This window comes from Megalobrama amblycephala, linkage group LG3 (genome assembly GCF_018812025.1).
Source record: "Megalobrama amblycephala isolate DHTTF-2021 linkage group LG3, ASM1881202v1, whole genome shotgun sequence".
In the NCBI taxonomy this organism is placed as follows: Eukaryota; Metazoa; Chordata; class Actinopteri; order Cypriniformes; family Xenocyprididae; genus Megalobrama; species Megalobrama amblycephala.
The window spans coordinates 61934570-62222927 of record NC_063046.1 but is presented as its reverse complement, the minus strand read 5'-3'; the positions used below and the strand labels follow the sequence as shown (position 1 = coordinate 62222927).

At 38.2% G+C, this 288358-nt stretch overlaps 20 protein-coding genes, 2 long non-coding RNA genes and 1 pseudogene across 25 annotated transcripts in view; 12 read left to right on the top strand and 11 right to left on the bottom strand.

The window, feature by feature from the left end:
* Positions 1-72: 72 nt before the first annotated feature.
* On the top strand, positions 73-7428 carry LOC125265893 (nuclear factor 7, brain-like). Its single transcript, XM_048186458.1, has 6 exons — positions 73-666; positions 755-850; positions 2599-2829; positions 2971-2993; positions 3099-3214; positions 5941-7428. The coding sequence occupies exons 1-6, from the start codon at positions 271-273 to the stop codon at positions 6456-6458; spliced, it is 1380 nt and encodes a 459-aa protein (XP_048042415.1). The 5' UTR covers positions 73-270; the 3' UTR covers positions 6459-7428.
* Positions 7429-13960: 6532 nt separating this feature from the next.
* Positions 13961-15122, bottom strand: LOC125265925. Its single transcript, XR_007184367.1, has 3 exons — positions 14974-15122; positions 14154-14468; positions 13961-14064 (listed from the first exon to the last, which is right to left on the bottom strand). It is a non-coding gene; the product is annotated as an uncharacterized LOC125265925 (long non-coding RNA).
* A 5559-nt stretch (positions 15123-20681) lies between these two features.
* Positions 20682-27830, bottom strand: LOC125264086. Its single transcript, XM_048183330.1, has 6 exons — positions 27737-27830; positions 27166-27495; positions 24540-24869; positions 24038-24327; positions 23876-23901; positions 20682-22538 (listed from the first exon to the last, which is right to left on the bottom strand). The coding sequence occupies exons 1-4, from the start codon at positions 27828-27830 to the stop codon at positions 24239-24241; spliced, it is 843 nt and encodes a 280-aa protein (XP_048039287.1). The 3' UTR covers positions 20682-22538; positions 23876-23901; positions 24038-24238.
* A 16950-nt stretch (positions 27831-44780) lies between these two features.
* Positions 44781-81031, bottom strand: LOC125264085. Its single transcript, XM_048183329.1, has 9 exons — positions 80965-81031; positions 69782-70120; positions 66331-66642; positions 65573-65908; positions 63219-63548; positions 59496-59837; positions 56477-56605; positions 56314-56339; positions 44781-45979 (listed from the first exon to the last, which is right to left on the bottom strand). The coding sequence occupies exons 1-9, from the start codon at positions 81029-81031 to the stop codon at positions 45872-45874; spliced, it is 1989 nt and encodes a 662-aa protein (XP_048039286.1). The 3' UTR covers positions 44781-45871.
* Positions 81032-101068: 20037 nt separating this feature from the next.
* On the bottom strand, positions 101069-103314 carry LOC125265913 (histone H2B-like). Its single transcript, XM_048186477.1, has one exon. The coding sequence runs from the start codon at positions 103225-103227 to the stop codon at positions 102853-102855; it is 375 nt and encodes a 124-aa protein (XP_048042434.1). The 5' UTR covers positions 103228-103314; the 3' UTR covers positions 101069-102852.
* Positions 103315-104497: 1183 nt separating this feature from the next.
* On the bottom strand, positions 104498-105000 carry LOC125265901 (histone H3). The gene has a single exon (XM_048186465.1). The coding sequence runs from the start codon at positions 104944-104946 to the stop codon at positions 104536-104538; it is 411 nt and encodes a 136-aa protein (XP_048042422.1). The 5' UTR covers positions 104947-105000; the 3' UTR covers positions 104498-104535.
* A 1627-nt stretch (positions 105001-106627) lies between these two features.
* Positions 106628-107092, bottom strand: LOC125265904 (histone H2A-like). The gene has a single exon (XM_048186468.1). The coding sequence runs from the start codon at positions 107062-107064 to the stop codon at positions 106678-106680; it is 387 nt and encodes a 128-aa protein (XP_048042425.1). The 5' UTR covers positions 107065-107092; the 3' UTR covers positions 106628-106677.
* Positions 107093-109221: 2129 nt separating this feature from the next.
* On the bottom strand, positions 109222-110517 carry LOC125265897 (histone H1-like). Its single transcript, XM_048186461.1, has one exon. It carries the CDS (start codon positions 110144-110146, stop codon positions 109526-109528), a length of 621 nt encoding a protein of 206 aa, XP_048042418.1. The 5' UTR covers positions 110147-110517; the 3' UTR covers positions 109222-109525.
* Positions 110518-119642: 9125 nt separating this feature from the next.
* Positions 119643-120155, top strand: LOC125265917 (histone H4). The gene has a single exon (XM_048186481.1). The coding sequence runs from the start codon at positions 119692-119694 to the stop codon at positions 120001-120003; it is 312 nt and encodes a 103-aa protein (XP_048042438.1). The 5' UTR covers positions 119643-119691; the 3' UTR covers positions 120004-120155.
* Positions 120156-120914: 759 nt separating this feature from the next.
* LOC125265912 (histone H2B-like) lies at positions 120915-121381 on the top strand. The gene has a single exon (XM_048186476.1). The coding sequence runs from the start codon at positions 120967-120969 to the stop codon at positions 121339-121341; it is 375 nt and encodes a 124-aa protein (XP_048042433.1). The 5' UTR covers positions 120915-120966; the 3' UTR covers positions 121342-121381.
* Positions 121382-136251: 14870 nt separating this feature from the next.
* LOC125265895 lies at positions 136252-141690 on the top strand (annotated as a pseudogene).
* Positions 141691-148363: 6673 nt separating this feature from the next.
* LOC125265922 (histone H1-like) lies at positions 148364-149045 on the top strand. The gene has a single exon (XM_048186484.1). The coding sequence runs from the start codon at positions 148384-148386 to the stop codon at positions 149002-149004; it is 621 nt and encodes a 206-aa protein (XP_048042441.1). The 5' UTR covers positions 148364-148383; the 3' UTR covers positions 149005-149045.
* Positions 149046-149736: 691 nt separating this feature from the next.
* On the top strand, positions 149737-150154 carry LOC125265906 (histone H2A-like). Its single transcript, XM_048186470.1, has one exon. It carries the CDS (start codon positions 149757-149759, stop codon positions 150141-150143), a length of 387 nt encoding a protein of 128 aa, XP_048042427.1. The 5' UTR covers positions 149737-149756; the 3' UTR covers positions 150144-150154.
* A 985-nt stretch (positions 150155-151139) lies between these two features.
* On the top strand, positions 151140-167554 carry LOC125265923 (histone H3-like). The gene is made up of 2 exons (XM_048186485.1): positions 151140-151502; positions 166971-167554. The coding sequence occupies exons 1-2, from the start codon at positions 151174-151176 to the stop codon at positions 167290-167292; spliced, it is 651 nt and encodes a 216-aa protein (XP_048042442.1). The 5' UTR covers positions 151140-151173; the 3' UTR covers positions 167293-167554.
* On the top strand, positions 152878-153330 carry LOC125265915 (histone H2B-like). The gene has a single exon (XM_048186479.1). The coding sequence runs from the start codon at positions 152911-152913 to the stop codon at positions 153283-153285; it is 375 nt and encodes a 124-aa protein (XP_048042436.1). The 5' UTR covers positions 152878-152910; the 3' UTR covers positions 153286-153330.
* A 675-nt stretch (positions 167555-168229) lies between the features above and the next one.
* On the top strand, positions 168230-169475 carry LOC125265914 (histone H2B-like). Its single transcript, XM_048186478.1, has one exon. It carries the CDS (start codon positions 168266-168268, stop codon positions 168638-168640), a length of 375 nt encoding a protein of 124 aa, XP_048042435.1. The 5' UTR covers positions 168230-168265; the 3' UTR covers positions 168641-169475.
* A 3363-nt stretch (positions 169476-172838) lies between these two features.
* On the top strand, positions 172839-182210 carry LOC125265892 (serine/threonine-protein phosphatase PP1-beta catalytic subunit). The gene is made up of 8 exons (XM_048186457.1): positions 172839-172995; positions 175949-176080; positions 177138-177368; positions 177502-177606; positions 177691-177762; positions 179509-179660; positions 179744-179878; positions 181739-182210. The coding sequence occupies exons 1-8, from the start codon at positions 172944-172946 to the stop codon at positions 181841-181843; spliced, it is 984 nt and encodes a 327-aa protein (XP_048042414.1). The 5' UTR covers positions 172839-172943; the 3' UTR covers positions 181844-182210.
* An 11486-nt stretch (positions 182211-193696) lies between these two features.
* On the bottom strand, positions 193697-202042 carry LOC125265891 (leucine rich adaptor protein 1-like). The gene is made up of 2 exons (XM_048186456.1): positions 201673-202042; positions 193697-196353 (listed from the first exon to the last, which is right to left on the bottom strand). Exons 1-2 carry the CDS (start codon positions 201853-201855, stop codon positions 195985-195987), a joined length of 552 nt encoding a protein of 183 aa, XP_048042413.1. The 5' UTR covers positions 201856-202042; the 3' UTR covers positions 193697-195984.
* Positions 202043-202537: 495 nt separating this feature from the next.
* tyrp1a (tyrosinase-related protein 1a) lies at positions 202538-208327 on the bottom strand. Its single transcript, XM_048186455.1, has 7 exons — positions 207493-208327; positions 206935-207257; positions 205966-206170; positions 204310-204477; positions 204057-204236; positions 203828-203974; positions 202538-203715 (listed from the first exon to the last, which is right to left on the bottom strand). Exons 1-7 carry the CDS (start codon positions 207854-207856, stop codon positions 203525-203527), a joined length of 1578 nt encoding a protein of 525 aa, XP_048042412.1. The 5' UTR covers positions 207857-208327; the 3' UTR covers positions 202538-203524.
* A 4662-nt stretch (positions 208328-212989) lies between these two features.
* LOC125265889 lies at positions 212990-214101 on the bottom strand. The gene is made up of 2 exons (XR_007184365.1): positions 213682-214101; positions 212990-213571 (listed from the first exon to the last, which is right to left on the bottom strand). It is a non-coding gene; the product is annotated as an uncharacterized LOC125265889 (long non-coding RNA).
* A 297-nt stretch (positions 214102-214398) lies between these two features.
* pde5ab (phosphodiesterase 5A, cGMP-specific, b) lies at positions 214399-264030 on the top strand. Of its 4 annotated transcripts, none has more exons than XM_048186453.1 (21): positions 214399-214540; positions 232108-232738; positions 235552-235641; positions 235731-235802; positions 235889-235978; positions 236076-236213; positions 239138-239205; positions 240638-240746; positions 240944-241028; positions 241951-242126; positions 243841-243900; positions 246158-246304; positions 250687-250812; positions 251285-251379; positions 251456-251543; positions 255584-255684; positions 255830-255907; positions 255991-256054; positions 257106-257180; positions 257274-257357; positions 262268-264030. In XM_048186453.1, exons 1-21 carry the CDS (start codon positions 214536-214538, stop codon positions 262388-262390), a joined length of 2505 nt encoding a protein of 834 aa, XP_048042410.1. In that variant the 5' UTR covers positions 214399-214535; the 3' UTR covers positions 262391-264030. The 4 variants fall into 4 exon arrangements, with proteins under 4 accessions (XP_048042410.1, XP_048042408.1, XP_048042407.1 ...); XM_048186451.1 differs by lacking the exon at positions 214399-214540 and adding an exon at positions 227305-227415 and having other exon boundaries at positions 243841-243891; XM_048186450.1 differs by lacking the exon at positions 214399-214540 and adding an exon at positions 227306-227415.
* A 1801-nt stretch (positions 264031-265831) lies between these two features.
* On the bottom strand, positions 265832-271937 carry mad2l1 (MAD2 mitotic arrest deficient-like 1 (yeast)). Its single transcript, XM_048186454.1, has 5 exons — positions 271729-271937; positions 270800-270946; positions 269099-269219; positions 268916-269019; positions 265832-266136 (listed from the first exon to the last, which is right to left on the bottom strand). Exons 1-5 carry the CDS (start codon positions 271790-271792, stop codon positions 265964-265966), a joined length of 609 nt encoding a protein of 202 aa, XP_048042411.1. The 5' UTR covers positions 271793-271937; the 3' UTR covers positions 265832-265963.
* Positions 271938-280679: 8742 nt separating this feature from the next.
* Positions 280680-288358, top strand: part of arsj (arylsulfatase family, member J) — a 12295-nt gene continuing 4616 nt past the window's right edge. Inside the window, exon 1 of the mRNA XM_048186449.1 lies at positions 280680-281415. Within this exon, the coding sequence (XP_048042406.1) occupies positions 281087-281415 (329 nt within the window). The 5' untranslated portion in view covers positions 280680-281086. The remainder of the gene's footprint in view (positions 281416-288358) is intronic.

The window sequence follows — 288358 nt, the reverse complement described above, 5'->3', positions numbered from 1 at the left end:
ACTAATGTAAATGGTATGTCTCAAGTTTTGCTGAGTAGGTGACCATCCCATGTGATCATTTCCTGGTTGCTATTCTCGGTAATGTGTATTTTGGAGGGAGGAGTTGTTTACTAATGTTTCTACTGAAATGAAACTTGATGAAATATAAGGGTTTGGTCTAGTGTAGACAAGTAAAGTGGGTTTCATAATATCTTCAACAGGAGAACAGAAAAGTAAAGTACATTCATTGGGCTATTATCAGTCGAGTGTCTCTGAGGATTGTTTACAGTCATGTCAGACGCTTCGTCCTTCCTGGAGGAGGATTTGACATGCCTCATCTGTTGTGATATTTTCACTGATCCGGTCACTTTGAAATGTAGCCACAGTTTGTGCTCTGAATGCCTCCAGCATTTCTGGACGACCCAAGAAGTGCCACAGTGTCCGGTCTGCCGTAAGGAATGCTCACACGACGAGCCCACCAAGAGCCTGGCATTCAAAGCTCTCTGTGAATCCTTCAAGTCGGGAAAACTCAGAGCTGTTTCAGGAGATGTTTGTCCACTGCATAAGGAGACACTCAAACTCTTCTGCTATGATGACAAGCAGCCCATCTGTGTGGTCTGTTACACTTCAAAGAAGCATGAAAATCACAAGTGTTCTCCTGTCGAGGAGGCTGTTGAGGATTTAAAGGTAGGAGAAGTTTGGAATCTAAATCTGACTGAGTTTTGGTATCTTCAAGCTCATTATTAAGAGTTTAATTAAGAGTCTGTGATTCCAGGAGAGTGTCAAGGAACAAATGGACAAAATGCAGGTGATCCTAGATGATCACAAGAAAGCCCATAAGAGCTGCGTGGAAAAGGCTGAGCTAATTAAGGTATGTGGTTAGTGTTTTACCCTGCTGAAAAATCCAGCATAAACCAGCATGAATTCAATGCTGGTTTGAAGCTAGTCCACCAGTATGGTCAAAACAAAACATTTAGAGTTATGAAATCAAATAAAAATGCCGAATAACAGCATAATCATCAGCAGTTCAATAACATGGGTTATGAGAAGAGCTCTTTCAATGGGACTGTTAATAACAACTTGAAAATGGAAGTTGAAAAGGTACTATTTTAAAGACTTTAATGGTTATTTGGGAACTTGTGTGTGGAGATCCAGCTGTCAGTCACTGATTACAAAATGTGCAGGGTGGGGCACAACCTAACGCAGAGTTAGTTGTAACACATATGGTTTAAATACTTCCACACATGCTAGCATGATGAGTGTATTTACTAGTTGCCATATCGACAATATGTAGAGAGAAAAAATTGCGCCAAAATTCAGAAATCTTTGGAAGATATCACTGAAAATGTATTCAACAATAGCAAAAATAATTTTTTCATTTATATTTTTTATTTAAAATGAGACAAATCTGAAATTATTTCAATTTCCTATCTGTTATTTAGCAGTTTGAGCAGTTCTTTAATGCTTGACTAACTAGCAGCAGACACTAACTAGGTTTAAATTTCAATTGCGCAGATAGGGTTCATTGCAACACTGTTGCAATGTGCCCCGCTATTATTATGCTATTCTATACAGTTACCAATATAACTGACAATTAAACTTTATGAACAGTTGTACTGACTCGTCTATTTATCTCCTGTTCTTTAAGTGGAGGGAGGGGAGTGTTTTGTTCAGCTCTGTGTTTTTCTGAATGTCTGAATGTGTTTCTTTATCTGTTTGCCTGTACTGTTTTGACCTAGGCTGTATAGCTATGTTTTGCAGTGTGTTCGATGTCAAACTACAAAATTATTTAAATTGGAATTTTTCAAAAAATGCTATTTTATACTAAAAAGTTGCGTTCATTACTATATCAACATTAGAAAGCCAGCATGTTTTCTTTCAGGATCATCGTAAGGAAAATTCTTCATATAAAGAGAACAAAGAGGGCTTTTCTTACTATTCCGTGAAGAAAAGTTAGTTTACAATTAGTTGGGAAAGTGCATGATATTCTAGGGTAGTCTCTCCACCAAGCATTAGTATGTTTAATGTACCTGGAACACTTTAATAATGTTGTGTAGCCTTTAACACTATCCTCCACTAGTTAACTATATATGAACTAGGCCTAACAATACTTTTAAAGCCCTTTTAAAGTTTTGGCTTATGTACATTTCCACAAATGCCAATTTTTATAGGCTATTAAAATAAAGTTATGTAGCATCATTAGAACTAACATTAACAATGGACAAAAGGTTATTTTTTGCCCTTACACTCCTGAAGTGTAAGGGCAAAAAAACTCCTGAAGGCTGCTGTGTAATTCTTACCCTGACTAAGACACATTGAGGGAAGCATTTCAATAACCCTATGAACGCATATTAAAATACAGAATCAAATCAAATTAATCGAATCGCATCAAATTTTTAATGTGAATTGTCTGGTATCGAATCGTTCTGAATTTTCAAAAATCTTTCTTGAATCAAATCGAACACCTATGAATCATGAATCGAATTGAATTGCTGTCTACCCAAAGATTCACAGCCCTACTGAGCAGTGTTCTGGTGACCGGAAATGCTGGAATTTTCAGCAGGGTAATCAGAACAATTATGTGAATAGAAAGGATTAAACCTTCTTAACTCATTTCAGAAACATACCAGTGTGGAAGAAAACAAGATCAAGAAGGAATTTGAGAAGCTCCATCAGTTTCTTAGAGATGAGGAGGAGAAACGGATCAGAGCATTGCATAAAGAAATGGAACATCGAGATCAGAAACTCAAGACCAGAATGGAGGGTCTGTCCACACAGATATCAGATCTGTCTGAGAGGATGGCAGCTCTCTGGCAGCAATTGGAAGCTGAAAACATCACATTTCTCCAGGTTCAGATAAGATACACATAACACCAGAAACCAAAGTCGACCAGAGAACTGTAATCTGAAGCAAACGTGTCTGGTAATCAATGTTCATGATGTTTACGCACACATATGACTGAGCACTAACTGTTTTTTTCTTTCTTTCAGAATTACAGTGATGCATTAAAAAAGTGAGTCTTTTCCCAATTAGCATTTTGATACAGCTGCAATCCCATACCCAAAATATCTTAAATATTAAAATATGCACCGAAATATCTCGCTGTTCATGTACACAGACTCGAACATCCATCAGTACCAAACACGACCCCTGAAATGGAGGAATATCAACACTATCCCATTCAGACAATAATCTTCACCACCTGGGCCAAAATGCGAAACATTGTAGAACAGCGTAAGTAATAACGTCTCGTTATAGACTTTGATTGTTTACATAATTTACTAACTCAAATGTTGTTCCAAATCGTAATGTTGTTCCACTGAGTGGTACAGTACAGTTAGGGTTGCCAACTTCTGGAAAGGAAAATAAGGGACAATCATGGGGACAATCGTGGTTGACGTTAGCAATCTTTGTTGCATTATATGCCAACAGTTCAAAAATGGCAAAAAGCACTTGTGTTTTTCGCCCAAAGTTTGCATTTCTGTAACTCATATTACAGATATCCTTTTAGATTATAATTCTTAAAAAACTTTTCTTTTCTTAATTTTTAAGTCCCAATATGGTTAATTTCCAGAGAAAGGGATCTCCGTGTACCTCCAGTCCCATATAATGTGGCTCCATGTTCAAATTGTTGAATTTGACCATTTTCTATATATATATATATATATATATATAGCTACACCAACGGATATTAAACATCAACCTCTATTCAAAATCATAAACCATAAACAACAACAACAAAAAAATGTCAGCAAGATAGGCCTACATAGATGGCATAAAATTTGAAAGCATAATAACTGAACATCTTTAAAATTTCAGCCAATAAAGCATTTTTTTAAACAATGGTACTTAAAAGTTTGAACTAAATGGTGTTGCAACCATGTATGAATAAATAAAAATGAATATTTTTCAATTAAAGAGAAGTAGAGAATTATGGGCTGCTTTTGGTGCTTGAGACTTTATTATTTTGTATTTTTCAATATTATTTTTGTGTTTCAATAATGAGGTCCAAGTTAGGCTACTTAAATGAACGTAACATGTTTTTTTCTCTATTTAACAACATTAGCAATAGTGAAAGATGACTTCCCTTTTTGATCACGTCTTCCCTCAGGGAGATTGAATGTTTTCTTGCGTGGCTGAATGCTGAAATCAAACCGCGAACAGTGAAAGGGATTTGCCGTTACCGTGAGACCCGCTCGCTGTGAAGCCGACAGAGAAGTCTGCTTGGTCTTAAAGCCTTCCGCGAACGGCTATGTTGTCACAAAGGAATGATTAATTCTCAAATTAAAACGCATGCCTGAGAATACGGGACAAACTGCGTTCCGTATGCCTTTCATACGGAACGCTTCTTTGATGCCTTAAATACGGGACGATTCCGTATTATACGGAACGGATGGCAACCCTAAGTACAGTACACAATTATTTCCGTTTCGATTGTCAGAAGTTGTGAATGGTACCAAAATACAAAAATGTACCACTTTTTGGGACCCTTCCATTGGGGAATGAGGGAAGCAGAAGTGGATTATTTTCTGAGGAATTTTATACAGGGCTCAACGCTAAGGATTTTTTCTACTGGCCCGGTCGGGCCCCACCATAAAAAAGTAATAACATAAAATAGGCTTAGTTAGTGTTTTTGACCATTAACCTTAAATAAGGTTTTCAGGTAAAGAAATTGAATAGTGAAATGTAAAATAACACTGCATTGTCTTCACTATATAAATTAAATGTAGATTAATCCTTATTAAATTTACAAAACTTATTCAGTCAAGATTAGTGAGTGATTTTTTGTCCTCTGATCTTTGATTAACATTAAAAACATATAGCAGCAGGAATAATAGGCTGCTGTCACTTTAAGAACTGCATGGATCCAATAAACTTTTACACGTGTCATCTTTTTCAACTGTTTCCGTTCACTTAAAACATAATGTTTGCGAGGATACGCATCAATACAGGCATTTTGAAAATTTTGTGTGAATATGTCCATTCAAGACATGAAAGCCGTTCATGGAGATTAATATGTCATGAATATGTCATTAATATGACATGAATATGTCCATTCAAGACAGCATTCACACACTGTCTGAGAGGCGGCTTTCTGGGTGTGCTCTTCAGATGTGTGTGCACACAAAACTTCTCACACAGTGCACAAATATTGAATTGAGTTCTCTTTCGCATCTTCTTGTGCTTAAATATTTAAATTTACAGGTTTTAAAACACATACAAATGATACAAAAGCACTGGTGACACAAGTGACAGTTCGGCACGCCTATCAAGTGACATTGACCGCTACTTTCCAGCATAAACCACACCTATCAATAAGGGTACTGTTGGCGGTGGAAATGCAAGCTGGATTAGGCTTTACCATCCAGAATCGTACTGTACTGTACTGTATTGTACTAAACTACTCAGTGGAAACAAGCTATTAATGGAATGTAACATCAGCTGAAGTCGTCTTCCTTTCTTTAGTGGCATGAATACCATGAAAGTACCATAAAAGAAGGTTTGTCTTTTTGGACCAAGCCTCTGGTCACCATCCACTTTTATTGTGTGGACCAGGAAAAATAAGAACACAAACACATATACAGTGGTACTGCGCCAAAATTCAGAAATCTTTGGAAGATATCACTGAAAATGTATTCAACAATAGCAAAAATAAATTTTTCATCTATATTTTTTATTGAAAATTAGACAAATCTGATATTCTTTCAATCTCCTATCTGTTATTTAGCAGTTTGAGTAGTTCTTTAATGCTTGACTAACTAGCAGCAGACACTAACTAGGTTTAAATTTCAATTGCGCAGATAGGGTTCATTGCAACACTGTTACAATGTGTCCCGCTATTATTATGCTATTCTATACAGTTACCAATATAACTGACAACTGACAATAACACATTGGCAGTGGTACACTGGTACTGACCGATGAAAGGCGCTGTAGTTTACTCTCATCTGTGTTTACAGCTTCTGTGACGCTTGACCCCGACACAGCCTCAGATAAACTGATGGTGTCACAGGATCGCACCAGTGTTCAGTATGCGGAAAAGAAAATGGATGTGTCTGATATCCCAAAGAGGCTGTATGTGGGAGTGCTGGCCTCACAGGGCTTCAGCTCGGGTCTGCACTGTTGGGACGTAGAGGTGGGAGACAACAACAACTGGACGTTGGGAGTGATGGGGGAAACAGTGAACCGCAAAAAACTAATCAAAATGGATCCAAAGAGTCAATTTTGGTGTTTTCGTTACGTGAATGGGAAATATAAAAAAGGTACTAAACTTGTCCAAGATGACAATGATGACGGCAATGAGAGGCCAAATATCATCCGACTGCAGCTGGACTTTTATGAAGGAGAGCTGAGATTCATTGAACCCTTCAGGAACAGAATTTTGTGCATCTTCACCGGTGGATTTCCAGAGACGGTGTTCCCATATTTCTGTACTGGAGATTTGAGCAAGCCACTTAATGTTTTTTTCGGCAAATAAACAACAGCTGTAAAACACAACTACCATTTTTTACAGGTTGTGTTTTGTGTTAGGTGCCCTAGAATCAAAAATTTAATTTACCTAGGCATAGTTGAATAACAAGAGTTCAGTACATGGAAATGACATACAGTGAGTCTCAAACTCCATTGTTTCCTCCTTCTTTTATAAATCTCATTTGTTTAAAAGACCTCCGAAGAACAGGCAAATCTCAACATAACACCGTCTGTTACGCAACAATCGGGATCGTTAATATGTACACCCCAAATATTTGCATATACCAGCCCATGTTCAATGCATTAGACAAGGGCAGCCAGTATTAACGTCTGGATCTGCACAGCTGAATCATCAGACTAGGTAAGCAACAGGGGACACCTTAGACTTATATTACACCTTGTAAAAAACTGGTTCTAGGGCACCTTTGAAACAAAGTCCGTTAGGTCTGTAAGTATCCCAATAATTTTTAGGGTCACTCTATGTCAAGCCTTGAGATTAACTAATCATGGAATGTTTTAGTACATTAATAATTAGTAGAGCTGTGTGGATGTAGTGATTTATTGGCCGTTTTTGATCAGTTTAAAAACATCGGCATTTCGGCTATAGCATAAAAATGACCAATATAACAAACTAATAGTTAATTAATTAACTGTGTGAAGGCACTGAGTTGTATAATGTCTTTTAGTGGGGAAAAAGCAGTCAATATTTCTGTGAAGGAGCAAAATTACTAATTGATAATTAAAGCAACAGCACTGGAATTATGCATCGTGATCAGTCAAAATAATTTTATGATGCAGCAATAAACTAACCGGTATATCTTACATGAGTTTGCATGCATGAGTTTTTTAACTTAAATTCGGTGGGTTTCTGTGACATTTTCTCCTTTCTGATACTGTGGAAAATAACATAAGAACTGCTCTGATTAAACTCTCATGTCATGAAGACAAGTAAACCATGAGCTGTCATAAAAATTCCTACCTGAGGGTGTATGTCAACATAGCTTCATATTCTCCAAGGGCTGCAAAAACTGTGTGCATTTATCCAAGGGAATCGTGATAGTGTATTAATCTATTTAACTAGCAAATAGTTTCACCTGGCAGATAACACTGGTGAACAGAAATCGTTTGCCTGAGGTAGCCATAGCAACCCGAGTAGATTTCCCTTCGTCATGTTATTATTGGACAGAATATTGACAATATCTAAATAATGTCCGTGTTTATCACATTTTATATATGTAAATACATTTTAAAATGTAATTAGCACACTTCATAATCTCCTAATCATCTCATAATATTATAGTTGATATTTCAAATCTTTCAGAAAACGTTAAATAATTATATTATCAATGATATAATTAATTGTCGTCAGGTTAAAGTGACTCATCTCAGAAAAGGCGCCATTTACCTCAGACTTATGTGCACGCGCCTCTCCTGTCAGTACGCATGCGCAATCTCAGACGCGCTAAATAAATTATGCCAGTTTTTTAAAAAGTAAACTGACATTTGATTTGAATTGCTCTAATTATCTTATTGAATGATTAATAAACACGCCACTGATTTTACAGTGTTTACCAGATTAGAGTGAAGGTTAATACTGTAGCATAACTTCACAAAGCTAAAGTCTGAACATTGTATTTTTGCTTCAAAGTTTAAAAAAATATACAATCTAATAATTTAAATTAAAAACTGCTCATGCTGCATGTATGTAGCATCCTTGTTGGGATCGTGATTAAAATCCAGTGGTTGCCTCTAATTTTAAATGACTACAGATAGTTCAGCCTGTAGTAGAGCAAATAAACATGTTCATGTACTCATGAACCCTTAAAACAAATGTGTTGAAAACAACACAACATGTGTTATTTTTAACACATGCTCTGAGTGTGCTCAGGGACAACACATGTTGAGTTAAATTCAACACACAAAATGTGTTATAAAATGTAACACATAAATGTGCAGCTCAAGTTAACACATTGATGTGTTCTTTTTGTATGTACTTAACACAACTGTGTGTTACTAAGAAATTGTTTAATATATGTTAATATAAAATTTATTACAAATGTTAGATCAAACAATTTGTGTACATTATGAAATCTCACAGGAACCAATTACACTGCTCACATACTGTTTATTTGTTCTTTTTAACATGGAATTAATGCATTCAAATGTTTTTACTACAATATGCTGATTTTAAACTTGTAAAATAAAAGTTTAAACACATTCAACATCATACATTTTAAAAACGATTCATCAAATATTATAAAACTCATCTTTTAAGCAGTCAAATAAAATGTCAAATATGTATGAAACAGTTTAACATATAAAGTACCACATTTTCTGAACTTATTCTCAAGTGTACCAACATTTCATTTTCATATAGAAAAAATACTTTTAATTAACCTAAAAACTGTATTCAAAGGAAATAACCATTACACACTTACTGTTTGTTTTTCTTTTTAACATGGAATTAATGCATTCAAATGTTTTTACTTGTGAAATAAGCATTAACACATACATTTTAAAAACCATTCATCAAATATTATAAACCTCATCTGTTAAGCAGTCAAATAAAATGTCAAATATGTATGAAATAGTTTAACATATAAAGTACCACATTTTCTGAACTTATTCTCAAGTGTACCAACATTTCATTTTCATATAGAAAAAATACTTTTAATTAACCTAAAAACTGTATTCAAAGGAAATAACCATTACACACTTACTGTTTGTTTTTCTTTTTAACATGGAATTAATGCATTCAAATGTTTTTACTTGTGAAATAAGCATTAACACATACATTTTAAAAACCATTCATCAAATATTATAAACCTCATCTGTTAAGCAGTCAAATAAAATGTCAAATATGTATGAAATAGTTTAACATATAAAGTACCATATTTTCTGAACTTATTCTCAAGTGTACCAACATTTCATTTTCATACAGAAAAAAAATATTTTAATTAACCTAAAAACTGTATTCAAAGAAATAACCATTACACACTGTGTATGCATTCACCTATAGGTGATCATGTTAAAAAAACAATTCATCGTCTAATCTGGTCAAAACACAGTGTTCAACAGTTTCAACCGCCAACATGTTTAAAACAAAATTTTGTATTTAGGAGTTACATATTGCTGATCACAAAATGATACAATATTTAAAGGTCTGTAATCTATTAAGTCACCAGGCAGCTTTGCCATGTCAAAATCTTTGGTTCTGATGACATTGAAGGAAAAAAGATGTTCATCAAAATATTTAACTCTTAAAACTCTCAGGAACATAAGTGCACATTCGCTTTCACTTTGGGGAATAATGTGTATAACTTCACCAAATAATGGTTCTCCCCTCTCATCTGCTTTTAAAGTCAGAATGCATCCTGTCCTGTATGTTGTCCCCAAAAAACTGATAGTGTTAGCCACATGAACTGAACTGGTATAAGTGAGAGTCTCAAAATGAGAGTCTGTCTTAAGTTTGTCAAGCAATTTGTCACCTTTATACAAAGATGCAATCACAACTGGGAAAGCATTTGGCACAGTCATTTCAAAATTGAGTGGTGAGCTCAATTTCCAGTGGTACATTTGCTGAATCTGATGTTTATGAGCCAGCGTTTTTGAAATATTTCGAAAGTTGCATACTACTTGGGCATGTCGCTTAAGAGGGTGATGTTTGGCTTCAAACCTCATACACCACAACTTGGAAAGAGGTCCAAATAAAGTCATAATACTCGAATAATGTGTCATATAATGATGTTTAGGAATTAGATTCCTACCAGGATAAAGCAGCTTGAATTGTGTATGGTGATCTATTATTAGTTGTTTAAGATAAGCTGCAAGCCCTTTTGACACAACAGGTGCAAAAATTATGTCACATATTTCGCGCAACAACAGGAAAAGATGCCAATGTGGGCTCTTTGGATCAATTAAATCACCCAACAGAAAAGGCAAGACTAGTAGTAAACACCACATCTGTGATACAGTCTGCTTAATAGCATTTTCAGATGTCCTAAGATTGATAATTGCACTAGGTTTATTTTTTTGATTTTCATAGCCATAGTCAAATGCTGCTATTCTTTCATTTAATAGTTCCAGAGAAAAACATTTCTCCTCATAAATGAAATGCCGCAGCATCAATTTCACCTCAAGAGGTGCGACTCCTTCAAGCACATCATGCATGATGTCCACACCAATATTTTCAGTGACATGAAAATACTGTAGGCTATTTAGGCATGAGTTATGCTTGACACCGGTTGCACTTGCATCATTGAGTTGTACGTGGCATGCATAGTTTTTCCTTGTACGTCTCTCTGTGTTATTCTCATCAAAAATATATTGAGAACTTGATTTGTCAATTAAACAAAATTGACAAAATCTGTTTGCGGAGAAACTTTCCACATAGACACAGAGTGAGTGACAGGCAAGATTGTCTGCTGTAAACAAACGAAGCGTTCCATAAAGTAATTGATATTTATCATGTATTTTGACCTCAATACCATTTTTCTCAATCTCTTTTAAGTCTGTTAAAAGCGGTTCCAGAATTCTGTCAAAACCATAAATGTCTTTATCAACAGAATTAAATAAAAGACATAAATGAATATTGGAAAGTACAGAATTGTACTCTGAAGGCACATTTCTTAATGCAAAGTAAACAGCCCCCATTTTATGAATCTTTGTTTTTGATCCTAGAGGATTTGTTGTTTTCCAAATCATCTAGGTATAACTGAATTTGTAATGCATTGGGATGGTTTCGGTAAAGAGGATGTTTAGAATAATGAACACCATCACAATAATCAAGCATTTTTTCCTGTCCACAACAAGACTGCATATACATATTTTGCATTTTGTCACAGCTAAATAGAAATTTAATTGTGTTAATTATTGAGATGTACTGACATGTGACAGGCACTAACACCTGGCTTTTCTTTCCATTCTTTTTAACACAATCTAATCTGTGACCAAGAAACACTTCTGTTGGTTTCTCAAAGGAAAAATTGTCAGAAAAGTACTTAGTTAGTTTAAATGGTGTATCTATGTCACTAAACATGTTTCTAGTACTCTCAAAATCTTTCATAAGTGTTTGAACTTCAGTACTATCTAGCGGAACTGCCAAGTTCTTTAGTAAAGTATTAGTCTTTTCTTGCAAATGACCTAAGGCATGATCAATGACTTCTTTTGTGCAGGTTATACTTTTTTGAACATCAGTATAAGTTACATTAGCAGAGGCATACATGCGGGCAGCAAAAACAGCAGCACAATCTGTTAGGCTTAAACTGCTCTGGGGAACTGGTTCTGTTTCAGACATTTGGACATCATCTTCAAAATTACATATTCTGCTTTCATCAATTTGATTTGCTATATCTATGTTTTCAGTGCATCCTGACTCCACTGAAGGGCATGAATTCATGTTACAATGATCTCTGCTAAGATGTTTTAAAAATGAATTGAAATTATGATACGTTCTGGGGCAACCATTTTGACTACAAATTAAAGTTAGGTTGTGACTGTCGGAGAGTGCATGTACCTCCCTTAAATGCCAAATTAACTGCTTTGTTTCAACAGAAACTTTTTCAAGACACTTTGGACAGGTATACATGCTTGTTTCAATTAGGGACGAGACTGCAATTTTGCAATCAATTCCATGACCTTTGAACGTTTGCAAGAGGACTGGGTCAAAGGTAGGTCATATATATACTCAAAAAATGAAAAAACAGAGGACAGTTGGCATGGATACTGAAGATTGCACAGCCAGAAGAATTTGAAAAGTCTGTCTACAGCACAGGTCAGGCTTTCAACATCAAGTGGAAGGGCAAAAGAATCATTCTTTGCCACAATTACGTACTGGGCTCCATGTTGTAGAGAACCGATGGAAACCAACTGCAGGCTGAGCTGATTTCAGGGACCCACTCATGGATTCACTGAGCAAGGAGGTCACGTTGGTACCGGCCTACAGAAATGAAACAATGAAAAGCATCAGAAAATGTTGCTGCATGAGAAACAATGTTGTTTATCACAAGCTAACAGTAAAAAAAGCATACCGGCACTTGCTTCCAACAGGTATGAGACTGCAGAGTTCACACAGCATTTACTGCCAGCAACACTTCTCCCAGACGCCGTGGGTGGAAGAAGATGAATGAGGATCTTCAACATAGTGTAGCACAGCTCATCTTGATGAAGTGAAGATGCAGGTCACATGCAAAAGAAGAATTTTAAACAAAATTTATTTTATTATTAATTTATTTCATGAATTGAACATTAAAATTCATATTTAATGTTATATTTTTCTCATTTAAACTAGGTTTAAAAATGTGTGCACATGCAACAAACATTGAGGCAGAAAATCATACCATCTTGCTGATTGTTGGCTTTCTCCAGCAAGTGTTGTATGTAATTTTTCTTCTCCAAGGATGCTATTTGCTTCAGCTTTGGAATTATGCACCCTTCCCATTTCCAGATAAAAAAAGGCTTCTTTGCCATCCGTGAGTTTGGAAAATTCAATGTCCATCTTCAATGAAAAAAAAAAGAAAAAGAAAGAAAGAAATATTAATATTACAATTATGAAATATAAGTTTGTGTAAAGTTCTCTCTTAGTTGAGCATGTCTATTACCAAGGCAGGCATGTCAAGAAATCTGGGATATTCTTTGAAGATTTCAGCAACAGTTGGGGATTTGCTCGTTATCCATTTCCTTCGGTAACTGAAGGTTTGTTCAACTTGCAGCCTTTATTGATGATGAATTCTCTGGTGACGGTCGCATCCTTTTTATCAGGGTCAACCACTCACTTGGCTCAGTTTCATCTTGACTCGGCAAAGAAGGTTGCAGTGTACAATGACGACGTTTCAAACTGTACATCCGCTGGTTCTGTTGAAGCTTCCGTCTGATGTTCCGCAGTCTCATCTCTATAAAGCCACTGTGTGATGGCCCATCAAAAAAATGCTCCTGACATGAGTAATGCAAAAATAGAATTAAGTTGGAGTCAAATATACTTGAGCAGTTTATATTCACATTGCTAAATAATTTATTTTATAATGTAAAAACATCCTTACATGTCCCTCATTTTCACCAAAGGGCACTTGAATCCTTAACGAACAATGACACAATCTCCTTTGCTAGTGCCAGCTTTTCTGTACCAGATGGATAGCTGGGGAAAAAAAAAAAAAAATATTCAACAAAAGTCACAGAAATGGCTCTAACACAAACATCGACAAACATAAAAAAGACACACACACACACACATATATATATTATATATATATATATATATATATATATATATATATAACACTGGTACTTTAGACTGTTAAAGTTATTTATTGAATTAACCTTATTTACTGTTCTATTTTTAACTGTTTTATGAAATGTTTAATTTATTTAAATACAATGTAATTTAAATTAAACTTATTTTAAACAAATACACCTTACATCTTATAAACAACCACATATACTCACAATCCATGTTTCTCAGCGAGGTCACTGACAGCAACTTTAACAAGAAACTTTCTTGAGGAAATAGAAAGTGTCTTTGTCTCTTTGTGTTCTCTCAGGATTGTAGGGTTTTTTTCTTCAAGCAGTGTTAGCAATCCAGTTGGGGTGCCAGTCCGAGTTACATCTGATGAATGACACTAAGAAATGAAAATGAAAAACATTTTAATTATTTAAATGTTTACTTTGACCACTAGTAATATAAATGTGAAATACATTAATGGTTTACCTGTAATGGTTGAACACTTCCTTCTAATATATCCTGGGTGTTGCTTGCAATATAATGTATTTGAAATTTGTCAAGCTCCCGCACTCCAGCATTCACATCAGTGTCAATGAATTCTTGAAAATCTGTGTCAAATCTCAGTATTCGATCAAGAGATACTTGTTGAGACAGCTCAGTTTTGGCTGAGGCTATCAGTTCTCCGATACTTCCAACTGTGAATAGTTTTCTCCATATTTCTTTTCCGTCTATGAAGACAGTTGCAAGCACTCTGTGTAAAATTGTTAGAGTAACTGTAATTTGTTCCTCGACATCCATCATCTAAATAAAAGGGGAAAAAAATATCCATATATATATACACCGCACAATGAGAAAACAAATAACAGTGCATAAAAATAAAAGTTACATTTTAAATAGTCAGTGACTCGTCAGGTAACGTAGCACAAAAATGGCGCGCAAGGTCGATTACGTTATGTTTGCGTTGTTGAATATGAAACATTCCATAGTAATTGTAAAAGGACCATAAGGTTAATGAGTTCATACTCGACGTTCAATACAAATATGTATTTCGCTTAATACGTATAATTAACAATTCTGACCAACACGGCTTTACAAAAACCGTAAATGCGCCAGCTAACGTTAGTTGGCCTATAGACGACATTTAGTTAACAGGCCAGCCGTGTATTTGAATTGGGGTACGAATCATGGAGACAACATAATAAAAAAATACAACAACAACTTCTTGGACAACTAACACAAAATAATCTTAGGCAAGGTTGGGAAAAAAAGTTACTATTATAGAGGTATTTTAATTATTTTCACTCACCTGAGGCAGAAAGCTGAATCATCCGACATCTTCTTCTTCTTCTTCTTTTGATTTTTATTGGCGGATGGCAAACCAACTTAAGGTGCATTTACCGCCACCTACTGGACTGGAGTGTGGGCAACAGCTTGACAAAAAGGAAGGACTTAAAACTAATGCTTTCCAAATAACACATTAGAGGACTGAAAATTTTCCCAGACATTGTTTTCCCTAGAAGATTTTCTAATGTCATGTTTTGTTTTCCAACTTGTATTTCTAATTCCCTTCTATCATCCGACATGGCTGACGGGGCGACAGTTGAAAAGGAACGTCACTACGCAGGCGCGCCATGCGCGCACAGCATGCCGAAATCCAGTATTCTCACCCCGCGCGCCCAAATGCTTATTTTATATTGGCAACATGATAAACTACATAAATACAGTAGATATCAATATAAGTAAAAAAAAAAAAAAAAAAAAAAACATTTTATTTATATGTAAACATTTTGAGTCACCCCAGGTTTGCCACCTGCGTGAAGTTGGCCCCCCACCCAACGCAAAACGTCTGCAAAATAGTCTCAATCGTTTGTGCTCCGTTTGTGCTGGTTTGTGCCGTAAAAAATTTCGTTTGTGCTGCTTTGGTTTTTTAGATATTAAAGAATATTTATAGGTTTGGTCCATCCGCGCACGTCACACTTGTGTGTGTAGTCTGGCGGCGCCGGCGGGAGAAGACAGTTCTGCAGACAGTAGTTGAGAGGAGCTCCAGTAAGCAGGCTGTCAAGGCTGTTTTATTCAAAAACATCGGATGAAGTGGTTATTTTTGCTTTAATACTGACGACGCTGAGTAATTAGCCATAACAAAAAAAAAAAAAAAAGAAAGAAAGAAAAAAAAGATGATAACACGATTTTTTTCCCGTGAGTCCGCTATTTTAGCGATTATAATGTTACCTAAAGTTACCTAAGTTACCTAAAGCTTGTTTATAATAGCTTGTTGGATACTAAGTCACCCCCACCAACAACAATTAACACTGTGATAAGAATATGAGAACTGCAATAAGGCTACCCAGCTAACACACGACGTAACAGTTACGTAATGTATTCGTACTTTTTGGTAATTTCATGACTTACTAACTGACAACGTAACTACGACGTCGCATGCCAGTAATTTCATTACCTTCAGATTACCATCTCACAACGTCGTCAGTACGACCCCCTAACGTTATAAGATTACCAAGGACGTTCCAGATACGTACTCTATTCGTAATATATTGGTAATTCCATGACTTACTAGTAACGTAACTACAACGTTGTATGCCCGTAATATTATTACCATCAAATTACCATATCACAACGTTGTCAGTACGATCTCCTAACGTTATAAGAAAACCAAGGACGTTCCAGATACGTACTCTATTCGTAATACAATGGTCATTTCATGACTTATTGGCAACGTTACAGCAACGTCATGTGCTGGTAATTTCATTACCATCATTTACACGTTCTTTATATGTTATTATTACCAGAATTTGCAATTTAAAATGTGTAATTAAACGTTAGACACAAGACTGAAATGTCCCTTAAGAAAAAAAAATGTTTATTTTCACCAAGTCAGAATGGATAACTGCTTTATATAGTGACGTGACATACAGCGCGCGCCTCCACAAATGGAGTGCGCGCCGCGCGCACAGTATGTTGATAAGAGTGTAAAGTTAATTTTTCTGAGAGAAGAATTTATTTTTCCGAGGTGACAACGAATAAATGGCTTTTATAAAAATGTATAAAGTTAACTTTGGAAAGACGCAAAACCTTTTTTTATTGTTATGTTTACGTTAGTGCTGGTGGCCGTTAGAGTTGCCATGGCAACCGGGAAAACATTCAAGCTGCTGGAGAGGACAGCGTCACGTTTCTCCGTGTTTCTCGTCAGTTTTACAGCAATAAAGTTCAACAACTGCGTCAGATTGGTTAAGTAACATTACCCACAGTCTACTTTAAGTACTTTTGTTAATATTTTTACCTCTGTGGTTGAACGTCTGAAATATATGTTGGCAAAATGTTACGCTAGCATAATGTTTTTAATGATAGGCCTACTGAGCGCAAAACGTCTTGAATGCTTTTATTATACGTTTCGCTGTAGGCGATATGTTTTTATTTATAGTTTGGGTGTATTTCATTATTTTTATTTGGATATTTATTCATGTTCTGTGTGTTTTTCAAAATAAATTAATTGAATTCATTTTGAGCTCTGCATTCATCGTTCACAGCTGTTGGTATAGCCTTTAAATTAGTCTGGGCAAATGAGGACATAAATTAGGTTAAACTACTGCGCATGTCCGCCCATAGAAAAATAAATAAATATAAAAATTACCAACTGATTACCAACACACAACTATTGATACACAACGTTGCCACGACGTCGCAGTTACTAACTGGCAACGTCACAAAGTTATGTTGTGGCAACGTATCCGGGAATTTCACTTTTCCGGTTGCCACAACGTAACTAGTTACGTCGCCACAACGAAAGTTTGGTCACCAAATTACGTTGCAGTTACGTAACAGTCACGTATTTTGGTTAGCTGGGTAATTGATTTACTGTTGTGTGTTTGGTTTAGCTCAATGTGTATTCATCATATTTTGGTGACTTGGTTGTAAACAACTTAAAAAATATTCAAATAAATAAATTATTTTGAATATTTTGGTCAATTTAGTCAGTTTTTTCATTGAAGCAAAGAGAAATAATGAGCATAATGGCACAGTCTACATGCTACAATAATAATAGTAGTAAGATTTTCTTCTGTGTAACATTACATATATCCTTTATAAGTAAAATTTTGGCTGTATTATTTGTGTCCCCTTCAAAAATTGCTCTTGAGAAATTTTATGCTTACTGTCCGATGAAATTTACACCCCTGGTTTAACAATCAGTTAAGCACAATATTTACACACAATGTGTCTGTAGTAACACAAAATGTGTTACGAATTGTTTAACACATATTTTGTGTACATTTTTAACACATCATTTTGTCTGTAGTAACACAAAATGTGTTACGAATTGTTTAACACATTTTGTGTACATTTTTAACACATCTTATTATTTATTTATTCATTTATTTGGTTTAGGATTTAAATATTAATTTTTTTATAAAGATATTTCAATTTCAAGACACTTTCTCATTTATCTCATTTTGTTAAAAAAAAAATAGATTGTGAGAAAATGGAATCTTAAACCAGTATTGTGAATTGTATCGAATCGTGAGTTGAGCGAATCGTTACATCCCTACTGAAAATAAATAAATAAATAAATGTCTCTCAGATATTGCAAATAATTAAATGCTTGCACCTGTTACATACTTGTATGTGCTTAATATTTAGTTCAGGTTTTGCCTGTTGGCTTTGCGATGAAAGATGTGCTTCAGGTTTAGCTTTGTTCGTTTCTCCGTCTGTTCCTCAGTCTCTTTTTTTCTGGTCACTGGTTGTATATGATCTCATCTGCATATACAATCACAACAAGATAAATGGATGACAACTAATCAGAAATGTAGGCAGTTGTTTTATTGTTGAAATATATGTTATACATTACAAGATGTTAATCACATGCATCTGTTGAAAAGTTAGTGAAAGCCAAAGTTTAGTTTTTTTTTTTCATTTGAAGGGTGAGTACTGCAAGTAGTATGCATACTGTACTACTGGAGAGCAATCTAGTGTCCCAAGAATTCAAATATCCAAGAACAGCCTTTTCTTTCCTCCAATCCAAGTACACAAAATAAAAACTTTTAAAATCACAGTTGTTTGGACACTGTGTTCATATTGCTAAATATGGAGTTGAACAGTTAATTAGCTTTAGTAAAGGTCAAAGGTTGAATGCTAAAATGTTACAAGTGAACATTTAGTGCATCAGTAAGTAATGTACGGAGACAGTCATTCTATTAATATTAGCTTAGTTCAGTTATTTTCTGATAACAAACTCACAGATTCCAGCTGTTATGAGTGAATGAGATCTGTTTTAATGTCATTTCAAGTCAAGTCAAAGTAAAAAATGTTTCTGTTTTACTGAAAATAAAATAGAAAATAAAAAAACATTTTAAAGCACATTTTCCTTGGCTGTTGCAAAGTTAAAGAAAACAATCAAAAATATAGCTGCAAGCAGCAATTACGGGGCCAAGCACAAAAACGGCACAAGAAGCCAGCCAACATGGCTGGGAGCATCAGACCAACAGCAGCAGTGAGCAATTAGAAAAAAAAGTTATTCGCATTTTTGTCAATTTTGTTATAACTTTTGACCACAAGGTGGTGCTGGTCCGAAACGTCTCAGGCTCTTTTAGGGCATTGTCATGATGACCCATACCAAATTTATGAATTTTGGTCAAACCCATCAGAAGTTATAAGCAAAAATAGCCATTTTTCATATCTCCACTCCAGTAGGTGGCACTGTGCCGAAACACTGTATGATGCCTCAGGTCATGCTTGTGATGACACGTACCAAGTTTGGTCTGAATATGATAAAGCATTGCAGAGATACAGCTTCAAGAATCATTTTTGCATCATGCCTCAAATTCGTTGCTCTGGTATACGAAAACGGTTTGACTTATCGACTTGAAATCCATAACTTTTTGTCGGCATGGTCTGAAGATGATACGGTTCAATTTTGGTGAAAATCGGAGCAACGGTCTAGGAGGAGTTCGAAAAAGTAGGTTTTTAAAGAAAAACAATATGGCGGACAGTAAGTTCAGCTGACTATGGCAAATTTGATATCTATGTTCTCAGCATGACCCACGGAATCGACTGAGACCAGTTTCATTATAATCGGTTAATATAAACAAAAGTTATTAGCATTTTTGTAAATTTTGCTATAACTTTTGACCACAAGGTGGTGCTGTGCCGAAACTTCTCAGGCTCCTTCAGGGCATTGTCTTGATGACCCATACCAAGTTTCGTAACAATACGCTAATGCGTTCGTAAAATACAGCATTTTAGCACAAAATTCAAAATGGCCGACAGCCAAAATGTCTGATATGGGAAAATTGGATATCATTCGACTTGGTATGATTCCCTGAATCCAACGAGACCAAATTTATGATTTTTGGCCAAACCCATCAGAAGTTATAAGCAAAAATATCAATTTTTCATATCTCCGCACCAGTAGGTGGCGCTGCGCCGAAACACTGCATGATGCCTCAGGTCATGCTTGTGATGCCATGTACCAAGTTTGGTCTGAATACGATTAAGCATTGCGGAGATACAGCCTTACTTCTGTTTTCGCAAGCACTACGTACAATTCGTTTGCGAGTTTTTCGAAAACGGTTTGAGGAATCGACTTGAATTCCATAAATTTTTGTCGGCATGGTCTGAAGATGATCTGATTCAATTTTCATGAAAATCGGAGTAACCGCCTAGGAGGAGTTCGAAAAAGTACGTTTTTCAGAAAATTCTAAATGGCGGAAAAATTTTCATGACGGAAAATGACGTCATAGGGTGCAATCGATTCGTCTTGACCCAAGGAATTTTGTTTCTAACCCTTCTGGTTCAAAAGTTATTGACATAAACATAAGTGCAACTTTGGACAGCTGGTGGCGCTAGAGGGATTGAGCAAGAGACTCCAAATTTGCTATGTACAAAGGTCAGACTGTCCTCTAACTGTGTGCCAAATTTCACAACTTTCCCGCAAGCGGTTCTATGGGCTGTCATAGACTTCAAGAGCGGAAGAAGAAGAAGAAGAAGAAGAAGAAAAAAAAAAAGAACACCAACAATAACAATAGGTGCCTCCGCACCTTCGGTGCTTGGCCCCTAAAAAGGTCTAAAAAATACAATTAAAGTACAAGGCATCCAAGTTTTGTCTTTTACTGAGGCCTAAATGGTACTTAGAGTCCAGTGAGATCTGATGATGTTCTGTAGGCAGACAATAAGCTCTTTGAACAAGAAAATCTAACAGGACAAATTTAAGTAATTGTGCAAATCTGTTTCTTTTCACAAATTATTTTTTGTATTCAAGTGAAGTGCTTAAAACATCATTCAGATGCTTAATACCTGTAGAAAGGCTTGTGCAGCAGCAGTAACAGTTATCAAACATAAAAAAACAACAATATATTGCAAATGAAATACAATAATAATAAAAAAAATTGTTGCCATTTTCCTCCACAGTGTCTTTCAGTACACTTATTACAGGTTCAGCTCCTGAGATTCAGAGTTTGATCAAGGACACAATGGTGATATTTCATGGATCAACCCTTGAGGATTTTAACCTGCTTTCACTTTAACCACAAAGTTATGACATTACAAACAAACCAACAAAAACACAGTGATTCATAGACAAATATATGTATATAATAATGTAAATATTAGACACAATATCTTACAGTATCATCTGTAGTGTTGTCAAATGACAATAGTAAAACTGTAAAGATTATCAGTAGTGCAGACTCAATTCAGTACCTGAGATTTTGACTGACAGCTGCTCTGTGAAGAGCTTGTCTTGAGTATGACTTTACTTGATCAAAATATCTATCATGATTCATGTTTAGTTATTAATGAAATGTCTCTCAATTCCTATCTGGATCACTTTCTTTTTTTTCAATATAATGAAAAACATCAGCAGTCTTTGTTTTATTGCTGCTAACGTGTTTCTTTGTTTCTTATTTATTGTTGATTAATTGTTTGTATTTCTGAAGCAACATTTACATAGTTAAAACATTTTGACTTCATGTTATGTAGTATTTAAATTACTAACAAACTCAATTATAGCAAATTAGTTTGAATTTGAATTAGTTGAAACTGGTGTTGAGGTGAAGTTTCAGTAATGGTACCCAATACTGTAATCTTGGTATCATGGCACTATTTCTCTCTGAGTGTTTTGAGTTTCTGCTGATTGTCTTCTCTCATTCCCTTATCTTCTCTTTATGTTCATTTTCACTGAAAGAATCTAAATAATAAACTAGATAGACAATCTTTGATGTTGGCTTGAGAAAGCAGCAGGAAAGTTTAAAGTAGTTTTAACAGCTTTAAGATTGAAGGCTTTAAGTTTAGAGGTTATAAGTTTGAAATAGTTTCAAGTTTTAGTTTAGCAGTGTTAAAAGCTCAAATCTTTGATAGTAAATGTTAGAATGGAAACTTTAATATTACACAGAATAGCAGCTCAGCAGGATTAATCCAGATACAGCATTTTCAAGCTATTTTTTTCCTGAAGTTCAAAACACACCTATCCTCATATTTTGACATGCAGGACAGCAAATGTGAGTAAATTCAATGTCATCTTTGCAGGAATGTAATACAAAGATTCTACAAAGGAGCATTTATCTTGAGCAACACTGTTAATGTAAATAACAGGCACAACAATGCCGGTATAACTATAAATGTCTATGGGTACTACATGCGTCACATGACTAAACATGCGTAATCATTTTCAAATACCTCCATTTTCTCCATCCACAGTACAACCTGAAAATGGTGTATAGATCAGAATTTTGGATTACTCAAGCCAGTATAACAATGTTACTGTGGTGTTTCATTGGCAGCCTCAGACACAGACGGATTAGGAGACATCACAATCGACACTTGAGAGTAACTCTGATTAAGGGGCGAGTAATCTGCATCAATCTCCTGTAATAAAACAGATAAGAGAAGGTAAAAGAACTGAACAGGACTGATGATTCAGTTACATAAACACAAAAACTGGACAGTAACTGGACAGTATTGGTCCTCTAACATGCTCTCTTATTAAAGTTTCGCTTTTTGTTTTCATATTGTTTGTCATTTGTTTTATTACTTGTTATTTAGTTTATTTGGGAGAAACATTATATTACACCCTGATCCTAGACTGGGGTCGTCCTATGGTAAATAAATAAATTATAATAACATAAGGAAAGCAATACAAATTATTATTATATTATCCATCTTCATTGTATAGTAAATCTGTAAGAGAGCAACACTGTCTTGAAGAGTCAGTTATTACTGATGTTTCTACACAGTGATTTCTGAGTGAAACCATATAAAACACTCAAACACAGACATCCCAAGTCTCCCGGAAGTTCCGGGAGTCTCCCGCATATTGATAGCGGCTCCCTGATGCCCGCAAATTAGTTAAAATCTCCCGGAATCTAGAGCGAGCGAGCAAGAGCGCGCATAGAGACTGTGTTTCAAACCAGCGCGCGCACGGCAGAGAGGGAGAGGGAGCGAGAGAGAGACCTTGCGTGTGTGTGCGAAGCGCATGTATGACAGAGAGCATCCCGAATGGCCTTTTTCTGCAAATCAACCAATCAATTATCAGTGAGGTGAGTTGACAAGTTTCATTTCATGTGCATGTTATTCAGGAAAGTTGCCAAGGCTACATGAAAACAGCAAACTCCTTAGACCTGTTTAAAGTTGCAATGGAAAATAAATAAAAGCAGTTTACATAAATAGTATAAGCAGCTTATATAAATAGTAAAAGTAATCTACATATTTAAACAATTAACAAATAATTGCATATGCCTATAGCTTATAGCTCCTTCCTCTTTTTTTTTTTTTTTTTTTTGGGGGGGGGGGGGGGGTACCTCCCTGAAATGACTTTTTGCAGGTTGGGATGTCTGCAAACATGTTTCAAACTCACAGATCTGAATTAGTTTTTCAGCAGGCAGATTCAGTTCACATGGTATCTTACCTATTTCGGTAAAGTTGGTTTTATATTCGCACATTCGCACTTCTGATAAATTCAGACTTTCCAATAAATGTGCAATAAATTAATGTTTGCGAATTTTAAGCAGCGACATGATATTGACAACCAACGATTGTCAACTTACAACATTTTTCACAGTCGATCAAAATAGGCAAGTATTGTTTTAATGGCATATTTACTTGTGAAAGTCCACTGAATGTCCAATGTAGTGTGATTAACAAGACTATTGAATACGGATGTCCGAATGTGTGAATATAAAACCAACTTTACCCAAGTATCTTACCTGAAGACTGTCCTCTCTACTGCTGCCTGTTGGAACAACAACAATCTCAATTAAACACAGTACTTTGGATAATTATAATAAAAATAAAAGATTTCAAAGATTATTTTCACACAATAAATATCATATTTTCATCTTGTTACATCAGCTGTATGCAATTCTCACCATTCCTTCTTGCTTCATGATTACAATAGTAAATTAAACCAGCAGCAACAAGGAGCAGGACACCGACACCAACACCAACAACAGCAGCAACATCAGCAGCATATATTCCTGCTACAGCAGCTGAAGACAGACAGCCATCGTTACTTCGAGAGTGACTGATTCAGACAACTTTTAACAATTATCTGTCTGCTACTTTGGTCATTAGTTGTATGACAGTGATTTAAGTGATAAATGGCGCCATCCAGTGGTGTTTAAAAGAACAGCATCTAAAGCAGCATTAGAACTGTGAGCTGAAAAGGAAACGGCAGCACAGGAAAACTGATTAATTTCATGTATTTTTCATGTTGATAACAAAAGACTTTTTAACTGCATGTGTTAGCTGTTGTGTGTAACTAGATGTGCAGTCACTTTTTCAAACAGGCCACAATGATTTTGGATTATTTCTAAATTTATTCAAAAACTGTTCTTAGGAAAATGTACTGAGTGATTAAATGAAACTCACCAGTGATAGAAATGCTGAAGCTCTTTTTGATGCTGAATCTGATGTTGCTGATCTCTAGTTCATATTCTCCAGAGTCAGTGTTTCTGGTGTTTGTGATGGTCAGAGATCCAGTCTGATGATCCAGCTTCAGTCGGTCTCTGAATCTCTCTTTACACTGTTCATCTGTACAGATGTGACTCTGATCTCCAGTGATTTCAGCGATGAGAATGTCATTGAAATACCACATAATCAAATAATTTGTTGTTTTTATTATACCAGGATCTAAAGTAACAGAATCTCTCTCCATCACTGATTTTCTCTTCATTTTATCTTGTTCTGCAGCAGAAACACCTGAAACACAAATGAGCAGCAGATTGAAGGATTTATTTTTTTATTTTATTTATTTGCATTAAATCAGTGGGAATGCAGTTTGGTCTCCTAGTAGAGTATGAAATAACAGATGCATTTAGAGGGGCATTAAAGGTACAATCTGTAAGATATTCGCAGTAAAATATCCAAAAACCACTAGGCTAGTATTATATATTTTGTCCAGCTGATGACTAACAATATCTCTAATGTTTTCAACTACTTGTAAATCATGAGAAAATTCCCATTCTAAACAGTGACACGGGGCAGTGCAGTCGCCTGTCGATAGGTGTGTTCGACATCGGCTGCGGCTGGATGTAACCGATCGGCGAGATTAGCCGCGTGCAGGCGGGGAGGAGCTGAAAACGGAGACGTGAAGTCGGACACTTTCTGCTTCCCGGAGTGACGCTCGCGCTGCGTTTGCATCGGTTTGCATACTTTATCACAGCTGAAGTGAAATAAATGCAATATTTGACTAATACACTGATGTTTCAGAGACCTTTTCATTCAAAACTGTATGTACTGCTTACAGCGTCTGTTTTTACAAGAATAAAGTTCAACATAAGTGTATGTTATTTAAATAACAATGTAGTGGGGTCTTTGTTTTTTATCCGTTTTATTTTGATAAACATGACACAATACAACATCGCGACTACATGAAAAGAGCTTTAACTGTTATAAAAACACAGATTTTTGAGCATTAGTGGAGCTGAAGGCGTGACAATAAACACGAAACACACGTGATCGTTGTCATGCGGTGAATCCGGCCAATCGTGAAACAGCTGTGTCGTCATCACAGCTCGTGCAGCTCCTCTTGAGAAACTGCGCTGGCTGCCTCAGGCGGCTGATCTCGAATCGCTCTCGTGGTACTTTGAAGCCATACGTCACAGTCACATGGTGTCGGCGCTGTCTCAAGTCGGATAAAATTTCTTACCAGCATGCACTGCTTCAAGTCAGCCGCCGATCGGCCTTTGCGGCGCTGCATGAGCTCGAACACACCTAATGACGCCAGTTACCCTTTGTTACCGCCTTTACTGACGTAGAAACCACATGACAACAGTGTGGTGGACAAATGCGGAAGTAGTGTCTAGCGTCCAGCAAACCACTAGCTTGCTTCAAGCAGTTCCTTATTTACTTCTTGCACGTTTTATGGTGAATTGTGTTACTTATTTATGGAACATAATTACTGTTTACCATCTGCCGCTGGTTCTGTCGACAAGGACAGCTCCCGTAAACCTCATACTCATGACCGGAAAAGTGGAAGCGGAAGCGGCGCCGGCGACTGTGTCATAATAAATGTCCCGCTGCTCGTGGGGCGTGTGTTGATCAATCGCTCCAGCTCCTCGTTCAACTCCCGCAACACTCGCTCCTGCTCTGCTTCATACTACAGTAACGTTAATAACCGCATCCATGAATGAACATGAGTTCTTCCCGACTCCAATCCCTATTCTTTTGCACCGTCCGTTGAGATGGAGACCACATGTCCCAAGTTTCTGCTCTAAAACTTGGTGTCATCAAACTACGCCTTTGTTTTGAATAGGCTTCTAGCGACCTCTAGCGGAAAAAAAAATATTACAGATTGTACCTTTAAGCGATTTCTTGGAAACATATTTGAAATCAAAATAAACACCCCTCCCTTCATTGGCTCTCTCCTGACGAGAGGACACACCCATTCACTCTCTTTCTCCTTCACCATTATAAAAAAGAACAAGCCCATTGGCTCACTCTCTTCTCCCCCATGATGAGAGGACACGCCCCCACACACTCTCCTTCCTCATCATGAGTGGACACGCCCCCTACTGCTGATTGGCTCTCTTTTCTTCTTCTATCCTTCCCAGCGAATGTCCTGGTAATGACACGACTCAGTGCTGCCCTCTGATGTAGTCTTCTGAGTTTGTACCTCTGCTGGAGTCCAGCTCTTACATATACGGCTGAACACTGGTATTTTTTCACAGTCATTAATTTTTGTTCTCCTGTTTTGCTGTTGCTGGTTATCACAAGATGTAAATACACAGCCCTCAGCTCATTCGCATTTAAAGATCTCACCCAAAATGCCATTTAGGGCATATCATCTGATATTTTAAGCTGATACTTCTCAGACAAATTCTGAGGACACCCGAGATGTACTCTTTTAAATAGGGGCATAATAGGTCCCCTTTAACAGCGAATGTTTATAGATGTGAATTAATTTACATGCAAAACATCTTTGAACATCACTGCAAAAATGTCACTAAACACATTATTCATGTGATTTAAATGCACAAGACACGTAGCCACTCACCATGAACAAAAACACTGAATCTTTTCATGATGCTGATGCTGCTGCTGATGATGATCTTTAGTTTATATTCTCCAGAGTCTGTGTTTCTGGTGTTCATGATGGTCAGAGATCCAGTCTGATGATCCAGCTTCAGTCTGTCTCTGAATTTCTCATCACACTGAACATCTGTACAGATCTTACTCTGATCTCCAGTGATTTGAGCTATACAAGTGTGATTAATATACCATTTAATCACTTCTTGTTGGTTTGTTTTAACACCAGTGTTAAGAGTGACTGAATCTCCCTCATTCACAGACACTGACACTCTATCTGTACCAAAACCAGACACACCTGAAGAAGAAAAGAACAGTTCATTATTCAGAAAAAAAAATACACAAAAGATAATGTAACACATGCAAACAAACAGCATAATAATAACATCATTGATTCACACTTCCACTAGTCAGATAAACATTCATTCAGTATCATGACTGATCTTATAATTTATGACTTCACTGACTTCTTATAGTGGATCAAACCTATGAGATCAAACATGTTTATATCTAATGAGTATCAACACTATTATACTCACTAGCAACAGTAGCACTGAATCTCTTCATGATGCTGAATCTGCTGTTGATGATCTGTAGTTTATAAAGTCCAGCATCTGATGTCCTGAGGTTCATAATGGTCAGAGATCCAGTCTGATGATCCAGCTTCAGTCTGTCTCTGAATCTCTCAGTACCTTTATTACACTGAACATCTGTACAGATCTTACTCTGATCTCCATTGATTTTTGCGATGCGAGTGTAATTAAAATACCATTTAATCTTTTCTTGTTGGTTTGTTTGAACACCAGTGTGTAGAGTGACTGAATCTCCCTCCATCAATGACACTTCGTCTTCATCAACACCAGCACCTCAAGAAGAAAAGAACAGTTTCTTTTGAGAAAAACAAAATTATACAGCAGGGAAGTGCTGTGAAAATGTTTTTGCCCCATATCATAAAAATTGTGCACAGAGAAATATGCGTGGATTAATAATGTAAATAGGGGTGTGCAAAATATATTGTCTACAATAATATTGTGATTGCTGTCTTAACGTTATGTGAGATGACATCTTGAGAGTGCAAAAGCATTCATTGAGTTATAAAACCTATTCAAATGCAGTAATAATGCCCTGGAAATTCAAGATATTAAAAAAAAAAAAAATTGTCTTAGAAATCTTTATATGATGTAGTTAAGCACTATCATGCAAGCAAGAGTGCTGTTAACTGAATATTATTAGCATGATTGAAAATGTGATAATTTATACTATAGTTCAATAAATAATAAGTTATTATTAAGAGTTACATTTTAGACACAATATTATCTGTTTTGCACTATTTTTCATTGAAAATAGTTCCAAACAAACAAAGCGCGACGCATGCGTGTGATGCTGACACAGGAGCCACCCAATAACAAGTCGGCGTTCTGATGTAAAAACTTACTCGGTTACGAACGTAACCTCAGTTCCCTGAGATAGGGAACGAGTACTGCGTATGGGGAAAAGCTCCTTTTTCCTCGATGCTGAAGCCTTTTTCAATAGCACAGTGTAACTGCATGGCCATTGAGCCAGTCATCAAAATAATTCAGAATCTGGATTCCCATGTTCATGCACTTTGTAAAAGTGCGAGGAGCTAAGGACAGCCTGAAGGGAAGGACTGTATATTGGTAAGCCACGCCCTCGAATGCGAATCTCAAGAATAGCCTGTGATGGGGGGCTATCTGGATGTGAAAGTAAGCATCTTTCAGGTCCAGCGAGAAGAACCAGGCCTCGGGGCAAATCTGGGCGAGGATCTGTTTCAACATTAACATCCTGAACTTCCGTCTCATGAGGGAGAGGCTCAGGAGTCTGAGGTCTAAGATGGGTCTGAGACCGCCATCTTTCTTGGGGACGAGGAAGTAACAGCTGTAAAACCCCGATTCGCTCTCTGAAGGGGTAACTATTTATATGGCTCCCTTCCTTAACAGAGACATCACTTCGGCACGGAGGACATGAGCGTCATCCGGTCCTACCAAAGTGGGAACCACTCCGCGGAAACGCGGGGGCCTTCGGGCGAACTGCAGTGAGTAGCCGTGATTTATTACCCCCAAAACCCACTTTGACACACCGGGGATGGCCTGCCAGGCCTCGGCCCGTGTGACAAGAGGTTGAATAGTGTCGGATGACAGACCGCTGTTCAGGGGCCTGAACACTGACGAGTGTGGAAGAGGAAATTTGCTCTCTTTTTAAAAATGTGAAGTATTTATTGTGTTCACCATAACAACAGCGTTTTGTGTGGACGCAATAGCAGTGGGAGCAGGTCCCCAACACCCCAACTGAACGCAGTGGTGGGGGAACTATGCAAGAGAGCTTTTGGGGTAGGGACTTTGCCCCTTCCTCTTTCTTCCCGAATAATCAGGAAGACTTCGGAGACGTCGGGTCCAGCACAATCCTTGGACAGGGGCCCTGGCATCTCGGAAGGGTAGCGCGCTTAGCGTGGCGTTGCTGGCGCTGCTCCTTGAGGGGCGCCGCCAGGGAGGTAGAAGGGGTAGGCTTGCTCTGGTGCTGAGTCGGCGCAGGCCTGGGGCGACTCGAAGCAGCGGCTGAGCTGGAGTGTTTGGGCAGGAAGTGATACATTGCTTGGGATAATTTCTGCACTGCAGTGAAACGCTCGGTGAACCCTTCTACAGCTGGCCCAAAGAGACCGGATGGAGAGACCGGGGCGTCGAGAAAAGCCACCTTATCGATCTCTGTGAGGTTGAGCCAGAGGTGGCGCTCAAGCACAACCAGGTTGGCCATGGATCTTCCAATGGCCTGGGCCGTGGCTTTTGTGGCATGCAGGGCCAAATCCGTGGCACTGCAGAGGTCGTGAAAGGCAGGTGCGTCGATACCAGACTCGTCCAGGGAACGGAGGAACTTTGCTTGAAACACCTGGAGAATGGCCATGGTGTGCAGCGCCGAAGCGGCTTGGCCTGCGGACAAATAGGCTCTGCCAGCCATGGCGGAGGTCGTCCTGCAGGGCTTGGAAGGAAGGGCCCTCTTGTTCTTCCAGCCCACAGCCACGGGGGGACAGAGGTGAGCAGCCACGTCCTTGTCCAGGGGTGGTATCCGCTCTTAGCCCTTCTCCTGAGAGCTGTCAACTGAAGTGAAAGCTGCGGGAGAGGAAGTGCGTAAGCGGGATGAGTAGGGGGCCGACTTGGTCAGCTCATCGTGAACTTCAGGGAAGAACGGCGCAGCGCATTGGCGGGCGGCCTAACGGCGTCCCGGCAGGTACCACTCGTCCATTCTGCTGCGCGTTGGCTCTTCAGGTGGAGCCCACTCAAGGTCGAGTTCTTCAACGGCTTTAGAGAGAACGTGGAACAGCTCAGCGTCCATCCCAGCTCTGCCGTCGATGGGCTCAAGTGATGGCAGGTGGGTGGGGTCGCCGGCCCATTCCTCAGTTTCAGAAGCCGCAAGTGACATGGAGTCATCGAGCCGCTCGTCCTCCGATCCGCCAAAAGAGACGAAGTCGCTCGCTTCAGCCAATGGGACGCTGCTCTGGGCGGGAAAACAGGATTGGAGAAGGCTCTCTCGTGGAAGAGGGAGAGGCACGCGGGTGCTGGGCCGGCGTTAAACCATGGAAATTTGCTGCTTTAGAAGCGCTGGATGGCAGCAGGAGACCTTTGAGAAAGCAGCCAGAAGCGGGAAGCACGTGGCTTGAGAGCGGCAGTCTACGAGGGCGCCAGCGCTGCTGCGTTCGGCGATCTCAGCTGGTCTGCTGCAGTGCCTCTTCAACGAGAGCTCGTTCCAGGCGGCGGACGCATTCAGCAAAGATCCAGCGAAGAGCAGTCGTCGCTGAAGGAGAGAGATCTGAAATCCTATGGCAAAATGCCCGCTTATATAGCCATAAGCCCCACCCGTTTTGGCGGGCTTTTTGGCGCGCATCATTGCCATAGGCTGTCATTGGTTCAAAAAGTTTTCCAGTTTGAACAAATGGCCGTGCAGTTACACTGCGCTATTCAAAAAAGGCTTCAGCACCAAAAAAAAAGGAGCTTTTCCCCATACGCAGTACGAGGGAAGTATCGAAAGGGAACCGAAGCGCCACACTGCCTATTCAACATATAGACAGTGCAACTCAGTAAGTATCAAATATCAGCCCTTAATGGAAAAGCTTATTCCTGCTACTGCTGTGAAGTATAACCAGCACACAGAATATGAAGAATAGCAAGTCTCTTTTTAGCAAGTCTATGGCAGGGCTAAACCAGCCAAGGTATTAGCACAAAAACACACTAAGTAAAATATTGACAAAAATCTCAGAAATATTGAGATTTATTTTTGTCAATATTGCACAACCCTAAATGTAGCACAGGAAAACAAACAGAAGAACATCACTGATTTACGCATTCATTCATCAGACAAACATGCATTCGTTAAAGTCTCATGAATGATCTTGAACAACTAAATGAGCATCATACAACACGAATATTCAGTGTTGGGGAAAGTTACTTTTAATAGTAATGCATTACAATATTGCATTACTCACTAAAAAGTAACTATGAGTTACTTAATTAATTCTATGAAAAGTAATGTGTTACAATACTTTTGCTTTACTTTTTTTTTTGGCAAATAAAGGCCCTTTCACACCAAAAGTGAAATGATTATGCCTCAGGCTGAAGGAGATACATATTTACGCCTGTACAGTAGAGGGCGCAGCTCAAACAAACCTTTCAGATGTGCTGCTATTCTGGACTGAAGAAAAACAGGATACAGGAGAAGGAAGTTCAACACTCTTATGTATAAATCTAATCTAAAGTAATTTTTGCTTATTAGTATGGCTGAATTAGATCATTGAAGGTCAGCAGTAAAGACATGTTAATAAAGTGAGATTAAATACATAAAGTATATTTGTGTAAATTAATAGTTAATTTTTACCAGTTTGTGTAAAATTGTGAGATTGCATTTCACTGTTTTTTATTCAATTTGTAACGTAACTCAAGTTACTTGTAATGCGTTACCCCAAACACTGTAAATGTTACACATGAAAATATGGGTCTGCTGATAATCTGCCATTTTCCACACCAAATAGGATTTCCATTGGAATTTCCTTTACGTAATACTTGAAAGGTTGAGTTTTGATTAAAAAATCAGACCAATGAATCAAGTTTATCTAGCTACTAAAACCCCACAGCTAGAGTTAATGGTGCTCAACCGAAAGATTTAATATGGAAATCTTTATATACTCTTTATATAAAACCACTGACCCAATTTCTCAGACAGAAATAGATTTTGCTAATAATAGAAACAAATGGCAAGGAACATAAATTTAGTCTCAATGGGGATGATTCAGCTTAGTTGAATCAATTTTTTTTTACATGCAAATTATTTTTTTTGAATATGCTGGGTGTAATAAAATTGAATATAACAAAAATGTCTAAAATACTTAAATGCAAATATACCTAAAGACCTAACTATACTGTATGACGTAAATTATGATGAAGACCATGAAGAGAGACTTTGAGAAATGGTCGTTTACCTTCCCTGTATGGAAGTGATAGGAAGAGGGGGAATTAGCCTTAGTGTCTGTTGTATTTAATTCAGTCCCTTCCAGTGGAAATCCTTCGGAAGGAATTTCTTAAATAAAATAAATTAATATTTAATGTCACTCCAAAAAATATCATATTAATGATGTAACTTAAATGTAGGCATACATGACTTGCTTTAAAATGTAGTTCTCCTGAAAAAGTAAAGAAATAATGAAAGCAGGAAAAGAGACAGATGCGGGCTTCTTCAACAAGAGTTCACCATAGCTGTGTCCCAATTCAGGGGCCGCGCACTTCGAAGTGCATGAAAGGGGTGGGGTTTTGGAGTGGAGGGTTGCCAGGTCTGCGCAACAAAACCATCCCAAAAGTAGCGTAATCACAGCACAAGTGTAAAAGTATCCCAATCCCTGACGTGGCAACAGTGAGCCGAGCGTCATTACATGGCTAACGGCTGTGTGACAGACAGCTGACAGTTGACATTTGTGTGTGCATTTTAAAGTTTTATTACTTTCTATTGGGTTTTAACACGTTCACTGCCGACGATGACGGGACACTGGACCAAAATATGTGAACTATGTAATGTTAGTTTTATATTTTTAGCAAGTTAACCTTGTTTGTTTGTTTTTTTATGTTAAATTATGTTACATTTATATTTGTACATTTACTCTGTATTTAAGTCTGAATTTAAAGTACAGTAGTTTAGGATTTTATTCAACAGCACTCCATCTCAGAGACAGATATTGCATTTATGAACTGACCTGGACATCACGGATATTACAGTTTGACTGGTGAAACCGGGGCATTGCTCACAATTCACACCTGAACTCCTGTCGTCACTGGCGCGCAATGAACTGTGGGACAGTGTAGACCGTGAAGTGTCTTGAGATCGGTGCTTCATTCCCCTGGGAAATGGAGAGGGTGCACTTGAAGTCGCTCTCGAATTACGTCATCCCTTTTCGCGCCGCGGTGAATCGCACTTCAAAGGACGCTTTTTTCCCCGTTTTCTCAAGAACAGAATACAGTGCATAAAAATGTGTAGATATAAATATTATTTAAATGTCACTTTGTCAATGAAACAGCCTAATTTCTGTACAGTTTTTTTTTAAGTTAGGTTAGCAAATGCATAAGTTGTATACATGTATTTGTAATGTAATTTATGAATTTATTTATTCATATGACTCAGTCATTTCTGTTAAACATTTTTTTGTGTAAATAAAAGAGAATTGTTCATTGTTTATTTCTTTTATGCAACTTGATGCAAAAATGTAATTTTAAATGAAAAATTTTACGTAGGCCTATATAATATTTTTTTCATCATGTAAATTAAATGTTTTTACATTAAATACATCGTTCTAAAGCTACATTACATAAATTACCTTTTACAACTATATAGCTACAACAGAACTTCAGGATTTAACATCAGAAAAATAGCTTCACATTTTAAATCATCAGTATATAAAACAGAACAAAACATATAATATTTGTGTACACTTTCATTCGGCTGAGAAGGCAGATGCTGGTGGAGCGTATTATATAAATATATAAAAATCAGAAATATTTTGAACATACTAAAACAGATCTATGGTCCATTCAAATTTTGGCTTGGTGATCATAGCTTTAAAATTCTCGCCTGTTACAAATAGTCATGCTCAGCAGGTATATTTTAAGATGTCAGTGCAAGTTTATTTTAGTTAAAACAACTGAACATTTCATTTAACATAACAACAAACAAGGTTAACTAGTTGCTAACGATATAAAACTAACATTACATAGTTTAACCATACATATTTTGGTCCAGTGTCCCGTTGTCTTCGGCAGTGAAGCATGTAAAAACCCCATAAAGTCATAATGCACACAAACATCAGCTGTCTGTCACACAGCCGTTAGCCATGTAACGATGCTCGGCTCACTGTTGCCACGTCTGGAAGTAGGATACTTTTACACTTGTGCTGTGATTACGCTACATTTGGGATGGTTTTGTTGCGCAGACCTGGCAACCCTCCACTCCAAAACCCCACCCCTTTCATGCACTTCGAAGTGCGCGGCCCCTGAATTGGAACACACCTCATGAGATATGAAGCGCATCTCTCTCTCTCAACTGTGCGTGCAGAGCCGCAGACGCGAGCACGTAAATATGTAGGCATGACTAATCACATACATATCATTAGCCAAACATTCTCAAACAACTGATTACTAATAATTTTATAACATAACAGGAATGAATGATGAATCTTTTCTTTTTGTAACAAAATTACATATATAAAATATGAAGAATAGAAAATATCTGGTAAAAGGGTAGCCTACATAAATCAGATTTTCAGTTTATCACATAAACATGATGTTTTACCATGAACAACAGCAGAGTAGGATCCTCCACCGCCACTGTTTCTGCTGGAGATCCTGGTCAGAGATCCAGTCTGATGATCCAGCTTCAGTCTGTCTCTGAATCTCTCTTTACACTGATAATCTGTACAGATCTTACTCTGATCTCCAGTGATTTCAGTGATGAGAATGTTATTAAAATACCATATAATTCATTCTTCTTCATTTTTCAAAGGATATTTTAGAGTGTCTGAATCTCCCTCCATCACAGACACTGAGTCTTCATCTGCACCAGCACCAGCACCAGCACCGAAAACACCTGAAAAAGAAATGACAGTCAAACAACACTAAACTGCGTCACGTTCGTTTTCATCGTTGTCCCAAATATATAACCTAAACATGTCTTACCGTACACGAGTAAATACATGCTCAGTGAGAGCAAATCTGAGACATACTTCATTTTCAGTTTTTGCCTAAAATGACTGCAGATTCTGTGAAGTAGTTCTTCTGTTTTCACCAGTTAAACTGAAAGTAGCATAAATATACGCAGTGCGATGACGTAATGATGCTCTTTAATCTGCATACAAAACAAAAATCTTTTTCAGTTTCTGTTTGTAGTGATGATAAGACACCAACACCAAAGGCGGATATAGCGTGATTCATGCACATGCGCAGTGTTGCTAAAAAAAATGAATGTAGCCTAATGTAATTTGTTGCTCTTATGTAAAAAATAATTATGATGAACAAGACAGCCAAATACTTGCTATTTAATTCCATTCGAAAGACGTGTTTTCAGTATATTTTTACTTTATACAGACCTCTTTTTTACTTTTAGAATATGACAACTATCACATAAAACAGAAATTTAGCATTTTCAGAGAATTTGTTTGAATAATAAAAAAATAAAACTGATGTAGATGATTTTTAAAAAAAAATATTTTATTTTATACAGAAAGTTTATTATTTTCAGAGAAACAGTTTATCTTTCCATGAAATAATGTAACTATTCCATAGCCACACCCAACTTAATCATTTGTATTTTATGTATCTTATGCACTTTATTCCTTTATCATTCATAGTATTCATTTAGTAGTTGTGTTAGTTATTCTTGTTTATCTTTTGTTAATAAAACATATTTTATTATGCTCGTGTCTTCCTTGGGCTGATAATACAGAAGAGGCTCTAGAAGTTAGCAATCTCACCAATCTTTCAAATAAATCAGCTGACCACTTTACATAAATTCTAAATGAATTAAAAGCCTCCTGTTGGGAGTGTTCTCATATTTCCAAGGTAAAAGACATCGACTGGTACCCTAAACTATAGGAGTGGGGGGAAGTGGTCATCTGATGCACTCATAACCACACCTTAATGGGTTAGTTCACCCAAAAATGAAAATTCTGTCATTTATTACTCACCCTCATGTCGGAGCGTGTATCAAACTGCCAAAGTCACATAAATATTGAAATTTCAAAACACTTATTACATAACAAAGCTTTGTTTACTGAAATCATGGGATTTTGGTGCTCTGAATCACTAACAGCATCATCACAACAACCAAAAAAACAGATCAACGTCATGTTGGCTTTTTCCTGTCATAACAAATGTGTTATATAAACACTCAGTTACAGCAGCCAGAGAAAGATAATGTTAAAGAGTCAAGAGCCCAACTAAAGCAGACACTGGTCACCACGATGGTGACTACAAACTACATGTACATGTACATGAATGAAAGAAATAATGTCAAACTAGTTTTGTGAACTGGTTTGACACTCAGTGTGGCTGAAGTCAGTGGTAGTTTTGAGTTTCTGCTCGTCTCTTCTCTTTTTTTCTGGTCTTGTTTCTCCGTCCTTCAGTGATTCTGCTAATCAGGTGTTCATCAGTGTCTGAATTCACTCACTTCTTTTCATTCACTCTGTCAAGTGAGCTATATTAGTGAGCTAATGTAGGGAATAGTGAATGAGGGTATAGGGTGTGATTTGAATACAGTCTCTGAGTGTCGACTTTGAGCGATGTTAACTCATAGTATATTCTTGTAGGCTATTTTCTCGAAAATTACAAATATTACCCAGAATGCATTGTTTTCTACAGTATATTACTGTTTTAATGGAAAATGGTTTGTTGCTGTCAGAATTTGGCCATTTTATTTTTAACGCAAAGTTTTAACAGTGTAGTGTTCTCACTGAACGTCATCATTAATCGTCAAAGTTCAATTTCAGCAAGAAAGCAAGTACAGAGGACTTGAGATTTGAACCGTTAGAAGTCCCAGAAGACTCTGTGGGTGGACTTCATACGGAAACCTGTATAAGCTTTAAAATTCTCATTCTCACTAAAGAGATTCCCGCTTCAAATACATGACGGCTCGTGCAAGTAAACATGTGTCTGTTTGTTTTGCTTAATTTTAATAAAGTGATGATAACCTGAAGAAAGTAGAAAGTAGAAGAAAGCAGAAGAAAGTAGAAAGTATTTTTATTGGCATATTAAAAAGAATATTAACATAGCATGGTAACACAGGCTACTCATTTTCATAAGTACACACAGTAAAATAAAAATATATAAAATTATATTAAAATAATGTCTATAATATGAAATACATTTTTTAATAGGTTATGACATCAGTTTGTGATGTTTTGATAATTGTGCATTAGGCGCTACTTATAATTTGCTGGGGGACGGTCAGATGAGCAACAAGATCGCAGCACATCTCAATTCTCACAAGGATGCGTTCTGTGTCCTCACGTCTTTCCAAGTTCGTTCTTTCAAGGTCTCTACGAGAACGCAAGTCCATTCTTTGCATTCTTGGAATTGAGAAACAACCTCTTTACTTTTTCAGCAGAACCAGGAAGAACTTAACAGGAAGTAACATCATCACATGACACAAATAATATTTATTTTACAAATTAGTTTGCTAAACTGTAAAGTAGTTATCAACTTCTAATTTTCAACTAAAAATAGGCATCAACAAATATTTAAAGAAACCATTTGAGAAAGTTCAAAAAATACCTTAAAGGATTAGTTCACTTTTAAATAAACTTTTCCTGATAATTTACTCACCCCCATGTCATCCAAGATGTTCATGTCTTTCGTTCTTCAGTCGAAAAGAAATTAAAGTTTTTGATGAAAACATTCCAGGATTTTTCTCCTTATAGTGGACTTGAATGGGCACCAAACAGTTGAAGGTCAAAATTAGTTTCACAGCAGCTTCAAATTGTTCAAAACGATCCCAGATGAGAAATAAGGGTCTTATCTAGTGAAACCATCGCTCATTTTCTGAAAAAAATTTAAAATTATATTAGTTTTAATCATAAATGCTCATCTTGAACTAGCTCTCTTCTTCTCCTCTATTAGAATTCCAGCAGTGTAGATGCTGATAAGTGTATTACTGCCCTCCACAGGTCAAAGTTTGAACTAATTTTTATATGCAATGCTAGTTCAATAGTATATAACAATTAGTTCAAACTTTGGCCTGTGGAGGGCAGTAATACACTTAGCAGTGTCTACAATGCTGGAATTCTAATAGAGGAGAAGAAGAAGAGAGCTAGTTCAAGATGAGCATTTAAGGTTAAAACTTATATAATTTTCAATTTTTTTTTTTTTTTTGCAACTTTATTTATGATTTTCAACAAAACATTGACATAAGTTCAGCATTTCTTACAAAGGTTGTGTGAACTTCACCCCCCACCCCCATCCAGGTGGCATTCCCACAAAAAAGAAAACAAGTATACACACAAAAAAAAAAAAAAAAAAAAAAAAAAAAAAAATCCTAACAATCAGACTGCAGGCATTGAGGAGACTAGGGACGGCAGTCAGAGAAAAGAGCAAGAAACTAAATTACCAACAAATAAAAAGACAATGAGTCAAGCAAAAGGCAGATTCTTGATATGAGTTATGAACTGTGACCAGGTTCTGTCATATTTACCCTCCAAGCCGTGCACTGTATATCTAATCTTTTCCAGAGCTAATCCCAACATCACCTCTCTAATCCAATGGACGTAAGAAGGAGGGTTTTTCGCCTTCCAGTTCAACAGTATCAAACGGCGGGCATGCAACGAAGCATAGGCTATTGCATTTTTATGGAGGTGGGAGAGCTTTAGCTCATCACGTGCTACACCGAAGATAGCTATCAGGGGGTCAGGTTGCAGTGTTTCGCCAGATATAACTGACAGTGATTGAAAAATTGATGACCAAAAGTCATACAAAGATGGACATGACCAAAACATATGCCCCAAAGAAACAGGAGAATAGTGACATCTAGGACAGTTCGGTTTAACATTAGGGTATAATTTTGACAGTCTGTCGTTTGAGTAATGCAACCTGTGGACAACCTTAAATTGAATCAAGCCATGTCTAATACAGAGAGATGATGTGTGTATGCGCTGTATGGTATTTTTCCAGATGTCTTCCGGTATCATTTCTCCAAACTCTCCTTCCCACGCTGCCCTGACTTTGTCCCATGTATGAGGGCAGCCATCAAGAATTAATGCATAAATCTTTGATATTGCTCTTTTAGTAGGTTGACTCACATCAAGAACCAAGTACAGTAGGTCTTTAGAGGGTGGAGATGGGTACCCTGAAAAAAATTTAGAGGCAAAACTCCGAGCCTGAAGGTATCTAAAGTAGTGAGACTTAGGTAAATTATGGTTTTCACATAAAGATTTAAATGAAACAAAGCCATCCTCAGTGAAGAGGTCTCGAAAGAAGACCAAGCCATTTCTGTGCCAAGCTGCAAATGAATGGTCTATTTGAGACGGTACAAAAAGATGATTAAACATTATTGGAGAGAAGCTACATGTATTTATCAAGTTAAAATGTTTTCTGAATTGACCCCAAACCTTAATCGAATTCTGAACCACCAGATTTGAGTTCAGCTCAGTTAATTTAATATTTAGTGGGAGAGGGGCAGTTAAGATCGAAATCGGAGAAACTGGGAGTGTAGCTTTCAGTTCCATATCAGTCCAGACTGGACCCTCCTTATCTGCGAACATGGTTATCCAGTATGTCAGCTTAACAATATTGGCTGCCCAATAGTAGAACAAGAAATTAGGTAAACCCAAACCCCCATCAGATTTAGCTCTCTCCAGGCTTGCCTTCTTCATACGTGCAGGTTTTTTGTTCCATATGAACAAAGAGATATAGCAGGTCCAACTGAGCAAAATAGGATTTGGGGAGAAAAATGGGAATCATTTGAAATAAATAAAGAAACCTGGGCAGTACAGTCATCTTCACTGCATTTATCCGTCCTGCCAGGGAGAGTGGAGTTTTCGACCACCTATCCAGATCAGTTTTGGTACGATCTAAAATAGACCTGTAGTTATACTGGAAAATAGCCTTAATTGAGCCAGCTATTTCTATTCCCAAATAAGTAAATTTATCATTTTCAATTTTAAAAGGCAAATTTACATAAGTGATCTGTTTTGCCAGATTATTTAATGGAAACAATAAAGATTTTGACAAATTGACTTTATATCCCGATATGTTACTAAACTTTTGTAGCCAATAAAGAAGATGGGGCATACTCTCAATTGGGTCTGATATCTGTAAAAGGAGATCATCGGCATAAAGCAAAGTTTTATGTTTTATTTCACCCCTGGATATACTCTTAATCCTCCCATCACATCTGATAGCAATTGCCAGTGGTTCGATCGCAATATCAAACAGGAAGGGCGACAGGCAGCAACCCTGCCTTGTTCCTCTGCAGAGCGGAAAGTATTCCGAAATCAGACCATTTGTCCTGACTGCCGCCATAGGTGTTGAATATAATACTTTGATCCACCTACAGAAAGTAGGCCCCATGCCGAATTTTTCTAAAACTGCAAAAAGATAGGTCCATTCGATTCTGTCAAACGCCTTTTCAGCGTCAAGGCTCAGAATAACTTCTGGATGTATCGTTGAATGGGGGGAAAATATCACATTAAATAGTCTTCTCACATTAGAAAATGATTGCCGTCCGGGAATGAAGCCTGTTTGGTCCTCATCAATAATGGTGGAAATAATAGGGTCTAACCTTTGTGCAAGAGCTTTGGTTAAAATCTTATAGTCACAGCACAGAAGGCTTATTGGTCTGTATGAACTACACTGTACAGGATCCTTATCTTTCTTTAGTAAGACTGAAATCGTGGCCTGGGTAAGCGTCTGCGGCAGATTTCCAGTAGCCAAAGCTTCATCATAAACTGATTTCAGGATGGGTGTGAGTTTAGAAGAGAATTCCTTGTATAACTCCATGGGGAAACCATCCGGACCTGGCGCCCTTCCTGTCCGAGACAACTTGATGGCACTCGCTATTTCCTCAAGCGACAACGGCTGTTCTAGAGATGACTGCGCATCTGGAGAAAGCTTGGGGAGATCCAGCGAATCAAGAAATGAGTAGATCTCTGACGTGTCACTACCCACCTCTGATTGATATAGGGTAGAATAAAATTGTTTAAACTGGTCATTAATGACTTGAGGATTGTGGGATATCGAGTCAGCACCTATTTCAATTCCTGAAATCATTTGTTCAGCCGACTGCTGTTTGAGCTGTAGTGCAAGGAGCCTCCCAGCCTTATCCCCATGCTCATAATATACCTGTCTGGATTTAAAAATATTTTTCTCGACTTTCCATGTTATAAGCGTGTTAAATTCTGTTTGCAGCAATAATTTCTCCTTAAAAAGATCTGGCGTAGGTAAAAGAGCATAGCGCTTGTCAATGTCTGCAATTTTGTCAGCCAGTCCTTTAAGTTGTTTAGAACGCTCCTTATCTCTATGTGCCACATAAGAAATAACTTGACCCCTAATATAGGCTTTCATAGACTCCCACAGAACTCCCCTTGACACATCCTGAGTGTCATTAAATTCCAAAAAGAAGTCGATCTGATTGTTGAGAAATATTCTGAAGTGTTCACATAAAAGTAATTGGGGATCTAGCCGCCATGTTCGTTGGGGCGCTACATTGCCTGGAAAAACTAAATCCATCTGTACTGGGCTGTGATCTGATATCACTATACTGTGATATTTGGTGCTGGAAATTAAGGGTAATAGCTGGTTATCGACAATAAAGTAATCAATCCTGGAGTAACTATGATGAACAGGAGAGAAAAAAGAGAATTGCTTCGTAGTTGGATTATTTATACGCCAAGGGTCTGATAAACCATAAGAACGAAGGAGAGAATTAATAGCCACTGCAGCTGACGAAAAAGTATTGTTCGACCTTACGCTTGACCTGTCCAACTGAGGATGGAGGACACAATTAAAGTCTCCACCTAAAATTAACTTGTAGGAGTTAAGGTCTGGGAGAGTCGAAAAAAAATTAAGAAAGAATTGTGCATTGTCCCAGTTAGGTCCATAGATATTAGCGAATATTAATGGTGTGTTAAATAGCTTGCCCACTATAACAATATATCTGCCATTAGCATCTGATATTACTTTAGAATGTTCAAATGGAATCCCCTTTCTAATTAGGATTGCCGTTCCCCTGGCTTTGTAGTTAAAACGAGAATGATATATTTGTCCAATCCATTTACAGCTTAGTCTTTTATGGGAGTTAATATTTAAGTGCGTCTCCTGTAGGAAAATTACATCAGGTTTGAGTAATTTCAAATGACTAAATACTTTGCTCCTTTTAACCATATTATTCAGCCCTTTGACATTCCAGCTAATAAATGAAACCGCTTTTTGTTGGTTATTTACATTATCCAGAATCATAATGCCACAGTTGATAATGAACCAGTCCTACACGTTGGCTATACCTCAGTACTTCAATGCCTGTTTGAATCAAATCATAAACCACAAATAAACCCAAAACAACACTAACAAAAACGAACAGATAAACATAGATAAACCTCTTACCATCCTGTGCCCCTGGGCTGGTCTTCCTTAAACCTGAGACTGCCCTGAAAACTCTCCTCTCTCTCCTAGGCATATAACATGTTTACACTAACTTCAACTCTTACATGAACTCAGCAAGGGTAGAACAAAATGTAATAGGACCCTTATCTCAACACTATTATTGCTACATGCATGCCGGTACCCATCTGTTTACAGGCTGATACGATTTCAAACACTCACAGTTGGAAGACAATTCCCGCAGGAAAAGAGTAAAATCAAATAAAATTAATGACACTGGTGGTAAAAATGGGATTAATTAAACAAACTACATTAGAAAACAAAAATAAAAGTACCATAAGGGTTATAGTGACAAATTGAGACTCAGCGCTATCCACACTGACGTGGCAGAGAAAAGGGAGAAACAATGAGGAAGATATTCTTAAATAAAATATTCTCCAGGCCACATGATGACCACATAAAGTCTCAACATATTGTAATAAGCTATGCATTGTCCAAACATAAAATGCATCCGACTGTAGTGTGGCGACGTTTACCAGTCAAAGCCTGCACAGACTACAGTAATGCTAGCATGCAGCGTGATACCTGTTATGGTCGGTGAATTAACTGTCACTCTCCCTCCGTTTCCCGTGAACGCAAATTAGTCTCAATGTAGTTCTTGGCCTTGATCGGGTCTTCGAAAGACATCTGCTCGCCAGCTGGGGCCGTGATCTTTAATGTAGCTGGATACAGGAGACCATATTTCACGCCCGTACACCGGCGAAGCAATCCTCTCACCTCGGTAAAGGCTGCTCTCTTTTTCCTGACGGCGGCCGAGTAATCTGGGTAGATGTAAAAACGCTTCCCATTGTGAGTGATGGGACCTGCTCCCATGGCCTTCCGAAGAACATCCACTTTCTCCTGAAAGTAGTGGAACTTGACGATTATTGGTCTCGGGGCACCCCCATCCTTTGGCCTCGGCTGCAGGCTCCTATGCGCCCGATCAAGCGTCGGCGTATAGTCGAGGGCTAGCGCTTCCTTTAACAGTTCAGCCACGGCTCTCTCCGGTCGTATATTTCCGAATCCCTCTTCAACACCGATTAGTCTGCAGTTATCTCGCCGCTGCCGTGACTCCAAGTCATCGGTCTTATCTACCAACCGGGCAACTTGAGTAGATAACGTATCAACTCGAGCTTCAAGTGCTATAACACGGTTAGCCTGGCCATTAGCTTCCTCCTCAAGATCATCAATGCGGGTTGATAATGTGGCGCTTCCTTTCTGTATTTCTTCAATAACCTTCGCAAACTCTGCGCGCACATTCAGGATTTCTGTCCTTAAATCACTCGCTAAGTTGTCAATTTTCTTGTGTAATTCACCTGCAGCTGCCATCACAGACGAGTCAATTTTTACTAGCACATTCTGCTCCGTTTGCTTTATGGCAGCCATAATTGCACCGAGATCCGACCCTGGCCCCACCTCCACGGGCGGATCCACATCAGGCAAGTCTGGGGCATCAGGCCCTGGCCTCGGCTTGTGTGATTTAGGCATTTTGAGCAGCCTTGGACTAAACAAAAAGAAAAAATTCTACTAATTCGAAGACCTAGGCACACTAAAACAGGTTCGCACCGAAAAGAACGAAAAGGAGAGTGGGAAAATTAAATAAATGTTCAATCCAAGCAGAGCTCACAAGAACACGTCTTCACATGTCGCTGCTCAGCTGCGCCCCCCATAATTTTCAATTTTTTTCAGAAAATGAGCGATGGTTTCTCTAGATAAGACCCTTATTTCTCATCTGGGATCGTGTAGAATAATTTGAAGCTGCAGTGAAACTAATTTTGACCTTCAATCGTTTGGTGCCCATTCAAGTCCACTATAAGGAGAAAAATCCTGGAATGTTTTCATCAAAAACTTTAATTTCTTTTCGACTGAAGAAAGAAAGACATGGACATCTTGGATGACATGGGGGTGAGTAAATTATCAGGAAAAGTTTATTTAAAAGTGAACTAATCCTTTAAGAACAACACAATCTCCATCATAAAATGCAAGAACTTTGCAGTAAAAACAAAAACAAACATAAAACCTGTTCAGCAATTCTAATGCTTTAGAAAATGCAAACACTTTTGTTACAAAGTAATAATTCACTATGTCAACAATTAAGACACTATGCATAAGTGGCAAACATCTGAAGATTATATAACAAAAATATGCATATCATAATGCATATGAATAATAAATGAATATTGATAATAATAAATGACTATAAATGAATATTGCTGTTTTAACAGTAAACAAATGTAATTTAATGTGTCCTTTAGTATGTCTTTAAACACTATTCAGACACTTAATATTAGTACATCCTTGCAGGATGTGAACCTTCAGCTTTTAACCGCAAAGCTACAACACCACAAACAAACAAGCTGGAAGGTCTTGGAGTGTAAATGCTGCTGTTATTTAGTGTTCAGTTTTAGCATTTTTTTATTTATTGAGTCTTACACATGTCAAATGTCATTTTTATTTATTTGTTTATTTGTTTATTTTTATTTTAATATTTAGTCAAACTTAAGTTTTGGTTGACCAAAAGTCTGGGCATTTTAGTCTAGTTTAGTTACTGAAAGTCATGTCATAGTGGCTGCTGGATAATAGTTATAATAATGACCGTTTAGCTCAAAATCTAGTTTCCTGATTCATTATATTTATCATATAGCCTACAGTTAAGCTTCAAAAGCTAAATCAGTGAAATTCGTAATATTAGTTTCAATAATTCCAAATGATGTTAATATTTTTCTAATAAAACGACTACACAAAAGACATTGTATGACAAGATTACTCTGTGAGCCCTGAGTTCAAGCTGAAGCTCTCCTTGTGTTCCCTTTTAAATATTTATCTTTGGTGTTTTTGCCTTTTATTGAGAAAGGATGGTTAGTTGACAGAAAGCAAATGGGAAGAGAGAGGGGGAAGGGATCGGGAAATATCTACAAGCTTGGATTCGAACTCGAGTCACCCGAACCTCATGTTGGCACACTGTTCACAAGGCTTTTAAGGAAAGTCTTAAAATAGCGAAAAATATTACATCGGTGTCTCAGTGGGAGTTTCAGGTTGATTAAGACATGTCCTTGTAGTGTCACTCAATAAAAGATTAAACTGCGTAGGGGATAAATCTTCTGCACCATCTGCCTGTAAAAACAAACAAACAAAAAACAGATTTACAGAAGGTAAAAGGAATGAAGGAGATTGATGTTTGAGTTAAACATACATATGCATGTGTGATGCACACATTACCTAAAGAAAAAGTTCACAATGATTGACAAACACACAGTACATCGTATGGCACTGCAATAAACCTTATCGGTTCTCGCACATAACACTCGCACATTTGAGCTTTGTGTTTTTCAAATGAGATGTGCTTTATTTATGTGTCAATCAATGTTTTGATGTGAAAACAACTACATGTATTTTTATATGCAGGGGCGCCTTAAGGTAACCATACCCACTAAACAAAGTTATGTCTGGAAGACGTCTTTTACGAGTAGGTTTTCATTCAGACTTATTCAATTAATTTTTTTTTAAATATGCAGTCATATAAGTAATATAGCCATATGCAATTCATATAGGAATAACTGAAAGTAGATGAAGTGATCCTGCGCAATGGTCCTCAGACACTTACACCATACTGGACGATGGGTCCAAAAGAACAATCCTTCTGCACCCTGCTGCTCAAACAGTTAGATGGAAAATCTGAGAACCTAAAGCAGAGAACTGTGAGACAGGATGTCCAGACTCTTAAGGGAGCTACTGTCTCCTTCACCCTTATTCCTAAAGTGCATCCAAATAAGTCCTATGTCATCAGTCAAGCTTTCACTGCTGATCAACTATCCTTGTCCGAACATTCTCACTCTGTGAAATCCCTCCAGCAACACTACTCTCGCTTCCATCAACTTCATCTCAGACAGCTTAATAATGTAAGACCCCTGCCCTTTTTAGGGGCTGATTAAACAAACCTTATTACCCTAACACAGCCGGTGAATTGGGCCCTCCTGGAGACCCTGTAGCAATCAAAATCCCACTCGGCACTGCAGGGTCCTGCGAGAGATCTCACTAGCTCTCCGTCTGCTTGTTCTCACTATATCTCCTTTAAATGCACACCTGATGACATCCACCACAATGTACAGAAGTTATGGCAGCTGGATGTATTACCTCAGAAAAGCATGAAAGCTGTGGTTTGTTCCAGACAGGATCAAGAGGCAATGCACCAGCTTGAGACCCAAACCATCAGAATACCTGTTGATGGCATCCTATGATATGTAGCACCTTTCCTCCGTGTAGACCCCTGGCCCCTTCTGAAGGGCTCAAGGAGGCGGTTATGTCCCGTCTTCACAGCTGTGAAAGGCGACTGCTTCAAAACCCACAACAGGCAAAGACCTATACCAGAGATATTCATAAACTAATTGGTGCTGGGTATGTCAAGAAGTTGTCTTCATCTGATGTGGAAGATGCCCCTGACTCCTGGTACGTCAGCACATCACATTGTGAGTCACAATGGTAAAGACCGCATTGTGTTTAATTGTTCATTCTCCTACCGAAATCAGTGCCTGAACTCACAGTTACGTCCTGTACCAATTCTTGGGCCTTCCCTCCTTGGAGTTCTGCTCTGTGTTAGGCAGCACAAGATTCCAATCAGTGGAGACATTAAATCAATGTTTCACCAGGTGCACCTGTTACCCCAGGATAGGATCTCCTGTGATTCCTCTGGCTCTACCTTGACTGCAAAACTCCTCCAACTGTGTTATGAATGGCCAGTTCTCCTCTTTGGCATGACCTAAAGCTCTTGTTGTGCCATTTACATCCTCTAGAGGAACATCAAAGATGCACAGGCAGATAAGCGCATTGACCATTCCATAAACAATTGCTTCTACATGGATAATTGTTTACAAAGTCTCCCCACCCCAGAAGAAGCTAAAGACCTCCTTCACAACCTGTGCACCATTTGTGCAACATCTGTGACAGCTCTGACTGTCACACCATCCTTCCCTTGATCTCTCAGAGTCTAGGCCTCCTCTGGAACTGCCATACAGACACCCACAGATACAGTCACAGAGCCATTGAATCTAACACTCCATCTATGCACCATACTTACAGAGTGCTAGCCAATATGGTCCTCTCAGCTATATCCTCCCTTATGTAACAAGGGCCAAAATAATTGTCCAGCACTTATGGGGAAAGGCATGAGAATGGGATGACCCAAATCTTCCCCATAATCTCCTAGAAGCCTGGCTTTCGTGGATAAGGGAACTTCCTAACCTCTTCACCATCACTTATACCCCACTGCATAACAACTCAGTCAGTAGACACCTCCTTAGCCACCCAATACCTTCACATCTTCTGTGATGCATCACAGCAGTCCTAAGGTGCAGATACTTATATGTGCACAGAAGATGGTTAGCAGCAAGTGAATGTTTCCTTTCTCATGGCGAGGTCCCACGTTGCTCCCAAAAAAACAGCTATCAATTCCATGAATTATGTGCTGCTCTCATAGGAGCTCAGCTATTCAGTCTCCTCCAGACAGAGCTCACTCTCTATTTCAGAAAGACTATTTTGTGAACTGACTCGACCACTGTACATTCCAAGCCCTTAGACTATGTATCATCTGACGTTTTCATATAATTCATACATTTATGTACACCAAAGCACCCATAAAAAAATCACAGCAAAAAAAAAAAAAGTGCAACAGCAAAGAGCTTGTTTACATTTTAGTCTAAGATGCCAAAAAAAAAAACACCTGCATTTACCTGCATATATACGAAGTACACAGCAACATACACAGGACAAATCCAAACATTATCCTGAATGTGTGTGAAAACAACGTGAATGTACCGCAATGTGTCTGTGCGTAAAGATGTTGTGCGATCAGTGCGTCGAGAGCGCTCATACATGATTTGTTTGCCTATCAATATAACGGACTAACGTATGCTTAGGGTATACTCACACTAGGCACGGTTGCCTTGAAACGAGCCCGAGCAGGATTGTACACAATTCCATGACTTTCTACACAATGACATGACATACTATGCGTTATAATGTAGGACATAGCGTAGTATGTCATGGCATTGTGTACTACGTCGCAGAAGTTAACGCTTTTTGGACATGCGTCGGATGTGTATGGCTGTCGTGCCGGAAGCTCTTAATTATTTTTATTTTATAAAGTTTTAAATAAGGATATTTGTCTTACACAATTTACTTCAGAAGGCTTTTATTAACCTTCTGGACTCGTCATCAATTTACTTCAGAAGGTTTTTATTAACCTTCTGGACTCGTATGGAGTCTTTTTTTTTGTCTTCAAAATGTGGGCCATTCACAACTATTTTAAACTTTGGAGGACTAAGGATATTTTTAAAAACTCATCTGAAATAAGATAGGACAGCTTTTTTTTAAAGTCATTGCACAGAAAATATTTTGAACAGTTTAAGTGCACAGAGACATCAAGAATCAACATAAGAATCTCAACAATGGTGACAATCAACAAAGCTTTTTTGTGACACTATTGTTGAGATTCATTCGCTGATTCTTGATGTCTGTTTGAGTCTACGTGGTTCTATCAAAACATTTTTTGCATAATGACTTCATAAAATCATTCTCTTTTACAGTATACAGGTCCTTCTCAAAAAATTAGCATATTGTGATAAAAGTTCGTTATTTTCCATAATGTAATGATAAAAATTAAACTTTCATATTTTTAGATTCATTGCACACCAACTGAAATATTTCAGGTCTTTTATTGTTTTAATACTGATGATTTTGGCATACAGCTCATGAAAACCCAAAATTCCTATCTCAAAAAAATAGCATATCATGAAAAGGTTCTCTAAACGAGCTATTAACCTAATCATCTGAATCTGAACACCTGCAAAAGATTCCTGAGGCTTTTAAAACTCCCAGCCTGGTTCATTACTCAAAACCGCAATCGTGGGTAAGACTGCCGACCTGACTGCTGTCCAGAAGGCCATCATTGACACCCTCAAGCGAGAGGGTAAGACACAGAAAGAAATTTCTGAACGAATAGGCTGTTCCCAGAGTGCTGTATCAAGGCACCTCAGTGGGAAGTCTGTGGGAAGGAAAAAGTGTGGCAAAAAATGCTGCACAACGAGAAGAGGTGACCGGACCCTGAGGAAGATTGTGGAGAAGGACCGATTCCAGACCTTGGGGGACCTGCGGAAGCAGTGGACTGAGTCTGGAGTAGAAACATCCAGAGCCACCGTGCACAGGCGTGTGAAGGAAATGGGCTACAGGTGCCGCATTCCCCAGGTCAAGCCACTTTTGAACCAGAAACAGCGGCAGAATCGCCTGACCTGGGCTACAGAGAAGCAGCACTGGACTGTTGCTCAGTTTTGCATGTCATTCGGAAATCAAGGTGCCAGAGTCTGGAGGAAGACTGGGGAGAAGGAAATGCCAAAATGCCTGAAGTCCAGTGTCAAGTACCCACAGTCAGTGATGGTCTGGGGTGCCATGTCAGCTGCTGGTGTTGGTCCACTGTGTTTTATCAAGGGCAGGGTCAATGCAGCTAGCTATCAGGAGATTTTGGAGCACTTCATGCTTCTATCTGCTGAAAAGCTTTATGGAGATGAAGATTTCATTTTTCAGCACGACCTGGCACCTGCTCACAGTGCCAAAACCACTGGTAAATGGTTTACTGACCATGGTATTACTGTGCTCAATTGGCCTGCCAACTCTCCTGGCCTGAACCCCATAGAGAATCTGTGGGATATTGTGAAGAGAAAGTTGAGAGACGCAAGACCCACTCTGGATGAGCTTAAGGCCGCTATCGAAGCATCCTGGGCCTCCATAACACCTCAGCAGTGCCACAGGCTGATTGCCTCCATGCCACGCCGCATTGAAGCAGTCATTTCTGCAAAAGGATTCCCGACCAAGTATTGAGTGCATAACTGAACATAATTATTTGAAGGTTGACTTTTTTTGTATTAAAAACACTTTTCTTTTATTGGTCGGATGAAATATGCTAATTTTTTGAGATTGGGTTTTCATGAGCTGTATGCCAAAATCATCAGTATTAAAACAATAAAAGACCTGAAATATTTCAGTTGGTGTGCAATGAATCTAAAATATATGAAAGTTTAATTTTTATCATTACATTATGGAAAATAATGAACTTTATCACAATATGCTAATTTTTTGAGAAGGACCTGTAGACCTATCAACCTGTAAAATTAACAACAAATATAAAACAATAAAAAAAAGAGATTTTGGTATCAGTGAATCATACCATTAAACAATGGCTGCACCATCATTAAAAAGTGACAAACATCTTCTCAGAATCAGAATTTCTCGTTTTTTTTTTTTTTTTTTTTTGTTTTTTACTATAACAAACATGTATCAGAAACACACAGTTAAAGCAGCCAGAGAAATACTAATGTTAAAGAGTCAAGGGTCAGAGCCCATAATGGTGCTATCAAACTTTATTATTTTCAATTTAACGAGTTCATTTGCCCATATAATCTTTAGGGTATTAGGTTAGCTAATTTGGCTTGCTGTCCACTGAGGAGGGGCTCAATGAAGCATCTTCAACTCAAACTCTGATACACCCCCCAAAAAGTGCAGAATAAATTTGGGACAGCAAGTTGGATTTAACATGGTTGAAAATGCTTAAGGATTTAAAGTATATGGGATACCCAGATGCTTAATGCTTGCTACCCCCCCAAAAGGAGCGAAAGATTAAAGTGGTATGAAGAATAGTGTTGAGGTGTCGAGTGGCACTAGTGTTTCCTACGCTGGAACACAAAGAAGCTGCGATTAATTGGCCTGGAGTCATGAATGAACACTGCTGCAGCAGTGATATTTAACAAGGGTCCTGCGGGAGCTGGGCTGGAACGTGTCGCCTGACTATGTCCACCATGTGGAGCTATGAGCGGATTCCTGCTGCGTCAGTATTATTTAAAGAACTCTGTCGGGAGCTTGCGTTCATTGCTGCTGTGTGAACAGCATGGGCTTGCATAAGTTTGAGTAGGATGCATCTCGCCGCTGCACTGCTAAGTAAGTAAATTTACTCCTGCGGGAGTGTTTTTTGGGACTGGAGGTTTGAGTACGTGGTTGGAGAATGTCCCGCCACAGCGTCCGCAACATGGTGGCCCATGAACTCAGAAGTACATGGGACCCCCAGATGCCAACAGACGGGGAAGGAGGTCCTCGTCCCTAAAGGGAAAACGGGCAACTGATATCCAGAGCGAACCTGACTGCCGCAGAAAAAGAGAGCCTACGGTATATAGATAAACGCAGAGCTACCGTCCTTCCAAGGTGTTTGGATCACATAACGACATGAGGGCCCGCTGCGATCCTTATGGGACATACGATCCTTGGTACCTCCAGTTCACTTGTTCAGATAGGAGGGCCCACACTGCGATCCAAACGGGAGAGCCTCCATGGTTAAGAACATGAAGAATCACACTGCGATTCAGAAAGGGAGAGCCCCCACGGCACCTGAACGGAAGCTCACACTGCGATTCAACCGGGAGAGCTCCCGCTCCGTTTCGAAGGAGAGAGCCCCCGATAAAATTAACGGGAAGCTCACTCTGCAAGTCGAACGGGAGAGCCTGCACAGTATCTGGATGGGGGAGCCCACACAGCAATTCGAATGGGAAAGCCCACTCCAGGAGTGGTAGCAAACACACATCCGAAAAGGGAAAGCTCTCACTGCATCCAGATGAATATGAGCCCTGCGGGGCTTGGTAAGCGGGGAGATGCAAAAATAGTAGGGAGAAGCCGTCCAGACTCAAAGATGCTAGTGTTTGTGATGTAGAAGTGACCGAACATATGTTGTTTTAAAGGCATGGCATCGACAGATCATTTTAATTTGGTGTTCGGATAGGTCGCTCCGGGCTGCTGTGATGGCTGCATCTATGCAGAAAGATAAGAAAAATGGATGGTTAAAGGTTGTCTGGTGTTTGGCTGAGGGGGGATTGGTTTTGTAAACCTTTGATGAGGAGGGATATCTGGGGATATCTTGGAGAGCAATGTATGCCACCGAGGTAGATTTTGATTGTTCCTGGCTGAATTAAATTGGTATGATGGAGGTTAGAGATGGAGGATATTGAAAGGAGGGAAAACTCCTTGAAAGCTCTGTGGAAGTTTTTTTTTTTTTTTTTTAAGGAACTCCAAACCGTCCAGTAGGTTTGGAGTGTTCTGGGAGAAACGGCTTGCAGTATGGTATTTGTGGATGTGGTATGAAGATGTCTTGAGGGAATGGACCAGACAAATGTGAGTTCTGAAACAGGAGGAATTGAAGTTGGATTGGAGTCTGCTTCCAGAGCCAATGTTCTAAATTTGAAAAAGAAGATAAAACATCTGTGATTTTATTTTGGTGACCTGGGATATGTTCATCTATGATGATGAACTGGTAACAGGCGGAAATTCTAAGGGGCAATTAACATTTCGGAACCCCATTGATTGGCTGTTACTACTCTGGGATACAGGTTTATGAGAATGATTGGTTGGTCTATGTTGTGGTGGTGGAAAATTCATCTAATTTGGTTACTCCAATTGGGCTTATGTGGAATACGGTGGAGAATCAAAAGGGGCCAATCATAAATCCGGAATCTAATTCTTTTTGATGAGGCCTTCCACTATATCGAGTCCAGCTGTTGCAGATTATAAATTATTGCAGATTAAGCTGGAGTAAGGTATACTTTCCAGTCTGCAGCTGAAATGTTCTGTCAGGCCTGAAAGAAAGAACTGGTTGGAAATTGTCTGGATGGTGTCCATTTCACTAACTAACTGGGAAATAATGATTGGAGAAGAGAGTGGCTGCTCACTTAGCTGCAAAGCTTGAGGTAGATATAAAAATGACTGCTCCGAAGGAAGAGGATCAAATGTCTGCACCTGATGGAATTAGGGAACGGTTATGGGTTGAGAATGTTGGTTGTTCCATGGTGACTGCATTGAGAGGAGCTGGAAGAGGGACTGCTGTTGCGAGAGAATGAGCTGGCAAGCGGCTCAGACCTGAAGAAGTGTCTGGTGTTGGAAAAAGATGGATGCTGGGAGGAGGGCTCCATTACTGACTGGTGTCCAATATGGCTGAAGTGAAAGAAAGGGGTTGGTGGGCAAAAAGAGTGTTGAGATCATTTGCGGAGGCAACCTCACGCTAGGATCTGTGCCAAGAAGAATGTTAGAAGAAATTGGGGAACAGAAGGGAGGAGAAGAATGAGGTAAGTTGTAAAGGGATAGAGGCTGGGAGGGTAAGGGACCACTAGCAGAAGCAGCCTCACACTAGGATCCGCTTTCTGGGTAGATTAGTTTTGGGGGTGAGAGAAAAGTAACCATCTGCGAGGGCATCCTGGCACATGGGTTATCATGAAGATTGAAAAAACTGAAAAAGCAGAAGGAATTAGCGATGTCACATATGAAACTGAAGCTTCAAATCACATATCGAGTACACAGTTCAATTATAATGAATGCATATGTTTTCAGAGGAACTATCTCTCCAGTCACATGAATGCTGTGTGTTTCAGAATGTTGAACACAGACCACTTCTCTACAGGTTTATGGAATTTAAAGTCCATTTACTAATATATATATATTATATTACATGATCGTACATTCTGCCATAAAGACAGTATAAAACCATATCATAATTAGAGCATGATTTACTTGCATCAAACAACTCTGTTAGTATTATTATTTTTATATTTAATTTATTGCAACACATTAGTATGAAAATTATATTATCAGAAAACTACACATTTAACATTGCCAATCTTTTATTTGCTTAATGGAATGACTGAGCTGTACATCTGCATTCTTTGGCTGCACTGGCAGGTTTATGGCTGCTGTAAATTTATTTATTTATTTTTAAAAGCTTCAAGATTCAAGAGGCTTAATTTCATAATCCAGAAAGAAGTAAAGTACGGGAGACAGGAGTAAGTTTGGATAGTTCTTGCCTGAGGAGTGGAACTTCATATGGGAAGAGCTGGAAAAGCAGCGGGACTGATTTTGCGGCCACTGTTGTTGATCGGGCGGAGAAACGGCGGACGATGAAGTGCATGCGGCGGCCTGTGGATTAGCGTGCTGTAAATGTTTATGTTCAGGACATCAGGTCGGAAGAGAAACTTCTGAGTCTTGCTTTTATGATGTTGAAGTGTTTGTTGGCATGATGGAACTGTTGTTAGAACTAAAGAAGTCCGCAGAGTTTAGCTTTGATGATCTGCAGATGAAATTAATTCCAGAGCTGGAGAGGACTTGACGTAGGCTGTTGGCGGACCACTTGAAATGGGTAGAATCAGTGTATTAGCAGCAGTAGAATTATGAAGTCTGTGAAGAAGACTGATGAGGCGCAGTCAAATGGGCAATCTTGAGGGTGGAGGAGACAGTGGTCATCCGGAGCGTGGTCTGTATGAGCGCTCAGAAAGAGCATCCGTGTTTGGATCTGTGAGATCCGAGTTTATGCTGAATACAGTGTAATGACACTTGTGTCATTAATATGTTTATGAACAACTGAAAAAAGCACAAATGTCAGGGCATGTCAAAACTTCTCCAGGCCCCAAATCAGCCTCAGACTCCAGAGGGTTAATGAATCTGATAAAGTCACCTTGTACTACTGCAATATGAAATGTTTTCATGCAAATGTCACATCCTGTTTATGTGTCTTATTTTGACAGTCATTTCACCCTGTTGTGCCTATTTCTGAAGCGAACATTTCCGAGTAATGGTAGGATTTTGGTATTCAGACAGCCTTTGAAGTGATAGTTCACCCACAAAATGAAATTTGTCATCATTTATGATGAATGTTTGAAATCAAACAGTTTTCAGACATTGACTTCCATAGTAGAAAAAAAAAATGCCATGGAAGTGAATCGTACCCAAAAACTGTTAGCAATGCCAGCTGTTAGCAATCAGTAATCAACAAATCTACCCAATCAGCATGAGTGAAAAGCACATATATAGACGTAGTCGACTCACCCATATTCCTCGACAGTTTTACAGCATCCCTGCACCTCCCTGTCTCCTCACACTTACCTGGTTACTTTCCTAACCAGAAGTCTGGGTTCAGGCCAAATACCGAGCTCAGAGCCCTCTCCTTGGACAGCACACCAAATACGCATACTACTACGCATACTATTTACTATCTGATTATTTGTAAGTGTGATCTCGTGAAACATGGTTATAAGTCTTTTTAATTAGTGACATCTGACTTGCTCGTCTATGTTAAACAGGCTGATTACACTTTAAGGTATTGTAATTACTCAAATAAGTATAGAGTAATATTAATTACCTACACATTCTTACTATAGAGTTAGGGTTAGTTGTAATTATTTATAATTTATTGTTACTATTACTATAGTAAATACATGTAGTCATGTGTAACTGTCACCTTAAAATGAATTGATACCAACGGGTTTGAGGACATGTTGGACATGACAAGAATAGTCAAAAGTGTATACATACATTAAATTGCAAATGAGAATGTCTTTTGCAGGCAGACAAATTTAGTGCTCATAGTATCTCACCTGATCATTGCTCTGTGTCCTGATGTCTGTTTGAAAAATAATAAAAATAAAACAAATATTATAAGAATAAGAATAAAAATAGATTTTTTTTCACACAACAAATCAATCAGTTAATAATAATAAATATTTCTATCTTGTTAAATCAGCTGTATGTAACACTCACCATTCATTTTTGCTTGGTGTTTGTGACGGTAAATCACCCCAGCAGCTGCAGTAATGAGCAGAACAACAGCAGCAGCAGCAGCACTTGCTCCTGCTACAACAGCTGTAGACAAACCTGAATCTGGAATAGCTAAAAACAGACAGTCATTATTACTAGTGAGAATCCATCCAGTATTTAACAATATTTATAGCTAAAATTTAAGCCTTTTTTCTACTTTGGTCATCAGTATAATTAAGTCTGAAGGCGAGTATGAAGAACGCAAGTACATTTTTTTAATAAACATGAAAAGACACAAAATAAACAAAGACGAGGCTTGATGTGACTTAACTCACTGCTTGAACAAAGAATGAAATCACCATCAGTGGTTACAACATCAAAGCTAGATGAGAGACATTGGTGACATACAGTATACCCAGATAGCAGAGGTGGACATTCCAGGGGTCAGAAAGTAAAAGTTCTGCCATATTTTTTTTCCACCCACTGAAGCAGTGTTAAAGTTAATGAGATAATTAAGTGATTAATTGAGTGATGATTGACCATTATTGAAGACACCTGATGATAACAAGCAGAATCACCAAAGGAGAAAATCACAATTTTTAAGACACCATCGTGGAGATGAGTGTTTGCTTTAGTTGGGCTCTTGACACCTTGATTATATCATATTAGATTTTATTTGGACTTTTGTAACAGCTAGTCAAGCAAAAAGAAAAGATGATCAGGTGGTATTGTTATGTTTACACATAATTTTTTGACCTAAATCACCAAATTCATTCAATCAATTCATTAAAAAGTTGGGTTTACATTATTGATTACAGCAGCACTGTGATTCTACAGCTGAAGATCAGCTTTTTCAAAAAAAATCCAAAGGTTTCAGCAATAGTTGTTCTTAAAAAAAACAAAAACCAAAAAAAAACTGATTCATTTAAACACATAGACATCAAGAATGGCATCAAGACATTTTCTTTTCTTGTCTAGCTGTTATAACTCAGTTAACAGACCAAACAAATTCTAACATTAAAAAGTCAAGGGTCAAGAGCCCAACTAAAGCAAACCCTGACCTCTCTGATGGTGTCTTAAAAATTGTGATTTTCTCCTTTGGTGATTCTGCTTGTTATCATCAGGTGTCTTCAATAATGGTCAATCATCACTCAATTTATCACTTATTTATCTCATTAACTTTAACACCGCTTCAGTGGGTGGAATGAAAAATATGGCAGGACTTCTACTTTCTGACCCCTGGACTTTACACCTCTGAATGTAGCGCAATTTGGTGGTGTGGATGCATTCAGTTTTGACCATATTTACAGAATTTTACCTGCTAGAAATACATGCTCAGTTTTAATGTTATTTTAAGGTGTAGTAGAAATAAAAATAAATGGCAAAACATTTTGTTCGCATAGCCTATGTAACCGAGTGGATAATTAGGATGGTGTACGGGGTGGGGCATATGTTTACTTCGCTCTATAAATGGTGCAAAGTTCGTCAGGTGGCGTGACTTCCTGACGTTTGATTCTTTTCCGTCTCCTTCAGGTGTTGTGAACCCTGAAGCGCCATAGCGAGAGAGAACCCCTCCTGATGCAAGACGGTGAGCGTGTGGGTGGTATACGATAGTATGCAAGTTGGTGATGTCGTGTTTGCCGTGCTAGCAACGAGCTGTATCATGCAGTGTTTTTAGTCTACTCTATTGCGCCATGTTTCTAGTCCACTGTTGGATTACGGCAGAGATCTTCCTTTGTGGATTTCTATGTATATGGACCCTTGATGTCTAGGCCCTGCTGTTTTGCTTATTTTGTTTTTCGTATGTTTTATGCTGATTGTTATAAATTTATGTTTGGTTTGAACTGATTTTTTGTTTTTCTACTACTTTTTAATTAAGTTTTAACTGTATCAACCGCTAGAGGGTCTATTTGTGTGCATAAAAGGGGAGTTTTTAACCTATTTTTCTATCTTCCAGGAGCCAGCCTGCGGGGGAGTGCAATCTTTGGGGTCACCTGGGTCTTTCCTCCACTGCATGTGGCGTGAGGTTTCCAGCACTGCATGGGTATTGAGAGTGTAAAGTTATGTGCAGTATTCACTACACCCTTTTGTAAATTTGTTGGTTGTGTACATCTGTGCACGTATGGTGTGTGCTCTTGAGGTTGTGGGTCTTTGGCCTAGTGACTTCTCTGTTCTTCCCGCAGGCTTGGTTAACTTTACATATACAAATCAGGGGGGGTCTGTTTTTAATAATTTATTTAAAGTCTAGACATTTTTAAATTGTGATCCTCCCTCTTTTTGAGGTTTACAGATGCTTTGCTAAAAGATTTCAGTACTGCTTGTTAATAAAGATTTTTGTATTTGAAGGTCACGTCTCTGTTCTTCATTCATTAGCGATAGAACTTGTGTTGCTGTTAAGTTATGTCCGTGGGTACCAAGGCCCCGGTGGCGTAGTCGGACCAACTGTGATTCTATCCCTGGCTCCTGGTTACACCTACATCAGTTTGAGAACCACTGCTGGATATCAGCTTACACTTTGGTCGCAAATTTAGTCACCAAACGAGCAGCGCAATATAGACTGAATTACACTTTAATTTAATTAGAAAATCTCAAATGAACTTCGCTGAACTCATTACTTATTACTTATTACAGCTTACTTGAACAGCTTAATATTCAACAGCTTGTTTTTTTTTTTAACTAAGAAACTAAGAAATAACTATTTCTTAACTTAACTAAGAAATAAGACAAATTAGGTTAAATAAATATTTGCTGTTGAAAACTTAAAAAAGTAAGTTCACTTTACTTTCATAAAGTTATTACAACTAAACTTAAGTTCAAATAACTAATTTTGTCAAGTTGAAAATACTTAAAATTCTAAATAAATTCAACTTAACTGAGTCAATGTAAAAAAAAAAAAAAGTTAAGTTAAAGAAACTTTTTTTTTTTTTTTTTTTTTTTTTTTACAGTGTGGTTGATTTTTGGTTGTTTTTTTTAAAAAAAAAACTAATCAAAGGAAAGTGCACTGAATGACAATGATACTCACCAGTGACATTAACACCAAAGCTCCTAAAGCTGCTGATGCTGATGCTTTTGTCTCTGTGGGTGATCTGTAGTTTATAAAGTCCAGAGTCTGTGTTCTTGGTGTTCATGATGGTCAAAGATCCAGTCTGATGATCCAGCTGTAGTCTTTCTCTTAATCCCTCATTACCATCTTCACACTGTTCATCTGTAGAGATCTTATGATCTCTAGAGATTTTAGCAATGAGAATGTCATTAAAATACCATGTCATCAAATCATATGGGATTTTTAATTCGCCAGGATCTAAAGTGACAGATTCTCCTTCCTTCACAGACTGCACTGTAACTAGTTCAGCAGCAAAACCACCTGAAAAACAAACCAACATGATCAAACAGGATCTTTTTGAAAATAATGTACTCAACAACATGGAAGGACTGGGAATATAAGTGACCCACACAGCAGGGGACTCCTAGGCGGATCCGCATTCAAATCCGCGTGACTGTCACATTCGTTTTGGCGCCGCCCAGAGGATCAGGTCCACATCTGGGCGGCGCCATAAATTCTACTGTCAATCAGCGAATCCTGAGCGGACTCATGTCGGATCCGCGGACGCGCCTTTACTGTAACGGTTGTATCAATTTGCGGGTCCCAAACGGACCCACTGCGGAGGCAAGGTTTAAATCGCGGATGCAGCGCGGAGCCAAGGCGGAGTCCGCGATCCGCCTTCGTTACAGATCCGTCACTGCGCGCAAGTTCGCGGCAGAGGTGGAAAGTCCAGGGGTCAGAAAGTAAAAGTCCTGCCATATTTTTTTGAGATAATTAAGTGATTAATTGAGTGATGATTGAGCATTATTGAAGACACCTGATGATAACAAGCAGAATCACCAAAGGAGAAAATCACAATTTTTAAGCCACCATCGTGGAGATGAGGGTTTGCTTTAGTTGAGCTCTTGACCCTTCACTTTTTAATATTAGAACATGTTTGGGCTGCTGTAACTGAAGTGTAACAGCCAGACAAGCAAAGAGAACAGATGGTCATTATGTGATCTGAATCACTGAACTAATTAAAAGCCTAATCTCTGAATTAGATATAGAGTAGACCAGGTACAGTTGGTACACTTTTTGCTTTTACTGTTACCACACCAAAATTATGGGATTGAAAAGAATTGAAACGAAGTGATTATTCATATGACATTTCTTTTACTTGTCTGCCAAAATATTATTAATAATTAACATCCATAAGTAGGTCATATTTTTCACAATTAGCTCATAAACACAAGAAGCTTTTTGTTCCAACTGTACCCATGTCGAAAACAGTCAGGTACAGTTGAAACAGTACCCTAGTACAGTTGAAACACCCATCCGGAATGCTGTAAAGCTGCCTAACCAATTCACTACAAATGTAAAATACCTTTAAAAATGAGAATTTAACAGTTTTTATTTCCATTTAGTATTTTATTTTATTATTTTGTTTAATTAAAAGTAGTTCATTTTGTAAAACATTGTGCAAGTAATGGCAAACAGTGATACAATATTTAATTTTAGGCCATAAATTTAATATTAACAGTTGAAAAGTTGAGTAACAGTAAAAACATTGAACAATTGCAAACAGCAATAATAAAACAGATGAAATCTATTATTTTAATAGATTAATAGATCTTAATAGAACTTACATCGTGCAACTAAACTGCATGGGCCGCAATAGGATTCTGTGGTGTGGGTATGTGTCTCAACTGTACCCCCGCTGACCACCTCAAACATTTCTCTAGATTTTACGATGACCTTGTATGACACAAAGTCATGCAATATGTCAGTGTTTAGAGCACAAAATAAGGTTTTACGAAAATGTAAGTTAACTTTAACAGTCATGTAAGGATGAGAAGCTATTCAATGTGGAAGCGACGTGGTGAAGTGAAAAAATTACCTTAGAAAAAACTTTTGCCGATATCTTCGGACTGGAGAAGCACATGTACTTCAAATTTCACACGATTGAAGAGGGCGCTAATATGCATGTGCTAAGAAAATTTCACAGATCAGACTTGTTGCGAACGCAAGTTATTTAAGGTGTTTCAACTGCACCCTATAACCAACTGTACCTGGTCTACCCTACATTATTGATTTCAGTATCAATATAATCTGAAGGATTTCATAAAAGTTGTTCTGATCGAAAAATAAAAATTCTTCTTTTAGGCACACACAGACATCAAGAATCAGCCTGTGAATCTCAACAACGGTGACAAGCAACATATTCTGATCAACAGATCAACTCTGAACATTAGAAAACAAGCTACTAAAAAGTCACAGAAAAACAGCGAAAAATAAAACAGTGAGAATAAAGAAAATTATTAAGACAATTCATCTCATAATTTTTTTTTATGCAGCAATGCATGATGGGAGCCGTGGATGAGTTTTGATTGGTAGCACCCAGAATGCACTGCAACATGCTTTACTATTCTCACCATTGTTGAGATTCACAGGATGATTCTTGATCTCTGTGTGTCTAAATGAAAGCCTTTCCCCCCCAAGAACAACCTTTTGATGAAACCTTTGAATTATTTTGAAAAAAAATAGGATCTTGTGCTGTAGAATCACAGTGCTGCTGTAATCAATAATGTAAATCTAACTCAGAGATTGAGCTCTAAATGAGTTCAGTGATTCAGATCAAATAATGATTGTGTGAAAACATAACCAACACCACCTGATCATCCTTTAACTTTGCTTGTTTGGTTGGTTTTAATGCAGTTAAAATTGCCCAAACAAATATAATATTAAAAAGTCAAGGGTCAAGAGCTCAACTAAAGCAAACACTCATCTCCACGATGGTGGCTTAAAATTGTGATTTTCTCCTTTGGTGATTCTGCTTGTTATCATCAGGTGTCTTCAATAATGCTCAATCATCACTCAATTAATCACTTCATTATCTCATTAACTTTAACACCGCTTCAGTGGGTGGAAAAAAAAAATATGGCAGGACTTTTACTTTCTGAACCCTGGACTTTCCACCTCTGCGCAATACCTCCGCGGTGGATCCGCCATGGAGTCCTTTTGCTGTGTGGGTAATGACACTGAATTAAACATAAATGCAGCTTTTGTGTCTTTATCAGCTTTTCTGCATGTATACTGGCCCTGATAATCATCACACATTCACTTACTGCTTGCTCCATTTCTGTAAATCGGTTTTTATGAATGAATGATGACTTACTAGCCTCTGCTCGTCTTTGTAAACAGCCGCTAGCGGCACCTGCTGGTAAAGAAGACTAACAGCAGATGGATATCATGCATCGGCACTCTACTGCTTTTCCTGCAGTTCCCGGATGTGAAATGTTGAATTTTCTGCCGAATTTAAACCACTGAATTTGTGGAAGCGAATTTGTCAAGTGAAATAAAATGGACTGAAAATTGCTAGTTGAATTTTATAGGTTGTATTTTTAAACAGAATTAATATTTTGGAAGTGAAATCTGAAAGGTGAATATAAATTACTGAATTTTGAATAATGAATATGTGTGTGAAATATTTTTAATTGAAATATTCACAACTTAAATATACAACCATGTTGAATTTCAACCCATAAAAATGCAAACCTTAAAAATACAGTGCATCAAAATGCAAGTACAGCTAATGTAATGTTTTTTTTTTTTTTTTTTTTTTCAATTAGTGCAATTCAACAAGCTTTTTATTTCAAAAACATTTGGCATTAATTTACTTCCATAGTGAATGCGTTTACATGATTTTAAACAACAACTCACCAGAAAGAAAAACCATGAAGACTCTGCTGCTGCAGCCGGATTCAAAATATAGATCATAATATCCAGCGTCTGATGTCATGATGTTTGTGATGGTCAGAGATCCAGTCTGATGATCCAGCTTCAGTCTGTCTCTGAATCTCTCAGTACCTTTATTACACTGAACATCTGTACAATTATATCTGAGATCTCCAGTGATTACAGCTATGCGAATGTCATTAAAACACCACACAATCTTCTCATATTCATACGTTTTAGCATCAGTGTGTAGAGTGACTGAATCTTTCACCATCACTAACACTGGCACTTCTTCATTAGGCGCACATGCAGAATCTGAAAGAAGAAATTAATAGTTTAGTATATGTATTATACTGGAATCAATGAACAATACAATCATAAATAGGATACAACATGAAAATGCAGTAAACTGAAAACTCATAAAGATTGTGGGTAGAGTCTGGATTGATTATTACTTGGTAAATATGCAACAGTAGGCTGTAATTAGCGGAGGAATGACATAAGTGCAGTCAGGATGGATAGTTCTTACTGCTACCCAGCCAACATAGCATGGTGGGGCCCAGATGGGTGTCACCTGGGCAGCCTAACTGGGGCCCAGACATTTTTGTCCACGGTTTCCATGGAGGCCCCACATGGGTTAGCCCAGATGAACTGAACACTACTCAGTGTGCACACTACAGGCTGTTAAATGAAACACAGAAACATGCTGGAGTTAATGAGATAATTAGGTGATAACGAGCAGAATCACTGAAGGACAGAGAAACAACAACTACGACTTACTTCAACCACAACCTTCGATGAAATCCACTGAAGATAAAAGACATTAAATCTCTGAAGATCTGATTAAACATCTCCACAAACAGCATTACCAGCTTCACTTATTACTAACCAGACTGACTTTATTTCTGACATACATCTACAAAAGTTGTTATTGAGAATTACCAGAGGTTTAGATGTTGATGATTTGTTGAAAATACGTTTGTTTTGATGTCACCGTGATCGAGGTCAGCGCTTACTTCAGTTAGGCAGTTTGACTCTTGACTGTTTTAGTAACAATGTTTCTTTGGCTGCTCTTGCTGTTTGTTATGACAAGAAAGACAAAAGACAATGTGTTTAGCTGTTGTCAGCTGTTTAATGATATGAATCTAATTGTCATCATGTTATGGCTTTGTTTAATAAAAATGTTATTAATTTTGTGCTGGATCTTCTCCAGAACTAAAAAAAAAAAAAAGTTACAAAAATCAGAGCAGAAAATTAAATCTGAAAAATACAATGTACATGAAATCCTTTAAAACATCTGCAAAATTAATTCACACACAGACATCAAGAATCAGCGTATGATTCTCAACAATGGTGACATGCTTCATGCTGCAATGCATTCTGGGTGCCTCATACAAAACTCATCCATGGCTCCCAGAATGCATTGCGGCATGAAGCATGTCACCATTGTTGAGATTCACACGCTGATTCTTGATGTCTGTGTAAGTGAATCTTGCAGGAGGTTTGAAATGTTTAGTGAACAATATATTTTTCAAACTTTCTGATTAAAACATTTTTACTGCCGTAATTCAAGAGGAGATCCAGCACAAAGTTAATCACTTTTTGCTCAAAAAATAGCTCAGTCATTAGATCAGTGAATTAAGCCACTAAATAATGACTGTATTTTTATCATTTAACAGCTGACCACATTGTCTCTTGTTTTTCTTGCCATAACAGACAGAAAAACACTAAAACAGTCAAGAGTCAAACTGCCTAACTGAAGTAAGCGCTGACCTCGATCACGGTGACATCAAACCAAACGTATTTCAACAAATCATCAACATCTAAATCTCTGGGAATTCTCCATAAGAGCTTTTGTAGATGAATGTCAGAAATAAAGTCAGTCTGGTTAGTAATAAGTGAAGCTGGTAATGCTGTTTGTGGAGATGTTTAATCAGATCTTCAGAGATTTAATGTCTTTTATCTTCAGTGGATTTCATCGAAGGTTGTGGTTGAAGTAAGTCGTAGTTGTTGTTTCTCTGTCCTTCAGTGATTCTGCTCGTTATCACCTAATTATCTCATTAACTCCAGCATGTTTCTGTGTTTCATTTAACAGCCTGTAGTGTGCACACTGAGCAGTGTTCAGTTCATCTGGGCTAACCCATGTGGGGCCTCCATGGAAACCGTGGACAAAAATGTCTGGGCCCCAGTTAGGCTGCCCAGGTGACACCCATCTGGGCCCCACCATGCTATGTTGGCTGGGTAGTAGTGGATTATGACTTTATTTTGAATGACAGATGTTGAGAATGCATTATTGTAATGTGATAATGTGGGATGGAGCACATCCATGAATACTCAACGTGTTAATAAAACAAGAAATTTCTTTGTGGTTCTGATCCCGCTGCTGCAGATGATTTGTAGATGATAAACTCCATGATCTGTGTCTCCGATGTATGGGATGGTCAGAGATCCAGTCTGATGATCCAGCTCCAGTCTGTCTCTGAATCTCTCAGTGCCATTATTACACTGAACATCTGTACAGATGAAACTGAGATCTCCACTGATTTCAGCTATGTGAATGCCACTAAAATACCATTGAATAACTTCTTGTTGGTTTGTTTCAACATTGGTGTGTAGTGTGACTTGGTCATTCTCAAACACATACAGATACTCATCCTCTAGAAAAACACGAGTACCTGAAGAAATTAACAGATAATTATAAGCCAAGTGAAATTATACAAGAGAAAAGTGCACTAAAAAATGTTTTTCTACAGATCATAAAGATTGTGGGTAGAGAAATATGTCTGGATTTCATAACTTGATAAGTATACAACAGTAGGTGGGTACAGTCAGAGGAGGATTGAAATAAGTGCAGTCAGGATGGATATCTCTCACTGCTAGTAGTGCATTATGGTTTTATTTTAAATGAAAAATGCTATTGTAATGTAAGAGCACATCTATTTAATGCACAGGAGCGAATCTCTCTGCTCCCATGCAGATTTTCTTTGCTCTTGACTTGCACAAAACTGGACATGCACTCTCAAATGTAAATTAATTACTCTATATCAGCTACCTACAAGATCAACGGTGGATATATTTATTACTAAATGATACTCACCAAACAAGATAACATGGAACGTCTTCATGATGCTAAAGTTGTTGCTGCTGATCAGTAGATTAAAAATTCCAAAATCTTTGGTTTTGGTGTTTGTGATGGTCAGAGATCCAGTCTGATGATTCACCTCCAGTCTGTCTCTGAATATCTGTTTACAGCGTTCTTCTGTACAGATCTTACTCTGATCTCCAATGATTTCAGCAATGAGTATGTCCCTAAAATACCACGTCATCACATCATTTGGTTTCTTTATTACTCCAGGATCTAAAGTCCCAGAACTTCTAATATCCAATCCATATACAAATTGTTGAACACCTGAAACACAAAACAATAGCTGCTAGAAGATCCTTTTTATGGAAAACCGCATTGAATCACTTTTGCACCCACAATAAATGTTGAAAATAAGAAAACCATAAACAAAATGAACAGGAGATTTTCAATATTTTAATGCAGAATAATTTACTGATCTTGTTACGGAACTATTATATTCACCAACAATACTTTCTTATCATAGATTACATCCTAAACTTTTTTATAACACATAATTGGAAAAGTGATGTTTTGACACACACAGACATCAGCATATGGATCTCAACAATGGTGACATACTTCATGCCGCAATGCATGCTGGGAGCCACCATAGTATAAAACTTCTTGATGGCTGTGTGTGATCTGTGACAAAGTGTTGTTGGTGAATGTAATGTTTGTTATCAAATAACCACTTTTGCTCAGGAGAGCAATTAGTAAACAATTTTGCTTTATGAGGCTGAAAACTATATCACTCAATCATCATTGTTTCTGGTTTTCTTTGCAACAGATGATGCATTTTTGTAAACACTGTTACAAAGACCACAGACTAACAAAAAAAGTTAAGAGTCAAACTGCCCAACTAAAGGAAACACTGACAACATATTCAATAAAACATCAACATCTAAACCTGTTAATTCTCAAAAAGAACTGCTGAGATCTTGAGAGATTTAATGTCTTCTTTTATCTTCAGTTGATTTCAGGCTGTGTGGCTTTAAGTCAGTTGTAGCTGTTTCATTTTCTGAGAGTTCAAGCATGATGTTGAACCAACATCACATTGTAACATTGATTCCATGACATTTTGAGAAAAAATGACAGCATTATATAGGGATTCAGTGCTGTTAACGTTAACATTAACACTGATTTATCATTATTTCGATGCCCAGATAGCAACTTTGTGTCGGCCCAAATCCGGCCCACATCTGGCACATGCGGAATGATGATCTGGCCCACATGTGGCAGGAATGATGGCACTTGGGCGGACCGCTCCTGTTTGCCAGATCTGGACCACAAGCAGGCCACAGAAATGCCAAATATCAGCCAAGAGCAAAGAACTGGACCTTATCTGATCCACAAAATCTTATGTATTATTTATAGAGTCATTTCAACATTAACAAGCCTGTTTTCAAGCAGAATCACTGAAGGAAAGAAGGAAACAGAAAAAAAGAGATGAGCAGAAACATAAGAACTACAACTGACTTCAGTCACAGCCTTAGAGGAAATCAACTAAAGATAAAAGACATTAAATCTCTGAAGATCTGATTAAACAACTCCACAAACAGCATTACCAGCTTCACTTATTACTAACCAGACTGACTTTATTTCTGTCACACGTCTACAGAAGCTCTTATTGAGAATTAACAGGTTTAACTCATTTGTTACATTTGAGGTTACCATGATGGTGATTGATATTTCCATTAGTTGGCCTCTTAACTTTATACGTATATAACTGTCTTTTATGACTGCTGTGATAGTGTTTACCAAACACATTAGCAGCAGCAATAAAAATTGAAACGAGATCAGGTGTTGGCTGTTACCCGTAGGTGATTTAACTAATCAATGATGTTATTTAGATGAAAAAAAATGTTTTGCACCATTAATACACTAACATTACAAACCCTGTGTTTCTGTGACATGAGCTTGAGCTGTATTGCAGAAATAATTATTTTTTTTTTAAAAAAAGGTACTTTGAGATGACACACTAAGACATCAAGAATCAGCACATGAATCTCAACTATGGTGACAATCAAAAGCCTCATGTAGACGCAATGCATGCTGGGTACTATAGTACAAAACTCCCAGAATGCATCAGAGCATTATGCAGCTGATGTGATTGTCTAAATATTTTGTTTATTGTCACCATCATTGAGATTCATATGCTGATTACTGATATCTGTGTTTGTCAACATAGTTTACCTTCTTGTGTTTTTATTTATTTTCATCTTCTAAGTGATTTCTGCAAAACATCTGGATTTCATTTCGCAGTAACGTTTAGCCTGAAGCAGGATATTTGATAGCTAATTGATGGACACAGTGTTGTTCACAGGCTTTATGATGATTACAAATTCATCAATAGTTAACAATGATCACATGATCATGCTTCAGTTTTCTTTGCTACTGCTAATGTGTTTGACTGAAACATTATCACAGCAGCTAGAGAAGTCAAATATATATGTTAAAAGTTAAGAGGCCAACTAATGGAAACATCAATCACCATCATGGTAACCTGAAATGAAACAAACATGAGAGTTAAACTTCTGTTAATTCTCAGCAGGAACTTCTGTAGACATGTGACAGAAATAAAGTCAGTCTGGTTAGTAATAAGTGAAGCTGGTAATGCTGTTTGTGGAGTTGTTTAATCAGATCTTCAGAGATTTCATGTCTTTTATCTTTAGTTGATTTCCTCTAAGGCTGTGACTGAAGTCAGTTGTAGTTCTTGTGTTTCTGCTCATCTCTTTTTTTTCTTGTTTCCTTCAGTGATTCTGCTTGAAAACAGGCTTGTTAATGTTGAAATGACTCTATAAATAATATATAAATATTTTGTGGATCAGATAAGGTCCAGTTCTTTGCTCTTGGCTGACATTTGGCATTTCTATGGCCTGCTTGTGGTCCAGATCTGGCAAACAGGAGCGGTCCGCCCAAGTGCCATCATTCCTGCCACATGTGGGCCAGATCATCATTCCGCATGTGCCAGATGTGGGCCGGATTTGGGCCGACACAAAGTTGCTATCTGGGTGGTTTCTTGGCACTTTCTTGATTAGAAATATTTTCCACAGTTTTGCTTATAAACATAAAAATGTAAGCATTTAAAAATGTAAGAGCTATCATCTTGACCAGGATAACCGTTATCTGTAACTGTTATACTGTAGGTTAAATATAGGTTTAAAAAAAACACCTCTGAATGTCACTGCAACATAGACATGACATGCAGTAAAAAAGTCAATCATGCACATGATTTACTAATTTGTTACCTCAATTTATAAATTGTGTGCACGATTACTCATTCATTCCCTTGATTTATAAATCATGCATGATTTAGCCTATTTTTTCCTGCATCTCATGTACGGGGCTCTGTACACTGCAAAAACTAAACACATTTTTAATATGATGAAATGTATAAGACTTGTTTTCAAACATAATTACTCACCATACACAGAAACAATGAAGTTCTTTTCACTGCTGCTGCTGTTGCTGCTGATAATCACTTGTTGATAAACTCCTGCATCTGTATAGGTGATATTTGTGATGGTCAGAGATCCAGTCTGATTATCCAGGTTCAGTCTGTCTCTGAATCTCTCAGTACCATCTTCACAACGAATATCTATACAGACATAACTGATATCTCCAGTGATTTCAGCTATGAGAGTGTCATAAAAATACCATATAATTCTGTCTTGTTGGTTTGCTTCAACACCAGTATGTAAAGTGATTGAATCTCCCTGCTTCACGAATGCTGGCACTCCATCTGTATCATTATCAAAAAAACCTGAAGAAATGAAAGTTAATTATAAGCCAAACCAACTGGCACTGCAGGTAAAACCAACTGACCAACAGGCGCAGAACACAGAACACAAAGAGATTAAACGGGCATGAAAATGACAGTAAATAGGGAGAGAAGGTGGGGCAAATTAACTAATAATAAGAGAACAAGGGAGTGGGGCCAAGACATTAGGAAGAGCGACACATGGAACGTAGAAACAAACATGACAGCCCACACAGCAAGGGACTCCGTGGCGGATCCGCATTCAAGTCGCCAAACCCGCGTGACTGTCACATCCGTTTTGACGCCGCCCAGAGGATCAGATCCGCATCCGGGCGGCACCATAAATTCTACTGTCAATCAGCGGATCCTGAGCGGACCCATGTCGGATCCGCGGACGCGCACGCGCCTTTACTGTAACGGTTGTATCAATTTGCGGGTCCCAAACGGACCCGCCGCGGAGGTAAGGTTTTAATCGCGGATGCGGAGCGGATGCAGCGCGGAGCCAAGGCGGGTCCGTGATCCGCCTTCGTTGCGGATCCGTCACTGCGAGCAAGTGGACTCCGATACGGGTCCGTTCGCGGCAGAGGTGGAAAGTCCAGGGCTCAGAAAGTAAAAGTCCTGCCGTATTTTTTTTCCACCCACTGAAGCATTAATGAGATAAATAAGTGATTAATTGAGTGATGATTGAGCATTATTGAAGACACCTGATGATAACAAGCAGAATCACCAAAGGAGAAAATCACAATTTTAAGACACCATCACAGAGGTCATGGTTTGCTTTAGTTGGGCTTTTGACCCTTCACTTTTTAATATTAGAATTTGTTTGGGCAGTTTTAACTGAATTATAACAGCCAGACAAGCAAAGAGAAAAGCTGGTCAGGTAACGTTGGTTATGTTTTCACATAATCATTATTTGATCTGAATCACTGAACTCATTTAGAGCCCAATCTCTGAGTTAGATTTACATTATTGATTACAGCATAAAATCAGCTTTATCAGTATAATCCAAAGGGTTTCACAAAAGTTGTTCTGAATAAAACAAAAAACAATTCTTTAAGGCACACACAGACATCAAGAATCAGCCTGTGAATCTCAACGACGGTGACAAGCAACATATTCTGATCAACAGATCAACTCTGAACATTAGAAGACAAGCTACTAAAAAGTCCTATAAAAACAGCAAAAAACAAAATAGTGAGAATAAAGAAAATTACTAAAACAGTTAAGCTCATAATTTATTCATGCAGCAATGCATGATGGGAGCCGTGGATGAGTTTTGATTGGTGGCACCCAGAATGCACTGCAACATGCTTTATGATGGCCACCACTGTTGAGATTCACAGGATGATTCTTGATCTCTGTGTGTCTAAATGAGGGTTTTTTTTCCTAAGAACTTTTGATGAAACCTTTGAATTATTTTGAAAAAAAAAAAAAAAAACTGGATCTTGTGCTGTAGAATCACAGTGCTGCTGTAATCAATAATGTAAATCTAACTCAGAGATTGGGCTCTAGATGAGTTCAGTGATTCAGATCAAATAATGATTATGTGAAAACATAACCAACACCACCTGATCATGTTTTAACTTTGCTTGTCTGGTTAGTTTTAATGCAGTTAAAACTGCCCAAGTAAATTCTAAGGTTAAAAAGTCAAGGGTCAAGAGCTCAACTAAAACAAACCCTGACCTCTGTGATGGTGTCTTAAAAATTGTGATTTTCTCCTTTGGTGATTCTGCTTGTTATCATCAGGTGTCTTCAATAATGCTCAATCATCACTCAATTAATCACTTATTTATCTCATTAATGCTTCAGTGGGTGGAATAAAAATATGGCAGGACTTTTACTTTCTGAGCCCTGGACTTTCACTTTCTGAGCCCTGGACTTTCCACCTCTGCGCGATACCTCCGTGGTGGATCCGATACGGAGTCCTTTTGCTGTGTGGGTGGAGCGGTCCGTGTACGTTTTGATAGTTTGTTTTCCAATTTGAAATTAAATACGCAGAAACGAGAAAACGGTCGTTTCCCGTTTTTTCGTTTGTAAAAAAAAAAACGGAAAAACGAGATTTTGACTCGATTTTCGTTTTTTTCGGGTCACGGATAGAAAATGGAAACACGACTTCAAAACTCGTTTTCCACATGTGGGCGGTCATTACACGCCCCTTTCAGCCGATTGGTCAATCAAATCTGAGCCAATGACGTCATCTTCAGTTCGTTCAACAAAATAATAGTCCTCAGTAGATGTCATAAATCGGCTTTCTTCTGTGCAACCTAACGCGTATTTCACAGAAATATGTTTGCACAGATAAAAAAAAAAAAAAGTTTAAAAAACCTAATTAAGTCTGTTTTTAAGCTGTCATTGTGTTTTTAAGCTGTCATTGTGTTTTTAAAATGTAAAATGTAAATGCCTCTACATCTGTTACCAAGCGTATGACATCCTTTGGGCTACTACCACCGATCAATAGGCTATACATAATGATAGACTATTCTCTATTATAGATCAGTGGCTACTGCACTCATTTTTTTTCTTATTTTAATGTTTTGTTTACATTTTATACATTTAAATTCAATCATTTAGCAGACGCATTCCTTGCAGTAGACTATGCAGTCATATTAGAAAATAGGCTATCCACTAGGTGGCAACACCATAACGTTATCACCATCGGGGGCTTTTTAGTTTTCCTTAGCTTATAAATGGCCATACAGATTTTATCTCTTAAATTAAACACTTTTATGAACACAGTGAACATTATTATATGTCACAGTTTACTTGCTATCCTCACTTTTTCTGTCTTTCCTTCGCTTTTGAATGAATTAGCTATAAATGGCCCTGAACATTTTACTTTCAATTTCGATTTAACGGCTATTGGCGATTCGATTGCTTTAGTGGTCTTTGTAATTATTTTATTTTGTAAATATTCGTGGCTTAAACAGCGGGAAAATTTACTGTATGCAGTTCTGTGGATGTTTTGAAAAACTTAAACTAAACGAAAATTATTGTTGCTTTGTCAATATAATTTCTGTTTTTCCCCCTGACTTTTTAACTGATGCGATCATCGTTTCATTAACCGACAAGATTATATTAAATTAGAATTAAATGAAATTTGATAAATGTCTGTGAATCATTAAAAAATCCCAGGGTTTAGTTTTAGCCTACATGAACAAATAGCAGAATAAACAACAGAACATGAGGATTCATCATCATCACGCACCTGCAGCGCTTCTGTGAATGGAGAACAAAGTATTCAATTATATAAAAGGAATAAATAGCCTATGTCTATGCGCGAAATTTATTTCACTTAAGTAATTAACATATTACCAAAATGAAAGGGGAAAAATGCGACAATATGAGTGTCGGTTCATTTTTGAGAAGTTCATAGAAAGGAAACCGAGACGGCAGAACATTTCTTTGTTTATTTTACGAGCAATGTTTGTTTTATTGTGAGTGTACAAAAATAATAGGCCTATTTAACCCTTCACAGATTCGAATGGTGTTACATATATTTGACCATAAATGTCAAATTTAAGTTGTTTCCGCTTTTAGGATAAGAAAATTCAAGTGAACGCGTCGGCGCCTCACGCGCAACATCAATTTTAGTAACTTGACATCACAGCCTGTTAACTGTCAAAATAACATACATTCAACCAAATATATAAAAAGTTATACTGCTCATTTTAAGTAGTCTGTGTAGGCTACAATAAAAGCGTTTAAATAATAAATATAGTTTAGCCTCCAAATCGTGAATATTGAAACATTTGGATTTGTGTCAAATTAGAGAGGTAGTTATAACGCCGGATTCTGTTTCAATTCAGCTTTAAATTAATTCGTTTTGGCTTAACATTTATATATTATTTTTGTCATAACTAAAATAGCTATGTAGCTAACTGTAATTTTGATCTTTAATGTTTGATCTTTACATATTCCCTCAGTCTTTTAACCAAAGGGTTATTAACATTATATTCGGCAGGCAATGTTAGGCTATATAAAATAAATAAAGAGAGATGAGCTATTGTTCGTTTTTCAAAATTGCTTACACTCCTTATTTATTGTGATTTATTCTATTTATTTAAAATAGAATAAAATAAAAACTGTAGTTTTTTTTTTTTTTTTTTTTTTAAATCTGTGCTTTTGTTTGCTGATTAACATTTCTGAAATAAATATTTCTGTGAAATACGCGTTAGGTTGCACAGAAGAAAGCCGATTTATGACATCTACTGATATAGCGGCAGAGGACTGTTATTCTGTTGAACGAACTGAAGATGACGTCACTGGCTCAGATTTGTTTGACCAATCGGCTGAAAGGGGCGTGTAATGACCACCCACATGTGGAAAACGAGTTTTGAAGTCGTGTTTCCGTTTTTCTATCCGTGACCCGAAAAAACGAAAATCGAGTCAAAATCTCGTTTTTCCGTTTTTTTTAACAAACGAAAAAACGGGAAACGACCGTTTTCTCGTTTCTGCGTATTTAATTTCAAATTGGAAAACAAACTATCAAAACGTACACGGACCAGGAGCACATGGCAATGAACACAATCATAAGCCATATGCTCAAAATAAAATCACAACACACCAGACTGAAGTACAACGATTTCCCGATTATTTTTGTATTATTAGTTTATTATTAGTAGTAATATTACTTTATTAACAAAAGACTTCCAGCCATTACACATTATTACACTTATTACTGACCACTTCAACTTTATTTCTACACACTGTTAGACCTTGCCGGGCTTTTTTACAGTAAAATACTGGCAACACTGTTGCCAGTTATTTACTGTAATCTACAGTATGTTACTGTAAAGATACCATACACTAAATTAAAACTCATGTTACCTCATTTCATTTACAGAAACCAACTGCTTCAAATTGTCAGAGTGCCATTTAAATTTACAAACTAATTTTTATTGTATGCTAATAATATGAGCATATTATTACTATGAACTTATTTCTTTAGAGTTCATTAAAATATTTCAAATAAAAAGATTTTCACTGCATCAGCAACTACACAATCACCACCTGTTAAATAAAACAACATGCAGCATATCATCAACATATTTTGATCTTCTCCTGAACCTAAGCACAGGCTCTACTCTTCAGCACAATGGTAACCCACAAAACTCAGTTTTACAGTAAACTACTGGCAACAGTGTTGCCCGTATATTACTGTTTTTTAACTTACAGTTTGTTACTGTTAAAATATATGTTGTGGGTGTGTCTTTTTATTTTACACCTTTAACCCTTTCAACCCCACAGGAACATCCTCTAGTGTCCACACCAGAGTCCTGCACGCATGGGCGCCGTATAGGGGGGAAAAGTTAGGACAATTCCAAGGGCCCCTGACTGACAGGGGCCCCAACAAATAGGTAAAAACTAATTTAAAATGTTTATTATATTATACACTATATAAACCATCATCATTGAGTATATTTCAAATAATAATAAAATGAATGATGTCTTTGATTTGACTTATTTTGGCAATAAAAGTTAAATATCACCATTGACCAAAAAATAAAACATCCATATTGACCGACCACCCCCCTGTATCTGCATGAAATGGTTTGGTCCTGCCTTAGCGCACTCATCGGTGACGGTGTTTAGTTAGTCGCAGACAGTCAATCAATGCATGGCGCACAAGAAATACAGAGACCAGGGCTGGACTGGTAATCTGGCATACCGGGCATTTTCCCGGTAGGCCGACGCATTTTGGGGCCGATAAAAGTTTATTTTTTTTATTTTATTTTAATTTTTTTGCCAAGGACTGGCCCATTGGTTTGTCTTCTGAACTGACAGGCCAAAGTGAGAGAGACCTCCCCCTCCCGCGCTGTTTTTTGTTTTTAATTGGAGCGCGTGAGAAACTGCAAAAGGCAAATATACCCGCTCACCACTGCCGCCCTATGAAGTAATAAACAGCGCAAGTCGCTTGAAGACTTGATCCTTTCAGAATTTAGTTTAGAACAGTCGTGTGATATCATGGGAACATTACAGGTTCGGTGGTGAATCTAGCTGAAAACAGCCGCGACCATGTAAAGACATGACGAGGTAAACTGGAAAACGCCAATACACACAACTACAAGCTTGTCAATCCAACACCACCACCTTTATAGTAATTTACCTTGCAGCTACTAACAGTGAAGAAATATGGTGTTTTGGCAGAAATGTATTTATTAAAAATGCTGCTATTATTAGGCCTACTTATGTTTAATATTGCGGAATATACTGTAAATCACTTTCTTTCATGGTCCGTGTACGTTTTGATAGTTTGTTTTCCAATTTGAAATGAAATACGCAGAAACTAGAAAACGGTCGTTTCCCGTTTTTTCGTTTGTTAAAAAAAATGGAAAAACGAGATTTTGACTCGATTTTCGTTTTTTCGGGTCACGGATAGAAAATGGAAAAACTTGAAACACAATGGTCATTACACGCCCCTTTCAGCCGATTGGTCAATCAAATCTGAACCAGTGACGTCATCTTCAGTTCGTTCAACAAAATAACAGTCTCTCCTGCTATATCAGTAGATGTCATAAATCGGCTTCCTGTGCAACCTAACGCGTCCCACACAGCAAGGGACTCCTATGCGGATCCGCATTCAAGTCGCCAAACCCGCGTGACTGTCACATCCGTTTTGACGCCGCCCAGAGGATCAGATCCGCATCCGGGCGGCACCATAAATTCTTCTGTCAATCAGCGGATCCTGAGCGGACCCATGTCGGATCCGCGGACGCGCACGCGCCTTTACTGTAACGGTTGTATCAATTTGGGGGTCCCAAACGGACCCGCCGCGGAGGTAAGGTTTTAATCGCGGATGCAGCGCGGAGCCAAGGCGGGTCCGTGATCCGCCTTCGTTGCGGATCCGTCACTGCGAGCAAGTGGACTCCGATACGGGTCCGTTCGCAGCAGAGGTGGAAAGTCCAGGGCTCAGAAAGTAAAAGTCCTGCCATATTTTTTTTCCACCCACTGAAGCATTAATGAGATAAATAAGTGATTAATTGAGTGATGGTTGAGCATTATTGAAGACACCTGATGATAACAAACAGAATCACCAAAGGAGAAAATCACAATTTTTAAGACACCATCACAGTGGTCATGGTTTGCTTTAGTTGGGCTTTTGACCCTTGACTTTTTAATATATGAATTTGTTTGGGCAGTTTTAACAGAATTATAACAGCCAGACAAGCAAAGAGAAAAGCTGGTCAGGTAACGTTGGTTATGTTTTCACATAATCATTATTTGATCTGAATCACTGAACTCATTTAGAGCCCAATCTCTGAGTTAGATTTACATTATTGATTATAGCACAAAATCAGCTTTATCAGTATAATCCAAAGGGTTTCACAAAAGTTGTTCTGAATAAAACAAGAGTATTTCTTTCAGGCACACACAGACATCAAGAATCAGCCTGTGAATCTCAACAACGGTGACAAGCAACATATTCTGATCAACAGATCAACTCTGAACATTAGAAAACAAGCTACTAAAAAGTCCCATAAAAACAGCAAAAAACAAAATAGTGAGAATAAAGAAAATTACTAAAACAATTAAGCTCATAATTTATTCATGCAGCAATGCATGATGGGAGCCGTGGATGAGTTTTGATTGGTGGCACCCAGAATGCACTGCAACATGCTTTATGATGGCCACCACTGTTGAGATTCACAGGATGATTCTTGATCTCTGTGTGTCTAAACGAGGGCTTTTTTTCCTAAGAACTTTTGATGAAACCTTTGAATTATTTTGAAAAAAAAAAAATGGATCTTGTGCTGTAGAATCACAGTGCTGCTGTAATCAATAATGTAAATCTAACTCAGAGATTGGGCTCTAGATGAGTTCAGTGATTCAGATCAAATAATGATTATGTGAAAACATAACCAACACCACCTGATCATGTTTTAACTTTGCTTGTCTGGTTAGTTTTAATGCAGTTAAAACTGCCCAAGTAAATTCTAATGTTAAAAAGTCAAGGGTCAAGAGCTCAACTAAAGCAAACCCTGACCTCTGTGATGGTGTCTTAAAAATTGTGATTTTCTCCTTTGGTGATTCTGCTTGTTATCATCAGGTGTCTTCAAAAATGCTCAATCATCACTCAATTTATCACTTAATTATCTCATTAACTTTAACACTGCTTCAGTGGGTGGAAAAAAAATATGTCAGGACTTTCACTTTCTGAGCCCTGGACTTTCCACCTCTGCGCGATACCTCCGTGGTGGATCCGATACGGAGTCCTTTTGCTGTGTGGGGTATTTCACAGAAATGTTTATTTCAGAAATGTTAATCAGCACACAGACTGTTGTAATGCTGTTTGTAGTTTAATATGCATAGTGAAACTGCGCTACCCACACAGAGGAGCGGATGAAAAGCACAGATTTAAAAAACAAATACAGTTTTTATTTTATTCTATTTTGAATAAATAGAATAAATCACAACAAATAAGTAGTGTAAACAATTTTGAAAAACGAACAATAGCTCATCTCTCTTTATTTATTTATTTTATATAGCCTAACATTGCCTGCTGAATATAGGCTAATGTTAATAACCCTTTGGTTAAAAGATTGAGGTAAAGATCAAACATTAAATATCAAAATTACAGCTACATAGCTATTTTAGCTATGACAAAAATATATAAATGTTAAGCCAAAACGAATTAATTTAAAGCTGAACTGAAACAGAAACCGGCGTTATAACTACACAGCAAAATGCCCAGTGTTAAATGAACACCCAAAGTGTACATATGACTCCATCTTACCTGGAGTTAAAAAGTAACACTGAAGCAGTGTTAAAGTTAATGAGATAATTGATTGATAATTGATTGATGATTGAGTGATGATTGACAATTAGTGGAGACACCTGATGATAATAAGCAGAATCACTGAAGGAAAGAGAGAAAAAAGGTGTTAATTAATGATTTATGGAATGTTTTATTTCAAGTCACCATGAAAGAGGTCAGCGTTTGCTTTAGTTGGGCTCTTGACTCTTTACCTTTTATTATTAATTTTCTCTGGCTGCTCCAACTTTGTGTTTGTAAAGCACATTTGTTATAGTCAGAGAAAAAAAGGATCTGGTCACAATATAATTTTATGAACGTTGAATTAAGCCAGTTGTCATTTAAAGTCTAAATCTCTGACTGTGTGCTTGACGTGTAGCTTTAGTGTTAATGATTGTAGTCCTGTGAGTTTACAGCTTGAGATCCAACAGCAGGAAGACCTTTTTTTTGTCTTTTTTTTAAGAATAATACATTATGCACTGAAGCTTCAGTGTTTAAACACACAGACATCAAGAATCAGCATCTGATTCTCAAGAACGGTGACGATAAATAAATACAAAATACTGACAAACAGATCGACTCTGAACATCACAAAACAAGCTACTGTCACAACAAAACAACAGAAAAATAAAGCAAACATGAACAATCTACGAAAATTACAGGACAATTCAGCTGCATAATTTATTCATGCAGCAATGCATGATGGGAGCCATGGATGCGTTTTGATTGGTGGCTCCCATCATGCACTGCAACATGAAGCACTTTGATTGTCACCATTGTTGAGGGTCATATGCTGATTCTTCATGTCTGTGTGTGTTTAAAAAAAAACCTTCAAATTATAAAAGCTCTGCTGGATCTCAACAGATTTACTGTAAAGAAACAATATAACATCTATATCACCAGCTAATACTGGATGTCAGCAATGATTCTGACCATTTCACAATGAGTAAACACAACCATTATGACTGTGAGTCCCAAAACATTGTAAAACTAAATTAATCAACTTTAGCCCTATTGGGAAACACAGCCCAGATCATAGTATCTCTGGCCATAACAAATGTGCTTTGCAAACACAAAGTTGGAGCAGCCAGAGATAAATTAAAGTTAGTAAATAGAGTCAAGAGCCCAACTAAAGGAAATGCTTTTCACCATCATGGTGACTTCGAACTAAACTTTCATTAAAACATTAACATCTAAACATCTGTTCATTCTCAGTAAGAACTTTTGTTGATGTGTGACAGAAATCAAACCAAACTGGTTAATAATAAGTGTAATAATGTTTAATGGCTGGAAGTCAGTTGTAGTTGTTGTGTCTCTCTCTTTTTCTCTTGTTGTTTCTTCAGTGATTCTGCTTATTATCATCAGGTGTCTCCACTAATTGTCAATCATCACTCAATCATCAATCAATTATCTCATTAACTTTAACACTGCGTCAGTGTTACTTTTTAACACCCGGCAAGATGGAGTCATATGTACACTTTGGGTGTTCATTTAACACTGGGGATTTTGCTGTGTACTCTCTAATTTGACACAAATTCAAATGTTTCAATATTCACGATTTGGAGGCTAAACTATATTTATTGTTTAAACGCTTTTATTGTAGCCTACACAGACTACTTAAAATGAGCAGTATAACTTTTTATATATTTGGTTGAATGTATGTTATTTTGACAGTTAACAGGCTGTGATGTCAAGTTACTAAAACTGATGTTGCGCGTGAGGCGCCGACGCGTTCACTTGAATTTTCTTATAAAAGCGGAAACAACTTAAAATACTCAGACATTTATGGTCAAATATATGTAACACCATTCGAATCTGTGAAGGTTAAATAGGCCTATTATTTTTGTACACTCACAATAAAAACAAAACATTGCTCGTAAAATAAACAAAGAAATGTTCTGCCGTCTCTGTTTCCTTTCTGTGAACTTCTCAGAAATGAACCGACACTCATATTGTCGCATTTTTTTCCCCTTTCATTTTAGTAATATGTTAATTACTTAAGTGAAATAAATTTCGCGCACAGACATAGGCTATTTATTNGTCACATGATCCTTCGGCGGGGGTTTGATAAAGCTCTCCAGCAAGGAAAAGTCACAGAGGAACAGCTGATGCAGAACGTCTCGATACACTGGTTCAGCGACTGTGGCGTTCGTCCCGTCCATCTTGACTGATAACATTAGCGCCACATGCCGCAGCGGCTCAAACAGGTAAAACATATTGGATCCCTGCTGGTTAAAAAATTCACCAACGAAAGAAGAGCCTGAGCGAGTCGTAGCCAGCAGAAGGACGTGTTTCCGTCCTCCAGCTGCAGATGCAGGCGAGACACTCTGCTGGATGGACCTTGGCAAGTTTACCAGCTTTTCAGACACCCTGAAGATGACATCAGAAATTGTTCACAGTTACAGGTACGATAGTTGCCATTAGTGCTAAATGGTCAGTTCACCAGAAAATTATCATGGTAACACTTTACAATACTGTTGCACTAATATGCATTAATTCATGCTTAACTAATGCACAGATAATCATGCGTTAATGTATGACTCATGAAGAACTAAATCATTAATTAATAATTACTGCATCAGCAACTAATAAAGAGTCTATATGATTAATATATTAAGTAATATATGAATTGTTATTAATTAAATGTGTCATAATGTATTAATTCCTTAATAACATATTTTATTAACTAAAGTGCAAATTAATGTGTTAATTACCACAATGGGTTGAAGCCATGTACTTCAACTTTCAGTTGTCTGCTTTAATTAATCAGTAGCTAATGATTTGAAAATGCATCATTATGTTATGACTTTACTCGTTGAGGCACATGACTATTAACTAATTGTTAAGTAATATGTAATTAAAGAGTTTTGACAGTTGCACATGCAGTGAGGGTAATGACAGAGAATGTGTTTGAAGGATGCACACACATATCAGCACACCAGAATCTGAACTACTGACCACTGTTACACTGTGTTTAAACTGGACATGACCATTATCGAATAATGTGACAAACCATTGCAAGTCCATTTGTCCTTCATAACAGAAGCAGCATTTTGTTGTGTCATGTAGCGTCCCCGCGTCTAGTGTAGCATCACTATTACTGATTATAATAGGTTCTATTCTCTTTGTCCGGTCTTGACACAGTGTTACGAAATAGCAGTGCCCGGCCACATGTTCTCAGTGTTCCACCTTTGAATCCTTGACCTCAAGCTTAACCTGACATATTCCTGTGCCATGAACAACAAGACTCTGGATGCAGCAGTTCATCTGATACAGTGGAGTCCCGGTTGTAGATGGTTGGAAATTTAAATTCCCTGGCTTAGTGTAGATGTCAAAACCATAATGACATATTACTTTACAATTAGTTAATAGTCATGTGCATCAACAAGTAAAGTTATAACATAATGATACATTTGAAAATCATTAGCTAATGATTAATTATAGCAAACACCTGGAAGTTGAAGTACATGGCTTCAACCCATTGTGGTAATTAACCAGAGCACGCTTCAGCGCGCTTTACTCCAACGATTGCAAAGGGAGCTTTCTTTGATTGTTTTCTTTATGTAATTTAATCACCGTTAAATAACAGATTATTTTCATCCTACTAAGAGAAACAATGCAAGTTGACGTTTAGTCTGTTGAGTCCAGGCACTGCACAATATTTTGTAATCCTCAACGGCATGTTTATTGCTTGGTAGCTTGATCTGGTTTAGTACCACGCAGGCCTATGTTACTTAGGCTACCTATTCTATTGCATGTCATGCACGAATCGGTGGGTGGGCTAAACAGGCAGTGATGAAGTAGGCGTTGATCTTCTTCTGCGGAGGCGGTGCTTGCTGCCCTTTGACGTCATAGATCCCACTTTGAAAATCCTGTCGTTTGCTGGGTCTGGTGTCAATAAAAGGTTGTCGGTGTGGCCGAGGCTACGTCTGTACGCATTTCCCCCGTTCGCTCTGCTCCCGGGAGTTCTGGAGAAAGTACGCCAGGAAGGGGTCAGTCTAATATTGGTAGCCCCGTACTGGCCAACCAGGATATGGTTTTCAGACCTAATTTCACTCTTAGACGGCTCCCCAATGGAGCTTCCTCTCAGGCAGGACCTCCTGTCTCAAGCGGGCGGCACAATAATTCATCCACGCCCAGAATTATGGAAGCTGTGGGCCTGGTCTCTGAGGGGGCTAGGATCATAGATGCTGGTCTCCCAACTGAGGTTGTGGAGACCATTCATCATCCAAGTGGATGCTGCACACTGGTGGTGGATGAGGAGAGACCCCTGATATGATTGGAAAGTGCTTTGTGTGTACAGTAGTACATATGAAAGCGCTATATAAATGCCTCATTCATTCATTCATTCATTCTTCACTCCAGAGCTCCCTCCATGAGGAAGCTGTATGCATATAAATGGAAATTGTTCTCTACTTGGTGTAGACAATGTAATACAGACCCTGTCCATTCTTCTATCAGCCTTGTGCTACAATTTCTCCAAGAAAGATTCTCGGATGGTTTATAAGGTCTACGTTGTGGCTATTTCAGCCTATCATGCTCCTCTGGGGGTTCCTCGGTGGGTCGAGACCCCCCTCGTTATACTCTTCCTCTGTGGTACCCTGAGGTTGAGGCCTTCAGTGCGTACAAGAACTCTGGCCTGGGACTTGGCCGTGGTACTGGAAGGGTTAGCTGAGGCTCCCTTCAAACCACTAGAGGAAGTTTCAGAGAAATTCCTCACCCTAAAGACTATATTCTTGTTTGCTATTTCATCTCTTAAAAGGATAGGAGATCTTCAAGCACTTTCAGTTGCTCCCTCGTGTCTGGAATTCACACCTGGAATGGTCAAGGCGTTCCTACACACTAGACCAGGCTACGTGCCTAAGGTTCCCAACAACATCCCAGGCCCTATTGTACTTCAGGCCTTCTATCTTCCTCCATTTACAACTTTGGATCAGGAGAAACTCAATCTCCTCTGCCCAGTGAGGACTTTGGATGCATATGTCCACAGAGCTGCCCTGTGGCATAAAACAGATCAGTTATTTGTATGTTACGGGTCTCCTAAGAAAGGAGGCCCAGCGTCCAAGCAGAGGATGAGCAAGTGGTTGGTTGAGGCTATCTCACTTGCATATGAAGTGGCCGGTCAGCCATTTCCACTAGCTGTCCGCGCCCATTTTACCAGGGGTATGGTGGCCTCAAAGGCCTTGATGGCAGGAGTTTCCATCAATGATATATGTGATGCAGCTGGATGGTCATCCCAGCACACATTCATTAGGTTTTATAACCTGGACGTATGCTCCACTCCGGGGTCGTCGGTTCTGTCTACAAGATAACAGACAGGTACTTGGTTCTACGGCGTTGTTGGGACAGCGTTCCCATAACGTCATATGACGTAGCGTCAACAGTTCCCATGAAAGGGAACGTCTCGGATTACTTGTGTAACCCTGGTTCCCTGAATAGGGAACGAGACGCTACGTCGCATTGCCGTATCCCCGGCATACCTGTGAGCGTCTTGCTTCAGCCATAATCCAGCAGTTAGCGTTTTTTGTTCTGGGTATGCTTTTCCTGGTCCGTGACTTCACCCGCCTCTGACGTCGCGTCTTATCATTGGTTAGATACAAGAGTGCTTCACGACGCAATCATGAAGAGGGTTCCCATAACGTCATATGATGTAGCGTCTCGTTCCCTGTTTAGGGAACCAGGGTTACACAAGTAACCCGCGACGTTTTCAGCTCTGAAACTTACAGGATATTCTTATAGTATGATGACCTCTTGTATGTCAAAAGCTCAAGGAAAATTTGATTTCTCAGTTCATCACCCCTTTAATATCTTATCTTTTCTCAAAGAAGCAATTTCTCCAGCAATAGAAACTGAAAAATGAATGACAACATTTGATTTTAAAGTGTTCTCTGACTGTTATTCACACGTACATTAAAATAAATAGAAGAGGAGCGTGAGAGAAGTACCTACTTTGAAATAATGTTGTTTTCCTTTTCAACGATGACCAGAGCCACAATAAAGATGACAGAAATGCTATATTTAATGTTCATTTTTGTGTGTGATTGTGTTCAGCAGGTGTTTCACTCTCAGATCATTTCTTCATCTTTTCCCCCCGATTTGACTGTAAAATAAAACACAAAGCTCATGAGTTACTGTAGGTAATTAATTTAAAGGGGACATCGGATGCCAATTTTCCACAAGTTTGTATGATTCTCATGAAAAGTCTATAACATACTTTGATTAAAATTTCTGAATGGTTGTGTAAAAAACACCCTTTTTACCTTGTCAAAAACAGCTCCGTTCACAGCGAGCCGTTTCGGTGCATGTCCCTTTAAATGATAATGATGTACTGTTCACCCCACCCCTATCTTCTGTAAACACTATTTGATAGTGAACTCACATTCTTATTTATCCATATATAAATGCTCAAAAACAAATAAAATACATTTGAAAATTACTTGTTAGTCATTAACTAACACCTTTATAAACCTTATTGTAGTGTTACCATGTTATCTTTAAAATGTAAACAGTTTGTAATTAATGAAAAATTTTGCATGCTCGAAGTTTAGTGTGACTGCAACTTAGCTGTTTAAAAAAAATCGTCCGTATTACTGTAAACTGCTGAAGGAGAGGTAGAGAATGGATGTTGGGATGAAAGGATGTAACTGAAAGGGGTTTCTGAGCCAAAATGAGAACATAGAGAAGAAAAGAATGATGAAATTATTAAAGAAAGACTGGAAGTAGGGAGTGGTGGTGGAAATACAGCTTGGATGTGATGGATCCAAAATGGTTTATATTCATTTATGCATGTTCATTTATTCATATTCTATGTACTCACTTATCATTAATCATTTTTAATCTTTTTATCATCATTTATTGGTTATGAATTTTAATGTTACTTATGATTTCAAGTATTCATATCATCTTACTCGGGTTACTCACATATAATCACTTATATTCAAGAATAACCATATATTTACTTCATATTATGCTCTTTTGTTGTTTTGATCTCTATTGTGTTATTTTACCTGTTGAACTGTAAGACTTTGATGTTCCAAGTGAACTTTAAGTTTCTGGGTAAAAGAGGGTTTGTTATCTTTGTGGTTGAGTTGGGTTCCTGCCAAAATTTTACCAAAGCGTAAAAGTTCTAGAATGGATCACATGATGTACTTTTTCTGCAATAATATTTTGTATCTTTGTATTCAAATGAAAGGGAATTTTTCGTCAAATGTTAACTTGTTATTGTATTGTTCCGAAGAAGGTGTTACCCCACCCATTTAGATACTATTTTGGGGTGTTTATGCCCTGTTTGATAATGTCAATTGTCACGAGATCACAAAATTATCCAATGACTGTCAGAATAGCAGGAAATCATCAAATGTCATGAATTTCTTTAAAAACTCCGAGCCATGGAAAGGTTCATTTTGACCTTTCTTACTCATCCAAAACAAGACCCCCGAATGTGATGTAAGTTTTTCCCATCTTGGGGTATAAAACTTGGCTCATTCTCTCGATTGGTACCTCTTTCCTGCTATCTTGATTGCATCTTGCTGTCTCGTTGGCGCCATTTCTAATGATTTTCTTGCAAATTACTATACTCAGATTTCAGGATGTTCTGATCATAAATGTTCGATTTCAGATTTTAACTTTTATCTTTTGGTTTTATTAAACATTTTCATTATTGATTGGAATTTGCGTGTGAGGTTAATTTTAATTGGACATGAATAAATAATTTTCTACAACGTCATCACGGCCTGGACTTCATTTTCTCAAGAATTTGCATCAGATGCCACTAGGGGGAGCTGGAGCAGCCTGAAGTGAAGCTGTTGTGGAGGAGAATGTCTCATGACGTCACGGGTGGTGGAGAGTGGCAAGCTTGCAGTTGTCGGAAGCGCTGGCGGCTTTTTTTGACTTAAGTTTGGGTGGATTCTGCATATATTTGGAATAATCTTGTTATCTGAATGATTGAAGTGGATAACTTTGCTTTTAAAGTGCATTGAAGTTGAGCCACGGTCCCGTTCCTGATGTTGTCCTCGGATCCGCTAGACACGCTGCGTCCTCGGGAGTGCCAAGAGAATTCAGGCTACGTCCACACGAAGCCGGAGCTTACCCTAAACCGATATTTTTTTTTCCTCGTCTCAAAAAATATCTGCGTCCACACGAAACCACTGAAACGACTCAAAACAATGTAGTATACATGCCAGACCATTACGTGGCGCTGTAATTCTGCCGCAGAAATGCACTTAAAGCAGCGAAGAAGACTTGGAGCATGCGCATAAACCTTGCGCGCTGAATACAAACTTTAGCAAAGCTTAGAAATAACACTTTATTTTGTTTCAGTAGCTTCTGCAGCATGAATGCAAGCATGTAGAGTCTGCTATTGCTGTTGTTGGTGCTGTTTTGTGGTGTTAGCGTGTCTGACTAGGGGTCGACACGTGGGGTGATGACATCATCGTTTCAGAAAATATACGGATTGCCCCGTCCACACGACAACGCCAAGCCGGCGTTTTCAAATTTTTCCACTCTGGGACCCGGTTTCAAAAAATACCGGTTTCACCTTTCGAAAACGCCGGATCCGTGTGGACGAAACGCCTATCCGATAAAAAATTTGTGCGGTTTCACTGAAACGCGTCTCCGTGTGGACGGGGCCTCAGTGGCTGGCGAGGAGAATGAGGAAGCCGGTTTCTGCCAGTGGTGTAGTCTAGTTTTTTGTAGTGAGTATACAGTTATTTTTTCCCTTCCAGCCTCATTCAGTGACACCCCATAAGCACCACCACACTCACTAATGTATATAGTGTGTATCTGATCTAGGCTACATGTAATTGAGAGTCATTTGATGGAAAAAAACAAAACAGTACAATCCAGATGTTACGTAATGTGGTATAGAAACTCTCACGATGAGGAAGAATACTGGAAGGCAGAATTTAATCACAAAACACTCAGGAACCATGCAGGAACAACACAGAAGAAAACCACAGATACTGTAAATGAGAACTGACAGAGACTGAGGGAGAACACAGGGTATATATACACATGGCAAACAAAGATGAGTAAATAACAAGACACACCTGACACGGAGGACTCTAATCAAACTGTTCAATCAAACAGGCAGGGAACAGAGGGTGACTAAACTAATCAACAAACTAGAAGATTAACAAAGAAACTCTAAGATCTGAAAAGAGAAACAGATGACAAAACAAACTCAAAACATGAACAAATAAACCAAACATGTGACAGTACCCTCCCCCTCCCAGAAGACGTGTCCTCATCTGAGAGGTGGGAAGGTGGGTGCCCTGTAGACTGACAAGGGGCATCTTGTGTAGAACAGGAAGCCTCCAGGGTGGTACTGGTGGTACAGGGATCCAGGGTGGAGCTGGCACCTCAGAGAGCCCCCAGGGCGGCGCTGGTTCAGGAGGCCAGGGTGGATCCGACAGTTCAGGAAGCCATGGCGGAGTCATCTCAGAACTGAACTTGATAACTGGAGTCATCTCTGGGCTCCAGGACATCACTCCATACTCCACCAGAATACCCAGAGGTACAAGTGTTGCAGCCAGTTCCGCTGAAGGTTCAGACGTGACGGCCATCTTGACTGAGGGCTCAGATGTTGTAGCCATTTAGGCTGAAGGTTCAGGCGTGGCAGCCATCTTTGCTGAAGGTTCAGGTGCTGCGGCCATTTTGGCTGAGGGCTCAGACTCGGCGGCCCTCAGCCAAGTCTGAAGCTGTGTCTGAAACCGCTCCCTATCCACTATATAGTCCACTATATCGGGTGTCGGCCATTTTGTAGTGGTGTCTGAATTCTGAGTGAACGACTTCATTCCCTACATTCGTTCACTACTTTATACCCACAATTCTCTCTGATTTCGAGTGTACATTCCATGTACACTTGCTGAAGCACTATTTCCCAAAATCCAATTTTTTTAACCTTTTTTTTTTTTTTCTCTTTTAATCACTACTTGAATAAAACCTACTAAAATGTAGGGGGACATTATTATATAGATGAATTAAAAAAAATGAAATTATATTAATAAAAAATATTATTTTTATTATTAAAATATTATGTAGGCATTAAATCAATTTAATGTGTTTTACTAACAGCAATGTGTTTTAATAATTTGTGGCACTGTTAACTCATTAAACTTTAAAAGATGATAATTTAGTGGATGATTTAAAAAAATTCGTTAATCATAGGTAGCGTATTCAAATCATAACGGTCGCCTGAGGGCGCTCAAAGACCACGTCATCTGTGAGCGTGAGAGTTTCTAACAACTTTATTAAAAAGGATAAATACATGAAATTGTGTACACTTGTTAATGTCTTTATTTTTGTTTGCAGTATTTTATAGTATTAAATGATTATGAACACATTAAGCATGCCAAAAAATAACAAACTGCCGTGCAAACTGCCATCGTTAATCTTGCAGAGACGGCGAGCTTGAGCGGGGAGTTCTTTGGCGTGAGTGAGCAGGAGTAAGTATTCTGATTAATTATTTTGTACAGTATTTTAAAATGTAACGCCAGTACGCCATATTAAGTTAATGCATACTATTGCCTGCGAGCTTCTCCTCCTGTCTGTACGGTAATTTCTCTACTGTGCGACAGAGAGTCGAGTGGTTATGACGCAATCGTTAGCCTATTTTTACAAAAACTGTTTCTACGGGGCCATAATGTAACATAGAAGGTAATGGAGCCCTTTATACATTGTCGTGTATCTTTAGAAATAAATAATGGACAAATGGAGTCTTTAAACGCCTCAGATGTAAAGTTATTCGCTGTCAAAGTGACGCCAAAATGAATGGGAGTCAATGGGGATGCTAACGCAAGTGAAGTTCTGCTACAAGATGGCGGCACGCGGCCGACTTCAACTTCCGGTCGACTTCCTTGGGCACTGTGAGAATCTTGAATGGCGGCCATCTTGGGACGAAACTCTGGAATGGTTGCCTGCGGGTTAGCGTGAGATGTGGCCTGCATTTTCACTTGGCTGAGAATTGGGATGGTCTTGGGAGCTGTAGACAGAGGAAGGGAGGCGGACTTCAGTGCTGTTGGAAACCCAGTTTTGGATATGCAGGAACGCAGGAGAGCAGGAATGGACGGATCCATTGGAGCGGTATGTGGAGGGCACTGGTGTGGGGTGAGCTGGCGAGGCCAAGTGTGTTTCAGAGGGGGCAAGATGAGCAAGACGCTAATTTTCTTTACACAGCAAAATCTCCAGAGTTAAATCAACTCTGCTCAGAGTACATATGAAGAGTTCAGATGCAAAACCCTCTAAATCCATCAGACTTCTTTTCTTTAAAATGAGCATTTTTTACCAGGCTTTTACGATCAAGTTCAGGAGTTTCATTTTAAAGGTAATGATAAGGTTATTATCTAGTGAATAAAATAACTTTTTTTTCAAAAATGTCACTCTAGAAAATTGATTGGTTTTTAACGAGTTAGATTTTCTTTTGCGTCAAAACCAGCTAAATCCACTTGTGCTTTTTTTGCAAAAACCTCTAAATCCACCTATTTGGGACAAGACATGGTAAATAGTTGAAAAATCACTAAAGATGCAACTAAAAACCCTGAAAAAGATGAGAGAACTTATCACTTAACAACTAAACAGTAAACAAACCTCTTTACACAGGGATCTAACAAGTCTCTTCTATTCAGCCTCCAGTTTTTGCCTCCTCCGTTTATATGGCACAGCTTCCATATGAGACAGAAGAATAGCATCTTGTTTGACTTTGTCTTTGTCGAAATAGAGCTGTTGTTTGATGTATAATAAATCCGATTCCTTCAAAGTAACGGCACTGCACGAAGAACTGTTATGAGTGCATGATACAATTGCGACCAAGCCATTTCCACTGTAGGCTATTTTGCCTTATGACAGTTTTGAGGTAAATAACGTTTTCTTCTGCCATTCAATATTAGTAGGACAGGCTGATCCATTTCATCGTACTCCATCTTTTATTTTAAAAATCTCAATCTGAATCTGTCTCTGAAAAAATCTCCTCAGCGCGTCGCTATATTGAAACTGCTCGGAATCATATGATTCGATTCGCGCCTTCTGATTGGTTCTCGGAATATAGCGGCTTTTGCTGCCAAAGGGAAGTGGCGTCTAGAGGCTTTTGCCAACAAACCGACATTTCTGAATGGGCTGACGCTGCGATTTAGAGGATTTGAAGCACGTGATTTGTTGAACGTGTACTACGTGCCATAAGCATTCGTTCAATGTCATTATCTCATTTTTGACAGAGGTGGCGTTTAGCGGCTTTTGCATCTGAACTTTTCATATGGTCCCTCTCTAAATATTGTTAAAATAACACTAAAGCAGAGTTAAAGTTAATGAGATAAGTAGCTATTAATTGAGTGATGATTGTGCATTAGTGATTAACACCTGCTGTTAACAATCACTGAAGAAAAGAGAAACACAAGAACTACAACTGACTTCAGTCACAGCCATATCAATTGCTTAATTATCTCATTAACTTTAACTCTGCTTCAGTGTTACTTTAACACTATTTAGAGAGGGACCATCTGAGCAGAGTTGATTTAACTCTGGGGATTTTACTGTGTAACTTCTTCTACTTCAAAATTTGAACCATTTAAATAGAGAACAAGATTTATCGACTCGACTAAAGAGAAATAACAAACTGGCTCGCTGTAACGAATAGTATCCTCATCCAGTCCCATCAAAAAACACACACTGAGGGAGGCGTCAGGCCAGCTCACCTGATGGGAAAGCTTGAGAAAATCCTCTACATACCTCTCCATAGACGGTCTTCAGCCAAGATCATCCTTTTTTTTTTCTTTTAGGTCTGTTCTTCTGTTAAGTAAAGTGGTATAGAAACTAGTAATGTGTTGTTTGCGAACAAGCCGGCTCTAAGAGCCGAATCTTTGTAGCAAACAAGAAGAGCCGACAGGAGTTGGCTCTAGAGCCAAATCTTCTAATCTGCATGCAGAGGCGGGACTTTATTTGAATAGGCACACCATGCAGCCAATCACATGGGAGGACAGACTAGGATCATATCATTATGTGAAAAGAGGAAGGAGGACACACGCTCCGAAGATAGCGAGTGTAGTGGTACAGGCCAGGTACACAGAGTGACAGAGAGAGGTGTGGGAGCCGGATTTAAATTCAAGCGCATCGGAAGAAAGTGAGGAACTGAGTGAAAACCGAAAAAGAAGCAGCATCTGCCTGCATTTATTTGCCTTATATGTCTTTATTTATTTGATATGTTTGCTGTGGTTCTGTGTTCAATTGATCAATTTAAGTTTTATTAAAATGTTAAATAATAATAACTGTGTATTTTTTTGTAATGAACAAATGCCTAAAAAATTGAATAACTATTTTATATCATAAATAAAATTGAATGGATGTAATTGAAATATTGGATGGAATTAACAAAACAAACTGCTATATTTACTAAATGTGAATTTAATGTAATATTGAACTATCAATTATCAAAATGTTGCATTTACTTGTTTACACTGTATTTACTCCAGGAGTACTTTACAATGGATATAATAAAACCAAAGTTAAAGAAAGCAACTGTACCATAGGCGTAATTTGCGGGTGGGACGGGTGGGACATGTCCCCACCACTTTTTGAATCATCTCGCGGCATCTCGCGGATATCTAATACAAAAGAAACACCTCTAGTTGATTATCAATTAGAGTTAATAATAGGCGATCTGGCGCTGGGATGTGTTGTTTTTTAAATCTTGTTGAGTGCTCATTGTCGCTGTTATCAGAGGCGCAACAGTGTTCTCTTGGCGCTCGTGCACACTGCTTAACTGTTGCAGAGACTCTCTATTCGTTACGTCGAATCACAAAACAAAATACACATAAACGTGTCCCTGCTCTTGATATACAATCACTCACGAACATCTTTGGTTTTAATGAAAAAAAAAATCATACATGGTTGGATTCGAACCCAGAATCTCTTGCACGCTAAACGAAAATTTTGCCTCCAGTCCATCAGGACAATCTATTGTGAGCAGCGGATCCATGTGTTTATTAACTAATATACATATTCTCGAGACATATTGTATTATAGCAGATGTAAGGAAGAAACTATCATATTAATTTTAATATCATATTATTATTATTGTAATAATACAATTGTAATAATACAATTGCAATACACCCAATCCCCCCCAACCCCCCCCCCCCCCCCCCAACACACACACACACACACACACATTCCTGTCCCACCCACTTTTTAAAACAAAGTTACGCCACTGAACTGTACACTACACACATTTTAATTAAACATTTATTTGCCAAGTAAACAGAAAAGCCTAAAATCAACCTATTAAACATTTCATTCATTTTAATATTCAAGTAGATTGCATGTAAAATAAGAGCATGTAAAATAGCCTTAATGACTAAACCTTACTTTGGTTCCTGGTGCATACCAGCCATATGCAGTCACACTCAATGTTAAAGCAAAACAAAAAATAAATAAATGCAATTTTAACTGCAACACTTACATGAACATTAAAGGGTTTAGTTCACCCAAGTATGAAAATGTTGTCATAATACTCTCACCCTCAAGTTGTTCTAAACCTGTGCGAGTTTCTTTCTTTTATTGAATACAAAAGAAGATATTTGGAAGAATGTTGGTAACCAGACAGTTGATGGACCCCGTTGACTTCCGTGGTATGAAAATAACAATAATAATAATAATACTATGAAAAGTCAATGGGTGTCACACAACAGAAGGATGCAGACAGGTAAGTTGTATTTTAGGCTTTGTGTGTCTTATATTGCCTGACTCACAATGACTTTTGATGCAGAGCTATGCATAGTTTCGGGTCATAAAAAGTCTCATCAGATGGTGTCCATGGTAACCAAGTCCATTGGGGTCTATTGGTGGATGGTTCTGCAGACCCCAGAGTGAGTTTTAAAGATTACTTGTTAAATATGACAAATAATTGTGTCTGATTTGTCTCAGTCGTTACAATATATATATATACTTTGTTAGATTTGCAATGTTAATAACTGTAGAAACGCATCATCACAGTCTGTTAAAAGTCAAATTATATATATATATATTTGTGTATGAGTGAATTGTCTTACCATCAGCTGTTGTTCAATAGCAGTTACAGCAGTGCAGTCTTTTACCGAGTGAAATATCACACCCTTTTATGTCATGAACCTGTTACACCTGAAGTGCTTGTTGTCTTTTGAGAAGTCATTACTTACAAAGAGAGTGAAGTTTATATTTGATCTTTATATCATTTGACAAATCTATTGGTGCATTATGGATGACAGTATGATACTGATGATACTACCAGAAATGTTACTAGCTAAGAACAACATGCTAGCAGAAGATGAACATTGAGAAAGAACTTTAATAGATGTATCAAATCTATTTAAAAAAAAACGAAGCATTTTCATGTCAAGTTTAAATTGACACAAAAGGATGGATTTGTTGTGCTTTACTGTATTATATAAGCCTTCTAAAATGATGAAAAGAGAGAAAAGTTTATGACTGACACTTAATTTGGCTCTTGGAGTTGTTTTCCTTCCAATGAAATGATGTCACTTCTAGCAAGTCATGTGATTTGGGGAATATGCTGAAGGGCGAGTTGCAGCAGTGTAACAGGGTGGAGTTTGAGACACAAACTGATTTAGTTGTTTTACACATTACAAAAATATGCATCACAATAAATGTATTATATGTCAAAGAGAATAAGTAGCGATGCACCGATACCATTTTTTAAGGACCGAGTATGAGTACCAACCCTTTTTTCCCCCTAGTACTCGCCAATATCTATGCCGATGCCGATGCCTATATAAATTTATTAATTTCTTTTGTTTTGTTTGATGTGGCAGTTTTCCAAGCACAACACAGTGAGGCAAATGAATATAGGACAGCTTCTTTATTATTACTCCAGTGACAAAAAGTAATAATTTTTATGTGCTTGTCACAAATTTATAGAACAAATTTCACCAATAACCTGCAAAGGGCATAATTACCAAAGTCATAATAAAAATAAATAAATAAATAATAATAAATAAAAAAATAAAAATAAAACATCATGTCTTTTTTAAACTGCCTTTTAAAAACTAAGCAAATATTACAGAGCAAATGTTTATACCACAACACTGTGAAGAACCAATGTAAACAGCCGATGCCGATAGTTTGGTTATTCTTAAGGGAAAAAAAATCTCTCCCAAATAATGTTGCAAACTATACAGGTGTTACGAATGGAGACTCAGGCGGGAGATCCAAGTGCAGCATTTATTAGAAGTGAGAGTGGTCGTACAGGCAGGGTCAAAACAGGAACAAACAGGAACAGTGAGGAACAGGCAGAGTCGTAGTCAAGGGACAGGCAAAGATCAGGACAGGCAGCAACGGGTCAAAAACAAGAAACAGGCAGGAACGATAACAGACAGGCAGACAGGGAAATAACGCTCGGAATTGTCACAGGGTGAATCAAGACTTCGCAAATGGGTGGTGTGTGTGAGAGTCTTATATAGTCCTGATAATGAGCTGCAGCTGGGTGTGGTGATTAGTGATTAGTGTGAAGTGTGTGCAGGTGAGTGGCAGAGAGGATGATGGGAGATGTAGTCCGGGGAGTGACAGGAACAGACGGTGATCGTTACATAACGCCCCCCTCCCGGAAGGCGCGTCCTCGCGCCGTAAAAGGAACAGCTAGGGAGGGGGGTGGGTGCATTGGAGATCTAACGGCAGATGGGGACGGAATCTCCAATGCAGCCCCAGGGACTCAGGCAGCCACGGCGGGTCAGGTGCCTCGGGCAGCCACGGCGGGTCAGGAGCCTCGGGCAGCCACGGCGGGTCAGGAGCCTCGGGCAGCCACGGCGGGTCAGAAGCCTCGGGCAGCCACGGCGGGTCCGGGGCTTTGGGCAGCCACGGCGGGTCAGGTGGCTCAGGCGACCACGGCGGGTCAGGTGGCTCGGGCGGCCACGGCAGGTCAGGTGGCTCGGGCGGCCACGGCCGGTCAGGTGGCTCGGGCGGCCACGGCAGGTCAGGTGGCTCGGGCGGCCACGGCAGGTCAGGTGGCTCGGGCGGCCACGGCAGGTCAGGTGGCTCGGGCGGCCACGGCAGGTCAGGTGGCTCGGGCGGCCACGGCAGGTCAGGTGGCTCGGGCGGCCACGGCAGGTCAGGTGGCTTGGGCGGCCACGGCAGGTCAGGTGGCTTGGGCGGCCATTGCAGGTCAGGTGGCTCAGGCGGCCACGGCAGGTCAGGTGGCTTGGGCAGCCACTGCGGGACAGAGTCCATAGATGACCACGGCGGGTCAGAGTCAATAAATGTCCATAGTGGACCCCAGTCCATGGGTGGCCATGACGGTACAAAGGCCGATGACGGCAGTGGCCGGGCAGGCAGTGGCCGGGCAGGGTCCCCACCCACAAGCTCCCCACCCTCAGGCACACTGCCCCCCCCAAAAAGTTCTTGGGGATTTTAGCGGGGCCCGTCGCAGGTTCGTGGGCAAGGAGTTCATGTGGCGCCGGCAGGGCCAGGCGTGTGGGTGAAGCCGGCAGGGCAAGACGCCTGAGTGGTGCTGGCAGCGCAGGGAGCTTGGGTGGCGCTGGCAGGGCCAGGCGTGTGGGTGAAGCCGGCAGGGCGAGGAGCTCAGGTGGCGCCGGCAAGGCGTCTTGCCCTGCTGGCGCCGGCAGGGCGAGGAGCCCAAGTGGCGCCGGCAGGGCGAGAAGCACAGGTGGCGCCGGCAGGGCAAGAAGCACAGGTGGCGCCGGCAGGGCAAGAAGCACAGGTGGCACCGGCAGAGCGAGGAGCTCAGTAGGCGCCAGCAGGGCAAGACGCTTAGGCGGTGCTGGTAGAGCATGACGCTTGGGCGGAGCAGGAGAGACCTCTGGAGTGGTCTCCAGGCCCACAGCGGCCTCTTGAAGGGCGTCTGCGTCTTGAGGAGAGGAGGACGTCTTCTTCTTCCTCCTCCTCCTCCTCCTCTGAGAGTGAGGCGATGGTTCACCAGCTGGAGCGGTCTCTGGAGCGGACTCAGTGGCTGGAACGCCCCCTACAACCTTCAGCACCGCAGGGGCGGCCATCTTGCCCGTGGGCACTGGCAAAGCAGCCATTTTGTCCATCGCGTCCAGAGCGCTTGAGTCCATAGCAACCGGTGAACTTGAGAGTGTTGAAACTGACGGACTTGAGAGCGTTGAAACTGACGGACTTGAGAGCGTTGAAACTGACGGACTTGAGAGCGTTGAAACTGGCGGACTTGAGAGCGTTGAAACTGGCGGACTTGAGAGCGTTGAAACTGACGGACTTGAGAGCGTTGAAACTGATGAACTTGAGAGCGTTGAAACTGATGAACTTGAAAGCGAAGCGGCCGCCGGGCTTGAGAGCGTAGCGGCCGGCGGGCTTGAGAGCGTAGCGGGCGGCGGGCTTGAGAGCGTAGCGGCCAGCGGGCTTGAGAGCGTAGCGGCCAACTGGTTTGAGAGTGAAGCGGCCGGCGAGGACTTGGGGATGCCAGCTGCTCGGACCGTAGTCAGTGGGGGATCAGCCATACTGGAACGCAACCCTCTCCGCTCCCGGACTGATCTAGAGACGTGACGTGACTCTGGGTGATCAGCGGCGACGTGACTTTGCTCTGGGCGATCAGCGGCGACGTGACGTTGCTCTGGGCGATCAGCGGAGACGTAGCGTTGCTCTGAGCGATCAGCGAAGGCGTGACGTTGCTCTGGGCGATCAGCGAAGGCGTGACGTTGCTCTGGGCGATCAGCGAAGGCGTGATGTGATGTTGTAATGGTAGCCGCCATTTTGTGAGGGTCCACTGGTGCGGCGGCCATTACGTGATTCACTGCGGTGTCGTGTTCCTCCGCGACTCCCACAGTAAATGGAGAACCAACTGACAACAGAGCATAGTCCATAAAACCGCAGAGTGATGAACGCGGTCCCTCTCGTCTTAATCTACTCTGGAGAGGTTGGTTGATGCCATCACAAAAAAAGTCAATAAGAGCACAGTCAGGCCAGTCTGCATAATGGGCAATATCCAGAAACTTCTGAATATGGTCCTCCAGGGTACTACTACCTTGACGAAGGTGGATGAGACATATAGCTGGGTCCATGCTGATGCTGAATGTGACGGAAACACTCACGGTAGCTGCTGGATCTTGGTGGGGCGAAGTCTTCTGTTACGAATGGAGACTCAGGCGGGAGATCCAAGTGCAGCATTTATTAGAAGTGAGAGTGGTCGTACAGGCAGGGTCAAAACAGGAACAAACAGGAACAGTGAGGAACAGGCAGAGTCGTAGTCAAGGGACAGGCAAAGATCAGGACAGGCAGCAACGGGTCAAAAACAAGAAACAGGCAGGAACGATAACAGACAGGCAGACAGGGAAATAACGCTCGGAATTGTCACAGGGTGAATCAAGACTTCGCAAATGGGTGGTGTGTGTGAGAGTCTTATATAGTCCTGATAATGAGCTGCAGCTGGGTGTGGTGATTAGTGATTAGTGTGAAGTGTGTGCAGGTGAGTGGCAGAGAGGATGATGGGAGATGTAGTCCGGGGAGTGACAGGAACAGACGGTGATCGTTACAACAGGGAACCCTCTCATTTGGTACACTATAATATTAGAGTTACAATTAACAGCAGAGGTATTATATTCAGCTGCTGTTTATTTTCAGATATAATAATTATACTCATAAAAACTGAAATGTTTGTATAAAACTTAGTTTCACAAAAGGTGGTTTTCATAAGCAGTTGTTGTCTTCATGGCAAATTTACACAAACATAATTAACAGTAAATAAGCTCCTCTCTAGTGTTTTATACAGTACAGTCCAAAAGTTTGGAACCACTACGATTTTTAATGTTTTTAAAAGAAGTTTCGTCTGCTCACCAAGGCTACATTTATTTAATTAAAAATACAGTAAAAAAACAGTAATATTGTGAAATATTATTACAATTTAAAATAACTGTGTACTATTTAAATATATTTCACAAAGTAATTTATTCCCATGATGCAAAGCTGAATTTTCAGCAACATTACTCCAGTCTTCAGTGTCACATGATCCTTCAGAAATCATTCTGATATGATGATCTGCTGCTCAAGAAACATTTAATGTGTACAATTGTACAAAATATTTGTGTACAATATTTTTTTTCAGGATTATTTGATGAATAGAAAGTTCAAAAGAACAGTGTTTATCTGAAATCTAATCTTTTGTAACATTATACATGTCTTTACTGCCACTTTTGATTGATTTAATGCATCCTTGCTGAATAAAAGTATTCATTTCTTTAATTTCTTTTCAAAAAAATAAAAATAAAAATTCTTACTGACCCCAAACTTTTGAACGGTAGTGTATAATGCTACAGAAGCTTTGTATTTCAGATAAATGCTGTTCTTTTGAACTTTCTATTCATCAAGGAATCCTGAAAAAAAGTACACAACTGTTTTCAACATTGAAAATAATCATAAATGTTTCTTGAGCAGCAGATCAGCATATTAGAATGATTTCTGAAGGATCATGTGACACTGAAGACTGGAGTAACGATGCTGAAAATTCAGCTTTGATCACAGGAATAAATTACTTTGTCAAATATATTTAAATAGTACACAGTTATTTTAAATTGTAATAATATTTCACAATATTACTGTTTTTTACTGTATTTTTAATTAAATAAATGTAGCCTTGGTGAGCAGACGAAACTTCTTTTAAAAACATTAAAAATCTTAGTGGTTCCAAACTTTTGGACTGTATATATATATATATATATATATATATATATATATATATATATATATATATATATATATATATATATATATATATATATATATATATATATATATATATATATTCCTGAGGTAAATGTGACATGACATATTGTCCACAAGCTGTTTCATTGACGTCTTTCTGAGGTTGAAGCACAAATAAAGTGATTACATGTGATGTGATACTTTCTGGTAAGTTGTATAGGCTATATATTTCAACCAGGCTTTTGAACTAAAATTTCAAAACCCTGAGGCCATTTAACAAAAAGCACACCCATTTTTACACTATTCCTGTTTTGACACATGAATCAGATTTGTTGAACTGTCACTGCAACATTCCAGAGACAAATACCTTCATTCCTCATTGCGTACACCATGTTGTCATTTAGAAAGCACTGGCATTCAATATTGTTCCCTCAAGTCAGCACAGCTTGAGATCAGTTAGCACACAGTGACCCACATGGAAACACTAAGAGTCAGAATTTATCACACACCAATCAGAACCTTCAATAGAGAGATAAAAGAGCCCGAGTCAGTTCATTCAGTTTTGGAACAATGGATCCAGAGAGACGTGATTGAAAAGGTCAAGGACACCAGAGAGGAGGAGGAGGAGGAAGAGGTGAAGGAAGAGGAGGACGAGGACGAGTATGATAGGCAAGGAGACAAGGAGTCCCAGATGAAATTCGTGCCACTAGTTGACTATGTCCTTGTCCAGGGTATGACTATGAGGGAGGATGGGCAATGAGTTCAGCCAAACTTAAGTTCCTTCACCGTCGCCTCGATCATAAGAAGCTTCAGGGAGGGAAACAGGAGGTGTACCTCAGTGTACTCTACTGTAATTTCTGAGTTACAACACGTGCATCAAACTGCCTTACATACAGATAGAGTTTCTGTCTGCTTCCATTTTGTAAAAAGGATGTGTTACAGTTACAGTAATCAGTACTTCGTAGGACACAGAGACGATGGAATGGAAGAAGCCTGACGAGACATTTCAGTTGATGAGTGCCAGGAGTGGATCAAGAGGGTTTTTCCCCGCTGCTTGGATAGGGCCTGTAGAGCCTGTGATGTTGACGAGATTCCCTGGCCTGTCCCGGACCAAAGATGTGATGCTGGGGCAGAATATTTTTTGTTGTTGTTTGTTGTATACATGTATACATGTGTTCATCGTGTGAAAAGTTCCTTGAGGGGGAGAACCACAAGCAACTCAACTTATTACTGTTATTTGTAGTATTGTTTTGAATTGATCGCTGCAGTGTGTAAGACTATGTTGTAGTGTGTGTGTTTTTGAGGGCTTGTGTGTGATGTCTGAGGGCAAAGTGTGGTTTTTCAGCAAGAGTGAATGGTTTTGAGTGTAGAGCTTCATTTTGATCTGAAAATAGGATGTTTGGGGAATTGAGTGAGACGTTATGGATTTGTGTTTACTGTTTTGAGAATATGAGGCATAGTTTCAAGAAATGTGTTTAAGCAATCGAGAAAAACTGTAAGAGTGTCAAAACGCCATTTATTGTTTGAATTTCATGATAAAATAGACATAATTTGAAAACTGAAACTTTTATTCTCATCAGAAGTAACAAAGCACAAAGCTTTTTGCAATTATTGGACGGGAGGCGCTACAAATTTGATGTAGCAAAAAATGAAAATAAAAACGCAGACCTGGCAACCCTGGCTTGAAATACGGGTGATTCAGGGTCAAGAAGAGCCTGCTTTAGTGTACCAATCATGGACTCCTAATAATCCCTGAACTGGCTCTATCACTCTCTCTCTCCTCTATAGCCAGTGTGTGCGGTGAGGAGAAATACTTGATATGACTGTAAAGCACTTTGGGTGTACAATAGTACATAGTAAAGCACTATATAAATGCCTCATTATTATTCCTCTTATTCTTCAGCCTGAAACATGACCCTGCACATGCAATCTAGAGCTCTGTGGAAGTTGAGCCTCACGCTAATGCACAAGTTGGGTGTGATGCTCGGCTTAATGAACGCTCAGCTCCAGTGGACACAGAGCCTGACTGACTGAGCTCCATCAGGTTAAGTCATTCATTAAAAAATAAATGTGTTTGCCATGTCCAAAGAGTAATGATTTCATAATATCCTTTCAGTGTTTAATGGTACTGTAGAGCCCAATGACTGGCATCAGTGGTGGTTAATGAATTGATATCTATAAATTGAAGCATCAGCTTACCCCAGCGACAGCATTTACCCCTGATGTCACTGCATACATCTGGCAGTTACAGATAGCTCCGCCCTCTCACCATAGCATGTGACAGGAAGAGACGATGAGTCGTTTTGAGGGGAAGGGGAGGTTAACGTTTCTGATTAAAGATCACAAGGGCACATGGATTAAAAATAAATAAATAAATAATAATAATAATAAAAATGCACAGTTAAATTGATAATAAATACAATATTCCATAAAAAAAATAAATAAGAATTGTTAATTTTGATTTCATGGCACCTATTACACTTACTGTTGAATCAATTCAATAGATCCTTGCTGAAAGAAAACTACTGACCCCAAAACATACTGTAAATATAATACAGGCCTAATTATAATGAACAGAAAAATGATCTACATTAATATTCAGGGAAGACAATTGGACTACATTTATTTGATGGAGTCAGTAAGGGACCAGATAAAGAGTATACATATCTTACAATATCTTAATATAGTTCTAATAATATTGTATTAGGAAATAAACATCAGTAGCTCCAGTAAATGAGAGTTACAGATACTTTGGTAACACTTACAATAAGGTTTAATTTAACATTAGTTATATATTAACACAAACTAACAATGAATAATTTATTTAAACAGCATTTATTATTAATCTTAATGTATATCCCAGTATATATCGACACATTTTGAAGATCAAAAGTTGACATTAATGCACTGAGAACATGAACATTCCTATTAACAAAGATTAATAAAAGCTGTAAAAAAAAAAAATAATAATATATATATATATATATATATATAGCTCATTAGTTTGCTAGTGAATCTATTAGATGGTAAACAAATGTGACCTTATTGTAGAGTAATATAGATGTTTTGAGAAATAAATCTGACTTAAAACACTATAAACTCTGTAAATATTTGTTGCACAAAGCCAAACAATTTTATAAGTTAGTTTCAGAAAGATTGACTTTTTTCCTTTTCTTTTTTTTCTAAATCCAGCAAATATTTATCTGCTTGAAAAAAATATCTACACACTCTCCATTGCAGAAAAGGGAAAAAAAACAAACATCAGAATCTCTTTTGTGTGAGTATATGGGTGGCTCTTAAAAGAGCCTTTGGGTGTGTGGGAGTCTCGGGGACTCTACTTGGAGCTGGTGTACTTGGTGACGGCCTTGGTGCCCTCAGACACGGCATGTTTGGCCAGCTCACCGGGCAGCAGCAGACGCACGGCGGTCTGGATCTCTCTCGACGTGATGGTGGAGCGCTTGTTGTAGTGAGCGAGACGAGACGCCTCACCGGCGATGCGCTCGAAGATGTCGTTGACGAAAGAGTTCATGATGCCCATCGCCTTGGAGGAGATGCCGGTGTCAGGATGAACCTGCTTCAGCACTTTGTACACGTAGATGGCGTAGCTCTCCTTCCTGGACTTTCTGCGCTTCTTTCCTCCCTTACCGGCGGTCTTCGTGACGGCCTTCTTGGAGCCCTTCTTAGGCGCGGACTTGGCTGGTTCAGGCATGATGCTGAATGATCGCAGAACTGACGAATCAATGTGACTCACGAGCGACACAGAGGCTTTTATTCTCTACCATATGCTAATTTACACAGAGAGACGGGATCACCTGATTGCCTGTTTTCATAGGCCACACCCATAAACTCGTGTTTCACTGGACAAATCAAAGCATCACGCGCTGAATGAGAGCCAATCACAGGCTGTTAAATGATAGCCCCGCCCACCGCCAACAGTTTGAGCGACACCCCTCCCCCCAGTTTCCTTTGTTTCATTTCCCGCTCTTTTTATTCATTAGTTTGAGAAAATAAATCGTAAAATTTTAAAACCTCTTATAGACACATTGATGGACTTTGGGAGGAAAGACACAAATAAGACACTCTTTCTTCATTATTTAACTGTTGTTGACCTGTTTAAACTACAAAAATAGTAAATAAACGCCCATTTTTGTATAAAATAATTTTTCTTTTCTGTTTTCTCCATTTACACTTCTAACTTACGGTCCTTTCTGATCTAATATTTTTTTGAAACGCCTTATTTAAAGACCGTAACATCGTGTAATAAAGATCTCCGTGCGCCATTTAAACTATTATATTTCATCTATCATGTTGGTTAAAGATAATGAGAAGATGCTGTTGACAGTCTCGACACATCATTGTGAAACTATATTTATGAGTTCATTAATAAAGTTGATTCTCTAACCAGAAAATAACTGCAATTGCTTAATCATTAGTGTGTCTCTTAAAAGAGTCGTTGGGTTTGTGTAGTTTCTCCTGGTTTCATGTTTATCCTCCGAAGATTGCTTGCTTACAGGACCTGACAGAAACCAGCGCCGCGTCACATGACCCTAAACTTCAATGCTAAAATGCTGAATTACGTTTGATACTTACACTTTACTGCCGATGTACATTTTAAGTTAATATATAGTCCCTGAATAAATTTAGAAAAAAAAATCATATTATTGTGCAGCATATGCTATCCATGCTTACTATAATAAAAATGTAAAGTTACATAAGGAATTATCACTCTGTGCATGTATTCACTCAGAGTATTAACATATACAGCATTATTTTACTTTATAAAAGTAAAGTCACCTCCAATTTCATTCTTGAGGTGAAAACATGAGCTTAAAAGGAGAAAAAAAAAAACAAAAAAAAAAAACTCATGCTTTATAACGTGCATATATTTATCTTTGACACTTTGGTTCGACTCTATAATACCAAAACTTGAGTAATAATTATTGTCGCTGGAAATGGTCTCGTTCAGAGCAGGTTTGTGGCTCTTAAAAGAGCCGTTGGGGTGATGCGCTGATGCGGGTTAAGCGCGCTCTCCGCGGATGCGGCGGGCCAGCTGAATGTCTTTGGGCATGATGGTGACTCTCTTGGCGTGGATGGCGCACAGGTTGGTGTCCTCGAACAGACCCACCAAATAAGCCTCGCTGGCCTCCTGCAGGGCCATGACAGCGGAACTCTGGAAGCGCAGATCCGTCTTGAAGTCCTGAGCGATTTCTCGCACCAGCCGCTGGAAAGGCAGTTTGCGGATCAGCAGCTCGGTGGACTTCTGATAACGGCGGATCTCTCGGAGAGCCACGGTCCCGGGCCTGTAGCGATGGGGCTTCTTGACGCCGCCGGTGGCTGGCGCGCTCTTCCGCGCTGCTTTAGTAGCGAGCTGCTTCCTCGGGGCTTTACCACCGGTGGATTTACGAGCGGTCTGCTTGGTTCTTGCCATTGCTCAACTCTCCTTCTCTCTGTCCTGCTTGTGCTGGAAATGCGGCTTGATGTTTCACTCCTGCTTTTAAAGCGTCGCGCGGCCACGAACTCATAGTGTCGCGAGGGAGCGCGGAGGCCTGTGATTGGCTGGTGTGTGACGTGTGCTCATGACCGCTAGCCAATGACTGCGCGTTTCCTCTTTTCAAACACGCGGAGGGTTTCCCGCTCAAGACGCTTTGTTCAGACAGTGTCACACACCCACAGACTTACACTCACACTGCTGTGAAAAGAAATGGATGGTTATTTGTAAAAAAAAAAACAACAAAAAAAACCTTTATATTAAGGCAAGGTGTATTTTAATAAAAAATGCAAATATATATATAATAATTTATTTAACAATTGTGTAAATGATGAATCAAACAAAACTGATTAAAACAGTGGTTTAAGTTTATTTTTTTTATAAAAATAAATAAATTTAGTAACAGGAATGAACACTTTGTAACAGGACTGAGTGTCTATATACGTGTTTATGTGTGTGAGAAAGAGAGGGTTGCGGGTGCGTTTCACTCCTTCTCTTGCAGCATGCCATGGGTGTGTTTTTCTGGCACCTGCAAAGTATAGGTTCTCTCCATCTTCTACAAAAGATAAGAAAGAAAAAGACAAAAAGATGAAGTCACGTCGTGGTGGACTGGCTCCCTGCAAAGTATGGCATTCACACTGTAAAAATAATCCTAATAATCTACAATATAAGTAATTTCAACTGTAAAACTCATGAAACAGGTGAATAGTATTATATCAACTAATATTCACACTATTAAATCAACAAACAGAGGACTTTACTCACTCCTGTTACTCTTAACTCACTCCTGTTATTTTTCACATGAGTAACAGGATTGAGTTTTTAAGCAAAAATGATCAAAAACATGACATATGGACACATGAGTACATGCTAATAGCATGAGGACACTGAGCAAATACTAGTGACTTACCTAAAGTTAATATTTTTAAAATAAACAAATAACATCTAAGAAATCATTTAGGTAACAGGACAGTATGTTGAGATTGACCTTCTCAGTAATAATTACAATTTCATCAAATATACAGAAATTAAAATGAGAGGACTTTTGGTCTTCTCATGGCCTGCATAAGATCCAGATGATGTAACTTCCTGTTGAAAATGTGTCACATTCCAAGTTTTTCAGAGGGGGAAATGTGTGAGGGTAACAGGACTGAGTGAAAACCTAGGGACACGACTATTGTGTATTTTATATAACATTATGAATTTCTTATGACATTTCTTTTTGTTTAGCATAGATGGTATATGGAGTAACACAATGCAAATATAAGATTTCTGAAAGATTTTAATATTTCATAATAAAGTTTAGGTTTAGATAGCAGGGACATGTAACAAATGCTATTCTTTAGTATTCTCGGTAGTTTTTAATGTTTTAAATTATATACTTTAAATTTGCAGTTAGAGTAACGTTCAGGACACTTAAAACCTATTTAAGAGTTAATTTTCATGCATATTTATACGTAAAATGTCCTGGAGACAGAAATGGCACCGACTCGGTGGAATAGCTCGTTTATACATGCACATCTTGTAGCGGTTATTGAATTTGATTTTTTTTTTTTGTTTCACTCACTGAGTTTATGATGTCTAAATATTAACAAAGGAAAGCGCTCTCTATCAGATGAAATGAGTGGCTCTTAAAAGAGCCTTTGGGTGTAATGAGAGACTGGAGCTGGTTTATTTGGATTTGGCGGGCTTCTCGGTCTTCTTGGGCAGCAGCACGGCCTGGATGTTGGGCAGCACGCCGCCCTGAGCGATGGTCACTCCGCCCAGAAGTTTGTTCAGCTCCTCGTCATTGCGCACCGCCAGCTGCAGGTGACGGGGAATGATGCGGGTCTTCTTGTTGTCCCGAGCGGCGTTTCCAGCCAACTCCAGGATCTCAGCGGTCAGATACTCGAGCACAGCCGCCAGATAAACAGGAGCACCGGCACCGACGCGCTCTGCGTAGTTGCCTTTGCGGAGAAGCCTGTGAACACGACCGACGGGGAACTGCAGTCCTGCCCTGGAGGAGCGAGTCTTGGCTTTCGCTCTCGCTTTGCCGCCGGTTTTGCCTCTGCCGCTCATTATGGAGATCAGTTACCGTAACTTTATCATTAACAGAAAGAGAATGAAGATTTAATCCTGCGCACACTGTCTTTATAGGAGAGTGCCAGTCGCCCATTGGTTTAGAGTCTGCTAAGCTTTCCACCAATCACTGAACTTCCCTCCAAAGCCCAACCCCCTTTTCTGGCTGTAATAATTATGCACAAGAATTTGAGACTATATTTGTGAAACTATTGCACTAAGTACAAAATGGATGATATGTTGTTCCTGAAAAAAGTGCTACACTTTCACACACTGTACAGAATTGTGTTCATATTGTTGTTTGTGGGATTGTTTGTTTTGTCACAAGTCTCCAGCAATGTTTATTCTGCAGTTATGCAACATATTTAAACTGTGATCACAGTATGAACCTCATTAGTTTTATGGCCATTTTCGATCAGTTTTTAAATGTATAATTGTTTACTAAACATGAGTATTCAAAACTCAGTTACTTTAGATATAAAAATAAGTATTTTAAGTTGTGCAGATTCCATGAGTCTTAAGATCTGATCTTCACTATTTACTTTCAAATCAAACAGAAATCATTAACCCTCTATGGTTCGCAATATGATATCAATGAGGAAAAAATTATCTGTGTTGTTTTTCCTGCTTAAAATTGGACACTTTAACAATATCAATAAACATTTTCATAATTTTTTAATTTATTTAATTTTTATAAGTTTGTTGCCTCAAGGCAACATTGTACCACAATGGAAAAATTTAAACATTTGGCATTTTCATGTAGAAAAGATAAATATATTTATTGAAAACATCAATTTCTTTAACTAGACACTTAAACAAACAAATTTATCCAGTTTTTAATGTATTAAAAGTTTCATATTTAATAAAAAGTACAATTTTATATCCAGCTGTTGCCCTCAGGCAACATTGTACCATAGAGGAACACAAACATTTCCAAACCATCATATCTTTATGTTATTATATCAAGTTATCGTATCCATCTTCATCCTCATCTCCATCTTCTCTCTCACCCTCACTCTCTCCCTGATGGATTGTCACTATGATTTCATCTTCCTCATCACAGTATGACCCCTCATTAACTCCTCATCCTCACCCTCATCAACTGGCTTTGCTACGTGTGTTTTATACCTCTTTAAAGTGCTATTGAAAATGCGCAGATCATAATATATTTAGATATAATATGTGAATTAGTATTGTTAGGGACCCTTGTTACCAGATATGTTGAATAAAGACCCGGAGTCAAAGTTTAAAAAAAATAATAAATTGAAGAAAAATTTAATGAAGAATAGTTTGCAGTTTCATCAGCAGAAGTCAGCTTCAAGTCTCACAAGGAGCTCGTAAGCCGCTCTGCATACATTCACATTTCCACAACAATTATACTCTAACAGAGTCAACTAACTACGTCATTACTTCAGGTTGAATGATTCTGATTGGCTAAGAAAAATAGACAAGATTAGAAATTTTCCACACATGGACAGATAGTAAGAAGCATATCTCCCTTCGTCGCGGTGATGACGAGGATTTAGGGACCCTGGATTTAGGTACCGGATGTCCTTTTGGAGTCATGACATGGTGTCTGCTGGTCTCAAGCAGAATGCCAGTTGTCCAGTACAAAGGGACCTGCACTGAACACTTAGCGCACATACACAGATACACATGATTCACTGCTTCTTCGCGGCTGAAGTTGATCTGAGATCTGCTCTGAGCAGGAAACTTTCCCCAAAACATACTGATAACATGTTCTTTTCTCTCAGAGGAAAATAGATGCTTTAACATACACTGAAGAAGTCATTCAAATATTTTAACAGAAATATAAATGTTGATTAATAACTTAAAAGATATATATTGAAGCGGCAGTGGATTCCAGAATCCACCCCTTCAGTATTCTTATAAGTGCATTAAACATCATGTGAAAATGCAAACATATTTAGATAATTCTAACTCTTTTTCTTACAAATATGATACATTTGTATCCAAACCTATTATGGCTGTATGACCTTATGCGATTCCATTATGGTACAATGTTGCCTTGAGGAAACATGCAGTTTTTTGTTATTTTCTATAAAACATTTGATGATATATAATGTAAGGTTCTTGAAAATACTTCTTTACTTGCCAGTGAAGGTGATTCATATTTTTTGTGGGTGATTAAATGGTTACAAACTGAAAAAAAAAAACTTTTCAATGGAGAAAATATAGTCATGTGACATGTGCTGAAACAGGGCACAAAATGGACCTCTGTTGGTCATGTTTTGCACTTTTATTGATTAATATTTGAGTTATTCTGTCCTGAGATACATTTGATCAATCAATTGGTGGCTTATTTTATTGAAAACAAACTTAAATAGACCATGTTTCCTGGAGGCAACAACACTTACCATAGAGAGTTAAATACAGGAGTTTTGCTCTTTACTCAGAGTTAGTGGCTCTTAAAAGAGCCGTTGAGGAACAAACTAGATTTTTACTTCTTTTTGGGAGCTGCCTTTTTAGGCTTGGCGGCTTTAGGCTTTGCCGCCTTAGGTTTAGCCGCCTTGGCCTTTTTGGGGCTCTTGGCTGCTTTCTTAGCGGCTGCTGGCTTCTTCGCCTTCTTGGGGCTCTTCGTGGCCTTCTTAGCGGCTGTGGCGGCGGGTTTCTTGGCCTTCTTGGGCGATTTCTTAGCGGCGGGCTTCTTTGCCGCGGCGCTCTTGGGCTTCTTGGCCGCAGCGGGTTTCTTGGCCGCGGGCTTCTTGGCTTTAGGAGCCGCTTTCTTGGCCGGCTTCTTCTTGGTCTCGGCTTGCTGCTTGTTGAGCTTGAATGAGCCCGAGGCGCCGGTCCCTTTGACCTGCACCAGGGTGCCTTTAGTCACCAGGCTCTTGATGGCGATCTTGACGCGGGAGTTGTTCTTCTCCACGTCGTAGCCGCTGGCAGCGAGAGCTTTCTTCAGGGCGGCGAGGGACACGCCGCTCCTCTCCTTGGACGCGCTCACAGTTTTGACGATGAGCTCACCGACGCCTGGACCTGCTTTCTTGGCTTTCGCAGCGGACTTCTTCTTGGGCGCTTTGGCCGGGGCGGCAGCAGCTGGGGCTGGGGCGGTTTCTGCCATCTCTCTCTGATCGGATCGAGTCTCTCAAACGCTGTCTGCTTTCAGCAATGAATAGCGCTCGCGCGGCGCTGCGCTCTTAAACAACACATGAGAACCTCGTAGACTCAACCTGCCCGCTCCGCGTCTGTGCGCGTCCACGAGCCGCTCGCGCGTGTGTTTTCTTCTCTCACATTTGGGGCGAAACTGGAGCAGTAAAATAGTTTGTCACAGTCGAAACAAAGCGAGCAGCAAGCAGAGGTTCTGAGCTTTCATTAGAGACTAAAATACGGCGAGAGGAAATGTTTGTTTTGCCTCCGTCAGATCAAATCCGAGGCGAGCATCAGTCACGGGGAAAAGCCGCGTGTGGGCGAGAGGAGGCTTTCATACAGCTGCTGTTTTGGTTTTCATCACCCTCATCTTCACCAGCACTTACTTACTTTTTCTTTCTTTCTTTCTTTCTTTCTTTCTTTCTTTCTTGAGAGAAACACGAGTCTTATTCAAGTGACCCTCTGTTTTGTCTGACGGTCATCATGGTAACTCTCAAACTCTCACTCAGAATTTAGAAAATGCAGCAAACTGTTCAATGTAATCTCATTATAATTCATTAATTAAGTAATTAAAATAAAACTTAAATAACACCTATTGTATACATGACTATGTTGTGAATTAGCATTTATTGTGGTTAAAAGGAAATTATGCTGTCTCTTGCTTTAAATGATGAATGAACTCATTTTCATGAGTGATAACATCTAACACAATAATTTCCATCATTTCTGTTCACATGGTTCCATATTTGAGACGAATGGAGAAACATTAACATTTTTATGTAGTGATATGATGTACAGTGATTAAATAAGGAAGGCGGTCTGACAAACGCATCGCTTCGCTTCATTAACCCGCCGGAGCCGTGTGGAGTACGGTTACGATGGATAGAGGCACTTTCTTCAGCTCATACTCACTGTTTCCCGTTCATTCTCATTATAAAGCTTGGATCCGTCAGGATATTTATTAATATCTCTGATTGTGTTCATCAGAAAGAAGAAAGTCATATATACCTAGGATGGCTTGAGGGTGAGTAAAGCTTGGGCTAATTTTCATCTTAATGTGAACTAATCCTAGAGAGAAATTGATTAAACTTATATCTCTCAATTTCTTACACAACAACTCTCTTTCCTCGGTAAACGAGCTGCACTGATGAAAAATATTCTGTGATGAAGTAAACACCACAGAAAAAACAAATGTAATTTCTACATGATAGATTTAGTTTAACGATATAAAATAAGAGTAAAACCTACTCAACTTTTCTGATAGTGTTCCCATAATGGACCAGTTCTTTTTTTTTTTTTTTTTGCTGTTTTCCAGCCTTATTTACACTGTTTTATCATTGCTTTGTTGTTAGACTTTTGAGAATGAATGTCATTTTGAGTAGAAAACAAAGTAATTAAGTAAAAATTAGCGATGGGAGTTATGGGATGGTTGATACCTGTAACTATGGGAGACTCAAACAGGGGATCCAAATGCAGCGGTTTATTAAAAGTGAGCGTGGTCGTACAAGCAGGGTCAAACAGGAACAAACAGGAGCAATAAAGAACAGGCAGAGTCGTAGTCAGGATACAGGCAAAGGATCGAGGCAGGCAGCAATGGGTCGTGAAACAGGAATCAGGCAGAAACAGTAACAAACAGGCAGACAGGGAAATAACGCTTAGAAATGTAACACAAGGTAAAACAAGACTTCGCGATCCAGTGAAGTGTGAGTGAGTCCTTTATAGTCCCGGTAGTGTGCTAAGCTGTATGTGGCAACAGGTGATTGGTGTAGAGTGAACATGTGACCGGCAGGGAGGATTGTGGGAAATGTAGTCCGGGAACTGATGGTGATCGTGACAATACCGGAGCTCAACACAGTTTATCGTATCACACACTGTACTGATGCTTGTATCGAAATGACAATACTGCGTGATTGATGACGTTTGAAGCTTCGAACGTCATGCAGTATCGGAAAGTCAGAACCGCTGATTTGAAAAAAAAATTGGCGCTTCACCTGATGCATAAAAAGAAAATGCATTTAATCATGTTTTATTGCTGGGATCTCATAGACCCCGAACAGAACATAAGGGTTAAACAGCTCATCCCAAATATTTTTTTCAACTACTCACGTCAATTATATCACATCATTGTATATTTTATATTATTGATCAATATGTGAATCTGTTGACCAGGCTACACATGACAAGAGTTGTGGTCACATTATTTGTCATAAACTAATTTAGATGAGATTAGATCAGATTAGATAGAACTTTATTGATCCAAGACAATCATGCTCCAATCAAGGCTTTTTTGGTAAGTTGTACTGTATATTTTAACATACCTTTAGATGTTCATTCATGTTTATTTCGCGCTGTAACTGGTATTAAAGCGGAGGAGAGGATGATCACATGCTTCTCTTTAACTGAGGCGCTAAAGCGATCTGTCATTAAACAGCGCCAAAACTGTATTTATTTTTTGAATCTCATAATAAGATGGATGTCATTTGAAATCTGAGACTTTTCTTCATATCAAAAGTCACAAAGCACAAAGATTATTTTGATTTATTGGATGGGAGGCGCTACATATTCTGCTCATTCATCAACTTAAAACAGACTAGACTAATCGATTCTTGGGATTTAAGAATCCATATCATAAAAATGAGAATCGATTAAAATCAAGAAATCAATATTTTTTTACCCAGCCCTAGTTCCAAGCATGCCAAACCGATACTAAACTTGACGTTTAAACACTGCTGATCGGTCAGAGAGAATCATCAGTGCCAGCATCAGTGGATTTGAAACATGGGAGATTTGAATAGTCTGTAACAGCCACCGCAGTGCATTTGTTCGCGTGATTTTTTCAAACGACTCTCTAAACAATGGCCGTATCGTGGTCAGTAGACAAGGAGCGCATCCGCGGCAGTAGAGGCGGCACAAATATAACGGTCAGTCTATCCCACCCACTTGAAGCGGTACTAAACTGCAGTGGAAAACCAAACCGAAAGTAAAGCAAGCCGAACGGTGCCAAGCCGAACCGAGTCAAGTGGTACCGCACGCAGTGGAAAAAGGGCCATAAGGCAACAAACTGGCACACGGGCTGCGTTTCACTCTACTTTTAGACACACACTCGCGAACTCCCCTAAGCACTTCCCCTCGGGGGAATCCCTGCCACCATATTTAAGTGCGTTCAACTTCGTGAAGTGGAAAAGGCAAGTTTATTTGTACATTAAGAATACAGCAAGACAAGCTATTAAACCCTTTTATAAATGCCATTTATCATGTTCAGTGACACTTTAAATAAGTAAATACTCAGTAAAACTACAAATATTGTTTTAAGTAGGCCTAAATAAAAGTCTTACGATCCAAGTTATAATTTGTGGCCCCTTGCATTTCATTATGTTAAAATGTGGCCCTCTTGGCCTCCGAACTTGAGTACCTCTGCTCTAGAGTATGATAATGGAGTTATTTTGACATTTAACCACATTTTACTTGTAGCTACCTTGTTTTTAATATTTTATATTTAATATAAATATATTAACAGTATATCCATATATAATATTTGTATTTATTTATTTATTTATTTTAAACAGCCCAAGCATACATACAGGCCCATAGAATGATGATCTGTAATGAATCAGCTCCATATCAGATTCCAAGTGATCAAGGGCATATGGGAGGCCAAAAGGGCCAAAATGTGTGAAACTGACGTGTAAACATGTAATTACGTCTTAACACGTAATTTACGAGAATATTTTTGGTGCGCCAAAAAAATTAAAATATCTAACGACTTATATAGTGATGGCCGATTTCAAAACACTGCTTCAGGAAGATTCGGAACATTATGAATCAGTGTGTCGAATCAGCGGTTCGGAGCGCCAAAGTCACATGATTTCAGCAGTTTGGCGGTTTGACACACGATCCGAATCATGATTTGACACACTGATTCATAATGCTCCAAAGCTTCCTGAAGCAGTGTTTTGTATTTTTATATTGACTATATAAGTCATTATCTTGTTTTTTTGGCGTACCAAAAATATTCTCGTGGCTTTATAATATTAATATTGAACCACTGTACTCACATGAACTGATTTAAATATGTTTTAAATATGTTTTACTGATTTAAATATAGTACATTAATGGATCTTGAGAGAGGAAATGTCATTGCTGGCTATGCAGGCCTCACTGAGCCATCGGATTTCATCAAAAATATCTTAATTTGTGTTCTGAACATTAATGAAGGTCTTACGGATGTGGAACGACATGAGGGAGAGTAATTAATGACATTTTTTACATTTTTGGGTGAACTAACCCTTTAACAGTTCTACAATTAAAATAGGGAATATATTTGGCTGCTGCTGTATACTGGATTTTTTGACCCATCTGTATACATTTGAATATAGTTAAAAGTATTGATCCGCTACTATTTCTTCAGGTATACACCTTTCCATTTATTTTAAAGTGTAACTGGAGATCTACCATTGGCATTTGGAACCATATAGATATACATAGCCTAATAAAGCCTAGATGTCTTACGGCGGAGTCTCTAACGTCATCACCGGCGGCCATCTTGTCACAGGCAAGCTTTCTGTTGGGCTCTGTGGTACCCAGTGTTGGTCACGTTGCTTTAAAAAAGTAATTAGTTATAGTTACTAGTTACTTCTCACAAATAGTAACGGAGTTAGTAACTGAGTTACATCATTATAAAAGTAACTAATTACCAGGGAAAGTAACTATTGCGTTACTTTAAAAAAAAAAAAAAATATGCCAAATAAATTGAATGCCCCCAATATTACATATAAGTCTAAGAATAAATTATTCTTGATGCGACTCCTGACTCATGATCCGCTCTTGCTCACGACATGAAATTTCTCTGTACTGTGTTGGTAGCCATTAAAGAAAACGTAGTTTCATATTTATGTTTAAATAGTCCTATGTTATATTTTAAATCCATTTATTCGATTATGAAAAGTTAGTGAACAGCATGAGTAAGATGCATCATAAGATGCGCAAATATATAAGTTTTGCTTTGTAGAAAGCCTTTCTTTAAAGTGAATTTCGTTTTGTAAAAATTGTATCTTAATTTTAATCAATGTTTCATCTACAAATTGCTTGGATTTAATATATAACAAGCAAATATAGCAGACAATAAAATCATGACATGGAGGCGCGGGCGCGATCACTGGCGCGTGAACTGGAGTGCGTCTCATAGGCTAAATGAACCGAAACTCAGAGGCTGCTTGCCTCGCAGACATGAGAAATATATCTATAGAATGCTTGAAATATCTACTTTAACGAAAATGAAGTTATTAAAAACGAAAAGAAAGAGGCTACTCTGATTATGTAGCCTAATCCGAATGAAATGTGCATTTTGCGCGTCCATATGAGCAGATGATCAGCAATGAGAATCAGCAATGTCAACTTCATCTTTGCAGCCGACACTGATTCAGAAAACATTACTTTATTAATAAACAATTAAAATGTCTCCTTGCTGTTTTTTGTCACACTCATAATCATTACTTTTGCCGGTTCTTTATGGCAATTATGCGTGCCATTGAGTGCTATATAGCCTTTATTATGTAAACGCTCCTTATTATGGTTTATTCTCTCCAGTATTTAAGAAATTAAATTAATATAAATGTGATTAGTCAACTAATAGCTTAAATGAAGAACTACTAGTCGACTAGAAAAAAACTCATTTCACATATTTTCGATCAAGCATCAAAAAGGGTATTCTGGTTTGAGCTCGCGCTTCGCGCGCATGCTCTGACAGACACACACACAGCGCATCATACATTATTATCAGTTTAAAATTATATTTGTGTATGACTAACCGCAGCACACACCAGAGAAAAAAACTTTGCAGCTCCTATGGCTGAGAGAGAGCTTACTCGGATGAAAACCGCTTCAGTGAGCTCAATTATAGTAACGCGGCATTTTTTTGGTCAGTAACGGTAACGGCGTTGTAACGGGAGAAAAAGTAATTCGTTTGATTACTCGTTACTGAAAAAAGTAACGGCGTTAGTAACGCCGTTTATTTATAACGCCGTTATTCCCATCACTGGTGGTACCTAATGTAAGGTTCGTGATCTGCACAAACACAAATACTCTTATCTCGCTGAAATCTTGACGGATTTTCAAATGGTTTGGTTTCTTACACAAACGTTATTAACGTGGCTATAATTCTGGATGCTAGAACATGTTGAAATTGCAGCTTTTCTTTTCGAAAAATGACTTAATCCTGCAGCATAGCTGTGTATCACGGCTACTTGCCCAAGTTATCGAGGCTGAGACCCTAATCAAGCTGTTCAGTTATATAGGTTTTGCTGACACCAATAACGATTTTATGACAACTTCTAATCTTTTGTCTAAATGACAATCTTTGTGGATGTGGTTGTAGTTATTAGCTGGCTAAGAGCAAGAAGTTTTGAGTGAGACCTAGTGGTTACAGTTTAGCTGCTACCCAGCAATTTTACATCAGTGGGAGAGGCAGAATTGCTCTTTCTTTTCAATATAACTTAAGCTGCACATTATTTCCAGTCGGTTTGATTTGTTAAAAACATCTTACATTATGATACAGGAAATTGTTGGCTTTATTGGAGAAGATGCCAGACTTTGTGCAGTCTATATGGCCCAACCCTGAAAAAGTTAAAATAAACATGTAATAATTCAAATTATTTTATTATAATAGTAATATTCATATTATAAAAGTGTGTGTATATATATATATATATATATATATATATATATATATATATATATATCTCATGTTGCCATTCTGTACACTGAGTTTTAGTAGCCTATATATTGATCCTTGTGTGTGTGTGTGTATATTCATTGCACCTATCTGTTCTGTTCAATGTTATTTTCATATGGAAGTCCAAGGTTATAATTATTCATAAGTATACAGTGTCATAAGTACATCTCTGACGTTTATAACAAACCAAACTGTGACAAGATGGCCGCCAGGTGCGGTCGTCGACCTCCATTGGCCAGCAGCGCGGATGAGACATCTAGCCTTTATTATGTATATCTATGTTTGGAACAGCCAAGGGGGTATTATTGGTATTGCTACCATTGAGCTTAATTTATGTCATTAATTCCTTGCTTCTTGGCATCCAAAACTACTGTAATTTATATTCTCATGTTCCAAACATTTTTTAATACATCTTTAACTGGATGGGTTTCTGAACACCAGTATGCCATCTTTAACTTTTGCTCTAAAGGCAACTCTGCCATTTCCACCTGCATCGCTGAAACAGTCGAGATGTTCTAAATGCCCCACTTGCTATTCTTAGTGCTTGAGATTGAATACTTACTTCTTTAATATTGACACTGATGCTGAACCACATATTATGCTGCCATAATCAATCACATTGCACAATACACTCTTTTCAATGCATGTCGGGTTGCACCCTTTTTTTAATTCCCTTTTTACATCTATCTATTACTTTCTTTATATGTGATACAAAGGTTAGTTTTGAGTCCATCTATACTCCAAGGAACCTAATTTCTGTTACCTGCTCTAACATTTGATCATAAATCTTTAGTTTAATGTTTGGTGATTTCTTCTTTTTTGAGAAACATTTCACTTTAGTTTTTTCTACCGACAATCTAAAACTCCACATATTTATCCATTTTTCCACTTCGTTAACTGCTTTCTGCATACTTCTTTCCACATATACTACATTTCTTCCCCTTTTCCACAAGGCACCATCATCTGCACATAAAGATTTACCAAATCCTTGTCCAATCATTGAAAATATGTCATTTATCATAAATAAAATTGGGCTGCACACACTTCCCATTATCTGTTGAGTAAGTCCTAGAAAAGCTTGTTCCGACTCTTACTTGAATGGTCATATTCATCAGAAAATCCATAATCCAATTATACATTTTTCCTTTTATACCCATCTTGTCTAATTTAACAAAGTCCCTCTTTCCAAAGCGTATCGTAAGCCTTCTCCACGTCAAACAACACACTAACACCTCCTTATTCGCTATTGCCTTTCTGATTTCAGATTCTAGACATATTATTGAATCCATTGTGTTACGCCCTTTTCTAAACCACTCTGATATGAACATGTTCGATTTTCTTTTCTATTACATAATTTGACCGGCTAATTATCATTCTCTCCATTACTTTGCATAAGTTTGATGTTAAAAAAAAAAATGGCCTATAATATTAATTTGATGCTTTTGAATGATCCTGTCCTGGCTTTCCAAATGGAATTATCACTCCATATTTCCAAGAGGAAGGGAGTTTTAACCCTCTAGGCGCAATATGAGATCAATGAGGAAAAAAATTATTTGTGTTGTTTTTCCTGCTTAAAATTGGACACTTTAACAAAATAATAAACATTTTCAAAATTGTATTAATTTATTTATTTTTTATAAGTGTACCACAATGGAAAAAATTAAACATTTGGCATTTTCATGTAGAAAAAAGAAATATATTTATTGAAAACATTAATTTCTTTAACTAGACACTTAAACAAACAAATTAATTTAGTTTTTAATGTATTAAAAGTTTCATATTTAATAAAAAGTAACATTTTATATCCAGCTGTTGCCCTCAGGCAACATTGTACCATAGTGGAACACAAGTATTACCAAACCATCATATCTTTATGTTATTATATCAAGTTATCGTATCCATATTCATCCTCATCTCCATCTTCTCACTCTCTCCCTGATGGATTGTCACTATGATTTCATCTTCCTCATCACAGTATGACACTCATCCTCACCTTCATCAACTGGCTTTACTACGTGTGTTTTATACCTCTTTAAAGTGCTATAGAAAATGTGCGGATCATAATATATGCAGATATAGTATGTGAATTACTATTCTCATAAGTGCATTACAAAATCATGTGAAAATGCCAACATATTTAGATAATTCTCACTCTTTTCCTTACAAATATGATACATTTGTATTGAAATCTATTATGGCTGTATGGCCTTATGCGATTCCATTATGGTACAATGTTGCCTTGAGGAAACACACAGTTTTTTGTTATTTTCTCTAAAACGTTTGATGATATATAATGTAAAGTTCTTAAAAATACTTCTTTACTTGCCAGTGAAGGTGACTCATGTTTTTTGAAGGGTGATAAAAATGCTTACAAACAAGTGAAAAAAGCACTTATCAATGGAGAAAATATGGAGTCATGTGACGTGCACATGTGCTGAAACAGGACACAAAATGGACCCCTGCTGGTCATGTTTTGGTCTTTTTTGCACTTTTATTGATTAGTATTTGAGTTATTCTGTCCTGAGATACGTTTGATCAATCAATTGGTGCCTTATTTTATTAAAAACAAACTAAAATAGACCATGTTGTCTGGAGGGAACAACACCTACCATAGAGGGTTAAGAATGGGATTAAATCACGTGCTCTGGATATATTTGAGGGAAGGGGCGTGTTGCGCCATGTGACATGACGCTGGTTTCTGTCAGGTCCTGTAAGCAAGTGTAAAAGTCCTCCTTGTAACGCTGAATTATCATTTATTCGTCATCATCGTCTGATAGAGTTCAGTGATCATGTCTGGAAGAGGCAAAGGCGGGAAAGGGCTCGGGAAAGGAGGCGCGAAGCGTCACCGTAAAGTTCTGCGCGATAACATCCAGGGAATCACCAAACCCGCCATTCGTCGTCTGGCTCGCCGCGGCGGCGTCAAGCGCATCTCCGGGCTGATCTACGAGGAGACCCGCGGTGTGTTGAAGGTGTTTCTGGAGAACGTGATCCGCGATGCCGTCACCTACACCGAGCACGCCAAGAGAAAGACCGTCACCGCCATGGATGTTGTGTACGCGCTGAAGCGACAGGGACGAACCTTGTACGGCTTCGGAGGATAAACACCTGAAACCAGGAGAAACTACACAAACCCAACGGCTCTTTTAAGAGCCACACACTCTGACACACAAAGAGCTGATCAGATCATACTGATTCATGTGTTATTCAGATATAATGAAACGCTTCTGAGTAAAACATGAAAATATGAAAGTCATCTGAAAAAAATTAGTGTCTTTTTTTTAATAGTTACTTTAATGTTATGAGTCTGATTGCATTTAGAACTGAGTCTATTTCTCTTTTAAGATTAAAATTTATAACCAGAATGTTTTGTTTTTTGTATCAAACACATTTCTCTGAGATTAAGGTCTAGTTTCACAGACAAGGTTTAGACTAAGATTTTAAATTAGGACTTTTAATTAGCTTATTTAAATGTCTTAGAAAAAAACATTCCTGTTGAGAAAAACAATGACACTGACATATTTTAAGACAGGACAGCACAAGTTTCTTTAGTTCAAGTGAAACTGCGGGTAATTGTCTAATTTATGTCACATGACATAATTTATTCCTGTAGACTTTGCTTTGAATTAAAGTGGTTTACAAAATAAAGACAAAATCTAAATATGACCAGCAAATGGGCCTTTGTTTAAGAGACTTTTTTAATCATTCTTCTCTCAGATTCTCTCAATCTATATGGAGTTTCAAACACAATCCTGCAGAATATTTGTCTTTTCACAATCCGATTAAAACGAAAATAAAGAGCGGGAAATGAAACAAAGGAAACTGGGGGGAGGGGTGTCACTCAAACTGTTGGTGGTGGGCGGGGCTATCATTTTATTGATTGGCTCTCAGTCAGCGCGTGATGCTTTGATTTGTCCAGTGAAACAAGAGTTTGTGGGTGTGGCCTATGAAAACAGGCAATCAGGTGATCCCGTCTCTCTGTGTAAATTAGCATATGGTAGAGAATAAAAGCCTCTGTGTCGCTCGTGAGTCACATTGATTCGTCAGTTCTGCGATCATTCAGCATCATGCCTGAACCAGCCAAGTCCGCGCCTAAGAAGGGCTCCAAGAAGGCCGTCACGAAGACCGCCGGTAAGGGAGGAAAGAAGCGCAGAAAGTCCAGGAAGGAGAGCTACGCCATCTACGTGTACAAAGTGCTGAAGCAGGTTCATCCTGACACCGGCATCTCCTCCAAGGCGATGGGCATCATGAACTCTTTCGTCAACGACATCTTCGAGCGCATCGCCGGTGAGGCGTCTCGTCTCGCTCACTACAACAAGCGCTCCACCATCACGTCGAGAGAGATCCAGACCGCCGTGCGTCTGCTGCTGCCCGGTGAGCTGGCCAAACACGCCGTGTCTGAGGGCACCAAGGCCGTCACCAAGTACACCAGCTCCAAGTAGAGTCCTCGAGACTCCCACACACCCAAAGGCTCTTTTAAGAGCCACCCATATACTCACACAAAAGAGATTCTGATGTTTTTTTTTTTTTTCCCTTTTCTGCAATGGAGAGTGTGTAGATATTTTTTTCAAGCAGATAAATATTTGCTGGATTTAGAAAAAAAAAGAAAAGGAAAAAAGTCAATCTTTCTGAAACTAACTTATAAAATTGTTTGGCTTTGTGCAACAAATATTTACAGAGTTTATAGTGTTTTAAGTCAGATTTATTTCTCAAAACATCTATATTACTCTAGAATAAGGTCACATTTGTTTACCATCTAATAGATTCACTAGCAAACTAATGAGCTATATATATATATATATATATATATATAAAATATTATTATTTTTATTTTTTTTACAGCTTTTATTAATCTTTGTTAATAGGAATGTTCATGTTCTCAGTGCATTAATGTCAACTTTTGATCTTCAAAATGTGTCGGTATATACTGGGATATACATTAAGATTAATAATAAATGCTGTTTAAATAAATTATTCTTTGTTAGTTTGTGTTAATATATAACTAATGTTAACAAATTAAACCTTATTGTAAGTGTTACCAAAGTATCTGTAACTCTCATTTACTGGAGCTACTGATGTTTATTTCCTAATACAATATTATTAGAACTATATTAAGATATTGTAAGATATTTATACTCTTTATCTGGTCCCTTACTGACTCCATCAAATAAATGTAGTCCAATTGTCTTCCCTGAATATTAATGTAGATCATTTTTCTGTTCATTATAATTAGGCCTGTATTATATTTACAGTATGTTTTGGGGTCAGTAGTTTTCTTTCAGCAAGGATCTATTGAATTGATTCAACAGTAAGTGTAATAGGTGCCATGAAATCAAAATTAACAATTCTTATTTATTTTTTTTATGGAATATTGTATTTATTATCAATTTAACTGTGCATTTTTATTATTATTATTATTTATTTATTTATTTTTAATCCATGTGCCCTTGTGATCTTTAATCAGAAACGTTAACCTCCCCTTCCCCTCAAAACGACTCATCGTCTCTTCCTGTCACATGCTATGGTGAGAGGGCGGAGCTATCTGTAACTGCCAGATGTATGCAGTGACATCAGGGGTAAATGCTGTCGCTGGGGTAAGCTGATGCTTCAATTTATAGATATCAATTCATTAACCACCACTGATGCCAGTCATTGGGCTCTACAGTACCATTAAACACTGAAAGGATATTATGAAATCATTACTCTTTGGACATGGCAAACACATTTATTTTTTAATGAATGACTTAACCTGATGGAGCTCAGTCAGTCAGGCTCTGTGTCCACTGGAGCTGAGCGTTCATTAAGCCGAGCATCACACCCAACTTGTGCATTAGCGTGAGGCTCAACTTCCACAGAGCTCTAGATTGCATGTGCAGGGTCATGTTTCAGGCTGAAGAATAAGAGGAATAATAATGAGGCATTTATATAGTGCTTTACTATGTACTATTGTACACCCAAAGTGCTTTACAGTCATATCAAGTATTTCTCCTCACCGCACACACTGGCTATAGAGGAGAGAGAGAGTGATAGAGCCAGTTCAGGGATTATTAGGAGTCCATGATTGGTACACTAAAGCAGGCTCTTCTTGACCCTGAATCACCCGTATTTCAAGCCAGGGTTGCCAGGTCTGCGTTTTTATTTTCATTTTTTGCTACATCAAATTTGTAGCGCCTCCCGTCCAATAATTGCAAAAAGCTTTGTGCTTTGTTACTTCTGATGAGAATAAAAGTTTCAGTTTTCAAATTATGTCTATTTTATCATGAAATTCAAACAATAAATGGCGTTTTGACACTCTTACAGTTTTTCTCGATTGCTTAAAAACATTTCTTGAAACTATGCCTCATATTCTCAAAACAGTAAACACAAATCCATAACGTCTCACTCAATTCCCCAAACATCCTATTTTCAGATCAAAATGAAGCTCTACACTCAAAACCATTCACTCTTGCTGAAAAACCACACTTTGCCCTCAGACATCACACACAAGCCCTCAAAAACACACACACTACAACATAGTCTTACACACTGCAGCGATCAATTCAAAACAATACTACAAATAACAGTAATAAGTTGAGTTGCTTGTGGTTCTCCCCCTCAAGGAACTTTTCACACGATGAACACATGTATACATGTATACAACAAACAACAACAAAAAATATTCTGCCCCAGCATCACATCTTTGGTCCGGGACAGGCCAGGGAATCACATCAACATCACAGGCTCTACAGGCCCTATCCAAGCAGCGGGGAAAAACCCTCTTGATCCACTCCTGGCACTCATCAACTGAAATGTCTCGTCAGGCTTCTTCCATTCCATCGTCTCTGTGTCCTACGAAGTACTGATTACTGTAACTGTAACACATCCTTTTTACAAAATGGAAGCAGACAGAAACTCTATCTGTATGTAAGGCAGTTTGATGCACGTGTTGTAACTCAGAAATTACAGTAGAGTACACTGAGGTACACCTCCTGTTTCCCTCCCTGAAGCTTCTTATGATCGAGGCGACGGTGAAGGAACTTAAGTTTGGCTGAACTCATTGCCCATCCTCCCTCATAGTCATACCCTGGACAAGGACATAGTCAACTAGTGGCACGAATTTCATCTGGGACTCCTTGTCTCCTTGCCTATCATACTCGTCCTCGTCCTCCTCTTCCTTCACTCCTTACTCCTCCTCCTCCTCCTCTCTGGTGTCCTCGACTTTTTCAATCACGTCTCTCTGGATCCATTGTTCCAAAACTGAATGAACTGACTCGGGCTCTTTTATCTCTCTATTGAAGGTTCTGATTGGTGTGTGATAAATTCTGACTCTTAGTGTTTCCATGTGGGTCACTGTGTGCTACTGATCTCAAGTTGCTGACTTGAGGGAACAATATGAATGCCAGGCTTTCTAAATGACACATGGTGTACGCAATGAAATGAAGGTACACTCTAAAAATGTTTGGTTAAAAACAACAAGTTGGGTTGAAAATGGACAAACCCAGATTGGGTTGTTTTAACCCAGCGGTAGGGTTAAATGTTTGCCCACCTGCTGGGTAGTTTTATTTAACCCAACTACTGATTAAAAATGCTATATGACTAAAATGAACCCAAAATAGGGAAATTAAAAATCAACAATATACTAGAGGCAACAATAATAATCAAAAGGTGCATTTATTAATAAGCAATTTAATAAAGTTTATTGTTTATTATTCTTTCTTATTAATAAATGCTCATTTATTAAACATATTAATAAATGTTAATTTCACATTTTGGTTCATTTTAAGCAAGCAATACAATAATTTGTATACAACAGTTGAGTTAAATAAAATACCCAGACGTTGGGCAAACATTTAACCCAAATGTTAAAACAACCCAATTGCTGGGTTTGTCCATTTTCAACCCAATGGGTTGTTTTTAACCCAACATTTTTTAGAGCGTAATTGTGTCTGGAATGTTGCAGTGACAGTTCAACAAATCTGATTCATGTGTCAAAACAGGAATGGGTGTGCTTTTTGTTAAATGGCCTCAGGGTTTTGAAATTTTAGTTCAAAAGCCTGGTTATAGTGTTTAAGCAACCGAGAAAAACTGTAAACATGGCGTGTCAGATCGCTGTAATGCCTCAGCTCAGGTGGAGTCTTTTCTTCCTCTTCAATACAAGTTATATCTTGAAAAACATGCATGATCATCAGAGGTACGGTGAAATATATAGCCTAGTACAACTTACCAGAAAGTATCACGTCACATGTAATCACTTTATTTGTGCTTCAACCTCAGAAAGACGTCAATGAAACAGCTTGTGGACAATATGTCATGTCACATTTACCTCAGGATATATATATATATATATATATATATATATATATATATATACAGTCCAAAAGTTTGGAACCACTAAGATTTTTAATGTTTTTAAAAGAAGTTTCGTCTGCTCACCAAGGCTACATTTATTTAATTAAAAATACAGTAAAAAACAGTAATATTGTGAAATATTATTACAATTTAAAATAACTGTGTACTATTTAAATATATTTGACAAAGTAATTTATTCCTGTGATCAAAGCTGAATTTTCAGCATCGTTACTCCAGTCTTCAGTGTCACATGATCCTTCAGAAATCATTCTAATATGCTGATCTGCTGCTCAAGAAACATTTATGATTATTTTCAATGTTGAAAACAGTTGTGTACTTTTTTTAGGATTCCTTGATGAATAGAAAGTTCAAAAGAACAGCATTTATCTGAAATACAAAGCTTCTGTAGCATTATACACTACCGTTCAAAAGTTTGGGGTCAGTAAGAATTTTGGCAGTAAAGACATGTATAATGTTACAAAAGATTAGATTTCAGATAAACACTGTTCTTTTGAACTTTCTATTCATCAAAGAATCCTGAAAAAAAATATTGTACACAAATATTTTGTACAATAGTACACATTAAATGTTTCTTGAGCAGCAGATCATCATATCAGAATGATTTCTGAAGGATCATGTGACACTGAAGACTGGAGTAATGATGCTGAAAATTCAGCTTTGCATCACGGGAATAAATTACTTTGTGAAATATATTCAAATAGTACACAGTTATTTTAAATTGTAATAATATTTCACAATATTACTGTTTTTTTACTGTATTTTTAATTAAATAAATGTAGCCTTGGTGAGCAGACGAAACTTCTTTTAAAAACATTAAAAATCTTAGTGGTTCCAAACTTTTGGACTGTACTGTATAAAACACTAGAGAGGAGCTTATTTACTGTTAATTATGTTTGTGTAAATTTGCCATGAAGACAACAACTGCTTATGAAAACCACCTTTTGTGAAACTAAGTTTTATACAAACATTTCAGTTTTTATGAGTATAATTATTATATCTGAAAACAAACAGCAGCTGAATATAATACCTCTGCTGTTAATTGTAACTCTAATATTGTAATGTACCAAATGAGAGGGTTCCCTGCATAGTTTGCAACATTATTTGGGAGAGATTTTTTTTCCCTTAAGAATAACCAAACTATCGGCATCGGCCGAACCAAACTGGCTCGGCATCGGCAGAGAAATTTAGTATCGGCACCTCTATATAATATACATATCTGAAATAAAATTTCTCATATCATTTATTGCCCATTGGTCCAGAGAAATCTTCAGGTTATTTACAGTGTTGTGGTATAAACATTTGCTCTGTAATATTTGCTTAGTTTTTGAAAGGCAGTTTAAAAAAGACATGATGTTTTATTTTTATTTTTTTATTTATTATTTTTTTTTTTTTTTTTTTTATTATGACTTTGGTAATTATGCCCTTTGCAGGTTATTGGTGAAATTTGTTCTATAAATTTGTGACAAGCACATAAAAATTATTACTTTTTGTATGGAGTAATAATAAAGAAGCTGTCCTATATTCATTTGCCTCACTGTGTTGTGCTTGGAAAACTGCCACATCAAACAAAACAAAAGAAATTAATAAATTTATATAGGCATCGGCATCGGCATAGATATTGGCGAGTACTAGGGGGAAAAAAGGGTTGGTACTCATACTCGGTCCTTAAAAAATGGTATCGGTGCATCGCTACTTATTCTCTTTGACATATAATACATTTATTGTGATGCATATTTTTGTAATGTGTAAAACAACTAAATCAGTTTGTGTCTCAAACTCCACCCTGTTACACTGCTGCAACTCGCCCTTCAGCATATTCCCCAAATCACATGACTTGCTAGAAGTGACATCATTTCATTGGAAGGAAAGCAACTCCAAGAGCCAAATTAAGTGTCAGTCATAAACTTTTCTCTTTTTTCATCATTTTAGAAGGCTTATATAATACAGTAAAGCACAACAAATCCATCCTTTTGTGTCAATTTAAACTTGACATGAAAATGCTTCGTTTTTTTTTAAATAGATTTGATACATCTATTAAAGTTCTTTCTCAATGTTCATCTTCTGCTAGCATGTTGTTCTTAGCTAGTAACATTTCTGGTAGTATCATCAGTATCATACTGTCATCCATAATGCACCAATAGATTTGTCAAATGATATAAAGATCAAATATAAACTTCACTCTCTTTGTAAGTAATTGACTTCTCAAAAGACAACAAGCACTTCAGGTGTAACAGGTTCATGACATAAAAGGGTGTGATATTTCACTCAGTAAAAGACTGCACTGCTGTAACTGCTATTGAACAACAGCTGATGGTAAGACAATTCACTCATACACAAATATATATATATATATATAATTTGACTTTTAACAGACTGTGATGATGCGTTTCTACAGTTATTAACATTGCAAATCTAACAAAGTATATATATATATTGTAACGACTGAGACAAATCAGACACAATTATTTGTCATATTTAACAAGTAATCTTTAAAACTCACTCTGGGGTCTGCAGAACCATCCACCAATAGACCCCAATGGACTCGGTTAGCATGGACACCATCTGATGAGACTTTTTATGACCCGAAACTATGCATAGCTCTGCATCAAAAGTCATTGTGAGTCAGGCAATGGGAAAGACACACAAAGCCTAAAAAAAACATGTTTTATACAACTTACCTGTCTGCATCCTTCTGTTGTGTGACACCCATTGACTTTTCATAGTATTATTATTATTATTGTTATTTTCATACCACGGAAGTCAACGGGGTCCATCAACTGTCTGGTTACCAACATTCTTCCAAATATCTTCTTTTGTATTCAATAAAAGAAAGAAACTCGCACAGGTTTAGAACAACTTGAGGGTGAGAGTATTATGACAACATTTTCATACTTGGGTGAACTAAACCCTTTAATGTTCATGTAAGTGTTGCAGTTAAAATTGCATTTATTTATTTTTTTATGCTTTAACATTGAGTGTGACTGCATATGGCTGGTATGCACCAGGAACCAAAGTAAGGATTAGTCATTAAGGCTATTTTACATGCTCTTATTTTACATGCAATCTACTTGAATATTAAAATGAATGAAATGTTTAATAGGTTGATTTTAGGCTTTTTCTGTTTACTTGGCAAATAAATGTTTAATTAAAATGTGTGTAGTGTACAGTTCAGTGGCGTAACTTTGTTTTAAAAAGTGGGTGGGACAGGAATGTGTGTGTGTGTGTGTGTGTGTTGGGGGGGGGGGGTGGGTTGGGGGGATTGGGTGTATTGCAATTGTATTATTACAATTGTATTATTACAATAATAATAATATGATATTAAAATTAATATGATAGTTTCTTCCTTACATCTGCTATAATACAATATGTCTCGAGAATATGTATATTAGTTAATAAACACATGGATCCGCTGCTCACAATAGATTGTCCTGATGGACTGGAGGCAAAATTTTCGTTTAGCGTGCAAGAGATTCTGGGTTCGAATCCAACCATGTATGATTTTTTTTTTTCATTAAAACCAAAGATGTTCGTGAGTGATTGTATATCAAGAGCAGGGACACGTTTATGTGTATTTTGTTTTGTGATTCGACGTAACGAATAGAGAGTCTCTGCAACAGTTAAGCAGTGTGCACGAGCGCCAAGAGAACACTGTTGCGCCTCTGATGACAGCGACAATGAGCACTCAACAAGATTTAAAAAACAACACATCCCAGCGCCAGATCGCCTATTATTAACTCTAATTGATAATCAACTAGAGGTGTTTCTTTTGTATTAGATATCCGCGAGATGCCGCGAGATGATTCAAAAAGTGGTGGGGACATGTCCCACCCGTCCCACCCGCAAATTACGCCTATGGTACAGTTGCTTTCTTTAACTTTGGTTTTATTATATCCATTGTAAAGTACTCCTGGAGTAAATACAGTGTAAACAAGTAAATGCAACATTTTGATAATTGATAGTTCAATATTACATTAAATTCACATTTAGTAAATATAGCAGTTTGTTTTGTTAATTCCATCCAATATTTCAATTACATCCATTCAATTTTATTTATGATATAAAATAGTTATTCAATTTTTTAGGCATTTGTTCATTACAAAAAAATACACAGTTATTATTATTTAACATTTTAATAAAACTTAAATTGATCAATTGAACACAGAACCACAGCAAACATATCAAATAAATAAAGACATATAAGGCAAATAAATGCAGGCAGATGCTGCTTCTTTTTCGGTTTTCACTCAGTTCCTCACTTTCTTCCGATGCGCTTGCATTTAAATCCGGCTCCCACACCTCTCTCTGTCACTCTGTGTACCTGGCCTGTACCACTACACTCGCTATCTTCGGAGCGTGTGTCCCCCTTCCTCTTTTCACATAATGATATGATCCTAGTCTGTCCTCCCATGTGATTGGCTGCATGGTGTGCCTATTCAAATAAAGTCCCGCCTCTGCATGCAGATTACAAGATTCGGCTCTAGAGCCAACTCCTGTCGGCTCTTCTTGTTTGCTACAAAGATTCGGCTCTTAGAGCCGGCTTGTTCGCAAACAACACATTACTAGTTTCTATACCACTTTACTTAACAGAAGAACAGACCTAAAAGAAAAAAAAAAAGGATGATCTTGGCTGAAGACCGTCTATGGAGAGGTATGTAGAGGATTTTCTCAAGCTTTCCCATCAGGTGAGCTGGCCTGACGCCTCCCTCAGTGTGTGTTTTTTGATGGGACTGGATGAGGATACTATTCGTTACAGCGAGCCAGTTTGTTATTTCTCTTTAGTCGAGTCGATAAATCTTGTTCTCTATTTAAATGGTTCAAATTTTGAAGTAGAAGAAGTTACACAGTAAAATCCCCAGAGTTAAATCAACTCTGCTCATATGGTCCCTCTCTAAATAGTGTTAAAGTAACACTGAAGCAGAGTTAAAGTTAATGAGATAATTAAGCAATTGATATGGCTGTGACTGAAGTCAGTTGTAGTTCTTGTGTTTCTCTTTTCTTCAGTGATTGTTAACAGCAGGTGTTCATCACTAATGCACAATCATCACTCAATTAATAGCTACTTATCTCATTAACTTTAACTCTGCTTTAGTGTTATTTTAACAATATTTAGAGAGGGACCATATGAAAAGTTCAGATGCAAAAGCCGCTAAACGCCACCTCTGTCAAAAATGAGATAATGACATTGAACGAATGCTTACGGCACGTAGTACACGTTCAACAAATCACGTGCTTCAAATCCTCTAAATCGCAGCGTCAGCCCATTCAGAAATGTCGGTTTGTTGGCAAAAGCCTCTAGACGCCACTTCCCTTTGGCAGCAAAAGCCGCTATATTCCGAGAACCAATCAGAAGGCGCGAATCGAATCATATGATTCCGAGCAGTTTCAATATAGCGACGCGCTGAGGAGATTTTTTCAGAGTCAGATTCAGATTGAGATTTTTAAAATAAAAGATGGAGTACGATGAAATGGATCAGCCTGTCCTACTAATATTGAATGGCAGAAGAAAACGTTATTTACCTCAAAACTCTGCCTGTCATAAGGCAAAATAGCCTACAGTGGAAATGGCTTGGTCGCAATTGTATCATGCACTCATAACAGTTCTTCGTGCAGTGCCGTTACTTTGAAGGAATCGGATTTATTATACATCAAACAACAGCTCTATTTCAACAAAGACAAAGTCAAACAAGATGCTATTCTTCTGTCTCATATGGAAGCTGTGCCATATAAACGGAGGAGGCAAAAACTGGAGGCTGAATAGAAGAGACGTGTTAGATCCCTGTGTAAAGAGGTTTGTTTACTGTTTAGTTGTTAAGTGATAAGTTCTCTCATCTTTTTCAGGGTTTTTAGTTGCATCTTTAGTGATTTTTCAACTATTTACCATGTCTTGTCCCAAATAGGTGGATTTAGAGGTTTTTGCAAAAAAAGCACAAGTGGATTTAGCTGGTTTTGACGCAAAAGAAAATCTAACTCGTTAAAAACCAATCAATTTTCTAGAGTGACATTTTTGAAAAAAAGTTATTTTATTCACTAGATAATAACCTTATCATTACCTTTAAAATTAAACTCCTGAACTTGATCGTAAAAGCCTGGTAAAAAATGCTCATTTTAAAGAAAAGAAGTCTGATGGATTTAGAGGGTTTTGCATCTGAACTCTTCATATGTACTCTGAGCAGAGTTGATTTAACTCTGGAGATTTTGCTGTGTAAAGAAAATTAGCGTCTTGCTCATCTTGCCCCCTCTGAAACACACTTGGCCTCGCCAGCTCACCCCACACCAGTGCCCTCCACATACCGCTCCAATGGATCCGTCCATTCCTGCTCTCCTGCGTTCCTGCATATCCAAAACTGGGTTTCCAACAGCACTGAAGTCCGCCTCCCTTCCTCTGTCTACAGCTCCTAAGACCATCCCAATTCTCAGCCAAGTGAAAATGCAGGCCACATCTCACGCTAACCCGCAGGCAACCATTCCAGAGTTTCGTCCCAAGATGGCCGCCATTCAAGATTCTCACAGTGCCCAAGGAAGTCGACCGGAAGTTGAAGTCGGCCGCGTGCCGCCATCTTGTAGCAGAACTTCACTTGCGTTAGCATCCCCATTGACTCCCATTCATTTTGGCGTCACTTTGACAGCGAATAACTTTACATCTGAGGCGTTTAAAGACTCCATTTGTCCATTATTTATTTCTAAAGATACACGACAATGTATAAAGGGCTCCATTACCTTCTATGTTACATTATGGCCCCGTAGAAACAGTTTTTGTAAAAATAGGCTAACGATTGCGTCATAACCACTCGACTCTCTGTCGCACAGTAGAGAAATTACCGTACAGACAGGAGGAGAAGCTCGCAGGCAATAGTATGCATTAACTTAATATGGCGTACTGGCGTTACATTTTAAAATACTGTACAAAATAATTAATCAGAATACTTACTCCTGCTCACTCACGCCAAAGAACTCCCCGCTCAAGCTCGCCGTCTCTGCAAGATTAACGATGGCAGTTTGCACGGCAGTTTGTTATTTTTTGGCATGCTTAATGTGTTCATAATCATTTAATACTATAAAATACTGCAAACAAAAATAAAGACATTAACAAGTGTACACAATTTCATGTATTTATCCTTTTTAATAAAGTTGTTAGAAACTCTCACGCTCACAGATGACGTGGTCTTTGAGCGCCCTCAGGCGACCGTTATGATTTGAATACGCTACCTATGATTAACGAATTTTTTTAAATCATCCACTAAATTATCATCTTTTAAAGTTTAATGAGTTAACAGTGCCACAAATTATTAAAACACATTGCTGTTAGTAAAACACATTAAATTGATTTAATGCCTACATAATATTTTAATAATAAAAATAATATTTTTTATTAATATAATTTCATTTTTTTTAATTCATCTATATAATAATGTCCCCCTACATTTTAGTAGGTTTTATTCAAGTAGTGATTAAAAAGAAAAAAAAAAAAAAAGGTTAGAAAAATTGGATTTTGGGAAATAGTGCTTCAGCAAGTGTACATGGAATGTACACTCGAAATCAGAGAGAATTGTGGGTATAAAGTAGTGAACGAATGTAGGGAATGAAGTCGTTCACTCAGAATTCAGACACCACTACAAAATGGCCGACACCCGATATAGTGGACTATATAGTGGATAGGGAGCGGTTTCAGACACAGCTTCAGACTTGGCTGAGGGCCGCCGAGTCTGAGCCCTCAGCCAAAATGGCCGCAGCACCTGAACCTTCAGCAAAGATGGCTGCCACGCCTGAACCTTCAGCCTAAATGGCTACAACATCTGAGCCCTCAGTCAAGATGGCCGTCACGTCTGAACCTTCAGCGGAACTGGCTGCAACACTTGTACCTCTGGGTATTCTGGTGGAGTATGGAGTGATGTCCTGGAGCCCAGAGATGACTCCAGTTATCAAGTTCAGTTCTGAGATGACTCCGCCATGGCTTCCTGAACTGTCGGATCCACCCTGGCCTCCTGAACCAGCGCCGCCCTGGGGGCTCTCTGAGGTGCCAGCTCCACCCTGGATCCCTGTACCACCAGTACCACCCTGGAGGCTTCCTGTTCTACACAAGATGCCCCTTGTCAGTCTACAGGGCACCCACCTTCCCACCTCTCAGATGAGGACACGTCTTCTGGGAGGGGGAGGGTACTGTCACATGTTTGGTTTATTTGTTCATGTTTTGAGTTTGTTTTGTCATCTGTTTCTCTTTTCAGATCTTAGAGTTTCTTTGTTAATCTTCTAGTTTGTTGATTAGTTTAGTCACCCTCTGTTCCCTGCCTGTTTGATTGAACAGTTTGATTAGAGTCCTCCGTGTCAGGTGTGTCTTGTTATTTACTCATCTTTGTTTGCCATGTGTATATATACCCTGTGTTCTCCCTCAGTCTCTGTCAGTTCTCATTTACAGTATCTGTGGTTTTCTTCTGTGTTGTTCCTGCATGGTTCCTGAGTGTTTTGTGATTAAATTCTGCCTTCCAGTATTCTTCCTCATCGTGAGAGTTTCTATACCACATTACGTAACATCTGGATTGTACTGTTTTGTTTTTTTCCATCAAATGACTCTCAATTACATGTAGCCTAGATCAGATACACACTATATACATTAGTGAGTGTGGTGGTGCTTATGGGGTGTCACTGAATGAGGCTGGAAGGGAAAAAATAACTGTATACTCACTACAAAAAACTAGACTACACCACTGGCAGAAACCGGCTTCCTCATTCTCCTCGCCAGCCACTGAGGCCCCGTCCACACGGAGACGCGTTTCAGTGAAACCGCACAAATTTTTTATCGGATAGGCGTTTCGTCCACACGGATCCGGCGTTTTCGAAAGGTGAAACCGGTATTTTTTGAAACCGGGTCCCAGAGTGGAAAAATTTGAAAACGCCGGCTTGGCGTTGTCGTGTGGACGGGGCAATCCGTATATTTTCTGAAACGATGATGTCATCACCCCACGTGTCGACCCCTAGTCAGACACGCTAACACCACAAAACAGCACCAACAACAGCAATAGCAGACTCTACATGCTTGCATTCATGCTGCAGAAGCTACTGAAACAAAATAAAGTGTTATTTCTAAGCTTTGCTAAAGTTTGTATTCAGCGCGCAAGGTTTATGCGCATGCTCCAAGTCTTCTTCGCTGCTTTAAGTGCATTTCTGCGGCAGAATTACAGCGCCACGTAATGGTCTGGCATGTATACTACATCGTTTTGAGTCGTTTCAGTGGTTTCGTGTGGACGCAGATATTTTTTGAGACGAGGAAAAAAAAATATCGGTTTAGGGTAAGCTCCGGCTTCGTGTGGACGTAGCCTGAATTCTCTTGGCACTCCCGAGGACGCAGCGTGTCTAGCGGATCCGAGGACAACATCAGGAACGGGACCGTGGCTCAACTTCAATGCACTTTAAAAGCAAAGTTATCCACTTCAATCATTCAGATAACAAGATTATTCCAAATATATGCAGAATCCACCCAAACTTAAGTCAAAAAAAGCCGCCAGCGCTTCCGACAACTGCAAGCTTGCCACTCTCCACCACCCGTGATGTCATGAGACATTCTCCTCCACAACAGCTTCACTTCAGGCTGCTCCAGCTCCCCCTAGTGGCATCTGATGCAAATTCTTGAGAAAATGAAGTCCAGGCCGTGATGACGTTGTAGAAAATTATTTATTCATGTCCAATTAAAATTAACCTCACACGCAAATTCCAATCAATAATGAAAATGTTTAATAAAACCAAAAGATAAAAGTTAAAATCTGAAATCGAACATTTATGATCAGAACATCCTGAAATCTGAGTATAGTAATTTGCAAGAAAATCATTAGAAATGGCGCCAACGAGACAGCAAGATGCAATCAAGATAGCAGGAAAGAGGTACCAATCGAGAGAATGAGCCAAGTTTTATACCCCAAGATGGGAAAAACTTACATCACATTCGGGGGTCTTGTTTTGGATGAGTAAGAAAGGTCAAAATGAACCTTTCCATGGCTCGGAGTTTTTAAAGAAATTCATGACATTTGATGATTTCCTGCTATTCTGACAGTCATTGGATAATTTTGTGATCTCGTGACAATTGACATTATCAAACAGGGCATAAACACCCCAAAATAGTATCTAAATGGGTGGGGTAACACCTTCTTCGGAACAATACAATAACAAGTTAACATTTGACGAAAAATTCCCTTTCATTTGAATACAAAGATACAAAATATTATTGCAGAAAAAGTACATCATGTGATCCATTCTAGAACTTTTACGCTTTGGTAAAATTTTGGCAGGAACCCAACTCAACCACAAAGATAACAAACCCTCTTTTACCCAGAAACTTAAAGTTCACTTGGAACATCAAAGTCTTACAGTTCAACAGGTAAAATAACACAATAGAGATCAAAACAACAAAAGAGCATAATATGAAGTAAATATATGGTTATTCTTGAATATAAGTGATTATATGTGAGTAACCCGAGTAAGATGATATGAATACTTGAAATCATAAGTAACATTAAAATTCATAACCAATAAATGATGATAAAAAGATTAAAAATGATTAATGATAAGTGAGTACATAGAATATGAATAAATGAACATGCATAAATGAATATAAACCATTTTGGATCCATCACATCCAAGCTGTATTTCCACCACCACTCCCTACTTCCAGTCTTTCTTTAATAATTTCATCATTCTTTTCTTCTCTATGTTCTCACTTTGGCTCAGAAACCCCTTTCAGTTACATCCTTTCATCCCAACATCCATTCTCTACCTCTCCTTCAGCAGTTTACAGTAATACGGACGATTTTTTTTAAACAGCTAAGTTGCAGTCACACTAAACTTCGAGCATGCAAAATTTTTCATTAATTACAAACTGTTTACATTTTAAAGATAACATGGTAACACTACAATAAGGTTTATAAAGGTGTTAGTTAATGACTAACAAGTAATTTTCAAATGTATTTTATTTGTTTTTGAGCATTTATATATGGATAAATAAGAATGTGAGTTCACTATCAAATAGTGTTTACAGAAGATAGGGGTGGGGTGAACAGTACATCATTATCATTTAAAGGGACATGCACCGAAACGGCTCGCTGTGAACAGAGCTGTTTTTGACAAGGTAAAAAGGGTGTTTTTTACACAACCATTCAGAAATTTTAATCAAAGTATGTTATAGACTTTTCATGAGAATCATACAAACTTGTGGAAAATTGGCATCCGATGTCCCCTTTAAATTAATTACCTACAGTAACTCATGAGCTTTGTGTTTTATTTTACAGTCAAATCGGGGGGAAAAGATGAAGAAATGATCTGAGAGTGAAACACCTGCTGAACACAATCACACACAAAAATGAACATTAAATATAGCATTTCTGTCATCTTTATTGTGGCTCTGGTCATCGTTGAAAAGGAAAACAACATTATTTCAAAGTAGGTACTTCTCTCACGCTCCTCTTCTATTTATTTTAATGTACGTGTGAATAACAGTCAGAGAACACTTTAAAATCAAATGTTGTCATTCATTTTTCAGTTTCTATTGCTGGAGAAATTGCTTCTTTGAGAAAAGATAAGATATTAAAGGGGTGATGAACTGAGAAATCAAATTTTCCTTGAGCTTTTGACATACAAGAGGTCATCATACTATAAGAATATCCTGTAAGTTTCAGAGCTGAAAACGTCGCGGGTTACTTGTGTAACCCTGGTTCCCTAAACAGGGAACGAGACGCTACATCATATGACGTTATGGGAACCCTCTTCATGATTGCGTCGTGAAGCACTCTTGTATCTAACCAATGATAAGACGCGACGTCAGAGGCGGGTGAAGTCACGGACCAGGAAAAGCATACCCAGAACAAAAAACGCTAACTGCTGGATTATGGCTGAAGCAAGACGCTCACAGGTATGCCGGGGATACGGCAATGCGACGTAGCGTCTCGTTCCCTATTCAGGGAACCAGGGTTACACAAGTAATCCGAGACGTTCCCTTTCATGGGAACTGTTCGACGCTACGTCATATGACGTTATGGGAACGCTGTCCCAACAACGCCGTAGAACCAAGTACCTGTCTGTTATCTTGTAGACAGAACCGACGACCCCGGAGTGGAGCATACGTCCAGGTTATAAAACCTAATGAATGTGTGCTGGGATGACCATCCAGCTGCATCACATATATCATTGATGGAAACTCCTGCCATCAAGGCCTTTGAGGCCACCATACCCCTGGTAAAATGGGCGCGGACAGCTAGTGGAAATGGCTGACCGGCCACTTCATATGCAAGTGAGATAGCCTCAACCAACCACTTGCTCATCCTCTGCTTGGACGCTGGGCCTCCTTTCTTAGGAGACCCGTAACATACAAATAACTGATCTGTTTTATGCCACAGGGCAGCTCTGTGGACATATGCATCCAAAGTCCTCACTGGGCAGAGGAGATTGAGTTTCTCCTGATCCAAAGTTGTAAATGGAGGAAGATAGAAGGCCTGAAGTACAATAGGGCCTGGGATGTTGTTGGGAACCTTAGGCACGTAGCCTGGTCTAGTGTGTAGGAACGCCTTGACCATTCCAGGTGTGAATTCCAGACACGAGGGAGCAACTGAAAGTGCTTGAAGATCTCCTATCCTTTTAAGAGATGAAATAGCAAACAAGAATATAGTCTTTAGGGTGAGGAATTTCTCTGAAACTTCCTCTAGTGGTTTGAAGGGAGCCTCAGCTAACCCTTCCAGTACCACGGCCAAGTCCCAGGCCAGAGTTCTTGTACGCACTGAAGGCCTCAACCTCAGGGTACCACAGAGGAAGAGTATAACGAGGGGTCTCGACCCACCGAGGAACCCCCAGAGGAGCATGATAGGCTGAAATAGCCACAACGTAGACCTTCAAGTTTGAAGGAGATAAACCATCCGAGAATCTTTCTTGGAGAAATTGTAGCACAAGGCTGATAGAAGAATGGACAGGGTCTGTATTACATTGTCTACACCAAGTAGAGAACAATTTCCATTTATATGCATACAGCTTCCTCATGGAGGGAGCTCTGGAGTGAAGAATGAATGAATGAATGAATGAATGAGGCATTTATATAGCGCTTTCATATGTACTACTGTACACACAAAGCACTTTCCAATCATATCAGGGGTCTCTCCTCATCCACCACCAGTGTGCAGCATCCACTTGGATGATGAATGGTCTCCACAACCTCAGTTGGGAGACCAGCATCTATGATCCTAGCCCCTCAGAGACCAGGCCCACAGCTTCCATAATTCTGGGCGTGGATGAATTATTGTGCCGCCCGCTTGAGACAGGAGGTCCTGCCTGAGAGGAAGCTCCATTGGGGAGCCGTCTAAGAGTGAAATTAGGTCTGAAAACCATATCCTGGTTGGCCAGTACGGGGCTACCAATATTAGACTGACCCCTTCCTGGCGTACTTTCTCCAGAACTCCCGGGAGCAGAGCGAACGGGGGAAATGCGTACAGACGTAGCCTCGGCCACACCGACAACCTTTTATTGACACCAGACCCAGCAAACGACAGGATTTTCAAAGTGGGATCTATGACGTCAAAGGGCAGCAAGCACCGCCTCCGCAGAAGAAGATCAACGCCTACTTCATCACTGCCTGTTTAGCCCACCCACCGATTCGTGCATGACATGCAATAGAATAGGTAGCCTAAGTAACATAGGCCTGCGTGGTACTAAACCAGATCAAGCTACCAAGCAATAAACATGCCGTTGAGGATTACAAAATATTGTGCAGTGCCTGGACTCAACAGACTAAACGTCAACTTGCATTGTTTCTCTTAGTAGGATGAAAATAATCTGTTATTTAACGGTGATTAAATTACATAAAGAAAACAATCAAAGAAAGCTCCCTTTGCAATCGTTGGAGTAAAGCGCGCTGAAGCGTGCTCTGGTTAATTACCACAATGGGTTGAAGCCATGTACTTCAACTTCCAGGTGTTTGCTATAATTAATCATTAGCTAATGATTTTCAAATGTATCATTATGTTATAACTTTACTTGTTGATGCACATGACTATTAACTAATTGTAAAGTAATATGTCATTATGGTTTTGACATCTACACTAAGCCAGGGAATTTAAATTTCCAACCATCTACAACCGGGACTCCACTGTATCAGATGAACTGCTGCATCCAGAGTCTTGTTGTTCATGGCACAGGAATATGTCAGGTTAAGCTTGAGGTCAAGGATTCAAAGGTGGAACACTGAGAACATGTGGCCGGGCACTGCTATTTCGTAACACTGTGTCAAGACCGGACAAAGAGAATAGAACCTATTATAATCAGTAATAGTGATGCTACACTAGACGCGGGGCGACGCTACATGACACAACAAAATGCTGCTTCTGTTATGAAGGACAAATGGACTTGCAATGGTTTGTCACATTATTCGATAATGGTCATGTCCAGTTTAAACACAGTGTAACAGTGGTCAGTAGTTCAGATTCTGGTGTGCTGATATGTGTGTGCATCCTTCAAACACATTCTCTGTCATTACCCTCACTGCATGTGCAACTGTCAAAACTCTTTAATTACATATTACTTAACAATTAGTTAATAGTCATGTGCCTCAACGAGTAAAGTCATAACATAATGATGCATTTTCAAATCATTAGCTACTGATTAATTAAAGCAGACAACTGAAAGTTGAAGTACATGGCTTCAACCCATTGTGGTAATTAACACATTAATTTGCACTTTTAGTTAATAAAATATGTTATTAAGGAATTAATACATTATGACACATTTAATTAATAACAATTCATATATTACTTAATATATTAATCATATAGACTCTTTATTAGTTGCTGATGCAGTAATTATTAATTAATGATTTAGTTCTTCATGAGTCATACATTAACGCATGATTATCTGTGCATTAGTTAAGCATGAATTAATGCATATTAGTGCAACAGTATTGTAAAGTGTTACCATGATAATTTTCTGGTGAACTGACCATTTAGCACTAATGGCAACTATCGTACCTGTAACTGTGAACAATTTCTGATGTCATCTTCAGGGTGTCTGAAAAGCTGGTAAACTTGCCAAGGTCCATCCAGCAGAGTGTCTCGCCTGCATCTGCAGCTGGAGGACGGAAACACGTCCTTCTGCTGGCTACGACTCGCTCAGGCTCTTCTTTCGTTGGTGAATTTTTTAACCAGCAGGGATCCAATATGTTTTACCTGTTTGAGCCGCTGCGGCATGTGGCGCTAATGTTATCAGTCAAGATGGACGGGACGAACGCCACAGTCGCTGAACCAGTGTATCGAGACGTTCTGCATCAGCTGTTCCTCTGTGACTTTTCCTTGCTGGAGAGCTTTATCAAACCCCCGCCGAAGGATCATGTGACCAGCTGCGCTCTTCCGCCGTTATTCTAGCCAGTCGCTGTGTGAAGAATCCGTCTGCACGCCGCTTGTTAGAAAAGCGTTTGAGCAATTCCAGTGCATAGAGCGGCGCTGCGGGCCGCTCAACCTGACGCTGGCCTCTCAGTCCTGCATGCAGAAGAAACATCATGCGATTAAGTCCGTCCGTGTCCAGCAGCTAGAGACGCTACGGTCGCTGGCCGAAGATCCTAGACTCGACATGAAGTTCATCCAGCTGGTCAGGGACCCTCGCGCCGTTCTCGCCTCACGAATGGTTGCCTTCTCCAGAGAGTACAAGATCTGGAAGAAGTGGGCCGTGGACGAAGACCTTCCAGTGGATGAGGTTGAAGTGAGAAAACTCAAAGAAAACTGCGACAACATCCGCATGTCTGCTGAGATCGGACTCGAGCAGCCACCATGGCTTCGCGGACGCTACATGCTAGTGCGTTATGAGGACATCGCACGATTCCCCATGCGCAAAGCTGCAGAGATGTACAGCTTTATAGGCATTCCCTTCACCACAACGGTGGAAGAGTGGATCCTAAAAAACACTCAGGCATCTAAGAAAGTCAGTGAAGTTTTTTCCACCCAGAGAAATTCCTCTGAACAGGTGGAGAAATGGAGGTTCAGCATTCCCTTCAAACTGGTTCAGCTGGTGCAGAAAGCATGCGGCCCCACCATGACTCTGTTCGGCTACAAGTTTGCTGAAAACAAAGACATGTTGATCGATAAATCAGTGAGCCTGATCGAAGACAGAACATTCTTATGATACTGTACATACTTCATGAAGAAGAATGCTGAGATTTAGGAAGTTGTTTGTGACATGATTGAAATATTATGCAGAAATGAATTATATAACTTAAGCATTACTGAATGAAGAAATATTTTGACAAGTACAGTAGAAAAGATAATTGAGTTGAAGTGAATTGGCACATAGCAGGTGTTTGGGGTGTTTTCAACTGTACTGTATATACTATATGTTTTGAGGGAAATTAGCTAACAGACGTTTCTGATCTGCTTCAGTGTGTTCAGATATTCTTTCCTCCTATCCGCTGTCAATAAAAGACACAATGATTTAAATGGACTCAAGCAGTATGAGTGGTAGCTGAAAGCCTAAACATAATATATGCCAAGGCACATGTGAACAAAGATCTCTTTCAGTGCTGTTGCAAAAGAATCCATGAATGCAACAATGCAGGAACGGTTTTCTACAAAGTTTTAAAGTTGCATTTAAAGGGGTGGTTCACAGTTTTTTTTTTTTTGTTTGTTTGTTTTTTGTTTGTTTTTTCTAGGCTTGTTTATTGGGTGCAGTTTAACATGTCTTAATGCTTCATTTTTAAAAAAAGAATTCTTTATTTTTCATATATTTTACCTTTATTCTACACAGCTGTATCCATTGTCATTTGAACGTCCGGTTTGACTTCCTAGTTCACGAGTTCACACTTACAAATAAGTCAGGTAAATAAATTGGTAAATGTATTTGGCTGTCCCAGCACGCCATTATATGAAGTAACCCAGAGAGTGTGAGGAGACGGGGTGGTGGAGGGATTCTGGAAACTGTCGAGGATCCTTGGGTGAATTTTGACTGTGATTATATACAGGCCTGAACTCATGCCGATTGGGTAGATATACGTTGATTACAGATTGTTGACAGCTGGTTGAGATGACGTAATCATTAAGATGACGTAATGATTGGGTAGCTTATTTGACTTGTTCCTCCTGAACTACGTTAATAAAACATAATATAGTAGTCAACATTTGAAGTGGATCAAACTTAGTTCTTTGGACAACTTTGATGAACTTTTTTTGATCCACTTCAAATGTTGACTACTGTACATTGCTTGAATACAGACATAGCAATGGAAACTTTTCATTTTTCTGTCTTTTCTGTTCAGGCACATGATGACCAAATTCATTCCTCATCCCCAACAGGACTGGGTTGACTGGCATGCTGTGCCTGTCACTGATTTTCTTTGCATTGTTGCTCTTCCATTTTAGCTGTAAAACAATAAAATGTCTATTGACCCCACGTTTAATTACTATTGTTCTTTAATATACATTAAGACAGTTTTAATTAAGTATGTTATAATTCCAACGTCATTTGATTTTGCTGATTTTATAAATTGTTTCAATTATTATTACTTCAACATGACACTTTGTTGGGTGTTGTTACCATAGACAGTAAAAAATATGGATGTAGCGTCCGTGGCGTCACCCATAGAGTTCTGAACAGCAGTTTTGAAGCGAAAATGAGGCCGCTGCCTTCTTAGCAGCGCGTCACCGCACGTCACTCCCGGATAACTGAAAATGGGCAAAGAGGCGGGGAGGTGGTTTGAGCTGATGTGACTGGTTGCTGAAACCACGCCCGCCTAGCTCAACATGACCATGTTAGCAGTCAATGGATCTATCTATCTATCTATCTATCTATCTATCTATCTATCTATCTATCTATTAATGAAGATAAGTTTTATCATCAGAAAGTTCTAAAGGTTTACTGTCAATCTACTGTGTTTTTTTAAGATATAGATGCTCCAACACCAGTAGTGTTGGGTGTGCAAATAACAACATGGAAAATCAAATGGGACTTCATACCTTTATAATGAAATAGAGATCGCGAGAAGAATCCAATCTGTGGCAAAATATGAGTGTCCATTGCAAAACAAAAAAACAGTACTTTTTGTCCATGAAAGATTTATATTTTGTCCATCGTTTGCATCACATTTCTTCTGAATGATCTGCTCTCTGTCATCGTTCTTCAAGAAATAATGCAATCTGAGCAGCGTTTATGTTGTAAAACTGTATACGATTGTATCTAACAAACAAATGAGCCCGTGTCCAAAGTATATTTCTTCAAAATAGTGCAGCAGTTTTAATTATAATATCCAAGCAGTGCTGTCGGATTGTGATATCCTCTCGCCATTTTCATTGTAGTAAATCTCACAACCAAAACTTTCAGCCAATGAAACGATCCAACAACGTGTGTTGTTTATCTTCAGCATGCGAGCACATCTACACAGACACACATCAGTCTCAAATATAATGCAGCAAGCCATATTTTATAATTGTATAAAATAATCGAGAAAAAAGCACAAATACGGCTGAGATGCCAAATTCAGCGGCAGCTGAGGTAACATGACGGCTCAGACAGCAGCGCAATCTACCTGTCACTCAAGTGACCACCTTAATTATGCAGAACTTTAATGCTTAATATAATTTAAACGGATGAGTTATAAAAAATTCACCCCCCTCAGAGTTGTCATGAAGGGCAAAAATAGCAGTATAGACCAAAACCACAATTTGAACCAGAGTGTAAACATGTTTTTTTCTGCTATAAACTTGGCCAATTTAACATGAGACTCAATGAGATTCTGCTCTCTTTTGTAGCCTGTCCCTAGCGGCCAGTCGATGAATCGCAGTTTAAGTCACTTCCGTATTGGCTTCACGAGAGACTGGGGGAGGTTGCCGCTTAGTTGTTACTGATGGGGACATGGGGTATGTGGAACAAAGTTTAAGAAACATCAAATGTTGTGCAAAATGTAACTGCAGACATGTTCAAACAAGGGTTAAAACACTAAGAGTAAAAATTGAACACACATCAATCTGATCCTGCAGTAGATAAAAGGGCCCGAATCAGATCATTGAGTTTTGGAACAATGGATCCACACAGAAATGAAGGAATAGGTCGAGGAGGAGGAGGAGGAGGAGGAGGAGGAGGAGGAGGAGGAAGAGGAGGAGGAGGAGAAGGAAGAGGAGGAGAAGGCTTGTGTGTGATGTCTGAGGGCAAAGTGTGGTTTTTCAGCAAGAGTGAATGGTTTTGAGTAGAGCTTCATTTTGACCTGAAAATAGGATGTTTGAGGAATTGGGTGAGGATTTGTGTTTACTGTTTTGAGAATATGAGGCATAGTTTCAAGAAATGTGTTTAAGCAATCGAGAAAAACTGTAAGGAAAATTAATAATGCATAAAATAAGGACATTCATTAAAGCAAATCAGTCATAACTAAATATGTTCAACATTACCTGTGAAGGGTTGAACCTCTGAAGGGTTAGGGTTATTTAACGCATGGCAAGTGTTGTGTTACTGTGCTTTAACTACAGTAAAACTATGTTTACTGAGGCAAAACCACTCTTTTCCATCCAAAATATAAGAATGTGAAACAGTACATCTTTTAAAAAAGACAAAAAGTTTATTATCAGCAGGGCACAGTTGTCAAAGATTTTTGCCTGATTGTGGGACATGTTTCATGCACCTTCCTTGGCTCTGGTCCGGGACACTTTCATGGACTTCATGTCCAGCAGCTTCCCACAGTAGGGGAGAGAGACAGAGAGAGTAAAGGGGAGACGTTATGACAAAAAAAAAAAAAAAAAAAGATTCTGAACTGTGGTCCAGTTGATCAAGCATTGCTGACTGGATACTTGAAGTGAATGACGGACTCAGTATGCAGCTGAATCAATGCACTGGCATGTTTTAATAATATTCAAGGCATGATGCTAGAGACATTATACTTTAAGTTGTCATTATTGCATGCGCTAGTGGAGATGAAATCAAAATATGGATAATCTCAGCGCACTGAGTGACCACAGCTGAGAACCACCGCAACAGAACAATGTATTGTCTGTAATAGACAGATTCAATGTCAAACGTGTAGCCTTGTAAGAGGATGTTATTTAAAGGAATCAACTGCCAAACATTTAATCTCAACAGGTTCCTTTCCATCAGGCGGGAAATGTAACATTTTGAAAAACACCTATTGTGATGCAAATTTGTAGTGTAACAAATCAAAACATCTCAGGTTTCGTATGTAACCATGGTTCCCTGAGAACAGGGACTTTCGAAAGGGAACTCTGTCTTTTGAATGATGAAATTAATGTCTCCACTGCAAACTCCAGGCATTTTTATTACAAACAAAACAAAAATACAATTATAATTATTGACATGCCACTTAACAAAACATTTAATGATGCGGGAGGACCTGATGTGATATCATATATGATGTCATATGAAGCAAGCCCAGCTGCAGAGCCAGAGATCATTAGACCTAGCATCTTCTGAAATGCAACGCTCTGAGTGGCAGAGAAGCCTGGGGCGTAAAGGTTTTCGCGAGCTGCTGAATGGCCAGTGATCGCTCTGGAGTGACCATGGCCCTCATGCGGGTCGAGTCTAAAATTATCCCCAGGAACGAGACACATTGGCTGGGAGATAACGAGCTCTTTGGGAAATTGACCCTGAGCCCCAAGCACTCCAAGTGGTTGAGGATGATGATTGAGGATCTGTGAGATGTTATCTCTGCCTCTGACTGGGCCAGCATGAGCCAGAGATAGCCTGAACGGAAGGACCGTGTATTGAAATGCCACCCCTTTGAAGGCGAATCTCAAGAATCACCTGTGATGGGGGGCTCTATATATATATATATATATACACTACTGTTCAAAAGTTTGGGATCTGTAAGATTTTTAATGTCTTTAAAAAAAGTTTCATCTGCTCACCAAGGCTGCATTTATTTAATTAAAAATACAGTAAAATCAGTAATAATGTGAAATATTATTACAATTTAAAATAACTGTTTTCTATTTGAAAATATTTTAAAATGTAATTTATTCTTGTGTTGGCAAATCTGAATTTTCAGCATCATTACTCCAGTCTTCAGTGTCACATGATCCTTCAGAAATCATTCTAATATGCTGATCTGCTGCTCAAGAAACATTTATTGTGCACAGATGTACAAAATATTTGTGTACAATATTTTTTTTCAGGATTCTTTGATGAATAGAAAGTTCAAAAGAACAGTGTTTATCTGAAATCTAATCTTTTGTAACATTATAAATGTCTTTACTGTCACTTTTGATCGATTTAATGCATCCTTGCTGAAAAAAAAAAAAAAAAATTCTTTAAATTCTTCTCAAAAAAATAAAATAAAAATTCTTACTGACCCCAAACTTTTGAACGGTAGTGTATAATGCTACAGAAGCTTTGTATTTCAGATAAATGCTGTTCTTTTGAACTTTCTATTCATCAAGGAATCCTGAAAAAAAAAGTACACAACTGTTTTCAACATTGAAAATAATCATAAATGTTTATTGAGCAGCAGATCAGCATATTAGAATGATTTCTGAAGGATCATGTGACACTGAAGACTGGAGTAACGATGCTGAAAATTCAGCTTTGCATCACAGAAATAAATTACATTTTATATTATATTCCAATAGAAAACTGTTAATTTAAATTGTAATAATATTTTACAATATTACTGTTTTTACTGTATTTTTAATTAAATAAATGTAGCCTTGGTGAGCAGACAAAACTTCTTTTAAAATCTTACCGATCCCAAACTTTTGAACGGTAGTGTATATATATATATATATATATATATATATATATATATATATATATATATATATATATATATATATATATATATATATATATATATAAAATTATACACAGCACACACACACACACACACAAATTTATTATTTAATTAACTTAAATATAAGTTTAAAAATTAGTTAATTTATTGTCTTGTCAATCAGTTTCTCAGTCAGACCTTGAAGGTTTCTGTTCATTTTGATTTATTTATTTTTTTTCAACATATTGAGTTCAATTATTAAAACATCAACTGAACTACATGATACTATGTCTGATTTACCTAAGAACATTGTTTATGTTTAATATTAAAAAGCAGGGTATAGAATGAAGGAATTTACTAACTGGATTGTTCATAGTGTAAAGAAAAAAGAAAAGTGTAAAGAACAATAAATAAATGTAGAGAATGTATTTTATCACTTATCTACTTTACTGAACACCATTATTACATAATTGAAAACTTTACACAGTTTTTGGATGAATCAAATTGAAATAGCATGCTTTATTTGGTAATGTGTTAAGTTATGAAGTGAATAAATGTACATTTTTAGAGAGAGAAACATTTTTTATAAAAACCTATTGCTTTACATCAGGGGTGTCCAAACCTGCTCCAACACACCTGTCTATCAAGCAGCCTTAAACCCCATGATTATCAGGTGTTTGATTCGGGTTGGAGCTGAAATCTGCAGGGCGGTAGTTCTTTACATAGTTCATTAGCTGAGACCTTTGTCTACAAATAAATCAGATAATAATATATTATTAAATCATAAAAACTAACATCTAAAACATGTTTTGGACCTTATCTCAAGAATCAGTGTATTATTATTATGATGATTATTATTATAAGTACAGATGCTGGTGAAGATGAGGGTGATGAGAGTCACAGACAGACTCCGGATGATGTTCATGTGCTTCAAGCGCCCAAAACAGCAGCTGTATGAAAGCCTCCTCTCGCCCCTCACTGATGCTGATTTCATTCAAGTCTCTTTCAGACTGTTTGCTGAACACACAGAGGAGCGTTCAGGCTTTCAGCAACTTTATCACTTCAAATATCCAGCAGATTCACACGCGGCTTTTCCCCGTGACTGATGCTCGCCTCGGATTTGATCTGACGGAGGCAAAACAAACATTTCCTCTCGCCGTATTTTAGTCTCTAATGAAAGCTCAGAACCTCTGCTTGCTGCTCGCTTTGTTTCGACTGTGACAAACTATTTTACTGCTCCAGTTTCGCCCCAAATGTGAGAGAAGAAAACACACGCGCGAGCGGCTCGTGGACGCGCACAGACACAGAGCGGGGCAGGTTGAGTCTACGAGGTTCTCATGTGTTGTTTAAGAGCGCAGCGCCGCGCGAGCGCTATTCATTGCTGAAAGCAGACAGCGTTTGAGAGACTCGATCCGATCAGAGAGAGATGGCAGAAACCGCCCCAGCCCCGGCTGCTGCCGCCCCGGCCAAAGCGCCCAAGAAGAAGTCCGCTGCGAAAGCCAAGAAAGCAGGTCCAGGCGTCGGTGAGCTCATCGTCAAAACTGTGAGCGCGTCCAAGGAGAGGAGCGGCGTGTCCCTCGCCGCCCTGAAGAAAGCTCTCGCTGCCAGCGGCTACGACGTGGAGAAGAACAACTCCCGCGTCAAGATCGCCATCAAGAGCCTGGTGACTAAAGGCACCCTGGTGCAGGTCAAAGGGACCGGCGCCTCGGGCTCATTCAAGCTCAACAAGCAGCAAGCCGAGACCAAGAAGAAGCCGGCCAAGAAAGCGGCTCCTAAAGCCAAGAAGCCCGCGGCCAAGAAACCCGCTGCGGCCAAGAAGCCCAAGAGCGCCGCGGCAAAGAAGCCCGCCGCGAAGAAATCGCCCAAGAAGGCCAAGAAACCCGCCGCCACAGCCGCTAAGAAGGCCACGAAGAGCCCCAAGAAGGCGAAGAAGCCAGCAGCCGCTAAGAAAGCAGCCAAGAGCCCCAAAAAGCCCAAGGCGGCTAAACCTAAGGCGGCAAAGCCTAAAGCCGCCAAGCCTAAAAAGGCAGCTCCCAAAAAGAAGTAAAAATCTAGTTTGTTCCTCAACGGCTCTTTTAAGAGCCACCCACTAACTCTGAGTAAAGAGCAAAACTCCTGTATTTAATCATTTCTTGTAAATGTTCAAAGGAAATAGTTAAGATGACATTTTTGAAAACTGTTCTTAATAATATAAAATATTTATATGTAGTTTTCACTATATCACTAAATTTCAGTGCACCATTATTATACATAGAAGAAATTATTACAAACAACAATATGAAGTGATAAAACTCCAGTATTACAATATGAACATAATTCTGTAGTTTCAGAAGGTCAATGTGCACAAAATATAGTGTGAAAGTGAAGCACTTTTGGCAGAAACAGCGTATAATATCCATATTTCATGTTAGTGTGTGTCAAACCCCAGTAGCATATTAATATTGATGTGAATTATTTGAAAAACTTGTTTAAATTTTCACCATTTTAGTTCATTTTAACTGCACACAGAAAAACCACATTGTTCAATGAATATTTAGGAATCTAATTATCTTAAAATCTGTTATGCTTTTATATTAATTTTCTATCAGAAATATTTCACTAGTTTCGTCTTTAAAAGTCAAATACGTAATTATTTCCGCCAGAAAGGGGGTTGGGCTTTAGAGGTAAGTTCAGTGATTGGATGAAATCTGAACAGACTCTAAACCAATGAGCGACTGGCACTCTCCTATAAAGACAGTGTGTGCAGGATTGAGTTTTTATTCTCTTTCATTGATAAAGTTGCAGTAACTGAACTCCAGAATGAGCGGCAGAGGCAAAACCGGCGGCAAAGCGAGAGCGAAAGCCAAGACTCGCTCCTCCAGGGCAGGACTGCAGTTCCCCGTCGGTCGTGTTCACAGGCTTCTCCGCAAAGGCAACTACGCAGAGCGCGTCGGTGCCGGTGCTCCTGTTTATCTGGCGGCTGTGCTCGAGTATCTGACCGCTGAGATCCTGGAGTTGGCTGGAAACGCCGCTCGGGACAACAAGAAGACCCGCATCATTCCCCGTCATCTGCAGCTGGCGGTGCGCAATGACGAGGAGCTGAACAAACTTCTGGGTGGAGTGACCATCGCTCAGGGCGGCGTGCTGCCCAACATCCAGGCCGTGCTGCTGCCCAAGAAGACCGAGAAGCCCGCCAAATCCAAATAAACCAGCTCCAGTCTCACTAAACCCAAAGGCTCTTTTAAGAGCCACACATATTATCTGATAGAGAGCGCTTCCCTTTGATACTTAGACAATCCATAATTGCAGTGGATGAGATGAATGTCTCTATAAAACAAAAATGTTTGTTCCGCATCGATTACAAATTCAATAGCAGTTGCAAGATGTGCATGTTTGTTATGAAGGCATGATTCTCTTAAATGATAGAGATCATCAGATGTAGAGTTGAGGCAAGAGACGTAACGTTATCCCTTAAATGAAAATATAGTTGTTTACCGTTCTGCTGACCAAAAGCCCGCCAAATCCAAGTAAACATATTAAACACTAATTCAAAGGCTCTTTTAAAAGCCACACACTTTATCTGATAAAGATGACACTTTTAATAACATGCAGTGGGTGAATAATCAGGAAATGACCCATCAAACAAATTAAATGTTAGATTGCTCTGTATGGATATTTACAAATACAATATTAGCTGTTTATGAACATGATAAAAACTTGTTTGATAGAGGTCGTTCTTTGGTTGCTTTTATACAGATGGCAAAATGATTTAGTTCTGATCCGAGATCTGCACAATCACTGAAGTATTTCAGCACAAATAAACACAGCAGTGTGAGTGTAAAGTCTGTGGGTGTGTGACACTGTCTGAACAAAGCGGGAAACCCTCCGCGCACTGTTGCCAACTATTTTCAAAGGAAAGTAGCTAAAGCCTGCCCAAAAAGTCGCTAAATGTCGCTAGGCGCTTTTTTGAAAAATTGTCGCTAAAGGGGTCTGAAAAGTCGCTAAATCTAGCGACAAAGTCGCTAAGTTGGCAACACTGCCTCCGCGTGTTTGAAAAGAGGAAACGCGCAGTCATTGGCTAGCGGTCATGAGCACACGTCACACACTGGCCAATCACAGGCCTCCGCGCCCCCTCGCGACACTACGAGCTCGTGGCCGCGCGACACTTTAAAAGCAGGAGTGAAACATCAAGCCGCATTTCCAGCACAAGCAGGACAGAGAGAAGGAGAGTTGAGTAATGGCAAGAACCAAGCAGACCGCTCGTAAATCCACCGGTGGTAAAGCCCCGAGGAAGCAGCTCGCTACTAAAGCAGCGCGGAAGAGCGCGCCAGCCACCGGCGGCGTCAAGAAGCCCCATCGCTACAGGCCCGGGACCGTGGCTCTCCGAGAGATCCGCCGTTATCAGAAGTCCACCGAGCTGCTGATCCGCAAACTGCCTTTCCAGCGGCTGGTGCGAGAAATCGCTCAGGACTTCAAGACGGATCTGCGCTTCCAGAGCTCCGCTGTCATGGCCCTGCAGGAGGCCAGCGAGGCTTATTTGGTGGGTCTGTTCGAGGACACCAACCTGTGCGCCATCCACGCCAAGAGAGTCACCATCATGCCCAAAGACATTCAGCTGGCCCGCCGCATCCGCGGAGAGCGCGCTTAACCCGCATCAGCGCATCACCCCAACGGCTCTTTTAAGAGCCACAAACCTGCTCTGAACGAGACCATTTCCAGTGACAATAATTGTTATAAGTTTTGGTGTTATAGTGTCATCAAACCAAAGTGTCAGAGATAAATATATGTCGGTTATAAAGTGTTTGAGGCTTTTTTTTCCCTCTTTGTAATTTAAGCTCATGTTATCACTTCAAGAATTAAATTAGAGATGACTTTACTGTATAATGTAAAACTATGCTGTATAGGTGAACATGAGTTATAAAACCGAAGTTATTTCATATCTAAATTTTTAGTATAGGAAACCTACTGGATAGCATGTGCTGCACATTATTTTCTTAATGTCTTCAGAGACTATATATACATGTAAAATGTATGCAGGCAGTAAAGTAAGTATCAAACTTAATTCTGCATTTTAGCGCTGAAGTTTAGGGTCATGTGACGCGGTGCTGGTTTCTGTCAGGTCCTGTAAGAACCTTAGGATAAACACCTGAAATCAGGAGAAACTACACAAACCCAACGGCTCTTTTAAGAGACACACACCGAGTCATGACTAAGTGATGCAACTGCAGTTATTTTCTGGTTAGAGAATTAAATTAATCAATGAACTCATAAATTCAGTTTCACAATAATGTGTCGAGAGACTGTCAGCGGCATCTTCTCATTATCTTTAACCAACATGATAGAAAAAATATAATAGTTTAAATGGCGCACGGAGATCTTTATTACACAATGTTCAGTAATTTAATGGCCGTTAAATAAGGCGTTTCACAAAAATACGATTAGATCAGAAAGGACCATAAGTTAGAAGTGTACATGCAGAAAACAGAAAAGAAAATTTTATTTTATACAAAAATGGACGTTTATTTACTATTTCTGTAGTTTAAAGTTCAACAACAGGTAAACAATGAAGAGTGTATTTTGTGTCTCTCCTCTCGAAGTCCCTCAATGGGTCTATAAGAGGTTTTACATTGATTACAATTACATGATTTTACACAATATTTCTCTTGAACCTCTTATTTTCTCTAACTGTGATTAATAAAGAGCGGGAAATGAAACAAAGGAAACTGGGGGGAGGGGTGTCGCTCAAACTGTTGGTGGTGGGCGGGGCTATCATTTAACAGCCTGTGATTGGCTCTCATTCAGCGCGTGATGCTTTGAGTTGTCCAGTGAAACACGAGTTTATGGGTGTGGCCTATGAAAACAGGCAATCAGGTGATCCCGTCTCTCTGTGTAAATTAGCATATGGTAGAGAATAAAAGCCTCTGTGTCGCTCGTGAGTCACATTGATTCGTCAGTTCTGCGATCATTCAGCATCATGCCTGAACCAGCCAAGTCTGCGCCTAAGAAGGGCTCCAAGAAGGCCGTCACGAAGACCGCCGGTAAGGGAGGAAAGAAGCGCAGAAAGTCCAGGAAGGAGAGCTACGCCATCTACGTGTACAAAGTGCTGAAGCAGGTTCATCCTGACACCGGCATCTCCTCCAAGGCGATGGGCATCATGAACTCTTTCGTCAACGACATCTTCGAGCGCATCGCCGGTGAGGCGTCTCGTCTCGCTCACTACAACAAGCGCTCCACCATCACGTCGAGAGAGATCCAGACCGCCGTGCGTCTACTGCTGCCCGGTGAGCTGGCCAAACACGCCGTGTCTGAGGGCACCAAGGCCGTCACCAAGTACACCAGCTCCAAGTAGAGTCCCCGAGACTCCCACACACCCAAAGGCTCTTTTAAGAGCCACCCATATACTCCCACAAAAGAGATTTTAACTTTAGTTGAAGAGGTTTATTTTAAACTTCAGTCGCTGTTTTTTACAACCTATTATAAATTAGTGGCTTATGGCTTGTGTACATGTCTGTCTTTATAGTATAATATTAACTCGAAGTGCCTTGAATCAATGTGAAATTTAATTAGTTTCAAGGCATTAACAAATGCTAAACAGAATTTTAATCTTAATTTGTTATTTTGGATAAAACTTACACTGGATATATTGTTTAACTTTACAATTGCTCTAAGTTAGACTGGGTAAACCCAGCCTGATCTGCCAGCGACTTGACACTGCACTTTTCGTTCCATTGACTTACATTCAAACGCATGCGAATGCGTCAGACTGGAAACGCAAGTTCGTGCGAAAAATTTCGCATTTCGCTGCGTTCCAAAGTTCAAGTTTGGTGAAGTCTACCTGCGAATTCGCATCACGTGAAGACGTGCGACCAGTAGAAGATCGATTCGTCACGGCATGACCTCTTGGCTGAATTAAAAGAATTATATTTTTTGCAGTAAAGTCGAGTAGGTTCTATATTTTTACACTTTGATTGCTTTAAGTTATGTTGAATTCATGTTTATAAAAAAGACGTTGTAGACCGTGACCGTTACAGCATCCGAATAAATTTCGCATGTTCAAAGTCTAGTGTGACCATGGCTTCAGTCTGGAAACCCCTACATTCATTTCTGCTGCCTCTGTTACACTTTTGCGGGAACCAATCACAGACTGGCTTATCCATCTTGCTCGCTATTGGCGGGTATAACACGATGACGATAGAGAAGTGACGGCAAGCAGCTTTTAACCTCTCGACGATGCTGAATGACTTATTTAGTTTAGCAAAGAAATCGCTTGAGTGGGTGTAAATACCACTCACTTTCATGTTTTTTTGCACAGCCTGCAAAAATCGCTCGATGCCATTGCTGCTTCTGCAAACCGCTGATCAATGCTACAAACCAATACAAACTGGAGTTTTCACGTTGCTCTGCAAAGTATGTCACCCGGATCGTTGATCTGATTGGTTGAAGGACTGTCCAATTGCGTGAATAATGCTCGTTGATCCCGCCTCGTGTGCTGTAGAAAATACATATCAGACTACCCAGACCAATGTTCAATTTTAAATTGAGCTTGGTCTGGTGATAGCCAGACAAGCTTTAAGTCTTACCGTTGGAGTAACAGCATAGACTATATTGTAGTTGTTCCAAAGAATCAAATACACAAATATTCATTTGAACAGTCCTGGTATTTGTTGAATAAAGAACAAAACAGAGCTAAATCGAGAAAAAAAACGAGAGGATGATTGAATTACAGGAGCACAAGACAGAAACAGATGAAAACTTGCATTAAAAAAAATTGTAAGTTTTTTCCTGCCATGTAGAGTATTTAGATGATATTTACTAGTGCTGTCATTAGATTAATTTTTTTTAATCGCACACTTATCGTGAAATTTGAGCATACACCATTTATCTTGTTTAACACGTCCATTTTGCCATCATTGCCTATATCCAGCAAAGTAAACCATCAGATTGAAGTGTGATTTTCACAAAACTCTATTTTTCAAGGTAAATTTAAATGTCTTTCCAAAAAAGGACACCAAATTATATGATTTAATATAGCTCATACATTTATGTACACCAAAGCAACCATAAAAAAATCAACAATGCTTTACAAGTTTTTCAACTATCTAATAATAGTTTTCAAATACAGAAACTACATAAAAACTAATATGAATAATCAGTGGATTTACTTTGTTTTAAAAAGTGGGTGGGACAGGAATGTGTATGTGTGGGGGGTGTATTGTAATTGTATTATTACAATAATAATAATATCATATTAAAATTAATATGTTAGTTTCTTCCTTACATCAGCTATAATACAATATGTTGTTAGTCTCGAGAGTATGTACATTGATTAATAAATACGAGGATCTGCCTTTGATATTGTCCAGATGGACTAGTGGCAGCATTTTCATTTAGCGTGCAAGAGGTTCTGGGTTCTAATCCATCCATTTATAATTTATTTATTATTTTTTCTCATTAAAACCAAAGATGTTCATCAGTGATTGTATATCAAGAGCAGGGACACGTTTATGTGTATTTTGTTTTGTGATTTCAATGTAATGAATAGAGAGTCTCTGCAACAGTTAAGCGATAGACTGAAGCGCTCGTCCGCGTGGATCGCAGTGTGCACGAGCGCCGAGAGAACACTGTCGCGCCTCTGATAACAGCGACAACGAGCACTCAACATGATTTCAAAAACAACACATCCCAGCGCCAGATCGCCTATTATTTAAAACAAATTGATAATCAACTAGAGGTGTTTCTTTTGTATTAGATATCCGTGCTGCGAGATGTTTTAAAAAGTGGTGGGGACATGTCCCACCCTCAAATTACGCCTATGCGAATAATTAAATAAAGATGAAACATTAAGATACAAAAGCTATTCAGTCAAGAGTGATTTATTCGTCTTCTGATTAACTTTAAACACACAAAGCAGGAATATTAGACTGCTGTCCCTTTAAGACATAATAGATCCAGAACACTGATACTGACACACATGCGCTGTCTGTCTCGTTTCTCTCTTTAAGACATAACCTGTTTGTTAGGATACTCGCTAAGATGTTGACACAATTTTTGTGTGAATTTGTCCATTTAGGTTCAAGACGTGAAAGACAATTTGTATGAGAGTATTTGCGCGCTGTGACGCGGCTCTCCATGAACGCGCTTCGGATGATCGCACACACAAAGCTCTCTTTCGCGTCTTACGGATGAATGTTTAAATTGGCGAGGTTTAAATGAGTTTAGTTTAAACAAAGATAGCAATGTGAGATGTTCAGGTCTCACCTGCGCTCGCGCGCTATCAACACCAGGTGATGACGGTGTAAATGAGTGTCATAGAGCTTTCAGGTCCGTGTACTTTTGCGTCCATTCGTTTTTCCTTTTTTAAACCAGAAATGAAATATGGAAAATGCGGTTTCTTTGTTTTTTATTTTAACATTGATGAATATAATTAGCAGATACAAGCCAACTTTCTTTATGTAAGATTAATATTTTATTAAAAATAACATTAATGATATACAAGTTGTTATTTAATATGTAAAAATGCTAAATTTAATTTCCAATGTTTTGCGTCATACACACAGACGCTAAAGCGCCCTCTAGTGCCTTTTCCTCTGGCGTCAATAGAATGACTCACTTCAAGAGCTAGCCTAAATTACATTGATTGATTTTCATTCATTAAATTACTATTATTATTTGTACATTTATATTTTAACCTAAACATTAAATTTCTAAACCTTATAGCCTCTTGTTTAGCGCTCTAACATGGTCGAGTTCCCGCTTGTGGTCTCAATCCCGTCATTTTGCTTTTTACTCTGTTTTATGCGAATAAAGGCCAAAACGATCTAAATTACTGACTTTTTTGTCTGGCTCTGTTAGGGGTTTTACATAGTTTTATATTGAGAAATTGTTTGGGATTAGGAGTCACTTTATAGCTATGCTATGATGTTCAAATTGAAAATATTTGTTATGATGACAAAATTATACCCGAATAAATATTTCTCATTTCTTATTGAAAGCAATGCGTTACGGTTGTGTCGCTGGACATTACGCTTTACGTGGCTTAATCCTACTAAAACAACAACCAGGAAGAAACTACATTTTCTCACACATTTTCTTGTCATCACTAGCATCTGCTATAACTGCAACGTAAACAAAATGGAAGGACAATATAGAGTTATGCGTTTATAACTGTTTTCTACAAGTGGAAAACGCTGAACGTTGAAAGCACGTTGCCTTCGGCCTGACCTGCTTGTCTGCACATCTTTATTGGTAATTTAATATCAGTGTCTTAATGCATAAGCGTTTTCTTCATAACTGTGTTTTATTTTCTAGGAAAATGCTTAACGTGTTATTAATTGTGTTCATAGTGGGCTGCTTATAAGGTGTAGTGAATTTGCTCCTCCAATATCACCATTAAGCCACATTAATATTTTTCACGTTAAGCACTTAGAATGTCCCGCTTCGCTGGACGCGTTTGCTGCCAGTATCTCTTGAACATGCGGCAGTATCGGACCCCTCGTGAGTGAGAACGGGGTGGAAATCAAGTCAAGATAGGGTGACCACCCGTCTCGCATTTTGCGGGACAGTCCCGAATTTGGGAGCTTTGTCCCGCTTCCCGCAAGACTTAAGTAGTGTCCCGCATTTCATTTATGTCTGTATTTTTTTTTTTTTTTCATCCCTGAAATTACAATACCACAGTAAGAAATATAATAAAAACTAGGAACATTTAAAAATCTATTTGCGCAGCCGTCATATTCTAGCTGTGAAAATAACCAACGCAATCATAGAGAGAGGTTTTCCCTCTGATGACAACTGAATGGACAGCGCAAAGAGCAGGCCTCATCAAAGTCTGTAAACACAACTACACTAGCAAGGATTTCATCTTACATACTGGATAAGAACCCCAAGACCTGCTTAAAGCTGCCCAAATCGATTAAAGCATGTAATCATCCATCCTGATGTTAAATATTTCCAACGCACGGCGGCGATCAAGCGCCACACACGGAAATGGTTGAGCACCTACAGAAAAACGAGATATTCTCCATTTGTTTTAACCAATACAAAATTGCGAAATTCAGACACGACTTTCTTCACACGTTAATAGTTCATTTAATGCGGGTTTTATGGCGTTATTATAATGAAAAATATGGAGAACGCATTATTGTATCACGAGAGCGCATTAAATACGCGAGCAGGAATCTCTCCGCTCACAGGCGGATTCACTTGCACAAAACTGGACGCGCGCGCGCTATAGCTCAGATATTACATCTGCGCGCTCAAACTTTGTCCTCCTGCATGCAGCCGTGAATCTATCTTCTCTCCAGGATTTAATGTTGCCATAGGCGCAACATTATAAGCACCTACCGGCAGAAACATTAATCGGCGCATATGCCAAGTTTGCCAACAAATGTAAATCAATATTTACATAGCGTAATAGTTGTAAATGTATCTGTCTCATGTGTCTCGCAAAATCACATCTACTGTCCTACAGATCAATAGCCAGGTGGTCACCCTAAGTCATGTATTATCATGTTTCAGAGACATGGCTCTCGAAAGTGTGGGGGAAACAACAATTTTACAAAAGAAAACTTGTAAATTGACATTTCTTCGACTTTAATCTGTCCTTTTTTAATTTTGGTTTATAAAGATGCAAAACGTAATAAACAAAAATCTGAAAATAAGTCAATATTTATTTTGTGCACATGAAATTTGTGTATTCGGTTTTAATTTAAATTTTGGTATTCACCATAGCATTTAAAAATACAACAACCGTTCGTTTTTTGTTTTTCTTGACGTGGTTAAAAAACGAAAAAGGAATGGACGCAAAAGTACACGGACCCTTTCAGTACATCATTAAACATTTGTTTACACTGTTTTGTCGGTCCAGGTATCGTTCGTTCATTTGTTTTTGGTTTCACATAGGAAAACGAAAAAAAACGAGAAAACAACTCCTTTTTTCGTTTTTTTAGAAAAACGAAAAAACGAAATTATGACTTGATTTTTGGTTTTCCCGTTCTTGCACAGAAATCAGAAGAACCACTTTATATTCCGATTGGGTCCTGTGGGTGGTGCTAAATCTGATTGGTCATTGTTTTTCAAAATAAGAGTTTTCCCAACACTGTATTTTTAGCCTGTAAAATTAAGTCTATATGCATGCTATTTGTCACCCAATTATTTGGCTTCACTGACTGAAAAAATCTATTGAAATAGTCTAAATGTAAACATGTTCACGCATTGACAGTTGTCATACAAATTTAAGTAATACATTTATTCTTTGTTTTAGATGTTTTTATTAACTTAAATTCTTATGAATAATATATTTTTTATAATGTCTATTTGTTATTTAAGGCCTGTATGCACATATCGGATTTAGGGGGCAGGACTTAGGGGGCTGGGGGCTTGAGTTTATGTTTGGGCCCTACTTATGCTACAAACATCATAGATGTATGATGTATGGAGAAGCACAAATTACACAAAAATTTAAATATGCTTTGAGGTTCCTAGAACAAGTAATATTCAACATGCCTTTAGTCAAAGTATAGCGGTAGGCTAATAGGCCTATTACATCGTCATTATAATACAATATAATGCAGGATGTGCTCACTCGGTTGAGAGAAGATCAAAACCAAGAGAAAGAGAAAACTTTATTTTTAAATTCATTGTTATAGCTATCTATCCTCTTATGTCAGATTCTTAAATTTAGTCAACAAATTCACGGTTGCTGTAAGCCTATTTTTAAAAGTTGAACACCATTTTAAATTGAACTAGGCTACACCGAATGCTGCGCAAAAAAATAAATAGCCTGTCGACGATTTTTCAGATTTTTATGACTTTTTGCCCCTTTATTAAACATTTAATAATTATTTAATATTATTAAATTAATTATTAATTAATATAATATAATTAATTAATTATTTAACATTTAATATTAATTTAATTTCATTATTCACAAATTATTATGGAAAAAAAATAAGATTTTATTGGTGTTCTAAGGCCAAATTATAACCTGGAAATTATATTTTTCCCGCAGTGCTGAATGAGAAGAGCCATAGGCTATATGTCTCTGGAACCACAGCCTACAGAAAGGGGATTTATAGTTATAGGCTAATGATAATAAATGTGTCTGAAAAAATAACGAGGCATTTTAATTTAATTGTTTATTAATAAACTATTGTTTTCTAAATCAGGGTCGGCTAAAAACATATCTCCATCTCCGCTGTTAAGCGGATGCGCCTTTAGAGAAAAATACAGATTACATAATCAGAAGGTATTAGATCTCGATTCGAATTTGTTCGTTTTAAAGTGGACATTTCAAGCTTTAGCCTACATAGGCCATTTTGTTTCAGTTCTCGCGCTTCAGTTCACGGAGATCATGAAACCGCGCCTGATTGTTATTTTATTTTATAAAAGCACAACGTTTTCTTGTTGAGTTTACACAAATAAAAGTAGTTGCAAATAATGTATTATTATTTTCTTTATGACCAGAAATGATAGAGTATTTTAAGTTTTTTCCACTGTTGATAGGAAAATGCAAGTGTTCGCGTCCGCGCCTCCCTGCCATGCAGTGCGCACTCCACACTCCACACAAACCCTTGGATATGCGTCAAAATCGTGTGTTTATTTGTGATAATCTTAGCCCTGTATTATTATTTTCTAACTTGTATTATGAATGACATTTGACGAATTGCTTTGTTTCTTTTTTGGATAAAAGCGTCTTCTAATATGTAGCCCAATAAATGTTGATGATGATAACTATTATTATTATTATAATGATGATGATAATTATTATTATTATATTCGTATACGGACCCCAAACACACCGCGTCTTCTAAGTCAGGTGACTGTAAATGCGCAAAAACTTTCCATTGCAGTTTTGCGAAATATTCCTTTTTCGAATTGCCTAAAAAACACCTAATGCGAAAACTTTTTTTGCGATAATGTTCAGAGAACATCAATTCACCGGGGCCTCCCCATTTGAATAAAAGACATGATATTAATATTATTAATAAGAATAATAACAATAATAAGGATAAGAAGAAGAAGAAAAACAATGACACTGTGTTAAAAATAAATAGTTGCAACCATAAAGGATTAGAAAAAAATTATTTTGAAGTCCTAATACGATCTCTCTCATTTTAATAAAAATCAATAATATGGTTGATGGTTAATTTGTAGGCTACGTCACATTGCTTTACAGAGAATGATCATTTTCTATAAATTTGTTCACTAAATTATGTGCTCTCGAGAGTTTTCAGCGCTCTCTCCACTGCCATCACAATAGGAATAGGCATACAACAACAACAAAAAAAAAAATTAGGCCTAACGAGTTCTGTTTTATTTATTTAGCTATAACACGAGCCTATGATATGCGAGTTATCGCACCAGCAAGAGTGCTGTTTTTAGGAATATCTGCACAATCGCAAATGTGACATTTATACAACAGTTCAATAAAGTTACTCAGTAACTTTTATAGATTCAAGTAGGCTACCCAGAGTCGTTTGCTAGGTTAAATGAGTTAGGATTTTTGAACGACTAGTTTGAATAAAGGATTCAACTCTCTCATTAAGTTAGAGGCTTACCGCCACCTACTGGCGGTTTTAGTTTCATAGTTAAAAAAGTAGACGTTTCATTTTTTTTTTTTTTTTTCAATCATTTCATATTTCTACATTAAATTTTTAACATTAAAAACATTAATCTCTTAACATAATTTATGCAATTATAATTTGCTGTGTAAATCCACATGCCATGTCTAAACAGCCTGTGTCAATCCAAAAATTGATTTTATTGATACCGACTTCCTTTTATTTGGTCATAATAGCCATACACCGTGTCTTTGCATTCTGATTGAATTTGTTGACTAAATTTAAGAATCTGACATAAGAGGATAGTTAGCTATAACAATGAATTTAAAAATACAGTTTTCTTTTTTTCTTGGTTTTGATCTTCTCTCAACCGAGTGAGCACATCCTGCATTATATTGTATTATAATGACGAGGTAATAGGCCTATTAGCCTACCGCTATACTTTGACTAAAGGCATGTTGCATATTACTTGTTCTAGGAACCTCAAAGCATATTTAAATTTTTGTGTAATTTGTGCTACTCCATACATCATACATCTATGATGTTTGTAGCATAAGTATGGCCCAAGGGCCTTAAATAACAAATAGACATTATAAAAATATATTATTCATAAGAATTTAATTTTATAAAAACATCTAAAACTTTAAAAATTAATCTAAAATTAATTTTACAAGCTAAAAAATTCAGTGTTGGGAAAACTCTTATTTTGAAAAACAATGACCAATCAGATTTAGCACCACCCACAGGACCCAATCGGAATATTTAGTGTTTTTTCTGATTTCTGTGCAAGAACGGGAAAACCAAAAATCAAGTCATAATTTCGTAATAAGTCATAATTTTCTAAAAAACGAAAAAACAAAAAAAGGAGTTGTTTTCTCGTTTTTTTCGTTTTCCTATGTGAAACCAAAAACAAATGAACGAACGAAACCAGGGGTGCGTTTCCCGAAAGCATCGTTGGTGAACTATGGTCGTAAGTCCCATTGAACTCTATTGGTAACGACGGAACTTACGACCATAGTTCGCTTTGGGAAACGCACCCCTGGTCCGGGTAAATCAGGGTATCTTTTGGTCATTCGTTTTTTGATTTAATAATGAAATCGGAAAATGAAAAACGGCACCTTTTTCGTGTTTCATTTTTTTCAAACAAAACGAAAAACAAGAATTCGGCTTGATTTTTCGTTTTTCGTTCAGGGGTAGAAAATGAATAAACAACTTGAATATTTGATCTCAACATGTGGGCGGGAATGAAACGCCCCTTTCCGCTGATTGGTCAACCAAATTTTAAACTGTGCCGTCATCAGCTCTTCCGCAGTTCAGAGCAGCAGAATAAAAGTCCTTCGCTGCGATGGATTCAACGCGTTTATTGCAACTATATAATCACTTTTAAATTTACATTTAATCTTAATCTCTATCTCTTGATCTCTATCTCTCAAACAGCCAGATAAGACGAATGACTTGAGACACAAATCGAGGCAGAGCCTATAGACAAGGCTTTCTTTAGCTCAGAAATATTATTATCTCAGATATAATAATTTACTTCGCACCTGCACTCACAACTACCTAATAGCCAATACCTTTGACACACTGCCTGTTTTATTATTGCTGACCACCATCGTAGTTAATGTTCACAGCACATCTATTATAGTTCTATTATGATTTTTATTCAGTCAACAGATGGATATCATAATGCCATTATCTAATGTTTCAGTGATTGAATTTAGTGAAATATGAATTTAACATAACGATTTTACGGTGAACTTGTTTGAGGTATATGAATAAAACCCTGAAATAAGACTTTGTACAATAAACCGGAGATGAAAGGTTTTCATATTTAATGCCATCTACCAGTGTCAGAAATTAACTTTCCCATATGGGACAAATGATTTTCAGGGTATTATTTATTTATTTATTTTTTGTATCTTTATATATAATTTCTTTCCTAATCTTATTAAATATTTATGCTATCTATAATGTTAAATTCTTAAATGTAGTCAAATAAATTAGAATAATATGACACTAGGCTGTTACCAATTAAATCAGTATCAGTCAACTGCATGATGCTTTCAGAGCTACTTACATTAAATAGATTTACACATTAATTACAACAGTATAATATAATGAGATTAATATTTTAAACAACATTTTTATTCAGAAATGACAAGATGAAATAATACTTGGATTATGAAAGTAATATCGCCACTAGGTGGCGGTAAGTCATTGTGTTAAAGAAGGAGTCATTTATTCATTTGTCGATTCGTTCAAAGCGCTGATTCATTCAGGAATAAAATCAAGTGGCTGTCTATATTAATTGGTCACTGAATCATCGTCTATATTAATGGGTTGTTCAAAGACTCTTATTCATTCAGGAACGAAACAACTCTGTGTGCATACTGCGAGTCAGTCGCACAACGCTTCTGTGACTTTATTTGCTATGGAGGTTTAGTTGGCAGAGAAAATAACCGGTCTGTCTGCCATCCGTTAGCTGGCCAATACTTAATATTAATTAAGTAATCTCAGCATATTGCCTAAAACAAAAAAAAATTAATTTGTTAAAAACCACAAGCTATATATTATTTTTGGCAGCTGTTACAGAAACATTTTTACCCAAAAAAAATCTGATTTAACCTTGAGATTTGAAGTATTAGATAGCTTAGATATTTGCACCACTACAATGACAATAATTCTTAATTTCTGATAGAAATGCAAAATCAATCGGTAGTTATTAATAGAATAACGAGACACAAACCTTTACATTCAATCGCGTTTGGTCCCATTTATTTTTGATCACAGTGTATACTACATACAAACTTTAAGTCCAAAAATGCGCACATTTGTAGAAATGCACATTTACCTCAGATTTCATTAGATAGAATAAACCGGGCCGTACGCAGGGTTTCATAGCTATTTGCCGAGGTCAGAAAATGTAGTTTCCTAGGGGGGTATGGGGGCATGCTCCCCCGAAAATGTAGATTTCCCTGGTGTACATATGTGCATTTTTAAGACGTTTTAAGGCCAACAAATTGGATAACAATTTAAAACCATGTCAACAAATAAATGCATGGACAGTTTTGAGGCAGCTTTAATCGCACGTTTGGTAATTTCATGACTTAACTTACAACAGAACAACGACGGTCATTGCTCGTAGTTTCTTTTGCGCTTTATTTAAGCTATAATAAAGTAATTAAATGCAGCGCGCGCCGGCGCATTTGCGCATGCAATTCTTGAGTGCGCGCCGCTATCTCTGTGCTATCGCCTGAGTGCCACACAGATTCTGATAGGTGGTCAGCAATAATAAAACAGGCAGAGTGTAAAAGGTGTTGGCTATTAGGTAGTTGTGAGTGCACGTGCGAAGTAAATTATTATATCTGAGATAATAATATTTCTGAGCTAAACACGCGTTTTTATGGACACACAGAAGAAAGCCTCTACAGGCTCTGCCTCGATTTGTGTCTCAAGACATTCGTTAGTCTGGCTGTTTGAGAGATAGAGATCAAGAGATAGAGATTAAGATTAAATGTAAATTTAAAAGTGATTATATAGTTGCAATAAACGCGTTGAATCCATCGCAGCGAAGGGCAATTATTCTGCTGCTCTGAACTGCGGAAGAACTGATGACGGCACAGTTTAATGTTTGGTTGACCAATCAGCGGAAAGGGGCGTTTCATTCCCGCCCACATGTTGAGATCAAATATTCAAGTTGTTTATTCATTTTCTACCCCTGAACGAAAAACGAAAAATCAAGCCGAATTCTTGTTTTTCGTTTTGTTTGAAAAAAAAAATGAAAAACGAAAAAGGTGCCGTTTTTCATTATCCGATTTCATTATTAAGTCAAAAAACGAATGACCAAAAGATACACGGACCTACCTGGACCTTTGTCCAAGTTCTTTTGATCATCGCAGTTGTAACGAATTGGGAAACCAGAATGCACATCCATCGACTGCAACATACATTAGCCGAATCCGTCTGTCTGTTTTGCACGTTGTTTTCAACAAACCGATGCATCATCATTGAGATGAACCGCGGTGCAAGCGCGTGCCGAACGGGAGGGCTCGCGCTCTTCAGTTACAATGACAGAAAATGACAGAGTTTGTGATTTAAAGCGAAACAGACACTGGAATGAATAATTCTATCTGCCATCTCTGATAGAATCATCATGGACTTTAAAGGATTAGTTCACTTTCAAATTTAAATTTCCTGATAATTTACTCACCTCCATGTCATCCAAGATGTTCATGTCTTTCTTTCTTCATTGGAAAAGAAATGAAGGTTTTTGAGGAAAACATTCCAGGATTTTTCTCCATATAGTGGACTTCACTGGGGTTCAACGGGTTGAAGGTCCAAATGTCAGTTTCAGTGCAGCTTCAAAGAGCTCTACATGATCCCAGAGGAGGAATAAGAGTCTTATCTAGAGAAACCATCAAATAAAAATTTAAAAAATGAGAATTTGTACGAGAGTATTTGCGCGCTGTGACGCGGCTCTCCATGAACGCCCTTCGGATGATCGCACACACAAAGCTCTCTTTCGCATCTTACGGATGAATGTTTTGCTAAATGGAAAAAGGAGAAAAAGTAGTAGGTACTAAGTCCACACATTGCAGTTAAACCCGCTTCAGTGCATCCCAACGGCTCTTTTAAGAGCCACCAAACCTGCTCTGAATGAGACCATTTCCAGCATCAGTAATTATTACATAAGATTTGGTGTTTGTGTCAAACCAAAGTGTCAGAGGTCAATATATGCAGGTTATAAAGCGTTTTAGTCTTTTTCCCCCTCTTTATTTAACCTGTTATCACTTCATGAATATAAATGTAATGCCTTAACTGTATAATATAGAGTCATATTTTTGAGTGAGTACATGTAGAGTGATAGTGCCTGGTCAATTATTTCATATCTACATTTTTAGTATAGTAAACATACTGGATAATATATGCTGCACATTATTTTGAGAATATTTTCTAAATGTAATCAGGGACAATAATATTAAGATGTACGCAGGCAGTGAAGTTGTGAATGTATCGAACATAATCCTGCATTTTATCCCTGAAGTTTAACATTAAAATAATTCTGTCTGGCTTTCAATTGTTTACGATTTCTACATTTCTTTTACTAAAGAGGTAAAAACACTTAAAACATTCATGTTCAAACACACACAAGCATAAAAAAGATATAACATAGATGTGCCACAATATAATCATTTTACTTTAACATCTCTCTTTGTTTACTTTGTTGAGCTTGTAGAAAAGCATTTTCAGTGTAAACTAGTAAAACTGTAAATTATATGATCTTTGGGAAATAAATCTTATAAGATCTTAAACGGCTAGAGTTGGGAATAAATCACGTGCTCTAGATATATTTGAGGGGAGGGGCGTGTTGCGCCATGTGACATGACGCTGGTTTCTGTCAGGTCCTGTAAGCAAGTGTAAAAGTCCTCCTTGTAAGGTTGAATTATCATTTATTCGTCATCATCGTCTGATAGAGTTCAGTGATCATGTCTGGAAGAGGCAAAGGCGGGAAAGGGCTCGGGAAAGGAGGCGCGAAGCGTCACCGTAAAGTTCTGCGCGATAACATCCAGGGAATCACCAAACCCGCCATTCGTCGTCTGGCTCGCCGCGGCGGCGTCAAGCGCATCTCCGGGCTGATCTACGAGGAGACCCGCGGTGTGTTGAAGGTGTTTCTGGAGAACGTGATCCGCGATGCCGTCACCTACACCGAGCACGCCAAGAGAAAGACCGTCACCGCCATGGATGTTGTGTACGCGCTGAAGCGACAGGGACGAACCTTGTACGGCTTCGGAGGATAAACACCTGAAACCAGGAGAAACTACACAAACCCAACGGCTCTTTTAAGAGCCACACACTCTTACACACAAAGAGCTGATCAGATCATATTGATTCATGTGTTATTCAGATATAATGAAACGCTTCTGAGTAAAACATGAAAATATGAAAGTCATCTGAAAAAAATTAGTGTCTTTTTTTTTAATAGTTACTTTAATGTTATGAGTCTGATTGCATTTAGAACTGAGTCTATTTCTCTTTTAAGATTAAAATTTATAACCAGAATGTTTTGTTTTTTGTATCAAACACATTTCTCTGAGATTAAGGTCTAGTTTCACAGACAAGGTTTAGACTAAGATTTTAAATTAGGACTTTTAATTAGCTTATATAAATGTCTTAGAAAAAAACATTCCTGTTGAGACAAAACAATGACACTGACATATTTTAAGACAGAACAGCACAAGTTTCTTTAGTTCAAGTGAAACTGCGGGTAATTGTCTAATTTGTGTCACATGACATAATTTATTCCTGTAGACTTTGCTTTGAATTAAAGTGGTTTACAAAATAAAGACAAAATCTAAATATGACCAGCAAATGGGCTTTTGTTTAAGAGACTTTTTTAATCATTCTTCCCTCCAAAATTCTCTCAATCTATATGGAGTTTTCAAACACAATCCTGCAGAATATTTGTCTTTTCACAATCCGATTAAACGAAAATAAAGAGCGGGAAATGAAACAAAGGAAACTGGGGGGAGGGGTGTCGCTCAAACTGTTGGCGGTGGGCGGGGCTATCATTTAACAGCCTGTGATTGGCTCTCATTCTGCGCGTAATGCTTCGAGTTGTCCAGTGAAACACGAGTTTATGGGTGTGGCCTATGAAAACAGGCAATCAGGTGATCCCGTCTCTCTGTGTAAATTAGCATATGGTAGAGAATAAAAGCCTCTGTGTCGCTCGTGAGTCATATTGATTCGTCAGTTCTGCGATCATTCAGCATCATGCCTGAACCAGCCAAGTCCGCGCCTAAGAAGGGCTCTAAGAAGGCCGTCACGAAGACCGCCGGTAAGGGAGGAAAGAAGCGCAGAAAGTCCAGGAAGGAGAGCTACGCCATCTACGTGTACAAAGTGCTGAAGCAGGTTCATCCTGACACCGGCATCTCCTCCAAGGCAATGGGCATCATGAACTCTTTCGTCAACGACATCTTCGAGCGCATCGCCGGTGAGGCGTCTCGTCTCGCTCACTACAACAAGCGCTCCACCATCACGTCGAGAGAGATCCAGACCGCCGTGCGTCTGCTGCTGCCCGGTGAGCTGGCCAAACACGCCGTGTCTGAGGGCACCAAGGCCGTCACCAAGTACACCAGCTCCAAGTAGAGTCCCCGAGACTCCCACATACCCAAAGGCTCTTTTAAGAGCCACCCATATACTCCGACAAAAGAGATTTTGACCGTAAGGTGTTTATTTAATTGTAAGAAAACCCTAATCTTTGCTTTTCTTTTTGTTTCAAGGTGGCTTTTGAATTCATGTAAACTGCACTGCTGTCTTTTTTTTGTTTTGCAGTTAACCTACATTTGAAAACTATGATTTCAGTAGAGTAAATATTCTATGTAATTCAAATTTTAGCAGGTTCAGGGAAAACACGTTAAATAATTAAACAAATGTATTCAATACAGTAGTGTTTTAAGTTATATACAGAAAAACACTTTTTTTAAGTTTTAAAGATTATTTGGATTGTGTATGGTTTGACTTTCATTTCACTTGAACTTTGTTAATTTCTCAGGGCTAGTTGATTTAAATAAGTCTTAATGTGTTTTACTTCCATCAAGTTTTTTCTCAATAAATATACTCAGTCATCAGGGTTTGAGCACTAATGGTCCATAAGGATGATTAGAGATCTTGTGGTTTTTACTGCAAAGTCCGTCTGGAGTCAGTGTGGATTCATATTCAACATTTAAAATTGAATTAATCACTTCATTGGACCTTACAGGACAAAATAAATGTGATATCTGCAGAACCTTATTAACCTCAACCTTGTTTATTTTTATAATTTCTATCATATGTGTAGTCATCTAATCTTTTTCATTTGTGTGAACTGCTGAGTGTAAACTCTCTTTGTAGAAACTATGAAATATAATCTTGGAATTCAGAAATATTATACCAGACAAACCCTCGTGTTTAAAAAAAGTAAATAAATGGAATCATTCTCTGAGATTGTGCTGTTTGTATGATTACTGCGGTTTAACACGTAGGGGAGAGTGGGGTAAGATGAGCCATTTTTACTTATATGGTCCTCAAGAAAAGGGAAAATGAAAGTCGAACGTAAGTATTTCAAGTAATTTCAGGATGTTTACTATAATTTTAAAGGATCAGAATACATCTATGATGAAGGGCTCTAAAAATATGGCTCCTTATAAAAAAAAGTGTTCCTCTGACTCAATTTACCCCAAGTTAGAGGTAAGTCGACCCGAGTCAGTAGGTGGGTGTAAACTGACTAACTGAATCTGAATCAAACTTCAAATGTGAAATTTTAAAGATAATGTACCTATTTAAAAAAAAAAAAAAATCACATTCCTTTTACAAATATTCATATTTCTTTTTTAAAGCTAACTTAAACAACATAAAACCAACCAAATTAAGTTGAAATGGGGTAAGTTACCGTGCGTTCACACCGCCACCAGCGAGAGCGTCAACATTCGCCTTGGCCGCCCTGCCGACAACGCTGTACTGTTCGTTTAAACCGCTGCCGGCGGGAGGGTCAAAGTGAATGACAAGTTGCGGCAACCAATCAGAATCCTCTCAAACGAGGACCTCTACATTCCGATTGGTTGCCGCCGAACCACGTCATAGCTCATTACCATAAAGTTGACTTGATTACAACTCTCCTCGACGCTCTCACCGTCCAAGACGCGCCGCTCTCGCCGGAGCTCGCCGCCGGCTCTCATTGAAAATGAATGACTTCCTGTCACTTTGACGCTCTCGCCGGGAGGTGTGAACACACAGTTAAAACGCTGGCTCAATTTACCCCACAGCATTTGGCTCACTTTGCCCCATAGCTGCCATTTTAGGAAAAGCTATCTAGCTTAGCAATTCAGAATAATATTTAGCTAAACGACTTGCATGGTTTTATACGTTGCTAAATCACCAATATGCATCATAAATAATTTGAATTTGCTTTGATGAAACAGCATTACATGTGATATGTTAAAAATTTTACTTTGACAAACTAAAAACTTTTTACTGTAAATAAGCGACTTCCACTCCTCCCATGTGCTTCTCCTTTTCACAGTCTGGCAGAAATGATGGGTGGTTCTAAAATATATGGTCACATGACAATAAAATGGTATGGTTGCCAAGATACAGGAGGTGGGTCAACTTACCCACTGGCTCATCTTACCCCACTCGCCTACGTGTTTGTTTTATTCACAACAGTAAATAAGTGTATCCAGGTCATGTTAGAGGATATGTAAGTAAATCCACCAAAGGCACATACCAATTTTCAACTTCACCAATTATATGGTTACAGCATTATTAAGGATTTTCAGTTGTAGCGCCCCCTATAGGTGCAGTGTCGATGTGATTTGGTGTGCGTGCTCAAAATGTCCTGCGGTCTGTGTGTATTAGGTTTTGTTATGGTTGGACATTGCGTTCAGGATATACAGGTCAATTCATGAAAAATGAGGGAAGCCAGGCCGATTAATCCACTAATAATGTTGCAACGCTTAATTAAAAAGTTTTGAGTAGTTTTTGCCAGCACTGTCTCTAGCTGCTGTGTGCCTTTTTAGTGAAGATCGGACCAACGGCCTCGGAGTTCGAAAAAATGTTTTTCAGAAAATTCAAAATGGCGGAAATTTTTTATAAACAGAAACTAAATCAGAGATATATACGCTGCGTCCGAAACCACGTAATGAGTAGGTACTACATTTGAATTTGAATTTACACGACCGTTAAAAAAGTACATTCTATATAGTATGAATATAGTAATAATATGAAAAAAATTCTGACCTTCTACATCCGCCATGTTGTCTATGTCATGTGACCTACCAGCGTCAGTTGCGTCGCTTCACTGCCATTCATAAACCCTCCCGTGGCCTCATGGGATAGTAAAGTGTTCATCAAATGTGCTCTTCAGAATCTTGGCAGAAGTAGATCATCCAGGGGCTTTTCGCCTACATGCTACTATTTTGGCATACTGTTTTTCACCTTCATAGTAGGGACGTATTTGATTCCAGATGCAGTGATACATTTTGTAAAGCTTGACTAAGGGTTAAAAAACAATGTTGATTCCAGCTATAAAGACCCGTTCACACCAAGAACGATAGCTATAAAGATAACTATAACACTGACTGTATTTGTGTCCACACCAACGAACGATAACGGTCTGTTTATTCTAAGCTCACGCTGCGGTTTCAAAGTGTGTACAACATGTTTTTCTTGTTGCATTTACACAGCTTTAACCAGCAGATGTCCTCAGCATGCTATGTTTCGAGTGAATAGCTAGTGTAATCAATCTAATCTAACAGTGAATTCAGCTGATGAAGTCAATATAGTGGAATAAAAATGCCTTCAACTTCAAACAAAGCAAGACAATGTCGAAACCAGCGCTGGATACCTGAGGTAATCGTTTAACAGTAGGGAAAAAAATCGTTCTGAAAGTGATCCCAATGATATCGTTTCTCTGTATTGATATAGCTGTGGTGTGGACAGAGCTATTCTTTTATATTTAGAACGATTTTTAGAACTATATCTTTATCGTTATCTTTATAGTTATCGTTCTTGGTGTGAACAGGATTTAAGGTTTCCAAAGTTAGGACCCAAAATGCAAATCACCTTATTATAGCGCCACCTGGTGTCGGACAGATTCATAATCCTCTAATATGAACACTAAATAAATTTTAAAAAGTTGAAAAAAAAAAAGCAGATGAGAAGAATTAAAGCAAAAGTAACCAGTGTTGAGGGTAATGCATTACAAGTAACTTGAGTTATGTAATCAGATTACTTTTTCAAGTAACTAGTAAAGTAACTCATTATTATTTTTTTATTTTATTTACAACATTATATCTGAGTTACTTTTCACATTTATTGACTTCCTCCTCCTGTATCCTATTCTTCTTTAATCCAGAATGGCAGCACAGCTGAAAGGTTTGTTTGAGCGGCGCCCTCTACTGTACAGGAGTAAATATGCATTTCCTTCAGCCTGAGGCTTATTCATTCAGGTGTAAAAGGGCCTTTACATTTGCCAAAAATAGATCTTGTTTTGTTGTTATTAAAAAACAAACAAGCAAGCCCAGCCCAGGTGAGAAGAAATAACACAAAAGTAATATAACATATTACTTTTCATAAAATTGACTACACATTTTTATCATGGCAGTGTTTTTAAAAAGAAACGACTCAATGACTACACGCATGTGGACTGCATGCCTGTAAAATGCTTAAAAAAATAATAATAATTAAAAAACATATGGAAATTTATTATGATACGTTTACTTCAATAAATAAATAAAACTTTCAAAACACTTGACAGATGATTTTGTGTAGTTTTAGACGCAAACTGATGCAGTCATGGAATGACTCGCGTGTTTCGAGTGCGCGTAACAGTCTGTCTGAAGGTCAGAGAGACTCGGGTACCCGCGCGTCGGGCGCGAGCAGCGCGCGCTCTGAGGGCGGGTGTCAGTCAGTCATGGCGGAGGGGGAGCTGGACGTGGATTCTCTGATCTCCAGACTGTTGGAGGGTGAGTAGCGCTCATCTTCATCTCGTCTCGGTCTGTTCGGCGTCACATGAGTCCGTGTGGTCGAGTTTGAGCGGTTTATTCGGTCTCTCGAGCGGGTTTCTGACCGACAGGCCCGTGTGTTTGTGTTCAAACATGTCTGCTCGGCCTGCGACAACAGACGCCGCGATCCGACCGATGATTTCACCGCGATATCAGTTGAATTCACTATTGTGTGTTCGCTATTAGTGTTTTGTGTTTAGAGACGTGATTCGTTGAGTTTGTTTGTGTTGTTGTGTGTTATTAAAGTGTGTCTCGTTCCTGTGGTTGTGAAGCACTACAAGTTTTAAAATGTCAGAATTCGCTGGTTAAAATGATTAAACTCTGTAAACTTTGCGCCGTTGTGTGTCTGAAAGTTTGAATAATTGTCATGTATCGCAGTGTCTTTAACAAACAAGTGCTGAATCAGCGTGTTTCGAGCTCGATTTAATGTTTATTATCACAGTCTGTTGTCTGTCCTCACATTGTTTTGAAATGACGTCACGCCCCTCCAGTGACGTCAGCAAAACAATACTGGAGTTATTTGAAATATGTTGTTCTTTATTGTGTGCTGTAAACACAAGCAAAGCCATGTCCACTCTGTTATGTAATTGTATAAGTGTTATTATTACATGTAAAAATGACAAAATCGTTACTGTTAAAGCTTTAGTTCGTCCTGCCTTCATTTACTCGCCATCATTCCACACCAAACCTGTATGACTGTCTTTATTTGTGGAAAACAGAAGATATTTTGAAGAACGAAACGACTCTGACTTTCACTGTGTAGACGACAAACACTCTCAGAATTGAGCGAGAAGCGAGAAAGAAACTCATACAGGTTTGAAGGACACGAGTAAATGAAGACAGAATGATCATGATTGGGTGAACGATGGCTTTATTTAGCATTTTTCAGTCATAATTAAATCATGTAAATATGTCATGTGTAAATTAATGTCACTAATGACTGTTGGATATCCATAATAATGTTTAAAGTCACCATGAAACAGAAGTTGTGAAGGGAAGACGTATATCCGAGCGAAACGCTTCGCAAACAAGAACAAATGTAGGGCGGGGCTTGATTCTGTCTGTGGGGAATTGATTGGATGGTTGAAGTTTGCTATTGGTGGATCTCATGTGAGTGACAGGTTGCCCCGCCCTCATCATCAGAGAAGAGAAGAGATGCTGCAAGAGGAAGATATTCTGATTCAAGATTACCAGGAACATGAATTTAACACAATAATGATGTGAACAGATAAATAATAAAATGCAATATTCAATTAAAAAAAGAGGAAGATGAAGAATTGTTCAGTTTGACTTCATGGTGACTAAAAGTCTGTTACACGGTTGTGTGTGTGTAATCAGTGTGATCTCATATCTATTAAAACTGTGTGCAGCTGTTTCAATGCACATCTGTGTTAGTGCTGTGTGTGTGTGTGTGTGTGTGTGTGTGTGTGTGTGTGTGTGTGTGTGTGTGTGTGTGTGTGTGTGGGGGAGGGATTCTCCAGAGATCTCCACAAAATCTTTCCACACAAGACCTTATTTGGTTGCGTGCACAGTGGGGAAAAAAGAGATCTGAAAATAGCCGGGACTGGTTTTCATCAGAGCCAGAAGAGGCTGTTATAACACACACACACACACACACACACACACACACACACACACACACACTGACTCCTTAAGACGAAACATACTGGCTGCGAACTTTACACTCTTATGTAACGTCAGCGACAGAGATGGATGAACTCTATTACAGAAGCTGCTGGTTTAGTACAGACGGTATATGAACTAACAGCATCAGTAAAGAAGTTCATATTGCTTCTCCTCGTCTGCTGAATCATACAGTAGTTCTGTGATGAACAGGCCAAATGTTAAATCATTATTAAATGAAATGTTCTCCACCCAGAGAGCCGCAGGTACTTAAAAAGTCTTACATTTAGTTTAAGCACATTTAAGGCCATAAAAAGTCTTAAAATATAATTTCAAAAGGTCTTAAATTTGGGGATGGAAAACTAGGAATCGTTTTATAGCTTAATTAAACTTCATAAGACAATTTAATTAATTAATACAGTTTAATTAATTGTTGCTCGTCTACAGGCTCACAGTTTCATAGCAGTTCGCAATCGCTGAATGCCGCATTTTTATACCGTGCATCTGCTCATAATGAATTATGACAATGTTTACTTTATAGTGTGTATATATTATACCTGCGACCTCGTCGTGTTCAAGTGATGCCGTTTTCTTTAGAATTTATTAGTGCAGCTGCTTTATTTACAGAGGTAACTGGGGTAACCGCTATATTTCGACAACTTGTTTTTGTTAAAACTTATATTATTTGAACTGTAAAGTTGTTTAAATCATAATTTTTACTATCATTTTATAGTTTATTATGTTGTGTGCATATGTGTGTGTGTGTGTGTGTGTGTGTGTGTGTGTGTGTGTGTGTGTGTGTGTGTGTGTGTGTGTGTGCGCATGTGAGTGAGTGTGTGTGTGTGTGTTATGCCCATATAAGTTCATCAGTGTGAGGCTAAGAGGAGCTTTATGTGTTTAATCACACACACAGGGCTGTTCTCAAACAGGTCCTTTATGTGTGTGTGTTTCTGGTTTGACTGGCTCCTCCAGACAGATGTGTGTTAGAGCATCTGAAACACTTCCTGTGCATTTGTGTTTGTCTGTTTGATCTGTCAGCTGATATTTTGAGATGAGCAGCATTCTCAGTTGTATGGTTTAATTTAGTTTGCGGTTTGGAAATGATCTTCTGTACATTTCAGTTATTAAATGCTTTCATTACATGATATGCACATCTGACACACACACTCAGTGGTTGGTATTAGCTAGTAAAGTAACGTCTATGATAATGCTGGTGTGGAGACTGCGGTCTGACCTGCCATTTGAGTTCTGATGTTGGTCTCTGATGGTTTTGTGTGTGTGTGTGTTTCAGTGCGAGGATGCCGTCCAGGGAAGATCGTTCAGATGACGGAAGCGGAGGTTCGGGGTTTGTGCATTAAGTCGCGTGAGATCTTCCTCAGTCAGCCCATCCTACTGGAGCTGGAGGCGCCGCTCAAGATCTGCGGTGAGTTTCCTTCAGGTTGATGTTCTTCTTCAGTCTGTGCAGCGCTCACAACTGCCCTTTGTAAAAGTGTTTTAATTCTCTAGAATTGATATAAAATCAAAGCCATTTGTATGTCTAACCAAGCTATGTCCAAATTTGAAGTTGATATCACAGTTTTGTTTAGGAGCTTTACCAAAAATAGCCACCATTTGTTGTGTTCATCTGTCACAAACTAATATATTTCTGTCACAATATCATTTCTATCACTAAACAGTGGCTAAATATGGAGTCTCGAGTCTCAGACCTTTCCAACGACACGTTATTAGTCAAGATTAGAAAAAAATTTAAAGGATTAGTTCACTTTTAAATTACATTTTCCTGATCATTTACTCTCCTCCATGTCATCCAAGATGTTCATGTCTTTCTTTCTTCAGTCGAAAAGAAATGAAGGTTTTTGATGAAAACATTCCAGGATTTTTCTCCATATAGTGGACTTCACTGGCCTTCAAAGATCAAAATTACAGTTTCAGTGCAGCTTCAAAGAGCTTTAAACGATACCAGACGAGGAATAAGAGTCTTATCTAGAGAAACCATCATTTTCTAAAAAAAAAAATACAACTGTATATGCTTTATAAACACACATTATCGTCTTGCACGTGCTTCCGCTATCCGCATTCTTCAAAAAGCTTACGCTGTATGTCCTCCGCCTTCCCTATTCTAGTTACGGAACGAACGCGGCGCCAGTTTCGTTTTTTTTCCATAAGTAGAATCAGGAAATTTTTATTTAAAAGTGCTTTAACTATACAATAATGCAGTAAATTTTCTAAAAAGTTAAACATGACTCCACCCACTAGGGGGAGGAGCCCACTGAATGGTTTCATGGAAACGGCACTTGTAAGACCTGTTTCAAAAGTGGCACAGCTTACCCCGCTCCCCTACAAAGTCATTGAATTCCGTCTTTATGCAGTCAGCAGCTTTGATTTAAATCTCAGAAGTGATTCAGATCCATGATGTAAGTAATTTTATGTAAGACACATGTGTTGGTGAGTCGTGTTAAACGCGTGATCTCCGTCTCCAGGCGATATTCACGGCCAGTACACAGACCTCTTGAGACTGTTCGAGTACGGCGGTTTCCCTCCGGAGGCCAACTACCTGTTCCTGGGCGATTACGTGGACCGAGGGAAGCAGTCGTTGGAGACCATCTGCCTCCTGCTGGCCTACAAGATCAAATACCCCGAGAACTTCTTCCTGCTGCGGGGGAACCACGAGTGCGCCTCCATCAACCGCATCTACGGCTTCTACGACGAGTGTGAGAGACCTGACACGCTTCACACAACAATAATTCACATTAAGCCTGTTTTCAGGATCATTTATTTGCCTTTCTCACATCATCTAAGCACATTTTCAGTCATATTTTGAAACTGTTGTTTTTGTTCCTCCAGGCAAACGCAGGTTTAACATCAAACTGTGGAAGACTTTCACCGACTGTTTCAACTGTCTGCCGATCGCCGCGATCGTCGACGAGAAGATCTTCTGCTGTCATGGAGGCAGGTTTCCACGGCGAAGCACCTACTGACGGAAATATCCGATTGTACTGAAGATGATTTAAACTGCTGTTTCTCCTTCCAAAGGTCTTTCTCCAGATCTACAGTCAATGGAGCAGATCAGACGCATCATGAGACCGACGGACGTACCTGACACAGGTACACAAACACACTCACACCTGACACAGGTACACACTAGACTTGTGCCGATAGTCGGTAATGTGATATATCGCGATAATGAATATGCATGATATTGTTATCGTGGGCACTTCAAAATACCGTAAATAATAATTTATTACCAATTATTAAAATTTTTATAATGCATTTAAGAATACTTTCCCTGTCAACCGTATAAACTGCACAACACCGCTGTATTCTGCGTCTAAGGGACACGCGCTCAGATGTAAACAAGCCCAACGAGCATGAGAAGCACATGGCAGAACGAGTGAAGTGCTGCGTCCCAATCCGCATACTATCCGTCCTAAATAGTTTTCGAAAAAAGAATTAGTATGTCCCAAATCGTAGTATGTTGAAATGAGTATTCCAAAGATACCCGGATGGTCTACTTTTTCCGGTTAGAATTCGAAGTGCGGATCCGTTCACACTTCTAACGGCTAATATTGCCCATAACACATTGTGCTGTGGACGAGGATTCGATTAGAACTACAAATACGAATAAAAAGTGTTAAAAAACTACAAACATGACGGATGTGCGAGACCGACGGTTGAGCAGAGCGGTTAAGATAAAGGGGATTGGATGATTAATAATCAGTATAACCTGATGAAAAGATATTTATTAAATGTTATCCACATTATATTTCATCTGCAACAGCATTGTGAACTTTTATAACGATGCGTTTGGTCATTAACTTTTAAAAGCATCATTATGCAAAGATGAGGAGAGTTCTCTGCATGAAAGACCCATGACTGGCAGATAAACGTGCGACTACATTTCTCTCTGAAACGGTAGGAAATTAAATTGAATGTGGAGGATTTTATCTGTGACGATGATTGACAGGACAGTTTAAACAGTTACAGGTTGCGTAACTAAGCGACAGAACGTCCGTTAAAGACGCAATTATGATGAGGAAGTATGTCCCAAAGCTTGCATACTCTTCTGCTGCACACTCAAAAGTATGTACTTTTTCTTTACAAAAACAGTACATACTTTTAAGACGTAGTATAAGTAGGCAAATTGGGACGCAGCAAAGGAGACGCACTGAATGAAAGTGCACGTTCACTCTCTGACAGCAGAGGCCGCTGATGGAACAGCAGAAGTGCAGCGGTTACCCCAGAAACCCCGCAAACAAAGCAGCTGCTAGTGAAGTTTATAAAATGCTCCAAACAGCCATTCAGTTTTCATTTTTGTAATCTCAGTGTTGTTCGTCACAGCATCAAATACTTCATACTTAAAGACTTAATAGGCTATTTATTTTCAAACTTAAACATTTTTATATTTTAACCTGGACTACAACATGATTGGAAATGTTTTGATTATTTGTTATTGTTCAGTAAAACAAGACGTACGGCTTCATTAGTTAACATGTTAATGCAATATTACCAAACGGACAATGAAAAGTACTTATAAAAACATTAATTATTCTTAGTTAATGTTAATTTCTTAGTTACCGTTTAATAACATTACTAAAAACAACTTATTTAATGGACCTGAGATCAAACTAACAATGATTAGTTGTATTTCTTAACTAACATTAACAAAAAGTAATACTCTCTGTAACAAATGTAGCTGTTGCTCAATCTTAGTTAATGCATTAAATAATGAGACCTTATTGTAAAGTTTCCTGTTGTTCTTTATAGCCTAATTATTTTGCACTAGTACACACACTCACACCTGACACAGGTGAACGCTAGGGTTGTGACGGTGAGGAAATGTGTGTGTTTCAGGGCTGTTGTGTGATCTGCTGTGGTCAGACCCGGATAAGGACGTTCAGGGTTGGGGTGAGAACGACCGCGGCGTCTCCTTCACCTTTGGTGCTGATGTGGTGAGCAAGTTCCTCAACCGCCACGATCTGGATCTCATCTGCCGCGCGCATCAGGTGACTAACCTCTCGCCGTTCACGTTTATCACTCAAATCCACAATATTACCAAATATTAAGAGTCCTTTTTCTTGTTTTGCAGGTGGTTGAAGACGGTTACGAGTTCTTCGCCAAACGGCAGCTGGTGACATTGTTCTCGGCGCCGAACTACTGCGGCGAGTTTGACAACGCTGGAGGAATGATGAGCGTCGACGAGACTCTGATGTGCTCCTTCCAGGTGTCACATGATTTACCTTCATACGGCCGATCTAACGGAACTGAAAGCGTTTCACCACAAATCAGAGAAATCACAAAGAAAATGATGCTTGAGGACAGTCTGAACCACAGCAAAGTCTCTAACTCGTTCCCTCTAGCGCCACCAACTGTCTAAAGTTGCCAATTATGCTAATTACTTTTGAACCGTAGGGGCTAGAAACAAATCCGATTTTCATCGAATTTGTCTCACAACATCTTCAAACCTTGCTGGCAAAATGTTCTGAAACGATTTTTGATAAACCCATTCATTCTCATATAGCGCGACAACGAATCCGATCACGTCAAAATGGACGTGAGGCTGTATCTCTACAATGATTTGGTGTATTAAAACAAAACTTGGTACCTGTCATCACAAGCATGAATTGAGAGTACATGCACTGTTTCGGCACAGCACCACCTAGTGGTCAGGAGATATGAAAAATGGCTATTTTTGCTTATAATGTCTAAATGGTTTGGCCAGAAATCATAAATTTTAAAAAGAAATTAATAGCTTTTGATTAATTCAGCCTATTTTAATGAAACTGGTCGTGGTAAATTCATTGAGTCATACCGAGAACAGTGATATCAATTATGCTATATTTGGTCGAACTTGCTCTCCGCCATTTTGAATTTCTTGGAAAACCATCTTTTCCAAACTCCTCCTAGACCATCGGTCCGATTCTCACCAAATTTGGCTCAGATCATCTTCAGACCATGCTGGCTATAAGTTATTAAAATCTGTTTGTTTGACCAAACCGTGTTCTAATAATGCATGAATAAACTTATGATGCCAAGCAGATTCTGAGGCTGAAATGCTTTGGCACATTATCACCAAACTTTATATGCATCACCTTCTCCTCAAACTGACCACACCACATCGGTTTGGAAACAGCGCCACTTATTGGTCAAATGTAATGAGCAATTAAATCATATTACTAGTGATTACATTTGATATTTCAGCCATTTTGCCTAAAATAATCTAAAAATGTCTTTACTCATTGTTGCAGTTGGTCTGAAGCTTCCAGCCATCGTGCCTTTTTTGAGTTTCCTAAATTGCTGCTAAATTTTGTAAATTGTATTTATATATAATGGCAGTATGTGCTGAACTGAATTGACGACAATCGTAATAAATTTTATTACAGTAAGAAGAGTCCATTAACAATCATCAAGAATGAGAAAATAAACATTATAGGGGAAAATATGAGAAATTCCAAAATATTCTTAAAAAATAAACAATATAGGGGAAAATATGTTGATTTGTCATGAAAATAATGTCACAAAAGCAAAAGATCATATTGGTCCTATTTAAAGGCTTTGTTTTCAAAATATTATTTATTTACTTTGATTTTGGAGAGAAATGTGACCCGGACGTGTTTTTGTGAACTTCACTCATCAATAATTCTTACGGGAACGATCCAAATTCATATGAACTGATTATCATCACATTATACAGATCAGAGAACAGTTTCACTGAATATTTCAATATTTTCACTTTAATATGGAAGCACATTTCTGCCATATGAGAAAAAAAAATCATGCTTTGTTAAATCATAATTATGACAAAAGAAAGTTGAAATTATGAGAATAAAAAGTGGAAATTAGGAGCCATAATTTCAACTTTCAACAAGTTATGAGTTTTGACTTTTCATCTCAATTTCAACTTATGTCATAATTATGATTAACAAAAGCATGATTTTGTGTTCTTATGTGGCAGAAATGGCCTTCTGTACAATTATTTCTATAACGCTTTATATGATACAGATTGTTTCGGCTATAAACAGGAAGAAACAGCGTCGATGTTGATGTTCGTCACATTAAACCCTGGTTTTGTTGTTGTCCTCAGATTCTGAAGCCGTCGGAAAAGAAGGCGAAGTATCAGTACGGCGGGATGAACTCCGGGCGCCCCGTGACTCCGCCCCGAACGGCCACGCCCCCTAAGAAGCGGTGAATGAGAAGTGAGGGGGCGGGGCTACAACACGCGTGAACCGGCATGAAGACTGTCTTGAAAATACAAATGTAGTTAAAAACACGTTTTTTTCTTCTTTTTTTTTTCCTGTTGAAGACATATTTTATTTCCTCTGGTTTGGTTTGACCCTGAGCTCACTGTGTGCTGCTTTGATTGCCTCTCCATGTCTGTTACGTCACGTTCTTCAGAGTGTTTAAACACATTTCATTTTTTCTGCTCTGCATCTAATAACAGGAGGATTTACATCGACTAGGTCTTTTCTAGTTAATCATTTCGCTCTTCGAGGCCTGTTTGAGTCAGACAGGTTCATAACACCTGGATTTTCAGTAAATAAAGTTGAACAAACCTCTGAGGTGCCAGTGTGTGTTTTTAAGAATGTGTCCAATGATAGACACGAACATAAGTGTGTGTTCTTCACTGCTGACGGGGAACGCGTGTCTGTGCGTGTGGAGTATTGGGACATACTCTTGATTCTTGTTGATTAAAACTCATCATACAACTGAATCTGTTCTGCAAAATCATCCTGAAGGATCCCAGTGGCTTGAAGATGTGAGATTGGGAAACACACATCACTGTCCAGCGAACAGGGAACGTTCTCACAATGTTATCTCAAGGTTATGAACAAACAACAAAGTTCAAAGATATCTGGTTTTTAATGTTCGCAAAACATTTGCACAAAACATCAATCTCGTAACCTTTTTCTGAAATTTTTAGATCGATTTATGTTACTAATCGTTTTAAAACGTTCAGAGAACATTCAAATAACGTTCCCATAATGTTTGGAGAATGATAATGGAAAGTTCCCTGAACGTTCTCATGACCAAGATTTTTTTTCTTTTTAAAAACTGGAATTTTAGAACATTCAGAAATAACCTTATTAATATCTATTTTGATGTTACGATTGCACACATCAGCCTAACAATATTGTAAGAACGTTTTGCGAACGTTCCCATTAAGTTATGAACATTTTCTTAATGGGAACGTTCGCAAAAGCTTCTTATTGTTAGATAGGCTGATGTGTGCAATCGTAACATCAAAATAGTCCAGGGAATGTCTATTAAATGATGTATTACATGAATAAAATTTACAACGAAACGCTTATCAATTAACGTTTTACACTGTAAATATTAAACAGGCTAACTTTGGCTAAGCTAGCAAACCAGAAGCGTGTAATTACATGAAATCGGTCGAGTTTCATTGCTCTTCCTTACATATAGCACTTTATTACAGGTTATTTAGATTCTTACTAAATTATTACGTTTTATATATATATATATATATATATATATATATATATATATATTATACAAACTCTAACGCATGCGCAGATGCAAACTTGCAAAATAAACAGGAACGAGTACACCACTCTCCATGCGAGGTTAACGAACTAATCATGATTCTGTTTACAAACACAAACTGTGTGAATTAGGAGACAGATTGTCCAGTAATGACGCGCTCGGACGGCAGGTGGCGCTGTAAGCCTGTTATTAGCGGTTCAGAGGTGAAGAAGCGCCTTATTTCTCCACATTTCTGCTGTTTAATCTGAATGAGAGTTTGTGTGAATCCATCAGTCACATTCTCACATTACTCAGTCATCACGAAAATCGGGTTTTAATACAATATACATGTTTTTACTCAGATTTCATGCACACCACAGTGACTACAAAATAACCTGATTTGCAGTAAAACTATAATGAGATATAAAATTAACCATGGTTTTACTATAGTAATAATGGTTTAACTATGAATTTTGTCGTAAAATCCTAGTAAAAGGTTTTCCTGTAGCTGTTGCACTAAAACCATATAATAAGACACAAAATTGAGTAGGCTAACCATGTTTTAACACTGATTTTTGCAGTAAAACCATAATAAACCAATCTGAATGTGGTTTTACTGTACTGATCATACTGTGGGGGAAACAATTAGGCACGATTTTATAAAGAAAACATTTTGTTTCCTAAATGAAATGGGCTTTAATTGCCACTGTTCTGAAATGAAAGAAAGGTTCCCAGCATGCACTTTGTCAGCCACTATTTTTTCATCCTTTGTGAACAGTGCTCATCTTCTGTGATGCGTTATGTGTGTTTAGCAGCAGCGTAATAAAGCGTCTGTCGGACGAACTGAAGGCGGCCGCGGGTCTGAACACTGAACCACTGGAGAACCTTCGTGATCTGAGACGAGTGTTCGGCTTCACTGCAGTCCAGACGTGTAATTCACCAGCGTAATGAGAGACGGAGCTAAAGCACAAAGTATATTTCGGTTTAACAAAGTTAATTCAAAGGGAAAACAAGGTTATTTTCTGACATCATTGGCAGATATTTGCTCTTGTTTTAAGCACAAACTCACTTCATTTTGATACATTTTTTACTTAATATCGTCAGTCATTTTTCTTCAGTAAATGTATCTTGATTTAATAATGTTCAGATATTTGTATTGGAAAACGAGACAGAAACACTGAGGAAGAACATCTGTGTGAGTGGATGGATGATTTAATACCGCAGACATTGACAGAAATCATAACACATTTGATCATGTTTCGTCCTGTGTGTGTTTTGTGTCTCTGGCCTGAACTGAGAGGTCAAAGGTCGTCCAGCGTCTCAGCTGCCAGTGAGGTCAGAGGTGAGTGTTTACGCGACGGATACGATCAGAGGGCTGTGATCGGCTTTAATCATTAACACACTCAAACAAACACACCTAAACACACACTGCTGCCGTTTCACAATATGACATACATGTCTGCGTATCAGCACATTAAACCACTGCATTATATAGAATATAAAAGCTGCTTTTACTGAAACTGGAATCTCATTTTTTCATTTTATGGTGTGATGATGTATAACCATTCGTCGATGTCTTGCTCTGGAGGCGGTCATATGCAAATGTATTTGCCCACGTGATGTCACAGATCCAACACTATCCAAACGAGCCTTTTGTGGAGCTTTATTAAAGCGGTGGTTTATTATGATTTCACTTTGTTAACTTTAGTAAGTGTTTGATCATAAACAACATCTGCAAAGTTACGACACTCAAAGTTCAATGCAAAGAGAGATATTCTCTGTTTAAGGACTACAACAAACGGCTGGTAGGGACTACATCGAGCTTCTTCCCGGGTTAGTGTCATCACAAACCCCCAAATTTACATAAACCCCGCCCCCGAGAACACGCAACAAAGGGGGCGGGGCCATGTTGGGCTGCTTTAGAGAAGAGGAAGAGTTGTTGTAGTAGAGTGTTGTTGTCATGCCGTCATTTTACGCCGGACTGCTTCACAAACGAGGGTCAATTCAACACAAAAGATGAACATGACGGCACATGCTAGTGGATGAGTTGAATCAACTCCACAGCAACTACATCAATTTATCCACTAACCATTCAGAAACGTCTAAAAGTTGTAACTTCTTCCTGAGTCTCTCCATCAGTGTCGACTCCGGTTTGAACAATGTAAGGCTGAACACTTTCGTCATTTTGGCTGCGTGAGATTCTCCAGCTTTGTTGTTGTTGAGCTGTTAAAGCTCCGCCCTCTTCTGGAGCAGCAGCTCATTTGCATTTAAAGGGACACACACAAAAACGGTGTGTTTTTGCTCACACCCAAATAGGGGCAAATTTGACAAGCTATAATAAATGATCTGTGGGGGATTTTGAGCTGAAACTTCACAGACCCATTCTGGGAACTTATATTACATCTTGTGAAAAGGTTATATGTCCCCTTTAAATAAATGCTTTGTTTTAAACTATGAAACTTGCAGGAAATTTTAATGGTACAAAGATCTCTTATATGTCAGAGGATCAAGGAAAATTTGATTTCTCATGTCATGACCCCTTTAAAGTATATTATTTCCATAATAAGTACTCTCTTTAAAAGTATGCTAAAGTGTGTCATTGAAAACCCATATATCTGCATAAATGTGAATATTAGGGTGAAGCGAGGCTCTTATGGTGTTCAGACGCTCACGTCATGATCTGAGAGCAGTTCAGTGGGACAGACTGGAATTCCAGCTATGAGACACAACAAACACTGCATTCTTCCCACAGGAGCACATGTGTGTGTCTGTTAACACAGCAACTGCTGCCACACACACACACACACACACACACACTTTAGTCCAGCTAATCAATCATTGGCTCTCTTGATTAAAGCAACAGTGAGTCTCTCTCAGAAACACAGAGCTTCACTGTCCTCCATCTTCAGCTGCCGCTCCCTCATTCTCTCTCGGGAACAATCTCTGACAGCAGCGGCAAGCGCTCTGCTTCTTTAATTCACATCAGTGGAAAAGAAGTACATTTTATATCACTTTACTTATTACATTTTTTGACATGGTTTTTGTGTAGGACTCATTTGTGCTGCTGTGAGATGAAGCAGAAACTGATTTTTCCTTGAACGGTTCCTGTTCATCCGGTGTTTGCTGTCGAGCGGCTGCTGCTCTGTCTCTTCACTCTCAAAGCTGTTTGATGTCAGTTTTGAAGTGTCAAACAAAGCAGATCTATGATCTGAGATACGTGAATCTCTGATAAAGCGTCTGTGTCACTGATTCAGAGCTCAGATACTGAGATCCAGTTCAACGTGTTTGAACAAAGAAGCTTCCTTCTGAGCGAGAGTGTCAAACATCATAATCAGATATTCTTAATCAGATATAAGATATCAGAAGCCAAAATGAATCCAGAACAAATCTTAATAAGTTTGTGCTGGAGCGGATGTTCAACATGATGGATAATACGAGAGCGTGATAAGTGTAATTCTTCAGCTAATGCAAGGGTTAACAGGCTTCATGATGTCTCAGGGCAAGCATCTGATTTCCAAAGCAGTTTTAAAGTGGCATGTGATGCAAAGTGTAATGAGTATTTCATCATCATAATCATGTGCTTTTATATGCACACAAAATAACATTCCCACAGCTGCTTGATTCCCATGGAAATTTAGAGCAAAGCTTAAAAACACCAGAGCGTTTTGATTGCAAATGAGCGTCACGCTGCAGGACTATTGAAATAAACTGCAAATTAAACACAAAGATCAGAGCGGTGAACAAACTCACTCAAACACCAACAGTTTTCTCTCTGTTTGACTCTTTTAAACAGCTAGAGTTTACAGCTGAAGTAACTTTTACAAAAGAAGCTGTTTTCAAGTTGTCATGCAGTCTTTAAAATGTGGTGCTCATGGCGTGAGATGCTGAAAAAACACAGAGACGTCTGCAAAGACTCTTAAAAATAAAGGGCCCAAGGGTTGTGCTATAAAAGATCAATTTTTGTTCTTCAATGATCAGTTCTGAAAATAACCCTTTTTTTTTCTTAGTATGAAGAACATTTTAAAAATCTAATAAAACATTTTCCACTATAAAGAACATTTTGTGCAGTGGAAAGATTTCATTAAAGGTTCTTTATGATACTATCAATGCCAATACATGAACATGTATTGTTGAACATGTTCAATGAACATGATAATGATAATAATAATAAATATAGCTGCGAGCAGCAATTATCAGGGTTCAAGCCCTTTGAGTATATTTGGCCACAGCCATTTTCTAAATGATCCTGAAAAATATATTTAAATATATATATATATATATATATATATATATATATATATATATATATATATATATATATATATATATATATATATTATTTGGATAATTATTGATCTAGAAAGTTCAGAGAATTGTACTGCACTGATTTGGTTATGATTGGGCAGAAAAACTAATCCTAGTTCGCAAAAGTAGTTTTTTAAATAATTGGGAATATTTAATGAATGATTTGATTGACAGCAGTGGTTCTTGAGGCAAAGTTGTTCAGCATGACGTGATAAAATGGTATAAATATTGTATTTTACCGTATCAATCTCATCAAAGTGTATTTGCTTTGGCAGCAGAAAACAGCGTCTTCTCGACATGAACAACTCGAACCAAACTCTTCCAGTCTCAGACACAACCACAGTGATTGAGGGCGGGGCAAAGAGACGCTGTTCAGCCAATGAAAACCATAGGATGGCATTATGCAAATTAGTTACAAACCTACGTAGGTTCAGCAGGAAGTGAGACTGAATTACTGACGACTCGTTTCAGCTCAGAATAGATTCTTTCTTTTGGGAGACAAAAACTCATTTATCTGCACTTTGATCTTTGCAGAACTACATTCATTGTGTGGATGTGTGAAACACAACGTGATTACTGAGACGTTAGCACCATCTAGCTAATTTTCTTTCAAAATTCGTACAGACCTCTAGGACCATTAGTCAAACATACCTAACAAGTTCACTTCTAATCGGCCTCCATCCTGTCTAACAGGTGCTCAAAATTCATTGGCCAATGGTGGCCATGTTTTTTGAGATACACCAATGTCCTCATAGACATTCACGGGTCCTTGGACCAAGACACTGCATGCCAATTTTCAAGTCAATCGGACAAACAGTTGCCTAGTTATAGCTTTATCACATTCCATTCACGAGGGTTGCCATCTTAGTAAAAGTGGCTCCGCCCACTTCAGAAGTTTTGGCGGCCTTTAGAGACTGTGAATTTAAATTTCAACTTTTTTTTTTTTTTTTTTGCTTGTTGGATAATTATTGACAATCATACTCCAGAGAATCTTGGATGGTTTGGTTCCGATCGGGTCAAAAAGCTAGGACTTGTTCGCAAAAGTAGGTTTTTCAAAAAATCCAAAATACCCGAAAATTTCGCCAGAACGACGATATACGACAAACGGTTCAGGAGTGATTTCGTCAGTCTGATCGGGGCGAGCCTCAGTGATGTTTGAGTCCTACCAGGGTCCGTGTACGTTTTGATAGTTTGTTTTCCAATTTGAAATGAAATACGCAGAAACGAGAAAACGGTCGTTTCCCGTTTATTCGTTTGTTAAAAAAAAACGGGAAAACGAGATTTTGACTCGATTTTCGTTTTTTCGGGTCACGGATAGAAAATGGAAACACGACTTCAAAACTCGTTTTCCACATGTGGGCGGTCATTACACGCCCATTTCAGCCGATTGGTCAATCAATTCTGAGCCAGTGACGTCATCTTCAGTTCGTTCAACAAAATAATAGTCCTCTGCCACTATATCAGTAGATGTCATAAATCGGCTTCCTTCTGTGCAACCTAACGCGTATTTCACAGAAATATTTATTTCAGAAATGTTAATCAGCACACAGACTGTTGTAATGCTGTTTGTAGTTTAATATGCATGCTGAAACTGCACTAGTACCCAAACAGAGGAGCGGATGAAAAGCACAGATTAAAAAAAAAACTACAGTTTTTATTTTATTCAATTTTGAATAAATAGAATAAATCACAATAAATAAGTAGTGTAAGAAATTTGGAAAAACGAACAATTGCTCATCTCTCTTTATTTATTTATTTTATATAGCCTAACTTTGCCTGCTGAATTATAGGCTAATGTTAATAACCCTGGTTAAAAGATTGAGGGAATATGTAAAGATCAAACATTAAAGATCAAAATTACAGCTACATAGCTATTTTAGTTATGACAAAAATAATATATAAATGTTAAGCCAAAACGAATTAATTTAAAGCTGAACTGAAACAGAAACCGGCGTTATAACTATACCTCTCTAATTTGACACAAATCCAAATGTTTCAGTATTCACGATTTGGAGGCTAAACTATATTTATTATTTAAACGCTTTTATTGTAGCCTACACAGACTACTTAAAATGAGCAGTATAACTTTTTATATTTGGTTGAATGTATGTTATTTTGACAGTTAACAGGCTGTTATGTTACTAAAACTGATGTTGTGTGTGCGTGAGGCGCCGATGCGTTCACTTGAATTTTCTTATAAAAGCGGAAACAACTTAAAATACTCAGACATTTATGTTCAAATATATGTAACACCATTCGAATCTGTGAAGGGTTAAATAGGCCTATTATTTTTGTACACTCATAATAAAAACAAAAGATTGTTCGTAAAATAAAGACTTTTTTTTCTGCCGTCTCAGGGAAAAAATGCGACAATATGAGTGTCGGTTCATTTTTGAGAAGTTCACAGAAAGGAAACCTTTCATTTTGGTAATATGTTAATTAAGTGAAATAAATTTCGCGCATAGACATAGGCTATTTATTCCTTTTATATAATTGAATCATTTGTTCTAGGTTCACAGAAGCGCTGCAGGTGCGTGATGATGATGAATCCTCATGTTCTGTTGTTTATTCTTCTATTTGTTCATGTAGGCTAAAACTAAATCCCTGGGATTTTTTTTAATGATTCACAGACATTTATCAAATTTCGTTTAATTCTAATTTACTATAATCTTGTCGGTTAATGAAATGATGATGATCGCATCAGTTGAAAGTCAGGGGGAAAAAACTGAAATTATTGACAAGTCAACAATAATTTTCGTTTAGTTTAAGTTTTTCAAAACATCCACAGAACTGCATACAGTAAATTTTCCCGCTGTTTAAGCCACGAATATTTACAAAATAAAATAATTACAAAAATGATAAAAGATAATAAAATAATTACAAAGATAATAAAAGTTCTATGTTTAATATACGAGAGTTTTTGTTTTGCTGTTGTCCACTAAAGCAATTGACGCAGAATGGCCAATAGCCGTTAAATTGAAATTGAAAGTAAAATGTTCAGGGCCATTTATAGCTAATTCGTTCAAAAGCGAAGGAAAGACAGAAAAAGTTAGGATAGCAAGTAAACTGTGACATATAATAATGTTCAGTGTGTTCATAAAAGTGTTTAAGAGATAAAATCTGTATGACCATTTATAAGCTAAGGAAAACTAAAAAGCCCCCGATGGTGATACCGTTATTAGGTGTTGCCACCTAGTGGATAGCCTATTTTCTAATATGACTGCATAGTCTAAAGCGTCCGCTAAATGATTGAACTTAAATGTATAAAATGTAAACAAAACATTAAAATAAGAAAAAAAAAAAAATGAGTGCAGCCACTGATCTAGAGAATAGTCTATGTATAGCCTATTGATCGGTGGTAGTAGCCCAAAGGATGTCATGTGCTTGGTAACAGATGTTGAGGCATTTACAATTTACATTTTAAAAACACAATGACAGCTTAAAAACAGACTTAATTATGTAGTTTTTTAAAACTTTTTTTTTTTTTTTTGTATCTGTGCAAACAAAAGGTTGCACAGAAGAAAGCCGATTTATGACATCTACTGATATAGCAGCAGAGGACTATTATTTTGTTGAACGAACTGAAGATGACGTCACTGGCTCAGATTTGATTGACCAATCGGCTGAAAGGGGCGTGTAATGACCGCCCACATGTGGAAAACGAGTTTTGAAGTCGTGTTTCCGTTTTCTATCCGTGACCCGAAAAAACGAAAATCAAGTCAAAATCTCGTTTTCCCGTTTTTTTAAACAAACGAAAAAACGGGAAACGCCCGTTTTCTCGTTTCTGCTTATTTCATTTCAAATTGGAAAACAAACTATCAAAACGTACACGGACCTACCAGCCCTCAAAGATTCAAATTGCTAAGATTTACGGTTTGGTCTGTCCGATCACTTTTAGGGGAGAATGATGATCCTTGGAAATTTTAACAATTACAACAGAGTTTCAGTGTTACACACGTGAACCCTTAATAATGAAGCGCTGTTTGAATCTGACTATAAAACTTTTTGAATTATTCCTGTCTCTTTTAAATCAATCCCTATAGAATGACGAGAGAAATACGTTTTTCTTCAGTGAGGAAACAAAGATAAAAAAGCCCAAATTCTTCCGAACTCTGTAATCTGTAACAAAGCTTCAAACACCGCGAGCAAAACCCTTCCAGCAGAATGAAATGACGTGTATCTGCAGACAGACGGACGACTGAATCTGACGCTGTTTATTTTGTTGGCTATAAATATCCAGTCGTTCCTCGTGTGTCACAGCTGGAATGAACTGCAGGCCGGTCCAGTTTTAATCACACGTGTAATTACAGTGAACTGAAGAGCAGCAGCTACACAAACATCACTGTAACCTCTGATAACATGCTCACTTTCCACACGATACTGATGAACAAACTGTTATGAATTCAGTTATATTGTGACTTCTCAGGCATGACGGGAAACCTGACAGAGCGGTTCAGAGAACATTCCCTGATATTTGTTGAAGGCCTGAGGTCGGACAGGCTTTGTGTGAAACGAACGTGTCTCTGCGCGCTCAGACTCGATCCGTACCGTATGAATGCAGCTCTTTATGTGCCTGCAGAAGAATGACGAGCCCAGATCTCCAGTCGGGCCTTGACCTCCTGCTCTAGTAGCGAATGTAAGCAGAGGAACTGGTTTAGTGTCCTGTCTGCACATGACCAGCGTCGTCTGAAGAAACTCAACCAACCCGTTTCCAGCTGCATCCGATCCTCGAGCATTAAAACCCGTCTGACAGCAGCGGATCACCGGAGACGTCATGCAGTTCTTCAGGATGTTCGGCACGTTTCAACATGAACTATGTTGTAAGAGAGTCAGGGTGTGCAACTGACTGCTCATGAATTTCTCATTAATGAAGATGCCAGAGTTTCATACACTATATTGTGTAAATGAATTATCATCTGATGAAACACGTACAATGAGCACAACACGCGTCTTCATCTCCTGGCGTGGGCAAGCGTTCATTCAAACTATGAATCGGTTGCATTCATCGACTCTTTGTCCAGTGAACAGTGTGTGTGTGTGTGTGTGTGTGTGTGTGTGTGGTCATCACATTTATTCAGACAGATGAAATGCAGCAGCTGCTTCCAGTCACTTCACATCTGTCACGGAAACACAAGAAACATTTTCTCCATGATAAAGTTGATAAACATGTTCATTTCACTGTTCTCCATTAGTTTTATTCGGGATTACTTTAAAAAAAAAAAAAAAAAATTGGCATGTTTAAGTTATATTTTTGGATATCTCTGCTGTGAATCTTGATGCTTTTGACATGCATTCAAGGTCAAAAACACTTTAATTCTCTCATAATATCCACTGCAGCATCAGCTCTTTTCTCTCAGTGTCTGAAACGCTTCGTTCAAAGATTCGGTCTCTCTAAACCCCGCCTTTCTGAGAGCTGCTCTGCTCTGATTGGTCATATGGCTCAGTCTGCTGATTATCATATCTGAATCATATTGGGGCAAAGAGACGCTGTTCAGCCAATGAAGACCAGAGGCAGGCATTATGCAAATTAGTTACAAACAGGAAGTGAGACTGAATTACTGACGACTCGTTTCAGTTCAGAATCGATTCTTTCTTTTAGGGGACAAAAACCTCATTTATCATTTATCTCATTTATCTTAACTCTATCATTTCACAAACAGCTTTATTACACACTGCATAAAAGAAATATCTGAAAAAGGAAGAATTTAAGGGCACTTTAAAAGATGTGTCTGACATGCAGCGCATCAGTTTCAAAACAGCAGACCAATCAGAAGCTGGGGGCGGGGCCAACAGCACAAGCACGTTTAATGTCGGAATTACACTGAAAAAAAATTTATTTTCTCTCAGAAATTGCTAGTAAAATTAAAAAACAATTACAAATCAACACCAAGTAACACTGAATTAAACGTGAAATTTTGAAGTAGAAAAACTGAAGTACTTTCTTGTAAAACTTACTTGAACAATTTTTATTTACAACTTTGAAAAATCATTTTTTATTGTGCGTTATTATATTCTGACTTTTTGAATGTGTTGGAGTTACTTCATAATATTCCTGTTTAATAATTTATATAATTGACTATTGTCAATGTCTTAAAGTTATTCAACTCTCTGCAAGAAACTCATTATGTCATGCTAAACAAATAAGTTTATTCATTTTATTGTTTAAATTTATTGATTATTGATTTTATTTTGGAATTATAATAGTGTTGTAGGTGCAACTTTATATTTAAAAAAAAAAAACACTGGCAGGAAGTTAAATGAGTTAAAGGATCTTGTGGTTTTATTTCACATTAAAACATTTCATTAATTTTTTTTTTTTTTTTTTTTTTTTTTTTTTTTAAGATTACAAAAGAAATAAGTCAATACATTATGACATTTCCTGAAAAACAAAGTTGAAAATGAACAAAATAAATTAAAACCAATTAATCAATCAAGCACAAAAAAAGTAAATAGCAGCACAAACAACGACTGTCACAAACAAACGGAAATAACAGCTGTGACATTACAGTATCAAAACTGTTCAAATAAACCTACTAAATTCATCTGAAAATGTCAGATTCAAGTAAGATCAATCTCATTATTGTAGTGAAGAGTCAGCCGTTAAAGAGTGAAGCAGCTCACAAATCGCACTTTAACGCGAAACATCACGAACAACTGTAAACATGTTCATTCACACATTCGCGCAGCAGCGAGAGGCTCAAACGCGTCAGTTTACAGCGTTAGCATTAGCACGTGAGCTCGTGTGCTCCCTCATTCCCTTAAAGTTTTACAGGATGCTTTTAAACTGATTTCAGCTTCATGACATTTCAATGATCGATCTGAAAACAAAACCCGCCCAATCGCGTTCCGGGGGTTCACCGGTAAAAACAACCCGCGGCAACAGTGTAAAAGAAGCCTGATTCAGCGGGAAAACCACTGACTTGGACATAAAACTTTATGAAAGGTGATTTTTTTCCCTCATTCTGTCAGTATGCTGTAGTAATATTTTAATTAGACAGTTATATTTGAGCTTTTCTTAACGATAATATCTTTTAAATGAAGTATTGAGGTGATTTGAGGGGCATTAGGTGATCATAATTTGATCAATGTTAATTAATTGTAGTGTTAATTAATTCTAGTGCTCTACATGTTGCCATTTCAGAAGTAAAAGCAGGTAAAATCATCATGTTTCAAGTCTGAGATTGAGTGTGTGTCGGCAGTATTCAGTCGCTCCTGTCCGCTGTTATTAACCGTAAAACACGACAACATCAGTAAATCTTACAGTTCAATACTTCTTCACCCTTACTGAGCAACTGTTGTCATCAATAATGTGCATTACATCTTAAAGTCCACATGAAATTAGAAATGACTCCATTAGCGCACTAGTCTTATGATCAAATCATGGTGAATCCAAACGTTAATCCACAGGAAAAAAACGTGTTTGTGTTGGTAAAGTTGAGTCTAGCCAGGGTTGCCAGGTCTTCACAACAAAACCCGCCCATTTGCTACTCAAAACGAGCCCAATCACATTTCAGGGGGGGGGGGTCCCCCAGTAAAAATCGCGTTCCGGGGTTAAAATCCGTGTTTTGGGAATAGTTCCTCTGGTAAAATTTGCATTCCATGGGCTAAATATTAAATATTATGGGGTCGCTTCAACCCGCGGACATGAAAAACAAACCGTGGCAACGGTGTAAAAGTAGCCCAACTTTCCTTTTCAACCTTTCATCAGGCTCCTCCCCCTAGTGGGTGGAGTCATGTTTCACATTTTATAAATCAAATATTTTTCTAATCTTGATAAATCACGTGTCGTTGGAAAGGTCTGAGACTCGAGGTTCCATATTTGGCCACTGTTTAGTGATAGAAATGATAATGTGACAGAAATATATTAATTTGTGACAGATGAACACAACAAACGGTGGCTATTTTTGGTAAAGTGACTAAAACAAAATCTCACAGGAACCTCAATTTTTGTTAAATCAACTTCAAATTTGGGCATATCCTGGTTAGACATATTTGAGTTTCTAGCAATTTCAGAGTCCAAATCATGTTATTTTTTGTTTAGTTCAGTACATTTGTTTTTTTACACTTTCATTTTTTGAAGTGCTTCCACTTCTGCAATAATCTGCCCAAAATGAGAGCAACCTTAGATCTGTATTCCTACTAATTAAGTTCGGATAGTTCTGAAGGGAGGTTTTTGATTTTAGTCACTCCTGAACAATGTGGAGTCACACTCTTTCAAACCAAACTGTGTTAGAACAGAAGCGGATTCTGCATTCAAACCGGATTGAGAACTGAATGTGTGTGAACGCGGCCGTCTCCGATTCACGCCTGCGATACAGTTCTGGGAAAAAAAACATTTAAGACAAACGGTTCAAAAGTTTGCGATCTGGTTCAGGATCGGTGTGGTTTTAAAAGGTCCAACCTTTCATTGAGGCAGTGTTTCAACCATCGATGACTTACAGAACGAGAATCAGTCGCGACTGGTTAACAATAGGAATTTCCTAAATCACTTCGTAAGACTGCACACACGACACACGTCTTTGATCCAAGCACAACGTCGCGTTATCCAAAGCAGTAGTACTCGTCGGTCTCCACACGAGGTCGATGGGGAGGTTTCTTGAACGTCTCCTCCTCCACGACAGGTTTGTTGCTGAAACCGTCCGTCAGGTCGGACGGCGAGTCGTTCTCGGGATCGTCCTCCCCAAGCGTGTCCAGATAACTGCCCACCGAAATCCCGTCCAATCCGTCGCTGCAGCTGCCTTGCTGGGACGCGTCCTGGCTGTCCGATAGGCTGTACAAGCTGCCCGTCAAGCTGCCCTCCCGGCTGGCCACGCCCCCTCGCTCCTCCATCACCCAGCGAATGGACTCGATTCCCTCGTTGATTGACAGCAGCTGATGCATCAGCTTAACATCAATAGAGCGGAGATGAGCCTGCGTTCAAGAAACACGTCAGTACAGTGATCCAAAAACACAGCTTATGATTTCTACTATATTATTAATTTCTGTTACAGTGGAAGTGAATGAGGCAATGCAACACAAATTAAAATAAATGGCATTAAAAGCGTGTTTTAAACCTTCAAAACGCACTAATTTTCAGCACATTAGTGCAAGCAGAATCTCTTTATTTTCTGGTTTCAATGGAATGAAATGATGTAACTTTACACTCCTTTAATATTAAAAGCATTAAAGCCGGTAGTGAAAAGCTACAGCTGTGAACACGTTAACGGAAACACAATCCCTCTTCAGTCTAGTGAACACAGACGCCTCAGAGACTCATTCCTCAATAATAATCACGATATTGTCAAGACAAGTGCTGAAAACTACGAGAGTCAAGAGAGTCAAACTAACATTACACACTGTATCAACTGTCATGTGAAGACTGTCGATTCAGTTTGTTTGCATCAGTCGTGACACAATAAATACAGGCAAATCATTCCAGAAAAGCAAATAAAGCTGGTTTGTGCAGCACCAGATACAAATGCGCTCGTTTGCATGAGGTGTGCGTCAAACACGAACATGAGCGACCGAAGCCGTGGCTGGAAACACGAACCCTGCGTGACTGATCAATCATGAATGATTCACTGCTCGGGGGCAGACAGACCATAATACTGCCACTGTTCTCCACGGCAACAGCTGTCTGTATCCACACACACACACACACACACTGTATTAAACACAGATGAACTGTGCTGTAGAGGAACAGTTCAGTGATTCATGAAACCTGTAAAACTTTATTTCATCGTATCGTTCAGCTGCTCTGATCCAGATAATGACAGTGAATGAAGTGGAAACGCACAGAAGCGTGAGGTTCAGACTGACACGGGTCAATACTGACACACTTTAGTGTCGGATGTGAGCGTGAACGCTGAGAGTCTGTTGTTGACGTGCACGAGCGAGACGTACAGGTTCAAAAGTTCACTCCCTTGAAGGGCAACTGCAGTTCTGAGAGAGAGTGTGTGTGTGTGTGTGTGTGTGTGTGTGTGTGTGTGTGTGTGTGTGTGTGTGTGTGTGTGTGTGTGTGTGTTGACCTGAAAATGTCCCTCCAGTCCTTCATCACAGTGTCCGGCTCTTTAAATGCGTTCAGGCCTGCAGGGGTCACGACCTCACACACTAAATCATGAACACACATCAAACCTGCCGCCCGTCTGTGCCGTTATTGTTAACTAAAACTACAACTATTTCAAATAGTTTCTTTAATTTATAAAACAAAAAACTTGCATTTAAAATATTACCTAGCCAGTGTTACTTTACTATCATTGATATTCTAATATTTTGCATTAGTTTTCGTTTATATATCGTCTGCTACATTTTAATTTTAGTAAAAGTTTAGTAATTTTGTGTTTTTGTCATTTTTAAGTTTTTTTTAATGTTCATGTAGTCTATTATTTTTTATTTTAAGTTATAGTTTTAGTTATATCAGTACATTGAGTTAAACTAAATGAAAATGAGAAATGCTGAATGCAAAATTGGAATTTACAATAATATAATAAAAATAACAAAAGCACATAAAATACTAAAAGCAAAATAAGCTTATTCAAAATATTTATAAAACATTATAGTATTTATTAAAAGGCACAGTATGTAAGTTTTCACCACTAGAGGTCGTTTATTCGGGACAATAACAAAGGCGTAGCTTGATAACACGTGAATAAGAGCCTGTCCGCATGAAGACGAGTTTAGCTGTATACATAAAAATTTTGTATCGTATCCGGTGTTTTGGGAGCATGAAACCATTATTTTTTGAAAACGGGTCCCAGAGTGGATAAATCTGAAAACGACACCCTTGCATTTTCGCGTGTACAGCCAATGCGTATATTTTGTGAAATGATGAGTGTGGAATCATGGGAGTCGTCATCTTCACCTCCACAGCCGATGGAAAGCAATCTGATGGGACTGAAATCATGAGCTAATGTATTAAAGTTTTATTAACCTTACAGTGGTATGAAGCAGGGCAGGGCCGAGAGCCACGGGAGCAGAACGACACACTTCGAGTCCCATAAAGCAGCTAAAATTATTATTAATCACACTGGTTAAAATGACATTTCTCAAAACATATGGGATAACAAATACAAAAATATATAAACACTGTGCTAGAGGTTTTTGGATATTTTAATGCAAAAATCTTACATATTGTGCCTTTAATAACACTAAAATCACATCAGACTCTGACATGAGATGATCTGATAAATTATGTGATGTTTTGAATAGAACAAACACTTAAAAGTATGTACTGAAGCAATCACTAGCTCTAGTGCTGATAGTGATCTCTCAGAAAACAAGTGTGCAAAACCTGAACCCTTCGGGGAACAACATGTTCCTTCATTGCCAGTCAACGTTCATAGTAGTATCTTGAGGGTACACATTACCTGGGCTGGGGAGTAACGAAATGCACGTAACGACGTTACGCATTTAAAATACAAAATTTGAGTAACTGTATTTAGTTACAGTTACATTTTAAATAGAAGGTAATCAAATTACAGTTACCTTCAAAAAGTATTTTAGACTACCAAAGTGATTTCTTTGAATTTGAATGTCATTTATTTAATTTAATTTAATATTAACGCAAGCTGTTTGAGGATTTTTAAACAATGAGGCAACTGTTGATGATTCTCTGAATCGGTCTCTTTAAAAAAGAAAAAAAAAAAAAACACGCAGTTCAGTTAGCAACCTGCAGAGCGCAGACATGCAAAACGGGAAAACAGCGCGTAATGCATTTCTCTCGTGGAATTTCAAAGACAGTCTTACTTATAAACATTAAAAAGGATGTAACGTCACAGTGCAATGCAAGCTACCTGCAACAAAACTTCAAAGGATTCAACATCTAATCTGAAAAAGCATCTTGAGGTAAGTAGGTCTTTGAAAAATAACACGAAATCCACATAGAATTAACATCTGATTAATCATGCGTTAAATAATATTTTAAAAAGCCAATGGCTTTTTGTACTTTACAGACAACCTTTAAATCTTAATAATTCATTCCAAATGTTCAGGAAGCCTATATGACGAGTTTATGCGAGTTCATGATCCGATTCGTAAACAAATTGTTCTTTTGAGATGATCTTTTTAATGAATCATTTGTTTTAGTTTACAAAAATATTGTGAATGAATTATTCACAAATTTGATAGATCTGGGGGGTGTTTCCCGAAAGCATCGTTAGATAACTATAGTCGTAAATTCCATTTAACTTAATTGCAACCGTATCTGATTTGTGAAACACATCGTGACTATCAAGTTTGACTCAGTGATTCAGTTGTGGAGGCTGTCTCTCCTTAAAGGAACACTCCACTTTTTTTGAAAATAGGCTCATTTTCCAACTCCCCTAGAGTTGATCAGTTGAGTTTTACCGTTTTCGAATCCATTCAGCCGATCTCCGGGTCTGGCGGGACCACTTTTAGCATAGCTTAGCATAGTTCATTGAATCTGATTAGACTGTTAGCATCTCACTCAAAAATGACCAAAGAGTTTCAATATTTTTCCTATTTAAAACTTGATTCTTCTGTAGTTACTTTGTGTACTAAGACTGACGGAAAATGAAAAGTTGTGATTTTCTAGGCCGATATGGCGAGGAACTATACTCTCATTCCGGCGGAGAAATGGATATTAGGGATAGTTCACACAAAATGACATTTGTCATATTTTTTTCCTAACCTGTATTACTTTCTTGTAAATCACAAAAAGAGAATAATGGTGGTGGAGGAATGCAAAAAACTGTTGAGAAACCATAGGTGAGTCAGCAATGAATATATAGGCCTTCTCTCAAGATGATTCTGTAGATCATTTGAACATTTTCTTTATAAATGCTCTAAATGTTACAAACAAACTTTGTTTATTAAACATAATTTAAACCACTGTGTTGATTTGACTCTAACAACCTATGAGTAGAAGGGCATTTCAAAAATACCATGGTGTCCAAAAATGTACCATGGTATTTTTGAAAGCACCTGTGAACGCATTTTTTTTTTAAGTGCTTTGGAAAACTGATATTAAAAATAAAATGAGGCGGAAAACCAAATCCTATGATGCGTAGAGGTCATTTTTATTTACAAGTTGTACACTTAAAGGGATAGTTCACCCAAAAATGAAAATTCTGTCATTTACTCACCCTCAAGTTGTTCCAAATCTGTATACATTTCTTTCTTCTGCTGAACATAAAGGATGATATTTTGAAGAATGGGGGAAACTGAACAGTTCTGGGGCACCATTGACTGCCAAAGCAGCCTAGTTACAAACTTTCCTCAAAATATGTTCAGCAGAAGAAAGAAATGTATACAGGTTTGGAACAACTTGAGGGTGAGTAAATGACAGAATTTTCATTTTTGGATGAACTATCCCTTTAAAACAGGACATCAAGTATATGGTCCTTTGTATTTAAAAGTATTCCAAAGTATTTAAATTAAGTTACTAAACTTGAGTAATGTAACGAAATACGTTACAAATTACTTTTTAAAGCATGTATTTTGTAATCTGTAGTGAAATACATTTTAAAAGTAACCTTCCCAACCCTGCACATTCCCACTCTAAGATACTAAAGTGCACTTTTTAGGGGTTGATCAGGTATAAAGTTGTACTTTTAAGGACGCCGCTCTTTTGCTACTTCAGAAAATGTACAAACGCCATTTAATCTGTTTCGTGGAGAACTGACTGATGTTGAGTGTGTTCGTGCAGGAGTGAATCAGACAGGCGAGCAGCAGGCGGGCGGATCAGACCATCTGTTCGAGCTGTTAATCACACTGAACTGACCCGCTAACCCTTCACAAACCAGTCCTCATTCCCTGCGTGACCCTCATCCACACATCAGATCACCGGCGGAGACACTGAAAAGCGTCCGAGACGTGCGGGACGAGGCGTGAGAAACAGCGCAGCCCACGTGACCGAGATCGGATCTTCAGTCGAGTGTGAATGAGCCAAACTATTATTATTACACATTAAACCAAAACCTAAAATTAAATAAATACAACCGAATTTGCGAATACAAATAAATACAACTCAAAATGTTCAGTCAACTTCTGGAGAAGTTCCGATAAACGCGTTCATATGAGTATAAATATACATCTAAGTTGTGAGGCGAATCATTCAGAAAAAGTAGAAATATATGATTCTGATTCTCTGAACATTTCATTAAACATACAGATGTACATTCTACTTACAAACCGTTATAATGCATTATAAATGGCTGCTGATGACGATATGTAGTTTAAACAGAACAGAACAGCGACTCTAAAGATCCGACTCTTTCCGTAGCGACTCACCATCTGCTGCCGGAGGAATCGGATCTTGTTGTTGAGAGTGTTCAGATCGTCCGCGCGCGCGTGTGATTCTGAGCATCTGATCGCAGCTTCTCCCGTGAACGAGCGAATCAGACTCTCCGGAACTTTACGGCCCAGTTTGTTCTCCACGTCTCTGAAGTCCGGCAGCTCCTCCATCTTCATCATCAATAATTCAGAGCCACAGGTGATCGATCCTACCGGGGCATGACGTCAAACACGCGGAAACAGCTCTCCGGGTGTCAGAAACACGATTATTCCGGTAATGAGCTCCGGTGTGCAGAAGGAGTTTCCGTGTGCAGACGCTCCCCAGTCTGATCTGATCTGAGTCGAGTGTCTGAGTGACGGACGGTGCGCGCGCACATACAACAGGTGACACCCGCCCTCGTGCGCGTCATCAACCGGCGCATGCGCAACACGCTCTTCACTCATTATTTAGACACGTTTCTCAACATACAATAACATATAAAATGGGTGCAAACTACTTTCTTGCTCTTTCATGTGAGTAAACGCTGAAATGTGAGCTCAGGCTGGTTGTATTTCCACAGGAATATTTCAGTACAGACTAATATAATCACCTGAAACACCAGCGCCATCTGGCGGTGAAATGAGGAAAGACCAAACCACTGAATTAAAATAAACTGCTTATGATTTCTTTATCTTTTTTATTATTATGAGGATGCAGATTAAGCTGAAATATTGACGACCTTTAAATAAAGTTATGTTTTTGCCAGTTATGTTTTGTAAAAGTCGCTCGGTTCAATGTGAATGCTGTGAACATTTTCACCTGGTGAACAGCAGTGAAGCAGCAGCGCCATCTGGCGGTGACACGAGGAAACACCATACAGACTTGAAAGTTTGTTAGTGGTTTATTTCAGTCTTTTTAACATGAGACTTTAAATGATTCACAATTAAACTATTAAATAAAGTCCAAAGATATTTTGCAGATAGCTCTAATGGAAGTTGTCCTCATTATTTCAGTGATATCAGGGGATGTTTCTGTGTGGTATTAAAAAAAATACCTTTAATTACTGTTACAGTCATAGTAGAGGATTGTACCTGTCGAAAGGGTAGGAGTTCTGACCTTTTTCACAAAAAACTATATTTTGTTGCCTTTTTCCCTATAAAATATTTTAGTAATCATCATAAATTATATATCATTTGAAAGCTTAAAACATCCTGTGAAATTTTGAAAATCTGACATTGCTTTACCATAGAAATTGTACTTCAAAATCTTTTAGCGGTCTCCTCCCCCTTAGTGCGTGGTGTCATATTACGGTCTTTTGGGATCAAAACTTTTTATAATCTTGACAAAATACATATCGTTGGAAAGGTCTGAGTCTCAAGATCCCATATTATTTTGTTATAGAAGTAATATTGAAAGAGAAATTTATGCATTTGTGACAGAAACATAATTCAATGGAGTTTGGGTGTCACCCGGTGGCTTTTTCTGGTATAACACCAAAACAAAATTGCATAGGAACCTCAATTGTTTTCATATCAACTTCAAATTTGGAACACAACTTATTGAGACATGTGACTTTAATTTTATAGCAATTTTGGATTTAAAACTATTTTGTAAAATATTTATTTTATATAAAATATAATAAAAATAGTACAGTACATTTTCTTTACAGTAAATTTAAACTTGTATAACTTTTTATACTTTCATTTTTTGAAATTATTTCACTGCCACAATAATCTGCTGATTGTCTTCTTTAAAAAGAGAAAAACCTTATGTCTGTATTCAAAAGTGTTCATGAATTATAACAATTTAAATTTGGATAGTGCACTTTTACGTCTAGGTTCAAAAATGGGGGGGTGACAGTTCAAGTGTTTATACTACAGACTGTGTTTTGTCGTGGTCGTCGTAGCGCTGATACTGGTCTCCGAGCAACGGCCGCCGACCCTCCGACCTGTAGGAGCGCGACCGGACGACACACGTAGTGGCGGCAAAAATAATCGCCACGACGATGAGGGCGGCGACCACGGTGACGGTGATGATCTGGGTCAGTGTGAGAGGACGAGCTGGAAATATGAAACACATGAACACATGCAGGCTGTTCAGTAACACTCAAACGATCACAAAGTTCTTTATTTACTATTAATAATAATATATAATAATAATAATGAAGCTGACCTGGCCACTCGACCTCATAGGAGTATCCCAGGTTTTCAGATGCTGTGACGAACATCTCTGCATTGGTCACCGGCGGCCAGAAGGGCACCATGTTAAACTCTCTGTTGTGGCCGATGGGGGTGTTTTCCAACGGATAGATGGACACTTCTGGACACACACACACACACACACATTAACATCCAGCCAAAGCCTTCATGATCATGACTGACAGTGAGGGAGGCGGGTTCACCTGGACTGTGTCTGCGCAGCCATTCGTCAAAGATGGCGTCAGTGAAGGTGTGCAGCAGCACAAATATGGGGTCGTTGGGGGAGAGATGCGTCTGTCCGCCCGTCCCATTCAGAAACAGATGAGCCAAGTTATGCAGACTGCGCACGGCGGGGTCATAGTTCCCCTGGGGGGCGCTGTAACCTGACAAAACAACACCACACCTGAACACACGGCACACACAAACACTGATGCTGACGCTGAAGCCACGTCTCACCCTCGACACTGTTCCTGAAGCTCTCAGATGAGGTGGAGTAGAAGGGCGGCGTGTCGAAGGCATTGATCTCCAAACACGCCGCCACGTCCTGCGCCTCCGGCAGCCGCTGCACCATCGGACGCGCAACATTGCCGGCAGGGTTTCTGCGGATGGGACTGCTCTCCGAACCTAACCCAACAATAACAACCATATTAATAACAATGATAATAATGATTATATTAATAACAATAATGATAATATTGATAATAATAATGATCATATCAATATTACTTAAAAATAATAGAAATAAAAATAATATGACAATAATATGAATAATGATAATAACCATAATAATAATACTAACCATAATAATTGCTAATAATAATAATAATAACAAATAAATAAATCAGTATCCTTAAAAATACTAATATATCCTTATAATTCACTCAATATAGTGAGGTTTATGAATAAAGTAAATATGAAATTAATGTTGCTGGTCGTATTGTGCAGAATTTGTAATCTTTCTTGCATTTTTGTTCTAATTTTCTCTTCAAGGCAAGACACCACATGAATATAGTAACATTTTAACCAATAGAGACTTCAGTCACAGTACATTAACACAATTGTTTTGTGTTACAAGTGAAATGTTGTTTAAAAATGCAATTACATAATCTGATAAAATATGCACTAATTTGAATATATTTCCAGAAAATAAATCCGAACATTGGGTAAAGCCAGGTTCAAAATTCATGTTTGATTTTATCAACATACTAGAGTTAAAGGTTTTTATAGAGGGGATTTTGGATTTCTCTTTTTATCACTCCATAAATCAGAAAATACTGTCAACAGATGAAAAAATACATTTTCACCATGTTTTCAGGAGTAAAGTGTTATATAAATCAGGCTGAATGATATATCAACAAATCCCTCAGTAAAATCCTTCAGAATATAGGCAAGAATAAAACTGTAAGTTTTGGTGTATGTAAGTTCAGCTGAAGTGGAGATAAAAACTCATTTTGAGAAATTGGTCTTTAAAGAAATGTACTCTAATTGAAATCTACAGACGCAAATAGAAAAAGTGCAAGAAAACAAACACTAAATGTGTGTTTTGGATGTTTTTTTCCCACTAGTCTGAAAGAAGGCATGTTATAGAAGCAAAAGAGAGTTAAAAAAAACTGTTGTCTCGCCTTAAGGGTGTTTATTTTGCTGGAAAACAGAGAAAAATACTGATTAATAACAGGTTTAAATGTTTCAAATGTTGCCACAATTATTGTTATTACCATTAATCTTCCATGGTCTGCTATGTGAAGGTCTCATTGTGTGGGGAATGTCAAGAAATAGTAAAATAAACCAAAATTTAAAATGAAAATATACCCTGAAGAATCCTACAGTAACAGCTCTAAAGGCCTGTTCACACACTACTGCGATAAAGATATCGTTCTAAAAATCATTCTAAACACAAATGAATAGTCTACACTAACTACAACAATATTGTTTGAATGACTTTCAGAGCAAATTTTTTTCAGCTGATGAACAATAAAAAACATTTACAGCCAATCAGAATCCATCCTGCTTTAAGAGCTTATAATAAACAGCGATATTGTGTGCTGGTGTATATAGTTATCACTCTTGGTGTGAACGGGCCTTAAAGAGACAGCACCGGTGATTGGATCTCACTGTTGCAGATGGTCCCCAGCGTGTCGTACTCCTCCACGCTCTCACACACGACCCTCCAGCGCGAGAAGATGGAGTTGGAGCTGATGGCGTTGGTGTCGAAGGTGCTGCGCGCGCCCATCAGATCATCCGTGCAGACGTCACACACGCTGCCGCCGATGGCGAAGTTCCAGTATGGCAGCGCGAAGCTCGGATCTCCCAACATGTCCTGAGGGAAACCAGTCAGATCACAATCATTATCCCCAGATTTACATCCTGATGGCTTCATATCATCTCGTTCAGACACTTGATTTGTATATTTGATAAAGTCAAGTGTGGCCAACTCCTAGTCCTCAAAATAGAGAGAATTTGACATTTGAACAACCTTCACTTACACTTAAATTACTATCCTGTGGTAAAGCACTGTGAATGCTTCTTCTCAGAGACAGTCGAGTCTTTGTGTGAGATGTTAAACAGGCCTCATCACACGCTTAATCACATTTTCTGTATATAGAGAGTGAATCTGTGTGTTTGTTTCCATTACTCTGATTATAATCACATATAACGGTTCATCTGTGAAGCTCACGCACAAATGTGATCATTACACAGATCATTATCAGTGTCATCCTTCATCTGACAATAAACACTGAAATCATTTGTGCAACCGATCCAAGGCCAATTCCAACAGAAACAGGATTTCAATTAATAGAATATAAAGAAATACTTTTTATAAAGTTCCCTTAGATTCAGTATTTTAGATCCCCAAATATCATCCCTATCCTAAAAATGTAAAAGCATCTCTCTTTTATAAACATCCAATTTATGCTCTGAAAAATTAGTATTATATTAGTTTATATTAAATTACTTTATTCTATTTTTTTCTACTGACTACAGTAATGTACTATTAAATATTATTTATTTATTATATTTGAATACATTTTTATGCATATTAACTTGATCAAAATTTGATACAGTTTGCAGTTTGATACAGACCTGCATGTCTCGCTCCAGCTGCAGTAAATGGTACCGGTGCCACGTGACGAATCCGGGCCCCTCGTGACTGAAGTCCACCCCGCCGAAGCTGTCCTGCCCGGGCCCGAGGAACGTCTTACTGACCGAGTAATAGTGAGACCACACGAACAGGTTATAGATGCTGATGTTCTCGAACTGCACCGTGCTGTTGTCCGGCCCGAAGATCTCGGGGTACCGGCGGGTCGCGATCACGAGGTCCGGGTGGGGAGCGCGCTTGGCCTGGTCCAATGCGTTCACGAAGGCGCGCTTCTCCTCCGCGCTGAGCTGCATCACATTCCTCCGCACTGGAGAATAATAATAGTAATAATAATAATTCAAAAGGTATATTATTATTTTAAGTATAATTTATACTTATTTATAATTAAATTTAAAATTTAAAAAATTATATTAAATCTATATATAATGGGCAGTTCCCTGCTGAAAAGACCATCACGGTGTTCACCAGAACATCTGATTAAGTTGGTCAGCAAGGCTGTTGAACATTTCTACCATAATAGAAAAAGAGTGAGTTTCTCTGACCCACGGGCACGCGCCGCTCGCACGCGTCTCCGGTGAGTCCGTGTCTGCAGCGGCCGCAGTCGAAGCCACTGAAGTTCCCGTTACAGCGACATGCGCGCACGAAGAAGCGCAGCGGCCAGCGCTCGCGATCGTCGCGCCCGTCGTAGGGGTACTGAGGCCCGTGTGCACGCGCATCCGCACTCACGTCCACGCACTGCCCGCGGCCGGTGCTCGCGCCGCACGGGTCGTTCTCCAGAGCGAACGGGGACGGGCAGCACTGCGCGCTCCTGAGGCCCTCTGGCGTTACGCACACGCGCGGGAACTGAGCGCTAACGAGCACCAGCGCGTGCATGAGCAGGAGCATACCTCCACACAATGGCCACATCTTGGCCAAAATAGGACAATCTCAAAAGCAATGAGTAAATATCCAAACAGTCTCCAAGAAACCTCCGAAAAAGATAGCCAGGTACTCTCAACAATAATTAACAAATCAAATAGTGCCAAACGTAATCAACAATATCCAAATTATCTTCAAAAGTGCAGCAAAAGTTCCCACATCATCTCCAAAAACTGATCATTTGATGAATGTGCGTTAGCTGCTTCTCGGTCAAGTGTTTGGTGGAATTAATGCTGGAGGAGTTTAAATACCGGCTGAGCGCGCGCGCGTGACTCCGGCATCTCTGATCCCCGCGTGACCGCGTCACATTCCACGAGCCCTCAACACTCTGCTCTTCACTGAGACACAGAACAAACTTTACCTGCCTTTAGTTCAGCAAGTATCATAATTTGATCTTCATCTGAGAATATTCTCTACACAAATGTACAATTTGATTTTCTCTTTATTTTAGACTATAACATCATCACTCCTGATCAACCTTTAACTCCACCTGTCCTCAGGTATAGCCTATAAACTTCATTCATATCAGAGAACCACTGAGGTTCCTTTAGTGCATGTGGTTTCACACACATTCTGTTGTCAACACTTTCAGATATTCATGAAAACAAGAATCAGAGTCAGTCTTTATCTTTAATGTGTTGCCATATCTGAGAGGATTTGGCTGGCAAGTATTCAAAAAAAAAATTCATATTGGCTATACCTATCAGAGATGATGGCTGAATGGTTGTGGTTTGTTATTGGTGGATCTCATGTGAGTGACAGGATGCCCCGCCCTCATCATCAGAGAAGAGAAGAGACGCTGCATAAGAGAGGAGAAGTTGTTCTGATTTAAGATTACGAGGAACCTGAATTTAACACAATAATGATGTGCAAGGATAAATCAATTAGAATAAACACTTTTTTGTAATAATAATAAAAAAAATTGTCCATTTTGATTCCATGGTGCCTTAAAACCACGTTTTGAAACTCCTTGTTCTTTTTGCGCTATGCTGCATATCATTCAGCAACATTGCATGGTATTGTTGGGGGTTTTGTGTCTAAGGTTGTCTTTAATAGTCTTCAGTACTGAGTTGACCCTGACTGAATTATGTGTGATATCCATAGAGTGTCCATTCATTATGAATCAGGAATCGCACCGAAGGCCAAATTAAAATGCACAGATGGTCACTTGTGAAAAGTGAAGAGTAGATGGAGTTGATGTTTTTCTGCTTGATTTAGAAAACAAATTGAGCCTGCTGTAATTGGTTTGTCTTACAATTATGGTATTAGTTCACACTGTCTACGTTTAAGTGAAATATAGTGACACATTTTATACTATCTATACCTGTTATATATCTATATGTGTAACAGTTCTGTGTGACTGTAATAGGCAGAGGAAATTCAATGAAGTTGTATATCATAATCTTAAACATTACTCAGGAAATCCATACTAAAACAACAACATAAACGAGACCAAACACTGAAAAAAGGAATCTAAGGGCTTATAAACACAGGGAGTAATCAAGGGAAAAACAGGTGTAAATGACTAATCAAAATCCATAGTAACTAATGTCAACCGGGAAAACAGAACAAAGGGAACAGGAAACAATGAGAAAAAAAAAACGGGCCTAAACCTGATATTACTCCTCCCTACGGAAAGGCACGTCCTTGCACATTAATAACAGTCAGTGCAATTAATAACAAAGTGTAGGGAGCCAGGAGCAAAGGGAGCTAGACATGGTGCAGCCAAGATGATGGTCCACGACGAGTCGAGGGAGGGAGGAGCCATGGTGAAGATTTGGCTGATGGCTCCAGGGGGACGACTGACAGAGACAAGGCCAATGGAAGGAGCCTTGGGTGCAGACGAAGAGCCAGAGAGACCGGCGACACCAGCGGTCATGGAGGCCGAGGCGGAGCCGCAACAACGAGCATCCAAGGTGGAACCAGGGTGCCTGAGGACTGAAGTGGAGCTGGTGGGACTGAGGAGCAAGGTGGAGCCGGAGGGAAGGCAGAGCCCAACAGAGCTGAAGGGGTGGAGGGACGAAGCGTAGCTGAAGGCATGTAAGTCCATGGCTCAGGCAGGGTGACGTCTGACCAAGGTGGAGCTGGAGGGACGAGGGAGCCCAGGTGAGCTAGGGGAGGTGCCAAGGTGGAGCCAACAGATTGACGGGCTGAGGTGGAGTGACAGGATTGACAGCAGACTAGCCAGAGCTGAAAACCTGAAGACCAGAGGCAATTCCACACCGTTGAATGACGTCAGAGGACAAGCTAAGGGGTTGAAAGGGAACCGGCGCAGGCGGGGCAGAGGAACTGGATGATTCTGGAAGAGGAGGCAGGAGACGGAGACAGAGGGGCAACAGAAGACTTTGAGCTGGAAACATTTGTAAAATGTTCTTAGAAAATGTTTTTGAAGCTGCTGCTTCAGATCATTCGCCATCTGTGAGGATTCAGCAGACCAATCAGAGAGCAGATGCAGTGCACTATTATAATATGCTTCATTAGAGACTCACGCAGGCCGTCGTTCTTATACTTTCATTCAGCTGTGGTTAGTGGCGTTTCATTCGCTCTGAGAGTCAGAAGCTTTCCTGAGAGAGTTAGAGTTACTCCAAAACATCTGCTCACTTTAGTACTTATATATGTTTTTTGTAAGTGAGTAAAGGTAAATTGTTATTTTTTCGGATGGAAATGAGTGTTTGTATAATGTTATAAAAACTTCCTCCTGATTCATTCTTGGGATTTGAGCCCTGCAGTGTTTCCACGTTTAAAAGTCATGTGAGGAAGCTAATCCAACACACACACACACACACACACTCTCTCTCTCTCTCTCTCTCTCTCTCTCTCTCTCACACACACACACACTCTCTCTCTCTCTCTCTCTCTCTCTCTCACACACACACACACACTCTCTCTCTCTCTCTCTCTCTCTCTCTCACACACACACACACACTCTCTCTCTCTCTCTCTCTCTCTCTCTCTCACACACACACACTTGTATTTCTGCAGGCTTGTATTGTTTATCCCGTAGTCTTAAACAAACTCAAGTCTTAAAGACTTAGTCTTAAACTCATGCAAACCTTGATTTCCACATCGAATATTAGGGAATTAAGGAATAGTTTAAGGTCCACTTTCTGATGCTTTTATATTATTCAGAAATTATTTTCTGTTCGACAGTAGAAAGAAAGTCACACGGGTTTGTAATGTCAGTTCTGACGAGAGCTCTTTTCCTCACGAGGAGCATCTGATTTGAGGATTTACTGTGTTTGTGCAGCCGTTCGTTCTCTCAGTGTATCATGTGATGGTCGAATCTCAGTTAATTCTGCCTTTAGTCAAATATCATCACACACACACTCACACACACACACACACACACACACTCGTCATGTGAGTGGATGTGACTGGTGAGTTCATCTACCCAAAGCTCTGTGAACTCGTACAGAAACTCTTTTACATGTGAGAAATAAGGGGAAAATGCAGCAGTTAGATATAAAGTACAAAACATTATGTATTTCATTGGGTGTGTGTGTGGCGTTTCTTGTTTGTTTTGACATTTATGTTGTATTTGTAGTTTCCTGTTTCTAAGTTTGTAGTCCTGTTGTTTTATTGGATTGTCACACCCTTATTTTGACATATCAGATTTTTTTGTCCTGTCCTATATGGTTATCAGAATATCAAACATCGTAATTTCAGATTCAGTGCCGCATTTTTCATTGTCAGAATTTGAAAAACTGTTTTACTCTGTCTGTATATTCTTTACAAGTGAAGCTTCAAAGTCTAAAAGAAATATGTTTAAAAATATGCTTGACAGTTTATGACTAGTTCAACCAATTTGCATTTAATGACTTATGTAACTAATAGATGTTTTGTTTTTGGTAAGACTATTCAACAGAGAACCAGTATAATATATTTTTAATGGCTTTGGTACGGTTTTCACAAGTATTTGTTTTTCAAACATTTAAGAATATTTTCTGTTGATTTATTACATGATAGGTGTGTGTGTGTACCTGACAAACCCTACTTTATGAGGAACATAAATATAAACCCAATATTAAACCCAATCCTTTTCTGATTACATTTTGTCCCTATGAGGAAAATAGCTTATAATTCATATTAAATTATGTTTTTTGAAAATGTAAAAATGCTGAAAGTTTTCTGTGATGGGTAGAGTTAGGGGCAAGAAAATTATGAAATGTCCTCATAATGATGGCAACACCAGTGTGTGTTTGGTGTAGTTCTTCAACACCACCAGAAGAGGGCAGAAGAGTTCAAATCTTCACATCCAGAGGGCAAAATCCGACAGGTTGAATATTAGTGTTTTTCATACTAAAGGTTAGACCATTATAGGAGTAAATCCAGGCTTATTTCAAATATTCTTAAATCCAGTAGGAGAAATCACTCAGAATGGGAAAGAAATTATTCCATACCCTAAATATTACACACTTTTACTTGTTCACTCCAGTTGATATTTATCATGGCAGGTTATTTTTAAGTTTCTGTACAGGCACACACACATTAAAGGCTTCAAACATCTATTAAATATATTTTTCCAAACATTTCAGCACGTTTTCAGTTAGGGTTTTCACTACAGATAATAAACATTAGGGTCTTCATAATGCTATTTCTATTAAATTTCATTTGCATCAATCAGTTTAATACATTTTTGATAATTTAACCCAACTGTTCTTAATGGTTAATTAATCATTTGTAAACAGATTTCCGTAAATATGGATTTTATAGAGCTGGTTTGTATTTTCAAAATGGATAATCATATACTGTAATGATAACCAGTGTTCAAATGAAGTGTTAGATGATTTATAAACATTAGCCTGTATTACTTCATGAATACTGAATGAGTGTTAAAAGTTACAAAACTGAAAGAAGTTCATATCATTGTTTTTTGGCGATTAAACCAAAGATGTTCTCATTATGTAATGTTTTAATCTCCAAAACACAACAGTATGATCTTCTTTCATTTTAGTAATTTTAACAATGAGTTAATTCAAATGCAAATAATGCAAGATGTTTCAAATCTCCCTTGTTACTGTACTTTAATACAGTATACACAGTCAGATATTACACTTACATTATCCAAAACAATTATCATTATACAAATGATAAACACAATCACAAACACTTCAAAAGTCATTGCATGCAAGAATATTTTATTTTACAGTATTTTTACAACAATCCCGCATTTGCATCGTGAAACATACATTTAAGTAATAAATCTCAAATGCACAGTATGAGTAACATCAAGCCTGTCTTCAACTTTTGACCATAAATGTTCTTCAACATCACATGAATGTCCCTGATGTTCATGACCAATCGAGGCCTGTTATTGCAAGCCTCATCCATGATCATGAAGATGGAGATCGTAGACCTTCCACCTCCATGAAGAATTCCCTTTTCCTTTATTCAAACTTGAGGAAAAGGGAATATTTTGGGAGATAGAGGGTCGTGAACTGAGGATGAACCTGAAAAAAGGCCTTTATTAACCCTCTGGAGTCGTATGGATTACTTTCATGATGGGCTTCAAAATCTCGCCCCCTGTTCATTAACATTATAAAGCTTGGAAGAGCCAGGATATTGTGTTTGTCTGAAAGGGGATAGTCATATACACCTAGGATGGCTGAGGGTGAGTCAATCATGGGAAAATTACCCTGACCATTTCCACCACGGCCATCTCCTGCCGGTCACGTCAGCGAACACCACCATCTCCTGTCAGTTCTGAGAGTTACACACATTAATATCAAATATGTGTGTGACATTTACATTACATTGAGTATTATTTACAGTTAGGCCATTTACAGTACTGTAAAAATATAGCAAACTCTTACTGTTTTTCTTGGAGAAATGATCTGATGGAGGTAAAGTCGACCGTTGTAGGTCAGATTGAATTAACTCGGAAGCCTCCATGTGAATGGACATGATAAGCTTATTATAAGCTTAGAAAAGGAGAGTTATGTCAGTGTAAGCCAAGTTACTCAAGCATAATTTTGTATCTCTGATTATACGGTACATAAAATGAAAGTACACAAGTTCAATGAACCGACAGACTTGGAAAATGAATGACAATGTCCAAATCCGATGGCGTGTCTCTGTAATGATGAATCCTGCAGATCATCTCGTCTCCAGAGACGCGCTCTTATCTCCACGTGTTTACCAGAGCCGCTCCACCCCAGAGTCTAGTTACCTGAACTCACTGGCACGAGGTGTTCCCATACCAAACCCTCGAGAGCACTTCATGACCGGCTGTGTTTTTGTGTCCTGGATGAGTGAACTTGAACCCTCTACTTGCCATATTGTGTGTAACAGCATAAGACAGAGACATACACAAACCTCAACAGCTCAGCTGCTTTTACATTAACATGTTCAATCAATGCCAGAGAATCTCTCAAACAAACACCTGAACGTGATCGCTTATATATATCGGATATCTCGAGAGGGATTCATTAGAGAGAGAGAGAGATTGAGAGAGAGGGAGGGAGGGAGAGGGAAGGCAAAGTTTGTGGGGATAACAGCGAGGGAGTAATGTAATGTTCTGCAAGCTCTCTCCATTTACTCCAACCCCAAAAAAGGACATAAATAAAAGCTGCTCTACTAGAAGCCTCTGTTGAAGAGAGAAAGTTGGAAGGCAGAGCGAGGAAACGGAGACTGTTTTCACTGGAGATATTTCATCTGAAGACTCAACATGGGGTGAGTTGAAAATGCGTGATTGTGTGCTAATCTGAGACACGAGAGAGTCGTGTGTGTGTGTGTGTGTGTGTGGAGGAGGCTCACTGTGAGGTGATTGAGACACCTCCTGACATCAGATCAGTGGGTGTGTGCCGTTACACCCGTCACTAAACGTTATGTAACAAGAACATAAGGAAACAAATATATCATTTATTCTATTTATGATTTTCTTTGAATCAGGATTTGAAAACTGTCTTTCTGTCAAAACAACCCTTACAAAATAATAACGTTTAAGTACACTTAAGTAAAGTTCAAGCATATTTTTAAGTATAGTAGTATGTTTGTAAGTGCAATATTACTAAATTGGCCCACTTTTAAGTACATATTAAGTGTAAAACACCACTAGTGTACAGCTACACTGATAGTTTACTAGTTAAATACTTGCAGAACATTTTTTAGTTTATGAAAGTACACTTTGAAGTGGTTGAAATGAAGACGAGTGAAAGGATCTAAACGCAGCAGATGAAGACTTTATTTAACGAAACTCAGGACTAGAAACAAGAACAAAACAACCAAGTAAAACGTGACGAGAACTGACAGCTTCAACAAAAACAAATCACAGGTGTAAACGATAATCAAATAAGTGTCCAACAATCAGTAAACTACTAATTTAGTAGTTTTATACTGTAAGTATTCTTGTAAGTTTTCTTAAACTTAACATCATACTTATAGTTTACTATTTATATATTATTTTTTGCACTTTAAGTATACTATGTTCCTATTTTTTACTTGAAATAAACATTTTATTTTAGCTTCATGCATTCTTTCTTATCAACACTTGAATGTGGGTAAGTTTCATTAAAAAAAAAAGACAATATTTTGAACAAAAGAGTGTTTTCGTTGAAGATAAAATTAGATTTATATGCAGTTTAATGTTTGATGATTGTGTTATTTGTCATGTGCATGAGCAATGCTTCTACCGCTTGTTTCTGCTTCTTTTTTATACTCTCCTGCTGTGCGAGTAATTTTGTTGTTGGATTTTCTTGCTTTATTTGGTTTACTGGTATTCAAAGGCCATATTTTTGTGTTTGTCAAACCCTCACGCTATATATAGGCAATGAGTCTCATTCATTAATAATTGCGTGGATAATTTCTTATCTGTACGCACAGGAGAACTTCTCAGGAAAAAGCGTACGCTCATAAATTTGTTCTTATGCTGCCTTCACGTGCTATCGGAAATTTCCTGCTTCCCACTTCTGAAGTCATAATTACGAGCACATTGCATTCAAATTTTGACTTGAGAGGGCGTTCATTTCCAAATTTTTAACTAGGAAATTAGTATTTACAACGCTATCTTATGACCAATTCGCGCGTATTTTATGAGGTGGCTAATTCTTACCCCCAGTGACGACAGTAATGTCGATAGCACGTGAAGGGAGCATTAATCTCGCTCTAATGATCGGCCACGTACACAAGGTTAGTCATTTGCATAAAACACGCCCAAACTGTCTCCATATAAGGGCATTCCGCACAAGCCTTCCTGTACAGCCTTTCATCGCTCTCTGCAGATCCTCCAGCAGTGCCAATGCATCATTCTCAAAACCAGTTCAAACACAATAAACACCTTTTACACAGCTCTCATTAGCCAGCTGTACATACGCATATTCGTAGGTGAGGTTTTTGCGTACCTGTGGTTTCATTTTTTTCATAAATTTAGAATAAATTTTAGTACAATGATCCATTCATGAAAACATTCAAAAAATTTGTGTGCATGCTCAGTGAGACCCAGTGTCCTTTTCTTGTAACAATTTCCCACAAAACAAAACAAAACAAAAGCCACAGTACGGCCTGACCTCACTCTGGAGGATCTGGGTCGAGAGTAATTTTAGCCAACATAAAACAGCTGTCCCAGTCTACTAAACTGGTTTAGAAGTGCAGTAATTTTGTCTGTGGAACAGGAAAAGTTGAATTTTTGTAAAAATCATTAGGCCGTTCTGGCAGATCACAGTTACAGTGTCTGAGGCTGTTGAGTGAACTCTTCTTAATGAGATGGTAAACTCTGTGGTTTGTTTAGATAGTTGGGAAAGTGTTAATATGCAAAGGCAGCATTGTAAGCATTGTAAGAGTTCCCTTTACTTTTGAATGCTTAGTATTTTTCAGACCAGCTGGATACATGTTTTATATATGATTTACATTAGCAAATGCTGGGTTAAAAACAACCCAAGTTGGGTTAAATATGGACAAACCCATCATTTGGATTGTTTTAATCTAGTGGTTGGGTTAAATGTTTGACCAACCTGCTGGGTAGTTTTATTTAACCCAACTATTGTGTAAAAATGACTATATGTCTGGCTTAAAATGAACCCAAAATAGGTTGCAAATTAAAAATCAGATACATAATTACTACACTCTAAAAAATGCTGGGTTAAAAACAACCCAAGTTGGGTTGAAAATGGACAAACCCAGCGGTTGGGTTAAATGTTTGCCCAACCTGCTGGGTAGTTTTATTTAACCCAACTATTGTTTAAAAATTGCTATATGGCTAGCTTAAAATGAACCCAAAATAGTTGGGAAATTAAAAACCAGATGCAATTAGAGGCAACAATAATAGACAAAAGGTGAATGTTTATTAATAAGCTTTAATATTTTATTAATATAAATTTAATAGTTTAATAGTTTATTAATATAAATGTATTAATAAGCAATTTAATAAATGTTTATTGTTTAATAATTATTCACTGAACATTAATAAATGTTCATTTCCAACATACTTAATTTTAATTAAGCAATACAGTAATTTTTAAACAATAGTTGAGTTAAATAAAACTACCCAGCAGGTTGGGCAAACATTTAACCCTACCGCTGGGTTAAAACAACCCAATTGCTGGGTTTGTCCATTTTCAACCCAACTTGGGTTGTTTTTAACCCAGCATTTTTTAGAGTGTAGAGGAAACAATAATAAAAATGTGAATATTTATTAATAAGCAATGTAATAAATGTTTATTGTTTAATTATTATTCATTAAACTTAATAATAAATGTTAATTTCCAACATATTTTGGGTTCATTTTAAGTGAGCAATACTGTAATGTCTAAACAATAGTTGAGTTAAATAAAACTACCCAGCAGGTTGGGTCAAACATTTAAATCAAACGCTGGGTTAAAACAACCCAATCGCTGGGTCTGTCCATTTTTAACCCAGCATTTTTTAAGTGTACAGAAACTTTCCACATCTACTATGGCACATAAATGCATGTGTCTTCTTAAATCAGTCATTCATATAGCAAACCTGTTATTTTTAAGTCCTTAAAACACATTCTGAAGTCATCATAGACAAAACTGTCAGGCTGATGCACATCACAGACCCCTTCAGAGGAAATCCAGTTTCCTCTGTTAGTATTTGGAGATCCCCTTGTGGTATGGTGGATGTTTAAGAATGTTTTTATTTTTTTTTAAATTCTGAGCACTTGTATAAGTCACACATTCCCTCAGGGGAAAGAGCGGCAGAGCCAAGTTCTCATTGTGTTGATTTTAAATTTCCATTTCTAGGCAAGAGTTATTCCAAAGACCTCTTACTAAAAATAAACCCAAGAAGGGATGTGCAAACGCTTCGCTGAGAGCAGATTTGTTGATGGAAGCCAGAAAACGATTGAATTCTGAACTTCCAAATATTTATTTCTAATATGAATTGTGTGTGGTATTAATGCATCTTTGTCTAAATTTAAGTTTCTCTGAGATCTGGGGAAAGTCATGTGTTAATAATCCTTTCACTGTGAAGTCCAACATTTTGACCATCAACATATTCCAGTCCACCAGCATATTATCAATATATATCTCTGAATATTTGCTGCTACCAATATAAAGTGCCCACAAAAAATCATCTGTCATGCATACATTGATCAGGCATAACATTATGAGCACTGACAGATGAAGAGAATAACACTGATTATCTCTTCATCACAGCACCTGTTAGTGGGTGGATATATTAGGCAGCAAGTGAACATTTTGTGCTCAAACTTGATGTGTTAGAAGCAGGAAAAATGGTCAAGCGTAAGGATTTGAGCGAGTTTGACAAGGACCAAATTGTGATGCTAGACGACTGGGTCAGAGCATCTCCAAAACTGCAGCTCTTGTGGGGGTCTGCAGTGGTCAGTATCTATCAAAAGTGCTCCAATAAGGAACAGTGGTGAACCGGAGACAGGGTCATGGGCGGCCGAGACTCATTAAAGGCTGGCCCGTGTGGTCCGATCCAACAGACGAGCTCCTGTAGCTCAAACTGCTCCAGAAGTTAATGCTGGTTCTGATAGAAAGGTGTCAGAATACACAGTGCATCAGTTTGTTGCGTATGGAGCTGCAGACCAGTCAGGGTGCCCATGCTGACCCCTGTCCACCGCCGAAAGAGCCAACAGTGACACGTGAGCATCAGAACTGGACCACGGAGCAATGGAAGAAGGTCTGGTCTGATGAATCACGTTTTCTTCTACATCACGTAGATGGCCGGGTGCGTGTGCGTCTCTTACCTGGGGAACACATGGCACCAGGATGCACTATGGGAAGAAGGCGAGTCGGTGTGATGCTTTGGGCAATGTTCTGCTGGGAAACCTTGGGTCCTGCCATCCATGTGGATGTTACTTTGACACGTACCACCTACCTAAGCATTGTTGCAGACCATGTTCAGCCTTTCATGGAAACGGTATTCCCTGGTGGCTGTGGCTCTTTCAGCAGGATAATGCTCCTGCCACAAAGCAAAAATGGTTCAGGAATTGAGTTTGAGATGTTGACTTGGCCTCCAAATTCCCCAGATCTCAATCCAATCGAGCATCTGTGGGATGTGCTGAACAAACAAGTCCGATCCATGGAGGATCCACCTCACATCTTACAGGACTTAAAGGATCTGCTGCTAACATCTTGGTGCAGATCCCACAGCACACCTTCAGGGGTCTAGAGGAGTCCATGCCTCGACCAAGCTATAGCCTTTTGGGCAGCATGGCTTTTAGAAAGCTGTGCACGAGATGGAGCGAAACGCAGAAAATGAATACCCGGCCCTTTAAAGAAGCTCATTAACCACTTGATCAGTTGCCTGGAAGGTATTTTATCTTAAGAGTTTTGAAATTCCTTCAAATGAATGGTGGCATAATACTGATCACTTGAAATACCTTGCATTCTTCTACATTTCCACTTCACAGTGTATAAGATTAATTTACACAGGTCATTCCACATGCTGAAAGGTTTATCTTCTTCTCGTATCAGCTGAAGTAATAAAGCAAGAAAACAACGCCGCTGTCACGGTGAATCTCTTCTTATCTCTTCTCACACACATCCCGTCTGTCAACCTTAGCAAAGCAATCAATCTGGCTCATCATATACTGCTGCGAAGAATGAGTATAGCCTATGCATTGTGACATCTTCTGTTAATAACATTTATTCACATTTTGTTCTCCATCTGGCATATTATGACTGTCACTTTCAATATTTTGGTCATTTTTCAAAAGGGATGGCACTGGCTCAGCATACTCCAGTGAATTTTCCACATTTCTATCTCCTCAGAAATGAATAATGGTGCGTTGAAGTCAAAGACCATATTTACGAGTTGAACGCACATGAACGCCACCGCAAAGTCATAAATATGAGTGGGAAGCTCAGGATTTTCTTTAAGCCCCGAGTTTATGAGTTTTGGGCCGTGAGAAACATGGAGAATACCACAATACTTGCAGGTGTTTCCAACAAAATAAGCATATTGCACAAAATATAATAGCATTGTAATATAACAATATAATATTTAACGATAAACTTTACAGTGGTTTCGTGAATTAATTAAAAACATTCTTTGTACTTCATTTTCAAGAAAACTTGCTTTATCTTTGTTGTTTTGTTGTTGTCAAATCCTAACCGATGTCTAATCCATTCATCAGCTTAATTACATCAGCTTAATATAGTTTTGTAATGTGTTTGATTACACTTGTACAAACTAAGCTTCTCATCACAACTCAAAACAAGAACAGCATGAAACAAACCTCGTGGGATTTTAGCCGTTATTTGTGTGTGGAAAGAAGCGTGACAGGATCTTGGACACTGCCTGAGGGAAATCAAGAGTGTTTTCACGCTCTGAAATGAGCTCCTCTGCTCTTTCCACTGAATTAACAGAGAATTACCTGAACATCATTAGAGGAGAAAAACAGCAGAAACCTCAGTCTCTTTAAACAGTTGTTTTTGTCTTGCCTACATGTTTATTTTTACGTGACAAACAGCCAATGTTGAAAAATGTCATTAGCCTGGAGAAACTGCCTTTGAAGGTAGATGGTTAGGAAAATAATATATTGATAATCTGCATTATTCAACATCAAACCAAAGTTTAAAAAAAAAATGGGGTTCACATAGAGGTAACCAATAATGCAGACAGTGTGCTTGGACCGATAAATGTGTTCCAGATGTACTTCTATTGTTAGCAAAGACCTACTTTTCACCCTATTTTACAGCTGTTTAAACTGAGGAGATAGTTATAAATCACAGAGATAATTGGGAATTTGACAAGCATCTTTCAGACAGGATGGATTGGATGTTGAACGTATTTCCAGAAGCCTAGAAGACATCCCACTGTATGTTGATCCCTTTGGACACAATGTAAATGCTCAATAACCAGAGTAACCAACTACGATAACGATATAGTTCTAAAAATCATTCTGTAAAAGAACAGCACAATTATAAAGATAACAGTGCAGAGAAACGATATTAGAATCACTTTTTTGGAATGTTTTTTTCCAGCTGATGACATGAAAACATTGACAGCCAATCAGAATCATTCTAGATCGTATGTAGCCCCGCCCCTTTTCTGCACTGCACTTGTCTTGTTGTCACCGTTTCCAAGTCCGCGGCTTTTCGGACTACTTTAACACTGTTGCCGCGGGTTGTTTTCCATGTACGCAGGTTGAAGCGACCACAAATAACATGATATTCAGCCCTTGGAAAGCAAATTTTAAGGGGAATCTTGCTAAAAATGCAGATTTTACCCCGCCAGAGATTCTCACTCTCGTTAACTCTACAATAAGTAAATCCACTTCACCAGCTAATTACTCTTTGACAGAGATGCCATATAAATATATAGAGCTACCGCAAAGACAAAATTATAAAGATGGCTGCGCAGATAAACACGCCTCATTAGCGGCAGTTTCATTGGGCTAAGCCGTCCGCCATATTGGAGCGGTCCGTGAACATTCGAGAGCAGGTTGACAGCGTCTGCAACCATAGTTAGAAACAATGGCTACAACAAGACAAAGCCGTCAGCTGGTACAGCAGCATTAAAAAGTTACCATAGTAAAAGTAAAAACATTTAAATACCATAGTAAAAACATGTAATATTGAGTTAAAAACAAAAACCAACACATTCCTACCTGTGAAAGTTTATCCCATTTCTTCGGGAATTTAAATCTCGGTGGTTTCACAACCAGAAGATTTTTACTCTGAGGGACGATACACTGACCGTTGCAAGATGGCGGACGCGCCGACGTGTGTATTGTTCTTTGAATGAAATATATATTAGTTTCTCTGGCGTATACGAACAATAACGGCACCAAGACACGACGACATCGCTGGAATCACTCAGAATGATTTTTTCCAGTTGATGAATGAGAAAAACATTGACAGCCAATCAGAATCATTCTTGCTTTAATGAGCGCGAGCATTTAAAGCGGCAGGCGACAAAACTGTGGAATAAACAGAACGATATTGTGCGCTGGTGTGACGCTATTATACTTATGATTATAGTTATAGTTCTGGGTGTGAACGGGCCTTGGGACTTTCTAAAACGCTTAACATGAAAAACGCTTAATGTACTAAGACAGTGATTTTAACCGACCAAACTCACTAAATATGTTAAAATCACTGTCTTAGTACATTAAGCCACATTAAGCCTTTTCTTATAACGGTTTTCTATGGGAGGAAAAGGCTTAACATGTTATTAAACACATTAAGATCATATGAGCTCATGTGATTTGTTGTACATAGTATAATTTATAAGTAGGCTATGATATTTAGTAAGTTTGGTCGGTTAAAATCACTGTCTTAGTACATTAAGCTACGTTAAGCGTTTTAGAATGTCCCCGTGTCATGGTTGTGATTTATAATTTACATGGCTCTAAATATAAATTGTTTTAGGTATTTCTGTAGAATATGTCTTACACCATGATAGAGCTAATTTGTTTGTTTTTTTAAGGGGAAAAAAATAGGAACATTTTACAATTGCTTTCTAAAGTTTAGAGGGAAATAGGTGGTACATTCAGTGTGCAAATTATACAGTGACTTTAAAGGGAACTTATATAGTCACAATCTGCTGATGTGAAATTTTCATCAAAGTCATGAAGTCATCAACAGCATATGATGAAGGTTTTTCATATTCAACATATGCATGTGTTCATATGACTTCCAAATGAATGAAGGCGTTTTATGCTCTTGAAGGTGTGCCAGCAGATCCAGACATTCACCACAATATTATTAAACCAGATGCATGATAATTTACATAATGTCTTTTTGAATGTACAATGATGATGCAAACATATTCCAGTTAATTTACAGCAGCATAAGAGTTTTGCTCGACCAGTTTAAACATTATTAAAGATGCTTTTCGCATCGGGCAGAAATCAGACATCCTGTTATATATTCATCTCATAAAACCACCTGAATATCAGGGTAAAGCCTCCCCCTCGCACACTTTCCTTTGTGTTTATTCCAAGTCTTTCTAGACCTTCGTGATGTTTACCAGGGAAAGCTCTGTGGTTTGTCAAGCTCAGAAAGAAAGACTCAACCCCCTGAAACCCCCTCCACTACCTCCAAACACATTTAACAATATTCAGCCGGAGCTCAGATCACTTGGAAGGGTTTCTACCGCAGCAGATTTCCTCTGAAATGCCCTACTTGTGACCTCTTCATGGTCCTAGAGGAGATGTGATATTCAGGAGAACTGTTGGAGGTAAATATGCCTGCAGGTCTTGATGTGCATGTCATGGCATACATACATACAAACGGTGCATGCATTTATAATAATAGGAACTGTTAAAGGAATAGTTCACCCAAAATCATTTCCCATGAGGACCTTTCAACAGTTCAAAACACGTTCAAAAATATTCTTTATGTTCTTCAGTAAGTGATAGAGGTTGGGAATGACATTTTTATTTCTGAGTGAACTATCCCTTTAACTGTGCAGATTGTTGGTGGTGTGTATTGAATCAAAGGGGAATAGGTGGAGTGTGTGTTTCATGCAATGATGGCTATTTTAAAGGGAACTCACGAGAAATGTTCATGTTGCAATCTGATGATGTTTATCTTTTTGAACTTTAAGATAAAACATTGAAACGTTTTGTGATTTATCCAAATCTAAAGGGATAAATAATAACAGTATTTATGTTTTGTCTGATAATAATACTTAGAAAAAGGGCTTGAATGGCGCGGCCAGGAGAAAATAAGCACCATGAATCACTTGGAATCTAACGTTTGGTGGTCACTGAAATATCTAAATAAAAAAAATAAAATAATAACATTTGAACATATATGATCCCAAACCTTCCGGTTGTGACTCACACCTTAATTAGAGGGTCAGATCCGGCCATAATTTGCAGCATAATAAGATTAATTATTCAATAAATATGTAAAAACTTTTCACTCACTGTAAGAAAAAACAGAAAATTACCATTACCTTTTCTGTTGTACACTCATTATCGCAGTGCATTATGGGATTGAAAGACTGCACTCGATAACATCCACTATGGTTTCGGACACCAAAAGGCTGTTCCATCAAATAGTGCCCTATTTAAGGGTATGGGGCGATTTCGGACACAGCTTTTGTTTTTCATTGATTACCCGCACCTGTGTCTTGTTAGCCTCCTGTTTTCCTAAATATACACCCGTGTTTCAGTTGTTTTGGGTCGGTCGTTGTCTTTACATGTTTTTGGAAAGCATTCCTGTTTCCTGACTGGATTTATGTTTCTCTTGTTTGGATTATCTTATTGGTGTCTTCATCCCAATTTGGACTATTTTTATTTATGTGTTTCTTTTATAAACTTCTGCATTTTGATCCTCCTCTTCCCTGCTGAACCATAACAGTAATGCGTAATTTAAAACACGGATAACATACCTACAAAAAATGTCTTCAAATGAACACCGCACATTGGGACTTTTCTTAGATTGCCCATGTTTATGTTTATGTTTATGTTTTTTTATCATCTGGGTATCAGTAAAAAAAAAAAACGAGATGCTGTATAGAAGGCTTTGATAAGACAGAAACATGCAAACACTAACTATCCTTAAATGAAAATTATCCCATGAATTACTCACCCTCAAGCCATCCAAGGTGTATATGACTATCTTCTTTCAGACAAACACAATTTAAAAATATCCTGGCTCTTCTAAGCTTTATAATGGGAGGCGAGATTTTGAAGACCCAAAAAATGCATCCATCCATCAAAAAAAAAATAATCCACACAACTTCAGGGGGTTAATAAAGGCCTTCTGATGAGAAGTGATGTGTTTTTTTAAGAAAAATATCCATATTTATAACCAGTTTGGCGGGTAACACATTACAAGTAACCCAAAGTTACATAATCAGATTACTTTTTTCAAGTAACTAGTTTACCAAAAATATAACTTTTTTGTTGTTATAAACACAAACAAACAAACAGTCCAGCCCAGAGCAGAAAATGTAACGCAAAAGTAATGTAACACTTTACTTTTCATAAAAAGTAACTAAGTAACGTAATTAGTTACTTTTTAGGAAATAACGCATTGTAATGCATTACTTTTCAAAGTAACTTTCCCCAACACTGTTTAAAACTTTATAAACTATAATGACTAGCTTCCAGCAAATGGCCGTATGCATCGAGTTACGGCGGAAGCTTAACCCCTGGAGTATCGTAAGCTTAGACGCCTCTCACAACCAACTCAAGCTCCTCTTCTCTTATGTCGAAATTCTCCAACATTTCTCTTTAAAAATGATCGTTTTAGACTTCAATTCATGAGCGGTGTTTTGTTTTGCTCTATCCCCTGTGCTTCCACGTTTGTCATTGCGTGGGGTCAGAGGTCACTCTTCTGCAGAGGTGTAAAGTACTTGATTAAATGTAAATTAGTTACTGTACTTAAGTATCTTTTTGGCTCAAAGATATTGGCAACTTTTACTCTCTATTTGCCTACATTTTTGAGCAAGTAAATGTACTTTTTACTCCACTACATTTGTGATGAGCAGTGCAATTACAGATTACATTTCTTGTGACATCTAACTTTTTCTGCAGCAGTTTGTTTCTGCTATAAAGACGTGATATCGCCATCTAAGGGCATTGAAGGTACTATATCTTGTGCATTTTGCCTTTACTCATCCAAACTTGTCTACAAGGATAACTTTACGTGAATGTGAGTGCATTAGCTGGTAGATTCTGATCGCAGATAATGATTTATTAGATGAGGAAAAGACTACAGCTGGTGATGAGGCTCAAACCAGCACACACACTTTGACTATTTCATTTGACTTAACATTATTTTATTTATCCGCTATATTGACAAGACCTTTTTGCAGGATTTTGGTTTACTTGTGACCTTTCTGTGCACTTGAGCTCAAGTGAGACTTGAGAGTTTGTAAACGTTTAAAAGGTTGTTGTGTCGACCTTGATTTATTGCAATATTGAGGTGTTCAATTTCATTTTGATTTTAGAAAATGTTTCTTATTTTCACTGGCATGTCTCTCAGGACTAGTGCATCTCTGAGCCTACATTCAGCATGAGTAAAATACTGAAGTTAAATCAGATACTTTAAGACTTTTACTCAAGTCGTATTGGAATTGGTTACTTGTAACTTGTAGTCGAGTCATTTTCGATGTACTTTTACTCAAGTATGGTTTTCAGGTACTCTTTACACCTCTGCTCTTCTGCTTCTAGTTATTATAGTTAATAAAGTTTTAAATATGGATATTTTTCTGACAAAAACCCATCGTTTCACATCCAGAAGACCTTTATTAACCCCCTGGAGTCGTATGAATTACTTTTATGATGGATGGGCTGCAAAATCTCGCCCTCATTCACTCCCATAATAAAGCTTGGAAGAGCCAGAATATTTTTGATATATCTCCGCTTGTGTTCGTCTGAAAGAAGATAGTCCAGTCTGAATCTCTCTTCAGCAGGTCTCATACCATCATTGTTTTAAGAGGTTCAACCCCAGTCTCTCTGTCCCCATTAAACCGCTTCTTAATAAATGATTTTACTGCCATGTTTGTCTTGTTGAGCGCCACATAGGACAAACTAAGCACTCGAAATTGTTTCCATTGGAGGACTGCATGGGTCCGCTCTCCGTCCGAAGCTCTCCTCCACGGCTCTGACTGTAGGGTTTACAATAGAGTCTGAGCTGTTTAATGTAGTGCAGGGAATTATGTGGAGGAATAGAGTGTTGTTTGACTTATGACTGAAAGGCGAACTGAGTAGTTTAGCTTTGGGTGACTTGAGTGACCACATCTGGACAGTGTTTCAGCCCGGCTTCGTGTGTCCTGCTTGAAGGTTGTATGTGGTGCAAACAGGAATCCCAGCATGTCCTGACAGGTCCATCTTCTGTGGAAAGATAGTCAGAAGTCCTCGGAGTTGCGAGACGAATGAAATGCAAACATGTTTTATTGAAACATTTTCCAATACGGTTGACATAGTCTCTCCGGAGACGGTCATTAGCTCATCCAGGCCACCGTGTTTACAATAGAGTCACGTTTGTGCCCCAGAGAGCACATATGCCTTCAGCGGTCTCTCGCTGTCCCAGGAGAGAAGAGGCACCATCTGCTGGTAAAGTTACACCCGTGTGTCAGAGATGGAGTGCTGGGGCGGGTCAGGATGGTCAATATAGGCAATGGGTTACAAAAAACTTCAAAGGAACCAATGTCTGGTAAGGGTTTAATGTTCTCCTAATGATAAAAGTATTCGGGTAATTGACAAACTGACTTATGTAGGCTGTAAAGCAATGTGTGTTTTAGGTGATCATTTTGTCTAAATATTTAATATTACATTGAAATATTCCATACTGTCTTTAGTCTGAGCTCATAAAGCTGCATGTATAATAATAGTTAATGGTAATATTTGTAAAATGTTGATTAAAGTAGTTTTAAATGAAGCATGAGGCACTGCAGTCACTGACTGACACGTCACGCCAACTTCACATATGGCGTCTTATTGATTTACTGTGAGGAGTTTATTTCCTAATATCAAATGGCAGTGAAAGGTATATAAATTATCATTTTACATAAAAGAAGTTTAAAAGTAGACAAAATAAGAGTGATGATAATTTACCAATGGTTTCACAAAAATAGTTGCTACTATTATTTTTACTACTGTGAAATCATCACTTGACAACAGGGCGTCTCTTTTCACTGTAAGTCTTATAATATTTTAGCCACTTTTTTCCATTTCTAGTATCAATGCTGTAAAATCATATTATATTAATATTCCAGCTAACAGAGAACATTCTTAGAGCTTCATTAATGTTCTGGCAAGATTCTTTCAAAGTTACGAACAAACTTCTTTCAGTAACGTTACTAGAACGTTCATTTAAAGTTATCTGGTCTTTAATAATATTCTCAAAATGTTAGCACAAAAACATTCATGTTTTTTTTTTTTTTTTTTTCCTGAAACTTTTTAGTTATACATTTGTAAATGTTACTAGTAGAAATGAACCGATACTAAATTTCTCCACCGATACTGATAACTGATTATTCAGAGCGATATCTGCCGACAGTTTGAGGGTTCTGCCTTTTATACCTTATTTGATATTAATGATAATTTCATTATAATTAATAATTATGTTTTTAATTACTATATTTTGAAAGAAATGCAAATAAAAACTTTATTCTCTCGATTTCATCAACTTGTTTCAGAGTAACTATCAGTCATAAACACATTACTCGTTAATATTAAGTTTAACACACATGAGAGTGTGAAAATTTGCTTTTATTGGCCGATACATTATATCTCCAGTTACAGTTTTAGAACATTCAGCGAACATTCAAAAGTAACGTTCCCACAATGTTTAGAATGATAGAATGGAATGTTTCCTTAACATTTGAATAACAAAGATACATTTAAAAAAAAAAATGGATGTTTTGAACGTTTAGAGAACATAATATGAACAATATGAATATTATCAAAACGCTCTTAGAACATATTTTTGTTAGGCTATATGTTCAAAAAGTGTAAGAAGATTTAAGAGGTTTGTTCAGAGTTGCTCAGTGACAGACTTTCATTTAGTGTAGGTAGAGCGAGAGAGAGAGAGAGAGAGAGAGAGAGAGAGAGAGAGAGAGAGAGAGAGAGAATAGACGCTGGTGTGAAGTGTGTTTGTGGCTGAACATCAGGAGAGAGAGGCGGATGATATTCACCGGCTGATCCGCGGAATGGAGGTCTATCCTCCCGATCGAGAACGGATGATGGAGGCTTGGCTTGACGACAACCTAGAGTTCGCTCATTCTTACTTTGTACGAAAGGCTTCTCGGTAAGTTCAGGAGCAGTTTAAAGACGAGGCAGTCCTGAAATCAGATCAATATACTCGCTTTCTGCAGCTGCGCAACGAAGCGCTGCATATATTCTCATTTATCTACAATATAACTTGAGCTGTTTTACCTTTGGACTGCGTGAAGAAAAGTGTCGGTGTTTGCTGCATATTGTCCTGTATGCCTTTCCTGCATATTATATATTACTAATTTGGAACTTGAACGCTTTGTTAGAGGAATTAAATCTGAGGTTTTGTGTGTAGCTTTTCATTTCACATTGTAAGAGTGTTTTTATTTAGCATTATTTTTGGCTGCTATGATTTTATATTCACTGCTTACACTGTTTAACCAACCAACAAACAAAGGTGTGTAGGCTACTTAATACTGATGTGTGATTGATATATTGATGTTCTTCATGCACTTCAATGCAGAGCTTAAACAAATAAGATAACTATGATATCAGATGAATTAACACACCTGCGTTTATCTAGGTGACTATTGTGCGTTAAGACATTTGGTCTGGTAAAGGCGAAGTTATGAGGGAGAAAAATGGATAAGAACTTATTTATGAATCTCATGGCTTTTTTATTACTCACTGATTTCATATGAATTTCGTTCAGAAATGTTAGATTTTAGAAAAACTAAGCATGGAGGACCTCCCCTCAGTGGGGCGAAGGCAGATCATATGGAAATGTATGAATCATGAATTCATCCAAAACATAAAAATAGTTACGAATTTCCTTTTTTACGAAAGCGTAGAAATTCGACCAAACCTTGCAGTGTGTAGCACCTACTGCTCTGCGCTCTGAGTAATCGCAACTTTAGGCGAAGTAATTGTTATTTTTAAAGTTCAACAATCAATGTCAATGGTTTCGTGAATCTGTCAGTGTCTGTCAGAGAAAGAGGGATAACTAAATTAAATAAGGTTTTATATGCCTTGAATCTGTATTTAAATCTCACATCTGGCCAGCTGTTATTTTTTCTGGTCCACTGAAGAAAAACAGCCGATGCAAATCCTAATTATTTGATTGCCTGGGATACTCTCGCTCAACATGAGTACATGGTTGGATGGTGTCTCTTCAAAGTGAATGTTATTTATTTAAACTATTCTAGCCAAGGACAATTTAGGTCGAGTCCATGGAGACTGTGGTGGAGTTTCAATATCCTCTCTGGATAATAAACATTTCATTGAAAGCATTTGTTATGGTATCTTAATGCGTGCATTGTAATGCTAGCTTAATAAAAGCCACTAAATTGTGTTATTTTGACAGATTTGGACCTAATCCGCCGGCTAATGTTATGATAGTGGGGTCTTATAGACTCTGAGGTTTTCCAGTTGAGCTATTAAACTCAAGGTCCCATTCAAGCTTTAATGAAAGTATAGAGAATTTAACATAGAACCTTCATTATATAGACAGATCCAGCACACTGGCAATAAAACCTCGAGACGACTGAGCTGTTTTATCTTACTGTCGGTAGATGATTTGAAACAGATTCTCCATCGGAGTACCAGAGACGGTATTGGAGAAGGCATATGGCAGCTGTAGGAATGGTAGTGCCTTTCCTTTCAGTTACAAGAGGCTTTTTCATTGATTTTATTTACATTATTAATTATAAATTGGACGAGTCTGAAAAATACAGTTCTTCAGCATGGTTTCAGAAAATAAGGAAAACTGACTGATTTTAGGAGCGGTTGTATGATTATTATCCAGCAAATAGCTGCCTGGTTGCTGATCACCAAATGACTTGATTGTTTTAAAGGACATTAGCTAAGTACATGGCAAATATATAATTGCATTCAGGCTCGGTAAATGCTAGAGTCTCACGATTATGGATAAATTGAAAATTACAGTTTTTGTTTGTTTTTTTGTTTAAAATGGAGATCATTCTTCCATGATTCTAAATAAGCAACTAAACAAAATAACATTTTAAGTTGCTAGTGGTTCTGACAAAATGTCGATGACTACGGTATATTTAAAAAATATTTAATTAATTTTAAATATTTAAAAAAAAAAATTGGGTTGAGTGAATGATTCAATGACTCACTCATAAAGACTCCGCTTGTTTCATTACTGGATGAATCAGTGTTTTTGAACGAATCTCTCGAATGATTTGATGACAAATACATTTTTAATAGTCACTTGTCGCCACCTACTGGTGTAATAATGTAATTGACACAATTTTTATTTGAAGCATCAAGTTACTTTAAAAAGGTGATTTACTATATTTTGATCGCTATCGTAGACATCAGTGTTTATATACAAACTATAAACTTTTTTCCCGGTACTTCTGTGATCATTTGAATGATTATAAGACAGAAATAATGATACTGTGTGGATGAAAAGCTGTTTGTGAATCTGTTTCATATCTATACATGACAACGGCTCTCTCTGGATCAGAACACAGGTCTGAATGTTCGCTGTGATCGTACTTGTCAAAGGTTTAATAGACATAGAGCCGAATCACTTCATTTAGATATAAGATTGTGTGGGTGTTTGAATCAAGATCACAATCTTTTAATGATGAATTATGCAACACTACACTGCACAAAATGCTGGGTTAAAAACAACCCAAGTTGGGTTAAATATGGACAAACCCAGCGGTTGGGTTAAATGTTTGACCCAACCTGCTGGGTAGTTTTATTTAACTATTGTTTAAAAATGACTACATGTCTGGCTTAAAATGAACCCAAAATATATTGGAAATTAAAAATTAGACACATAATTACTAGAGGCAACAATAATAATTACAAGGTGAACATTTTTTAATAATCAATTTAATAAATGTTTATTATTTATTTATTATTCAATAAATTTATTAATAAATGTTAATTTCCAGCCTATTTTGGGTTAATTTTAAGTGAACAAAACTGTAATTTTTATATAATAATTGAGTTAAATAAAAACAACCCAGCAGGTTGGGTCAAACATTTAACCCAACCGCTGGGTTAAAACAACCCAATCACTGGGTTTGTCCATTTTCAACCCAACTTGGGTTGTTTTTTAGAGTGTAGTAAATGCTGAGATTGCATTTGTAGTTTTTCAAGTCAAGAAACTGCTGAGCTAATTTGTCATGTTTTTGCTTCATTTCTTTTTTAGGGAAATGGTCAACGCTTGGTTTGCTGAGCGTGTCCACTCCATTCAGCCGTCTAGGGAAGGATCCAAAGCCCCGCAGGAAGCTTTAACGGCCCTTCATTCGCTGGGGCCAGCCGATGCTCCATCTCCGAGTCCAGCCCCATCCACCCCTACACGAAAGATCTCTGCGTCGGAGTTCGATAGGCCGCTTCGCCCCATCGTCGTGAAAGACGCAGAGGGTTCGCTCACTTTCCTAAGCGACACGGAGAGGGTGCAGATGCCACTTCCTCCCTCCCAGCGGTCAGGCTCGGGCAATGGGACGGATGAGGGCGGAGGTATTATGGATTCAGGAGACCGTTGCGCTCGTCTGTTGGAGCTTGTACGTGATGTTTCCAGTCACTTGGACCTTACTGCCCTCTGCCACAAGATCTTCCTACACACTCACGAGCTGATCGCTGCAGATCGCTACTCTCTCTTCCTGGTCGGGGAGGACAGCTCAAACAGGAAGTTCCTGGTTAGCCGGCTCTTCGATGTTGCGGAAGGAACCACTCTTGAGGAGGCGTCCAACAGAGGCATTCGCCTCGAATGGAACAAAGGGATTGTGGGATATGTGGCAGCCACTGGACAGCCTCTGAACATCAAGAATGCATATGAGGTGAGGCTTTGTGTCATTTCACCTGCGGTTTGCCATTTCAGTGTTGTGTTCCTCGAAGACGATAAATGAGACGCTCTGAATTGATTGAGAATTCATCTCTGAGCTGGCCATCGTTTTGCATTTAACATTTCAATGAAAATAAAATAATTAGAAATTATTTATTTGGTGGCATCAACAAAATCATGAAAACAACAAAGCTATCCTAAAAAATGCAGGGTTAAAAACAAAACAACCCAAGTTAAGTTGAAAATGGACAAACCCAGCGAATGGGTTACTTTGACCCAGCGAATGGGTTACTTTGACCCAGTAGTTGGGTTGTTTTGACCCAGTGGTTGAGTTGTTTGACCCCAGCGACTGGGTTGTTTGACCCCAGCGATTGGGTTGTTTTGACCCAGCAATTAGGTTGTTTGACCCCAGCGATTGGGTTGTTTGACCCCAGCAATTGGGTTGTTTTGACCCAGCAATTAGGTTGTTTGACCCCAGCGATTGGGTTGTTTGACCCCAGCGATTGGGTTGTTTGACCCCAGCGATTGGGTTGTTTTGACCCAGCGATTGGGTTGTTTTGACCAAGTGGTTGGGTTGTTTTGACTCAGCGATTGGGTTGTTTGACCCGGTTGGGTTGTTTTGACTCAGCGATTGGGTTGTTTGACCCCAGTGATAGGGTTGTTTGACCCCAGCGATTGGGTTGTTTTGACCCCAGCGATTGGGTTGTTTGACCCAGCAATTGGGTTGTTTGACCCCAGTGATTGGGTTGGTTTTAACCCGTCGATTGGGTTGTTTGACCCAGTAGTTGGGTTGTTTTTACCCAGTGGTTGAGTTGTTTGACCCCAGCGACTGGGTTGTTTGACCCCAGCGATTGGGTTGTTTTGACCCAGCGATTGGGTTGTTTGACCAAGTGGTTGGGTTGTTTTGACTCAGCGATAGGGTTGTTTGACCCCAGCGATTGGGTTGTTTTGATCCAGGGATTGGGTTGTTTTTAACCCAGCGATTGGGTTTGTTTTGACCCAGCGATTGGGTTGTTTTGACCCAGCAGGTTGGGCAAACATTTAACCCAACTGCTGTAGTTTTTTTTAACTCAACTGTTGTTTAAAAATTACTGTGTTGCTTGCTTAAAATTAACTGAAAATATGTTGGAAATTAACATTTATTAATATGTTAAATAAATGAACAATAATGTAATGAATAATAGTTACATGTGTTAAATTGCTTATTAATAAATGTTCACCTTTTGATCAATATTGTTGCCTCTTGTAATTATCAGTGTGATTTATAATTTCCAACATACTTTGGGTTCATTTTAAGCCAGACATATAGTGATTTTTAAACAATAGATGGGTTAAATAAAACTACCCAGCATGTTGGGTTAAAACAACCCAATCTCTGGGTTTGTCCATTTTTAACCCAGCATTTTTTTAGACTGTAGTAATAAAAATAGTATGTGACATAAAACACACTTGCTTGTATTTTGAGGCATTTGTTTCCTAACGTGATTGTTTAGAGCTTAAAATAAAGTAGTTTTTCTTCCATCAGATTGCATCACACTGTTCAGATTTACATGTTTATCTCAGTAATCAGACAGAATTGTTTGCACCAATAATGAATCATATTTCAACAGATTACTGAATTCTCCTCTTATTTGGTGCTTCTAAATGATCTCTTCGGTTTGAGAGATTGAATTAAATTTACTGTTTTATAATACACTCCTGTTCAATAATAAAGTCTTTGCTTAGAAACGCAATTTAGGCTATATCTCTTAAAGGCCTTTGATTAGATTTAAATGTTGTTATGCAGGTCAGTTGCTAACCAACAGTTTGTATAATGATAGCAGGTATTTTTAGCTCTTTGTAATTTAGTTTAATTGCGTTTCTCCCAGAGAGAGGGAAAGGGAAAGGAAGAGAAGGAATGAAAGATTAAAGTGAAGAACAGGATGTGTCTGAGATGGCTTAAAAACTATAAAATTACGGTTAAGGTAAATCCACGTTTGCAGTGCAGTCCAAGTCTTTAATGCTCCCGCGAGACACGGTTTCGTTATAAAGATGTGAGGAATATTCCAGCTGTCAGCAGCGTCAAAACTGATTGTGTTTTAGCATATTAGAGCAGGATAAAATCAAGAAAGGTCCCGATGGTTCCTTTAAAATGTATTTTTATATGTGTTTACCTAAAGGTGAAGTGTGAGATTCCTGTGCCGAACAGAACTGCAGTTGCTCTGGTGTTTGCGGGCTGTAAATGTCATGTAAATGATCACTGGAGCCACAAGAGATGAAGAAGAAAATGAGGTCATGACAGTGCTGATAGGCTGATGAAACCACAAGAACCGACACAAACCGTCCCAAAGCCGTGCTAACCAGACACATCACAGCCCTCAGTCTGAGCTAAACATAACAACACTGGATCAAACATGCAGTGACATTTATTTTTAACTACTCCTTTGACATCTTTACCTGTAGTTTGCATTTCTGGGGTAGAAACTCTCTAATAAAGTGCTATTTTAAGCACTATAATAGTGAGTTATGCTATTTTAAAGGCTCCTAGATTTGTTTTAGAGTCTTCTACAACAGGTTCACATTCATCCAAGGTCAAAAAACACTTTAATTTTCTCATAATATCCACTGCAGCTTCAGCTCTTTTCTCACAGTGTCTGAAACGGTTTGATGAAGGATTCGATCTCTCTAAACCCCACCTTTCACAGAGCCTACTCTGCTCTGATTGGTCAGATGTTTGCTGTGATTAGTCGGAAACCAAATGTTCATTAGCATATCTATATTTCATCTATATCAAATATCAGATTTTTTTGCACTGTTTTTCTCCATCAGGATCCACGCTTTAATGCAGAAGTTGACCAAATCACAGGGTATAAGACGCAGAGCATCTTGTGTTTGCCCATCAAAAACCACAGAGATGAGGTGAGGCATCAAAAATCCTGAACTCTTACACATTATATGCGATATTTACTATCAGATCGAGAATGCTGAGTGTGATGCAATGCTTTAAGGTTGTTGGTGTGGCGCAAGCAATCAATAAACGGTGTGGAGAGAACAGCACCTTCACGGAGCAGGACGAGAGGGTGAAGACTTTTGCACTCTTTCATTTATAGTCATTTTATAGAGATCAGCCACTATAATAATGGTTTTTTTTTTTTCATCTCAAAAGGACTTTTCTTCGTACCTGGCCTTCTCTGGCATAGTGCTACACAATGCACAACTCTACGAGACATCGCAGCTGGAGAACAGACGGAACCAGGTGTGCTGATTTTCCCTCATTTCCGTAAAAAAGCACTTTGTGTAGATGCAGTTAAACTCGGCTGTAAGCGGTGATTGTGTTTGGGGTTGTGTTGCAGGTGTTGTTGGATCTGGCCAGTCTGATCTTCGAGGAGCAGCAGTCATTGGAGGTCTTACTGAGGAAAACTGTGGCCACCATCTTGTCCTTCATGCAGGCCCAAGAATGCACCGTCTTCATCGCTGACAGAGAAACAGCCGTAAGACCAAAATATTGCATCACATTTATTTCCAAAAAGCTTAAAGTTTCATAAAACAAGCATGTGTTGCATTTCTTTAGAAGGTGTCACCAATTTAAAATATCCATTTAGGATGTTTGAAACACTAAAGATTCACGAGGAGATGAGCTGAACTACTCTGAAACGTGGGCCAAAAATCTCGAGAACCACTGAACTATGAGGTTGTTTCCGATTAATTCCAGAAATATCTCTGTAGGCCGATCTAGTCTCCACAGAGCAAACCTTTCTTTTACATTTTTTCCTCAATAATATTATGATTTGGTAATAGTTCTCCACTGCTAATATGCAGCATTTAGTCATTATAAAAGAGCGGCTGTGTTGAATATTTCCATAGCTGAGAGAGAGAGTTATGAAACACTTGCTTCCTTTATAGCAGACTGAATTGCTTCCTTATTTGCCACTGACATGTACCTAATGTACCCGAAATACCAAATATTTAAAATTACATCTGCATTTCCTGAAGGAAACACTAGTGCTTTCAAAGCAACAAAACAATGGTGTTAAATAAGTTTTACAGTAGGTTTTTAGGCTGCATCACAGTCTTAAACATAGATGTGTTTCCATTCAAATTTGCTCATTTAACTAATGTGCAAAACTGGAATATCACATAAAACATTTGCGAATAAAGTGGCGTTTCCATCCCATGTGTTCAAGAGAACAAAATCATCACTTCCTGGGAGATCGGTGCAAAATATCAGTTATAAAAATGGAAGTTTCTGCTCTTTTTTCCTCCATCATAAATGAGTTGCATTTCAGAGAGTCTTAAAATGATCAACAAAACAAAAATTGATTGGTGTCTATGAAGCTCGAGCTGAAAGAAGTAAGAGGAATTTCAGGGCTGTGTAATAAAGGACACAAAGCCAACATTATGTATTCCAGCTTTATGCACTCCTGGTCACATCAAAGGGAGTGTATTACAAGAAAACCTTTCAGCGGATGCAAGAGAAGGGTCATTCTGAGTAGGTGAGTCATTGTGTAAAAAAGGATTTATTTTTTTGTAAACTGATGAATCCTTCCTTCCCATTGAGCAATCAGGGAAAGCTCTCGTTCAGTCCGACTCACATTCTGTACCCGCTTTGCAAACAACCCAAAATAACTCCTGAACGAAGGTTTGCTCAGAACTCAAAGTCATTTGTTGGGTGGGTTTATAAATATTTCACTTCATGTGTGAATTAAAACACCATGAATGGTTAGTTGTCGTTTTCAGTTATGGTTAATATGAATGTGGTAAAACTTTAGTCAAAACAGAGGCATGTGTGAAGAAGACCGTTCAGTTAAGCCACATAAAAGTCATTTTCTGACGTTAGTCTGCCTGTGTGAACTTGAGGAGAGCAACTTTACATCCGCTGAAAATCTCCTTGGGGCCGTTTGGTTAAAAGTCAAAGTGAAGTTAGTTGTGAGAAAAGCTCTAGGATGTAATGCAATGAAAGTGCATGTCTTCAGGCCTCATGGGATAGTAGCGTCCATCATATGCACACTTCAGAATCTCGCCAGAAGTAATAGGTCATCCAGTTTTGCCTACATATTCAGTAGGGTCCCTGATATACTTCAAGTGAAATCGAAGAACGAAATTGGTGACGTCATTTAGAACAAAATCAGGCCAAAACGAAGTTCATTTGGGGAGTTTGAAAGAGCTTGCCACAGTGAACCTTCTGGAAATGTTCACTCTGGCTGGTAAACACCTTCAAACTACCATTGGTCCATGGTGATGACATAACAGGTGGGTGTGGCTCTGAGGCTCCGCCTACTTTGGATGTAAATTCATTTCTTCTGTTCAGTCCATCAAGGTCAGACGTGAGTAAAAACATGAACACAGAAGTAGGCTGCTTTATAGTAGAAAATAAAGTTGTAATTCTAATTGAAAGAGACACTGATACTGTTTTTTATGTTCAATACTGTAAAGTTGCATGATTTAATTTAAAGCAGTAGATTGTATAAAGTGGTATATAAAGAAACATGATGTGACTGACTGGAGTGCCAAATTGCAGAGCAAACATCCACATCACTGTGATCAGATGCTTTCTGAACTGCTGTTTTCTCACCTTGTGTGTTTATTTTGTTATTGAGAGGAAAGCGTGCAGCACATATTTACATATTCATCTAAACGCCTCTCTCAGCAGCGTCTGGATGTTCGCTTACAGCTCTCACATTTCAAACATATTTTATATAAAAAACACTAATATGTGTACAAAGATCACTAATGCGCACAAAATATAAAGGAACTGTCTTGTACATTTAGATGTTTATGTTTTCTAGCTAGGCGAGCTGTTATGAGGGTAAAGATAAACTTTATCTCAGAGGGAGTTCTGTTTTTGACGTGTATAATAATTCACAGAGGTCAGGTGTTAACCTAGAAACCTAGTTCTGCTCATAGATAAAGCTCTGGGTTTCCTCAACCTGACACACAGTGTTTATAGTCCTTGGAAGTTGCACTAAAGTCCAGCTATAAAGTAGGAAGAAAGCTTGTTAATTCTCCAGGTCACAGTCATGTCGAGTGTTACGGAAACAGATACACTTTGTGAAAAAACAGATGTACGATCAGCTAGATCGGCAGTCCTCCAAGCGTCTTCAAATTTGGGTTTGTGGTCTGGAATGTGGAAATGAACTCATAATTTATTGCATTTCTCCTGTTTATTGCAAACTTTTTTGACCGCTTGCCGAATGCTGTTCGTACTGAACCGTGCTTCATTTGTCATGAGCAGGAAATTCTAACCCTTCCAGAAATGCACAAACACAGGCACATTAAACCATGTGACTGCAGGGATTCAACGTTGAGTTTACACAGGCCGCCGGACACTAATAGCATTAAAATACTGGCCTACCTCTCTGTTAAACCTCCCCAAAGTTTACCTCCGTGAGTAATTGCTGTTCTGCTTGTGTTACAGAACACATTCTCCAGTGTGTTTCACATGGAATACGAGGAGCTTGCGGGATCTGTGGACTTCCCAAACAGGTGGGGTTATCATAAAAATGACTGTAATGTAATGCAAGGCAAAGTGCATTGAATGTTCAATACAAGTTAAGCTATAGGTCAGTGTTCAGCTCCAAATACACCTGTGTAATGCCTTTTTGTTATTTGAATATAATGCTTGAGGTTTACTTATATTGCATATAACAGCCATATATTTGCAAAATGAGTATTTTCCATTTTATAGTGCAATCTAAAACTTGATCAGTGATCTCTTATAATGAAATATTCAGTTTCTCTCAGCAGGCAATTAACGGGTTTAGATCATATTTAGAATCTCAATTCAGTGTATGGAATAATTCAAGATCATCTTACAAAATAATAAGATGGGTGTCCCTCAAGGGTCGATTCTAGGTCCGCTGTTGTTTTCCTTATACGTCAATGATTTACCAAATTGTTGTAAGGAAACTAAACGTCATTTATGTATCAGCACAGACTCCACACTTAGATATATTAACAAATGAAATGACTGGCTGCAAAATAACTGTTTGACTGGTTAAAAATGTGTGGTTTTCCATTAGATGGAAGGAAATGAATGGTATTTTTATCTAATCCTGTATTGTTTATCATCACTAGTATTAGCGATGTTGCACATCTAGGAGATTTAAAGTGATAGTTCAGCCAAATTTGATGTTTATCTGCTTACCCCCAGGGCATCCAAGATGTAGGTGACCTTGTTTCTTCAGTAGAACACAAATGATGATTTTTAACTCCAACCGTTGCCGTCTGTCAGTCGTATAATGCATGTCAATGGGAACACAATCTATAAGAGTAAAAAAAACATGCACAGACAAATCCAAATTAAACCCTGCGGCTCGTGACGACACATTGATGTCCTAAGACACGAAACGATCGGTTTGTGTGAGAAACCGAACAGTATTTACATCATTTTTTACCTCTAAAACACCACAATGTCCAACTGCGTTCAGCACTCGCTTAGTGAGGTCTGATCGCGCTCTGACAACGGCAGTGATGTCTAGCACTCATTGAAGCAAAGCGCGAGAGATCAGTTCCATCATCAGAACACGTTTTTTGACCACACCAACCGGATGTGGAGGGCAGTTGGACATAGTGGTGTATTAGAGGTAAAAAATGATATAAATACCGTTCGGTTACTCGCACAAACTGATCGTTTCGTGTCTTGGGACATCAATGTGTCGTCACGGGCCGCAGGGTTTAATTTGGATTTGTCTGTGCATGTTTTTTTTACTCTTATAGATTGTGTTCCCATTGACACACATTATACGACTGACAGACGGCAACGGTTGGAGTTAAAAATCATAATTTGTCACCTACATCTTGGATGCGCTGGGGGTAAGCAGATAAACATCACATTTTCATTTTTGGGTGAACTATCCCTTTAACGATGTGTAGTTATAAGCCGGAGTGTTTAATCATTTGCTGATGTCTTTTACAGAGAATGTGACGTCAACAAGATTAACTACATGTACGCTCAGTATGTGAAGAACTCTGTGGAGTCACTGAACATTGCAGACGTCACCAAGGACCAGCGATTTCCATGGACTGTAAGTTCTCAGGGGAATTCTGGGATGGAAAGTACATCGCCATAGGGTCATCCCGATGTTTCTGGGATTTCACAGAGCTCTGGTTCATTCAGACACTCATAACGTCCCTCTTTCTCAAAGCTGCTTGAATTTTAAACTCAGTTTATTTGACCACTTCTTCATTGCGTTTGTTTTTTTCCCTCATTTCTTTTTGGAAGAGTGAAAATCTACAGTCCTCAAATGGCCAAATCAAAAGTCTGCTGTGCACGCCCATACGGAATGGGAAGAAAGACAAAGTGATCGGTATGTGTATTTTCTAAATTTCCACAATCTGAGCTATTTGTCAACATCCTTCCTAAAACGTTCAAAAGTAATTATTAGTGCTGCGAAGACTGTTACTATTGCTCACACTTACTCATTCCCACACCAACAAATGACACAATCGTGTGACTAGTTGAGTAGAGAAAAAATAAAACTGGTGAAAACAAAATCTCTTGCATGGAAGGAGGGATCCAAACCATTTCTAGGGACCAGAATATCACTTGATGGTCCCAGACGCCTCTTATATGGTCTTCAGAATGCATAAAAATATAGTTTATATAATAGTGAATCTTATAATTGGCAGTCTGCACCATTTCTCATGCATTTTTAACTGACATCATTAAGTTGCCAAACAATGATCTCCATTGTGGTATAATGAAAGTCTGAATTTGTTAGAATAATTTATCCTGTCATCTTCTTTAGGGTTTGAAGGGTTTATGTCTTCGCTCATTGAGCCACTCGTGTTGAAAATAAATCTTTTTTTAATTGATTGCTTTATCTCCTTTTATCAGCCTCTACACATACAACAGAGGTTAATTAAGCCGATAAACCATGTAATGATCTCAGCCTTACAGGAATAATGGAAAATTAAAATGGTCATTTATTCGCCCTCATTTATACCAAACCTGGATCAATTTCTTTCTTTCATGGATCACAAAAGGTGAATTTATAAAGAAAGTGCTGGCCACTTTTTCTATGCAGTACCTGTACAAACTGACAAAAAACAATAAAAGTATCATAAAAACAGCCATTATACTCATATATTATATTTCGAGTTTATTCTTTAGAAAATCCCCTCAAGTCATATAGGTCTAAAACAGTAACTAGTGACCGAAATAGATTTCTTTTGGACAAAATATTCACACAATGAACACCCTGTTAAGTGTTTGGCGTGTGAATGCAGGTGTCTGCCAGCTGGTCAATAAGATGGATGACGCTTCAGGGGAAGTCAAAGCCTTTAATAGGAATGATGAGCAGTTTCTGGAGGCCTTTGCTATCTTTTGTGGACTCGGCATCCAGAACACGCAGATGTATGAAGCCGTGGAGAGAGCCATGGCCAAGCAAGAGGTCACGCTTGAGGTGAGAGTGATTTCACACATTTAAAACTATTATAAAAGAAATTAAGGTAGGTAACGTCAACATCTTATGGAAGCTTATTTCCGCCACGGAATAAAAAAATATAAAAGGTAATTGCGACTTTTCATCTGACTTTATATCTGAGTTTATATCTCGCAATTGTGAGAAAAAAGTCAGAATTGTAAGATAAAAAGCTTTCATATGATTCTTCTTCAAGTGTTTACAATAATAGTTTCCATCCACCCTCCTCCTCATTTTATTGTGACCGGGTTGCTAAACGTTGAATAGGATGTCCTTAATTTGTTGGTGGTATTACAGTTTTTGTACAATATAATTTCTTAATACTTTGTTAAGGTGTAGATATGACAAATTTATGGTGAAAAAAGCCAAATTACAGCTACACGTTTTATTTTACTATGCAAAAAACAAATACATACTTTTTTCAAAACTATTAAAGTTCAAAACATGAATAAGACAGCAATTTGCTACCATATTGAAATATATTCCATATCTTAAAAATGAAATACGATCAAAACAATTAGATGTAGCTGTACACCTACACAAGTGTTAGTCTTTCACTTTTTCTAAATGCAACCCCTCCGTTAAACTCACCCCCCTAAACCTCACTCCCATCCGGGTCACGGCACCAATTTAACCCCTCCGGTCCTGCCTCTAGCTGACCTCCATTATATAAAAGAGGAAACTTGGGAATAATTTTGTGCTGCAATGTAAACATTGATCAAGTAACATAATAAGTAGGTTTTTCATCTTATTTTTTTTTTTAAATAAATGGAAGACATTTGTTTTTTACTCCTTTTTTTAATAAAAAGAACACATTTGAGTCCTGAAAGTTAGAATATGTTTTTATAGTACTTATAGTACTGAACTTAAAGTATATGAAATGTTTTCCCTGATGAAACCCCTTTAATCTTGCGCTCATGGATGAGTCCTGCTCCTCCAGCTCCTCTCTGTTCTTTCATCCCACCGTTCTAGAGCTGTCAGAGTCAGAAGCGCTGGTCTCATGCTGTCTCCTGCAGCTGACGGCGTCAGGGATAATCCCTCCCTCGTCCAGCACTATGATACAAAATGACACGTTCAGAATTGAAATATATCAAAGACTAAAGATGGTGCACTCATATAGCAGAAAGTACACTTCATTTTTTACACAGTCGAATGCGTATACTTCACTTGACTCGTACGCGTACACTTGCGTTCAACGCATGCAAATTGCAATACCTTTATGAGTTACAATCCATGCAAACTTCTTTGTATTCTTTCATGCTTGAGTTGTACAAATGGGGGTGTTCTCTAACCTCTTCACACAATCTCTCATCAATGTAGGCCTCCATCGTCCCTGTAGCTTGCATGCGTTCCAAACTATCTGCGAATTCAAGATACTAGTAACACGGATATTCATTGTCACCAAAGTGTTTTAAACTGAACAAATGCTGCGCTGCAGAAGCAATTAGATGTTTTCAGAAGAGTGCCTGCCATTGTCAGCTGAATAAAAAAACACAGAGTCGAGAGAGAGAGATGCTGGTTGATTACTTCCAGTCAGTTCTGGGGATGAATTGAACAGCACTGCATTGTGGGAGACCATTATATCACACACAGCCCGTTCTGGTTGAATACATTCTGTGTAACAGTATGACATTCTGAATGTATTCTTTGCCCTTTAACCCATTACCATCCTGCGCCTGTGTGTCATACTCCACAGGTCCTCTCTTATCACGCCTCGGCCGCGGAGGAAGAGACGCGGGCGCTCCAGGTAACTGCGGTAAATTACAATTTTTATTTCATTTACAATTATTATTTCATTTTGAAATGTGTCTTTATCATTTTGAATGTGCCCTTCATTACTCTTCCTGTCTGTTCATGAAACAAACAACTGCATGTATAAGCCATGATCAAAGCAACTGTAAAATAGCGGATATACACATACTATACTAGTATACTACAATATAGTCACAGGTATGATGTGAAACACCTGTCCATATCACTTGGGGAAGGATGGCACTTAAAGGATTAGTTCACTTTCAAATAAAATTTTCCTGACAATTTACTCACCCCCGTGCCATCCAAGATGTTCATGTCTTTCTTTCTTCAGTGGAAAAGAAATGAAGGTTTTTGATGAAAACATTCCAGGATTTTTCTCCATATAGTGGACTTCAATGGGCACCAAACGGTTGAAGGTCAAAATTACAGACGAGGAATAAGGATCTTATCTAGTGAAACGATCGGTCATTTGCTACAAAAATACTAATGTATATGCTTTATATAAACAAACGATTGCCTTTGTAAGTGCTTCCGCTTTCCGTATTCTCCAAAAAGCTTACGCTGTATGTCATACGTAAGCTTTTTGAAGAATACGGAAAGCGGAAACACGTGCAAGGCAATCAGTTGTGTTTATAAATCATATTCAGTTGTATTTTTTTAGAAAATGACCGATCGTTTGGCTAGACAAGACTCTTATTCCTCGTCTGGTATTGTTTAAAGCTCTTTGAAGCTGCACTGAAACTGTAATTTTGACCTCCAACCGTTCGGTGCCCATTGAAGTCCACTATAAGGAGAAAAATCCTGGAATGTTTTCATCAAAAACCTTAATTTCTTTTTGACTGAAGAAAGAAAGACATGAACATCTTGTATGACATGGAGGAGAGTAAATTATCAGGAAAATTTTATTTGAAAGTGAACTAATCCTTTAATGAATTTGCTCAGTAAAATAATGAACGTCCATGAAAATCCATGATAAAATTGCTGTAATTGTGTCTTATTCTACACAGTGTTTGTGAAGAAAACAGGGATTTCCTATAGCTTCAGACTCCCTCTGGGAGTTTCCCAGAAGCACAGGTTGCTTGGATACGGCACTCTCAGCTTCCCATATGGAAAACCTTCTCTGATTAGGCCTGTGAGGGCAATCAGGCAATTAAGACGTCGACAGAAGCAGAGTTTCTGCTTCAATTGAGAGTCATTTGTTTGTTAATTACACCAATTACTCTTATGAAGCGAAGGTCAGAAGCAGATTTACCACTATTTGCCTTTGCCTTCATAAGGCATGTAAAAACACCATGCTTAATTTTGAGTATGATGGGATAAAATTCCTATGATGCTATTTTAAAGCTTCCTAATGTTGTTTTGGAGTCTCCTACAACAGGTTCACATGCATCCAAGGTAAAAAAAACACTTTAATTTCCTCATAATATCCACTGCAGCATCAGTTCTTTTCTCTGAGTGTCTGAAACGCTTCATTCAAGGATTCGGTCTCTCTAAACTCCGCCTTTCTGAGAGCTGCTCTGCTCTGATTGGTCAAATGTCTCGGGCTGCTGTGATTGGTCGGAAACCAAATACTCATTATCATATCTGAATCTCAGCTCTTGAATCTCAGTGATACGAACAGTAATGATGGCGTCAGTTTTACCGTATCAATCTCATCAAAGTGGATTTGCTTTTCTCGACATGAACAACACGAACCAAACTCTTCTCAGATACGACTACAGTGATTGAGGGCGGGGCAAAGAGACGCTGTTCACCGGCAGCCAATGGGCTGGAATTAATTGCTTTTTGAAATCATAAAACTTGTGTATAGAAATGTGAAAAGGCTCAATTGTTTATTATTGTGTCTTAAAGGGATAGTTTACCCCAAAATGAAAATTCTGTCATCATTGGTCTTAAATCTGAAAGGTCTTGAAAATGGTATTAAAAAGCATTACGTTGGAAGTTCTGATACCTGCAGATAGCCTGTGACTATTAATACCTGAACTGATTGAAAGTAATGTTATCTCTGCAGGCGATTCTGCTTTCTGTTTGAGAGATTATTCACGGCTCTGCATTATGCTCTGCACCGTTTCCAGCAAGAGGAGACGAATCAAGCGCACTGCGGACTGTGCTGATGGCAGCTCATTGATTATTAATGCCTGTCAGACAGTGATCTCTGTGCTTGCAGTTTGGTTGTGTGTTGAGTGAGTGAGTGAGTGAGTGAGTTATTGTTCGGATGTGAGTTTGTGTTGAGGTGTAATGATGTTCTGCCTCCACAGGCGGCCACGATCCCCTCGTCTCAGTCTCTCAGACTGCTGGACTTCGGCTTCAGTGACTTCGACCTGACGGACACGGAGACGACCCAAGCAACCATCCGCATGTTTGTGGACCTCAAGCTTGTGCAGAACTTTCAGATGAAGTACAAGGTACCCGTTATTCCTTTAAGGTTCATATTATTCACATTACTATTATAAATTATTAGGAGGCGTTCTATTTCTTTTCCAACTGATCATACTATTTTGAGCGGATGATAAAATGGAAAAGCAGATGAATAGTTATCTTGGGACCCAAATATCAAGGAGACTTGGGTGTTGGGAGTAGATATTCATGTGCCGATATTCGGTAATGCGATTTATCACAATAGTGAATATGCCCGATATTGTTATCGTGGGCACTTAAGAATACTGTAAATAATAATTTATTACCGATTCATAATTTTTTTATAATGCATTTAAGAATAGTGAAGGAGACGCGCTGAATGAAAGTGCATGTTCACTCTCTGACAGCAGAGGGCGCTGATGGAACAGCAGAAATACAGCGGTTACCCCGGAAACCTAACAATGATTAGTTGTATTTCTTAACTAATATTAACAAAAAATAATACTTTCTGTAACAAATGTAGCTGTTGCTCAATCTTAGCTAATGCATTAAATAATGAGACCTTATTGTAAAGTGTTTCCTGTTGTTTACTTTATATATGTATTGTATTATTGTATTTAAACATTCAGAGTACTTTTTGTTATAAGAAAAAGAGTTCTTAAAAGTTATACTATGACAGCACTTTTTTTTGCAACTTATTTCAATACCATTATAAAAGTTTCAGCAATTAATCGCAACATGAAAATTTGATACCGTCATATGCCTAGTTGGAATTTCTGTACAGCATCATGGGTAATGTAGTTTTTCACTACAAATTCACGAATGTTTTAAAAGTATGTGAACGGATGCTTCAGCAAAAGCATTTACCATTGATTAACTACATCAGAACTCACAGCAGGTCTGTCATTAAAGGTTATCTTTAAAAACTGTTTTTCCCCGAGTGTTGCACTCTATAATCACTCTGAACAACAGCATTGCATCATGGTGCATTTCTTCAGGTAATAAAAAAAGAACACACACCTGTGACCTCATTACATTAGTATTGCTGTTGCTGAGTTTATTTGATGAATCCTTGCCAGGTGTATGTAATAACAGCCATGTTTCAGAACAGCTAAAGGGGTTTGAACGCTCCTCAACATGCTTAAAAACGCCCCTTACTTGTTCTGAAATGGCTTGAGCCACGACACCTAAGCAACCGCTTAGCAAATTGCTCAAATCCAATCAGAGGACCTTCACAATCAAATCACATAGCAACCGTGCTCTGGCAACTTGACTTTTCTTCCGCAATTAAAGGGAAAGTACACCCAAAAATGAAAATGAAAACCTCATACAGGTTTGGAACGACGCGAGGTTGAGTAAATGATAGAATTTCCATTTTTGGTTGGAAAAAGAAGAATATTGTAACAAAATACATCTTAGAAAAGGTTTTTGTGTGTTTCATGATATCACCACCAATAGTTGAGCAGAAACATCTGTTCACCCAGCTATAAATAAATGTGTTTAATAAACCCTCACAAAGCAGAAAATGAAGAGCAGCCCTGTTTCCCTGCAGTTTGAACCATAATTACCAGATCTATTACAGCAGGACGTCAGGCTTCGCTGTGTTTGCCCGTCTGAACAGCCTCCTTTTATGGCCTTCAGAGTTCGACGAGGATCCTCCTGGCAGGACATGAAGTCTGTGTTTTTATTGGTGTTTCTGGGTGTGATTTACCTCTGACTGACTGAATGAAGGTTCACCACAGTACAGATCAGTCGCAGGATAACACACTGATCACATCCTGAAGGGTTTATCTCACTCCTGCAGCACATCTCTCTTTTCCTTTTTTTATTGTGCCTTTCCATTAAAAATCATTTAACACAATAATACAAATAAACATTTCCTTAAAAAAAAAAAATCCCAATAATTGTTCCTTATTTTTCTTCTACTTTCTTTTCCTTTCATAGTTTTTTCTTGGTTTTGTAATAATACCCACCACCAACATATTGAAAAAACACATGATTAGAAACCAACTTGGATACTTTTATCTAAATTTAATCTAAATAAATAAATAAATACAAATTAAATTAAAAAGTTAACATTTACACACACACATATATATATATATATATATATATATATATATATATATATATATATATATATATATATATATATATATATATATATATATATACACATATATACACACACACACACACAGGTGCTGGTCATATAATTAGAATATCATCAAAAAGTTGATTTATTTCAATAATTCCATTCAAAAAGTGAAACTTGTATATTATATTCATTCATTACACACAGATTGATATATTTCAAATGTTTATTTCTTTTAATTTTTATGATTATAACTGACAACTAAGGAAAATCCCAAATTCAGTATCTCAGAAAATTAGAATATTGTGAAAAGGTTCAATATTGAAGACACCTGGTGCCACACTCTAATCAGCTAATTAACTCAAAACACCTGCAAAGGCCTTTAAATGGTCTCTCAGTCTAGTTCTGTAGGCTACACAATCATGGGGAAGACTGCTGACTTGACCGTTGTCCAAAAGACGACCATTGACACCTTGCACAAGGAGGGCAAGACACAAAAGGTCATTGCAAAAGAGGCTAACTGTTCACAGAGCTCTGTGTCCAAGCACATTAATAGAGAGGCGAAGGGAAGGAAAAGATGTGGTAGAAAGGAGTGTACAAGCAAAAGGGATAACCACACCCTGGAGAGGATTGTGAAACAAAACCCATTAAAAAATGTGGGGGAGATTCACAAAGAGTGGACTGCAGCTGGAGTCAGTGCTTCAAGAACCACTACGCACAGACGTATGCAAGACATGGGTTTCAGCTGTCGCATTCCTTGTGTCAAGCCACTAACAGACAGCGTCAGAAGCGTCTCGCCTGGGCTAAAGACAAAAAGGACTGGACTACTGCTGAGTGGTCCAAAGTTATGTTCTCTGATGAAAGTAAATTTTGCATTTCCTTTGGAAATCAGGGTCCCAGAGTCTGGAGGAAGAGAGGAGAGGCACACAATCCATGTTGCTTGAGGTCCAGTGTAAAGTTTCCACAGTCAGTGATGGTTTGGGGTGCCATGTCATCTGCTGGTGTTGGTCCACTGTGTTTTCTGAGGTCCAAGGTCAACGCAGCCGTATACCAGGAAGTTTTAGAGCACTTCATGCTTCCTGCTGCTGACCAACTTTATGGAGATGCAGATTTCATTTTCCAACAGGACTTGGCACTGGCACACAGTGCCAAAGTTACCAGTACCTGGTTTAAGGACCATGGTATCCCTGTTCTTAATTGGCCAGCAAACTCACCTGACCTTAACCCCATAGAAAATCTATGGGGTATTGTGAAGAGGAAGATGCGATATACCAGACCCAACAATGCAGAAGAGCTGAAGGCCACTATCAGAGCAACCTGGGCTCTCATAACACCTGAGCAGTGCCACAGACTGATCGACTCCATGCCACGCCACATTGCTGCAGTAATTCAGGCAAAAGGAGCCCCAACTAAGTATTGAGTGCTGTACATGCTCATACTTTATGTTCATACTTTTCAGTTGGCCAAGATTTCTAAAAATCCTTTCTTTGTATTGGTCTTAAGTAATATTCTAATTTTCTGATACTGAATTTGGGATTTTCCTTAGTTGTCAGTTATAATCATCAAAATTAAAAGAAATAAACATTTGAAATATATCAGTCTGTGTGTAATGAATGAATATAATATACAAGTTTCACTTTTTGAATGGAATTAGTGAAATAAATCAACTTTTTGATGATACTCTAATTATATGACCAGCACCTGTAGATATATATAGATCCTATAACCAAAACTGTATTTTCTATCTTTATATTTGGTTTCTTAAAAATGTCTTACATTACCCGAATTGCTTCTGTCCATTTTTTTTTATTTTTTTATAAGTATAAAGTGTTTGAGTATAATGAGCTTTAAGTTCACCAAAATTCTCCAACATCCTAAATGTGAAATATACTTAGAGGATATTTCTGGTGTTATTATGAAATATCTCATATTAATTTTCCAAGCATATTCTTGCCGATATGGATTTTTTGTTTCTTTGTTTCCAGTCTCCTCTTATTTTATTGTCTAGCTCAAATTTCCAATTTATTTTAACATTATGTAAACCCTTATTCTTAATTTTGTTAATAATTTGTGCTATCAAATTATGTTAATTTTACTAACTTTAATCATAAAGCTCAACAGAGGGTGAATATATTTGTAAAATAGTTTTCTAGACAATGCATATGTTCTCAGATGTCTCCATCTCATTCTCTATATACATTTTTATGAAATCATACAGTATAAGCCCTTTGCTAGGCCAAACCTGCTTAGACACATGATCAGAAGTGTTTGGTTTAAGCGTGTCTTTAATCTGTACAGCTAGTGAAGTAAGCAGTTGATCTGTCCCTGTTCCAGAGTCTGTGTCAGTGGATCTTAAGCGTGAAGAAGAACTACAGGAAGAACGTGGTCTATCACAACTGGAGACACGCCTTCAACACGTCGCAGTGCATGTTTGCTGTGCTGAAGTCTGGCCGGGTTCAGGTCAGTGACCCTGATCACTAACACAGGGGCTCTCGACGGACACTAAACACTGAGCTGATCCACACTGAGGTCTGCCGTTGTAGTAAAGCTTCGTACGGATTCCTTTTATAGAGAAACCAGTTTATAGTTATACGAGCGGACGGTTTTATTGTGCGTTCCACTGTAAATGTCTTCTGTTGTTTACAGCCGTAGTTAATCATTTGCATTTATACAGTCATGCTTTCATTTAATAGTAAAGTCTAAGAGCATTATGTTGACTTGAATTATTTGTTTACCATTGGTGTTTATGAATTGAGAATTATTAAGTCTTGTTTTGACATGCCAGATAAATTCTAATTGGATTTAGTTTGCTTGTTTACCGGAAAGTTCTTACAGTTATTTGGATTTACACACAGTATTTTACAGTACTAGAAGATTTAGTGACTTTCAAAGCTGTTGTAATGTTATAATAAAGCTGTGTTTTCATTGACAGAATAATCTGAGTGATTTGGAGGTTTTAGCTTTAATGATTGCAACACTGAGCCATGATTTGGATCACAGAGGCGTCAACAACTCCTACATCAAAAGGTTTGTTCTTTCGTTCAGTGGATCAGTTTGTGATGTAAATACGCGAATGATGCCGTATATTTCACTGTTTCCACAGAAGTGACCATCCGCTGGCCCAGCTGTACTGCCACTCCACGATGGAGCATCACCACTTCGACCAGTGCCTCATGATCCTCAACAGTCCAGTGAGTGCTTTAATCACAGATATATGAGGGTCAGTGACGTGACGGGTCATGTTTTGTCCAAAGGCCTTAATAATACTAAAAACCAAAGATATGACATCCAAAGTATGTAAGGTAGTACAACTAGATCTCTTTCATTGAATCCAAAAGGTTTTGATTATATTTTGCTACATATTTTAAAGATTTTGAAGTGTCAAAAGGTCATTCGGTTTAACCGTCCAAAGGCCAATACAGCCACTTCATTTGTGATTAAAATATCTTAAAATCTAATAAATGTATATCATACATCAATATAGTGCAAAATGGTATTCAAATTATGTGTAGAAGTCGTTGCTTTGAAAAATGCATTTCATTGATGTCATTCGGACACACTGCTGCATAAACAGACACATGAATCCTGCAGCAGATCTAGGCAGGTGGAGCTGGGGAGGTGGAGGGGTTCAGAGGAACTCAAACACTGAACCAGACTGTTTGAATGTTGAGCAAGCAATCTCATTGGCTGCAGGATCAGCAGTGGCCAATCAGCTTGTGACATGCGGTGATGATGTGATTGCATGTAAAGGACCATCAGCCAGCGCCCCCTAGTGTTTACTGCAGCACATTTTTACAATGCTATCATACTGCTTTCAAGCACATTCACAGTAGAATAATGGCAAATTTTGTGCATTTCCACAGCAATTCTATTGGCCATACATACAATAGAAAAACACAAGCTTATTTTGTGTTTTAAGCGAGTTTAGAAAGAGACTAACTGTTGAGTCAGTAATGGAGACTGTATGAAGACATTTGAAAAAGGGACTTCAGTAATGGCCAAAAACTGTAAAAGTGCACATCATGCAAACCTGCATTTCCAAATATAATGTAGTACACTAACCAAAGACTGTACTGGCCAGATTTAAGATTGCAATTCTACTGGAGTGTTCACACCAGATGCGACTTGCACGAATAAATCGCGCTATCCGCGCGTAGTTGGACGCTTGAACATTTTGAGTTTACTGGCTTCATTCACTTCACAACAGACGCAAATTCACGTCATGAGAGGGTCTCGTTTCTGAACACTTCCTCTGAATAAACACATCAACTCATCAGTAGTTGTAAAATACGGCGAATAAGCTCAATTTGCCGGCTTTAGCTAGCTTGTAGTCTCAATATATATTTATATATATCTCAAATTGAGTAAAGACAACTTACCAGATTGTCCGACCTCCTCACTTACTTTCTTTCAAGCAAGATTATTTTTATTTCTGTTTCTATAAAAGTACGAAGATGTATCGTACAGCGACAATGATTTTGTCCTCCATTTGTTTCGGATTTCTGCCTCCGCTCACTACGTCATAATCACGTCACTACTAGAGCAAGCTCCTGATTGGTTAACGCGGCGCAAATTTTCACCAAAGTTCAGCACGATTTGCATGAATCACGTTACGCGCGTCAAACGCCCAAAACGCTCAATTCGCGCCACAGGATGTCTATTCACGTCTTTGCATTGAATTAACATGTAAATCACTCATGCTTAACGCTTCATTCGCATCTGGTGTGAACGCACCGTAACTATATTAAATTATATTTAATTCAAAAACTATAGTACTGGTCACATTACTTACAGACAGATTCAATGATGATTTTGAACATTTTGGTATCAGTCAAATAGTCAATTTATGCTTCAGTGACCCTAAACCTGACATAACACATGAAAGCGTATGTGAGTGAACCTTAAAGCAGTTATTAACAAGCGTACCGTGTTGTAAACGTGTAAACCATTCCTGTTAATCGTTTGAGTGGGATGACCTATGACTCTTCTATCTGCTGATAAGAGTAGTTCACTCCTGCACTGTAAATCCAGAGTAACCTTTAAAAGCAATATCTAAGTTTGCACGCAATGACAGTCTCTGTCTTGGAAAAGAAACCTGTTCCAGGAGCATTTACACACGGGGAATGATTACTGTCATTCACATTCAGCAAATTCAATTCCATGCTTTTCTCATCGTCCAGAGCCTTAATGTTGTTATGTTGTGTTTGCTTGACTGGGCTGTTGAGAAAAGGCTTTGCTGTAGTTCATACTTAGAGTTACTAACCTTAAGTATTAAACTTTGGCACATAACAAGCCATTTCCAGTACAGATAAGAATGAAACCTCAAATTGTGTGGCTTTTTTGATGGGACGTGTTCTTTTATATACTGTCAGATGATAAAAATTATTTGAAGGAGTGACCTGAGTCAGAGATCAGCATATCATTGGGACTTCTGACTCTAATAAAGCAACACACCCCAGCATCTCACACCTTTAAAAAGATCAATTTTTGGCAGCTATGGATCATGAAGATCCTTTAACATCCTTGGAAGCTTTCCATTGCACATTGTGGTTCTATATTAAATTTGTCTTCACACCAAAACAAACTGTTTTTTTAAGAACTGTTCATGAAAGGTTGTTTGGTAAACCAAAAATTGTTGTTCTCTGGCATCGCTGCGAAAACCTCTTTTGGAAATTGTTTTTTAAAGGGGACCTATTATGCCCCATTTTACAAGATGTAAAATAAGTCTCTGATGTCCCCAGAGCGTGTATGTGAAGTTTTAGCTCAAAATACCCCACAAATAATTGTTTATAGCATGTTAAAATTGCCGTTTTTTGGGGTTGAGGAAAAACGCGCTGTTTCAGTGTGTGTCCCTTTAAATGCAAATGAGCTGCTGCACTCATCCTAAGAGGGCGGAGCTTCAAGAGCTGATTCTCCGGTGTCAGGATTCATTTAGAAACTGCGAATATATGCTGCATGGAGATAGAACAGGCATAGTTTAGTTCAATTACGGTTATAACTTATATTGTCTTCTTGTTTTTATCCACTACATTAGCACAAGCCTGCTGTACAGGACCCGTTCGACTTTACCGATCAGTTATATGATGTTTATTGTATTTCACACAAAATATGAAGCGTCCGTTTTCACTCTAGAAAATCTCTGTAAGAGCTTAATAAAACACTGCAAGTGTGCATTAAAATATTGTCCATAAACTCTCTCTCTTTCCCTTGTATTATCATCAACATACACAGCGAATTACACAGAAACACTCGTTACAACTAACAGTAAACAAATATATAAAGACCTTATGCCTTTTGGGTGGTGTTTAATAAACTGGTAAACTTTATATCCGTAAATCAACTCTGATGAACTGTAATAAAGTGCTCTCACCTTCATTACTGCTGTATCCAGTATCACTCTGGAGACTGTAAGCTGGATCACGAACTGATCTATCCTTGAGTAACATATTTTTAGCTCAACCTCTGTTTTGTATTGTCCCTTTGTATTGATATTCGTTCACAAAGCAGTCCGGTGTGAAATGATTTGCGCAGACATAAACAAATTTCGGTAGAGTTGAGGGAGCATTTTTGTGGAAAACAAAATGAATCCACCTCATTTTTTAGTGGCTGAGATTTAGGAAGTAAATGGAGAGAGCTCTGTGGATTAATCCATCCAGCTACAGAACTCCTAAAACACTTGGGAGACGTTCTCGTCAGTGCAGCAATGGCGGACTGTGTACAACTCGCTGTGAACTCACTCAGGGCGGTTCTATGTTCAAACGGCCAGGGATCTGGAAACAGCTTGTTCTGAGACACTGCTTATGATTTATGGGGATTAAAAAAAAGGAGTGTTTGGATTTTTATTATTATAGGTTGGTTGTGTTCGCACACTGCCAACACACATTTATGTCCAAACACCATGCAGAAGTGAATTTTGCATATTAGGTTCCCCTTAACTCACTGTTATATGGTAGGGGGCGCTGTTATTCATCTTCTGAAAGAGTCCAGAATCTTCGGATCAAAACACAGGGGAAGAAGCAGCAGAAACAAGTGATAGAAGCATTGCTGACGCATGTTGTAGTCTTTGACAAAAATGCAATTTTCTCAGCTTTTTGTTCAAAATGTTGCTTTTTTTAATGAAACTTACCCACATTCAAGTGTTGAAAAAAAAAAAAAGAATACATGAAGCTAGAATAAAACTTTTGTTGTTTGTTTTAAAGCAGAGGCTCTGTTGTCGGTTGTTTTCTCTCAGGGTAATCAGATTCTCAGCGGTCTCTCTCTGGACGAGTACAAGGCCACACTGAAGATGATTGAGAAGGCTATTCTGGCCACTGACCTGGCTCTCTACATGAAGTAGGTACCAGATGTCACATACAGCTGCTTTCAGAAACATACAAAAGAGATTTATTAATCGGCTTCTATTTGATCGCTCTGTTACCGATTTCTATATGTTTAATTCTTGCTATTCATCATAATGCTAATCCTGATGTCTTTGCAGAAAAAGAACAGAATTCTTTGAGCTGGCGAAGAACAGTCAGTTTGTTTGGGAGGACGAGTATCACAGAGATCTGCTGCGGTGAGTGTCGGGAAGAGCTGAATGTGTTTATACATGCGCCGGCTGTTTATATTTCTTCATTATGATGTTATAATCTCCTGCAGGTCGATGCTGATGACAGCATGTGATATCTCAGCTATTACAAAACCCTGGCCTGTACAGAAGAAGGTAAACACGCACACAATTTGGTGTACACTCTGAAAAATTATGGGTTAAATACAACCCAAGTTGGGTTGAAAATGGACAAACCCAGCGATTGGGTTAAGTGTTTGTCCAGTCTGTTGGGTAGTTTTATTTAACTCAACTATTGTTTAAAAATTACTGTATGACTGTCTTAAAATGAACCCAAAATAGGTTGGAAATTAAAAATCAGACACATAATTACTAGAGGCAACAATAATAATCAAAAGGTGAACATTTATTAATAAGCAATTTAATAAGTGTTTATTGTTAGGTTTTGGGTTCATTTTAAACAAGCAATACAATAATTTTTAAACAATATTTGGGTTAAATAAAACTACCCAGCAAGTTGGACAAACATTTAACCCAATCGCTGGATTTATCCATTTTTAACCCAACTTGGGTTGTTTTTAACTCAGAATTTTTCAGAGTGTATAATAAAAGCCAGACGCATTCATCTATAATCAGTGGAGAATCAGAAAGACTTAAAATAGCTCTTGAAACGTCCTCATCTCCTCCTCCTCTCGTTCTATTCCAGTCTTTTTCTCTCTCTTCAGTAATTAACAAGCTAATTAACAGAGGGTGAAGGTTCAGCTGCGATCCTACTCAACGACCATCATTTAGACAAGAATTACGCAAACTCGTGACCTACAGACTTAATATTTACTGTGCATGAGGCCATGTTAAGAATGACGTATGCAGTCTGTATGCTTTATATAGTTATTTCAGAGATGATAAGATAAACGAACATCAATTATTTTCAATGCATTACGCGTTAATTCAGACTCTATTGTTAAATCATAGTGGACATTCAGTGTTCTCTTGTAAACACAGCCAGAAATCCGTCACATGACTCTAAAACACTTTTGCAAAGGATACTAATAACCCATAATCTAATAATATATTAGTTAATATAAAAAATTTGTCAATGTAATAACTAATAATAACCCGGCTTCTAATAACAGACAGGAAGGTGTTGTATAATTGTCATAATGTTTAAGATGGCGATTCAATAATAAACATGTTTGTGTCTCAACAGATAGCAGAACTGGTCGCCACAGAGTTCTTTGAACAGGGCGATAAGGAGCGGCGAGAGCTAAACATTGAACCTATTGTAAGAGCTTCACTTATTTTACAGAAACGTTCCTGCTGTGTTTTATAAGACCAGGTCAAACGACAATAACCATGTGACTTCATTCTTTCCAAGGATCTGATGAACAGGGAGAAGCAGGATAAAATTCCCAGCATGCAAGTGTCTTTCATTGATGCCATCTGCACACAGTTATATGAGGTAAATCATATGAACTGTTTGTTTGTCGTTTACTAATAATCGCTTACCCAACCAGCCAGAAAGAACCAAAGCTGCGAGTTTAGAACTGTTTGGTACCTGCACTACTTGGGTTTTGGTGTATGTTTTGTATCTTAAGTTCTTGATTATTGAATTATTAGTTTTTTACAATCACTAGGACCCATTTCTGAAAACTTCTTCAAATTGTTTCAAAACTCAAAGCACAACAGAAATCTATATGTGAGCTAAACTGGATCATTTATCATTGCTTTGGCACAACATGCATGCAATGACGACATGTTTCACACCAAAGATCAATCAATCAATCAATCATCATTTATTTATACAGCCCTTTACAACACTCAAGGTGAACCAAAGTGCTTTCCAATAAAAACTAAAATTAAAAAGCCAACTACAAGAAATACATAAAATACACAAACATGTCAAAACAACTGCTAGATATTAAAAGCCAGTCTAAATAAATAAGTTTTAAGCTTAGCTTTAAAAAGGCCCAGGTCAGTGATGGTGTGCGTATCAGCGGGAAGCTTATTCCAGAGTCTGGGCCGAGCTACAGAGAAAGCCCGGTCACCCCAGTGTTTGTACCGTGACCTTGGGACTTCCAGCAAAAGTTTATTTGTTGACCTAAGAGCCCTGTTTGTCTGACAAAGAGCCAGCATCTCAGTTACATAAGGTGGGGCAAGGCCGTTGAGAGCTTTAAAAACAAACAATACAATCTTAAAATCAACTCTGGAAGAGTTGAAAACTGGAAGCCAGTGGAGCGAATGAAGAATCGGGGTCATGTGCTCACGTTTGCGTGTGTTGGTCAAAAGACGGGCTGCAGCATTCTGCACAAGCTGAAGGCGTCTGAGGGACGACTGTGAGACACCAGCATAAAGCGCATTACAGTCATCTAATCTTGTGCTGATAAAAGCATGAATAGCTTTCTCAAGGTCGGAGCGATTCAAAAATGGTTTGACCTTGGCCAAAAGATGTAGCTGAAAAAAAAAATAGCTTTAACCACGCAAGGTCCAAGGGGCAATTTTGTAATTTTCATTTGTTGCACTACTTCATTAAGGAATGATAGTGAGACTGGTTCAAACTGTTCAAACACCGCAGAGTGTGCTGCAGCGACAGAGCTCTTAGTCGTGAGCTGTCTGACAGACTCCACTTTATTAATAGAAAAGTGAAGAAAATTCTCACAAGTGGAGACTGAGGCATCAGTCAGAGGACAGGTATGTGGGTTCACAACTGAATTAATTGTTTGAATGATTACTATAACGATAATGATATCATCCTAAAAATCGTTCTAAATGTGAAAGAATAACAGAGTTCACACCAACTATAATGACACAGAGAAACCATTTCATTGGAATCACTTTCAGAATGATTTTTCCAGCTGATGAATGATAAAAACACTGACAGCCAATCAGAATCCATCCTGCTTTAAGAGTTCGAGCATTTAAAGTGGCATACGACAAAACTGCAGCGCTTATGATAACACAATCAGGGCCGTATGCAGAGTTTCATAATTACTAAGGTCAAAAAATCTAAAATTTGATTTCCCTGGTCTACATATGTGTATTTTAAGATGTTTGAAGGCCAAGACATAGCTTTAAAACCAGGTCAGTATAGCCAAAGCCTGCCTTTAAGACAAGTCATTTCACTCGGCGGCCATCTTTGAAATGCCTCTCGGGCATCCTGGGCATCATGCAATCTCTTTGAATGGGGAAACATCAAATTCTCCAAAACTGTTCGCCAACCTTACGATTAAATTTCATATTTGAAATCACCAATGAAATCTAACAACAACCGGCTCATAAATTTAGTTTCTAAACGCTCGAATCATGACAAAAAAAATGTATTTTTCAGGCTGGATCAAGCTAATGTGCATGCGCAGACCTAAATGCGCATCTCTTTGGAGGCGCGCGTCTGACTGTTTCTATAGAAACCGGTGATTCTAACGGCCGCTGCAGTGACGCGATGACTTTTTTGGCTCTTATTTAGAAGGCGGGACTTATTCCGCCATATTGCGCGTTACACTTTCTCTCATTCAAAACAATACGAGTGACGCGTCTTGTGTTATTCTATAGTCTTTGGCAGGCCCGGATTAAGAACACATTGGGCCCTGGGGCTATAGCAACACCAAGGGCCCCCTTTCATCTGATTGCCATGCCACAGTGTCTTGTACCACAAGAATTTTTTTATTTTTTATTATTGTTATTATTTTTATATTTTTACAAATCTCATTTTATCAATTCATTTTATATAAGCACAAGCTCACTAAATATTCCATGCTATTTAACACATTAAAAACAAATGCATTAACTCCAGATATGAACTCAAACAAACAGGTTGCCAAAAGCAGCAAAAATATTTGTCATACTTCAGTCATACTTCCTCAATGATTACTTTACCATGAATACTTTAAAGAGATCACCCAAAAATGAAAATTGTCATTACTTACATGTTACATGTTGGTAACCAGACAGTTGATGGCACCCAATGACTTCCATAGTAGGAAAAAAGTCAGTGGGTGTCGTCAACTGTCTGGTTACCAACCCAATATTTTTAATGTGCACGATACATATTTTAAAATTGTATTGCATATATTTCTGACACAATAATTCTTTCCTCTGATTAACACCAAGTAAACTATTTTGAAGAATGTGGGTAACCAAACAGTTGATGGTCCCCAGTGATTTCCACATTATATATATTTTTTTCCTACTATGGAAATTAATGGGGACCAGCTACTGTTAGGTTACCCACATTCTTCAAAATAGTTTATTTTGTGTTCAACAGAAGAAAGAAACTCATTCAGGTTTAAAACAACTTGAAAGTGAGTATGTGATGACAGGATTTTAATTTTTGGGTGAACTATCCCTTTAAGGACAAGGGTCCGCATGATAACTATTAGGATGCTGTCACTTTAAGACCTGCACGCGTCCGATTTTCTCAACTCACTTCAGACCATAGACTGTAAAAAAACTGAAAAAACTTCAAAAAAACTTCAGACCATACATAACCAACTGTGTTTATGTAAACCTTTTGTGTATTTGACAGTATTATAGCGCAATCAGACGCGAAAGAGGAAGTCCAGTAGTCAGGTGCTGTGTGTGCACGCTTCGGGTGTATGGGGTCAGAAAAAGCGCACTCAGAACAGCACACGAATGACATGTTTAACTGGCAGGGCTTTAAAGCACATGCAAACAAAGAACTTTTGTGATTTTGAATAAGTGCAGTGTCCCGTGAGTAACTCTACCGCTGTGTTAACGTGTGATGTGAATGTGTCCAGGCCTGGTTGTACGGATGGAGGCACCAGAACTGCAACTGATAGAATGTGCTTCAAAGGCAGATATGGAGACAAGTCACACGACATTGGTGTTCGTCAAAAAACAGTAGGAAAGTTAATTCGGGATTTTTACACGGGTGATGATGATGATGAGAGAAAAACACTGACATTCTGAATTCAAACGGCAATAAAATCAATCGACTCGTCCCTGTAAATGTTGAAAACACCTTTTCGTTTTCATGAGAAACAATTACCATCCGAATAGGGCTTAACTCGTTATAAGAATAATAACTTGCTGCAACTGCTATCCCACCTTCTTCAACATGTAAAGCACGCAGATCGGCGACGGTGTCGGTGGGTGAAGATAATTGTGAGCTGCCGCTGCACGCGGGGTCTTCCACTGGCGCGGATGTTTTATGTGAACCGAAGTAGTTAGTTTTGGAATTTTTGCTGTAAGATTAGCATCCCTTTTCTCCCTTTCAAGCTTATTTTTCCTTTTTTGCGCACCACTATCACTTTTTTTTCAGCATTTTGAACACCAGCGAGGCTGAACAAGCAATAAAGGCCAATTTCCCATTTTCTACTCTACATGCGATAGCATAACACAAAGAGGCGTTTCCCGATGTCATGGCGCGAATTGTAAAGTGATTTTGATTGGACGGTGATTTATCAGTCAGGCACATTTCCCAATCATTTTTTCTTGTTATTTTATTAGACACAAATCAACCACCTATGACTTGTCAATCTCATTTCCTCCAGCCAATCACGGGCCCCCTCTACCCGCGGGCCCTGGGGCTTCAGCCCCACCTAGCCCTTATGTTAATCCGGCCCTGGTCTTTGGTATAGCATACATTATTTGACAAACACAGCCTGATAAAAGATACCTAAACATGAGAATCAGGTTAAATGTTGCAATGAATGATCCACAATACAAACCGAAAATACAGAAGATGTTTGATGCTATTAATGATAATGAAATATCAGCATTCTAAGAACAATAATGACCAATTGCTAACCCTTCACAATTAGGGCCCATTAGTTAATGTTTGTGCATTAACTAACATTAACAATGAGCAATTTTTTGGATGACTTCTCAGTCCTGTTTCTTGGGAATATCCCGTACGAGCCCCCATATTATTTTACATTAGTTATTCTTTGTTAACACTAGTTAATGAAAATGCAACTGTCCATTGTTAGTTCATGTTAGCTCAGGTCCCTTGACCTTTTGATTTTGATAAAGCATTAGTAAATGTTGAAATTAACATCAACTAAGATTAACAAATGCTGTAGAAGTAGGTCTGTTGTTCATGTTAACTAAAGAATTAACGAATGTTATCCAATGGAACCATATTGTAAATGTTTCTATCTATATCTATCTATCTATCTATCTATCTATCTATCTATCTATCTATCTATCTATCTATCTATCTATCTATCCATCCATCCATCCATCCATCCATCCATCCATCCGATGGCCCAAACTGTATGGCCTTCAAGCTTTAAAATTACTTCAAACTGAAAACCTTCACACTTTAAGCTTTAAACCTGCTTCAAACTTTCTGGTCAGGCAGTTTGTGATGTTTATTATCCTTCTGCTCTTGTCCTGTGTTTGTGCGAGCAGGCGCTGACGGGTCTCTCGGAGTGCTGCTCCCCCCTGCTGGAGGGATGTAGGAAGAACAGGCAGAATTGGAAGATACTTGCTGAACAAGGAGAGGAAGGAGCTTTGCTTAAAGGAGAACTTTAACTTTTCTGTTGGCATGCATACTTCCTCGGACTATCCACATCATTCCCTGAGACTGAAAGATTACAAGACCCTGGTTTGATGATATTCACATGACATTCACAAAGCACACTGGAGCAGGATTGGATGAAAGACGTATCAGAATAAAGTAACTTCTTGAATCGGGAGAGACTGCTGTGCTAAGGTTGGATGGATCGATACCTTTGCAGAAGACATGCTTTAAAACTGTGACTAGACCATCTTGACTCATTAAAGGAATGTTCCCGGTTCAATACAAGTATTTGTGACATATTACCACAGAAAATCATTTCATCCCTTAGTTTGTAAAAATCAGTTTCCACAAAAATATTAAGCAGCAAATACCGTTTTCAACACTGATAATTAAAAGAACCATTATTAACTCTTTCCCTGCCAGCGTTTTTGATAATTTTCACAAAAATGTAATATTTTGTTGTATGAATATCTGAACATGCAATATGTCAAAAGAAAGAACAGAGCCTTTGCTTTTAAACGAAAAATCCCATTTTATTATAGCTTTTTGCACTCTTTTTTATCAACACTTGAATATGGGTACGTTTCATAAAAAAGCAACATGTTAACCAAAAGACTGTACAACATGCATAAGCAGTGCTTTTATAGCTTGATTTTTAGATTCTCTACTCTTTCAAAAGATGTCTAACAGCGCCCCCTACCGTATAACAGTGAAAACACGGGACGCCTAAAAATTCTGTCATTGGCGGGAAAAGAGTTAATAATGTAGCACTTACAATGGAACTATTCCAAAGGCAGAAATGCACAAGTTGTATTTTTGTAAGTAACTGTAAATTTGTAAAGAGTTGTTAAACTGTAAACATGACCGATTGCTGAGCAGTTTCTCTTTAAAACTGCGCTGTACCAAAGACTCTTTCAAAAACTCAGTTTAAAACAGACCCTCCTACCGTCACAAACACGTAACCAATCCTGTCAACGTGTGGGCGGGGCTTATCACATATGCTCAAAGGTTTCTATTTACATTGTTTTTTTGCAGTGTGGGGCAATGTAGCCAATCACAGAATTTTGTGTGCTTTCTATAATCCGCTCAGAATTTAAATAAACTGACTCACAGATTCATGCAATGAATCACATAGCGATAACCATTAATCCATTTGCCGTTGTGTAGTGTTCATCTGCTTCAGTTAACGGAGTGAACGTTTCATGTTTTTAAAATTAAAATCATTTCTCGTGGTAATCGACAGCATATCGACTTGTATTGAGTCCAGAACATTCCTTATCCTTTCTTGTAGTCTGTATTTGTCTGTGCCGCTCACTCACTGAATTACTGATATACGCACATCTTATTTTGCTATGTTGCACTGTTAGCATAAGCTGATATTAAAACGAACACATTGAATACAGTCGTTTTCCACTGTTTAACCCTTTCACGTCACTTTGTAAAATACCTTTATATCATGTTGTAGATTTTTTTGTTCACTTGCATTGCATACCTGTGATATGTGAACTTATTTATCATCTGTTACACAAACGTGTTTAATTCTTTGACAGTCACAACAAATACTTGTTTTGGAGTGGGATGGAAATAAGATGTCTGTAGAAATGTAAAGTTCAAAATGCTGTCACATGTTCAAAAAGAAACTTGTTCCATATCTGACTTGTTGATGGATCTATTATTTTCATGTCAAGTTATTAATATTTGATATTTGATCAATGATATAGTCATTAAGGAGGCACCTAATTAACTCTTTCCCCACCAGTGTTTTTAATTTAAAAGAAAAAAGTTGCCATCACCAACATTTTTTGATAATTTTCACAAAACTTTCATGGCCCATAAAATATTTTGTTTTATGAATATGTAAACATTCAACAGAGCCTCTGCTTAAAAAAAAAAAAAAAAAAATCTAACTTCATGGACTTTAATGTGGGTAAGTGTCATAAAATGAAACATTTTGAACAAAAAGCAGAGAAAATCCTGTTTTTGTCATAGACTTCGTCTGGATGGGATTCAAAATGATGATCAAAACACAGATGGTGTAGATCGAGTCCATCAACACACCCAAAGCTTCACAATCAGATTCGACATTGTATTTGCTGATGATTTATACACTGCTGAATGTCTGATGATCGTGTTATTTTACATGTGCTTCAGTTGCTTATATTTGGATCTGGAGAATCTGTTCTATTTCTATAATACTATACTGAAGATGCATAACAGCGCCCCCTACCGTATAACAGTGAAGACACTGATTGACGGAAAAATGGCAGGGAAAGGGTTAAAAAGCACTTTCAGCTCATCAAGAAAATAAAAAAATATGTTTTATCTACCTAATTTAAAGGTATTTTATAGTTAATCAGCTGACAAATTAATTGGAGAAAGTGTACATTTTAGTTTATTTTTGCAGTTCAAATATGTTTGCAGATATTTAGGAAACAATTCCGTGTCAGAATGTGTTTTTGTTTAGGTTCAATTTGGGAACCCGTGTGAGCGTCGAGTCTGAGGAGGAGGGGGCGGGGCAAACAAATCTCTCCAGTATTTTGAATTTGGACCAGTGTTGCCAAGTCTGCAGTTTTCCAGTGGAATTGGTCTACTTGAACTCCGTTTCCTTTGGTTTTTAAGTGAATTTTACCAGAGGAACCGAGTCAAAAATGCGAATTTTACTCCCTGGAACATGATTTTTACAGAGGGACTCCGAAACACGATTGGGTGGGTTTTGTTGTGAAAACCTGGCAACCCTGATTCGGACCCATTTAAACCGATAGCTGTCAATATTACGTACTGCACTTTTAAATACTTGTGGTGCAACAATTAAAAAAAAAACATATACAAATATTCCATGTAGAATTAAAACTGCATGGATAAGTATAAAGGGGGGAAAATGTAATACAACTAGTCTATAGCACCACACATACTCTAGCTTCCTTTAACTACTTTAAGATAAAAAGGGCTGGTTTTCCACCTCTTCTCACACTAATGAGCCCAGCAGGTGTTTCTCGTGTCTTCAACTGAACCATCAGCAACACAAGACTTTGATGTCTAAAGAACGACAGGTTCAAAGCAGAATGTTCCACCCCACCTCGGATCAAACACATTTACATCCTTTATCCTGCTCCAGATTTACATAATTGAGGTGTTAGTGTCCTTTATCTGTGCCTCTCTTCGGTGTAGGTAATTAATGCAACGCTAACAAGGCCGATCCTCATACAGATCTCGCATATTTAGTTTAAAACATCACATGAAATGTACGTTCCTTTTGAAAAGAAAAATGTAATAAATCTCTGTATAGAACCAGCATTACAATCATGTACAATACTAATAATATAGTAGTAAAACTACTCATTATGCAAAAAATGTAATGAAAAACTTGAAGGTCTTTGTGCAGTTCAGCACATTAACTTAGGTTTTGTCGCCATCTAGAGGATACTGCAAATTATCAAAGAAATCAATACAAATCTTGGAAACAAGACATTTATTTTCTGTATTAGGAAATACATTCTTTAAAATAACAAATAAGAAATGAGCTTTATATAGATATATACAGAAGACTGAAACACTGTAACAGAAAACAAAACAGAAGAGCGCGATCACATGGAGTCTGTCCTCTTGTAGGCCACTATACTGTTCACCTTGTGAATAGATGTGGTGAAGGAACGCAAGCGGACCTCTTCCGATTGGTCGATTAGTTGAGGCCCAGACTCCTCCCACTGCTCTGGCACCTCCAGATCTTTGTCAGTGTAGATCAGCAGGTCGAAGGCGCCTGTAATAAATGACGAAAGTTACTCAGACAATAATATAAAGTGTGTCCAAGTCCTTTTCAAGTCTACTATATACTAACATTTAAATGAATCATTTGATACAATGTAATTACATCTATAATTACACTGCTGACCCACCTTAAACCTGTCCTAACTGTATCGCCTCAACAGCAGCACAAGTGCTTTATTTTACAGTACTGCACTTTCAGAGTAATATAAGGTAACTACATGTGTAACATTAGGTATTATAGGTACATATTGGCATATACAGTACAGTCCAAAAGTTTGAAACCACTAAGATTTTTAATGTTTTTAAAAGAAGTTTCGTCTGCTCACCAAGGCTACATTTATTTAATTAAAAATACAGTAAAAAACAGTAATATTGTGAAATATTATTACAATTTAAAATAACTGTTTTCTATTTGAATATATTTCACAAAGTAATTTATTCCTGTGATCAAAGCTGAATTTTCAGCATCATTACTCCAGTCTTCAGTGTCACATGATCCTTCAGAAATCATTCTAATATGCTGATCTGCTGCTCAATAAACATGTATGATTATTTTCAATGTTGAAAACAGTTGTGTACTTTTTTTTTTTTCAGGATTCCTTGATGAATAGAAAGTTCAAAAGAACAGCATTTATCTGAAATACAAAGCTTCTGTAGCATTATACACTACCGTTCAAAAGTTTGGGGTCAGTAAGAATTTTTATTTTTATTTTTTTGAAAAGAAATTAAAGAAATGAATACTTTTATTCAGCAAGGATGCATTAAATCAATCAAAAGTGGCAGTAAAGACATTTATAATGTTACAAAAGATTAGATTTCAGATAAACACTGTTCTTTTGAACTTTCTATTCATCAAATAATCCTGAAAAAAAATATTGTACACAAATATTTTGTACAATTGTACACATTAAATGTTTCTTGATGATTTCTGAAGGATCATGTGACACTGAAGACTGGAGTAATGATGCTGAAAATTCAGCTTTGATCACAGGAATAAATTACTTTGTGAAATATATTTAAATAGTACACAGTTATTTTAAATTGTAATAATATTTCACAATATTACTGTTTTTACTGTATTTTTAATTAAATAAATGTAGTCTTGGTGAGCAGACGAAACTTCTTTTAAAAACATTAAAAATCTTAGTGGTTCCAAACTTTTGGACTGTACTGTGTGTGAAACAGGACTGTAAAATGAAGCGCTACATCATCAACACAATAAGTACACTGTACTTAACTATTCATTTTTGATGCAAGTTACACCTAATATAAAGTGGGACCAAAGTACTTCATTACAAGCTAATGAATGGCACATGCAAAATTGCTGAAGTTAAATTAATAACTGGCACAATATTTACACAATTCATTAAAGAATCAAAACAAAAATATAATTTTTTAATAAAATAGTTTGTCTGAAATCTTATGTCACACCTACTATAATGAAGCATTTCATATAAAACAATATATAGCACAGGATGATGGTGATCTTGTGGCGACTGATGGGAAATTAAACCATAAATATATTAGCGTCCAATACCAGCTTAAAGACAATCCTGAGCTTCCCGCTCGAATACGGGTCTTAAACAGAGTTGGAAACAACTTAAAAAAAATAATAATTATTGTATAATATCCAAGATACACATTTCTAGTAATTGTGCAGTTAATTCTCATATTGTATTTTCAGAAAGTTTTGGAATATTTTTCTTCTCCCCAAATTTGTCACTACCGAAACACAATAATAAATAATTTAATAAAATGAGTCACATTGAACTATTAAGATTTTGTTTACATCTACCTTGCAAATATAGTTTTTGTGATTTTTCTAAAAAAATTCTCACAGGTAAATCAATAACAATTACAATTTTATCAATATTTCAAGTGTGATTTATGATATTTGTTGTATTTTGAATCCAATCTTTCTTTGTAAAAGTCATAAAGTTTATCAAACTGATTTCAAAGTGAAGGATTCATTAGTTTGAACAAACATTGAATCAAACACTATAATAACAACATCTTACTTTATTTCTGACAAAACATCATGTTTCGGTCATGACTGCACATTACCGGTAGTGACAGTAATGTGTTGGTAGTGACCACATCACATGACACAATTTAACTAAAACATGTTAAAATACATATTAATTAAAATGCATAACTGTACTAAAATTTTATGTTCCCTTTTGTCACTACCGAAACAGTCATGACCGATATGTGAAGTTACGGTAGTGACATTTTTGAGCCGCTCAAAGATGCTGATCAGCACATGGTTATCCAGCACAGTTCTGAACAGTTGAACACACAAAAATCTACATTTAATGGAATAACGCCCAAAAAAAGCTCCACACAGATTTTCAGACTTTTGAACACGTTTAACTCAGAATGATGATCTATCTGCTGTGAAAGAGTATCAATAAGTTTCAATATTTTCACAAGTTGAAGTTTAGGGTTCAGCACAGACTCCTCCCAACTGAAATTACTCAATAAATGATGATTTTATATATGTTAAGATTACTGATATTTTAAATATTATTGTGGGATTCAATAGATAATAGTAAACATCTAAAATATGAATACTTGAATGCTTTTTAAATGTGTTTTTGGTTGTGGGACGGCAGTTTGCACCAGAATGACCCTTATACAACTCAAACATGATCTTTCCGACATGACTTGATCACACTGTTCAATGTGCTTTTATATTAATCATGATTCAGAAGTGTATCTTTATCGTCCATGTTGTGAACGAGCTTCAATCACACATGTAGTTTACTCACAGGCAGTTTCTAACAACGGCAGGAAGGTGACGGTGGCGGTGATCTGTCGGATAACGGAGCGGATTTCCTCCTGGATGGCTTTTATGGACTTCTCCCTCGGTGCTCTGGAACACACAGCTCTTCATGAACACTCATATTCGCATCGGTCATGTGACATTAACGAACCCGGCTGCGATCACGTACCCGCTCTCCTTCGCCGTCTTGTCGCACTCGATGTCAAACTGCCATCGCTCCAGCACCTCGTTGGTCTCCAGGCATGTGATGACCACCACCAGCTTCTGAACGGTGCAATCGAACAGCCACTCTGGAAGAGACGGACCATCAGTGCTGAAGAACTGAGCAGAACCAGTTACTCTGATGTGTACGGCCGGAAACTAGAGATTACAGTTCATCGAGGTTTAAATATGGATGTGTTTCTTACAAAAAACACTTCAGAAGGCCTTTATTAACCCCCTGGAGTCATACGGATTATATTTATAATGGATGGATGCACTTTTTTGGGCTTCAAAATCTCACAATTTTCATTTTTGGTTCAACTAACCTTTTAAAGGGTTTAGACCTTCGTTAATCTTCGTAACGCAAATTAAGATATTTTTGATGAAATCCGATGGCTCAGTGAGGCCTTCCTGACCTTCGTTAATCTTCGAAACGCAAATTAAGATATGTTTGATGAAATCCGATGGCTCAGTGAGGCCTTCGAGACCTTCGTTAATCTTCGAAACGCAAATGAAGATATTTTTGATGAAATCCGATGGCTCAGTGAGGCCTTCGAGACCTTCGTTAATCTTCGAAACGCAAATTAAGATATGTTTGATGAAATCCGATGGCTCAGTGAGGCCTTCGAGACCTTCGTTAATCTTCGAAACGCAAATTAAGATATGTTTGATGAAATCCGATGGCTCAGTGAGGCCTTCGAGACCTTCGTTAATCTTCGAAACGCAAATTAAGATATTTTTGATGAAATCCGATGGCTCAGTGAGGCCTTCGAGACCTTCTTTAATCTTCGAAACGCAAATTAAGATATTTTTGATGAAATCCGATGGCTCAGTGAGGCCTTCGAGACCTTCGTTAATCTTCGTAACGCAAATGAAGATATTTTTGATGAAATCCGATGGCTCAGTGAGGCCTTCGAGACCTTCGTTAATCTTCGAAACGCAAATGAAGATATTTTTGATGAAATCCGATGGCTCAGTGAGGCCTTCGAGACCTTCGCTAATCTTCGAAACGCAAATGAAGATATTTTTGATGAAATCCGATGGCTCAGTGAGGCCTTCGAGACCTTCGCTAATCTTCGTAACGCAAATTAAGATATTTTTGATGAAATCCGATGGCTCAGTGAGGCCTTCGAGACCTTCGCTAATCTTCGAAACACAAATTAAGATATTTTTGATGAAATCCGATGGCTCAGTGAGGCCTTCGAGACCTTCGTTAATCTTCGGAACACAAATTAAGATATTTTTGATGAAATCGGATGGCTCAGTGAGGCCTTCGAGACCTTCGTTAATCTTCGGAACACAAATTAAGATATTTTTGATGAAATCGGATGGCTCAGTGAGGCCTTCGAGACCTTCGTTAATCTTCGAAACACAAATTAAGATATTTTTGATGAAATCCGATGGCTCAGTGAGGCCTTCGAGACCTTCGTTAATCTTCGGAACACAAATTAAGATATTTTTGATGAAATCCGATGGCTCAGTGAGGCCTTCGAGACCTTCGTTAATCTTCGAAACGCAAATTCAGATATTTTTGATGAAATCCGATGGCTCAGTGAGGCCTTCGAGAGATTAACGAAGGTCTTACGGGTGTGGAACAGGATGAGGGTGAGTAATTATTGACAGTATTTTCATTTTTGCTTGAACTAACCCTTTAATGAAACAAACCAACCTTTGAGCTGCGAGATGACGTTGGTCAGGTAGTTCTTCAGCTTGCTGTCTGTGGTCAGGTGAAGGCTCATGTCGTACTGTGTGACTCTGGTGAAGGTTTCTGCCGGATAAATCCCTCGCTGGTACAAGATGCTGTTGATCCCGAACGCTGCAGACCACAAACAAAACCTTCATTCATTCTCTGGAACGACTACAAAGACACAACACTGCATAACTAATGTATTTCACCGTCCAAATGAGTCCTTCTGAAAGATTTGAGGGAGCTGAAAATGGTTTGAGGAGTTTTTTTTAATTATTTTAACCTTACAAAGCCTGCTCTAATGACTCTAAATGATCAAAACTGCAGTCAAATAAATCAAATATGATCATAAGGTTTATTTGTTCATCTCTCAATCATCATTGCATTATGTTTTGATCATGAAACTAAGCATTTAAATTTATCCTTACTAAGAGATTTTATTAGCATTTATAGAGTGACGAATGATATTTATATGCATTTTTATGTTAGTATCAGTTATACTGTTATACAGATCTTACTTTTCGACCACACGAATATCAGAATCTGCATCAAATTGTATATTTTTGCTCAGTTTGAGCCTCTGAATATTCAGGAAAGGGTGTTTTCCTCCTCGTGTATCAGCTCATATTCTCATTATATATAAAGCATGTTTCAAAAAACACATTTTATTTGATATTGTGTCTAAACGTCCAATAAACTGTAAATATATTATTCTGACTATTTCATATATCAGGCTTTACATTGTTAAAGATCACAATGAGAAGAAAAACACGCATTGGAGATTAATAGAGCAGAGGGAACAACTTTAACGATGGCGAATCCATCACCTCAGGATTCAACTCGTTTTTAATTCTATTTCTATTTTAACACTGAAGACGCCATGAAGCGCGTTAATGTGTCCATAAACTTACAGAAGAATTCAGCCACGAGTTCCGCGCTTCCCTTCAGCGTGATTCCCTTCAGAGTCTTGGACATCTTGAGTCGAGTTTAGATGACTTTAGAGGAGTTATTTTGAATTATTTTGAGGAGGATTTCAGTCCTGCTGCTGCTGCTTGTTTTTTATTTTCTTAACCGCCGACCAGTTTGAATCTTGACGCTGCGTCTGACGTAAGCGCCGCGTCATTATGACAAACCGGAACTGCTCACGTTCCACGAATCAACGTTCAGAACACACACACACACACACACGCACGCACGCACGCACGCACGCATTCAGATTCGGTTAATTCGGTTAAAGTTTAGCAACAAATGCGTTTGAACATGTTTTTGTTTGTCAGACTATAATATTAACAGTTCATATTTTACAAAGGCTGATAATTATATATAATAAGCAGAAGAAGAGGGTGAAATTGGGATGATCCTTATCTAAACCATTACAAAATGGGCGAGGTTAAATAATGATCTTCTTTTACTGTTTTTATTCAGTATTTGAATGTTTTATTGAACTATTTTTTTAACAAAATGACATTTACTGCCTTAATTTTGCAGTGTATTGGCAAAGACTTAAGATATATAAAGATGGCGCTCTCATCACTTTTATATTTTTACTTTTCCTTTTTTGATTTCTATTCTCTTTCTCCATCTATATATATATATATATATATATATATATATATATATATATATATATATATATATATATAGTCAGGTCAAGTCACCTTTATTTATATAGCACTTTTTACAATGCAGATTGTAAAGAATCAGCTCTTAAAGAATAGTGTCAATGCAGGCAGATCAAAGCACTGTTGAATATCAAATGTCAAGTCAAATGTCAAGTGTCCCCAACTAAGCAAGCCAAAGGCGACAGCGGCAAGGAACCCAAACTCCATCAGCTGACATCAGGTGGCAAACAAGTGGCAAATAGGTGTTAAAATGGAGAAAAAAAACCTTGGGAGAAACCAGGCTTAGTCGGGGGGCCAGTTCTCCTCTGGCGAACAGTGCTTTGTTACGATTCAGGTTGCTATCATAAATCTGATAGGATCGCAACATTCAAAGTATTTATTTCAGTTACATCCAGTTGAGTTATGTACGGTTGTGTGTGTGTGTGTGTGTATATATATATGTATATGTATGTATATATAAAACCTTGCTAAAAGCGCTTTGCTGGTGAAACTGGGACTCAGTGTTGCCAAGTCTGCGATTTTCCCACGGAATTGGGCTACTTTTACACTCTTGCCGCAGGTTGTTGTTTTTTTTATGTCCGTGGGTTGAATCGACCCCAAATAACGTGACATTTTGGGCTAGTTTTGAGAAGCAATTGGGCGGGTTTTGTTGTGAAAACCTGGCAACCATGCTGGGACTTGACACGGCACTTGCATACTGTTGCACTCATGTTGATTTGATTGCTTCTCTCATTTGTAAGTCGCTTTGGAGAAAAGCGTCTGCTAAATGACTAAATGTAAATGTACATTACTGTATGTTTCTATGCACAAGCCATCCGCCATATTGGAATGGTCAAATCCGCCCCGTGACCACTCGAGTTGACTGTACTGCACCGGCTCGGCAACCTATTTATTCACATGAATAAATCTGCAATAGGCATTAGCAGATGATTTTCACACCATTTAGTTTATCATTAGCCATAGCGCTGCACACAGCTGTGACATTTTAGATTCAAATTCATTGTTTGGTTAGTGTGACTGATGAACAGAGTCATGGTAACCGTTCCAACATGGCTGACGCATTGACTATGAATTTCAAATACTTTTACATTTAATTTTTTGTTCCAGATTACATTCATCTGCCAGCTGCACTGACTGATAAAATGGGAAGCAGAAAATATGCATGACTATTTAAATCAAGAAGAAGTCGTTCGGTGTGTCGTAGTGTGAAAGGAACGATCAATGAAAAAACACTAGCCAAATTTGTGCAGTGAATGATGTTATTGACTTCATGAGTGGCGAAGTTAAAGACTTGAGTATAGCTAAGAGGGCTTTTACATCTGGAGGCTTATTCACGTCAGAGGAATTTGAGATTTTATGGAGTCCCTGAAAGTGAGAGAGAAGATGTTCGAGGTAAGATCATCATTCTTTGCAAGAATCTTGCCAAAAGCTAAAGACAATCTTCCAGCTGTCCGTTCATCGCCTGGGTCGACAACAAGCCCAAAGGAGTCATCGTCCAATTTACCTCTCAGCTGCTCAGGATTTTATCCAACAACCTGAAAATATCACAGGATCTGTCTCCAGCAGATAGAGAAAGAAGAAACAAGCTTTAGCCCGCTCTGGTAAACAAACAAGACAATATATCATGATTGGAAGAGCCTTTGAGAAGGAAATATTCCCTCCTGTTTAAAACATAGCTGTCACGGGTTAGCAGTAGCGATAGTCCAAATAAAGATCCGTGGCGTGATATGTGTTTATTAAATAACATTTAATTAACAACCGTAAAGAAATACAGACTATAGCATGTAACATTAACTAAAAACAATGAACTGAGGAAGAACGAAGGCTTAAACACACATGGTAATCAACGGAACAGGGAACAGGTGTGATTAATCAATGGAAGAACTAGAACTCTAGAAGACTAAGGGTGCATTTACACAACCATTTTCAACTAAAAACGAAAAACTTTTTATGCATTTTGGCCATTCACTTACACGACAACGGCATTTTGGGGGCTTAAAAATGCAAACTTCTGAAATGAAATGAAATGAACGTGTTTCAAAGTGCTAGTTTTGCAAAATGATACTGTTATCGCCTGTGTATATAACTACAAAAACTGAATTTGTGAAAACAGTGACGTCATGTGTGTTCAGTCTACAGGTACATAGTGTTTCTTTACAAAATTAGGTCGCCATCTACTGGCCTGGCAGCAGAATACAGCATTTTCAGTCGTTCTCGCGGATCCGTGTGAACGGGGATTGTTTTGACAACAGTGTCGTCTGTACGTGAAAAATGCAAAGGAAAAACTGTGGATCGTTGTCATGTAAACTTGCCCTAAGGCTAAAATTAAGCAAGACAGAGAACTAAACATGTAGCACCATTCTTATTGCCTTATTGAACTGGTGTGATGACATTTCGAAATTAAGCCAAAACAAAGTTTGTTTGGAGTTTTTTCCGGGAGTCCAAGCTGGTAAAAACACCTCTGAACTATCATTGGTCCATGGCAATGATGTAATAGGTGGGTGTGGCTCTGAGGCTCCGCCTTATTTGAGGTCTAAATCTTGTTTTTCTTTGGTTCATTTCTTTTGTTCAGCCTCAAGAGTCCTTGCATCAAGTGCCGACCCAAAACTGCTTACTGCATGAAAGTACAAACAATTAAGTTTATTAATATTACAGTAAGGTCATGTCACACAACCTGTCCGTCCTTGTTGTTCTTTGCCTAATTTTAACAATTTAGCATTCAAGAAAAGCTTTATGCAATAGAAAGAATGCTGTAAACAGGCACTGCACAAGGCCTGTGGAATTGTGTCACATTTCTTGCAGCTTTTTACCACTTAGCAACGGATGTTTACCATATATACTGCTGTGCAATGCTGAAATACGACCCCAGTCATCTGTCACACGTCATCCGCCGGCTTCCTGCCTCCACTATCCCCTTCACTCCCACAGACGTGCAGCTGCATTTTCATACATGACAAGTTCCAGAGCATCTACTGTTGCCTCTATAAACTGCCTCTAGATTTTGAGTTCGAAACTGCCTACAAACACTCTTTAATGAAGGATAGACTCAGACTAGAACTAGCTGTAAGTCTTAAAAACTATAGGACCTAAAAACTAGCTTAAAAAACAAGTGCTCAGTTGCAAGAAAGGACAGGTTTCACACCCTTACGCAAAGAAAATGTATTTACATTTATGTGAAGGATCAATATGTTAAATTATTTAACATATATTTAAAATATACAGAGTAATAATATAATATGCACTAAGCTTTAAGACCTTAGCGCATTTTACCGTGTCCTAACCAGACGCGATGAGATTCCAGCGACAAGCAGTTTGACAAACCTGATCTCACGGCAATTCATATGTATTTTATGACGTGGCTAATTCATATGACCTCACTGCATAATCTACACTTTCATCACTTTCATCTTTGCTTATCGGGTTGGGATTGGAACAAATTGAAACAAACCCCTAAACTTAAGTATTAACCTTTAGTGCATATGCATAGCTTAAGAAGAGGTGTGTTTTTACATTTCTGCCACATTACCGAACAAACAATGCTCAAATCTTCTCCAGAATGTGTATAAATGTAATTTGCATATGTTATTAAAAGAAAAAGGGCACACTGGTTTGTCAAGTTGCTCTTCTAAATAGCAGGTAAGAGTTTGAGTTACACAACAAATCATCCGACTAACAGTCCGTGACTCGGCATCCAATAAGAAGCAAAACAGATCTTTAAGAAACCAGCTGAAAGAAGGCTACTGTATGACTACATAGTGCTCATTCATCTAATCTCAGGCCTGATTACAACACCAACCGGCCACAGTTCTGTTATAAATAGTGAGCTTTCTTTCTGCACACTTTGCATCTTGTAAAAGCGAGGGGACCTCATTGGCTGCCTTTGACATATGCCACGTGCCGGAGCGGAAAGCAACCGTTTTTTCAGCTGTGGTGAAGTACTCAGGCAAACACATACCTCTCCAGACCTGTCTGTCTGTCTAAACACATATTCAAAATAAAAGTGCAATGTAGTTCTACTAACATTGAAGAAATCTCCCTCCCTCTTCTCTTATACTCCTTTTTGAAACCTAAATGCACATAGATTGAGCTATAGCCGCGTTTCGAAGAGGCACAACAGGGTCTCTGTGAGGCTGAGGGGGAGAGAAACGGATTCCTCCCTCGGGGGACTTTGAGAAGCGTAAGTGGAGCTGGATGTGTCCACTGAGACAGTAATGTCCACATGGGATGCAAGGGGAGTCATGGTACTTGGGTTATCCATATGTTGTGGCTTTCCGGTCATCTGGCACCAGGCATTCTGGTATTTTATTAGGGTTAATCTTCTGTGATATTTACTGGATTTAAGATATTTTTGTGAAATAATTTTGTGTTAAAATAAATAAAATTAGCACAGAAATACTGGGATAATAGTTTATAGTTTAGATATAAACACTAGCAGGGTTTCCATTATAGATTTGCACAAAACTTTTGCGGTATTTTCTAAATGTTCAGTAAAAAAATCAATTGCAAAATCACGGCGTTTCCATTAGCTGATGCTATGTGACTAAAACGTAATTTTTTCCTCTCGCTATAAGTCATTCCCTACGGAAGAGGATTAGGGCCAAGCAATAATAAAATAATAAAACCATCTCGAGATTAAAGTTGTTAAATTTTGAGAAAAAAATCGAAATAAAATGTTGAGAATAAACTCATTAAATTACAAGAAAAAACTTGTTAAATTTCAAGAAAAAACTCAAGATAAAATGTTGAGAAAAAAGTCATTAAATTACGAGAAAAAAGTCGTTAAATTACAAGAAAAATGTTGTTAAATTTCGAGAAAAAAGTTGAGATAAAATGTTGAGAATAAACTCATTAAATTATGACTTTATTCTCAACATTTTATCTTGACTTTTTTCTCATAATTTAACGAATTTGTTCTTGTAATTTAATGACTTTACTTTATTCTCAACATTTTATCTCGATTTTTTTCTCGTAATTTAACGAGTTTATTCTCAACATTTTATCTTGAGTTTTTTCTCGAAATTTAACAACTTTAATCTCGAGATGGTTTTAATTTTTTATTATTGCTTGGCCCTAATCCTCTTCCGTAATTCCCACAATTCTTTTGTCTTTTATGAGTTTAATAAAGAACTCTGTCTCGTCTTCTGTCCAAACACACTTTTACATACGGCAGGTGACCTGTAAATGCGGAAAAAAACTGTTTCCATTTGCAGTTTTGCAGTTTCTTTTTCGAATTGTCTGAAAAATCACCTCATGTGAGCGTAATTTTTTTATTTTTTTTTTTGCGAAATTGACGAGTTTCAATTGGGCATATTTTCAATTCGCAATTTCATTTTGCGCAATTTGAAGGGTAATGGAAAGCGAAGCTTCTGATGTCTACAGTAGCGATCAAAATAGAGCAAATCACCTTTTTTAAAGTAACTTGACTCTTCAAATAAAGATTGTATTACATCGTTACACCAGCAGGTGGCGACAAGTGCCTGTTAAAATGTGTTTGTCATTGAATCATTCATTCAAGAGATACGTTCAAAAATGCTGATTCATCCAGTTATGAAACAAGTGAAGTCTTTACGAGTGAGTCATTGAATCATTCACTCAACCTGTTTATTTTATAATTCATTCAGATTAATTAAACATTTTAAATAGACTGCAGCATTTTGTCAGAACCTCTAGTAAGTTACATGTTATTTTGTTTAGTTGTCTGTTCAGAATCATGGGAGAATCATGATCTCTATTTGAAGAAAAATAAAATCTCAATTTATCCAGAATCGTACAGGACAATGAACAATGCTTTTATTTGAGGGAATAATTGATTTTTTTTCTACGAGTTGATTTCGTACAATTTCGGCACCCCCGAGCTAAAACAGCAGAGAATTTGCCTCCCGCCTGATGGAAATAATCACATTGGGCTATTAGATTGGCCACTGGGTTAGTTTTGTTGTGCATATCTTGCGAAACAGCTGTTGGATGACACGTTAGATAGACTGTGTACATTTGCAAGTGAAGGCCTTAACTAGACATGAATCTCTCTGAGAGAGTGTGTGTGAAGGGATAAATGCACAGGCCTCCTGACCGCTACACACACCACATACCTCTGGAATCCCATCGGACACAAGCCTGTCAGTGTTTCAGGGTTCAGCGACTGTGAGAAATGCACAGTTAAAGAATCTAAATGCAGTCAAAAGCCAACGCAAACATGCAAATACGACTGTGTCATCTTTCTACACCATATAATAAAATATGAACGTCATTCTCCGTTAACAGACTGTATTCTGTAACTATATTTGGCACATATGGACGTTTGTTTACATATCACAGAAGATGAGCTCCATCTGCTGAGTTTCTTTCTCATCCTTACTAATGTCTTAGAAAGTTTTTCCTTGCCATATAGGATATTAGGATATTTCTCTGTAAAAATTCTTTGGAATAATATGTACTGTGACAAGTAAGTGTGGTTTTGGGTGAGCTATCTTTAAGGTGTGCCTTCATTCTTAGTGGTTCTTTACTGTGAAGAAAATGGAAAGAATGCTTCTGTCTGAAACACTTTTCCTTTGTTAAAGATAAGATCATCTCTTTCCTGCTCTGACTTGTTGCAGTGCAGAAAAAAAATGATTATAGTTCTGATAATCTTATCTTAGATCACACTGAAGTTTTGCCAAAGACTGGAATTGGGTGTCATCTCCCGTTATTCACTTGGATATGGGCATATTCCATGCAGATGTGCACTTTTAGCCCTTCCTGCATAAGCCTAATCATTGGTATCCATCTATTTTTGACATACTCTATGCACTTGCGCTTCTTCCGACAAATGGATATGGATCTTTGACACGTTCAGTGACAGACTCATGCTGTTATGTCTGGCAGGAGTAATAACACAAAATGAACTGCATGCCTGACTTCAGTAAAATATGATAACAAAAAGGTCTTTTTTAGGGTCCGTTGTGTCCAGACATGTTGAACACAGCACGTCTAATACAGGTAAGCAAATGTCAAAGAATCCACGAGTGTTTACTGTCCAAGGGTTAGTATTGCTCAGCTTAGTGAGTCGAACAAACCGCTGCTTTTGAGGATCCTGAGCAAAGACTTTAGAAAGATGGTGCACTCATAATGAGAGAAAGTGCAATGCACAATATGGTGGAATAAGCCCCGCCTTCTAAATAAATGAGCCAACTGCTGATTGGTAAAGTCATCACGTCACTGAAACCGCATGCATTGGCTGCTCCAGCCTGAAAAATGCAATGTTTTGTCATGATTTGTCATGATGTCTAGAGAAGTGGGATCTTTTGACTTGAACCTGCAAGAAAATGTCAACAACGAGCCTATTTTACATAAAAAGCAAGCTATTTTTTGTGTAAAATAGCACATGCTGAAGTGCCGCACATGTTTAGACGCTGTATCTAAACCAGAGAATGAAAGTATGCTGCACGAAGCATCTTATTTTACTGCATGGACGTGTGGTTTAGTACAATAAGCCCATTGATATTCCTCCTTTTCTTTCAAAGCAAGCCAAGCTGAATCATATTCCTTCCTGAGAACACATTAACTTTCATGAGTGAATTCTTTTCATTGTTCTTTTACGTGTGTGGAAATTATAACATCTGACTGTACTTGACAGAAAGGAATCGTGAAATGCAGGAATTACCCTACATATAACTTAATATCAAGGGGGAAATTAAATTAAATTTAGGCTGGTATATCAATATTGCATCACAATACTTTATTCATTCAGTGTTATCTTTCTTTGATTGGACAGAAATTAGAAAATAGAATCGCTGCCGGGCTTAAGTTTTATACTAAAACTAGTATAAAGTTTCCCTGTTTTGGGGGAAAAGTACAGCTAAAAGAAATAATGCATCACATACAAGGGGTTACTAAACCACAATCTCAGATCTCTTGCGTCTACTGGAGGCAGTCCATACAGCTGCTTTGGGAAGTCCCATTCATTTAGTGAATCGATTCGTTTAAATGAACTCGTTAAAAGCGATTCACTTATTCGTTTGCAATTCTTTGACACTTAAAACATTTACACTGGCTATTTAATCTGTTCTTTTTTCCTTTTTTTTGTCAAAAAACTTTTATTTATATTCTGTTTAAGATTATTTTACATAGTTTTTATTTATAAGCGTTTACTTGTACTGTTAATATAGCCTACATTTTTACACTAAAATTCACATTGTTTTGTATGAACACTTCTGTTACATTTGACCTTTCCAAATCCTAAAAAAATCGGTCTCAAATTCAGTCTTATCGCTAACGAGCCAGTGATTTGCGAATCGACTCAACGAAATCATTACAAATGAGTCGACTCAAAAGAATGATTCATTCGCGAATCGGACATCACTGTGTGGCACTGAAGAAGTAACTCAAGCGAAAGATGAGACGGCTAAGATCTCAGACGGGTCGACAGCGTCTCGATGCTTAGAAATTATGCTTTTCGAGCCGAGTTTACATATTCGGGTTTTTGGAAAATTGATTCAATTGTCATACACGGTCGGACAAACCGCGATCCTAATTTCCAAGCGCGTCTGTTATCCCTGAAACCCCTCTCGTATCATGACATGCAGCGGTGTTATTTTGCGCTGTGAAAAGAGTAAAACAGTGCTATCATCTGTTCTGGTTTTCATTTTAACTAGTTTACAAATAGGGACGGATGGTTTTAGGTGCAATGCACGGACGAATGGGAAGAAGTACGTTTCTTCTGACGCTTTTGACTACTTTTAGCGGCTTTGTCAACTCCACATATGGAACATGGAAGAGCAGTTTTCATTCGAATCGTGTGAACAACATGGAAAAGCCTCCCTCTCAGCCTCACATCATCTTTATCATGGTTGATGACCAAGGATTTCGAGACGTGGGATATCACGGGTCCGAAATAAAGACTCCAACGCTGGACAGACTCGCTGCTGCGGGAGTTAAACTGGAGAATTACTATGTTCAGCCTCTGTGCAGCCCGTCCAGGAGCCAGCTGATGACCGGCAGGTGGGATATGTGCAGCACTGATCTGTTAAAACTAATTTTCTGTATGCATGCATGGGATATCCAGATAGGGCAAGTAAAGAAGCTTCATTGAATTAAAAAAAAAAAGTAATTGCGACTTTTTATTTCGCAATTCTGACAATTTTTTTTTCTTAGAATTCCGTGATATAAACTTGCAATTGCGCGTTATATAGTCAGAATTGTGAGAAAAAGTCGTAATTGCAACTTATATAGTCAGAATTGCGCGATAAAGTCATAATTGCTAGTCAAAGTCATAATTGCACAATAGAGTCGTAATTTGCGAGTTATATAGTCAGAATTGCTAGAAAAAGTTGCAATTGCGAGTTATATACTAAGAATTGCGAGATATAAAGTCAGGATTGCGAGTTATAAAGTCAGGATTGCGAAATATAAAGTCGGGATTGTGAGATATAAAGTCAGAATTGCGAGATATAAAATCAGGATTGCGAGATATAAAGTCAGAATTGCGAGATATAAACTCAGTTGTGAGATATAAAGTCAGGATTGCGAGATATAAAGTCAGAATTGTGAGATATAAAGTCAGGATTGCGAGATATAAAGTCAGGATTGCGAGATATAAAGTCAGAATTGCATGATATTAAGTCGAAATTGCAAGATATTAAGTCAGGATTGCGAGATATAAAGTCAGAATTGCGAGATATAAAGTCAGAATTGTGAGTTATAAAGTCAGAATTGCGAGATATAAACTCAGTTGTGAGATATAAAGTCAGAATTGCGAGATATTAAGTCAGGATTGCGAGATATAAAGTCAGGATTGCGAGATATAAAGTCAGAATTGTGAGATATAAAGTCAGAATTGCGTGATATAAAGTCAGAATTGCGAGATATAAAGTCAGAATTGCATGATATTAAGTCGAAATTGCGAGATATTAAGTCAGGATTGCGAGATATAAAGTCAGGATTGCGAGATATAAAGTCAGAATTGCGAGATATAAAGTCAGGATTGCGAGATATAAAGTCAGGATTGCGAGATATAAAGTAAGAATTGCGAGATATAAAGTCAGAATTGCGAGATATAAAGTCAGAATTGCGAGATATAAAGTTAGGATTGTGAGATATAAAGTCTGAATTGCGAGATATAAAGTCAGGATTGTGAGATATAAAGTCAGAATTGCGAGTTATAAAGTCAGAATTGCGAGATATAAAGTCAGGATTGCGAGATATAAAGTCAGAATTGCGAGATATAAAGTCAGGATTGCGAGATATAAAGTAAGAATTGCGAGATATAAAGTCAGAATTGCGAGATATAAAGTCAGAATTGCGAGATATAAAGTTAGGATTGCGAGATATAAAGTCAGAATTGCGAGATATAAAGTCAGGATTGCGAGATATAAAGTCAGGATTGCGAGATATAAAGTCAGGATTGCGAGATATAAAGTCAGAATTGCGAGATATAAAGTCAGAATTGCGAGATATAAAGTCAGGATTGCGAGATATAAAGTCTGAATTGCGAGATATAAAGTCAGAATTGCGAGATATAAAGTCAGAATTGCGAGATATAAAGTCAGGATTGCATGATATAAAGTCAGAATTGCGAGATATAAAGTCAGGATTGCGAGATATAAAGTCAGGATTGCGAGAAATAAAGTCAGGATTGCGAGTTATAAAGTCAGAATTGCGAGTTATAAAGTCAGGATTGCGAGATATAAAGTCAGGATTGCATGATATAAAGTCAGAATTGCGAGATATAAAGTCAGGATTGCGAGATATAAAGTCAGGATTGCGAGTTATAAAGTCAGAATTGCGAGTTATAAAGTCAGGATTGCATGATATAAAGTCAGAATTGCGAGATATAAAGTCAGGATTGCGAGATATAAAGTCAGGATTGCATGATATAAAGTCAGAATTGCGAGATATAAAGTCAGGATTGCGAGATATAAAGTCAGGATTGCGAGATATAAAGTCAGGATTGCGAGTTATAAAGTCAGGATTGCGAGTTATAAAGTCAGGATTGCGAGATATAAAGTCAGGATTGCATGATATAAAGTCAGAATTGCGAGATATAAAGTCAGGATTGCGAGATATAAAGTCAGGATTGCGAGTTATAAAGTCAGAATTGCGAGTTATAAAGTCAGGATTGCGAGATATAAAGTCAGGATTGCATGATATAAAGTCAGGATTGCAAGATATAAAGTCAGGATTGCGAGATATAAAGTCAGGATTGCGAGATATAAAGTCAGGATTGCGAGATATAAAGTCAGGATTGCCTTTTTTTTTTAGTTTAGTGGCGGAAACAAGCTTCCATAGCCAAGAGTAAAGTTAAGTTAGCTTTATTTCTTTATTCAATACAGATTGTTTCAAAGCAGCTTTACTGTGATAAACAGGAATAATTATTCAAGGATTCAAGCAAGATCGTGTTTTTGTATGCATGTTCTCCACCACAATAGTGTTGAATGCCTGACTCCAGTGTTCCCATAGTAAAACATCTGGTCCACGCCTCAGGAAACAGGAAAGTTGCTATAGGAATCTCTTTTGGCAATTTTCTTTGGAAGTAGTGAATGAATCAACCCCACCCTACAGTCATTTACAGTGAATGCGCTGAACAGAATGACTCTGGCTCTCTGTGATGGGGATTTATTGGGGTAATATATCTCAGATCACTTCACAGTGACTGTGTGGTCGAGTCAGAAACAGAGATTAACATCACGCATATCATTACTCTTAGAAGAGATAACAAATGTTTTAAAATTGTTTCTGGTAATTGAACATCTCAGGACAACTTTAGTGGGGTTTCAAAGCAAATCAGGACTTTCTGTTATCAGTTTCACACCAAGACCTTTAGAGAGATATAATAAGTGAACGGGAAAGAAAATAAATATTTCTATGAAATATCAAACATTTAACCCAACCACTGGGTCAAAACAATCCAGTCTTTTGGATATGTCCACTTTCAACCCAACTTGCATTTTTAGAGTGCTCATTGTATATAATGGGAAAACCCATTTTTGTCCATGTTTGCGCACATATTATGTAAAGCAAAATAGTATAACAAATCATTGTCTAATATCTTCCATACCATAGTTGAGAATCTCTGTGCAAAGTTTGGTTCAGGTGGAAGTTTTCTGAATCTGGATTTCCATTAAACACCTACAGTATTAAATGCAGACACTAGTATGGATACTAAATGTAAAATATAAACATTTTCTAAACATCTTTTTCCAGCTTTATTCTCATATGTGTTTTACAGAGGACAAGTTATAGAAAACAAAAGGAACCTAAAAATTGACTGGTATATTGAATATAAAAAAAACCCATTGTTTTGGTTGTAGAACATTTGTTTTCCCAAAAATGAAATGTACAGAACTTTTTTCCTCTGGGTCTCAGGAGGATAACAGCAGTAGATAAATCCATCCTCAGCCATATTCTGGATTCTCAGAGGTTGACTTCTTCAGATCTCATTTTTCTTGAGTGCACTGCTTTAGTAAGTCACAGTTCGAGCTGTTCAAGTTGATTTAACTTTATGGAGAAGCTTTAAGATAAACCCTAACCCAGAGAATTATGTCCTCTGGTCCATTTATCAGCTTCCAGCTGTTTTAAAGGGGTCATATCACGCATTGGGGTGGATCAGTGGTCAGTGCTGTCGCCTCACAGCGAGAAGATCCCTGGTTCGAGTCCCGGCTCAGCCGGAGGCCTTTCTGTTTGGAGTTTGCACATTCTCACTGTGTCTGTGTGGGTTTCCCTCACAATCCAGAAATGGAAATGGTACTTAAAAATGAAAAGACTTGTTTCCACCAAAGTTACCCGGAACAATTTGTCCTGGGAACTTTTTTCCTAGGATTCCCCCACCACAGACCTGTTGCTGTCTGTTTTTCCATCGCAGTCTAAAGTACAGTGAAGATGACTATGCACGACTTTCCAGTTCCCGCTGGATTTCGTCCTCCACATATAAGCTTAATAAAGCCTGAACCTCGTCGTCAGTCCATCGGTCGTATTTTTTAAACTCTGCATTGTTGATTTGAATAGCAAGCAAGTCTTACTGCACACACCGCAACAGACTTTTAAAAATGGTGGTTGAAATAAAATGCTGCATGGAGTCAATCAATCAAAATGCTGTGTGAACTCAACAAATCAGCATGTTCAGTGCCCAAGTCCCACCTCTGAAAGTTCCTGAACTTTGAAAAAGTACTACCTCACTAGCAGGGACTTTTTGAAAGGGGAATTTTTACCCAGAACTTCATTTTGACCCTGGTCCCTGTGGTTGAAACGCACAGAGTACCAACCCAAAGTTTTCCCCTAGTTCCTGGGGAAAGTTTCTGCTGTGGAAACGCTGCTAAACACATCCTGCTTATCAGCCTTATAACAGCTGTTATCTCAAAAGATCAATGAAAATGACAATTTCTCATGATATAACCCTTCTAATATTTGTTGATTAATATATTTTATTGAATAAGCACTGCAAATGGAAATGTTTCAGCTGCTTTTAGTAGTTAAACTATCTTGAATTGTCACTCTTCAGCCTGTGAGTTGCTCAATCCTGAAAGTGCTCTTCAACAAAAAAAGGTCTTCACTAAAAAGATTACATTACAGAAAAAGAGGCTGAGTTGCTTATCTTGGCATCCACCGTCCCTTAAAGCTACAACAGCCGTCTAAAATATGCTAAATGTAATTGAAAGGGACAGGCGTTGGTCATGTTTTTGTTGTAAACGTTTCGCTTCTCTGATGGGTGCCTGAATCTGATGCCTTTAGATATGAAAGTCCAAAAACATCACATCTGCCCATATAAGCAGTACGTTCAGTTCTTCTTTTTAGCTTTTACCCTTTAAGGTATTTAGTACCATCTGATAAAAAGATGTTTCTGGCCACATATGTGTGGGACAGTCCGGCTGTAGCCGAAAAACCTGCCAAGCAAAGCAAATCAGATAATCGCTAATTAAATTTTGGTTGTCATCAAGCTGCCATTACGATGAATAGAACTGTGCTCTTTGGTTCCTTATCTTTGTACCTTATTCGACACACCAAATTCAGTTCAAAATGATGATGAATTACTGAGAAAATCAGGTGGTTTAGATAAGGAAGGTATTTCAAAATGTGCAGTTCTGTGGCGCTCCAGAACCAGGATTGGCAAACACTGTCATAATGAGCAAGCCTAAACTGGGGTTGACTGGGGCTGAATGGCAAAAATTGTCAATATTACAAAAAAGCATAATAAAAGTACCACATACCTTGTGCACTATGTTAATTTATTCAAGTCTTCTAAAGCCATTCAAAAGCTTCAATGCCGGGTTCAGACTACACAATATTTTTTGGTCCATTACAATAGTCAGATTATGCGATTTTGACTCCTAAATTCTTGTGGTGTCGCGGACAAGAAACATGTCAGACTATACGTTGCTTCCCGAACCAATCATTGCTTGCCGACATGCGTGATGTCATCGAGAAGGTGGAACTAGCGACTTCCGTAAACAAGAGTGTAAACAAACAATGTCTACCAAAGCGGCGTGTTTTGTACTGGCTGTCTAGACAAGCCCCGCAAAAACAAAGAAATCCCGTCAGCGGACACGTTCCTGGATTGCATGAAGAGGACAGTATGGGCTGTCAATCCTCCAAAGAGAACTTGAGGTAAAATATTGTTTATCTTCTGTGCTCCTATTGGTCAACCCATCGGAGAGGACCACAAAAAATTAAACATGTTAGTCTTTCAGTCAAGACTTCATGAAGCGTCACTGACCCGGTATTCGTTGTCTTCTACTATGACACACAATATGAGATAAAAATAAAGCTCTAGCGTAAGTTCTGCCGGGAAGATTCAAATGTTACGTCACTTATTAGTTCAGATCTCTCCAATTGTTATCTAACACTTGGAGTATAAAAGATCGGCACTTACACATGTCTGAGTTCGCAGATGCTGACGCCAACCTTCACGCCCCTGTCCATAACTCCCGGGGGGGCGGCTACGCCCCTGCTTTCATCTTCAGGCAGGAGATGCAAAGTCTGCAACCCTCAGGATGTGAGCTACGGACGGTGCCTATGCCAAAGAACTTTATCTTACAATATTTTGCTTGCTGATTCGTGATAAATATCTTTGTTTCGTTATCTTGCCTCCCGAGTCTTTCTGGTAAACCATTTATTCTTGCATCCCGACGGCAATTGTCGTTTATGAATCACCACAACACCAGATCGTGCCAAGATCATGTAGTCTGAACCTGGCATAAGTTCACAAAACATTCTCAAGTTCAACTCACTGACTCAATCATCCAGTTTCAGCATGAAAGAAAGAACATCGAAATGTGTTTGGTAGAATCTGAGAATGATTAAAAATGAGAGAATTGTCACTTTTGGGTGAACCAATGCTTTAAAGATGAATTTGAAGAAATCTAAGAGGATGTTGAATCATAGGATGAGTCTCCTGCTCAAAAGGGCCTTGAGATGGTTAGTTACTGGGTTACTGTAAAGAGAAAGGGTGTAATGAATGGCTGGTCTAGTGGGAACGAGGGAACGTGTTTTAATGCTCTGTGGTCTGAATTTGATTAGCTGTAGAGTTCCACTTATTGAAAGCAGATGTGGGAGGGATGTTGGAGCAAGCAGCAGAACATGGGTCAGCAAGTCTTCCAGCAGAGGCTGGTTAGGGATTCGTATTTCCTGGTGGCTTTGGTGATCATAAAACATGTCTTGTGGGACATTTGGGTTGTGTTAAGAAGAGTTTTAAGTTTAATATTGGTTATAAGCTACAGTATTTGGAAATAAGTTACAGAATGAAGCTGTAGTTGAAACTGTGGTGCAGGGGAAGCGGGTTTGAATTTGGCGTAATGCCATGTCTCGATCTCATCCCCGTCTTCACTTGACCTTCCATATAAAAGCATTACAAGCATACTCATGGACACCTCTTGTTTCAATCTGAATGAATTTTTTGTGTCATAAATGACTGTTGAAGAAAAAATGAAGGTTTTTGCTAAAGTTAAAACCA

Bases quoted from the DNA above. Each gene is read 5' to 3' on its own strand.
- LOC125265893 (XM_048186458.1), top strand. From the start codon at position 271: ATGTCAGACGCTTCGTCCTTCCTGGAGGAGGATTTGACATGCCTCATC. The intron at 851-2,598 runs GTATGTGGTTAG...AACTCATTTCAG, and splicing joins AAAAGGCTGAGCTAATTAAG to AAACATACCAGTGTGGAAGA. The intron at 2,830-2,970 runs GTTCAGATAAGA...TCTTTCTTTCAG, and splicing joins AAAACATCACATTTCTCCAG to AATTACAGTGATGCATTAAA.
- LOC125264086 (XM_048183330.1), bottom strand. From the start codon at position 27,830: ATGAACCTCAGGACATCAGATGCTGGACTTTATAAACTACAGATCATC. The intron at 27,496-27,736 runs GTGAGTATAATA...TTTCTTCTTCAG, and splicing joins ATTCAGTGCTACTGTTGCTA to GTGTGTCTGGTTTTGGTACA. The intron at 24,870-27,165 runs GTGAGTGGCTAC...TTTGTGTTTCAG, and splicing joins ATTCAGTGTTTTTGTTCATG to GTGTTTCTGCTGCAGAACAA.
- LOC125264085 (XM_048183329.1), bottom strand. From the start codon at position 81,031: ATGGACGGGACGAACGCCACAGTCGCTGAACCAGTGTATCGAGACGTT. The intron at 66,643-69,781 runs GTGAGTAATTAT...TTTGTGTTTCAG, and splicing joins CTTCATTGTTTCTGTGTATG to GTGTTCAACAATTTGTATAT. The intron at 63,549-65,572 runs GTTGAGTATTCA...TTCTTCTTTCAG, and splicing joins ATTTCTTGTTTTATTAACAC to ATTCTGCATGTGCGCCTAAT.
- LOC125265913 (XM_048186477.1), bottom strand. From the start codon at position 103,227: ATGCCTGAACCAGCCAAGTCCGCGCCTAAGAAGGGCTCCAAGAAGGCC.
- LOC125265901 (XM_048186465.1), bottom strand. From the start codon at position 104,946: ATGGCAAGAACCAAGCAGACCGCTCGTAAATCCACCGGTGGTAAAGCC.
- LOC125265904 (XM_048186468.1), bottom strand. From the start codon at position 107,064: ATGAGCGGCAGAGGCAAAACCGGCGGCAAAGCGAGAGCGAAAGCCAAG.
- LOC125265897 (XM_048186461.1), bottom strand. From the start codon at position 110,146: ATGGCAGAAACCGCCCCAGCCCCAGCTGCTGCCGCCCCGGCCAAAGCG.
- LOC125265917 (XM_048186481.1), top strand. From the start codon at position 119,692: ATGTCTGGAAGAGGCAAAGGCGGGAAAGGGCTCGGGAAAGGAGGCGCG.
- LOC125265912 (XM_048186476.1), top strand. From the start codon at position 120,967: ATGCCTGAACCAGCCAAGTCCGCGCCTAAGAAGGGCTCCAAGAAGGCC.
- LOC125265922 (XM_048186484.1), top strand. From the start codon at position 148,384: ATGGCAGAAACCGCCCCAGCCCCGGCTGCTGCCGCCCCGGCCAAAGCG.
- LOC125265906 (XM_048186470.1), top strand. From the start codon at position 149,757: ATGAGCGGCAGAGGCAAAACCGGCGGCAAAGCGAGAGCGAAAGCCAAG.
- LOC125265923 (XM_048186485.1), top strand. From the start codon at position 151,174: ATGGCAAGAACCAAGCAGACCGCTCGTAAATCCACCGGTGGTAAAGCC. The intron at 151,503-166,970 runs GTGCGCCATCCA...CGTCTGATAGAG, and splicing joins CTGTTCGAGGACACCAACCT to TTCAGTGATCATGTCTGGAA.
- LOC125265915 (XM_048186479.1), top strand. From the start codon at position 152,911: ATGCCTGAACCAGCCAAGTCTGCGCCTAAGAAGGGCTCCAAGAAGGCC.
- LOC125265914 (XM_048186478.1), top strand. From the start codon at position 168,266: ATGCCTGAACCAGCCAAGTCCGCGCCTAAGAAGGGCTCTAAGAAGGCC.
- LOC125265892 (XM_048186457.1), top strand. From the start codon at position 172,944: ATGGCGGAGGGGGAGCTGGACGTGGATTCTCTGATCTCCAGACTGTTG. The intron at 172,996-175,948 runs GTGAGTAGCGCT...TGTGTGTTTCAG, and splicing joins GATCTCCAGACTGTTGGAGG to TGCGAGGATGCCGTCCAGGG. The intron at 177,607-177,690 runs GCAGGTTTCCAC...CTCCTTCCAAAG, and splicing joins GATCTTCTGCTGTCATGGAG to GTCTTTCTCCAGATCTACAG.
- LOC125265891 (XM_048186456.1), bottom strand. From the start codon at position 201,855: ATGATGAAGATGGAGGAGCTGCCGGACTTCAGAGACGTGGAGAACAAA. The intron at 196,354-201,672 runs GTGAGTCGCTAC...TCTTGAACGCAG, and splicing joins GATTCCTCCGGCAGCAGATG to GCTCATCTCCGCTCTATTGA.
- tyrp1a (XM_048186455.1), bottom strand. From the start codon at position 207,856: ATGTGGCCATTGTGTGGAGGTATGCTCCTGCTCATGCACGCGCTGGTG. The intron at 204,237-204,309 runs GTGAGACGTGGC...TTGTTTTGTCAG, and splicing joins CTTCAGGAACAGTGTCGAGG to GTTACAGCGCCCCCCAGGGG. The intron at 203,975-204,056 runs GTGAACCCGCCT...GTGTGTGTCCAG, and splicing joins GCTGCGCAGACACAGTCCAG to AAGTGTCCATCTATCCGTTG.
- pde5ab (XM_048186452.1), top strand. From the start codon at position 228,914: ATGGAGGTCTATCCTCCCGATCGAGAACGGATGATGGAGGCTTGGCTT. The intron at 240,747-240,943 runs GTAAGTTCTCAG...TCTTTTTGGAAG, and splicing joins ACCAGCGATTTCCATGGACT to AGTGAAAATCTACAGTCCTC. The intron at 243,901-246,157 runs GTAAATTACAAT...CTGCCTCCACAG, and splicing joins GGGCGCTCCAGGTAACTGCG to GCGGCCACGATCCCCTCGTC.
- mad2l1 (XM_048186454.1), bottom strand. From the start codon at position 271,792: ATGTCCAAGACTCTGAAGGGAATCACGCTGAAGGGAAGCGCGGAACTC. The intron at 269,220-270,799 runs GTTGGTTTGTTT...CGTCTCTTCCAG, and splicing joins CGTCATCTCGCAGCTCAAAG to AGTGGCTGTTCGATTGCACC. The intron at 266,137-268,915 runs GTGAGTAAACTA...CATTTATTACAG, and splicing joins GCCGTTGTTAGAAACTGCCT to GCGCCTTCGACCTGCTGATC.